This window comes from Epinephelus lanceolatus, chromosome 18 (assembly GCF_041903045.1).
Source record: "Epinephelus lanceolatus isolate andai-2023 chromosome 18, ASM4190304v1, whole genome shotgun sequence".
In the NCBI taxonomy this organism is placed as follows: Eukaryota; Metazoa; Chordata; class Actinopteri; order Perciformes; family Serranidae; genus Epinephelus; species Epinephelus lanceolatus.
Window position 1 is genome coordinate 40,451,928 of NC_135751.1, and position 288,358 is coordinate 40,740,285.

General features: G+C 41.8%; 3 protein-coding genes across 12 annotated transcripts; 2 read left to right on the plus strand and 1 right to left on the minus strand.

Moving 5' to 3' along the window:
• The first annotated feature begins 4,302 nt into the window (after window positions 1-4,302).
• caskin1 (CASK interacting protein 1) lies at window positions 4,303-161,628 on the plus strand. Of its 9 annotated transcripts, none has more exons than XM_033644418.2 (24): window positions 4,303-5,065; window positions 94,187-94,238; window positions 110,081-110,178; window positions 110,623-110,768; window positions 113,330-113,425; window positions 113,532-113,662; window positions 117,717-117,825; window positions 118,458-118,566; window positions 119,349-119,443; window positions 122,377-122,494; window positions 129,141-129,386; window positions 137,756-137,860; window positions 138,664-138,782; window positions 143,810-143,891; window positions 144,445-144,554; window positions 148,722-148,832; window positions 152,836-152,937; window positions 153,064-153,202; window positions 155,265-155,408; window positions 155,552-156,807; window positions 156,906-157,211; window positions 157,450-158,029; window positions 158,479-158,995; window positions 160,918-161,628. In XM_033644418.2, exons 1-24 carry the CDS (start codon window positions 4,972-4,974, stop codon window positions 161,012-161,014), a joined length of 4,962 nt encoding a protein of 1,653 aa, XP_033500309.1. In that variant the 5' UTR covers window positions 4,303-4,971; the 3' UTR covers window positions 161,015-161,628. The 9 variants fall into 9 exon arrangements, with proteins under 9 accessions (XP_033500309.1, XP_033500310.1, XP_033500312.1 ...); XM_033644419.2 differs by having other exon boundaries at window positions 157,474-158,029; XM_033644421.2 differs by lacking the exon at window positions 148,722-148,832.
• Window positions 161,629-181,343: 19,715 nt separating this feature from the next.
• On the minus strand, window positions 181,344-208,881 carry traf7 (TNF receptor-associated factor 7). 2 transcript variants are annotated; one of them, XM_033645262.2, is made up of 22 exons: window positions 208,810-208,881; window positions 202,583-202,713; window positions 202,374-202,431; window positions 202,143-202,234; window positions 201,500-201,616; window positions 201,068-201,160; window positions 200,795-200,828; window positions 200,029-200,263; window positions 199,796-199,930; window positions 199,517-199,612; window positions 198,794-198,915; window positions 197,707-197,780; window positions 197,504-197,552; window positions 197,015-197,142; window positions 194,789-194,871; window positions 194,640-194,679; window positions 194,397-194,513; window positions 192,786-192,908; window positions 187,072-187,191; window positions 186,016-186,147; window positions 184,660-184,779; window positions 181,344-184,344 (listed from the first exon to the last, which is right to left on the minus strand). In XM_033645262.2, the coding sequence occupies exons 3-22, from the start codon at window positions 202,423-202,425 to the stop codon at window positions 184,330-184,332; spliced, it is 1,977 nt and encodes a 658-aa protein (XP_033501153.1). In that variant the 5' UTR covers window positions 202,426-202,431; window positions 202,583-202,713; window positions 208,810-208,881; the 3' UTR covers window positions 181,344-184,329. The 2 variants fall into 2 exon arrangements, with proteins under 2 accessions (XP_033501153.1, XP_033501154.1); XM_033645263.2 differs by having other exon boundaries at window positions 202,374-202,434; window positions 208,810-208,875.
• A 29,214-nt stretch (window positions 208,882-238,095) lies between these two features.
• gng13b (guanine nucleotide binding protein (G protein), gamma 13b) lies at window positions 238,096-264,942 on the plus strand. Its single transcript, XM_033644090.2, has 3 exons — window positions 238,096-238,595; window positions 257,151-257,277; window positions 264,216-264,942. Exons 2-3 carry the CDS (start codon window positions 257,180-257,182, stop codon window positions 264,319-264,321), a joined length of 204 nt encoding a protein of 67 aa, XP_033499981.1. The 5' UTR covers window positions 238,096-238,595; window positions 257,151-257,179; the 3' UTR covers window positions 264,322-264,942.
• The last annotated feature ends 23,416 nt before the right edge of the window (window positions 264,943-288,358 follow it).

Below are 288,358 nucleotides of genomic sequence, written 5' to 3' on the forward strand. Positions count from 1 at the left end.
TTAAATGTGAAATTTACTAACTGAAAACGTATATCACTAACAACACATAGAACTTGTGTTGTTAGTGATATACGTTTGAAAGTGTTACTGAATGATGTATCAATGCATTTCCAGCAAATGTTGAAATAATAAAGAGTCTCAATGAAATATGTGCCATGTCACATGTTTAGCGTAAACTGTCACATGACCAGAACTGCTTACTTCCTGGTTCCACCATGAGACGAGGATGGCTGCATCAAAGCTCCCAAACATTTTATCTTTAAGGTGTCTAGTATTGATATGTGCATTTGCAATTACTCAACTTTGTTCAGTGTAGTCACAGAGTTAGTGAACATGTTGACAGCAACAACAGTGACCGGCGGGACAAAACAGTGCATCTAAATGTAGATGTACTCACACACATATATAGTTCTTGTTCTACCAAACCTTCTACTCTTTTTTTTAAGGTTCACTTTGAGTGAAGTTCTGGATATGTGGGATCTAGGGGACCGCCGAGACGATGCATACACCTTACAGGTGTCCCTCAAAATAAAAGAAAATGCTGTCTTGAGTGATTGTGATTGCGATGGGTCAGATATAGACCGTGAGGGTGAGACAGGCCATTTGATAGCCAGGCTATTGAATTCATATGCTGAACTTTCGCAAACTGATCATGACAGAAACAAATTTATCAGTGATTAAGACCTCCCCCTCCAGCCCATTCTCATCCCAAAGTCATGGAATACCGTCACTTTGTCAATGACTTTGGTGTAAGACACCTGACGCCAAAAGCCACCTATCGCAGCAGTATGATATGAAGCCAGGCGGCGTCGGTATGTAACATGGCCGGACATAACTTTTGCTGTTTTTATGGTTGCCAGGACGGCACCTATTGGGGCGGTATGAAACACTGCTGGACGGGCTCAGGTTGAAATGCTGCCGTATAGGGCCATGAGAGGGGAGGTAGATGGGTCCAACAAACCCACACTTGGACCCAGGTGTCCAGTGTTTTCTTCCTGAATGCCAAACCAAGATGTTTTTTCTAAACCTAACCAAGTGCTTTTGATGACGTTCCGGTGTTGGCAGCGTGTTCTGGAATGTCAACAGCAGACGCAGAGGTATACCCAGGCCACTGATAAAGTGGCGATATACACATGTATAAGGGTTTTTGATATGTTCTGACATATCTGATGAAGGTATGGACTAAAAGGAGTGATTGATTTCTTTTTTGTGGAGTACCATGTTTAAGTTTGTACTTGCATTCTACAAGGACCTTGTAGACATTCAACAACACCATCAGGTACAGGGACTTTTAAAAACAGGGTGATATAAAGGAAGTCTAAGATATCCGCGTCTCTGCTACATTAATATCACCACATAACCAAGCTAAGTCTTGTCATGGGAATGAAAGACAGATGGGAATGTCAGACTTTATTTTGGTCATAAACCAAAGAACTGGACACATCAACACGTTGACCTGATGATGGAGCGAAGGGATCGCCAAACACGCCAAACCAACTGTAAATAAACAGTGTAGGCTATGGCTAGGCTTCTCTCTAATCAGCAGGGTCAGACAGGGTTAATTGGATATTTACAGTGACCTGCTGACGTTATTGGCAATTTTAGCAGGTTTTTTTGCACCAATCTGTTGGCACTTCTGAAATTCTTTCAGACAAGTGTGGGACATCAGCTGAGAGAAATATATCTCCACCAATAACAGAGGAAGGCTAATGTGTTTTAGCGATGCTAGCTGAATAGATTTAAGGATGGTGATGCTAGTTACTCGGTCCAAATTTAAATATCTGACCATTTATTGGACGGATTGTGTAATTTATGGTTTCCAGGGGACGTATCAAAATGATTTTGGTGATCCTGACTTTTCATTCACTGTCACCATGAGGTTGACGTGGGGTTTTGAACAAAGACAAAGTTTTGAGTAAAACAAACATTGCCATGAAATTTGGTGGACACAATCACTTCAGAATTAACTGTAATAACTTAAAGAATCTCTTAGCTTTTCATCAAAGATCAAAATTTAAATTTATTCAACACTTCAGTTTGAAACCCTTTAAACTTAATGATTTATTTCATAGTTATATTTATTTATCTAGCCTATTTATTTTTGTAATATTGACTAAAATGCTTACACCCCTGCTCAAGTATGGAATGCCATTTAAATCAATACTAAATAAATGCATAAATATAATGAATAAATATATAAATATAATCAAAATATGATAAGACATAAATCCCGAAATAAATAAATGAGGCAATTAATTTAAAAATAAATGCGTATATAGATATATATGTCAGTATACTTAATATTGTAGATTTTTATTTTTAAAAGGACATATAATGTTAAGGCTTATACTTTGATTTATTTCAAGGGATTTTTATTATGTAATTCCAAATGAATTTGTTTCAGGAAGTATTTCATAGCCACATTTATTTTTTTTTTATCAGCATATTAATTTATTTATTTAATACTGACTTAAATGCCTACACCCCTGCTTAGGTATGGAATGCCATTTAAGTCAGTATTGAATAAAAACATAAATATGCCTTTGAAATAAATCCTGAAATAAATACATGAAGCAATTTATATAAAAATAAATGCATATATAAATGTGTCAGTGTAGGTTATTAGATAAATAGGCTAGGTTTTAATTTTAAAAAGGACGTTTTAGGTCTAGGCTTATATTTTATTTATTTCAGGGGACTTTTATTTCATAATTTCACATTTATTTGTTAGAGGATTTATTTTAGCCATTTAAGTCAATAATAAATAAATATATGTATAAATAAATATGCCTATGAAATCAATAAATATGTCTGTGAAAATAATAAACATGCTTATTAAATAAATCCTAAAAAATAAATAAATGAGGTAATAAATAAATAAAAAAAGTTTTTGATTTAATAAGGATGTACTTTAATAATACTTATTGTATTATATACTTATTTATTTAACTGGACTTTTATTTTATAATTCTACATTAATTCATATCAGGATTTATTTCATAGCAACATATATTTATTTCTTTGGCATATTCATTTAATTAGCACATTTATTTATTTAATAGTGACTCAAATGCCTAACGCCCTGCTCAGGTATGGAATGCCATTCAAGACAATATTAAATAAATGCAAAAATATGACTACGTCCATGAAATAAACCCTGAAATAAACAAATGGGGCAATTAATATATAAATAAGTGCAAATATAGGTATGTCAGTATAGTTCAATAAACATGATAGGTTTTTATTTTAAAAAGTTTTATTTGTATTTCATAATTCTACATTAATTTATTTCAGGATTTATTTCATAGCCATAATAATTAATTTATTTACACAAATTGTTATTATCTTTAGTATTATTATATAGAGGATTATTTCTGACATAGGCCTTCCATACCTAAGCAGGGGTGTAGCCATTTAAGTCAATGAAATAAATCTTGAAATAAATAAATGAGGCCATTTATATATCAATAAACTCAAATATAAAGGTCTCAGTATAGCTAAGTAAATAGGCAATAATTATTTAAATAAATATGTATGGTTAAATTAAAAAAAAAAGTTTTTGTTATAAAAGGATGTAATTAAAAAATATTTTTATTTATTTCAGTTGACTTCAGATAATTCCAAATCAATTTATTTAAGGATTTATTTCATAGCTATTTTTTTTATTTATTTTATATTTATTTATTTGATTTAAATGATTTTAAGTGATTATGAAATAAATGCATAAATATAATTTATATTATTTAATTCATAATTTATTTCAGGAGACTTTTATTACATGATTCCACCTTGTTTTTTCAGGACTTATTTCATAGCCATATTGATTAATTTGATATTGACATAAATGGTATTCCATACCCAGGAGCCCTTTACACAGAGGCAGGTGTCTTCATAACATGTGTGTATAAACCTGAAATCAGCTGCATGCGTGCATGCTGCAACTGTAATGGATTACATGTAACTCTGACATCACCTGGGGATAAAGGTGTGATTCAGGTGAGGCTGACACAACCTAATAAAACTATCAGTGATTAGAGGAGATCTGAGCACAGTGATGACAGTGATTGCGTGCAGCTGAATAAATCTGTGCAGCCTCAGTGTGCAGCTCCACAGTCAGGCCCACAGAAACATGAAGGAGGAGGCGGGAGAGCACCGCGCTCCTGGTCCGCCCCCAAGTTGCAGCACGAGCCATTTAGCAGTACGAGCTGGGCCAGCTGTAGAGCGCGCGGGCGCGTGTGCGTGCCCCCCTCACTACCCCTGCCCCCACGCGGACAAAACCATTACCAAATAGAGCCCGAGCGCACGCGGAGCGATGGCTGCAGCAGCGGCGGCAGCAGCAGACCTGGATTGTGTTTACGACGCAGCGCACGAGAGCGGCATAACCTCGGGAGAAACGGACACCGCGCGCACCCGATTTCTAAACGCACAATCATTTACGCGCAGTGTCTGCCAGTGAGCCCGCGAGGCTGCTTCATCAGCCCGTCTGACGTCTCCTTCCCTCGGCGAGGATCCGCGCGGTCTCCCCGCTCGGTTAACCGTTGTTGTGGAGCGCAGCTGCAAGCGACACCGATCAGCGTGATCACACATGAGGAGCGCGAGCGAACCGTGGAAACCATTCATCTCCACCGTCAAAATACCACGCACGCGACGCCAGCGCGCTGATACTGGAATCTAGAGCGGCCCCCCGGTGCCCCATCCATCCATCTATCCATCCATCCATCCATCCATCCAGCGGCGCTGCGCTAAGCGGGGGAACCCGAGAGCATCCCTCCATCCCACCCTGCCTGTCCTCCCCCTCCTCCTCATCATATGTCAGAGCTCCAGGGGGGTCTCATCTAAGTCAGGGACCAGGGGGGAGGAGGAGGGAGGCTGTTCGTGGCCGCGGTAGACGCACCCTCCGCGAGGTGAGGCTGGGCTGAAGCGCCGCTGTGTCGGAGGATGCTGCGGGAGTAGAGCGGCTCAGAGCGGAAGATGGGAAAGGACCAGGAACTGCTGCAGGCGGTGAAGACCGAGGACCTGCTCACCGTGCAGAAACTGCTGCAAAGGCCCCGGCCAGGGAAAGCAAGTAAGAGTCTCTATTCTATTCTATTCTATTCTATTCTATTCTATTCTATTCTATTCTGCTCTGGTGCAGGCGGTGCCTTGTAGATGATATAAGCTCTCTGATGGTTTTGTGAGCTCAATAGTTAGAGGGGTACTTCTCCCACACCATTGCTGGCTGCTTGCTACTATTAGGCCTAACTGATGATGATGATGTCTCTCTGTGTGTGTACATGTATGTGTGTGTGCCTGAGCTGGCAGAGCGGAAGAGTGTGAGAGGAGGGGTTGCATGCATCAGGGTGTATCAGAGAAGATTAGTGGTGTGATTGGAGACTGACAGCCCGTCTTGAGACCCCTGTCTGAGTGCACTGCAGCAGAGTGGAGGGAGGGTGGGAGAGACAGGGGGGGAGGGACAGAGGAGACCAAGAGAGAGTTGTGTTTTTGGATCCGTGTGACCCTGTCTCATGAGTGAGAGATGATGCCCGTGGCCTTGTGGTCGTTCAGCGTCACCTTCAGTGACAGACAGACAGGCAGGGATTGTGCATGTGAAGCGAGCTCTGTTCTGTCCCGCTCTCCTTCGTCTGCTGCTCTTCTAATTGTTTATTTTCTGCAGGCAATGCTCTACAACACCCAGCAATGTTTCGCTTCCACAGCCCACTCCTATGTGTGGGCAATACAGAGTGGAGCTGCAGATAGATCACTCTGTAGAGGCTGGGAGCTGCCTGACATACTGATACTTCCACTGAGAAATAACAGGGCTGATACAGTTATCAACACAGGGGCGGATGCTCCAGGGGCCCGACTGCATCGATTGCAGTTTCTGCAGATTTAAGCTCAGACACTGATGAATTCAGTTAAGAAACTGCATTAAAAGATCTCCACAGCTCCAGTCCTCATCATGTGACTGGCTCCTCTCTCTATCTAATGTCTTAAAGTGTTCCAGTCGGCAGGTTTGCAGCTCCTGACCTGCACTGGAGAGGCTCCACACAGCAGGTGGGCCTCATTTGAATAAACAGGAGCCGGTGCTGATGACAGATAATGGTCCAGGTCTGTGGCTTTCTTGCGCATGATGACTTTAAGACAAAAAATAATTGACACTGAAAAACATCAAGCGCTAAAAATTCTGCTCTCTGAGTCGCTCGTTTTCAGAACCCGGCACACACACACACACACACACACACACACAGGTTGTTTCAATTATTCTGGCTAATGCGACCTCTGCGACACCTGTGCAGGGACTTTTAATTGAATCTTTTATAGACTCATAAAAGATTCGATGCAGGTTCGGCGCTGGTTTTCTGGTCTAGCTGAAATGTTCAGTGCTATTCTGGAGAATTCAAATGACAGGATTAAAGCTGGAGTCGGGAGAAATCTGGAAAAAAAAATGGCAGGAGTTGGAAACGCACCCTCCTCCTGCAGCTCTCCCTTCTCTGTCTGAAGCCCCTCCCACCAGCCAAGTGCTTCATACAGTAACTCAGTGTTTCCTAAACATTGATTTATTTAATCTTATTTCATTGCAGAGCTGCACACTGTGCATTTACTCCGCCCCCTCCCTGCCCCTCTCTCTCTGTTTATTAGACCACAAATGAGACATAGATTAGCTGCTAGCCACCCCACTGTCCCACTATAGACTGCTTCCCCAGGAGGAGAGCAGGTAGCAGCCACAGGTTGGCAGCTGTAGCGACTGGAATTTTAGCCAGCACAAACCCCCAGCAGCGGGTGTCACAGGGGACTGGTGGACAGCAGTAGTGCTGGGTCTAACCTGTGTAACAGCAGCAACAGAAAGTTTGCTGATCCGGCGGGGAGTCGGGGATGCCTGGTCCCCTGGAACTGGGCTTTGTGCTTGCTGGACTCAGGTTGCTGCAGCTGCTGACTGGAGATCTGTCTCTGGAACTGCTTCCCGCTCTCCTCCAGGTGCAACACATTCTCACTACGACCTCGTCACATGTCCACGTTTGGTCATGGACTTTCCACGTCCACATATGACGTCCAAGGTACCCTGGGTGTGATGGTTGTTCACGTTTTGGCACACCATGTCAACTTCAGCCTGTTACATGCATTGTCTTCTTTTTAAATATACTTCTGTTTTCACAGGAAATATATAGTTTGCATACAGTCTCTTTCAAAATAAAGGGCCATCCTCCACCCTTTCTGCCCACCCCACTTGGACTTTCACCGCCGTAACTTTCGTTCTTGGTCGTGTTTCCCACTGATGCTGCTGGGTGCCATTAAACTATAACGTTTTCTTTTAACGTTGGAGTCTGATGCTGCAAGTCACTGCCCAAGTGCCAGATTTCGACGACTTCAGAGTGAGACCAGGTTGCCAGGTGAGGGGCTCTGTGGTGGCGGGGAGTGAGGCGGAGAAGACACTATGATTTGAGACTCTAGCTAATGTTAGCTACATAAATGTGAACTTGAAGCTGCAGCTGTGAGCCTTTAGCTCTGGTTAGCAGGAGGCTGAACTATTAGCAACATGTTCTCTCCATCTCTGAAACACTTCATCTATACTGACACGTGTTTTATTTATTGTCAGGATCTTTTCGATCAGTCCGACTTCCTTTTTTGGGTTGCTTTGCAGTGTAGGCACTTTCTCTGCAAGATTCTCTGCAATTGAATCAGGCTTTCACCATCAGAAGGAACGTGCATGCACATCTGCATTTGTAGAACAGCCAATAGGAACGCCCTCCCTCTGAAATGACCTGTGATTGGCCAAAGTCTCCCTCTGCAGCCTAGAAAACAGAGCCAAGAGGAGGTGCAGAAGTCTACTTTTCTCCATCCACTTAAATTACAATATGCTCAAAATTCATTATGGGATTTTGGCCCAATGACGCCAAAACAAAACTGCCTACCCCAGCTTTAAGGGCAGAAATATATCCAGGGAAACTGCAGAAGAAGAATGAATAAATCATTTCAGATCTGAAGGAGCAAACAGATTTTATGACTATTGATTTTGCTTGCCTTAACATATTTCTGGGTGAAACTGGTTATAGAATCTGACATCATACAGGACGGGAGAATATATTCAGGCGTATTAAAAAACATCACTTTGGATTTGGACTTGTTTTGTACTGAACTAACATGTACGCTGCCACGCCACAGATGGCAAAGCTCACTCTGCACGACGCCGTGAAGAACAGCACACACAGCCTCAAAACAGCGTGTAGAAAGCAGCAGGGTGTGCTGCATGCCGGCAGGCGTCGAACAGCGGAGCAGAGCACATACAGGAAACCCCTCGGATTGGAGACCGCAGACTATTTCGTGCAAAATACAGACATCCCCTGAGTGAAAAAAAGAGTTGGTAGGGTCCGGCATATTCAGGTGGCGCCCAAAATAGTGTGTGTTGAACTCAGTGAGTACATTATGTACAAGAGCACATCACAAAATAACCTTTAGGCTACAGTGAAGTGCACTTCAGCTGGGAGCCTCTCGCACACTCAGAGGACAGGTAAACCCTCTAACTACTTTTTCTAGGCAGCAGGCGGTGCACAGAATATGAGCCAACCCTCAGTGGATTGCAGTGCATGCACGTGGCAGCTACAGCAGTTTAAAGCAGATTCTGCAGGTGGTGGAGGAGGCGATAACCCGACAATACATGCTGCTCGTTAGCACGAAGATTTACCTTCTGTTATTTATAATCAAATATACATTGTAATGGTTGAATTTAGTTTAATACTCTTTGCTGCTGCATGAAATAATCCCTGAAGGACACATCACTAATTAGAAACAGTCTTGTCAAAACAAAAGCTCTGGGCTCTATTGAGGAGTTTCACACACACTGGAATGAAGTAGCAGAGACGCCTGACACACTGTGATGCATTACAGTTCATCCCCCTGCAGCAGAGTTACCTTGGTGAGAACTGCTGATTTAACGTGACGGCAGATTTGGAGAATTTATTGCTGTTCAGCCCAGTGGCCGGAGGAAAATGTTGCCATTGTTTCTGCAAACCGAGGATACTTTACATCTGTATGTTTCATATCAAAGTGACGTCGTATATGAGCTGACTTCGTCATCAGGAGGTGGAGGGGATGGTGGATGGTGTGACACCTGCCAAGCTGCAGACCACTCTTTGAGACCACACAAACATCAAAAGCGGTTGTTTTTTGACGAGTCATCGCTGTGTTTCTGCAGCTTTCTAGCCACCAAACGTTGGTGTCTATTAGCAACTCGTGGCTCTTTTTCCATCTACGGTTGGCTGCGGCTCAGAGGTAGAGCGGGTCGCCCACTAATTGGATGATCAGCAGCTCGATCTGGCTCCTCTGGTCTGCATGTCGACGTATCCTTGAGCAAGATACTGAACCCCAAATTGCTCCTGATGGCTGTTCCATCAGTGTGTGTGTTATAAAGCTGAGTAGCAGGTGGCACCTGGTGCGTTAGCCCCAGCCACCAGTGTTTAGTACAATTTTTGTATACTTTTACTTTTACTTTAAATATATTTAATATAATACTACAATACTTTAATATACTTTTACTTGACTTGAGTCAGGGGTGGTTTAGCAGACAATGGACTGCCGGACACAGATATGCAAAAGGCCCCCCCACCTCTCCTACTTTGGAGCAAGACGCACTTTTTTTTAGCTGTTTAGCCTCTTTTTGTGTCGTTGTTTTGAATCTCTTTGCAGTTGTAATAGATCGTCTTGCGGTTTTGTGTTTCCTTGTTGTCATTTTGCGTCTCTTTGTGGTTGTTCTGCCCCTTGTTGTAGTTATTTTGTGTCTCTTTGCCGTTCCTTCTCATCCTTTTACGGTCATTTTGAATCTGTACCTGAAGAGTGTGTGCTAATTTGAGTGATGTTTTGCAGGTAAGGCCCAGGGGCCCAAAGTGTAAGGGGGTCTGTGTCTGTAGGCATGTTCAGTAATCCTGTCATGACTTGCGTATTTACATTTTTCTATACTCTTTGATAATTTTCTTCTTCTAAAATACAACTAAAAAATACAATGTGAAATACACTGGTACATTAAAAATTAAACCAGTGGTTCCCAGTCTTCCTGTCTTCCCCAGTAATCAGCTCACAATGTCTCAGATTGTTCCTGTGAGTCGGCGTCTGCCGTGGCTGCTGCATATATATTGATGCATCAGTATTAATAATGTGATCAGTCACAGAGGCAGTTTTTTCTGCAGAATGAAAACTTCACTGTTGATACTTTATAGCTGATAAAATATTTTTGTTTAAGTGTGGTTTACTTGTTATGTACAACTTTGAAAAAATACCCAATTTCTGACACAGAAAAATTAATTATTAAAGGCCAACAAAATAAAACAAATGTAGCTTTAAAAAATTCTCCACCAGAATTTTATTCATGTTCAGAAATAAAACGACAAGTATTTATTTCACACATCCAGAATTTCAGAAATATATTCCATCTTTCCTGGCGGTATAATCTGGTATTAAGTAGCAGGAGAAGAGAGGCAGAGCTCCGAGACTGAGTTTGAGTGTGGTAGTTTTTATTCGCAGTATATCACCTCTTGAATATATATATTTATTCAACATACAATGCACATATTTCTCATGTTAACTCTTATTCTATTCTTGTTTTATTCTATGGATGTATATATTGTAGTTACAATTGTCACACTTACAGCCTCAGTGCAGTGACGATATATATATTTTTATTTTTAGTGCACATTTTCATTGTTTTATTTCATTTTATTTTGTATTATTTTTTTCCTTTTCTTAATTTTTTTAAAATTTGATTTAATTTAATTTAAGTTTATTTTATTGCTTTATACTTACATACTTTTATCTAATACTCTTATTCTTTCGTCTTATAATTCTCTATTCTTTACTTCAGAGTGTCTGTAACAAATCATAGTTTCTCCTCTGGGATCAATGAAGTGTTTATGATTTATTATTTCTAATAAAAAGTAGTATTAATCACATAGTAAATACATTCCATTGTCAGTGTTCCTGCTCTTTATATTTAATCGAGCAGCATGCAGGCGGACATGGTGGACAATCAATCCATCATCTTCCATCAGACGACACAGACCACCCCGTCACTCCTCAATAAACACTGAACCAGCCGTCATCGTCACATCGTTGGCTGTCTACAACATTTCATGGCTCCATCTTGAGGTCTGCCCTTCGATATATGTGTGGAGTGAAGTACCTTCTCACTGAAGGTGTTTAAACACAGGATCGAGGTCGCTCAAATCCTGTGCTGCACAGAGTGTTTAACGTGCTTTGTGAGATTTAATTTTTGGCTGTGAAAAGCTGAATAAACAAGAGTTTCTCTCAGTTCCTGAAAAGCTGGGTGTTTTGGGGGATGATGTCTGCAGGATGCTGATGTCCCATGAGGCAGACTGCGGGCCGGTCTGTCATTAAAAAACAGAAAAAAACAAAGAGGGCAGAAAGAAGCAGCGAGGCAGTAATGACAGAGAGGAGCAGAGAGTCCCAGACAAACAGCAGGGAAGTGTAACACCGGGCTGATGTTAACACAGACCTGTTTGTCATCCAGCATTAAACACAGAGCTCACAGGACAGCTGAGTGTGTGTGTGTGTGTGTGTGTGTGTGTGTGGTTTGTGGTGGTAATGGGTTGATGCGTGGTTGAACTGTGTGTACACAGAGGTGTGTATGTTCGTGACGGAGTAGGTAAGATTGGGTTTAGTGTGTGTGTGTGATGGGTCTGGCGAAGGCTCTGCCCTGCTGCAACTCATTTACTCCCACTCAGGCCAGACATCCCATCTACGCTGCACACACACTCACCTGCATCACAGACACACTCACACAGACACATCTGGCACCATCTGGAGAGGCATCATCAGTTTGCTGTCACTCAGCACCCCCTCTCTGCACATGGCACTAGACGAGGTCATGTGTGTGTGGGTGTGTGTGTGTGTGTGTGTGTGTGTGTGTGTGTACATGGAGCAGACCTTGAGTGTGACCTGAGATCTGTTGATGTTTGTTGAAGAGCTCTTTCAGTGTTTGCGTGTCAAACTGTGTGCTGTAATCTGTATTGATGTTTGTTTAGTGTGTGTCATTAAAGGCTACGTGTGTGTGTGTGTGTGTGTGTGTGTGTGTGTGTGTGTGTTAGGGCTGCACAAGTACAATATTAAGTTGAATATTAATATTAATCATGATCATAGGTTTGAGAGTTTTACCAGAGTTTGGCAGGATGTTCAGAATGACTGTGATAGTGACATATTAATTGGGATTTATACTTCTACATTGAGCCTACACTGTAGCCTGACATGCACCTCCCCAGAAATGTAACTAAGCATCGTGGCAACGCAGACCTCCTGTCTGTCTCTGTGAGCTGAAACCATTTCCCTCAGTGGAAACAAAGCTTTGATTTACTTTAATTTCACAGATAAGAAACAATAAATTGTGAAGACAATAAAGCCTCCACTAAAATAGCATTTTAAGTCTTGTGTGTGATTTATCCTGGCTTCATATGAGCAGAGGAAATCTCTGCTAGTCGCTAGGCTAATTTATACAATGTAAAATGCCATAGGCTTGTGCTAATAATGTTAGCATGTTGTATTTGTTTGGAAAACATGTTTAGTATAAGACAGTTGTTTTGTCAGTGAACCTTGTGAGCTGTAATGGAGCTGAATTTTGTAACATTACCTTTGTTAAATGTTGCTGTTGTCCCTGGCTTCATATGAGTAGAGGAAAAGTCTGCTAGCTGCTAGGCTAATTTATACAATGTAAAATGCCATAGGCTTGTGCTAATAATGTTAGCATGTTGTATTTGTGGGGTAAATGTGTCTAAATGTGTGCTTAATGTGTGTTTTGAATCAACTAAACTTAACAGCACTTCACAGAAACCCTGCCGCCCACTAGTGGTTTGGAGGTGTAACTGCAGAGTGACACAGACACACCACGCACAAGTATAAATGCTCATAATGGCGTAGGCTGTTATAGAGCTGACACACGAGTATAAATCCTGCTTTACACTTAACAAGCCAAGTTAGCCCCAAACATCAAAGAAAAGCACTAGACTATATCGTATTAAGAGTCTGTCAGCTCTAAATAGATAAATAAATGAATACAGCGGCAGATGCATATTCATAGAAGATGCACTGAATTCCAGTGAAGAAGAACCTTAATTTTTAGGGTGCCTTTGCTGCATGTCGTAGCAAAGGGCTATGGGTCGTTTGTTTTGTTTTGTTTTGTTGATTATCAAATATGATGTGTTGTTAAAGACGTGTCTAAGTTATGTTAAATTACTTAATTGTAATACTTTGCACTGTGCTATCTAAGTATCTGCCATTTCCTGTGAGGCTGTGACTTTATTTACATGAATTTGTCTATTAATACATGATGTTTTTATTTCTGTGTGTGTGTGTGTGTGTGTGTGTGTGTGTGGGCATCAGTGATTAGGATTCAACCTCGGGCACCATGTTTACTGCCATGAGAGACTGACACATGCTTCCATCGCTGCACAAACACTATCTGCCTCCTTCCCTTTTGTTTCTTTGAAGCCAGGAGAGAGATGTTAATGCCCACAGACCATTCTGGATACCAACCCCCCCCCCCCCCCCCCCCCCCCCCCCCCCGTCTACCCCCCACCTCCCCTCGCTCCTGCATCTTTCTGTGTTGATGTACAAGGCTGGCAGAGGAGTAGAGCAGATGATTGCATCCACACCACTGCACATTCACAAAGAGGCAGGCAGGCAGAGAGGACGCTTCACATACTGTCAGCCACAGTCTTCATATTGGTTAACTGTGCTCGGTCTGCAACTGTCTGTGAGACAAACACCGTGTGGAGACATTTGTCTTTGTGCAGAGTGAACTTATATAGTGCACACTAAAGGCTTATAGGCACCGTGTGCCCATGATGCTAAAGCTTTTTGTGCTGCGGCGCTGTCATGAATCGCTGCAATATAACAAAAAGTCACATAATATCACAGTGTTTCCCTCAGGCCTGAAATATAGTCACGGTGGGAGCCGGCGGAATGGGCAGGCATTACCTGCTGGCACTAAGATGGTCTACTACATGTGTTAAACAACAAATACATGTGACCTTTGACACTATATTTAGATCTTAATGTCATCTGCATCATTATGCTCTTTTTTAAAAACAAGTAGAGCACATCTTTATCCAGTTTTAACTCTCGCTCTTTGTGTAGACACAGCTGACAAACATTAAAGATATACTTTGCAGGGTTTTACTAAAAAACAATCGGTAACACTTTACTTGAAGGTATCGACATCAGGGTGACATGACACTGTCATAACTATGACATGACACTGTCATGAACTTGTCATAAACATTATGTACATGTCATAAACCTTTATGACTGCTGTCATTAAGTGTCATTCGTTTTTTGTAATGACAAGTTGACATTGTTTGGGTTGCCTTGATTATGACAACTTGACATTAATCAAAGTGACATTGCCAGAAGTTGTCTTTGTCATGACAAGTTGACATTAACAACAGATGCACCTCTTTTTGTGTTAATGACAAGTTGACATAATGACTATTATTGTTATGATAAAGACATCTTTTGGTAATGTCATCCTGGTTAATGTTAAGTTGTCATTAAAAGGGCATCCCAAACAAATTTAATGTTAACTTGTCATGACAAAGACAACTTCTGGTAATATCACAACCGAATGACATTTAATGACAGCAGTCATAAACTTTCATAACATGTACATAATGTTTATGACAAGTTCATGACAGTGTCATGTCATAGTTATGACAGTGTCATGTCACTTTTATGTAGATACCTTCAAGTAAAGTGTAACAAAAATCTATAGACTGATACAGAAGTGATCCCTCTGAGTCATCACATATGACCCACTCTCAGTGTGTGGTATTTTTCCGCCCTCTGCCTTGATTGTCTTATTTCCTTCTTGTTTTCTGTGTTCGGGACATTTGTGGGCGCGTACCTCCACAGCGCTAAGGTGAGATCGGGGCTTTATTAAAAGGTAGCAACCAGGGATCCAAGAGACATAGCACCCAAAAAACTGCAAATATAGTGAGGCAGCGTAGCCTCATAGAACGGTTCGTAACGATATCATACGGAAATACACACACAAGAGTTCGTATGATATGTACCAGTTTGGGTGCATAATTTTTCCTAGGAAAACGTGTGGACAGTTTGCCTGAGTGAGGCAAAATGCCAAACAAGAGTCAATCCAGTGTTGGCTTTTACTTTTGTTTTCCAGTGTGTTCAGAAAGAGCTACTGACAATCCTGCATAGTATACTCTTATTAATTATTGGCTTATTTGAGGACATTGGGACTTACTTGTCGTTGAAAGTGTTGAATTTTTGATTTACACTTATTATTATTATTTGGTCCAACTGATCCCAAATAGCCAGAACAAATTAAAAATGCACACCAAACAAACATTCAGGTCTCAAGAGGTTAATTGAGTCAGATGTAAATATATGCATGCGTTTTCCTCGCAGTCTCTCTGCTGTTGCTGGGCGGCTGTTTAGACTGTGACGTTATCCCCACCACCACTGGAGACTGACCTCTGGTGGCACATGCTGTGAACTACATACAATGACTTTAATAGAAAGAGGGCCGCCTGTAGTTTTGACGGTGCTGAAAATCAAACCGTCGGGAATATTTTTTAATTTTAAATACCCTAGAGCAGTGGTTCCCAACTGGTCCAGCCACTGGGTCCAGATTTGTGTAGTCACTGGTTAAAAGTCCTCCCAGTTCAATATATTCAGCATTGTACTTGCGTTTGGCCATGTCGTCAAGCTAGTTTACTGTTTCTGTCAAGTAGCTGTCTGTCATTCATTCACTCTATTGCAGGAAACAGCACTTCAGAATAAAAGCTCTATGCTGGACATTCACTGTACTTTGTTTTTAGTCACTTGCGGTCCATTCACAATGGACCTGCGACGCACCAGTTGGGAACCGCTGCCCTAGAATATCATATGGTGATACCACCCAAGCCTTATTAGGATTCAATTCCAATATAGCTCTGATGTGATGCAGTTATTATGGTGAAATCATTTTTTGTTTTACATTCATTTAGAGCTACCAGCACGGAGTTAAACTCGTCCTTCTTTGACAAACTTCTCATTAAATCCAGATTTCCTGCAGTGATTTTCCAGTGTGTGTGCTGTGATCTTGACACTACTCGCGGGTTCTTCAGATGAGATGAGGTGTAAATGACACCATGAATGTGTGTGTGTTGGGGGTGTAGCTCTCACATCATCTCCTGCAGATATGTAGAAGGTGGGGGTTTCTTTGTAAAGCATCATGAAAGCAGCACAGGTACCTGTCATCACAGAGACGCTGATTTATTCAAATATCTTGCATTTAAGATCTGTTTGTTTTACGTTAAAACTGATACAATGCTTCATTTATGAACATCTGTCTCAGGACGAGTCAGTGAAGTACACTTTACAGAGTGAAACAGAAAAGAGAAGCATGATGAAGCAAATGTGCAAAAAACAGTAATTCTGTGATTATTGAGTTTTATCTTGAAAACAGATTTAGAAATGATAATATTGAGAGAGTGGAGGATTGGCTGGCTGAGTTCCCCGCATTTTCCTCCAAAACATCATCACTCACCTCTCCACTGACTGCCTCCATGATTGAATTACAGAACAGATGGAGAGAGAAAGAGAAGGGGAGAGGTGGATGGATATTTTTTGCTTTGAGGACAAGGGAACGGCGAGCAGAGCTGCAGAAGAGAGAGGGCCGAAAAAGAACCGGGGAGAGATATGTTGTAGATGTGTTTTTGATGGGCGGGTGGGACAGATGGAGGAGGGGTGATGAAAGGCTGAAAATGATGAAAGAGAGAAGGAGGTGATGAAATGGAGGGAGAGCTGAATGGAGTCGTTTTCACCTCACTTTTATTCTGATTGCAGACTGCTACGCTAACATCAAGCCTCTCTGTCTCTCACACACTCATCTGCACAATGCACTGCACCAAAAATAACATCCACATAGTTTAATGGGTCAGTGGCAAGTTCAGGGAGAATCAGAGAGCGCAGGAGAGGTGAGGAGACGGGGGGTAGGGAGGGAGAAGAAATGAAATGATAATGACAGAGTAGTAAAATAAAGGAAGGGGAAGAATCAGAGCAAAGGACAGTACATGAAAGGAAAGGAAAGCAGTAAGAAGGAGAGGAGTGGTTAGCAAAAGAAAGGAAGGTCAGGCAAAGGAAATATAGCTGATAATAAGAGGAAAGGAGCAAAGGTGGGGTCATAGAATGTATAAAATAATGGACGTAGCGACTGTGATGTCACCTACTGGTTTTGAAGCCTCGAGTCTGGCATGTTGGACGTCGCCATCTTGGATTTTTGGAGCCAGAAGTGACCATAATAGGCTGAGAGGGTGGAGCTACCCTAATGCTAGCAGCTAGCTTGGTTAGCACAGTGAATTTAGAGCTATAGTTAACTGTGATAATGCTAATGCTAATTTTCGCTAGCAAAAAATCATAAATGTGAGCATTTATACTTGTGCAGTGGTGTGTCTGTGTTGATCTGCGATTCTCCCTATAAAACGCTAGTCAGCGGTGGGGCTATACTGTCACGTCCTGTTAAGTTTGATTGTTTCAAAACACACATTAAACACACATTAAACATGGCTTAATAGCAACAATATTAAACACAAGTACACAAACCGGCTTCATCATAACTTGCAGGATTCACATACAAAACATTTATTATTTTCTGGACACATTTTCCCCACAAATACAACATGCTAACGTTATTAGCACAAGCCTATGGCATTTTACATTGTATAAATTAGCCTAGCAGCTAGCAGACTTTTCCTCTCCTCATATGAAGCCAGGGACAACAGCAACATTCAACAAAGGTAACGTTACAATATTCAGCTCCATTACAACTCACAAGGTTCACTGACAAAACAACTGTCTTATACTAAACACGTTTTCCAAACAAATACAACATGCTAACATTATTAGCACAAGCCTATGGCATTTTACATTGTATAAATTAGCCTAGCAGCTAGCAGAGATTTCCTCTGCTCATATGAAGCTAGGATAAATCACACACAAGACTTAAGATGATTTTTTTGTGGAGGCTTTATTGTCTTCACAATTTATTGTTTCTTATCTGTGAAATTAAAGTAAATCAAAGCTTTGTTTCAAATATAAATAGGAGGTGCTACATGTAGTTAGATTTCTGGGGAGGTAAACATTAGGTTACAGCATACATACTTCTACACAGAGTCTATGCAGTAATCACATCATCGATTTGGCACAGAGGTATAAATCCCGCTTTAGAGGGTCTATTTTTTTCACTGAAGGAGACTTTCTGACGACCAAAACGTTCCAGTTAACTTTCATGAACTGAAAACACACTGAAATAGCAGCATCTACAGCTACGTCTTTACTCTGTAAGTCTGGGTTACACCGTGTTATCTAACCAACATTGTCGCTCAAAGCGGCCGCACCCTAAATTATGCGTAACTTTAAACAGGTGAATGAGGGAGAATTCGGTAACACTTTTTGGTATATTGGTTTACAAAGACTGTTAATTCACTCTAGTGATGTTTCTAAAAATCATTTTAGGCTTTTGAAAAACATTTTTGTGTTGGAATGAAATGGGAATACACCAACCGTGCCCACTCTGATGATGTCAGACCAGTTCAGTCCAGTGTTTAGTGGCGTGAAGTGTTTATTAAGGATTAAAAATCAGTGTTGGTGTTTGGTCGTTAATTTTGCAGGTATCAGGTCATTACAATACTGATTTGTCCTACTGAACCAGATGTCCCGCATCACCTGAACTCACCCTCTATAAAATTTCACCCCTGTACAGTTGTCGTTAATGGGATAGTTAGCTATACAGACCAAAACTGTTTTTTGTACCAGACTGTAATCATGTTTATTTCTGTTTTAACACTGTTTTGGAGCCAGCCTCAAGTGGCCATCAGAGGAACTGCGTTTTTTGGCACTTTACGTCATTTTTCAGTCCCTTACGTTGCTGCTCGGATGGGACAGAAATTTAAAAAGTGCCATGTGTTGTATTTTCTATTCTCTTCTATTCTCTTGTAGCTTCAGTGCAGATTAACAGGATGAGAGGAGAAGGGGAATAAGTGGTTTAGTCTGGATATAAAGACCACCCACAAAATGTGAGGGGCAGCAGTGGGACCTCCCGCACTCAATCAGCACAGATTATAGAGGTGGCATTAACCACCTACTGTACTGGCTTATGCACACACACTCACTTACACACATACACACACAAAAACACACACAGTCCTCCTCCCCTCCCGCCATCAGCCTGGCACAGAGAGGTACAGACTCTGTTGGAATTTACATTATCAGTGTGTGAGTTATGATTGTTAAGGTGGAAGTCAAGCATTGTAGGCAGGGGACAAAAGTCGTCACGCTCGCACACACACACACACGCACACACACTCACGCAGAACAATATGCGATCAAAATGTTCTGCAGACATGAGCGTTAAATCTCAAAGATATGAGAGAGGAGAGAAACAAGCTGAGCCGTGTCATCTGAGAATTTTTATGTAACTTAAACAGTAGCTGTATGCATGTGTAGGTGTGTTAGCTTGCAAAGGTGCACGTGTTTGTGTGTGTGTCCTCAACAGCTGCTGCAGAGTGCGACTGTGCTCCTACAGCCTTGCAGGATTTTTCCACTCACGCCCTGAATTCACAACACTGAGTGAGTTCTGCCTGCTTCAGATGGATGTTTGAGCAGCTAATAAAGGCAGGAAATTATGCATTTTTTCAAACTGGACTCTTAAACTTAAACCAACACGGCGTGGACAGGGTTTTACTGTACTCTACATGGGAAGCTTTTAGAAACGTTCCGCCCTGCACCCACAGTGAATACATTTAGCATCGCCTTGGGACTTTGTGAATGAATGCTGCTGCTCTTGCTTTGCAGCGGCCACTAAAAACAGGGCTGTGACACAGTTTGGGTTCTTGGGAAAATGTGTCGTGCACAGACACACCCTGAGGTCTTTGATATGTGTGAGAGTATACGGAGAGTTAAAACTGGTATGTGATATACTTTAGAGAGGGAGTTGTTTTCTGCTACAGTAAAGATAGGAGTCTAAACTGATCCCAGCAGTGGATGAACGAGGCCTTGTTCAGACGGAGTGCTTTGTAGCAGCCTGAGGAGGCTTTTTGTATTTGTTTGGGATGAGAGTGAGGCTGAGTGCCTTATGCTTAAAAAACAACACAGAGTGAAAAAGTGCCTGACATCATTTGCCTTTTCACTTCATTGTCCAGTTGTAGGCTTTAACGAAAAAGGCAGTGCAATATGCCTTGAGTTTTACAACCTGCAAAAATACATTCTTTCTGATCAGGGCCTAACTGACCATTCACTAAGCCCCGCCCCCCTTAGTTACTGTGGCTATGTCTGTCAAGCTTCCCTTTCTCGCACAGCGTATACGCAGTTCTAAGTGATAATACTGAGGGATTTAACATTTGAAATTCATAGTAATTTTAGAAATGGATTAGGGATGCACCAATGTGGATTTTTGCAACCGATACAGATACCGATAATTACCTGCTTCTTATGACCGATAACCGATAATTTCACTTTCCTTTTGCAGTATTATATGTGGCATTATGGCTCAGTTTTGGGGCCTCTCTGCCTTTCTTTGGGCCTGTGTGGAAAGCCTAAGACGGAGAGAGAGCAGCAGCAAAGACCCCTCAGGAGCAGAACAGAGCAGCATCAATGACAAACAGAAATGACATTGACAAGTCAGATACAGCATGAAGAGGACGAGCTGGGGTGGAGGCAGGTTGCAAAGCAGTTTGCAGAGGAAGCAGCAACAGTAGGCAGGCCAGAGCAGTTTAAATAGGGCGCCCTGAATGAGGTTCAATCTTATTTCGAAGCTGGGGTAGGCAGAACTCTGGAAAAGGCAAGGCAAACTAACAAAAAAACAGATTGTGAAAATACACCCCTGTTGACTGCACCCTGGGTGAGGAGAGCAGGCGGACGGACCCTCAGCTGGCTTGAATTTGCCAGCTCCAGTTGTCACAGCAGGCTGGTGGCTATTAGCAGCGCTGGATCTAAGCTGTGTAATGGCAGCAACAGAAAGTTTGCTGATCTGGCAGGGAAACTGGGGCTGTCCGGTCCCTTAGAGTTGGGGTTTGTGCTAGCTGGATTCAAGTTGCGGCAGCTGCTGTCTTGGGGTCCGTCTCCGGAGCTGATATGAGATATTAAAAACACATGAACTGATACAGTGTCCTGGCAGGTCAGCAACTGATGCAGGAGGATACCTAGCATGCTATACATAGATGTGAGAGTCTACTGACTAAGCAGCGATATTTGAGAATGGGGATGAGGTGGCTCTGGAGAAAAACTCTTCAGTTGATGGTAATAGTGGCTTGAATTCAGCCCAAGCAAACAACCCAGCGCCGGATGTCTCAACAGGCTGGTGGCCAGCAGCAGCACCAGGTCTAATTCATGTAAGAGCAGCAACAGAAAGTTTACTGATCCGGTGGGGAGTAGGGGCCATCCGGTCCGGAGCTGAGGTTTGTGCTGCCTTGATTCAGGTTGCTTTGGCTGCTGACTGGGGGTCTGTCTTTGGAGCTGCTGCCTGCTCTGCTCCTGATTAGCTGGTCTGTAGTGGCAGGGAGTGAGGCGGAGGACACTGTGATATGAGGCTCTAGCTAACATTAGCTACATAAGCATGAACTTGAAGCTGCAGCCGTGAGCCTTTAGCGCCGGTTAGCAGGAGGCTAAGCTATGAGCAGCATTTTCTCTCCATCTATGAAACACTTTGCTGATATTTGTCCTGAAACACGTCTTTAACATAACCAGAGAAAAGGCTTTCAGGATGAGAACTCACCAAAGTATTTGGCAAACATAGCTAACACTCTCTTGGGCAACATCTGTGTTGATAAAGTGTAAACTCATATCAGGAGCAGGCATACGACACAAACTGATATAGACAGTAAATGATGTGATTGCTTTGTAAGTATTGCTTCTCTTACTGCATGCTAATGTTTGTAGCTCTGAGCAGATAAACACACAGTTTAATCCATTCCTTAGACTCTTCTCTGGCTCCACCTCTATATAAAGGAAGCTGTCCATGAATGCTACTGTGTGCTGTAACATCACCATCTGGTGTAACAAAATATCTGCACAACTGCCTCTTTCATAAAGATGTATGTGTGTGCATCCTCACACAGGAGGCAGAGACCAGAAGGGACAGATGTTGAGTCTGGCCTAACGTGTGTGTGTGTGTGTGTGTGTGTGTGTGTGTGTGTCTTTGTATGTGTGTGTTCATACATAGCTATACATGTGTGATCCAGTGGTTGAACAGATGTTTGGATCTCTGCCTGCACTGCTGCAGATTTGAAAAGATTCCATATAATGTAGCTGACCTCTGATAGTATGCACTCACAGTGTGTGCTGTATAATTGTGTGTGTGTGTGTGTGTGTGTGCGTGTGTGTGTGTGTGTGCAGAGTCATCCAAATCCAGCTCTCACAATACTTACTAACTGAAGGCCATTAAACACTATTTTGACCCAGATCTGCTTCTTTTAGTCAGTGTTTTGTCATTTTCTGCAGCTCCCTGTCTCTGCGCCTGCTTTGGTTGGATGCTCTCCATCTCATAAAAGTCAGCACTGTGAAATCACTCTCTCCCATATTAACCTTCTTCAGTCTCTTTTAAAAAGAGGAAACTGAGCACAAGTGTCTTCACGCACTGCTAGTTATTGTAGAACTCCACCCTGTGTTAGCGCTGCAGGGTCTTACTATAGAAACATCTTTGGGGTGGAGTGTCGGTGCAGCAGTCAGCAGCAGGTGTGTTTATAGGAGCTACAGCTGCTGCTGATAGACTCTATACGGGGAACACATCCACTGAAAAACATGCAGGTTAATTCTCCACAGTTCAATGTTAAATTATCCAGAAAAAGGAATTGCTTTAAATTACATCTTCTCATGGCACCCTGATTATTCGTACATGTACACATTACAGTGGAATATGGTGAGGACTGAACTGTTGCAATGAGCAGCTCCACAGGGTAAAAAATATCTTCAGTAAAAATTCATTATTAGTGTGGAAAAAGGAACTGAGGAGTAAATTAAAAACGGTCATACATTTGGGACCTGATCTCAACGCTGTCAGCAGATCCTCTGATTACCCAAAATATTTGTAAGGTCTCTATGCAGGTTAATTATTCCCACTTGATATAGATTTTTGTAATATTCTTTTCATCTTTGCTAATTCAGATGACATTGCTGTCTTCAACAGGGGCTCGGGACACTTAGGGGTCCTCAGAGTCACTGCAGAGGGTCTGCAAAATTAATATTTGGTAATTTAAGTTTGATTTTTTCCAAAAATATGTCTGAAATACACATTAACATGAATTCAACATGTTATTAGTAAAGATAAATTGGCCTATTTGTTTAAACAACATCAACAAAAACACCATTTAATTTACAGTACACAAAATTGACCATAGTCTGTCACCCATGAATCCTTATGCTTCCATGTTAGATATTCATTCATTTTCAGTAACTGCTTATCCTGTTAGGGGTCACGGGTGCTGGAGCCTATCCCAGCTGACACTGGGTGAGAGGCAGGGTTCACCCTGGACAGGTCACCAGACTATCACAGGGCTGACACATAGAGACAGACAACCATTCACACTCACATTCACACCTATGGACAATTTAGAGTCACCAATTAACCTGCATGTCTTTGGACTGTGGGAGGAAGCTGGAGCACCTGGAGGAAACCCACGCTGACACAGGGAGAACATGCAAACTCTGCACAGAAGGGCTCCCACACCCTGGATTTGAACCAGGGACCCTCTTGCTGTGAGGCGACAGTGCTAACCACTGTGGCGTTATCGCTAAAACATTGTGTGGCACCTGTCCACACAGTGAGCCACCAGCTATTGGCTAATTAGCTGTATCATTATTCCAAGTGTACAGACGTTCTTGTGAACCACAATGTGTTGTTTTCTAATTTGTTGCGCGAGACACTGTAGCTCTTTTTAACCCAGAGATGGCGCTGTAAAGCCACTACGAAGTCCCTTCTTTATGCCTCCTTTGCATTTTTACACAGAGCCAAACAACGGCAGCATCGTTCTGCTCCAGTGTGTGATTTTAGGGGCCATGCACATGTTTTTTTGCGCCCTCTAATTCATTGTTTTCAGGCGTTTGAGCAGGCACACTCAAACAGATGCTCTATGTATAGTCACATTAATATTCACATTTAAGAAGCTGGAATCAGAGAATTTTGACTTTTTTCCTTCAAAAAAATATTCAAACTGATTGTTTAATTGGCGGTTAATGTAATAGTTGACAACTAATCAATGAATGCATCTGTTGGAAGTAATTCTAGTAGGGCTGGGTATTGATCCTCGCTACCTTTAAGGTATCGACTGAAATAACCCAGCACCAAGTATTGAAACTTCGTCAGTAGGGCTGCCCCGACTAAGAATTTTCCTAGTCGACCAGCAGTCCTCATCAGGGTCCATCAGTGGACTAGTCTCCTGCATGTTTCTGATATGAATGTAATGATTAAATGATATATTTTGGTGGTTTGAGTTGAAGGTGTGAGAAAGAATAGTATCAGTAACATTGTTAACAATGTGCTACATTACAGAGAAATACAAACCGTACTAATGAACCTTCATTAATATAGGCCTATATTTTATCTCCAAGTGCACGTCACACACTGAGCGAGCCGCCTGTTAATGACGCTGTGGGCTAATGGGCATGTAGCTACTTCCATGTTTCAGATGATACGTCATGTTTGTAGTCGACCAATGAAGATGAGTTTACATATCACCTTGGGTTCGTCCTTCACCTTCTCAAAATGATCCCACACTTTGGATTTCCTGCCCGACATGTTATTAACTAGCCTGTGGAATAACCGCAGGTACCAGCCCTGGAAATTAACCTGACGAGGACACTTCCTGTGTCTGTCCTTTCAAATTAAAGTCACACATGGTGCAGTCATATCGGTTTGGATTTATTTTGACAAGCCACAGCTCCTGATAGAGTTTCAGGTTGTTGTTTTTTTCTTTGTTTCTTTTTCTGTGACTAAGTGACCAATGAAATCTTGTCCACTATGACCTTCCTGGTTGACTAACATTTGATTGACTATTAGGGGGCATTGCTTAAAGCCAATCACCACAAACATTCCCCAGTTTAATGCGATGTATCATGAGTCTGTGATGTAGTGAAGTTGAACGTGTTGTATTTGTTGGAGTGGGCAGTTCAACATGCGGAGATGCCACCAGAACATTTAGAAGTGTGGCTTCACTACACACCTGTGGCGTCTGGTGGCAAAAAGATATCATGAAGGAGACTAGTACCACTTTAAGGGTACTAGTATTGTTTATAAATGATACTCAGCCCTAAGTGATGTTGAAAGAAGGATATGAAGCTGGCGATAAGGGCCTCCCCTTCACCTAACTCATAAATATTTCAGACGTTCCTTGTGTAGTCTGTTTGGCTGTGAGGAAGCCTCTCCTGCTGATGTGGAGGCAGATATCTGGGTCAGATTTATTTTCCAGGAAGCTTGAACTCCTCTGAAATATGTGTGGAGACTGATGGTTGGAGATGATCAGTGAACTTATGACTGGAGGACTTTCAGACCATCTGAACCCAATCCTCAGAGCAGCTGGGAAAACTTGAGCGTACCGAGTGAGTGTGAAAAAAAAAAAAAGGCAGACAGAGAGAAAGGGAAAGAAGGAACAAATCAAGCAGGAGTAAGATAAAAACAACAGAAGGAGAATGGAAAGTTGTGCTCAGTGATGTTTTTAGTGCGTCACACTTTTGTCTCTTTTAAACCGAAACATCCCTGTTTGTCTGCAGAGTCACCCCAGACCTCATGCTACGACATGTGACCTGCCTCACACTCACTCACACACACACACACACACACACACACACACACACACACACAGTGATTAATCACTCTGAACTTACTCCAGTCTCATCAAGTTGATTTCCTTCCACTGCATCCATTTAATTTTCCACAGCCCATTATCTCGCCAACAGTGCTCTGCTGTACTTTGTGTTTAGCACTAATTAGTTAGCATGCTAACAAGCTAAGACGATGACCCTGCAAACATCATTCCTGATAAACATCATCATGTCTGCATTGTCACTGTGAGCATGTTAGCATGCTGATGTTCAAAGTACCGCAGAGCCTGAACACACGCTTATAGAGCCCGTTCAGTGTGTTTCTATGCTAACGGTTGCTAATTAGCCCTAAACACAAACATCTGAGGCTGATAGGAAGGTCATTTGTTTGTCCAAAGTAGTTAATATCTGGCCTGCTGGTGACTCTAAATGGAAAGTTAAGGAATTCCCAAAGTTATTACAGGGGTCATGACTGGGAATACTGATTTTTTGTCGATATGCCGATATATAACAACTTATTTGGCCAATAACCGACACCAGTGTTGATATAGGCCTACGCCCTTTTGTCCCTACCTTATTTTAGCGATCATCAAGTCCCTTCTGTCTTTGAATTAACATCGTATCATACATGCATACTGTTATCAGGATGGCCCACCAGCAGATGGAGACATGAAATACTTTTTTAACGTATGTAATATTCATTCATTGTGCAAAATAAGAGAAGGCATCGTGGCCAATTCTGATGACATGCTGATATTATTTTGCATCCCCGGTCACTACTGTCCACAAGAATAACTTCCTTGCATTGTTTAAATCTGTTAAGTGTATGTGTGATCCAGCAGACTACCTCATTGCAGTCGTTTTGAACAGCTCTTGTTGGTTCTCGCCTTCAAAAGAAAAAACAATCAAAAAACAAAAAAGGACTACACTTTCACTGAGACCATTTTCAGGAAGTGACATAATTTTTTTGGAGGGAACTTTTCTCAACTTTCACTCATGTCTTTTTTCCCCCCATGTTTCATGATGTTAATGTTTTCGTCATGCTGTTAAAGTCCGGCCCTGTTTACAACAGAAATCTGAAGAAAGTTAGTCCATTAAAAAAACTTTAAAAATATAATTGATATAAAAGTTTATGCGTAAAACGTTAGCTAGCAAAATCTGGATCTAATTTATCACCAATCAGAAAAGTCATTTAAGTGCCTGTTTGCCTATTTTTTTCTGACAGATGAAAGTATCACTATTCTTAAATAATGCAAAAAACAGTTTCTTTCAAGTTATGAGGCTGAAATCAAAACAAATATATACAAAACTATATCAAAGAGTTTGAGTGGGAGAGATGCAGATATAATTTTCTTCCTCACGCTGAACTCTGATGGATCATTTTAGGCAGAAAAAAGACGACAGGTCAAAATGATAAATGCCTCTTGAAGAAGTCGCAGGTTGTCACATGTGTAGCAGGGACACACTGCAGTTGTTCGTGTGGTTGCACACATGATAAATCCCTGCAGGGTCTGTCATTTGCTGTGCCTACCTCCATCTTTTCTCTCTCTACATCTCTGTTTCTTTCTCCCTCCTGCCCCCCCCCCACCTCCTCCACCCCCTGTTTGTCTGTGCCCGCCCAATGAATCAGTCTGGCTGCTGTGTGTTGCTGTCAGGGAGCCGGTGAGGGTGATTAGTCATGTCGAACTGGGCCAGGATCTGGACGGCCCGAGCTGACAACAGAAAAGAAGAGATTCTGGAAGATTCCACCTAAGCAACAGCTGAACCCTTCTCTTTTTTTAACATTCTCCTTTTGCATTAAACGTTTACAGTGGAAAGACGTGAAAGGACACGTGCTTTAAAAGTCCCAGACCAGATTCTGACACAGTTCACCTTTTATCCAGATGAGACGCCACGATGGTCCAACATCTGTCCTTCCTTTCTGTTGTAGAGACGAGCATGTGATGTGGGTTATCAGCGTGTGTCGTTTCCTAAGCTACAAATATCTACAACTTCCTTTGATGTATGGACATCTACAGCATGTGTTTGTGTTTTTAGCCATGCTAGCAGCGTGGCTTTAGGCATAAAATAGTTAGTCTGTTTACCAATTTGGTCCAGACTGAAATATCTCATGAAGTATTGGATGGATTGCCACAAGATGATCTGCCACATACAGACATTCACTGTGCCCAAAGGATAAATCCTACTCACTTTGGCGATCCACTGATTTTTCCACTAGCACCACCATGAGTTTTAGATTTGTGGTTCCAACTGAAATATCTTGAGAACTTTTGAACGGACTGCTGCTAAATTTGCTACAGATATTTATGACCCACTGAGGTTCATTTTTAATAACTTTGACGATCCCCTGACCTTTATCTAGTGCAATCGTCAGGTCCAAATTTTCATCTGGCCAATAATTTGTTTCTTGAAGGAATACCTCAGCTGTACTTTGACTTTAGCACGTATTAGCACATGTCAGCATGCTAACATGCTAAAGCTAAAGTCTGATTTGAAGTTGTGCATATGTTCTATATACTTTATACGTGTGCGGTGCCATGTCTGTGTCGCTCTGCTATTACACCTCCAACACCCTAGGTGGCAGTAGGGTTTCTATGCCACTGTGTCGAGTTTCTGTGAAGTTCCGTAAAGTTTTACTGATTTATGTAACACACCTAAAACACACAAAAACATGGCTAAGGAGTGAAAATATCAAACAGAAGTATAAAATTCGGCTCCATTATAACAAATACAACATGCTAACATTATTAGCACAAGCCTATGGCATTTCCAATTATATAAATTAGCCAAGTGGCTAGCAGACTTTCCTTTTACTCATATGAAGCCAGAATAAATCACACACAGGACTCCAAATGCTATTTAGCGGAGGCTTTATTGTATTCACAATTCATTGTTTCTTATCTGTGAAATAATGGTTTTCAGTTTACAAAAATAAAGAGGAGTGTGCAGTGTGTAGCCTAGATAGGCTACATTTTCTGGGGAGGTGCACAGCATGCTATGGCATAGGATACACTTTTACATAGAGAATACGCTGCAGTTACGCAATGGGAGTATCATAAACTTTTGTTTGCCACAGAGCTTATTTTATGTCGAGGAAAGCAGGGCGATGCTAACTTCCATGTCGTCCTACAAAAAATAAACCTCATCCCTGCAGCACTCTGTCTGGATCAGAGCACTCACTTTGCCTTAGTAAAGCCTCACAGAGCTGCTAGCATGGCTGCAAACTCTTTGTGTTAGTGTAACGCCCGGGCCACACTACCTGCATGAGCAACACTGCTCAGGCCTTTTTATTTTTTGTTTCAGTAGAAATGGACAGTGAAAATGGCCTTTTGATAATTATATCAACGTTCTATCAACTTTCATTACAGTTTCAATGTCTTTATCTGTCACAGACATGAAAAACTCAACCTTAACTCAATCTTTCCCGTGTCTGTTTCAAAATGAAAGCCCACTGACAATGTTTCTGCAAACAGAATCCAATTATATGTCAAAACAAAGCTTTTTTATTATAAAATACTGTCATGACCATGTTATTTCCAGTGCAGTTGCTTGCACGGTTTCATAAATTAGTGGAGTACCAGCTTTTAATAATAGAAATACAGTAGTTGCAGCAGCAGGCGGCTCTGCAGCAGCAGCACCGTCTGTGTGAACGCTGCACGTGTGCGAGCCGCAGCAGTTCGACGAGGTCATGCGCTGCTCATGCAGGCAGAGTGGCCCAGGTGTGAGATCACAGTTGATGTCACCAGAGTCACGTCCAAAGAAATGAGGTCTGAGTTTTGCTATAAATCCCAGACCAGAGCAGTCGGGCTAAAGTCACAGCGCAGCCTGTAGACAGAGCATCACTTCTGAGTTTCAACGTGAGAAATTTGTTTGACAAATATAGAAGATTTAATATTAGAAACAATGAGACCGGAAACTTTATAATACTCAACATAAAGCATCAGCTCCAATAACACGAGCTCCTCTGTGCAGCATGTGTGTGTTTGTACAGCATCATACCGACATCCGCGTTCAGTTAACTCCCCTCCTTTGATCCCTCTGTGACAGTAGGTGTGTGTGACCTCGGGCCAATCAGACGGTTGTTTTGCAGAGCATCAGCCAATGGCGGAGCAGTAGTGGCGTCTCTGAGCCAATGAGCTCTGTTGTTTGTATGTTCTGGCTAATGGACCGCTTGTATGCAGCTGTTCAACACATGCAGAACATGTGGTTTGGCTCCAAAGGATTATGTGCGTGCTGAGTGTGTGTGGATGCATATATGTGTGTGTGTGTGTGTGTGTGTGTGTGTGTGTGTGTGTGTGGGTGTATGAGCGGTGCCAAGCCTCGCCGTGGCTCCGCCTGGTTCTGCTTTCCGTTTTCTTTCACTGTTTTTCCATCCCTCCCCCTCCTCCCTATCTTGTCTTTCCTCACTCACTCCTCTCGCTTTTTCTATCTTCCTCTTCCTGGAGCCATCGCCATGGCAACAAGCACACAGTGCCGGCCAGGAAATTTCTGGATCACGGACGGTTATTCCAATCCAGCACCGCGGGCTCCAGTCGGAAACACTTCAGCCCTGCGCTGTGTGAGTGTGTGTGTGTGTGTGTGTGTGTGTGTGTGTGTGTTATCATGAGATTACACTATAATCTGACAATACGGATTAGCACAGCAGACCTACTGGCCCACTGGCTATTATACATCTTCATCTTTTTTTCATTCTTTCTCTCCGATATCATCATCATCATCATCATCATCCCTCCATCTCTTTTATCTTTCCTCTCATCCTATTAATCATGTTCCACTGACCTCTCTCATCCCTCTTTTTGTCTCTCTCCATCCCCTCGTCCCGTCTCATCCCTTCTCATCTTCCCTCTCACCCCATTCTTTCATTCATACGTCCCTCTCTCCCTCGCGTCCATCCTTTTCATCTCTGCATCCATCATCCCTCCCTCTGTCCCCTCCTGATCTCTCTGTATGCCTGCCACATTCTGCCCTCCTTCCCTCCGCTCGCCTCATTTGCCTTCTCCAGTTTGACTCTCATCCTGTCTCCTTTCCTTCCCTCCTTCCTCCTCGCCTAACTCCGCTCCTCTCATCTCTCATTCATCCAAATCTCTATCTTAAACCTCCTGGGATTGGAGAGGAGAAATTCCCTTTCACACGCTTTTTCTTCCCCCCTAATTACTCTTGATCTCGAGACTTTTATCTTTGTCTGCATCATCTCTTTCTTCTCTCTCTCTCTCTCTGCACCCCCCTCCACAGTCACCCTAGCGGGGGAACCCTGGGCCCCCTCTGCATGCTGCTATGGTTGCAGGGCTGGGTGCCAACGTAGGGGGGAGGGAGAACGGTGCTGGGTGGGTAGTGACAGGGAAACTTGTTGGAGTTCAATTCAGTGCAGCTCTTTCTTTCTTTAGTTCAGTTTGCCTGCACAGAGGTGCAACATGGCAGGTCCATGGATCATTAAGATGTCGGGAGACAGACCTCAGCGTGCACTGAAAGGCTTCTGCACTGCAGGATCAGCAGGACAATCACAGCTGAAATTATTAGTCGATTAATTAAAGTCTGTACGCAAAATGATAATGGCAACTATATAGATAATTGATTAATTGACCTTTCGCTAAACCCCGCCCCTTTGTGATGGTCCGACAAGCTGTCACAGTAAACATGGAGCCCTCGCTGTAACTAACTGCACTTCCTGAAGAAATATGATCATATTTTTGGAGAAATGAAAGAGTGATTCCAGAGAGAAGCAGACAGAGGGGTCTACAGTCTGTGTTTGAAGGATATATCCAGGATGTCAAACTGACTCAGCAGCAACAACAGGTTAAAAAGACAAAGATAGTTAGAAGCTAAAGCCAAACTATAGGCTACAGATCACAGTGTAAAAGTGAACCACCACATCACTGCTGATCGCCACACAAGACAATGAATATAAAGGGAAACTTTGCTCATATTCAACCAGCTGTGTGGCATCACAGTGTGTGCAGATGAACCGTGTTTGGTGTCAGTCAAGCAACATTCATCTGCATACACTGCGATGACACACAGCTGGTTGACTATCAGCAACGTTTCCCTGCTTCCCTTCACTGGTTCCTGTACAGCAGGGTCAGTCTTTGTTTCACTGTTATAATCATTACAAAGCAAAAGCAGCATGTGTATACATTCAGTAGGCTATATCTTCAGTAGCTAGCTAGCTAACCCTACACTTTTCAGGGTCTGATTTTGGTTTTGGAACAGGGAAGATACGTATATCTAGTCTCTCCTGATATAAGATGTCTCTACTCTGAGCACTCCTGCCGTTCATAGTGAGGTACTTTAAGCACTCTAAACCTTTTTCTTCCTCTATTACTTTTTTTTTTTTTACAGAAACACTGCTTTAATGTAATTAGGGCTGCCATGATTAGTCGACTAATCGATGACTAATCGACTATTAAAATAATCGGTGACTATTTAAGTAGTCGACTAATCGGTTTGAGTCATTTTTCATATAAAAGTACTATAAAAGTACCCCAAAATACTCTTATTGCAGCTTCTTACGTTCAGATATTGGCAGCTCTACACACTCTCCCGTGACAGTGAATTAAAACCCTTTGGCGTGAGTATGAAACAAGACATTAGATGACGTAATTTTGGGGTTTGGGAGAGACAGGCCGACATTTTTCAACATTTTAACACATTTTTTGATGAAATGATTAGTCGACTAATTGAAGGAATAATCGACAGATTAGTCGACAATGAAAATAATCGTTAGTGGCAGCCCTAAATGTAATGCAGAAGTTTTGGACTTTAGTCTTGTTGGAGAGAATGTCTCCTCACAAATGTTAAAAAAGATCAGTGACACAGAGACGAAGAGGCTCAGAGCAGAGCTGCACCATCCTCACAGGACAGACAGAAGCTGCAGACACAGGTACAATAAGGCTATTGTTCTCCATGTAACTCGACCACATACACTCCGCTCCGGTCCTCACAGTCTCTCCCTCCATGTCTCAGTCTCACACACACACACACACACACACACACACATGCAGTTCAGTTAGTTTCTAAACTAGTAAAATCACATCTGAGCACTCACTGCAGAGAAATAAGCTGCCGACAGCTCGGTTATAACACACACACACACACACACACACACACACACACACACACTCAGTGAACGCGTCCAAAGCTTTCCATTGGTGTGTGAATCGTCGAGATACAAAGAGACATTTGATAGGTTGACAATTCAGAGAGAGGGAGAATGAAAGAGCGAGACAGCCCCTGGGTGCTGCGTTCAAAGAACTCAGTGTGCTCTTTAAACTCAGGATATATCAGTTTAAAAGCCGGCTTCTTTAACTTTCAGCGCTCTAAAATTCAAATGAGAAAGTCGCTCTCTCATCTTCGCATTCCACCAGGCTCTTTAAAAACTATCTCTGTTGGCGCTGAGGCCCGCAGAGGCCCATAAAGCCCTTCAGAATACACATCAAAACATAATGCAGAGTGTAAAAAATAATCCTAAAAGTGCGTTTAGGCATCAGAATGCTTTATAGTCATGATGATGTTTGTGGGTTTGCAGCGCCACACAGCTCCATGTTTACTCTGCAGCAGACTCTGTAAAGTCACACACTGGTGGAGTCACTTTAATGATTAAATGTCATTAAGGGTGAAGACAGGTGCAGGAGGAGAATGGCCTGTATTTATCACAGACTGATATTTACGGACGAAGGGAAAGATATCTGTCAGCTGTGATTGGTTGGTCCTGGTCAGATGATGTCATATGTTATATGTCACACCTCTTTTGATTCTGCAATGCCGGGACACTGTCTAAAATGACACACTGGAGTATAGTAGTAAGTTTCGAGGAGTGAGCTCATTGGAGGGGAACAGAAGTACCTGGAGTCCTTTAACAGTGTGAAGGAGAAACAGCACCTCCTCTGTGTTCCTACCCGTCTGACTCCACCTGTAACTCATCTATAGTCGTGTATCAGGAGCTGCTGCTGCTGCTGCTGACACTGCATGATATCACTTCATTACCTGCCCCACTGGACTCTACATACTGTATACTCTGGGCCTATCACCTCCCTCGCTCCTCCTCCTCCTGCAACTACTGCTCCTCCTCCCCGTCCTCCTCCTCCTCCTCCTCCTCCTGTAGTATACTCTCAGCCTATCACCTCCTCCTTCTCCTCTTCCTCCTCCTTTCATATACTTTGAGCCTATCACCACCTCCTCCTCCTGTCCTCGCCTCTCCTCTCCTCCTCCCCCTGTCTTCTCCTTTCCTTTCCTTTCCTTTCCTTTCCTTTCCCTTTTTCTTCTCCCATCTCCTCTCCTCTTCTCTCCTCTCCTCTTCTCTCCTCTCCTCTTCTCTGCTGTCCTTTCCTTTCCTTCCCTTTCCTTTCCTTTTTCTTTTCTTTTGTCTCCTATCTTCTCCTTTCCTTTTTTCTTCTCCCATCTCCTCTCCTCTTCTCTCCTCTCCTCTCCTCTTCTCTGCTGTCCTTTCCTTTCCTTTCCTTTTCTTTCCTTTCTTTTTCTTTTCTTTTGTCTCCTCTCTTCTCCTTTCCTTTCTTTTCCTTTCCTTTCCTTTCCTTTCCTTTCCTTTCCTTTCCTTTCCTTTTGTCTCCTCTCTTCTTCTTTCCTTTCCTTTCCTTTCCTTTTCCTTTCTTTTGTCTCCTTTCCTTTCCCTTTGTCTCCTTTCCTTTCCTTTCCTTTCCTATCCTATCCTATCCTATCCTAGCTTATTGTCCCTTTTCCTTTCCTTTCGTCTCCTCTCATCTGCTTTCCTTTCCTTTCCTTTCCTTTTGTCTCCTCTCATCTCCTTTCCTTTCCTTTCCTTTCCTTTCCTTTTGTCTCCTCTCATCTCCTTTCCTTTCCTTTCCTTTTCTTTTCTTTTGTCTCCTTCCCTTTCCTTTCTTTTCCTTTCCTTTCCTTTCCTTTCCTTCCCTTCCCTTTGTCTCCTTTCCTTTCCTTTCTTTTCCTTTCCTATCCTATCCTATCCTATCCTATCCTAGCTTATCGTCCCTTTTCCTTTCCTTTCCTTTCGTCTCCTCTCATCTCCCTGCCTTTCCTTTCCTTTCCTTTCCTTTCTTTTCCTTTCCTTTCCTATCCTATCCTATCCTATCCTATCCTATCCTATCCTATCCTAGCTTATCGTCCCATTTCCTTTCCTTTCCTTTCCTTTCCTCCCATTACAATACAAATTTAGATGATGAGGATGACGATGATGATGATGATGATAATGATGATTATTATTATTAGTGAGTTCAAATTAAAGTATCATGACATAACTGAGGGGCTCCAGGGCTTTTTTTTAATATTTTATTTACATGTATATCTCAGCTCAGACAAAAGAAACAAACAGCTGCACTGTGACTGTTTTCAGCTGAATCCTGCAGCAGGTCCAACACAGAGCCTCTCAAATAGTGTGAAGCCACATTCTTTCACTTGTTTCCTTCAAACAAGGCGACGAAGCCTTAAAGTCAGAGACATGAGACTGTGACCACACAGTTACTGCTGTGGTTAAAAATGATGTCAGAAAGTCGTGCGTCGACCGCTGAGCAGGACGTTTAAAGTACCTGTATGTGTGTGCTCAGCATGATGCACAGATATCCTGCAGCCTGTTTCTGCAGTAACGAGAGTGAAACAGATAATGGAGGCAGAGACACAGAGCTGTATTGTGTCGGCTTCTGTCTGTTGGATCAGGTTCAGACCAGGGAGGGTTGGTGGTTCTGTGTCTGTGGGATCGGCTTCCTGTGATTGTAAATCTATCCCCTCGCTCTGTAATGGATGTGTCTGACTGTGTGTGTGTGTGTGTGTGTGTGTGTGTGTGTGTGTGAGAGAGAGCAAAATCAGGGTGTGTCGTCAGAACCTCAGAGAGCAGATCAAACTCTTGACCTGTTTGTTGTCTCGTATCGGAGACAGACCGTCCCTCAGTATATTTATCAGGCTCTTTAAAGACGTCGTCCTGTTTTCTCATGTGCTTCCATTTTGATTTGTTGTTGCTGTTCTTGTGAACTCAACACTTCCTCTTTATAGATTCACTATAAAGTAAATTCCTCATCACTAAATTCCATCAGTGCAGCAACAACAGAGCCGTGTCCCTCTCACCATCCAGCTGCTCTGAGTTTATTTTCTTTAATAGAAATATTGTTTTCCCACACTAATTATTTCCTGTCACCTTTGTCGTTGGTTGATTGCTCAGATGTCAATAAAATGCAGCACTTCCTGTTTCCCATTTCACATTAAAAGGCTTATAGAGGGTTAGTTTCACTCTTTCTCTGTGGGCTTTTAGTGAGAAGTGTAAAGGGCCGTCCTCACTATGAACTAGCTAACTAACTATAACTATATCTATAAATTTGTTGTTTTAAAAATCATTATAATCAAGGGGATAGTGAAGCCCAAATCATGATTATAAGACAGAGACAGTGGTGAATGATGTCACTGGGATCAGAAGAAAGAATTTTTAAAAAATAGGAATAATAAATATGAAAGTAAAAAGTATGGAAAGATATAAAAATAAAATATGTGCATTACTCTACACTGTTTAACACTAGTATGTAAAATATTTAAAAATATAAAACATGTATAATATGCTGAATATATAAAGTATGAAGAAAGATAAAAATATGTGCCTTATGCTTCATTATAATGTATAAAACTAGTATGTAAAGTAGTAGAAATATAAAAATATGTGCATTATCCTGCAATATACAACACAATAGATGCATAAATAGAAATTAGAATAAGAATGTGTGCATCAAATATCAAATATACATGACTCCAAACCACAAAAATATAAGTAGTTTTATTCTGTTTTTATTGTTGTTGTTTATTTTTCACATCCAAACCTGACTTTATATATATATATATATATATATATGTATATATATATATAATTTTTTTTATTTTTTTATTATTATGATTATTTATTTTTTATTTATTTTATTTTATATATATATATATATATATATATATATATATACATATATATATATATATTTAATTTTACTTATTTTTTTATTATTTTATTTTAGTGGTTTATTCATATATATCTGTATATATATGCATATGTATAGGTATGTATGTGAATATATATTTTATGCTCTGTTTTTGTAACATCCACATGCCTATCTATATGTTTCTTTAAAATGAAATAAAAATCTCATCACAAAAAAAAAATGAAGTTAATCATGGTGTGGTTTGAGTCAGAGTGCAGGCATCAGTCTGTCCATCATTTCATGTCTATTGATGATATCGTCAACATGTTTCCTTTCCCGAACCTAACCTCAGTAACTTTGTGTTAAATGCATTTTTACAGTAAGGATGTAACCTGGAGTTAAGTATGTGATGTAATTCGTGGGGAACTAATTCGTGGGATATGAGGATACGTTAAGAGGGACAGGGTTTATGACCTATAGTGCAGCCAGCCTCCAGGGGGCGATCGTGATGTTTTGGCCATAGACATATATATACGCGGACACGAGTTGACTGTGTCAGCCCCTTGCAACGATACGACAGTGGCGACAGTAGTGATTATAGCCTAAATATCTGGATTATAATTAACTGAAATTATAAACTCTCTTTTCTACTACACATAGATCATAAACCCACATATATAAAAACAACTTATCGCAATCAGCTGAGAAATATAAACATTAGGGCTGCCCCCTAATAGTCGACCAAATGTTAGGTGACCCAAAAGTTCAAAGCTGCGCCTTGTCAAAATAAATCCAAACCTATATGACTGGACCATGTGGGACTTTAATTTGAAAGGACAGACACAGGAAGTGTCCATGCTCAGAAATCCAAAGTGTGGGATCATTTTGAGAAGGTGAAGGACGAACCCAAGGTGATATGTAAACTCATCTTCATTGGTCGACTACAAACATGACGTATCATCTGAAACATGGAAGTAGCTACATGCCCATTAGCCCACAGCGTCTATCTCTATGGTTTTTGCGTCACTGTTTGGGGAGCTGTCATGTTGTCCATCTTTATCTACAGTCTATGGTGTGAACATGTTAGCATGTTGATGTTAGCATTAAGCTAAGTACAGCCTCACAGAGCTGCTAGCATGGCTATAGACTCCTGAAAAATCACAGTATCTCCTCTTAAAGCCCGTCCAGCTTGTGTCTATGACTCTCCTGCTTTCTCCTCTGTGCATATCCCTCCTTAAATGTCTCCCTTCTAACCTCATTTTCACTCTGAGACTTCAGCCGAATTTGGGCTTTTTAGGGCTGCTCCTGATATTTTTAGGTTGAAGCATCACATCAGAGGGTCTCTGCCAGCCCTCTCAGTGTTAGTCACATCAATTCATAAATAAAAAACACTTGTGATGAATGACTTATTGATGTCTGAATGCAACACATAGCAGCTTCAATAAAGCGCCGATACTGAGCCCATCTATCAGCGAACGCTTTCATCTCCACTTCTCTTCTAATCTTCTGACTGTCCTCCTTTCATTCATCCGTGTCCTCCTCCATTCCTTCCCTCCTTCCCTCTCCCTCAATCTTCATCTATCCACTCGTGTCCTTGTTTCCCAGCAGTCAGACAGAAATAGCCCTGTGTGTACCAGTACTCTGCTGGACCAGATCCATACAGGACCTCACTGTATGTGTGTGTGTGTTACAGTACGACTCATCACACACACAAACATGGTTGGACTCTCTCCCTGGGCGTTCTCTGTGAGAGACCTGACATTTTCACTCTGAGGAGGATGCACCATCTTGCACATCAAAGCCTTCCTAAACTTGGCCTTTCTCTTACTCTCACATATTTCCTGTTAATTTTAACACCAGGCGTTTGCTATTTTCAGATGCACGTTTTTTTTTTTCTAACCTCGAAGGTTATTTTTGTTTTAAAATATTCAGGTCAGTTATTGTTCTTTGATGCTTTGGTTCGTCTGCACTCTCATGTTGCTGTTACGTAATCTTTCACCTCTCGTCTCTTTAAAAGCAGCTTTTGAGAAAATAAAACCTCAGGGGTCCCGTCGGTTTACAGGCTCACTGTGGAGCAATTATGTTGTAGAAATCTGGAGTAATTTGGTGGTTTGCTATAATTTGTTACCACTAAATGGTAATTTAGAATTTTCCTCTTACCTGTAGTGCTGCTTATAAGTCCAGATTGTTTTTTTGTCTGAGGTGCCTTCTCTCCAATATAATGGGACAACATGGTACTCGGATTGTGGTGCCCGAACGTCTTTTTCCAGAAATCATGACCCGGTTGCTCAAGATAATCCACACATCTTGTTGTGAGCAGTTTCATATATTTTCTTTCTACCAAACTACACCCACCAACTGTATCACTGCACAGAGGGAAGCATGCATCTACTGCTAGCTCACCTAGCTAGCTCATGTTACAGCTCAGATGAGAAGAACGGCATCAACGTTTACATCTTACGCTGTCACAAGCCTTCTCTAATGTCATGTAAATGTACTGAGTGATAGCGTTCGAATTTTGCATTGGAACCAGTGTTTGGTACAGTCAGTCAGACCCAAACTGGCCGAGGCGCTCTGAGCATGCTCCACAGTTTCCGCCCCGGGCTTTGACCCGGAAGTCCAGTAGCATTAAATGTGTAAGAGAAGAAGAAGAAGCCGGTAACAACATGGAGAAATCTACATCCAGAGCCGTGACTTTTTGGACGGACCAAATGTACAGAGCTGTAAAGTTGTCCACCATGGTAGCAGTTAGCTGCTAGCTAACCGTAGCTAACTTGTTTGTCCATTGTTTGGTCTGTGACGTAATAAGTCAACAGGAAAAAGGTCCAATACTAACAAGCTGAAAGGGGGCATATCTCCACCTATCGTAGAGGAGTCGCACATACTTGGCTCAATAAATGGATTCCCCTCCCGTGCTTGTATACTGGGACAAGGACAGTAGGCCAGTTTAAAGGCCTAGTCGAGCTATACCTGACTTTAACATACTGATGTCCTGATTTTATAGTTCCCTTGCTGTGTAATGATACAGTTGGCGGGTGTAGCTCAGTAGAAAGAAAAGAATGCGAGTGCCATGTAGTTTCATTATGTTGGAAAGAAGGTAGACATCTCTATAGCCGATATCTCCAACACTCTGCAACTCACAACACAACTATCTAGACTGAGGAAAAATATGTATTTTTGATTTGAGGGTGAACTGTCCCTTTAAGGCAGCCCTTGCACTATAATAAATAAAACAGAACATCCAGGGTTGGATTCCAGCACAGGAGCAAGTGTTGAGTTCTGTGCAAAATGTAATGAAGCTGCTGTGTGTGATCTGCTACGTGCTCTGTACATGATGGGCATTCAAACTCAACAGGACGCCCACACAGTTCACAGAGAGTGGGAGGAACAGGGGGGTCAATAGGCCCCCATGGCTGGTACATTTCAAGCAAAACCATTTTACTTTTAAAGGAGGAAATAACACATTATTCCTCTCACAAATAAAGAGCTGGATTCATCAGCAAAAGAAAAACAGCCTTTCTTAAATGAATGCACTCAGAGGGGGTTTTACTGCTACAGCATCACTTAGACTAATGTGACCTACAGCTAACGGAGGCTTCAAGTTAACTACCATTGGCAAACTTTAGATAAATATTGTTGTATAACCTCCATTATTAAGTCAGTGCTGGCTTTATTACTCATCTCTACTGGTGTTCTGTAATGCTATATTTTCACATTTATGATTCAGAAAAGGTGTATATTACCAAAAAGTTAATAAATCACATCACTACTTGATAAGATTCAGGAGGGGCAATGCAGATTCGGTTCTGGTTGTGGAACAGTTGGAGGTACTGTTGGAGTTTGCCCAACCAGTCTACATGTGTTTGATGGACTTGGAGAAGGCTTACGGCCGTGTCCCTCGGGGAGTCTTGTGGGGGCACTGCGGGATTACAGGGTACCGGGGTCACTGCTACCAGCCATCTGGTCCCTGTACGACCAAAGTGAGAGCTGCCTCTGTTCTGGTGGGTGTTTGCCTCCGCCAGGGTTGTCCCTTGTCACTGATCCTGTTTGTGATATTCATGGGCAGGATCTTGAGGTGCAGCCAGAGGGAAGAAGAGGTCCGGACCTCAGAATTGCGTCTCTGCTTTTTGCAGACGATGTGGTGCTGTTGGCTTTATCACACCGTGACCTCCAGCATGCACTGGGACAGTTTGCAGCCGAGTGTAAGGTGGTTGGGATGAGAGTCAGCACCTCCAAATCTGAGGCCATGGCTCTTTGCCGGAAACTGGTGGATTGCCCTCTCACTTCAAGTATCTCGGGGTCTTGTTCACGAGTGAGGGTAGAATTAAGTGGGAGATGGATCGGTGGTTTGGTGCGGCCTCTGCAGTTATATGGGCGCTGCGCCGGACCGTCGTGGTGAAGAGGGAGCTGAGCCAGAAGGCAAAGCTTTCGATTTACTGGTCCATCTACGTCCCAACCCTCACCTATGGTCATGAGCTCTGGGTAGTGACCGAAAGAATGAGATCATGGATACGAGTGGCCAAAATGAGTTTCCTCTGTAGGGTGTCTGGGCTCAGCCTTAGAGACAGGGGGAGGAGCTCGGACATCTGGAGGGAGCTCGGAGTAGAGCTGCTGCTCCTTTGCGTCAAAAGGGGTCGGTTGAGGTGGTTCCGGCATCTGATCAGGATCCTCCTGAGTGCCTCCTGTTAGAGGTGTTCTGGGCAGATCCCACTGGTAGGAGGCCCCGGGGCAGACCCAGAACACGCTGGAGGGATTACATATCTATTCGGGCCTGGGAACACCTTGGGGTCCTCCAGGAGGAACTGGAAAGCGTTGATAGGGAGAGGGACGTCTGGGGTGCTTTGCTTGGCCTGCTGCCCCTGACCTGGCCCAGGATAAGCAGATGGAAATGGATGGATGGACGAACTAGTTGATAAATTGATGATCAGAACAATTAAAGTGCAACAAACAAAAAGCAAAATGTTTCAGCCTCTCAAATGTGAAGATTGACTTTTCTTTTTTATCCTCGAGTAACATAAGACCTCTATTACCCAACTCAAAGAAAAAAACAAGTCAATTATTTTTACAAATTCCTTAAAGATTTCAAAATAAAGGTCATGTAAGGTAACGTTATATGAATTAGGTCCACACCCACATCAGAATTGATAGCTCACTTTGGAGAAAACATCCTAATTTTCCAGTCACACGCTGTTGACTTGATTAAAGTTTAACTACCTGCTCAACTACCAAGGTGTAATGATGAAATATTTGATTAATTTGATGCTCCGAGAATCAATATGTGAAGAAATACCCCTGCACACACACACAGACACACACACACGCATCTGCACACACCGGCTCGGCTGTCGTTTGTGTCTTTGATAATTATGTGAATATAGTGGCAGGGTAATTTACTGCTGGGTAATTGATCTGCACAATAATCAGAGATACACAGCGGCTAGACTCACACACACACACACACACACACACACACAGACTCAGTGATCCAGTGTTGAATCAGTGCAGCAGGCCTGGTTTATGAGCTATATTAGGAGTCAGGTTTGAGAGTCCCTCTCTGCTGAATTCGACGCTCTGATAGTTCAGGGACCGCTGATGTCAGTGTCACGTGTGAGTGAATGTGCCTCTGTGTGTGTGTGTGTGTGTGTTTTACGTGTGTGTGTGTGAGTAATTACATTTACCTAATTGACCGTTCGCTCACCCCTGCCCTGGACAGCGATTGCCCAATCATTGCTAAGCAACTGTCAAGGTTTCTCAACATGCCAAAACTGTGCTCACGGTGCTGTGATGAAAGAGATCAGTGGCATTCAGAGAATTTGGAGCGTGATGTCTCTTTTACAGCTTTTCCAAAACCAAAAACACAAGAGCAACACTGTGTTTAGCTGCTTAAACGTAAGGTACAATCGCTACCTACAGTAGTATCCATAGGACTACCATCATCCATCCATCCATTTTCATCTGATTATCCAGAGCTGGGTCTTTGTGGCAGCAGGCTGAGCAAGTTACCAGACGTCCCTCTGTGCAGCGACGCTTTCCAGCTCCTCCTGGAGCTGTTCCCAGGGCAGATGAGATATATATAATCCCTCCAGTGAGTTCTGGGCCTCCTACAAGTTGGAAGTGTCCGGGAGGCGCCCAGGAGGATCCTGATCAGATGCCCGAACCACCCCAACTGACCCCTTTCAACGTGAAAGAGAAACGGCTCTACTCCGAGCTCCCTCTGGATGTCTGAGCTCCTCACCATATCTCTAACGCTGGGCCCGGCCACCCTACGGAGGAAACTCCTTTCAGCCACTTGTATCCATGACCTCTCATTCTTTCGGTCACTACCCAGAGCTCATGACTGTGTTGTACATTTCTGGAAACCATGGATATGTTTGTTTACAACTCTGTGAACGTGCAGTCAGGTTTAAACACAACCAACCAACCAAAAACACAGATATTTGGTGGCACAAAAGTTGCTTGAAAAGCAAAAGGGGTTACCCAATTTGGTGACTCAACCGCCGCTAGGAAAAGCTACAAAGGGTCGGTGAAAACAACTCAGACCGGTGGCTCAAATGCCGCTGGGAAACTGAAATTAGCTGCAGGGAGTTTGTATTTTCATAGAACTTCGGAGCAAGGGACGTTTGTTATTGGGATAACGGACTGTCAGTCCAGTAGGGCGTTTTTCTGACTAACTGGGCTTTGGGATTTTAGGCTATCGTAACAGTGGAACGGCACCGTCTATAAGCAGATAATATATGTATCCATGAAGTGAATATTTTTCCGACCTCATCACATATTGACATTTTAGTCATGGGCTTTCCACGTCAAGATATGACTTTCTGGGACGCCGTGTCAACTTCAGCCTAGTTGCATACAGTCTCTTTAAAAATAAAAGCACTTCGTCGGTACAACACCGTGAATTGATGTCTTTTTTTTCTTTCAACAACAAACACATAGTTGGTTTTAGGAAAAAATCTTCGGGACGTGAACACTGGCCTCCTGGGTAAAGGTTTGTGGTTGTTGGACCCATCCACCACTCCACCACACCGGCCCTGCTCGGACTTGCGTTAACTTTTGTTGTTGTCCTGCCGCGTTGCCTCCTGACGCTGCCACTGTTAAACAATTATTACGTCCTGCCATGTATCGTGCCGACATGAAATGACGGCTTTTTTGTCTTGTGTCTGACGCTGGAAGCAACTGACCAAGAGCCAGATTTCGACGACTTTGGAGTGAGACTAGGTTGGAGGACACGCTTTAAACAAACTCATGGAGCTAACGTTAGCTTACATAGTTAGCTAGCTACAGCTGATGAAATTTGCTAGTGACAGATGTCATTTCAGACAAAGAAAATGACAGTTGTTAGCTAAAAATAAAGGACAATATGTGACACAGTGTTTCATTATTTTAAGTTTTGTATCTGCCACTGTGCTGCACGAGAACGTAAGGACTTTAGCAACACTACAGGGGCTGGGCTTTGCAGAGAGCTAATTGCACACGTGTATGCATTTCCCTGAACATGCAGCAGTGTTGGGTCATGTTTGCATTACTGGTTTATTGTGTCTGAATTGTAGTGTGCATGTATGTGTGTGTGTGTGTGTGTGTGTGTGTGTGTGTGTGCAGCGCTGGCTGTTTTCCAGAGCCAATTCTCAGCCTGAAAGTGGGAGATAACACAGCACTGCTCGGAAAGGGGAGTAAGAGGATGACAGAGGGGGGAGACGAAAAGCAACTGAGAGAGAAAAGGAAATGGGAGTTTATTGGCCAACCGGGATTGAATAAGAGGATGATGGAGAAGAAGAGTAAGAGGGAGGAAGAGGAGGAGAAGAGAAGGGAGTGCAGGAGGAGGAGAGAGATAGCACAGCAGGACAGGAAGAAAGGAGAGGATTAGAAAGAGGAGAAGAGAGCAGGAGAGAGCTGAATGGCGGATGAGTGGAGGACCCTTGGCAGAAGGAGGAGGAGGAGGAGGTGGAGAGGTGGTGATGGAGGGGGTGTTCATTGTGAGTCATGCCCAGGGAGGTTGCGTGCCACTGGGGAAACAGCTCACTGACAGTCCCAGGCATCAAAAGGCCTTCTGGAGCTTCACATAATGTGTGTGTGTTGTCATCAGGGAGACGAGGGACAGACAGACAGACGGACGGACGGATGGAGGTCAAAGTAAAACTGGGACACAACAGTCCTCTCCTCTCCTCTCCTCTCCTCTCCTCTCTTGTGTCCTATCCTGTCTTCTTTTTCCTTGTTTCCTCTCCTTTGTTCTTTTCTACCCTCTCCTATCTTGTTTCTTCTCCTTTACGCTCTTGCTTCCTCCTGTTTTGTCTCGTTTCCTCCTCTCCTATTATCTCCTCTCTTGTTTCCTCCTCTCCTCCCCTATCTTATGTCATCTTCTCTTGTTTCCTTTCCTCATGTGCTCTCTTCTTCTGGCCTTTTTCCTTATCTCTCCTAACTTGTTTCCTCTCATCCCCTCTCATGTTCCCAATCCTTTCCTGTTTCCTCCCCTCTTCTATCTGGTCTCCTCTCCTTTATTCTCTTGCTCCTCTCCTCTCTTATTTCATCTCCTCGTCTCATGTTTCATCCCTTACCTTATTTTCTCTCCTCTCCCATTTAGTGTCCTCCCCTCTCGTTTCCTCTCCTTTCCTCTTTCGTTCCGTCTTTTCTCCCGTTCCAGTCCCATGCTCTTTTGTCTTTCCTACTACCTCTTTTTATCTCCTCTCCTATCGTGTTTCACGTCCTCCCTTATTTCCCTTTTTCCTGTTTCATCTCCTATGTTCTTGTGACCTCACCTATGCTATTTTATTTCATCTCCTTTCCTCTCTTGCTTCCTCCTGTTTTGTCTCGTTTCCTCCTCTCCTATTATCTCGTCTCTCATTTCCTCTCCTATCGTATCCCCTTATTTATCCTCCCTTATTTCCTTTTTTCCTGTTTCATCTCCTGAGTTCTTTTCTCTCCTCTCCTCTCCTCTCGTTTCGTCTCCTGTCCTATTGTGTTTTGTCTCCTTTCCTCTCTTGCTTCCTCGTGTTTTGTCTCCTTTCCTCCTCTCCTATTATCTCCTCTTGTTTCCTTCTCTCCTCTCCTATCTTATTTCATCTCCTCATCTCTCATTTCCTCTCCTATCTTATTTTATGTCCTCACTTATTTCCTTTTTTCCTGTTTCATCTCCTAAGTTCTTTCCTCTTCTCTCCTACCTTGTTTCATCTCCTCGCCTCTGTTGTTTCCTCTTCTATCTTGTCATCTCTCCTTTCCTGTTTTGTTTCCTCGCCTCTCTTCTCTTGTTTCCTCTCTTCTTGTGACCTCACCTATCCTATCTTGTTTCCTCTCCTCGTCTCTGTTGTTTCCTCTCCTATTTTATTTCCTCTCCTTTCCTCTCTTGTTTGATCTCCTCTCTTGTTTCCTTTCCTCTCCTATCTTGTTTCCTCTTCTCTCTTCTCCCCTGTTGTTTCCTCTTCTCTCCTGTTTTCTCTCCTGTGTCCTTTCCTTTCCTCTATTACCTTGTTTCCTCTCCTCTCCTACCTTGTTTCCTTACCTCTCCTCTCTTGTTTCCTCTCCTCGTCTCTGTTGTTTCCTCTCCTATTTTATTTCCTCTCCTTTCCTCTCTTGTTTGATCTCCTCTCTTGTCCCCTGTTGTTTCCTCTCCTCTCCTGTTTTCTCTCCTATGTTCTTTCCTCTCCTCTCCTATCTTGCTTCCTCTCCTCTTCTCTGTCGTTTCCCTCCTATTTTATTTCCCTTCCTTTCCTCTCTTGCTTCCTCATGTTTTGTCTTGTTTCCTCCTCTCCTATTATCTCCTCTTGTTTCCTTCTCTCCTCTCCTATCTTATTTCATCTCCTCGTCTCTCATTTCCTCTCCTATCTTATTTTATGTCCTCCCTTATTTCCTTTTTTCCTGTTTCATCTCCTAAGTTCTTTCCTCTCCTCTCCTACCTTGTTTCATCTCCTCGCCTCTGTTGTTTCCTCTTCTATCTTGTCATCTCTCCTTTCCTGTTTTGTTTCCTCGCCTCTCTTCTCTTGTTTCCTCTCTTCTCGTGACCTCACCTATCCTATCTTGTTTCCTCTCCTCGTCTCTGTTGTTTCCTCTCCTATTTTTTTCCTCTCCTTTCCTCTCTTGTTTCCTCTTCTCTCTTCTCCCCTGTTGTTTCCTCTTCTCTCCTGTTTTATCTCCTGTGTCCTTTCCTCCATTACCTTGTTTCCTCTCCTCTCCTACCTTGTTTCCTTACCTCTCCTCTCTTGTTTCCTCTCCTTGTCTCTGTTGTTTCCTCTCCTATTTTATTTCCTCTCCTCTCCTATCTTGTTTCCTCTCCTCTCTTGTCCTCTGTTGTTTCCTTTTCTCTCATGTCCTTACCTACCCTATCTTGTTTCTCCTCCTCTCCTGTTTTCTCTCCTATGTTCTTTTCTCTCCTCTCTTGTTTCCTCTACTCTCCTGTTTTCTCTCCTATGTTCTTTCCTCTCCTATCTTGTTTCCTCTCCTGTCCTATAGTGTTTTGTCTCCTCTCCTATCTTGCTTCCTCTCCTCTTCTCTGTTGTTTCCCTCCTATTTTATTTCCTCTCCTTTTGTCTCGTCTCCTCACCTCTCCTCTCTTGTTTCCTCTCCTCACCTCCCAGTCCTTGCCCTTTTATTGTATGGGGGCAGATTTACTGCAGCATTGCAAGGCCAGACAATTCACTGCACACACACACACACACACACACACACACACACACACACCTTGTTCCGCTTTATTAACGCCTCAAGGTTAACTAGCTTTACGTGAAAGGTCGTACAAGTTGTTTTTTTTATCTGTGTCTCTCCATCCCTCTGTTTCTCTCTCCATCTCTCTTTATCTCCCTGTATCTCCCTGTATCTCTCTCCATCTCTCTTTATCTCCCTGTATCTCCCTGTATCTCTCTCCATCTCTCTTTATCTCCCTGTATCTCCCTGTATCTCTCTCCATCTCTCTGTTTCTCCTCCCCCTCTCCTCCTCTCACAGTCTAAATGTAGCCGGCAATCACAATATTCCATAATAGCACGAGCCCACGCTGCTGGGTTATAATAGAGGGACGAGGAGCAGAGGAGACAAAGAGGGAGGGAGAGTCAGATCGGAGAGATATTGATAGGTGATGAATAACAGGGCGGAGAGAAATGGAGAGTGTAAAGATGAGAGGGTGAGGGGGGGAGGAAAGGGGGGTGTAAACCAGCAGGGTGAGGTGGTTGTTTGTGTTTGTTGTGTTGCACCCAGCAGCTCTGTTTCCTGGTGTATTCCTGGCCATGATCACCGTCACACTGGTGATGAATTTGTCACCTCTGTCTCTTTTTCCTCTTCTCATGTTTGCTCCACTCGTCTCAGCCTGCAGCCAAGTTTTTCCATCGTCTCATCTACGTTTTTGGTCTCTGTCGTCTCCCACTTGCACCTTCAGTTTATCCAGTTCCTCTTCTCTTGAATGTCCTCACTGCAGTGATGATAGCAATGGTCGAATTTACCAGATAAGGACCTCTTGTGGCTGTGCGAATAATGACTGTTATCCATCAGAGGGAAAAAGTCTGGGGAGGGCTGTTGGCTTTGAGATAGGGATCTTAATTTCAAGCAGTTTTTAAAATTGATTATTGGACTTGTTAACCAGTGTGTCGGTCCATGTGTCCTAGAAGATGTCCTGGACGAACAGGGGAGTTCCTGTCAAATATTTTCTGTATTTATTGAGTATATATTGAATTTATTGATCCCAAAGGTGCTCTATTGGACTGAGATCCGGTGACTGTGGAGTACAATTCATTGTCATGTTCAAGAAACCAATTTGAGATGATCTGAGCTTTGTGACATGGTGCGTTATCCTGCTGGAAGTAGCCATCATGAGGTTGGCATCATCAAGCCCGGTCTCACTCCAGAGCTGTCGACATCTGGCACTTGGCAGTGACTTGTGGTGTCAGGAACCAATGAAAAAAGCAGTCAGTGCCCAGCAACTTCAGGGGGAAGCACGGTGGGACAAGGACAAAAGTTAAGGTGGCGAAAGTCCAAGTGCAACTACAACAAACACTGACTTTCACCCAAGAGAACAGTGTCCCCATCTTGTAAGATTATAAAGCCAAACCCTGTTCTTTTTTCCTAAACCCAACCATGTGTGTTTGTTGCTGAAGGAAAAAAAACAGTTGATTTCCGGTGTTGTACCGATGTAGAGTGTTTGTTTTGAAGGAGACTGCATGTAAATGTTAAACTGCTAAATTAGCCATCCTCAAACCCCAGCCCCTTGACTGTTGCTAAAGTTCTTTCGTTCTCGCGCAGCAGATTTCAGTGACAGGTGTACAATTTAAAATTTGTAGAAATAATGAAACAGTGTCCATTGTCACTGTTATTTTTAACTGTCACTGGCAAATTTTGCCGTAGCTAGCTAACTATGTAAGCTAACGTTTGCTCGATGAGTCAGTTTAAAACTTGTCCTCCAACTTAGTCTCACTCTGAAGTCATTGAAATCTGGCTCTTGGTTAGTTACTTCCAGCGTCAGACACCAACGAAAAAAACTATCCTTTCATGTCGCACTATAGTTTAACAGCTCCCAGCGGCGTCAAAAGGAAACACGGCGGGACAACGAAAGTTAAAGTGAAATTTCGGTTTATTTCAACCTGTCTCCTATCGTCCTAAATTTGTTTCAAGTGACTAGTGACATAAAAATAATAGTTAGCATGTTAGCCGTTAGCCTAGATACAGCCGGGGCGCATAGTAGCATCAGACCTGTTAAAACGTAAGTGAACGGGCAACCTTCAAGTGCAAAGTTAGTCCACTAAACAAGCTTTTTTTTCCACAAAGACCGCCTTATATCGTTAGGATAAATGTCAGAGAACATATAGAAAACGACATGTAAACGTGTTGTCTTACCTTACCGGTGTGCTGCCATGTTTGTTTACCATCTAGCTCTGCTTTCCAAAGCACGGCCAAAATATCTCCAGAACAAGCAGCGATCTCATAGCGTGCCTGAAATCTCGCGAGCTCTAGATAAAGCCCAGCTGGATACTACTCCAGGTGGAGGTGTCTCGTCCTCGGTCACATCCAGACCTTGAAAATAAGGCTGCAACCGGTCCCATTCCTTGCAACAGAGGCATTCCTCTTCTGTGGGCACTGGGGCACAGCATTCACAGGTACACCACCAATCTCCAGAGCTACGCAGCCTTGCAGCAGCCATTCCTCCTCTCTCGTCCTCTACCTGTTGTGCCTCTCTCTCTCTCTCCTCCTCCGTTCTTCAATTTCACGAAGCTCTTCGTCAGTGTATTCTGGCTCAAATAAATAAGGGCGGCCATCAAACTCTGCAAAATCAAATTCCTCCTCTTCCACAAAGTCGAAGTCTGGCAAAAAGTCAGCCATTATTCTATAAATCTTTCATAAAATAAATGAATGAACTTTTCAGGCTACTGTCCGGTTCTGCCTTCCAGCTGTTGCTGCTTGTTCTCATGAGATTTCAGGCACACTATGAGATCGCTGCTTGTTCTCGTAATATTTCAGCCACGCTTTGGAAAGCAGAGCTAAATGGTAAACAAACATGGCAGCACACCGGTAAGGTAAGACAACACGTTTACATGTCGTTTTCTATATGTTCTCTGACATTTATCCTAATGATATGAGGCGGTCTTTGTGGAAAAAAAGCTTGTTTAGTGGACTAACTTTGCACTTGAAGGTTGCCTGTTCACTTACGTTTGAACAGGTCTGACTCTACTATGCACCCCGGCTGTATCTAGGCTAACGGCTAACATGCTAACTGTTATTTTTATGTCAGTAGTCACTTGAAACAAATTTAGGACGATAGGAGACAGGTTGAAATAAACCGAAATTTCCCTTTAAGGCAGCGAAGTCTGAGTAGGGCAGACAGGGGTGGTGGTGGATGGGTCCAACAAACACTGACCTTCTCCCAAGAGAGTGGTGTCCACGTCCCGTAAGATTATAAAGCCAAACCCTGTTCTTTTTTCCTAAACCTAACCATGTGTGTTTGTTGTTGAAGGAAAAAAAAAAAAAGTCAATTTGTGGTGTTGTACCGACTTTTATTTTGAAAGAGACTGTTATATTTCTTGTGACAACGGAAGTGTCTCTTGAAAGAAGATTACTTGACACGGCGTCCCAGAACGTCAACAACCAACACACCCAGGGTACCCTGGACGTCGTATGTGCACGTAGAAAGTCCATGAGCAAACTGAGAGAGTGTGAGAGGGAGTGTGTCAGTGAAGGAGCTCAGACAGGTGGGGGGAGCCAGGTTGTGGAGGGCTTTATAGGTGATGAGGAGGAGTTTGAAGTGGATACACTTGAAGATGGAGGTAGAGGTTATGACGGGGGGGGTGATGTGTTCACAGGTGCGGGAGTGTGTGAGAGGATGACGAACCGTTGAGGAGACTGTTGCAGCCTGGAAGTGATGAATGCGTGAATGAGTCTCTGCTAATTTTATTTACATGATGTAATAAGGTCTTACATGATCGGTGCGAGCGGAGCGATTCAGTTGTTAATGCTGATTAGCCGACAGTTGATTAAACATCGTCGCTCCTCACTGGGAGACAGAAGTTTCTGTGACACTTTTTGAAGGCATGGACAAACAATGTTGTCTTCCTGGTCCCATCAGAAAAAGTTCACAGGGGCATTTTTGACAACCTAGTTTGTTTTCTTTCTCCTACCATCATCTTCCTCCTCCTCCAGTCTCTGCTTCACCACTGTGTTGATCATATCCTCCTCCCTGCCTTTCTGCTCAATGACAAACATGTGGCTGCTGTGATGGAGGAAGCCAAGAGGGGAACACATAATGATGTCCTGTGACTTAAATGTCCTCCAGGTGTTGACTGTGGAGCACTTCCATCCTGTCTGTGTGTGTGTGTGTAGTCGACTCTTTTGTTTGCATGTGTTTGTCAAAGGCACCGTATTACTAGGCAACCTGGTGTGTGCATGTGTGTGGGTGTTTGTGCGTGTCGGAGCGTGTGCTCAGCTCGTTCAGTGGGTGCGTGTCTGTGTGCAAATGACAGTTATTTGGTGGCTTTTGGGTTAACAGAGTGGAAACTGCAGTCTGATGGTGGGTTCGCCTCATTTCTGGACCCCGTGTGTGTGTGTGTGTGTGTGTGTGATGAGGTCACTGTCTGTTCAGTAGAGTCATCACAGTGCTGCCCTGAGGTCTGTACTCGAAGAGAGGCCACCGAGTCAATCGTCACACTCAACAAAACAAACACACTACACAGGCTGTAAAAAGACTGTGCTTTGTTAACACACACAATGTCGGTCACGAAATTATTCAATAAGATAAATTAAATTAAGCAGCATGGATACGGCCGTGTCTTTATGTGGTGTCTCGCTGTGTTTTGACATCAAACCCAGAAACATCTCATCTGTTAATCTCCATCCTCAGTAACTTCCTGTCTTGTTCCCTTTTCTTCTTCTGTGGCTCTGCCTCCAACAGTGGATGTTTCCAAGGGATTTGAGGGCTTTACTGTCGCTGTGTTCAGTCCTGACGGTGGCACGGTCTACGCTGCAGCAGAGCTGCTTAATCTGACAATAATGATACGTTTACATGCACACTGATTACACTGAGTTTGATGTAAACAGCATGTAAAACTGTTTGGATATTCTGAATTCCGATTGCAGCATTTTCCGATTGCATGTGCTGGTATTAGTTTTTGGAGCATTCTTGTGAGACATGTATTCAGTTCATTCAGGATCTGCGTCTCAGTGCAACACTGCAGTCTGTCGATCAGTCAAGAGACCACAGAAGCAGCCTGTGTGAAGAAAGTTTTACGTTTGATATTCCAGAATTCAGCGAGGTTCATCCTCAATAACTTTCCATCACTCTTGACCAGATTAGCAGTGTAACATAAAGCTTGATTTTGGTCTGACGGTAAAGGGATAGTGCACCCAAAAATTATCTACTCACCCATATGCCGAGGGAGGCTCAGGTGAAGTTTTAGAGTCCTCACATCACTTGCAGAGATCCAAGGGGAGAGGAGGTAGCAACACAACTCCACCTAATGGAGGCTGACGGCGCCCCAGATTCAAACGTCCAAAAACACATAATTGAAACCACAAAATATCTCCATACGCAAGCGCACACACGTGAGCGTGGTGCACAGAGAGGCAGTCAGAGCTACAGGCTACAATGAGGCTAAAAACAGAGTTCAAATGAGGTTTTTCCAAACAACTTTTTATGTCGGGGCTTCAGGACACTTGGATCACTACGGACGAGCAGTATGGAGATATTTTGTGGTTTCAATTATGTGTTTTTGGACGTTTGAATCTGGGGCGCCGTCAGCCTCCATTAGGTGGAGTTGTGTTGCTACCTCCTCTCCCCTTGGATCAATAAGAAAATGAATTAATTAATCTACAAATGTGTAAATATATAAATATATTTATAAATGAATCAATAATTAAATACACAAATAAATCCAAATGTATATATTTGAGGTCTTATTTAATTTGTGATTTATTAATTTATTTAAAGTGACAATTAAGAATTCAATTACATGATTATTTATTACTTACAAAAATACAGAAAAATATTATAGCTCCCCTCTTTACAGTCTGGCACCTTGAAGATTTGACAGTACACAGGAAGTGAAGAGTTGAAGTTAGGGACCGTCTCAAAAGTACATGTGAGCGGGTCAATGGAGATTTTCAGGCTTTTGTAAAAAGCTCTCCCAATTTTTTTTTTTCATCGCAATTTCAAACAAACTTTATTTTTAACTTGACTGTTTCCTTCTCTGTGCACAAAAAAGAAAAGGCCTAGTTAGCTTTGATGACCCATTTTAATTTCTTTTTCATTTTTAAAATCATAGACATTTCAGACTAGCTGTAAATCCATCTTAGCCTCCTCCCATTACACACAGCTTTAATATTAATATACATATTCATAGAGTAGTATATCTGGCACTAGAAAGCACCTGCAGTTCAGGTGAGTTCCAGCATCCTTGAGTCCACTTCCTGTACATACCACAACACTGATATATTAATATAAACACATACACATACAGTAGCTTTGTGTCACGCCCTTAATGTGTAAACATCTGAACACAAAATGATTTAGGTCAATAACACTTCACGCCCTGCTCACACGCGGCCTCACAGGTTAATAACTGCTGGGGTCTTGTGTGTGTGTGTTTGTCCGAGAATAGCTGCGAGTGTTTTGCACTCTGCTCTTACCATTTCGGGGAGAACCCAAAGGCAGCAGTTGACCCCTTGTTCATCTTTTAAGATCATGTCTGTGGCGGTATTACACTCGGGTGATGCTGAACAGCACAGACAGGAAAGAGAAAAGAGGGAATCACATGTTTCCTCCTGCAGCAATGTCCCACTTTACATTTACACAGCCAAGTTCATGAAACTCCAGCAGACAGAGGAAAGTACTGAGGAGAAGTTTACACCTGGTGATGGGGGGCAGATTAAAGTTAAAGGTCAGGTCAGCGGAATATTTTGGAATCCATCTTCCTCTTGAATATTACAACGTGTGTCTATGCTGTAGCCTACGTACGCGGTCCTATGCCGCTGTGAGCATTTATACTTGTGCGATGGTGTGTCTGTATCACTCTGCAGTTACACCTCCAAGACACTAGTCGGCGGCGGAGGTTTCTGTGAAGTGCTGTGAAGTTGAGTTGATTCAAAACACACATAAAGTACACAAATCGGCTTTATTAAAACTTCACAGACAAAACATTTGTCTTTTGCTTGACTCATTTTCCCCACAAATACAACATGCTAACGTTATTAGCACAAGCCTATGGCATTTTACATTGTATAGATTAGCCTAGCAGCTAGCAGACTTTTCCTCTACTCATATGAAGCCAGGGACGACAAAGGTAACATTACAAAATTCGTCTCCATTACAACTCACAAGTTTCACTGACAAAACAACTGTCTTATACTAAACATGTTTTCCAAACAAATACAACATGCTAACGTTATTAGCACAAGCCTATGGCATTTTACATTGTATAAATTAGCCTAGTGTCCCGCTAATGACTCTATGTAATTAACAGAAACTTACTGAAGGTAGGTTTAGGAAAAGAAACATGGTGACTACATACCTTAAAATGACTCAAAGTTCACGCGATTCCAAACTTGCTCCAAACACTCCAAACACTGCTTCTTAAGTCACGCCAGCTCATCGGTCACATGATCAAAGACTCACCAAATACATGAATGACTGGCTTATGATTGTGGGTTAATACAGATTTTGGTGCCTCACTTTTCATAGGAAGCGTACTAATAGTGCACGAGAACAGTCTAAATATTAACACCCGTGAATCTGGCAATCCAACTGTAGATGTAAGACATGCTGTTTTGTTATTTGACCCGTCACCAAACACTGTTTCTTACAGAGCTTACTGTGAGTTTCTCCTGCAGTGTTTAATTATTTATCATGCATAACAGAGCTAAATGACACTGAACTACTTCTCTACCAGACACTCAGTCCTTTTAAAAGCTGGACTAATATTCCTCCACTAAAACAACTGTTATGATGTCCTACAGACAGGGTCCAGAATTAGCACCAGCAGATGTCTTTTGATTTCTGCTTATAGTCCAAGTAGTGTTGACCAATCACGTTTGAATGGCAGGTTAACAGTCATGGGAAGGTTAGATGCACTGGCCGAAAAGCAGTTTCTACGACAGGCTGGCTTTATGTTAGCTTTTTATCAGATGTATCTGGATTTATATGCAGACATGTGTTTATAGACATCAGTCAAAATGACCAGCGTGCGAAAGAGGAAGTTGTGGCTCGGAGCCTTTTGTTTTCCAAGGGTGTTTTACTTTGTGGTGGATTAAGAAATTTCTAAACACTTGTTTCTAAAGCCCTGGTTTCAACAAACTTTCAACACACTTCATTCCTCATTTTCTATGTTTCTGGAGTGCCTGGATTGCCTTACTATGTGTCCTGTCGTATTCTGTTTTCTATGAGCGCCTGACACAAGGTTTTGATCTACGTTTGATCATAAAGAGCAACCAATAGTCTCTCTCCTTTGCTAAAAAAAATATGTATATATATATATATATATATATATATACAGTACAGGCCAAAAGTTTGGACACACCTTCTCATTCAATGCGTTTTCTTTATTTTCATGACTATTTACATTGTAGATTCTCACTGAAGGCATCAAAACTATGAATGAACACATGTGGAGTTATGTACTTTACAAAAAAAGGTGAAATAACTGAAAACATGTTTTATATTCTAGTTTCTTCAAAATAGCCACCCTTTGCTCTGATTACTGCTTTGCACACTCTTGGCATTCTCTCCATGAGCTTCAAGAGGTAGTCACCTGAAATGGTTTCCACTTCACAGGTGTGCCTTATCAGGGTTAATTAGTGGAATTTCTTGCTTTATCAATGGGGTTGGGACCATCAGTTGTGTTGTGCAGAAGTCAGGTTAATACACAGCCGACAGCCCTATTGGACAACTGTTAAAATTCATATTATGGCAAGAACCAATCAGCTAACTAAAGAAAAACGAGTGGCCATCATTACTTTAAGAAATGAAGGTCAGTCAGTCCGGAAAATTGCAAAAACTTTAAATGTGTCCCCAAGTGGAGTCGCAAAAACCATCAAGCGCTACAACCAAACTGGCACACATGAGGACCGACCCAGGAAAGGAAGACCAAGAGTCACCTCTGCTTCTGAGGATAAGTTCATCCGAGTCACCAGCCTCAGAAATCGCAAGTTAACAGCAGCTCAGATCAGAGACCAGATGAATGCCACACAGAGTTCTAGCAGCAGACCCATCTCTAGAACAACTGTTAAGAGGAGACTGCGCCAATCAGGCCTTCATGGTCAAATAGCTGCTAGGAAACCACTGCTAAGGAGAGGCAACAAGCAGAAGAGATTTGTTTGGGCCAAGAAACACAAGGAATGGACATTAGACCAGTGGAAATCTGTGCTTTGGTCTGATGAGTCCAAATTTGAGATCTTTGGTTCCAACCGCCGTGTCTTTGTGAGACGCAGAAAAGGTGAACGGATGGATTCCACATGCCTGGTTCCCACTGTGAAGCATGGAGGAGGAGGTGTGATGGTGTGGGGGTGTTTTGCTGGTGACACTGTTGGGGATTTATTCAAAATTGAAGGCACACTGAACCAGCATGGCTACCACAGCATCCTGCAGCGACATGCCATCCCATCCGGTTTGCGTTTAGTTGGACGATCATTTATTTCTCAACAGGACAATGACCCCAAACACACCTCCAGGCTGTGTAAGGGCTATTTGACCAAGAAGGAGAGTGATGGAGTGCTGCGGCAGATGACCTGGCCTCCACAGTCACCGGACTTGAACCCAATCGAGATGGTTTGGGGTGAGCTGGACCGCAGAGTGAAGGCAAAGGGGCCAACAAGTGCTAAACACCTCTGGGAACTCCTTCAAGACTGTTGGAAAACCATTTCAGGTGACTACCTCTTGAAGCTCATGGAGAGAATGCCAAGAGTGTGCAAAGCAGTAATCAGAGCAAAGGGTGGCTATTTTGAAGAAACTAGAATATAAAACATGTTTTCAGTTATTTCACCTTTTTTTGTTCAGTACATAACTCCACATGTGTTCATTCATAGTTTTGATGCCTTCAGTGAGAATCTACAATGTAAATAGTCATGAAAATAAAGAAAACGCATTGAATGAGAAGGTGTGTCCAAACTTTTGGCCTGTACTGTATATATATATATATATATATATATATATATATATATTGGTTCGTCATATTGGCAGATATTAGCATGTTGGCCGGTTCTGATCATTCAAGCCAATATTGGTTAATACAGATGGCGTGTTGATGTTATCGTGCATCCCTGCTCCATGCACATCGCTGGAATAGATCGACCAAAAAGGAAAAATAAAACGCACAGTGGAAGTACGGCTAAAAAAATGTACTGAGAAGTGATGCTTCGTAAATCTGGAGGTGAGGAGAGACTGACTTTTTATAACAGTAATCCCAATACAATGATGGTTTGCTGCAGGTATTCAACACTGTGCTCGTTTGTTTTTATTTCATGCAGTTTTATAACTGGTTTTGGCCGGTAAATATTTTCCGATGACGAGTCACTGGCAGACCAAAAAGTTAATTTTGGACCATGCTCACAGCCTGATGGTATGGAGAGTTATTTCCTCTCACACAGGTGCAGAACATACGTGCTGGAATCAGCCAACATGCTTTTTCTTAATAACCACAATAAACAAATATTACAGACACTGAAGAGTATTTCATGTCTCCATCTGCTGCTGCGTTCATAATATGATATTAATTCCACGACAGAAGAGACTTGATGATGACTAAAATTAGTTTGGAAACGTGGATATTTGGATATCAGTATGTCGGATATTGGCAAAGAATCCAGTATCGTGTGTCCCTACTTTGAGGTGTGTTCAGGTGCAACGTTTTGGCTGAGACACAGGCGACTTGAGGCGACACAACAGCTAGTTCTTTTATGTGTGTTTGCTGTGTCTCAGCCTCGAGGCCTGAATGTCCTTAAATCCTCAAAACGCCCCTGGGTACACCTGACCTGTGCAGAGCCGCTGCGACTGGCCCCCGGCCCCCGGCCCCCTGTCATTTTGAAAAAGTGGCCCCCAGGCAAAGCAGGTTGAGTATCATTGCTGTGGACTCTTAGCCTTGTTTAATCCCGTTTTCACAGTGACACTAATGGTTAAATACAATATAAAGACTATTTGCCAACAAGACCTGCCAGCAGTATTTTCTGTTCGCCTCCTATTTACTGATACTCAGCCCCTGAAAGTGTTTCTGTTTTCAGTTACCTCCAAATGCCTCTCATGGATTTTGCCTGTGATGGCTTTTACCCAAGAAGCAGGTTTAGTCTTGCTATAGGTCAGACATTAAACTCCATTATCTCAATGCTATTGATGACAATAACTGTGTTGCACAGCTGTCTCAGAGACGTCCGCCCACCACATGCACATTTTTCTGTACACAAGCTGCAACAAACGCTGCAAAATGCAACGTCCCTCCTCTGCTGTGAAATGGAGATCAAGAAACCCTTCACCTAATCTGAGCCCAGGACCCAGATGAGATATTGGACAGTAAGATATAGACCACCAGTGTCCATAATATATCAGGCGTCTGAGAACAGGAGTGCTGCCGTAGCAGAAAGTCTTCCTTTCTCACCCGTGTGAATGAATTACTGAGTAATGCAGGATCAGCAATCCTATTCTGGGTGGTTTAGCACATACTGGCCCAGATTTACTGTCAATTATTCGACTATCTCACACAAAGTTAGGATTTTGGGTTAGAGACACCGTGCCTCATTACCGCAGCTAATCTGCAATCCTGAAAATTTGGGAGCTGGCATAAATTTGGTTCTCATTTCAAGTCCAACACAGTGTATTTTTTTTTTTATCTTATTTTCTGAGATAAATGGGGCCTGTTGAGCTGAGGTTAATGGTAGACCACATACACGACTGTGAAGTGGGCTGTTTTATGTTTTATTAGATTTGAAGATTTGTGCAGGGTCACATCGGGAGGCAGAAGAGCGGCCGCGGATGATTAAAATAAATTTAAGATCAGACAAAAACAGGTCGGAAGAGAGAGGAAGCAAAATCATTCACAGGGAGTTGGCGAGAAGAAAGGAGAGTCAAGAGGAGCCACTCGAGAGGAAAACATAAATTGTGTCGGAATGATAACGAGACAGAATAATAAACAAAATGAGAGAATGATGGAGGGTCGCGGAAGAGAAGCAGAGTACGGGAAGCAGACGGAGGGACAGGCAGCGAGGGATCTTTATACAGCAGACACATGGTCTCCATTGATCACTGAGCCATGTGACGGTCCCCAGGGTGTCTTATGGTCCTCTGTAAGTCTCTCTTTGCCCGGAGCGTGCTCGCCTGTCTGTGTGGGTGTCATCATGCCGTCTGCGTGTCTCAGCGTGTTAAGTGTACAGGGGATTAGAAGTGGCGTGCGTGTCTGAACTCAGACTTCATTGTGTTCAGCATTTCTCCAGGCAAACGAGCTCAGATGTAAAATGACAATCGGACTGAAACGTGGGTAGAAAATCCAGCAGCAGGAAGTCGTGTGTGTCTCAGTTTGGGTCCCAGATTCAAAGTGTGAACACCTCTTGATTATAGATATGATTAATTAAACTTACCATGATGCTAGTACCCTACAGGCATGCAATAGACTGGCATGTTTTGGTGAATTCCATCCATATTTTGAGACAGTACAGCAGCACTGACATTACTGAACGGCATTAGCTTATGTTTTTTGACAATGTGCTATAATGTCATCATGCAGGGATTTGCAAGATTACAGTGGCTAAATGATCCAATACTGTTTGGATGAAACTTCAGATCAGGGAGCATCATGTGGCGAGTGGTTATTAATAACTTTAACAACAGAGTCGCGCTCTTTAAAAGCTTGGTGTTGGATGTTAGCTGCTGCTAATTAGCTCATGCTATCACTCTGGAGACGGTCCTTCAGCGCTGTGTCTTACATGTTTAACAGCTGCAGGAAGTTTGTCGATCTTGTGTGGTGTCGTGCGGTCGGAAATCAGACCCTCGGCGCAATCTTGTTGTCTTCCTCTGGAACTGTGAAAGACGTTTACACCACGACATGTTTTGCCCTCTGGACAGCGTGCTGCAGTTGTTGTTGTTCTTCTTTTCTGTGTTTTTGTCGGCTCGCAAACCAAATTCAAAGGTACATGTACCACCACCCACTGTGTCGGATGTGTAGATGCTGCCCTTGTTAAGTCAATGAAAGCAGTCTTGCTTTGTGTGTGTTGTTTTCTTCGTTTCAAACATTAATGTTTTTCAAAATATTATCCATAATTTCTCCGTCCTCCATGTAAACAAATCGACTGACATTTCTCAAAATGGAGGCGAGCTCCTGACCTTTTCATTGACACCTCACTTGAGCCAATGCTGTTGCTATGGCTTCGATAGCCAATGAATGTGTGTTGAAGAAACACACGTCACTCAAATTTCTGGGAATCTAGCCAATCAAAGAGCCAGTGATTGCCCCAATGGCTTATGGGTCTTGTATTCAATGACACTCTGGAGGTCCACAGGAGGTTTAAACTCCTTACAGGCCCCAAAGACTGTTGTAAATGTACAGAAATGATAAGCAAATGGCTCCTATGTTGTCTTAAGGGGGAAAAACTGTAGGTTTAAGTGTATTTATGTACACTAAGCTCCTAAATAGACATTTCTGTCTGTGTCCATTAGTTTTTCTGTCATAATCACACATTCAGTAAATTGTTTTACCCTCTTTTTTTTTTTTTTTAAAGCACTTGAACAAAAGCTTAGAAAAACATATGGGAAGTGTTCATTTTCTGTCATATTGTTATCTACTTTGTGTTTCCAGCCAGTGACTCCCAGTTCTCGTCATCTGCAGCATCTTTTTTCAAGAAAATATTTAGGTGTTGAAACTTATATAACTCAATTACAGAAGCACTAACAGTGATTCTGACTGGGTTTGGGTTACCTTTCAAATGTGACAATGCATGTGCATGCACCAAAGATGGTTTACTCTGCTGTGAATTTAGGTGAATTTCCCAGGATGCTAACTAACCCAAAACAAACCTGAAATTGCTTAATTTGCCAAACACATCAGACTCCATTTAAATAAATAGTGATTTTAGTGTGTTTACAGCGCCAACATATTTTCACTTCTAACTGGGTGAATTAAGGGTTAATTTCAACAAAATCAGAATTTGTGAATTTTATAACAGCGGAAACACAAACCAAGACTGATTCTGTGAGCTTGTTTTGTTTCTGTCGACTTTGAATGAAGTGTGTTTTATGATGGTAAAATTTGTATTTTTTTAAATGGAGTCTGGTGGGTTTGACGATTGACATTTTAGGGCTGTTTCTGGTTAAAGAAAATGGTCCCTCTCTGTATGGATCCTCTCAACAATCGTGTCAGACACTTAGAATAACAATCTGAGCCCGTCAGTGACAAAAACACTTTTTATGGGTGTAAATGGACGGAGCAAATATGCCCTGAGTGCTTACATTGCAGCGTGTTTTAACACTGCTCTCGCTCAATACTAAACCAGCTTCAAAAGAATATGTTCCCATCAGTCACTTAGACCCAAAAACATGAGAAAATAAGATCCATGTCATAAAAATACCCTTTGACTCTGGATTTTTAAGTTCATTTGACGTGCAGGAAGCCACACAGCAACTCTTCAGCATCGCAGCAAACGTTTTGTTTCCCCTCTCGGTGTAAAATGATGTGACGTTACCGCCTGTATCTATGGAGAAGCCCTGAATGTTGCTCCAGAGCAGACGAGCCGTCTCACGTCATCGTCAGGAAAAACATCAGACAAAGCAGTGACGGCAACACATGTAGGGAAATAAATAAATAACACCAACAAGAAGCAGAGCAGAACAGATGTTTGTTTTCAGGAATGTGTGCGGCAATCAAACACACGTCTCTCTGTGTGTGTGTGTGTGTGTGTGTGTGTGTGTGTGTTAGCCGCCAGGGAGATAACCTTGATAGTGGGTGAGGAAGCTGTTGCTAGGTAACAATAGAGTGCCAGTGTACCTCTGACTGTGGCAGTTGCAACGCTTCCAGTCCAAGGTCTTGCAAATAATCAATACATAAAACACATATTTCTTCTTTTATTGAATTTAGTTTGGGTAGCAGCTGTGTCTAAAGACACTGTCGGTCCTCCTGTTGCTGTGACAAAACTACACTTTAACCTGTTCTGCTGATAGGAATGTGGTTTGGATATAAGTGGTCGGAGGAGAAATGATGAGGAAGTACCATTCAGAGACAGATGGAGCTCAGGTCTACTGATAGAAGTCATGATTAAAGAAACATGGCTCTCATCTGTGTGAAGCTTCTGTTCTGCTGTCGCTGACACAGAGACCTCACACTGATTATTCCTGTAACAGTGAGGCTAACACAGTTGTTACATCACTACTGTAAGTGGCAGAGGGATTTCTTATTCTCATTATCCAGTTTAAAAGGGACAATTTTTAGGAGTTTTGTTAACGTGGTTGGTTCTTATTAATCACGTATGGATGTATGTTACTAGACACATGGATAGGGCAACCAGGTCTCACTTGGAAGTTGTCACAATCCAGCACTTGGTCAGTGATTTCTGTTGTCAGACACCAATGAAATAAGCCGCCTTTTCACGTTGGCTTGATACGCAGCCGGTTGCTGTTATTGTTTAAGGGCGCATGGCAGCGTCAGAGGGAAACGCAGCGGGACAACTATGAAAGTTAAGGTGGCAGAAGTCTAAGTAGGGGGGCAGGAGGGATGGTGGATTTGGCTGGTGTTCACTTCTGTAAGATTGTAAAGCCAAACCCTGTTCTTTTTTCTAAACCCAACCACTAGCATAGAATAGGAAGCTTTATTGTCATTATATATTAAATATAATGAGGTTGTGTGCCACTAAAACAGATAAAACAAGACAACCAGTTAAACATGACATATACATGGCTATATAACAGCTATAACAGGAAGTGATAGAATAAATAAAAACAAAAGACTGGTTAAAAATTTTGCACGATTACTGTTTGTTTAGTGTTCTTACAGCTCAGGGAAAGAAACTGTTTGCTAGTCTGGAGGTGCGGGCCTTTAATATTAGCAGCACCTGCCTGAGGCCATCAGCTCAAACAGATGATGTGCTGGGTGGGAGGAGTCACTGAGGATAGATCCGGACCTTCGGAGGCAGCCAGTGATTCTTATGGGCTGTGTTTATGACCCTTTGTAGAGCCTTCTTGTCTGCAGCCGAGCTCCCATTGTACCACGCCGTGATGCGGTATGTGGGCACGCTCTTGATCGTGGAGTGATAAAAAGTCACCAGCAGCTTCAGATCTGGTTTATTTTTTCTGAGAATTCTCAGAAAATGCTGTCGCTACTTGGCCTTCTTCGTCACTACCCTGGTGTTCATGGACCAGGAGAGCTCCTCTGAGATGTGGACTTTGATTACCATGTGGTTTTGTTGCCTAAATCAAGTCATGTGTGTTTGCAAAACGTAACCACATATGTTTGTCGTTACAGGGAAAAAAAAGCCAATTCGTGGTGTGGTACCGACATAGTGCTTTTATTTTGAAAGAGACTGTATGCAAACTTGACACAGCGTCCCAGAATGTCATCCAACACACCCAGGGTACCTTACACGCCGTATGTGGACGTGGAAAGTCCATGACCAAACATCTATATGTGACAAGATCGGAGTGAGAATGTGTTGGATGGAGGTTGTGAGATTTTAGGCCAGTACTGATACAGATTTTTTATATGCCTCTGTGCAGGCGATGGCAGGGGCCTTAAGGGAATTTCTTAAAATTTGGCACAAACCTCCACTTGGACTCAACAATGAAGTGATTATATTTTGGTGGTCACTGGTCAGAGGTCAAGTCTGTGTGACCTCATCTGTCTCTGCTAACTTAAATGAGGATAAAATTATTTAATCTTGTGGCTCTGCTAGAATTTCAAATGTTGTCAGACTAAATGGTTTCAATCTTGATAGAAGAACAAGTCTTTTTGCAGGGTTGTGGCGCACAAAAAAATGTATCCACTGATTTACAGATGTATCTTTCCCAGTGTAAGTCAATGGGAACACATCTTCATCTTTTTGGGCCCAATGGCATCAGGTGATGGACCCTGAAAGTTGCAGTACCACTGTTTGGCCACTACAAAAATTGGTCTTTAAGCCTGGTGCACTTCCTGGGGGCCCGGTGAGAATGGAAAGCTGAACAGGCGCAGCAACATGCAAACACTCAGTTGTATTTTGGCCTCACTTGTAACCTTTTCAATTACGTGTTAATGCAGTTTTTTAAAGATCATATTTTGGCTTTAGCCTTTATTTGACAGGACAGTTTACATGCAGCAAAGGGCCACAGGCTGGAATCAAACCCATGGCCGCTGCAACAATGACGTCACCATTTGTACATGGCATCTGCTGATTGCAATTTTTTGTCTATTATTTTAGACCTTTGTTTTTATTTCCTGTTTTTCAGCACTATGTAAAGTTACAGGAGGAGCTGTGGAGGAGCAGGTGGTAGTAGTAGTAGTAGTAGTAGTAGTAGTGGTGGTGTGTAGTGCACTGTGCTGTAACACTGTGGGCTTTTACCAGGACGATGGGTTTGTTTCCATTATAACCTGCTATTTATACACACAGTGAAACTCTAACCCGAGCTCCGACCACACATTCACACACACTCAGCTCACCACGGGAGGCTGTCTCCATGGATACCTCTGCGCTCCTTGATTGAACTCCCCCCTGAAACAACTCTTATTATCTAACCGACACTGTTTTCCAAACACGCCGGCCCCAGTGAAACTTGACCACCTGCAGTCAGAGCGGGGAACGCCTCGGGTCTGTATCTCTGAGACGCAGGGTGAAGCAGTGTGACGGAGATAAGCAGAGCTGAACACACAGCGCGGAGCTCAGAGGTCAAACATGGCATCTTGTTGACCTCCATGTGTGAGGGTTAACCTTCATGTGAGCAGCTCGGGGGAGGGACGAGGGAGCAAGGGGGGTATAGAGTTTCCCCCTCTGACGTCCTCAGGATAGAATTAACAGAAGAAGAAACTCATAAAGACAGAAAGCAGAGGTAAAAGAGCATGCCACAAACTGGCTCAGAGTATGTGACAGGAAGGGAGTCCACACAAAAGATTTACTTAAAACAAGCCGAATTTATTAAACTAAACTTAACTTAATAATCAATGGAGTGTGTAGATCAGCAAAGTCAGTCATGAAAGCCATGCGTGGGTGAGTGTCAGGTGTTCTGTGGAGGTGTTGAAGGTGCAAACCAAAACCAAAGCTGCTCAGTGGATGTCAGCTGAAAGGAAGGGAGAGACCAAGTGAACAGATTAGGCAGCTTTTATAGCTTGGAAGCCCAGGTGAGCCCAATCATGGTAACGACCCTCCCATGTCAGCCAGCTGCCTGATGAGACTGGCTGAAACATTCTCAAAGACATTGGGAGGGGCGTCACACCCCCCCTCTTAAGACCAAGGTTCCACCTTGACATCTGGAACACAAAACATACAAAACTTGAAACAATGAGAAACAACATTTCCACTTTTGACTTGTATTTTACCAAGTGTCCCTTTACACTGGACTAGCCATCACAAACTTACTTCTATATTAACAGTGACCTAAATCTCCATCCACCACCAGCTATCTTACCAGATCAAATCCCTCACCCAGCAACCTCAGATCCAGGGGAGCAATTTAAGAATGAGAAATCTACTGGTATCAGAAGCTATTGCATGGGAAAAGGGTCACAACAGAACCAATGGCTAGTTACAAAGACTTATAGAAAACTTGTAGGACTCGATTTGGAACAATACCCACCTCAGAATGCAGATTTGTAGCTTGCAGGAATTCAGTAACGTGGGTACAAAGCAGTGAGGTAGAGTCAGCAGGAGATGGCTAAACCCCCAACCCCAAGTACACATCAAAATGTTGCTCTCAGAATGAGCACCAAAGTTCATCACATTCTTACAAGGTGGCCTGCAATTAGACAAAGCACAGGTCAGGATGCTCTGCCTATTCAGAATTACAGCTTCTCAAAGCACACTGAACTGGTATTACATAAGTGCTTAACCAAAGTAGCATACCCAAAGGTTCCTCTAAACAAAAGGCTCACTAGCCAACCAAGTCGTCCCAAGACGCACACAAAGAGAACCAAGCTACAACAAAGCTCACATGCAAAACCAAACAAAGCATGAGCTGTAGCACTTATCACCAAAATTAGCAGGCCAAGCTACCAACTTGCAGATATGAACAACAAATTTAATCAACCATTTACTCACTGCCACTGTTTACCAACCAAATCAAATTCTACCACATGCCTAGCCATCTTGCAGCATGCCAGGCTCAAACAATTGATAGTGCAACTTACCATCAAGACCAAACAGAGGACATTTATTCAGCAAAACTGGCCACAATTTAAGATTACAAACCCACAAAAACAAGTGTGTACAGGAACATGTGCAATGGTGAAATCAAATAATCACCACAGAGCTCAGGCTCCCCAGCTCTATCTAACTGGTCACACTTACTAGCTAATTAATCTCAAACCTAGTCTTCGGACAGATGCTGGTGGTGGGTACTTATGCACTAGTTCCACTGGAACCCAAAAGGCAACCAGAAACTGGCGACCCTCAGGAAACCAGGGAAATGCTCCCAAGACAATGTCTTCAACCACATTCTCCACCACACTAAGTGAAAACAACAAACTGGTTGATCTCCTGTTGAGATCAACCACTTCAGCCTACAGAGGGGATGCATGGCTCTTCAAACTAATGTGGCTGTATTCACCAGTTACATGCACCAGTACTTTTGTTTTTCAATTTTCGAAATACATGGTTTTGCAATCAAAGAAAGGTCCCCCCTGCTCCCTTCCAACATCCACAAAAATGAACCACACAAAGAACTAAAACAAAAATCCTTGTGTGATACTCCCAAAAGTCTCACTCACAATGCTAATACCAAAACACTTTAAACTGTACTACTCAAAGTGCTTATACTCAATTTAGCATTCACAAACAAGTCACAAACCAGATTGATCATATATAACAAATCAAGCCTAATGTGTAACACTAAGGCAAGATTTAGCCTTACCAAATGGATCGGACGAGCCCCCATTTGTCACAAACTGGCTCAGAGTATGTGACAGGAAGGGAGTCCACACAAAAGATTTACTTAAAACAAGCCAAATTTATTAAACTAAACTTAACTTAATAATCAATGGAGTGTGTAGATCAGCAAAGTCAGTCATGAAAGCCATGCGTGGGTGAGTGTCAGGTGTTCTGTGGAGGTGTTGAAGGTGCAAACCAAAACCAAAGCTGCTCAGTGGATGTCAGCTGAAAGGAAGGGAGAGACCAAGTGAACAGATTAGGCAGCTTTTATAGCTTGGAAGCCCAGGTGAGCCTAATCATGGTAACGACCCTCCCATGTCAGCCAGCTGCCTGATGAGACTGGCTGAAACATTCTCAAAGACATTGGAAGGGGCGTCACAGAGCATCATTAATTATCTTTAAAACAGATGTGTCATATTCAGTATGTAGGGATACACCAATTTATCAACCAAACATTAGTACTGGACGATATTCTCCTTGTTGGCCGCCATTCACCGATGGCAGTAGCTGATCTTCTATTATGTCACATCAGTTTTGCGCAGGGCTTAAGACTAACTGTCGTCCCAGGACAGTAGAAAATGTGTTTGGGATCAAGAGAGATCTTCCTGTTATTGAGATATTGCATTCATGAAAATAAGATGGATGCAAGGTCACGGTGACCTTGACCTGTGATCCTTGACACCAAAGCCTAATCACTTCATCCCCGAGTCAACATTTGTGCCCAATTTGAAGAAAATCCCTCAAGGCGTTCTTGAGATATTGCATTCACAAGAATGAGACAGATGAGGTCACAGTGACTTTGACCTTTGACCACCAAAATCTAATCAGTTCATCACAGAGTCCAAGTGGACATTTGTGCCACATTTGAAGAAATCCCTTGAGGTATTCTTGAGATATGGCCATGGGAGTTACTGGTCCATTGTGCATGACATGATTTTGCAAAGTAGGACATGCTCCTGGATCAGCACCCCACATAGATGACTTCAATGCAACATCACTCACTGCCGTAACAACAGCCACGCCCCCTTTTGGGTGAAAGTTTTGAACTTGAGCTGGGAGAGATGCTAGTCGTGGCTAGGAGTTCATAATCCCGAAAAGTTGCTGCGTTGCTCACTGCACAGCAAACAATTAAAAAAAAAAAAAAACAGAATTGCGATTTTCATTGCTCCCGGAGAGAGTGAAGAATGAGGAAAGAAGAAACCTGTGGCTCACAGCCATCAAACGGCAGGGTAAAGACGGAAAGCTGTGGATCCAGCCAGTCACTATACCTAACGTTACATCTGTGGCAGGCACTTCATCACTGGTTAGTTGGCTAACGTTAGCTAGCGAGCTAAAGTCAGTTGATCTAAACAATAACATGAGATGTTCAAAGCCAAGAAGTTCATTCTAATGAATGTTAAGTAATGAATCGACAGTACATGAACTGAATGAATAAATTGACAGGGTCATTCGTCCACACAGAGGCTGGCAGCTGTTGGGCACACACCTCCTGTCATTTTCACTTTCCCGTCGTACTGAAGGCGATCAGCACCTCTTAAACTCTCTCCGTAGCATGTAGCCTGACTGGCCATTTCATCCGAAGGGGAAAGACTCAACTGATTTGTTTTTATTTACACTTTATGTGTGTGAAGAGCTCTGCCACCAGTCAAAATCCCATGTTTCTATCACCTATGACGTCACCGGCGCGCGACCCTTTGTAGTTCGCTGTAGTCCTGTTGAAGTCATGTATTGTGTTTCTGGACCAACACTGCAATCAACCAATCACAGCCCTCTGACATCATCAATGTGCTGCTCCTGTTCTTTCAAAATTCCTTTGTGCTTCTTCAAAGCTAAGCTAGTTCAACTCAACAAAATCCTCAGTAACACCAAACAAAAACCTTGTAAGCTACTGCAGGGTTAGCGAGCTAGCTTGCTAACTACGTTGGCTATGCTAACGAATAAGCTTGCCAATAGACTAGAATGTGGCTAATATGATTTTACAGTTTCAAATACCTGTGATTAACATTTCCCTCCTTTGGATTGCAGTGCTTGTGTTGATCCAGACCCTATCCAGCGTCAACATGGCAGTGATGGTCCTGGATCGAACAAATTACACAGGATAAAGATAATGATGATGATGATGATGATGATGATGATGACGTAGTCCTGGATCAACACAAGCACTGCAATCTTGCATGAAAATAGTTTTGACTTGGCTATTAGAAAGGAGGGAAAATGTGTCCATTGCAGGTCTTTGCAACTGCAAAATGAAATCATCCCTACTCTTTATGTTAGTGAACAATATTTTAGCTTACTGGCAAGCCTACTTGTTAGCATAGCCAACCCACTTAGTAAGCTAATTCGCTAGCCTTGCAGTAGCTAAGAGTTTTTTTTTTCAATGTTGTTCAATGTTGCCAAGGATTTTGTGCATTCTACTAACTGCATTCCACAGATGCTAGGACTGCACCTAACGATTATTTTCATTGTCGACTAATCTGTCGATTATTTCTTCGATTAGTCCACTAATCATTTTATCGAACAATGTGTTGAAAAATGTCGGTCTGGGTTTGGGAGAGACAAAGGGTTTTAGTTCACCGTCATGGGAGAGTGTGTAAAGCTGCCAATATTTGAATGTAAGAAGCTGCAATAAGAGTATTCTGGGTACTTTTATAGTACTTTTCTATGAAAAATGACTCAAATCGATTAGTCGACTACTAAAATAGTCACCGATTATTTTAATAGTCGATTAGTCATCGATTAGTCGACTAATCGTTGCAGCCCTGACGCAGAGCAATTTTTAAAGACGTCCAGGAGCAGCACATTGATGATGTCAGATGGCTGTGAATGGTTGATTGCAATGTTGGTCCAGGAACGTGATGTGGGACGTTGATTCCGGAACATGTCCTACTTTGCAACCTCACGTTGTGCGGTTCGCTGCTGCCTCAATCGCTTAGTTTGTTTTTGTCATTGTGCGACTTCTGGATCTGATCTAATGTGACGTTTACAGCAGTAACGTGTAGTACTTTTGTGCAGGTCATTGGTGTTGAGAATTATTGCTAATTTGGGAGATTGATAACCTGCAGTTCTCATAGAAGACTTGACTCAGTCACGAACGGCACGTTAGGTAGAGTGAGGTTTATTAGCAGATAGCATGTTGCTAAAAGGTGTAGAAAGAGATTCCTGAACGTGCACTGATGACTGACACAAACACTAATGAATACTGATGAAACCTTCCAAGCTGTCAGCGTGCATCAGCCACATGCTGGTGCCAGTTTTATTATACTGTTAAACACAGGAGGATTAATGCAGCGCTGTTACAGTCTGCCTGTATCGATCAGTTTGTGTCATTAATCACTTCCTGTGTCAGTGCTTCCTGTCCCGCCTCCTGCCTCTGCTTTCCCTCTTGATCCATCTCTGTCCTCGTCTCTCAGATGTATCCGCTTGGAAAGGTCTCTCTAATTCAATCACCCCACTTCCTGTTTACCTGGCAGTGTGTGTGTGTGTGTGTGTGTGTGCAGCTGAGCAAATATGGAGCTAATCACCACCATCATCCTGTCCTGAGCACTTTGCCAACTGTTGTGCTCACAAACAACTGTTGTGCTCACTCGTGCACAGAAATGTCTCATTTATCCTGAACCTGCTGTTGCACCGGCTCCGTGTTTAAACCTCGCTCAGCCAGGAGTCCTTCTGTAACTCAAGTTTATTCCCAGTGTTAAGATGTAACTTCAGATTCATACATAACCTGAATATGTGCAAGTCATTCCTTACTAACTGTTGTCATGGTGGAAAGCCAGAGGAACATTTTTTCTTTGGTATCTACACTGGTTTACACTTGTAACTGTAACTAATTGTTTAGATGGGAGTTTTTCAGAGACATTTGTTGATGTTTCTATCATTTATGATGCGCGATGCAGTCATCCTCACCTGAGTGAAACAAAGCTAAGAGTCCACAGTTGTGTTATCGGCTGTGTGAGGCTGTATGTAAGCACAGGGGTGCTTTAAAGGTTCAGTGTGTGAGATTTAGGGGGATTTAGTGGCGTATAAAGGTGAGGACTGCAGATCGCAACCTGCTGAAACTTCATGGTTTGAATTCTGTCAGCGTTCAGGAGGTTTTTACCCAGAGCTGAATTACCCTCAGAGGTCTTTTCCTCTCCAAAACAAACGGACCAGGTGAATAAAGAAGTTTCATTTTACAAATTGTTGTGTTTTCAGTGCTGGTTGATGCAGGTGGGTTTCTAACTACAGTGGTCAACGCAAAAAAACGCGAACACAAATAGCCCGATCTAGAGCTAGTGTTTGGTTTGTCCGTTCTTGGCTACTGTAGAAACATGGCGATGTCTGTAGACAAGGACCCGCTCCCTATGAAGATATTAACAGCTGATTCTAAGGTAACAAAAACACGTTCAGGTGATTATACACTGAAGAAAACATACTTATTATTTTACCATAAAATTTCAATTAGTAGCCCGGGCTATTGCTTGCTTAAATCACTGAACTCAATGGGCCTTTAATTCCTTTTACACAAAATTGTTGCTCAGCAAAGATGAGAAATACAAATTGTTTATCTGAATCAGTATGAATATTACTACATCAATTATGTGTTATGTTGTGACGCTTGTTTCACAGCACTCAGGGATAATGGCACCCAGCATACTGACACATAACAGCACCACTTTATCCTGATAAAACAATATTTATAACTTTGATTAATTTTTATGAAAAACACTTTTGATCAGTGGACCCTTATGGACTAAAGGAATATGAGTAACTTACTGGATAATGGAGGAATGGACACATATTCTGACAATGTTCTTTTGTCATACCGGTAAATCTAAATGATTTACAGTCTTCTATGGTGCTCATGGTTTCAGTAAAATAAAATTAACTGCGCTAACGATGTGTAGCATCGCCATATTGAGAAAAGGTAAAACATTTGTATTTATATGTGCAATCTAGAAAGCCGTCGACCAAAGTCGGGCCATCAGTGAGCGTCTGTCGCCCTAGTTTTTGCAGTGTGTCCCGCACTGTCGGCCCTTCGGTGTTGGCGGCTTTTCGGCCGATTGAGCATGTTGAATCGCTGGCGGAGCTTGTCGGTGAGAGAGATCACTCTGATTGGCTGTTCAGGTTTTATTTCCTCGCCCCTGTAGCGAGTGAATCTGCCTGTAGTGAAACCGGGGCTAACCGGTGCTTCCTCCTCAGGCTCCACTTCACTCAGCTGCCCCACAGACCCGCTGCTTCTTCACACTTTAACCTGAATAACAAACCGGAGCTAGCTGGGAGCGGCTAGCGGAGCGTTAGCCGCAGCATGACCGGAGGGAAGCACAGCCAGTTAGCCTCCGCTAGTCTCTGAGCTAGCCCCGGCTCTCCGTTTGGATCCAACCGGAGCACCGAGCCCTGGTTTGTTATTCAGGTTAAAGTGGGAAGAAGCAGCGGGTTTATCGGGCAGCTGAGTGAAGTGGAGCCTGAGGAGGAAACACCGGGACCGTCTGGATGTAATAGTCCGTGGAGGTGCTGCGGTGCTCGGCTGCACAGATAGGAAACCCCTCGGCTGACAGGATGTACCACTCTGTCACTCCGCTCTCTCTCACGCAGGCGCAGAACGTACGTGCTACTTGGCCGTCGGATGTAGTCCGTGTAGTGTGTTCAAATGCAACTGACACAGGGCGACGTGAGGCGACGTAGACGACACAACAGTTGGCTTTCGTCGCTGCTAGATCTTTGATGTCGGTTTGGTGTGTCCGCACCTTAAATCCTGCACACTGGACCTTTAAGATAAACACTAATGTCAACATGCTATATTGCTCACAATGGCAATGATACAGTTGAAGTTTTTGGGAATGCACAAAATGTTCAAACCCTCCGACAGTTGTTGAGATATTTCTGGACCAAAGTGGTGGACCGCCTGCGTGCCGACCCACATTAGCGTCTCTGGAGCTCTGCCGCTCGGGAGGTTAAAAAAAGCCATCAAAGTACAACAGAAGCGATCGATAAATTATTGCTGAATTATTAATGACGGAACGGACAAAGATGTGTTGTATCATGTACACAGTGACACATGTGATACATTACTCTCTCCGTCTTTTTATAAAACAGTCCTACAGGATGCTGGGCTGTTGGATGTTTGTTGTATATGTTTTTTTCTTGTGTAATTCCATGAAATGATTTTATTGCATTTTTCCCGTGCTGGTGTGTGATGCACGCAGAGGTCAGGGGGCAGGATTTATCTGCATACTGTCACTACATACACCCACCACCTGTTTGTATAGGGAAACATGGGGAAGAAGGAAAAGAGATGAAGAGTAGAGAAAACGCCACTAACACAATATGGACAAAAGTATGTGGACGAACATTACATCTGTATATGGCAGTTGAAACTTCAGTGCTTTTGTCTGTATCGGTGAGAGATGCGAAGGAACAGAGAAGTGTTTTTATGACTCAGACGAGCAGAGATGGAGGGGAGGAAGGTGAGGAGGGGGGAGCGGTTGTGGGGGAGGATGTAAAAAGAGAGGGGAGGAAGAGGAGGGAAATCAGAGAGAGAAGAACATATGGAGGAGAGGAAACAGGGGTAATTGATCAGGTAACAGAAGAAAGAGGGTTGGTGTGTTGGCTTCATGTAGGGGTCCGTTTATTACACACACACACACACACACACACACACACACACACACACACGTCCATCTTCCTCCATCCTGTGTTTTTATGCTTCCACATCAACGACAGCTGTGGCCAGAGGCATTATTTTTTCGGGTTGTCCGGCTGTCTCATTTTTGTGAGCGCGATATTAGGCATGGGACGATGCCCTGTGTCCTTGGACCCTCACAGCGTATCAGGAAACACCCCCCATTAAAAAATGTATGGGAAACAAATGGTAGAAACCTCAGGAGGAGCACGTGAGAAAGATTTCCCTCTCCCTGGACGGAGAGACGTGTAAGAGATGTCGTGTTTACAGACCAGCATCATGACATTACAGTACCAACACTCTTCGCTGCCTCCTGAAGAGTTTCAGCACTTGTTTCAGCGACACACCGGTGAAACAATATGAAAAATTCATATCGTACAGAAAATTAAAACCAGCACCGCTCCTCCTCTCCGAGGCTGCAGAAACAGAAGCGTCAGGATCACACGTGTGTGCGGAGGAGCGCACAGAGGAGCTGGTTTGTGTGTGAGCGAGGATGTGACGTGTGTATTTATAGTAAATGAATTCAGCTGGCTGCACCTCTGACTTCCTCTGGCACACTCTGAACAATGCCCATCTGTGTGTATGTGTGTGTGTGTGTGTGTGTGTGTGTCAGTGCATGTTGTGTGTGTTCTGGCTGCGTGCACTCTTTCTCTTTGCCTGTACATGTGTTTGTGATGTCGTCTTATTTACACGTTCAACACTGCACGCACGTGTGGTTCCGTTTCTGTGTTTATGTGTTGCCACGCATCCATCATGTGACGTCGCCCGGTCTGACAGCGTGTAATTATTGGCTGTTGTTTTCCCATAACGCAGCTGTCAATCAATGAAATTGCCCATGGCGGCACTCAGAGTGACGGGGATGCTCGAGGGTCAATTATTTAGCGAGAAAGAGAGAGAGATGGTTAAGAGCGGTCATCGACTGTAATCTGTGTTAATCTAATCTGGTTCTAATCTCTAGTTTATTTATTCTTTAAAAAATGTCTTCAATTAAGGTCATTTTTTGATGTCTTTGAAACATAAAAGTTTTTTAATTTATTAATAGTCTTATTTACGGAAGCGTATTGCATTCACTTGACAAAAGAAAAAAATCTGTTTTTCGTTGTATTTTTTTGTTTTTCAGGGTATTTTTTTGTTTTGTGGGGTAATTTTTTTCTGTTTTTCATGGGTTGTTTTTTTTTTTTTGGTTTTCGGGGTAATTTTTTCTGGTTTTAGTGGTAATTTTTTTTTTGGTTTTCGGGGTAATTTTTTTCTGTTTTTCGTGGTATTTTTTTTGTTTTCAGGGTAATTTTTTTCTGTTTTTCGTGGGGTTTTTTTGTTTTCAGGGTAATTTTTTTCTGTTTTTCGTGGGGTTTTTTTATGGTTTTTGGGGTAATTTTTTCTGTTTTTCGTGGTAATTTTTTTTTTTGGTTTTTGGGGTAGTTTTTTCTGTTTTTCGTGGTATTTTTTTGGTTTTTGGGGTAATTTTTTCTGTTTTTCATGGTAATTTTTTTTTGTTTTTCAGGGTCATTTTTTCTGTTTTTCGTGGGGTTTTTTTTTTTGGTTTTCGGGGTAATTTTTTCTGTTTTTTGTGGTATTTTTTTTGGTTTTCGGGGTAATTTTTTCTGTTTTTCGTGGTAATTTTTTTTTTGGTTTTTGGGGTAATTTTTTCTGTTTTTCGTGGTATTTTTTTTTTGTTTTTTGGGGTAATTTTTTTCTGTTTTTCGTGGTAATTTTTTTTTGGTTTTCGGGGTAATTTTTTCTCTTTTTCGTGGTAATTTTTTTTTGGGTTTCGGTGTAATTTTTTCTCTTTTTCGTGGTATTTTTTTTGGGTTTCGGGGTAATTTTTTCTGTTGTTCGTGTGGTTTTTTTTTGTGGTTTTTGGGGTAATTTTTTCTGTTTTTCAGGGTATTTTTTTCTGAGTTAAGAGAGCAATAGAACAACAGACGCTTTCATTCCTTTCTTGAGAGCTGGATATAATAGAAGCAAACATGACCCGCTTGTTTAGTTTAATCCAGTTTTACTTTGTTTTGGGTTTGAGACACTGGGATAAGGTGCCTGCGTAAAGTCGACAAACTAATGATAACACCATCTGTATGACTTAAAGACAAGAGTATCTCCCAGTGTCTCAAACCCAAAACTAAGTAAAACTGGATTAAACTAAACAAGCTTCCATTATATCGAGCTCTCAAGAAAGGAATGAACACATCTGTTGTTCTATTGCTCCCTTAACTAAAAAAAACAAAAAAGAAATACCACGAAAAACAGAAAAAATTCAAACTCAATAAAACAGATTTTTTTTTTTTATTTGTCAAGTGAATGCAATACGCTTCTGTACTTATTAAACTTAGATTTTTGTTATTTCTTTTCCTACATTAGTTGATAGCAAAACAAAAATTAGATAAAAATGTAGAAATAAAATGTGTAATCTTTTCCTAAATCTGACTGATTGAACCAAATTGTAACCAAAAAATCAAGATATCAAGATCAAGCTGTTAACCACATCTTACCTTCGATGTCTCCTCGATCTACTGTAGCTTGGATTGTACGTCGCTTTGGACAAAAGTTTTTGCCAAATGAGTGAATTCGAATTTAAATGTCACTGTCTGTATTAGTAGATGGGGTTAAAGAAGACTCCAGTAAAAGATCAGTAAGTGAATCTTGAGTGAAGATTTGTTTTGTGAGATGACAAAGTTTGAAGTTCACAATTGAACTTCAAGGCTCAAAATAATTTTTGGTCATTTTCAAAGGTCAGTTGGGCGACATGTTTTATATTTTAATGATATACTTAAAAAAATCTTAACAAAAAGGAAAAAAGTAAATGTCGCCATTGTACGTTTCTGCAAACCCTGCATACATTACATTTTTATGTTAATATGAAGCGGATACACTGAAGCTTTATGCTTCTTTAGGTTTCAACAGCGCTGTGATTAACATGTGGTTATGTTTAGGCATAAAAACAACTTGATTATAGTTATGAAAAGGGGCTTAAAATACACATTTTTGGGGGCACAGTTCTATCAGAAAAGGCGACAATGTCTCGATATAAACTACTGCTTTTTTTGTGATACTATCCTGTCAGGAAATACAGCAATATCTTTGTAAAAAAAAAAGCAACCACTTTTTGTGGAACTATCCCCACGACGAAGTGTTGGTATAAAAAATGCTCTCCTGGGCACCACCCTGGCTGAAAACACAACATAGTGTTTGTGAAAAACAGCCACTTTTCACGGCACTATCCCATCAAGAAACGCAGCAATATGTCGGTAAAAAGCAATCAATCTTTGCAGCACTTTCCCTGCTGGAAACACAGGGATGTGTTCGTAAAAAACAACCACTCTCCTTAGCTCAATCTCGGCTGGGATCACAGCATACTCTGCAAATAACAGCCACTTTCATGCCACTATCTCGGCAAGAAATGCAGTAATGTCTTGGTAAAAAGCAACTCCTTCTTGCAGCACTATCCCTGCTGGAAATGCAGCAATGTGTTGGTAAAAAGCAATCACTCTCCTTGGCACAATCCCGGCTGGAAACACAGCATAGTCTCTGTAAAAAATAACCAATTTCCATGCTTCTCTCCCAGCAGGAAAAGCTGCAATATCTTGGTAAAAAGCAACCACTTTTTGCGACAATATGACTGCTGTAAACACAGCAACGGCCGCTCTCCTTGGCACTATCCCGTCAGGGAACTCAGCAATGTTTATGTCAAAAACAGACAAAACTTTTTATGCCACTATTATAGCAGGAAATGAAGCAACCACATCTTGTAGTACTATCCCTGCTGGAAACACAGCGTAGTCTCTGTAAAAATCAGCTGCTTTTCATGCCAATATTCAGGCAGGAAACACAGTGATCTGGTGCTAAAACACAACCACTTTTAGTGGCACAATCTAGGCAGGAAACACAGCGATGTCTCTGTGAAATAAAATGCTATTTGTGGCTCTGTCCGCAGTACAAACACAGCGATGGCTCATTAAAAAGAACCCACATTTCGTTGCTAAAAAGCTGCTGGAAATGCAGCAATGACCCACTAAAAACAACCAGTTTTGTTTGCTGGTCTTGACCATGGTCTGCACCTGAGCAGGTGTTTCACCATAGTGTCACACAATCCACTGAGAAAGTCAGCTCAAATACTACGTCATCTCAGACACACATGCATGAAATGTACAAATGTATTTGTGGTTTGCAGAAACGTACAGTGGCAACATTTTCCTCTGGTGACTGGGCTGAAAAGAGACAACATAATTGCGTGACATACACGTGTGTCATGTCATATATCAGCCCTCTCCGTCTGTATCCCAGACATTTTTAATTTATGATGCATATTACTTTGCAAATACTGTCTGAGCCAGTTTGTCACTGCTGTTTGATGAATGAGATCCAAGCAGCTGTGCACTGTACTGTATTATACATCATCTAATTACTCTGCAGGAGGGCCAAGTTTTCGACACTCTACAAATCAATGCACAATTATGACAAGTTTTTTTCCGTCAGCAGCATTCAAGTAAAATAATCCACAACAACAACAAAAAAAACCAAATTAGAATCACTCATTTGTAACATGAATGCTGCTGTTTCTCCCCGGTGCCTCGCTACGATAATGTGTTTGTGTTTTGTTTCCCCGGCTCTGATTAAAGCTGCGCTGCCTTCTGCTTTAATGGCTTAGTGCTCCCTTTTGCTTTGCTTTGATTTACACAATTAGTGCGTTTACTGCCCGCATCCCGTACGGGTCGGCGGTGAGGAGAGGCAGTCTATACTTACAGTAATTAATGAGTTAACTGTGGTAATGAACTGGAGCTGTTTGACTGCATGGAGCTCGGCTGATCTGGGGACGGGCGTCAGCTGAACGTCTGAGCACAGGAGTCTCCATGAAGTCACATTTGTTCACTCGGAGTCTCTCTGGAGGAGGCAGATGCTGCTTCACAGTCTGGAAATGAGGATGTCACACTCTCACACCGCTCTCATTACGCCACTGTCTTTCTATGTGTGTGTGTGTGTGTGTGTGTGTGTGTGATTCTGGATCCCCGTGCTTTAGGTGTATCTACAGCACACTTCTCCATGTATAGGGAGAGCTAGAGGATGCTTGTTGCCTAGCAACCGCCTCTATGCAACCCAGTGTTCCCTGGTTGTGTGTGTGTGTGTGTGTGTGTGTGTGTGTGTGTGTGTGTAGGCAGGGAAACAGAGAGTTGGGCTGCAGGCTGAGGTGTTGCAGCAACATCATGAAATCAGTATTTTCACAGAGTTCTGCTGCAGCAGGCAACAAAAGAGTGAAGTAATTCAGTTTGTGTGTTTGTGCTGTGTGTGGTTTTGTGTGCGCATGTGCAAGTGTGTGAGTGTGTTCACAGCAGGTGCAGCACATATTCTACGACCAGCGGGGTTTGGTGGAGGGTTTAGTTGCTCTAAAATTGGTATGTTATAGTGGCTGTGTTGCCTCTACACGACCATAATGAATCCGCACAGGTGTTTTCACATATGTGACTGGATAAGATCTGTGTGTGCAAACTGGGCTGGATCGGCATTTTCTTCACTCACCACTTAGTTTTGTTGTTCCTGTCAGGGTGGAATAAACTGGTATTGTTCTTATTAGTCTGTAGAGGAGGCGTAATCCACTACATTAGTCCTAGGGAAAAATTTCTGAGCAGATACTGTTTCTGCTAGTTTAATAGTTTAATAATATGATAAAATTATTTTCATAATAGAAAAAGATAAAAACTAATTAAAATAATTATTCAATAATGTCATAAAACTATCTTCATGATAGAAATAAAAAATAAAATAATAATTGAATTGTTTAATTATATAATAAAATAATTTTCAGAATAAAAAAATAGAAATAAAATAAGAATAACTGACAGAATTGTTTATAAATATAATAATATAATAAAGTTAAAATAAATAATAGATACAATAAAATAAAAATGATTGAAATAATTGTTTAATAATATTTCAGAATTAAAAAATAAAATAAAAATAATTTAAATATTGTTTGATAATATTATAAAATTATTTTCTGAATTGAAAAATTAATGAATAAATAAAATGAAATAATTTTTATTGATTGATTGATTTTTTAAATTATATAATAAAATTATTTTCTGAATAAAGAAAATAAAAATAAAATAAGAATAAATGAAAGAATTGTTTAATAAATAAATAAAGTTAAAAAGATTAAAATAATTGTTTAATAATATAATAAAATTATTTTTAGAATAAAAATAAGGTAATATAAAAAAAATTGAAATAATTGTTTAATGATATAAAATTATTTTCAGAATAAAAGACATAGTCGATTAAACAAAATATTAGAAGTCCAGTCTGTAAGATTTAGAGGGATTTAGTGGCATCTGGCAGTGAGGCTGAATCATCTGCAGAGTTTCTCTCCAAAACAAATGAAGCCAGTGATTTAAAGCGGGATAAACACAAACACTGAATGAAGCAGTTTCACGATAAAGAAATCAGTGTTTTTCTGATGCTGCTTGTCGTAGATGGGCTTCTTACAGCAGTGGCTGACACAAAAACATGAAAATGTAAAAGTCCTTCTCTTGAACCAGTGTTTGATTTTTAGTGTTCTGGGCTACTGTAGAAACACGGCGATCTCTGTAGACGACGACCCGCTCTCTCTAACGACTCATTCTGAGGGAACAATAACATGACTAAAGAAAACATACTGATTATTTTTATATTTACTTACTTATTATGTTCCTAACTAGAGTAGCAATATGTGCATTAAATGAAAGCTTGTCATCTGTCCATATACCCAGGTGCTTGTATGAGGTCACTCTTTTAATGGAGTTACTGTCAGACGTGTGTGAGTGAGCTTTTGAGAAGACCATGAACTTTGTTTTCTGAACATTTAAAATCAATTAAATGCTCAGAAAACAAAGTGTATGGTGAACATCTGCACAAAATGTTCAGTCTCTCCAACAGTTGTTGAGATATTTCTGGACCAAAGTGGTGGACCGACTGCGTGTCGACCCACATTAGCGTCTCTGGAGCTCTGCCGCTTGGGAGGTTAAAAAAAGCCATCAAAGTACAACAGAAGCGATCGATATATTATTGTCTACATCTCTGTAGACGAGGACCTGCTCCTTATGTAGATGTAAACGTCTCATTCTAAGGTAACAAAGACACAGTCATTCTTATTATCAGGTGATTAAAGGGATAGTGCACCCAAAAACAAAAAGTCAGCCATCTATCTACTCTAAATATCTCCATACGCAAGTGCACACACGTGAGCGCGGTGCCCAGAGAGGCAGTCAGAGCTACAGGCTACAATGAGGCTAAAAACAGAGTTCAAATGACGTTTTTCCAAACAACTTTTTATGTCGGGGCTTCAGGACACTTGGATCACTACGGACGAGCAGTACGGAGATATTTTGTGGTTTCAATTATGTGTTTTTGGACGTTTGAATCTGGGGCGCCGTCAGCCTCCATTAGGTGGAGTTGTGTTGCTACCTCCTCTCCCCTTGGATCTCTGCAAGTGATGTGAGGACTCTAAAACTTCACCTGAGCCTCCCTCGGCATATGGGTGAGGAGATAATGGCTGAATTTTCATTTTTGGGTGCACTATCCCTTTAAGCACGAAAGAAAACATACTTATTATATTATATTCCATTTCTGACGATATTTATCCCCCTAAATCTGACACACATCACAAATCACATTATAGTGTCCAGTCCAGTATTAAAATACATCATGGTTTAAGTTCTGTGTTAATTCCCAGGGCTTTGTGCTGAGCAGTCTGACCTGTTTCCATCCGAGCGTTAGTTACTTGGATGGAAACAGCAACAGATGTGGAACTAACACCGAAATTACCCCCAAATTCCCGCCGACGCTACGCCATTCCTGGCTGGACTCACTGTTTGGCGGCACATTTAGTTCCAGTATCAACCCAATTTTTGCATGTTTTATGATCACTGGCTCGCATCTGTTACCGAGAGCACAGAGGAGCGTTTGAAGGGGTTTAACACGTCGTAAAGCGACACGTTTCCTCATCGGTTGGCCTCATTTATCCAGTCGTGCAAATGAATCATGAAAGAAAAGGAGAGGGTGTGGACATGTTAACATCGTGGCATGTGTGTGCACGGTGATATGTGTGAGTTATTGTGTGTATAGCTCTAATTGTGTTGTGTGCGTCAGTGTGTGTGTGTGAACTGTGAGCAGATGGCGTGTGTGTGCTACCTGCTCAGGAAATTCAGTCCTGGAAGCGTTGATGAGGAGGGAGGAAGCAGAGAGGGTCAAAGAGGATCAAACAGCTCCTGCAGTTACCATGCTGACACACACACACACACACACACACACAGAGTTCATCTGTCCGATAGTATTTATATGCAGATGAATTATTAATGCTAATTATTTTTACTGAGACATCAGAGTTTTGCACTTGTTCACAAATCACTGTGTGTGTGTCTGTGTGTGTGTGTGTGTGTGTGTGTGTGTGTATGTGTACATTCATGATGCAGCACTTTGCGTTAATGTGTGTGTAGGCAGATTTACTGTGTGTGTGTGTGTGTACGTGTACATCTGGCAGTCAGAGGATGAGGTTGGCAGAGCTCCCACTCGTACCCACTCTGTCCTTATATGATGTCTCTCACAGAGCTTCTGTCCTTATTTGATGACACGGGGGCGGCCCCGTCCTGTTATGATGTCACAAAATGAAGAGGGAGGTCATGAGTGCGTCGAATCCAAAATTAGCGTTCAGCCCACACACACACACACACACACAGGAGCACACAGACATGATGGAGAGAGGCGGCTTTCTGTATCTTAACTGGATCTAAATCAGCTGATTGTGTTGTGTGTCTGTGTGTTTTACACATGTGTTTATGACGTTGTGAAGTGGGAGGAGTTATTGTCACCTCTCCATGTAACTGGTTGAAAAGCTTATCTGTCAAAACAAACATTTACACACACTCACGCCAAGGACATGCTTGGATTGGTACATTTAAACAAGCAACAAGGCAGCTGACCTTCTAAAGTGCTGTTCCTTATTTTCTGTCATTTATATAATGTCACATTGTCAACTGTTCACATTAAACGTGGCCAAAGTTTCAAATAACAAGGTAAAGATATGTAAAAGTGTTTCCTCCCTCTGAGCAAAAACCTTCGACTTCAAGCTGACGTCAGCGTGTGATGGTTTTCTTTATATGGTCATCTGTTCCAGGCACACTGCTGCAAGTGCTTACATTACATACACTGCTACATGTAGCTACATGCTAATGTCAGTGAAACCTGTAATCTTGGTTGCAGATTTCAGATTCCCACTAGAACAGTTTTTGGTTTAGAAGTTTTCATTGGTGATTTTTCATGTTAGAAAGTGCCGCTATTCTCCATCTCAGTCATTACCCGGCTACATGCCACATGCTAACGTCAGGGAAACGTAAATGTAATCGAGGTTGCTAACGTCTTAGGGCTGCCCTTTCAAATGTAGAGATTGAAATTGTCAGTTGGAGACCCCTCAGTCGACTTTGATTGCTTCAAGTTGAGAGTTTTTCTTTCTGCTAGTCAGTGTGCTGTGCAGTGTACTTCCGGGGAGGTTTTGGTCCCAGATTTTGCTGCAGAGTGAACGCACTTGACTTTCACGCTACTATTTGGTACAGACCACTACTGACATGATGCAGTGGCACAGAAGATGGAGAAACTCTCAATCGTAAGGTTCCGAGATAACATTATCTTCTCTCTTCTGCGTGAAAGTGGTGAATTGACAGCTAGCACATACTCAGTATAGCCCCTTTTACACTGCCAGATTTTCGACGAATGTTGAGCCGTTTTGCCGGCAAGCTGCGAGCGTTTAGACACACAGAGCCGGATTGGCGAGTTGATCCGAGGTGCGCAGTTTTCCGCCTCGTAGGGTAGACATATTGGAGGAACCCTTTTAGTTTAAATGGACAGAGGCGGCCTTCCGCAACGGGAGGGGCTGTTGATGACTTGTGGGAGGAGCTGTTGATGACGCTGCACGTGCGAGCCACTGGCGGTGGATAAACAGGAAACAGCTGATAGCAGGAATTAGCGAGCAGCTAGTAGCAAGAGGGAAACACAAACCTGACAGACACTGTAAAGATGAGCAACTGGGGAGACAAGGAATTGCGCGCCCTCCTTGCCCTCGCAAACGAAGCGGCCATTAACCGTCAGATGACGGGGACGGTGAAGAACGGGCCGACTTATGAGAGAATCACTGAAGGACTGACCAGCCGCGGCTTCCCTCCCACGTCACTGTTTACGTCACACGCTGAGCTACACGTTTTGTTACTTGCTCACGCCCCCCATTGCCCCGAAAAAGGCACATTCTGTATAAACAAAAGTAGGTAGGCGGCATTTTGCTGCACTCCCCGATTTTGTTTTTATACTGCCAATGCTGAAAAAACACTGATTGGGCTTTCCTGCAGATTTGCACAACTCCTTTTCCTACCATATGATACATTGTGTCTTTTGTTTGATAGCTAGTGTCGGCAAAAAAATGTTGTTGCACATTTGCAATCCGTCCTTAGCACTATTAGTTTGTTTATTATATGATATGAATGTTCTGCTGAGCCCGTTCAACCTTCAAATCTTTATATGACAACAACAAAAAAAAAAAACAGGACTTGTCAAATATTCATATTAAATGGCCGAATCTAATTCAGTTGACATAACTCTGAGTCAGGTACAGCCCTACAATGTTTCTCCATGATTTCATGTTCCTTTTGGACCATGTCTGGTTGTGAAGATTTTGGTTTAGAAGTTTTAATGCCTCTATGATGGTGAAAGCAGTGGCTGGAGTCAATATGTTTTCGGGTTGTCCATTCATCACTCTGGAAGGATCCTTGTTACCCATACATGTTAAATACGATATCTCAAGAACGCCTCAAGGGAATTTCTTCAAATTTGGCACAAATATTCACGTGAACTGAAGAATGAGCTCATTAGAAATTTTTGTCAAAGCTCGAGGTCAGTGTGACCTCACAGAATATGTTTTTGGCCATAACTCGAGAATTCTTTTGCTTTTCCAAAGGCTCTGTTTGAAAGATGGAGAGTCATTCATGGGGCAACATTTCATCCACAACATATCCAACCAGGAGCTTCATTACTTCTTTGTAGCTGCAGCTGTTCACGAATAAAATCCGGTTTTGGTTGTTTAGGCAGTGTACAGCTGCAGCCAACCTCCACGGCCAAAGAGGGCTCATTGTTGGTACGGTGTATTTCCTGGATTGTTTGAGGTTTGAGGATGTGTCCGTGCAGTGCGACGATTACGAAAATGAGTTTGCTGATGTGATTGTTGTAATTTAAGTGAACAGTGATGTGATAACAAACGTAATATTGTAACGAGTTGTTTGGTTTTGGGATAGCTGTAATATTATTATTATTATTGAAATTTTATTAGTAATGAGCCACACTACTCTTTACTGGAAAAAATATTATTACTGTAACAAGTAGTCGCTTTGACAATGTGTCTATTTCGTTACCTTCTTCATTGTCCTCTCCTCACTATACGATACCTCGGTGGGTGCTCTCAATCGCCCAAGTTTGCCTAAGCACAAAATAAGAAGAGGATTACTAAGGTTAAAAGACAAAAGAAAAAAAAAACAAAGTTCAGTTAAGGATCATTTTGTTGAAGAGTTTAAACTTCTGAACCGACATGAGAGTGCAGTTCTGCAGCATTCCTGATTTAATTCTGCTGGGTAACGTTCAAGACTAAAGGCTCTACCTTCATAATGCAGAATAAATGCATGAAGACAGGCCCGGCTTCAGTGCCTGCCAATGTAATTTAAATGCTACGACGGAAGAACAGAGAGGAAAACGATTGCATGAGAGAGAAGAAGTGCTATCACCTTTCTCATCTGTGGACCCGGAGGGAAGGATGGCACAAGAAGAGAGGAATAAACGAAGAGAGAGGGTTTGGGAGATGAAGGAAATAGTCAGAGGAGGGGAAACTGGGACAGATCGATCAGGGCCAAGACAACAGGTCTACATTCAGAGAACACTCCAGAGTCCAGTGCACGATTTTCCATCCTCACTGCCAGGGAGGGAGGAAGGGAAAAGAGATTGAGAGCTAAGGCTATAAGCTAACGGGGCCGAGCAATGTTCTTTTCCTTTCATTTCCCCTCCTTAAATGTATTTCATGTGGTAGAACAAAACAAACTCCCTTGTTTTAGAGTCGTCTGTAACACAGAGTCAGTCTTCCCCAGGACAGATATTATATAACAGCGCAGCATATTAAGAAAAGCAGTGACACTGTTCTCTTTCCTCTCCCATGAGGATAAAATCAGCCCATTTTTGCCAGGGGTAAGAAAACAGAGAATCAGCAGACTGCAAATAATCCCCCAGTAAAAACCACGTAGTCTCTTCTACCTCCACTGCCTCTATCTCATGTTTGGGATATCTAACCTTTTCTAACATTCACAGACACGACAATTAACAACATGCCCTTCGGCTCTTCCTGACCTTTGACCTTTACTGGGACACTTTAACGGGGAGCGATCAATACCCCATCAGGACGCAGGGTGGTGTTGAAATGTCACTTATCTAAAGAGCCTAAGAGAAGTGTTCCGAGAGTAAGACAACCTCATTTAAAATCACACAGATGTTGTAATAATGCAAATGACTAAACATCCAGCCAGGAACAGAACATTACTCAACAGTATGTCATGATGTTTGTTTAATTTGTCTCGACAAGGAGGGCAATTTTTAGCCTCGCTAGCAGCATGGTTTCATGTACAGCAGTGAAGGTGTTGGTTTGTTGGTCTGTTGGTCTTTCAGGTTGTTGATTTGTTGGGTTGTTGGTTTGCTGTTTTTTTGGGGTTGTTGGTTTGTTAGTCTGTTGGTTTGTTGGGCCGTTGGTTTGTTGGTTTGTTTGGTTGTTGGTTTGATGGGTCATTGGGTTGTTAGTTTATTGGTTTGTTGGGTTGTTGGTTTGTTGGTCTGTTGGTTTGTTGGTTAGTTGGGTTGTTGGTCTGTTGGTTTGTTGGCTAGTTGGGTTGTTAGTTTATTGGTTTGTTGGTCTGTTGGTTTGTTGGTTAGTTGGGTTGTTGGTCTGTTGGTTTGTTGGCTAGTTGGGTTGTTAGTTTATTGGGTTGTTGGTCTGTTGGTTTGTTGGTTAGTTGGTCTGTTGGTTTGTTGGGTTGTTGGTTTGTTGGTACATCAGTTTGTTGGTCTGTTGGTTAGTTGGTTAGTTGGGTTGTTGGTCTGTTGGTTTGTTGGCTAGTTGGGTTGTTAGTTTATTGGTTTGTTGGTTTGTTGGGTTGTTGGTTTGTTGGTCTGTCAGTTTGTTGGTCTGTTGGTTTGTTGGTTAGTTGGGTTGTTGGTCTGTTGGTTTGTTGGGTTGTTGGTTTGTTGGTACGTCAGTTTGTTGGTCTGTTGGTTAGTTGGGTTGTTGGTCCATTGGTTTGTTGGCTAGTTGGTCTGTTGGTTTGTTGGTTAGTTGGGTTGTTGGTTTGTTGGTTAGTTGGGTTGTTGGTTTGTTGATCCGTCAGTTTGTTGGTCCATTGGTTTGGTTAGTTGGGTTGTTGGCTAGTTGGTCTGTTGGTTTGTTGGTTAGTTGGTTTGTTGGGTTGTTGGTTCATTGGTCTGTTGGTTAGTTGGTTAGTTGGGTTGTTGGCTAGTTGGTCTGTTGGTTTGTTGGTTAGTTGGGTTGTTGGTTAGTTGGGTTGTTAGCTAGTTGGTCTGTTGGTTTGTTGGTCTGTCAGTTTGGTTTGTTGGTTAGTTGGGTTGTTGGTCTGTTGATCTGTTGGTATGTTGGCTTGTTTGACGTTGGTTTGTTGGTTTATTGATCTGTTTGTTCAGTGATCTCTTGGCTAACTAGCACAAAACAGTCTCCCGGTTTCCCTTTTTGGATGACAGTTACAGACGGCCACCATCTGTTCTCTGACGTTGAAGTTTGGTGTGTCTGGGCTTTAACATACAGGCTACATGCAAGAGAGAGAAGGGGGAGGGGTGCCCTATATTCAGGTTCGAGCATCAGCCCCTTAAAATGTCTGTGCACGTCTCTGACTCCTGCTCAGTCTTAACCCACTTGTTTATATTTCATTTTTCAGTTTGTATTCTAATTTTTTTTGCTTTATCTTGTTACCGAAGGCAGTACACCAACATCCTGACTCACACACACTGAGAACAAACCCTGAGAACCCCCAGAGGTTCAGCAATTTTAATTGACTTTATAATACCAGATTTTTATTTCTCAGTTTTTTAAAGATTACTTGCCTCCAGCTCTTTTCAGAGAAGCCTCTCTGCCTCTGTGGGAAACTTTATTTTCACATTTCCGCTGTTCCACTGTTAAAAGCCAAACTGACTGTTGAATGTGTGGTTGTCAGCCGGTGATGGTTGTTGTGTTGTTCTGTTTTCAGTTCAGTTTGACTTCACGCTGCAGCAGATACTGTCCTCGCTGCAGGCAGGTCTGGGCTGCTAGAAGACTGGGAATACATATGGCTGCTGTCAGACGCTTTGACAGTGACTCCAATAGACCTGCAGTCAGTGCAGTGTTCAACGTCACAGCAGCTGTGTGTGAAGCAGAGAGGGATAGACAGATGGTTTTAAAGTGTGTGTGTGTAATTTTTATCTGTGCATTAAAGTGTGCATGGCATTTTCTGGTTTGACATGAACGTATTTATGATTCTCAAAATGCGTGTGTGTGTGTGTCCATCCAATGTGGCTGCAGATATGTGGGTGTGGAGTGTTAAAGTGTGTGTTATTTAGCTGGCCGGCTTCATCATAACCATGGTTTCACTGTTTGTTATGACAGTCTACGACTGTGTCCAGCATCTCCGAGCAACGCACACGTACACAGAAGTGTAGACGATCTGATGCAATAGCAAAACCTTTGAAGGGAGGTATTTATCACCCAGTTTGCCTTTTACACCAGGTGTGTGTGTGTGTGTGTATGTGTGTGTGTTCAGCCTGATTAGTTTGCTGAGAACAGAGCTGCAATGATTAAGAAGTTTGAGTAATTTTTTGAGGAAAAACAAGTTACAATTCTTTGATATTTGCTCCTTAAATGTGAATATAATCTGGTTTCTTTCCTCGTCTGTGACAGTAAACTGAATATTTTGGGTTGTGGACAAAACAAGGCATTTGAGAACGTCCTCTTTGGCTTTGGGGAACACCAATCTTAAAGAGGCAACAGATAGGATTTGTTTTTTTTTTTTTAGCTTGGCGCCACCTAGCGTCAGTGGTGTTGCGTTGCAGTGTCACAACGACCAAATTGAGCGTGGGGATCAGAGATAATGAATAAAATGTAGGCTGTAAAGCCACCAGTATACCTCTATGTATATGTAGAATGAGAAGGTGTGTGGACACTCTACTAAATAAATGAGTAAAGAGACCGAGCAACAATTATCAGATTTATCTGAAGAAAAAACAAATAGTAATGCAAATAATTATAGCAGAATGCACAGTACCAGTACAAACAGCTCACAGTAAATGATACCAATATGTACAGTATCAGTACAAACAACAGTAGACACAGTGGAATTATACCAATATGCACATGTAAACAGTCCCCATTCTAGAATAAACGCTACCGTATGGAAACCATGCGGCCGGTTGGAGCTCAAATTGAATGGGAAACAAAGTCCAGTGTTCACTTAGCTGGGCGTAACTTAGCTGGGCGATGTCCGTGGATAGCTGCCTCCGTGAGAAGAGAACAGAAGGAAGGGAGGGGGGTATCACTGTCCAAGGGCTGCCGTAGAATGGCAACCAGGATGTCAGCCGACCAACAATCGCTACCCGCTCCCTGGTTGCGGCGATTTGCGATGCTGGCCAGCTAGGAATGAACTAGCAGCCAGTACAGTACAGTCCTCTCTGGTCTAGCTAACATTTAGCCGTGTTACTTACTGATCCATTAGAAAGAAAGCTAGCTGGACATGGGTTTTGAAGCCTCTTTGGTCACGGAGCTCCCTCCATCTCTTGAACGCCTGACTGAGGTTTACTCTTGTTTTTCCTCTTCTTTTATCACTCTCCTTTTTGCTCTTCTTTGCCTCCTCACACAGAGGAGCTCCTTTTCTTTTGCTAGGCCGTTTTTCACTTGTCTCCAAACTTTGTCCGTCTGTTATTGTGCTCGTGACTCAACTATCTCATGCCCAACTCCTCATAAGGACCAGCTCCAGTCCCTGATTGGCTGACTGACCAGTTTCACAATACGTGACGCATTTCCTGCTGTAAAGCAGATTGTTTCCGCAAAATTTCAGCACCGGTGGCAGAAGCTTATTGCACAGCCACTAAGTAACCTATGTAAACGCTGATAGTCTCATTTTACTGTGGCCACTGCCCTGTGCAACCCACATTATTTTCATAATGATATATTTAGGAAAAGATGCTATCTATTGCCTCTTTAATTTTTTTTGTACCATTTTCTGGCACTTTATAGACAAACAACTTATTGATTAATCAAGAAAGTAACTGAGAGATCAGTCAGCAATGAAAATAATCATTAGTTGAAGCCCTCCCTGAGAACAGTGAAGGTATTGACTCTCCCCTGCACACACACACACTGCACACAGGACTGTTTGAAGCTTATTATTATGCTGGTTTGAACAAATGGACTCTGCTCCTCCAGTTGTAATATTGCATGTTGCAGCAGATAAATATAAGTGCCACTGCTGGTTGTCCTACTTATGCAGTCGCTGTCTGAAAGAAACATCATTAATAATTAATGAGCCATCATGTGTTAGTTATTACTGTGAGTTTAGACTCCATTTATTTCCATGTCGTCCACATAGATCATTAAATGATGAGGACCTTTTGCCTGCGACCTGCAGCTGTAGCCTCAGTCTGTTAGCACTGTATCACGTACGTAACCATCATGTGCATTCGATGATATGTTGCTGCAGCAGTAATCCTGTCAGGATTACTATTGCAACTGCTCCTCGTAGCTAAGCAACCAGTCCAACACATTCAGGCACATTTTCTTGTTGTTAAAAAGGCATTTTGGGAAATGTAGGAATGATACAGATGAGGCAGCGTGAGTCAAAGTGCACCCACCGAAATAACTAAAGAGAAAATGAATCCAAGAATCACTCAGAGTGAAGTTTTTTCTCACAGAGGTCAAAGACACCATCAGAATAAACGAGGGGATTTTCATCCTCTTCAGTGGGTGTGTCTATTTTCCTGTCACATAACAGGGCAACATATGACCAGGGGTCACGTCTGACGGTCTCATGACATTATGGAGTGAAAAGGTCATGGTTAACGGCTGCTGGACACATGTGGAGCTCTGCGAACAAAGACTAGTGTGTGTGCACGTGTTATTTGGGAAGAAGCCAGTCATTGTATGGAGCTTATCGACGCTGCCGAAGATCTTTAAAGCTTCTGTTTGTTCCCTCCTTGTCTCTCTTCTCTCTTCGAACATTTCTCTGACCTCTGAACTTTACTTCCTGTTGACACAAAACTTCACCACACCTTCGTATTAATGCATGTTAGTGGATGCATATCAGGTTCCAGTGTGTTCCACCCTCTCACAGCAAGAAGCACACAGACAGAGGATGTAGATAGTGGCTTTGAAAGCTCTCGATCTGTGTGTGTGTGTGTGTGTGTGTGTGTGTGTGTGTGTGAGTGAATCCCTGCATTTAGCGGCCAGAAATAGCCTGTTAGGAAATCAATGTTCCTCTGCCAGTGGCGCTGGGAGCTGTCTCCTCTACAATAGAGGGACTGTCCTGTTTCCTGCACCCTGGAGGGACTGTGTGTGTGTGTGTGTGTGTAGAAACAGAAAGCACAGACTCATCTTGGCTGTGCCTCGGTTCTGCATCATCAGCTGACATTAGACATAAAAACAAAGGGTAGAAAATAGAAGTAGATGAAGGCTGTGTTCTGACTTCCTCTACCTGTAAATAAGGCCTCGTTCAGACTGCCAGCCTGAATTCATTTTTTTTTTTTTTTGGCACATTCTGATTTTACCCAGATGGATTTTAAAAAGTCTGGACAGCAAAAAAAAATGGCAAAAAATTGAATTCCTCTTCAACTGAGATCCAAACCACATGTGGAGGTGGTTTAAAATGAACGATTCCGATTGGATTTCTACAGTCGCGTCTGCTGACACTTTGCAGACACCTCTGAACACTCGTACGTGACAGTGCGATTGTTTGGAGGGGAAATGTTGGACCTTAGTTCCTCTAGAAGCTGTAGAGACACTGAGGCTTCGTTCAGACTGAAGACAAATCACATTTATATCTCCAGTCAGATCTTTGAGACAAACTGTCTGCACTGTTCTTTGCATGTGATCGGATCAGATTTGTGTGTCCAGACATGGCGTTGGGTGACGTGCAAAAAATTCATATCTTGGTATTTACAGGCTGACTGGCAATACACGATATATGTCTCGGTATTTTCTATGAAATGTGCTGCATGTTTTCAGCTGCAAGTCAAAGCAAACCGTACTAATGAACCTTCATTAATATAGGCCTGTATTTTATCTCCAAGTGCACGTCACACACTGAGCGAGCCGCCTGTTAATGACGCTGTGGGCTAATGGGCATGTAGCTACTTCTATGTTTCAGATGATAGGACCAATGAAATCTTGCCGACTATTAGAGGGCAGCCGTACTTGAAAATATATTAATATTTCATACTTAAACAATTAAGGATAGACCGATAGATCGGCCAGCCAATATATCGGGCCGATATTTGAGTTTTTTACTTGTATCGGCATCGGCCGATACGCGTGTGGGTTCGCGGATTTATTTTTCCCTGGCACTTTTTTTCATTTGAAAGTATGTGGTTAAGTTGAACAAAGCTGTTGAATCCTACTGTGTACAGTAGTTGTTGTTTTATTTATGCTTCAGCTTAAATATTTGTTTATTTTATAAAGACATTACTGGAAGATTTAAGAGCACTGAACTCTTTTTTTATTTGAATGTATAATAATAATAATAATAATAATATTCTACCTGTTCTACCTCATCTTTCCATCTTGTTTTAGTATTTTTTGCTGTTCAATAAATGTTTCTTATTTTAAACTTGAGACCTGTAATATTTGTTATCATTGTGTCATTTTTTTGATGTAAATTGAGGGAGCAAAAGCAGTATCGGCCCCAAATATCGGCTCAAGAAAATCGGCAGTCCATAATCGGTCATCGGCTAAGGGTGATGGAAAAAAATCAGTATCGGCATCGGCCCTAAAAAATCCATATCGGTCTATCTCTATAAACAATATCACACTCGAGCTTGTGATGTTATACTCGTATATCGTCACGGCTGTGATTCGGTCAAAGACAATCACAGCCATGACGATATACGAGTACAACATCACGAGCTCGAGTGTGATATTGCTTTTATACAACAGTTCAACAGTTAAATAAGCATGGCTGATTAAGAAATGTTGAAAAATGAGGACAAAATAGATAATTTAAGCATTTTATTTGTCTTCCGCCAACAAAAATAGTTCCCTCAGGACTCCGCTGTCACCGTTGCTATGTAACGCAGACATGGTGCGCCAGGCACTTACTCTTTATACACATTTATCTGCATATTTCCATTAATTGTGCAGCCGGTGAAATAAGTCTCTGGTGACTGCATGGTGGACTGTTGCTTCACAGGCACAGCCGACTCTGCCTTCTGATCTGACAGTATGTTGCTCCGTCGTTTCCTGCTCTCCATGGATGGCTTCCAGTAGCTTTTTAACAAGCTCTCAGACCGGCAAGACAAAAGGTATATTTAGGACCCGACTCTGACAGTGGCAGTCGCCCTGAGGCTGTGATTGGTGTAGATAGCTGTTGTCCCCGCCTCTTTACACATCTTCGGCAGCATCTGTGCAAGTGAGTTTATTCCCAGCGGAGCTTTAGTGTACCAGATATTGTCTGTATGAGCTGCTGTCATCCTGGGCTTCAGGTAAAAGGCATTTGCATCTGGTGGAAGTTTGTTTAAATACTTTTCCAGGGATGCAGCGCTGATTGATTGTTGATTGCAATCAGCTGTGAGGCGGAGTGATACATACACAGTGAAATAACCGTGATGTTGTACTCCAATATCATCACAGTTTTACTGTCTCTCGACCAATCAGATTGCAGGGCCGGAACTAACTGTTGTATAAATAGTCATTAAATCACCCAGTCCCAATATTTACAGTATAAGCTAGGTGAACAGTTCGTATGGTTTTATTGAATTTTCTGTGGCTTGGTTTTGATTGTGAATTCTGCACAGTAGTGAGCATGCTCTGAGTGATGTGGTCTCTCACACTGAGAGACAGATATGATCTCCATGAGGGCCTGAACTCAAGGAAATATGACGCAACATGACTCATAATAATGAGTCTTCTATTCTGGGCAAATGAGGAACAAATGCGTGAAAATTATTATTATTTTTGCTTGAAGATAAAAGAAATACCCCTCCAATAGAATAGAATGATGCTGTCAACATTAGATAAAACACCTGTATTGCTGTGTTACATACAAAAACATCAACTATCACTTACATGCTGCAAAATCTTAACGTTCCACTTTCTTTGTGTTTCAGAGCTCCTCGGTTCTGCAAAGAAAGTGAATGTCAACTTCCAGGATACAGACGGGTGAGTGACTCTCCCTTACTCCTTCCCTTCTGTCCTCATCTTCTCCTCTTCATCCACCCTCTCCTCCACTCCTCTCCTGGTCCCATTCATATAAAAGCTGTGTTATCATGATAGTATTAAAAGCAGAGGGATTAGCCCAGATAACACTCAGCTAAAGTTCAGCATGGTGTGTTTTAGAGTATTAATGTTATTAAAAGCCTTGCATGTGTGCAGTATGTGTCTACGTGACTGTGAGCAGCACTTGTTCGTGACGTACTGCTTCAAACAAACAAACAAACATGAAATGGAGAACTGCGGCCACGTCCTCACAGTCTGGTGTTGCTGTGTGACTGAAGGTTTAAAGGCCCTGCAGGCAAACTGGAGAACAGGTTCACAATGTAAAATCAGATAATGTCCTTTAGGATGAAGTTTACTGCTGATGAGAAACAAATAGGTGACAAATACAGAATGAATGAGTGAGTGTGGCATTTTATGTTTCTGCAAACCACAGATATGTTACATTTTTACATTTCATACATATCAAATCAAAGTTTCTGACAGTGTGGTCAGAAACATGCACACCAGTAGCCTGCTGGAGGTCATTGTGTAGGGCTCTGGCAGTGCTCCTCCTGTTCCTCCTCACACAAAGGAGCAGATAGCGGTCCTGCTGCTGGGTTGATGCCCTTCTACGGCCCTGTCCAGCTCTCCTGGTGTAACGGCCGGTCTCCTGGTATCCTGGAGGAGCTGAACTACCTGATTGGGCTGCAGGTACGGCCTCATGCTACCAATAGTGACAAGGACACTAGCAGAAGACCAAACAAGAGAAGAATCGGTCAGGAGGATAAGGAGAGGAGAGAGAGGAGGCTTTTACCTGACTGCTGATAAATTCTCAAGAAATTTTGGCACGTTTTGTACGTTATTATGCAGAGGATATGTTAAAACATTATGTTTCCTTATGGTCAGACAACATTATGGCCAACATGTTGTTATGTTTAGGCACAAAAACAGGAAGGTAAGGATTGTGATTTGGCCTAAAATAGCCGGTATTGATGGTAAAATCCTGGCTAGAAATGCAGCAATGACTCACTAAAAAAACACCAGTTTTGTTGGTCTCAAGCTGTGGTCTGCAGCGCGGCAGGTGTCTCGCCAAGGTGACACAAATTGTCTGATCACACTGTGATTTTACTGACTCACTCTTTCCCTCAGACACACAAGTCTCATAGACTCACTTGCCGATTGGAAATTGAATAGCAAACATCAAGGTGCACTTCCTGATTGGGCTGTGCTCGCAGTTAACCACTAAACTTTAATCAATTAACTGTTGAGAATATTTCTGACCAGTTACACACGTCCACATCTCACTATATAATGATGAAAACTCTGTGTGTGTGTGTGTTCCACGTTTTTCTCCTCACTGACTTGGTCAATCCATGTGAAATTTGGCACAGTGGTAGAGGGTCATGGGAGGATGCCAATGAAGCAATATTACATCAATTGGCCAAAGGGGGGCGCTATAGCAACCCATTGAAATGTCAAACTTTGAATGGGCATATCTCATGCCCCGTATGTCGTAGAGACATGAAACTTTGCACAGAGATGCCTCTCCTCATGAGGAACACATTTGCCTCAAGAACCCATAACTTCCGCTTATATAGATTTTCCGCCATTTTGAATTTTTTGAAAAACACTTCAAATGGATCTCTTCCTAGGAAGTTTGAGCGATCTGCATGAAACTGGGTGAACATAATCTAGGGACCAATATCTAAAGTTCCCTCTTGGCAAAAGTTGGAAAACTTACTAAAACTGAGCTTCTATAAGGCAATGAATATTGCGGAGGGCGTGGCTCATCACATAAAGGTGTATAACATCTCAAGGGTTTCACCCATCACCACGCAACTTTGTAGGCATATAACCACACATAATCTGAGGGGACCCCTCCATTATTGACCCCATCAAACAAAATGGGGGCGCTAGAGAGCTGATTTCTTATCTAGGCCTAACCGCCATATGGATTTTTACTAAACTTGGTAGATATGTAGAACAGGACGCCTCAAGGTGACTGGAGAAATTTAACTCTAATTGGCAATTGGGTGGCGCTATAACAACAGAAAAATGCTTCAAAATGGCTAAAATGCGACCGATCGCTGTGGCTCCCCCTGTGGACCAATGTTGTTGGTTTTTTTTTTCTAATTTTTGGTATGACTAAGTCATGTTATGGTATGCTGTTCCAATGGGTATGGACTAGTATAGGTTAATTTTACCACTCCTCAGTTTAAGGATAAGGAGAGAGCAACTGTCTGTGGACACCACATGTAAAACCATTCCCTTTGTGGCGGTTGTCTTGCTTTTGCCTCTCCATTGCACCTGTTGTCACTTTGATTTGCACCAAAGCAGCTGAAACTGATTCACAATCACTTGTGCTTCCTAAATGGACACATTGATATCCCTGAAGTTTCACTGACTTCCTGTTAGACTGTGACCATTGCATTTTTTTAACAGTGTAGCAGAGAGAGAGACTTCCTGATTGAGCTCACGCTGAGCTTCATGCGTGGAATATCTTTTGTGAATGGGATTTTGAGACGGTGGAAATAACAGTTGGAAGTTCATGTTGCTCTTTGTGAGTCTGCCTGAAAGTGTATCCCAAATTAAACGTGTCATTAAATGCTTCTGGAGCACTGACGCTGTTCCAGCTGCTGGTGTCAGCCCTCACTTTCTCCATTCATTTGCAGTATGTGTTCATCCATGATACATGACGGTGCATCAGGAAGCAACACAAGGTAGAAATGCAAATTCCTGCAGCCATGAGTCACGACAGCTCCAGCCCTTGTGAGTAATTTTAGCGGAGCTGAAAGACTGCAAACTGTGCTGAATAAAGTGGTTTCTGTGAGGATAAAGATCAAAAGTAATCCTCTCAGCGCCACTCTGTGTGAAACTGAACAGTGTAATCTAATTAGTGTGTTTACTGTTATTGCCTCTTCGGCCTTTAATTCTTCCCACAGTATTAAGTGCTCCGTATTGGCCGATGCTCACACGACTGTGTATGAATAAGTCATAAATAAAGTGTATGATAGAAATGCACAGAGCAAGTTCGGTTTTGTTTCATAATGAGCACACATGGCTAATGAGTCTGCACAAGCGTATTCATTTTAGATTCATTTACTCTTCTTGGCAGTCGCTCGGAGATTCGTAATGAACTCACTATGAAAAAGAAAAAACTCTTAATTTGGATCTTTCACCACAGACTTTCCTGGTCTGCTGTGTGTGTGTGTGCAGAAAACATCATTTCCTAAGTGGTGTCAATCAGCTGGAGTTAGCACGTCGTTAAAAACAGCAGGAATCCAACAAACTGTGGTCAGCGTTTTTATGTTATTAAGATAATTAGAGAGCAGCAGCAGAGCGGAGACGGTGAAATGTAGGAGAGAAATGAACAGAAATAGAGAGCTCGTCACATATAGGCTACATGTTTGGACGTACAGAAGTGTGTGTCACACGAGAGACTGAAGATGTGACAACAACAAAGCACTTAGAGTGTGCCGAGGATAAAGATCCCTCTTTATAAACCCTGACAGGGAGATCCCCACTGAGACCTTAGAGTACATTACAAGAGAGCTCCACTGCAATTATATATGCACTGTGTGTGAGTGTGTTTGTGCAGGCGGAGAGGTTTATAAGACAGAGAGAGCCGGGAAATGTGCAAGATGAGGAAAAAAAGAATAAGGAGAATGCTTCATACCAGCACAGCAGGGATAAACAGCATATACAGTATATGGTACAGTAAGGAAGCAGTGCAAATTTAGGATTCACATGCACCTAAAAATTTGGGGTGGATCTCACTGAAAGCCAAACACAGGGGCAATACAATGCAGCCACAAAGAAGAACACACGGCACTCAATTTCTGAATAACAAATGTTACATGGACTCCGTAAGGTCACATTGTCTGTCACCTTAAGGAAACCTTGACAAATAATAATAATAATGATAATAAAAAAACACATCTGCAAATTTTCTTCTCCAATAACCACCACATCGGTCACCTACACCTTCATGTCCCATAACTCAGTTCCTCATGGCATTTGATAATTATCGACATTACGGACACCAACATCAGACCCGACTGTAACTTCAAACAGAGGTCATTTTTATTTAATATGATCAGCGATTTCCGAAGATACTAATTTTTGCTCCTTGCACTGCTGGCACGGCTTCAACCACGACCAGACTTTCCTGCAGATTTTCAAATGACTTTTACCTGACTGTCGATCAGTTTTCAAATTGACCATCCAACCTAACTGTAAAAAAAAAAAAGAATGGTATTGTACATTCATGCAAACGTTTGTGCATTATTATATATTATGTTCAAACAACATTGTGGTTAATGTGTTGTTTTAGCTTGAAATACCTGATTTTGATGGTAAAATCTGGAAATGCAGCAATGACTCACTGAAAAACCACCAGTTTTGTTTTTGCTGTCTTAAGCTGTGGTCTGAAGCTACGCTGTAGCCTACACCATTGTGAGCATTAAACACACATTAAACACACATTAAACATGGCTTAATAGAGACAGTTTCAAACACAAGTACACAAATCAGCTTCACTATAACTCACAGCATTCACAGACAAACACTTGTCTTTATCTGGACACATTTTCCCCACAAATACAACATGCTAACATTATTAGCACAAGCCTATGGCATTTTACATTGTATATATTAGCCTAGCAGCTAGCAGAGATTTCCTCTGCTCATATGAAGCCAGGGACAACAGCAACATTTAACAAAGGTAACGGCACATAATTTGGCTCCATTACAACTCACAAGGTTCACTGACAAAACAACTGTCCTATACTAAACACATTTTCCAAACAAATACAAAATGCTAACGTTATTAGCACAAGCCTATGGCATTTTACATTGTATGAATTAGCCTAGCAGCTAGCAGAGATTTCCTCTGCTCATATGAAGCCAGGATAAATCACACACAAGACTTAAAATGCTATTTTTGTGGAGGCTTTATTGTCTTCACAATTTATTGTTTCTTATCTGTGAAATTAAAGTAAATCAAAGCTTTGTTTCCACTGAGGGAAATGGTTCTGGCGAGGTGCACGTCATGGCTCTGTGTGGATGCAGAACCTATGCTGTATTTACAGCATCGATTCAACGCAGAAGTATGAATACCACATAAGGTGTGATTAGCTTTAAATTTGTTGAAAAATCCTGATTGGGCTGTACTAGCAGGGTCAACAGTTAGCCACTAACCGTTGCCACTGCTAATGGCATCCTGACCCACTGTGGTGGGGCAACGTTACTGTGGAAACATGATGGCCACCCTCCAGTCCTGCCTGAGGTGGCCCTGGTGAATAAAAGGCTTCATGAGCTGCAAAACCTTTGTCTGTTATATAAGCACCACTAGTTGTGCTGACACTGCTAATGGTGCTAACAGAGCTAACAGTCTTACCAGAGTTAAAAATGCTAAATGGGTTTTGCAATTCAAAATAAGCTGTTTGCCTTTCACCTGCAGAGGGTGCCCATCAACTCCCACCAGACCCGGGTGGTGCAGAAAACTCAGGGACAAAATGAACCTGTAGACTGACATGCACAACCGGTCAAATATATTCTTGGTGGTTAACCAGTTAACTATTTGCATCCCTACTACAGAATAATCAGGATTCTTCTTGGTCCTCCCAATCTAACACACCACGGTTTCCTTCAAAATGCACTAAACGCATAGTAGGAACAGCAGAGTGTCATCAGCATTGTATAATTAAAGTTGTTGGTTGGTTCCTGCGCTCAGTGACTCTTTGCCTTTAGGAGCTAAACAGGAAATTATGAGACATGAAAACACGGAAGCATTCTTGAATAAAAGACACTTCTGTGCTCAGTGATTTCTGCCTTGAAGGTAATCATGTTTATGAGATGCCTTTTAACAGCTGAGTCATCTTCACACTTACAAAATAGTTTCCTGGCGGTGTGGCCATGAGGTCTGAGACGTGAAAGATGCCTTTATTAAAATAGATTGTCACCTTGTTAGACGAAGGCTGAATGAACACTTGACGGCATTAACACACCTGCGGGGCATCTCTGCGCTGATGTCATGTTTGAGAGGGAACAGCCGAGATGACGTCTCCGAACACAAAGAAAAAACTCTTTCTTAGATGATGTGGAATCTGTGGAATTATCGTGTGTGTGTTTCATGGCCAAATAAAACCTGCACACGCACATGCAGAGTGACAGACGCTGATTAGCAAAGAACAGAGACACAACATGAGATATGAGCCAGGAGGATGAGGACACGTACTGTAAGCGCACAGGTGCAGATGGGAGAGAAGACTAATGGATGTTGTCTTCTTTCCTTCCTGCCCAGTGTGTGATTGTCGGAGCGGGGTGTTTGGGGGAAGCATAGGAGGAATAAAAATCCCTCATTACTGAAAATGGGTCAAACTGTGTGTGTAAGGGCGTATATATATATGTGTGTGTGTGTGTGTGTGTGTGTGTGTGACAGGTGAAGAGGACCCGTGTAGAGCTTGGTAAAGGGTGATCGTGCAGCAACAGAACAGCATGAAACAATTGTGTGTCGGTGCTAAAAATGGATCAAGCCAGGCGGAGGTACAGTATATACTTTGAGAGGAGCAGAGGACTTTGAGAGGATGGTGATAGAGAGATGGGAGATAAATAAACAGAGGCAGCTGGTGAGAGGAATTGGAAAAGCGAGATATGAAACAGAGTTTTTGGTTTCTGAAATGATGATACAGACGATGTGGGCTGAGAGGCAGTGGAGCAGTGATGTTGTGGTTAGTGGGGTTTACAGTGGCTTACACTGACCTCAAAACTCCACAGCAATGCTCCTTCCTTTATGGTGCTTTCACGCCTAACCCGTTTGGTTTGGTTCACTCGAACTCAGGTTGGTTCCCCCCTCAGTGAGGTTCGTTTGGGCAGGTGTGAACACAGCAGTCACACTCAGGTGTGCACCAAAACAACCAGACCCAGACCTTCTTGAAGAGGTGGTCTCAGTCCGGTTCCAAAGGAACTCTGGTGCGGTTGGTTTGTGGTGAGAAGGTGTTCCGACCTGGATGTGAAGCAACTGCACTCACATGACACATTGTTTTCTAGTTGGAGCCGCGCCTCGTTTTCAAACTGTATGGTTTGACTAAAATGAACAATGACAGCAATATAGTCCACGATGAGCAGCGCTAAAATCAACCTGCGTAGTTGTCCCTCCATTGTGACATTAGAAAGTGTCACATTTATCTTGCAAGTGTACTCTTCTTCAACGTTTGCTTTACTTCCTGGATTTTTCCCACATGGAAATTCTGACCAATCAAGAGCAGCTTTCTCACACAAGGCATTTGATCTGGTCCTCTTGTAAATGCTGCCGTGAGAACACCAACCAACTCTAGGCAATTATACAACTTATCAATATCTCCTCCACAGTCGCCATGTTTGTTTTTGAGTTTGTTGTTGTCATACACTTTTGACGCTGGGCTGCCCCCTGGTGGATATATTGGTTAACATCCATGCCAACGTAAAGGGTGCATGGAAGTATGTGGGCAGTGACGGTAACATCGTTTGAAACAGACGTATACATTTTCGTACGTAAAGGGAGCATAAATGAGCCTTTAGTCTCTTACACAGACACCGATGACATCAGCACGCTGGCTGACTCTGTCGTCTGTGGACATTCCCATAGGTAAGTTGAAATAGAACTAGCGCTGGCTCCCAGCGGCAGTGATGTGATTGGATCCAAATCCGTGTACTTCCGTGCTTCCTCGACCAACGGCTGATTAGCTTTGCCTTACACCTGCCTACACCGGAAGTTCCCCAGATTGTTGTCCATAGTACAACAGAAAAGGAAGTGTTCAGTGCATCGCAAGAAGAGATTAGAATGGCTATGATTTCATTTGATTCAGCTATTGCAGAGCTGCAACGTCCACAAGATTGGAGAAATTAAGGATTTACAGAGACTCTGTCTAAAATTCCTTGCGCAGGTCTGGATATCCTGGCCCATTTCTATTACAAAAGGAAAGACGAATGTCCCCAGACTCCCATTCTGAAGTAAGGGAGGCTGGTCACACGAGACTACCTTAGCTTGTGATTGCTTTGCATCATGCTTACAGTTGGATAGACACACAGCTAGTATCTTGTCTTTTAGGGTGCTTTCACACCTAACCAATTCAGGTCGGTTTGAGCAGTTGGTACGGTTCATCTGGGCTGGTGTGAAAGCTGTCAATCGAACCTCTGTGTGGACCAAACAACCAGAGACACCTCGAAAAGGTGGGTCTCGGTCCACTTCCAAACAGACTCCGGTGCAGTTTGTTTGTGGTGTGAAAGAAAACAAACCAACCACAGGATTTTATGAGATCAGAAAAAATGCAAATGCAAAAAACCACCAGCTTTTGGTGGCAATGAAGCCGCTGGAAACGCAGCAACAGGTCTAGAACATTGATCTCCAGCTTGGGGGCCGTCTCACCTAAGTGCCTGTCTAGCTGCTTCCCCATTGTCAGTCTTTATGCTATGCCAAACTAGCCAGCTGCTGCGGTAGCATCATATTTAGCATGCAGATATGATAGTGGAATTAACTCTGCTAGAAAACAAAAATGTTGAACAGCTAGAGATGTAAGGTTCTGAATGCTCTGCAGAATACCACACGGCATTTGTTGAGTTCTGCAACAACAAATATTTTGTCAAAACCTCATCTGTCCTCACTCTTTTGTTATTAGCAAAGAACAATGGAAAACATTGTATTGGAATTAGGCTTCTCAGTTTTAGCTGACTCTCACCACAGTGACAGACATCAGCTCCGACAGATTAGATCAGCTGCAGCTAATTAATGCTAAGGTTACATGATCAGACATCTTTGAGGTGGAGTTATTTTAGCCTTCAGTTACTTAGAGTTAGGAATTAGAAAATGTTTTTGTGAATGCTACAACCTTCTCACAAATTATCATCATGCATTTGTAATCTTGTTTTGAGCATCACAGACCACACATCAGCTGTCTCTGGTGTTGAGACTGATTTCTTTCCATAACCTTAAGAACCAAGAAACCAAAGATGGCATGATGGATTGTGACATGATTTACTGCACTGCAAAGTCGTTTTCTCACATGATCTCGATCTGGACAATCAGCTCTAATGTCTGGAGATTTTTGTTCACACATCAGGAGATTGTCTGACTGAAAAATCGAAGTGTTTTGTTTATGAAGCTGATCGTAATTTAGTCATGAACTTTGGTTGTGGTTCCTTGAATTTGTCTGACTTTTTTGGCACCAACAGAAGTTCCCAAAACTCATCATCTCTTCTCTTAGAAATTAGTAGGCGTCTTTGCGTAAATGACCCTTTTTCTTCACCCTCTGATGTTTGTATACTTCCAGTTTCTCTCCAGTGCCATGAGAGACACATCATCAACACGTCCACCTGCTTGCTGTGAATTCTCCGGACAATCCATTCACACATGGGCTCAATCGGACATTACACAGACTCTGCACTGGGGAGCTGGCAGGATAAAATCTGTTTAAAGTCCGGTCCAACTGATTTGGTTATTTGCATTCTCACATACAGCTCCTCCAGGTAATGATGGGTTCTGGGTTGAGGTGCATGTGTAAAAGGGGCTCAAGATGAACCCCCCCCCCCCGCCAAGAAATGTGTATTTGGGGTAAACCTTCATACATGAACATACATACATGAGAGGGAAACTCAGGAGAGAAGAGGGTGAAGATGAAGGTTGGGATTAGTCTCAGGTACTGGAAGCAGCAGAGTGAAGGATGTAGAGTAAACAGGAGGAGAGGAGATGGGAGGAGGCATAATGGAAGAGACTGGAGAGGAAGTACAGGAGGATTAAAAGGGGATGAAGCTGTGGAGGGAAGCATTTGAAGGCTGACGAGGGAGGAGAAGAGAGAGATCTGTGGGACGACGGACAGAGAGAGGGAGAGGAGGCGGATGTAGGAGAGGAGAAGAGGAGGGGTATAAATATTGCATAGCAGGTTTTACTACTTGGCAAAAGCGAGGGCTTCCCTCCCCCTCCCCCTCCCCCATACATGCACCCCGCTGACACACTCTGAAGGCCTGCACACACACACACACACACACACACACTCAGCTCAGTGCTGCATTGTGTAATGCTATCCCTGTTTAACCCTGGAGGGGAAGGCGAGGGGAAGAAGACGCCTTCATCGCTGAGATGCAGAAGTGGGTGATGACACATGCGCAGTCGTCTGTGTGTTCAGTGTTTGTTATGATCAGATGGTTCAAAGTGCTGCAGTCAGATTTAGGGCTGCTGAAGATGCAGACATCTTTACTTTATGTTTTATTTTAAGCTTTGATCACAATCCAGACACTTTTGTTTTTTATGCCTCCTTGCTGTGGCATTATGTTTTCGGGTTGTCTGTCCGCCCCATCCTTGTGAACTCAATATCTCAAGAACCCCTCAAAGCTCAGACCTAGTTAAAGCTTAATATGAACGTGATATAATATTCTCTAAGAAAGCAGAGGACTCTCTTTTTAGGCCTAAACAAAAATGGTATGAATTGGGAGAAAAGGCCGGGAAACTCTTGGCTTGTCAGTTAAAGGCCCGAGAAGCTTCTCATCATTTGCAGGAGTTAAAGATAAAACAGGCAAACTCGCCACCACCCACGAGGAGGTTAATCTAACCCTCTAAAGAATACTATGAAGAACTACACCCTGCAGATGGTCAGCCAGACAATAATAAAACCAAAGCTTTTCTTTTGAGCACCTGAATTTGTTAAAACTATCTAATGAAGTCATGCAATGGCTGGACCGGCCGATAACAGCTGAGGAATTGCTGCACATGATCAAGTCATTATCTGGCCGCAAAGCTCCTAATGTAGACAGAATACTATGTCAGCTTTATAAAACGTGTGCTGAGCAACTCTCCCCTGAACTGCTTAAAACTTTTGACTCAGACATTAAGGAAGACGATTGCACTAATTCTAAAAGAAAAAAGGAAAAGACCCACAATAATATGGGAGTTATCGCCCTATCTCTGTGTGCTGTGATGGCAAATTGCTCACAAAACTTTGACAACCTCATAAAAACAATGACCCACCCAGACCAAGTGGGGTTTACCAGAGGTTGTAAGTTGTCGCCCCAACGATCAGAATAGTTTTACCTCAACAGGTGGTGAGATGGAAAGACTTCTCTTGTAGGTTAACATCAGTGTTAGTATTACCTTTCCACTAGACTTGCACCGATTACAATTTTTTGGGCCGATACTGATTTCCGATTTGCAGAGTGTTTGGACAGCCGATTCCGATTTCATTTTTTTCAAATCACCACAGCGCACAAGATATTGCAATATTTTCTATCAGAACATTTTAACCAAGATACAGCCAGCTTTTCAATAATCATCTAAAACAAACAAACAAACAGTGACACAGGTTAAGAAATATTTTCCTTTTTGCTCAAATATAACTTCAGGTACAGTATTAAAATAAATAAGTAAAAAAGGCATACATAAATAAAAACATAGATAAATAAAATAATAATTTGTGGTGTATAGCGTTTGTGGGTAATTTCTTGAATAGACAAAAAGGTAAAAATATCTCCTGTGGAAAATTCACACAGGTCTTCAGGACCTTCAGGACATGCGCATCTTCGGCACGTGGACACGCCCCTCGTCAGTTTCAAGCGGCACAGTGCAGCAGTGAGAGCTCTGCAGTTCAGTTTAACACGGACAGTTAACCGCCCATGTTTCACTTCCTCACATTGCCCAAGCCATGAGTTGCACATGTGCACGGAAGGCAGTTAAAATGTTCTAATAAAGCAAAGATAGAAAATATTGCAATATCTTGTGCGCTGTGGTGGTTTGAAAAAAATGCAGGAAGTCATTCTTACCTGTGGCCATTAAACTGTACAACTCCTCCCTCTGATGATCAGACTCATCTGGCTATTTATAAAACAAAACAAACAATATAACTACTCATTCTCATTTCATTTATAACGCTACAACCATTTCATTGTATATATTTCAGATTGTCTACTTTACTATTTTATTATTTATTTTTATTTTATTGTCTACTTTAATATTTTATTGTATTTTTTTAATTTAATGTCTACTTTAATATGTTATTTTATTTATTTCATTGTCTATTTTAGTATTTTATTTATATCTTCATCTTTATCTCTTGTTTCCATTCATGCTGTATTTCTATTTCTACTTTGCACGGAGCATTGGAACAAAAACAATTTCCCCCCGGGGATTAATAAAGTATTCTGAATCTGAATGTGTGTGCTGTTGATGTTACACCATGTCAATCATGTGGCACGCCGGGAATTTGACCAGCGTTTTAAATCGGCATATTTTAGACTGACCGGCCGGTCGCAGGTCATGGCCGATCATGTGAAAACCGGCCCGATTCTGAGCACTGCTGATTAATTTGTGCAAGTCTACTTTCCACCCTTGTGGCTCTAAACTGGGAGACCTCTGGTCGACCTCTTGAAGGTAATTCAGTTAGCTTTAGCCTGGCTCATCGCAGGTAACTCGATTTTACAGTCTGGCAAATCTGAGGCAAAGAATGGTCGCTAAACATCTTGAAAATGTTGCATCAAACAGATGCTCAATTTCTTCTGTGCAGTAAACATAAAACATAGCCCTCTGTACATTGTGTAAACTGGAACCTGAGCTTATCGACACACTTTTTTGCCGACTGCTGTGACTACCTAAGAGTCTGCATTTCACTGCCCGGCTACGATACTTGTGTACAAAAAACAAACGTCAATAGACTACATCACGTACACATGTGACCTGTCTTAAAGGGGAAGGCTTTGCTGGTACCATTAGTCATTGAAAATGAGAACCGGGTGAGTTTTCCGTTTGTATCAAGCACCAAAAAAAGTTGTGGCATTATGTGTTTGAGTTCACTTGCCTTACTGAGATGAGACTGTTGCGCATGCGCACATTGCAGTAATGATTCTGAAGCAAGAGAAGACAAGGGGAACAGAAGACGAAGTGCAAGCAGAGAGCAGGAGGAGAGGAGGGAAGGAGCGATGGATGGTCTGTAGTGAATAAAGTAGAGCAGGTCACTGTGGGAGTGCAGCGCTCTTCAGTATGCTGCTCCACACTCACAGACACACTCAGAGCCAGTGAGACTCCTATATTCAGAATTGTCCTCCAGTAGCCAGAGCTTGCTCGCAAAATAATTCACACTCAGAGACTCAGTCGCTCACAAGCTGACACTCACACACACCACTTGCCAGTGGCAAAGCTGGCACCGTCTCCATGGTTACAGAAAACTTAGGGGCAAATTCACAAAATGTTTGGCAGCCGCTGTTAGCACCATGAAGTGCGCATGACTTGCATCAATCCTCCGTGCATCTGGCTGGCTCGCCACTGCTTTCTGCTCCTGCATCTCTCTTTAGGACGTCCACACATGTTGACGTGGGATGTCCTTGTGAACAATGTCAATGTTTTGGGTCCACACAACACCAACTGGGAGCTTCCAGTGTCTGTGGCAGTGAGCGGCCAGTCTCAGTCTCCTTGATGCTGTTTTCCTGCTCACCCCAGGCTGCTCTCCATAGAACTTCTTGATGGTGATGTGTTCGCCCTGGTTAGTGTTCAGCACTGCATGCAGCATTCTGGTGTAGCAACCATCCAGGGACTTCTGCAGGGTGGGCTTCAGGGTCCAGCATTCACATCCGAATAGGAGAATTGTCTCTGTAGTTGCGGAGAAGTAGTGAAAGATGTTGTGCTGATGATATTGTAGTGCAAACACGGCCATATTTTTTTTACAGCTGAGCGTCAGATTCAGCTGTTCGTATGGCAAAGTATACAGTGGGATGCAAAAGTTTGGGCACACCTGGTCACAACTCATTTTACTGTGAATAGTTAAGTGAGTAGAAGACAAACTGATCTGCAAAAGGCATCAAGTTAAAGATTAAACATTTCAACATTTTAAGCAAGATTACTGTAATTTTTTTGTTTTGTACAAGTTTAGAGTGATAAAAATTAAAGCAGCACTGTGCAAAAGTTTGGGCACCCCAAGACATCTGAGCTCTCAGACAACTTTTCCCAGGGTCTCAGACCTTAATGAGCTTGTTCGCAGTCATCGTTAGGAAAGGACAGGTGATGGTGATGAAGACTATAAGAAGATAGCAAAGTTTGTCATGTCAGTAAGAAATGGCAGTTAACAGGAACTGTGGAGGTCAAGATTAAAGCTTTCAGAGAGAGCTGCTCGTAGGATTGTTAGAAAGGCAAATCAAAACCGCTGTTTGACTGCAAAAGACCTGCAGGAAGATTTATCCGACTCTGAAGTGGTGGTGCACTGTTCTACTGTGCAGACACACCTGGACAAATATGACCTTCATGGAGGAGTCATCAGAAGAAAACATTTCCTGTGTCCTCACCACAAAATTCAGCGTCACAAGTTTGCACAAGTTTATTTCATCACCTCCTTATAAAACTGTCTGCGACTGCGTTTGACAGCAAATATCCAGAGAGAAGAAGAGGAGTTGTAGCGAGGAGGAAGGAGACACATGTCAATGTTGATGTGAGTCAGATAGAAGGTGTGTGTGAGGACACAGAGCGGATTTAATGTGTGTGTTTCCATGTCTGTGTCCTCAGGTTATGGGATGCTTTCACCTCCTTTTACCCTTTCACGTGTTTATCCATCAAGGCTGACATGTCAGTCCCATCGACTCAGCATACACCCTGTGGACACACACACACACACACACACACACACACAGTATCCTTTACATAATATTAAACCTCTGCATATATATTAATCTCCCCCTGAGGTCCTAATCCTCTGCTATTAAAGCTATTTGTCATGCTAAGCTTTGCCATTATCACTGACCTGTGTGTGTGTGTGTGTGTGTGTGTGTGTGTGTGTGGTCCAAACACTGTCAGAACAGCAAATCTGGAGGGTGTCTGTCATTCAGAAAACTTTAAAATAAAGGATGATGTAATGAGCCAGAACACAAATGTAGAGTCAGCTCGTTCTCACTCCCAACTCGTCAAATACCGACACTTGGTTCATGACCCTTGACGTCAGATACTCACACGCAGTATCTGAGCAACTGCTGAGCAAGAGCAAGAAAGTCTGCATAGGATGGGTGGGAGGTGAGGTGGGTGGGTCAAACACAGTCCAGACTTTCACCTGGGAGCAAACCAAAAGTGAACTGACCCTTCACTAAGTCCCGCCCCTCAAACGCAGACTGGCCATTTAGGGCCATCAGTGGACTAGTCTCCTGCATGTTTCTGATATGAATGTAATGATTAAATGATATATTTTGGTGGTTTGAGTTGAAGGTGTGAGAAAGAATAGTATCAGTAACATTGTTAACACTGTGCTACATTACAGAGAAATACAAACCGTACTAATGAACCTTCATTAATATAGGCCTATATTTTATCTCCAAGTGCACGTCACACACTGAGCGAGCCGCCTGTTAATGACGCTGTGGGCTAATGGGCATGTAGCTACTTCCATGTTTCACATGATACGTCATGTTTGTAGTCGACCAATGAAGATGAGTTTATATATCACCTTGGGTTCGTCCTTCACCTTCTCAAAATGATCCCACACTTTGGATTTCCTGCCCGACATGTTATTAACTAGCCTGTGGAATAACCGCAGGTACCAGCCCTGGAAATTAACCTGACGAGGACACTTCCTGTGTCTGTCCTTTCAAATTAAATTCACACATGGTCCAGTCATGTAGGTTTGGATTTATTTTGACAAGACGCAGCTCCGTTTAGAGTTTAGCATTTTTTTTTGTTTGTTTTGTTTTTCCTGCGATTAAGCGACAGATGAAGTCTGGCCGACTAACATTTGGTCGACTATCAGGGGGCAGCCCTACCTGCGTAAGTGTAATCCACAAATGTAACCATAATCTGTGTGTGTGTGTTGTAGGTTTTCTCCGCTGCATCATGCGGCGCTCAACGGGAACCTGGAGCTCATCACTCTGCTGCTGGAGTCACAGGCTGCTGTCGACATCAGAGACCACAAAGGTGAAGGGAACATATATATCTATGTCTATCTTTATGTGTGTTAATATATTTTATAGGCTTTTTGTTTAAAAACTGCAAGAGTTTTAAAATACCATCATGACTACAATGATGTTAAATTGACCACATAATAAATGGTGACACTCTCATACCTGTGACATGGTCATGTAAAACATTATAATATTCACAGTACAGTCATTTTACACTCTGTGCACCTGTAGGTTCCCTAATTAAAGGTAATTTATGGTGTGTTAATGTGCATAATTATCGGGTGTGCACACACACACCTGCACACAAATATAGAAAACATGTGTATGACACATCAGAGGGAAGAGTGAGGTTTTGGTACAGATAAAGCTGGGATCAATAACAACACTTGTCTCACTTTGTGACAGATATATGGCCTGTGTGTTCACACTGTGTGTGTGTTCTTGTGTGTGTGTGCAGGTATGCGGCCTCTGCACTACGCAGCCTGGCAAGGGAAGGCGGAGCCCATGAAGATGCTGCTGAAATCTGGTTCGTCTGTCAACGGCCAGTCAGATGAAGGACAGATTCCTCTCCACCTGGCGGCGCAGCACGGCCACTACGACGTGGTGAGTGACATCACTTCTACCGGTCACGGAGCTCGCAGCGGAGGCTCGCGGCAGGAAACATGAGGCTGTCTGTGCCACGGATCAGCTGATCGTCAACTGATTTCCTTGTGTACTAATTTGACGTGATTCAGATGATGAAGTCATCTATCATGATTCATAATTTAATTCAGTGTCCCTTATTTCTGAAATAACAGAATCAGCTGCTGCAGAGGCTGAAATCATTTATTGTTATCACTGATTGTTGGAGCCTTTAAAGCTGCTTTAATCAAATTCATTACAATAACAATGAATAAAATCACTGTATGACTCTATGACGTAGAGTTATCACCAACTCTGCCAGTCCTCACAGTTTGTAGAACTCCTTGAGCCTCTTTCAGATCATCGTTTTTGTTTTCTGGCCCCCAACTTTACGGTTTTGGTTTCCGGCTGTAGCTCAGGAGGCAGAGCGGTCATCTACTGATCGGAAAGTTAGTGCTTTGATACCTGGCCCTTGTCAAGTTACTAAACATGCTGAATTGGGCACTTTTCGTCCTCCATACCTGCCATCTCCTCAGCCCATTCGGTAATTTTCCATCCACCCTGCCTTGTCACCACACCTACCTGCCAGCCTATCTCCTGTCCACTCGTTTTCCAATCCTGCCGGTCCATCACGCCCACCTCATCAGGCAAACGCCGCTCACCCGTCACTATAAAGACACACGCTTCACACACACTCCTCGCCCGATTGTTCTTTGCCTCATGTTAGACGTTCCAGTGTTTGTTTCCGGACTATTTCCTTGGTATCGACCCTTCTCATCTCTGACTCACCTGCTTCGTCTGCTCCCTGGTAATCCACTCTGCCCTCCGTCTTCAATCACGAGTTTTTCCAATCTTCTATTGTCCAGTTTTGGTGAGAAAACCCGTGTGAATTGTAGCCTCAGTTTCCTGTTGTTAGCTGACAGGAGTGGCACCTGGTGTGGTCTTCTGCTGCTGTAGCCCATCTGCTTCAAGGTTGGACAAGGTGTTGTTGCTTCAGAGATGCTCTTCTGCACACCTTGGTTGGAACCAGTGCTTATTTGACTTCCTGTTGCCTTTCTATCATCTTGAACCAGTCTGGCCATTCTCCTCTGACCTCTGGCATCAACAAGGCATTTTGGCTCACTGGATATTTTTTGGGACCATCCTGTGTAAACCCTAGAGATGGCTGTGCTGAAAATCCCAGTAAACACTCAGACCAGCCCGTCTGGCACCAACAACCATGCCACGTTCAAAGTCACTTCAATCACTTTTCTTCATCATTCTGATGCTCAGTTTGAACTTCAGCAGCTCGTCTTCACCATGTCTACTTGACTAAATGTGTTGCTGCCACATGATTGGCTGATTAGCTATTTGAACAATTGAACAAGTGTACCTAATAAAGTAGCCAGTGAGTGTATATTGCAAAGAGCTGAGTGTTTGTCCGTAGCTGAGTTAAAGAGAATCCCTCCCTGTACAAGAGGAGCACTGTGACATCGAGTGAAAGGAAAAGCTTGGTTAAAGTGGTAAAGGACTTAGAGGGATAAATTCCCAGCAGAGGAATTAGTTCATTGTGCTTTCTAATGCACCTTAAAAATGGAACAAATTAGAAGAACACGCTAAATTAGATTCCCTCGTCTCTGATAAAAACACCGTCTCGCCGTACTTGTTGTTACAGCAAGTGTCTCTCAAGTCCCGTGTGCGCCTCGCTGGATGTTAAATGATTCATTTTTTAATCTGTGGACTGTTTCAGTCTTTCTAATTTTTTATTTATTTGGCTGTGCACACTGGGAGCAGCTGTGGATTAGAGCTTCAGCCCCAGGATGGTAGCCTGTATAAATCATGGTTATTTAATCAAATAGAAGCAGTTGGTCTTCAGTGTTGGAGCCTGTGAATGCCGAGCGTCGCTCTCCTCCAGGGTATGTTAGCTGCTGTGGTGAGTCTGCTATATTTCATTGTTGATGCTTTGGCGAGCCTGCAGCAGCACTGCAGTGTTTCATCCCAGACTGGAAAAACCTCTGAGATGGAATTTTCTGTTACGTTTTCTTTCTTAACCGGTTTTTCTTAAAGCCTTTGAAAAAATGGGCACTATGCAGATCTACTGAATGTAACAGTCACCATACTGCACTCAGTGGAAGAGAAGAAATTGTTTAAGTAAAACATTTTACACAATTGCGGTCGTAACAGTTTGCTATCCCTCTCTTAATCATTACTATACTGTGATTCTGTTCAGCAAACACACAGTTAGCTAAGGTGCCTGTCTCAAACGTGCCAAACACTGATTTATGACATGAAGCTGCTTTATTGTTTTTATTAGTGGTTTTAATCACCTGGTCCGATTGTGTGGAAGAGGAAGAAACCTCTGTGGATAATTCAGCTCCCAGTAAAAATCTCCTGAACAATTAACACTAAAGGAATTCTAACCGGGAGAAGTTTTAGCTGGTTGCAATCTGCAGTCCTCACCACTAGATGTCACTAAATCCCCTTAAATGTTACACACAGAACCTTTAAAGGGTTAATATCCATCCTTCTTTTCTCATGTGTCGTTGTGTGTTTACTGTCTCCAGTCGGAGATGCTGCTGCAGCACCAGTCCAACCCGTGTATCGTGGATAACGCAGGGAAAACACCTCTGGACCTGGCCTGTGAGTTCGGCAGAGTCGGGGTAAGAAGCTGATTTTAGTCGCAATTCAAAAACATCAGCACCTGAAGACGATTTACAGAAATGATCGAGTGTGTGTGTGTGTGTGTGTGTGTGTGTGTGTGTGTAGGTGGTCCAGTTGTTGCTGTCCAGTAACATGTGTGCTGCTTTGCTGGAGCCCAAAAAAGGAGACACCACCGACCCCAACGGGACGTCTCCTCTCCACCTGGCCGCCAAGAATGGACACATAGACATCATCAGGTACACTATCCTTCTATCCTTGTCAGGACCCTGACTGACGTAATGCATCCCCTAGCCCCTTACTCTAAGGGACTGCTCAATATTTATGGGGGGTGGGGGTTTTTATTTTGGCTTAGGGGAGCAGCATACAAATATAAATGGCTGTATTACGATTTTTGTTACCACTGATTTTTTAAAGAAAAGATGCCTTTCAAATTTTGGTGATTTTCCAAATTATGTGATAATTTTTGGAGATAAATTTTGTTAAAGAAAACATGTCAAATTTGGGTGATTTTTCAAATTTTGGCGATGTTATTTTGAGGTAAATTTCAGTGACTTTTAAAGAAAACATGCCTTCCAAACCCATGCATTTTTTTCTGTAAAAATTTTAATACAATTTTTTAAGGCTTCTGTCAGAAAAAAAACCCCAAACCAAATCTGATCTTAAATTAATGATATTTTATAAAAATCACTTTATTCCTTGTCTCCTTTAAAATTTTGGACAAAAAAGACCCTCAACCAGCATGAACAACAAGAGCAAAAATCTGAGGCTTTTTGTCAACCGCAAAATTCGTTTTCAGCTTCTAACTTTCAAATATCAGAGGGTAAAGTTTATAAATCTAATAACTCATTTATGGCAGAGGGAGGGTTATTTTTCCCCCAGTCACCCAGGGAGTCGCAAGGAAAAATATTTGTAGCTTCAGGAAGGGTCACACCCCAGCCGCCCCCCTCCTCTGATAAGTAAAGAACAGTCCCTAACCCTAACCCATCACAACTAAATGCCTAACCCCAACCCTTACCCTAACCTACACCTAACTGTAACCTGAACCCTGAAACCAAGTCTGAACCCTCAAACAAGCCTATCAAGAAGTGAGAACCAGCCAAAATGTCCTCACTTTTCAACCATGTCCTCACTCTGTTGTTAAATTGTTTGGTCCTCACTATGTATCATGTACAAGTACACACACAAACACACATCCATCCTAGAGGTTCGTCTCACACACACCACCTCTAATGAATCACAGAGTTTAAATGTCCTCCTGAGCTCTCTGAGAAAACAGATAAATAACACAACAGGGGAACAACCTGATCCGATTAAGTGAAGGAATAATGGAAGAAGTGTGTTGCCGTAGAGAGACGGAGATGATTCATCAGTCAGATTCTCCTAAATAGGTTTTCAGACACACAGACAATCACAGATCTGCGTGGCACTCAGTCTTGCTAAATGTCAAGTGGTTATAATCTCATCTCGACGGGGACGCACGTCTAATTTTTGTTTATATTTTCACAAAAGAGCATCATGGCAGAGTGACTTTTGTTGCCGTGGTGATGTCAGCGTTCAGCTCGAAGCTCTGAGATGAGAGATCCCTGCAGAACTGCGGCGACGGCAAATAAACACACGCCACAAAGTCTATTTTTCCTCCCATCGCTCTCAAGCACTTTTAAGTAACTCTGGACTGTATATACCTGTGTGTGTGTGTGTGTGTGTGCAGCGGTTTGCAGACACAGACGGAGAGGACAGGGGAAGGAGAGAGACAGTGAGAGATGAGAGAAGGCTGCAGTTGAGGGAAGATAAGAGAAAGAGAGGAGAATAAAGCCTGTCATAGCTGATAGAGCAGAGCGCCTCTCTACAAGTGACACCGATAAATGACGGTCATCATTAGGCATGGCCAGCAGTCTGTGGAAGACACACACTCACATAAACACACACAAACACAAACACTAAGTCAGGAGAAGTTAGAGGGAAATATAATGTGTGTTTGGCAGCTTTTCTCCAGTTTATCTTTCAACCCTGTGTCCTTTCCTGTGACCCTGTCCTTTAAAGCTGGGACTCCTCAGGGACCCCTCCAGTAAACTGACTGAGTGACATATTTTATGCATATTTCGGATTATATTCAATAACCAAGTAGTGAACTGCAGAAAGTTTTTGTAAAACGAGAGATTAGGATGAATTTGGGCAGGTTGTTTCCTGTGAATACTGCATCTAATTTTAGGAACTTCTTATATCAATCAATCAAACCATTGTTTATTCAGAGAAACCTGACTGAGCATTAAGCTCTTTACAGCAATTCCCTGAGTTCACATTCAATGGGCAAGACAGATACAAATAAATGACAAAAATCACAATTAAGTAATGAAAAAAGTCCATAAAAACAAATAAGTCACAGCAATGTCTATCAAGAATTATGAACAGCAATAAAACAATAATAATAGTCTGACTGATTGTTGACTGTTTCTGGGATGGTTCCTATTTTTGGCAGTTTGTAAAGCTCTGTTTAACTGGCCAGTGCAACACGTCCTCATGAACAGAATAGATCGTTTGCAAATGACTGCCAATGACCATAGGAGAGTACAAGTGACAGGCACATGTGCTCATAGAACTGGAGTCACATCCAGTAACTACTATTTAACATTATAATGACTTTAGTGTTCTTTAATCTCAGACATGTTAGGATGTTACATACCGTGACAAACTTCCGCCTTCCTCAGAAGTGTCACTTGGTGGTGGTTGTGATGCGTCTTTATCAGCCGATCTGTCAATCAGCCGATATTAGGGAGGCGTCACGCCACCTGCTATCCGTCCGCCGCCTCTCCAAGATGCTGCTCCAGGTGTGGGAGAGTAATTGTCCTCCGACAACAAATACCGGCGCTGGATCAGGGAGCAGGGCCCAGGGACAATGAACAGGGACGAGGGGGCGTACATGCTCTCCCACACCTGGAGCAGAATCCTGGAGAGGCGTCATGCCCTGCAGATTACCAAGAAACTGCTGCTGCAGTGGAGAGGGCAATGATACTGATCTGCAAATTACAGATAAACAGAGTCTAAACAGAATATAAAATGTTGTCAAGGACTTGATCGCTCCCTATAACCTGTTAAGAATGCAGAGGTGTTTGCACAAATATTCCAGCCCAACATTTGGATGAGGACTTGGAGTGAGGATTATATGTAGGCCCACAGCCAAGGCCTGTTTCAGGCTTGGTCTCATTCAAGGTCTCGGTGTAGGTGCTGACATGCATCATGGATTTCATGGACAAACACATTTGTTTGTGCTAAATATGCTTTTTAACCTATTTTCACGGACTATGTTTGGATTCAAAAAAGGTCATTTTGGGGGTATGGGTACCCACTAATTGCACATAGACATTCAGAACAGGTCATATCTGATGGTTATATGAGAAAGAACATCCTAGAAAACTGATGTTTTGACATAAATTATATGAAAATATCATGTTCAGAAGCAGATATGCACTTCTTTGTGTGATGCTGTGACAAATTGGCCCCAGATTTTGAGCCATGAATTTACCTTAATCCACTATTTTATATGCAGTAAAAGTATACTTTTATTTTATTTGGATGTCCCTAGAGATAACAAAAAACCTTGAATGATAAATTGAAATTTCCCCTGGGTCAAACCACAGACTAGATGGACTATTACACAGCTGTTTTTAGGGGACAACTGTCTGGGTCATTGGGTTCTTGGTCCCCACCCTGATTGATGCCCCATTTGCCTTTTTCATTGAGTGTGGCTAGACGGCACACTTAACGCTTGACTTGTAGTTGTAGCCTTCATCGCTCAGTTACACTATAACTATGGAGTCTGTGCACGTAGCTGCCAAAGCTGTGTTTTTGGCTACAGCTGACCTGCACCTTCTCAAAAATGTAACGCATGCAGGGACTATGACGACTACAAGAAGTGGATTAGCTGCTTGTGTTTTCTCCCACAAGTTTGTGATGGTGGTGGAGATTATTGATTGTGAAAATAACATGAAGGAAGTAAAAATAAAGCTCAGTCTTCAGTGAAACACCTGTAGCAAAGAAATCTCTGTAGCAGTTCACTTTCCTATGAATGTATATAAATGCTTTTATTCACTGGTAATTGACTTTTAATTGATTTTTATTGGTCCATCTTTTGTTTCCGCCTCTCTCCTTCCTCTCACCTCTTCATACTCTCTCCTCCTTCACTCTTACTTTCCTCTGAGTCACTCCGTCCTTGCTCCGTCATCTCTCACTGTATTTCCAACTTCCTCTCCTGAATCACTTTCCCTTTCTTCTGCCCTCTGCTGCCGCTGTCAGACTGTTGATCCAGGCAGGTATCGACATCAACAGACAGACCAAAGCAGGCACGGCCCTGCATGAAGCTGCCCTGTGTGGGAAGACCGAGGCAGTGAGACTCCTGCTGGAGGTTAGTGGAACTTCACTGAGAACAGACTCGATCCTTCAGTAGTGATCTGATAGAGGGAGGAAATGAAGGAGAAGCTGATTCTGCAGTCAGCTGTGTTTTAGTTTTTGTCATTTTTATTTCTTATTTCATTTGATGAAATTATTCTCTCAGGGCTAGTTTTAGTCTTAGTTCTCGTTAACTATAAAACCTTGGGTGATAAAATTGAGGCTCAGTTATGAAAATTTGGTGCCTATCAGCAGTGTGAGAAAGAGAAGATACAGATGATCCATTTGTGCTGCTGACATGAAAATGTCTCAGCGGTTCATGAACTCAACAGAGGCAATATGTGTTAATGACGTTCCAGCATGATGTAACTATGGTTACGTCTTTGAACTGTGGTCACAATGAAGCATGGGTTATATTCCGCCGACGTCATGGTGGGAAAATATGACAATACAGGGAGAAACACACTCATGAGTGTTGAGTAACTGGATATGTGTTTTGATTTTTCTTGTATAACCAGGTACGTAATAAAGAAAGTTTGTTTTGTTACAAACTTCAGTTTAAAGTTGGCAATAATGAATGAACCATCTGGGCTGTTTTTGTGATTAAAGACTCAGCACAGTGTCTCCATCTTCTTCTCTCTGCTGCAGAGTGGGATCAACGCCACAGTGAGGAACACCTACAGCCAGACGGCTCTGGACATCGTCTACCAGTTCACTGCAACACAGGCCAGCCGAGAGATCAAACAGCTGCTGAGGGGTAGGAAGGAAGGAAGGAAGGAAGGAGGATGGATGGATGGATGGATGGATGGATCAATTTTTGGATGTATCTGTGTCTAGATGGATGATGAATGGATGGATCTGTGGATGGATGGATAGATGGATGGATATTGAATGGATGGATGGATCTATGGATGGATGGATAGATGCCTCTATGGATGACTGATGGATTGATGAGTGGATGCATGTGTTGATGGATGATAGATGGATAGACGATGAACGGATCTATGAATGGATGGATGGATAGAAAGGTGGATTAATGGATCAGTGGATAGATGAATGATGGAAGGATGGATGAATGGATGGATCCATGGATGGGTGGGATGGATCTATGGGCAAATGGATGAATCAATGGGTTAATGGATCAACGGATGGATAAATGGTGGAAGGATGGATGTATGGATGGATATATAAATGGATGGATGTATGGATGGATATATAAATGGATGGATGTATGGATGTATGGATGGATGAATGGATCTATCGGTGGTTACATAGTATACCTTTAACGTTTTATTATGCAGGAATGATTAGTTCCTGTTGTAAACACAACGTACACTGTTTGTACGCACACTGCAAGCTACTGTCCTGTTGTAGGAACGTTACATTTGTTGTGATGGAAAACTTTAGCAAGCTAACGAAGGTAACCTCCGGCAACAGGAACTATTTTAATGCACGTGGTGTCGACATGATAAATTATATAATAATATAAACTCACTGTAATGTACAGTATGACTTCCTGTCCCTCTGTCTGTCTCTCAGATGCTTCAGCGGCCCTTCAGGTTCGGGCTCTGAAGGATTACTGCAACAACTACGACCTGACCAGCCTCAACATTAAAGCAGGGGACGTCATTACGGTAACACACACACACACACACACACACACACACACACATGCAATAATAAAAATAAAAAAATAAAAGGGAGAGATAGTAATAGTGTTTTAATAGTAGTGGGGTTTTTTGCTGAAAGTGCAAAAAATAACATGGAAGTTACTCATTTTCTTGCACTTTGAGCAGCATTTTTGTGTTTAATAATTTCACTCTTTTGCACTGATCTCAGCCTGTGGACCTTTTTGTGGCTTTCTAGCCCACTAACATTGATGTGCAGGTCCTTTCTTGTTTGTCTGTTGCACTAACGCACCCAAGACAAACCTTTTTTGTTGCCCCAAGTAGGTGTAAATTCACAGCAGCCCTGAGACTTTGATTGATCATGAAAAATTCAAATGACTGCGTATTTGTTTAAGTCATTTTTTATGCAAAATCTATTATTGGTTCGAGCTTAATAAATGTGAGTGTTTGCTGTGTTGTTGTCGTCCTTTTTGATAGCAGATTGAACATGTTTGGGTTCTTGACTGCAGGTCCAAAACCCAAATATGTGTGATGGACATTCTATATTTTTTTCTGGCATTTTATAGGTCAAATCTACGGAAGCGTATTGCATTCACTTGACAAATAAAAATGATCTGTTTTATTGAGTAATTTTTTCTGTTTTTCAGAGTATTTTTATTTTTTTTCTATTTTTTGGTATAATTTTGTTTCTGTTTTTTGTGGTATTTTTTTGTTTTGTTTTCGGGGTAATTTACAATTTACGAGTATTTTCTTCCGAGTTAAAAGCAATAGAACAACAGACGCTTTCATTCCTTTCTTCCAGTTTCCAATCCAGTTTTACTTAGTTTTGGGTTTGAGACACTGGGAGATACTCTTGTCTTTAAGTCATATAGATGCTGTTATCATTAGCTTGTCAACTTTACGCAGGCACCTTACGTGAGTCACCACGTAGCCAGCCTGAATGCATTTCAGATGCATCATCTTGTATCCATGGAGCTTGCCACCGGAGTTTTGCACAGCAGCGACGGATCTTTGCTCTCAAACCACAAAAAAATGTGATGGCACAACAGTCTCCTTCAGTACATTATTCTATGCTTTCTTTTGATTTTCACATTGGCTAGTCATCCTGTTTAATTTGTCTTCTGATTAAATCAGAACCATTGAAACAAGTTGTAGGAAGCCTCTGCAAGTGATTGGTTGCTGGCAGACACTCTGTGCTGCAATAAAATGGTTAATCAGCAGTGCCGTGCACTGTAGAGCCGATGCGCTGCTGGTTCTGCCGGACTGAATAGAATATAATGTCTATAGCCTTACTGTTGTGTACAGCCTTATAGACTGAGCTGAGTAGTGATGTGCGGGTCAACCCGTAACCCGCGGGACCTGCAAATGGACCTGCGGGTAGGGCAGCAGTGATCGTCTGTTAAATCGGTCTGTAAATGATATTTTGACATTATTGGCTATTACTGTCATGGCATCCGAAGGTACTGATGCGTTGAGCAGGTGACAGTCCGCGGTCGTTTTCAAAACACACTTGTGTCCCGCACTCCAAAAGAAACTTGTTGAAACTTTAAACAATAATTTATTGTACAAAACGGGGGAAACAAACATTGACAAAAATGGTTCCATAATTCATATTAAATTCAAAAGATAACGAAAAAACAGCTTCAATTTAGAGGGAATAGTGATAAAGTGGTAAAACGTGGCATTGATCCACAGCCTCAGACGGATGCGCTCAAGCGTGCCGTACGCACAAGCTCAGTTGGTAGGCGATACTATATTTTCACATTTTTAACAATGCAATTTAAAAGTTTTGATTTTTATTGATAACCTACATTTACCAACAACAAAAAGACTACATTTAGCACCCGAAAAATATGTAAAAAAAATAAATATTGAATACCAAATTTTCAGAACGAATACCTACCCATAGAAATGAATATTCGAATATCCGAATATTTGGGTACAGCCCTAGATAACACCATCTATATGACTTAAAGACAAGAGTGTCTCCCAGTGTCTCAAACCCAAAACAAAGTAAAACTGGATTAAACTAAACAAGCGGGTCATGTTTGCTTCCATTATATCCAGCTCTCAAGAAAGGAATGAAAGCGTCTGTTGTTCTATTGCTCTCTTAACTCGGAAAAAAATACTCAGAAAAACAGAAAAAATTACCCCGAAAAAAAAGAAAGAAATACCACGAAAAACAGAAAAAAAAATTACTCAATAAAACAGATTTTTTTTTATTTGTCAAGTGAATGCAATATGCTTCCGTACAAATCATTACACAGATAACTGAGAAAATAATCTGCTCACTAATTGATATTGAAAGTATAAAGCACAGCTCCTTTCCTTAAATATTCTCAGTCTCTGGGGGGAGCTAAGTACAGAAGTGTTTTCAGTATCTGTACCTGATCATCACATGATAATCCAGGTGGCTGCAGTCTCAAAGTGTTTGGATAAATTAATCACATAAAAGCTGGTTGGTTTCCTTAATGTCGCCATGACAACCATCCTGTTTGGGTGTTGTGTTATTAGCGAGTATTTTGGTGAGATTACTGATGAATATGTAAAATGAGCAGTTTCAGGTTCCCTCATTTACTACGAATATGTTTTACAGAAAAATGTATTCATTTGCTGCATCACCATCCGCCCACCACTCATGAATATTTATGAGCATGTTCGCAGCCTGTGGGTTCTTATTACTGTAATAAGGAAGCGGAGCAGAGCCTACTGTATGCCTCCTCCCTCAGGGCATGAATGAACAGTTTGGCTCCTCTGCCGTCTGACATGGAGAGTTGAAGACGGCTCTGAATGCAGTTTTGTATTTTTGTTCTTTGATGGTTTCTCTTGAGGTTTTTCAGTAACTTTTCTAAAAACAGATTTAAATAATGTTATTAAAGCCAGTTTGAGATGTAAAATAAAAACTTAATGTTGTCGTCGTTAACATGCCCACCTGACAGGTTCTGGAGCAGCACCCAGATGGACGCTGGAAAGGCTGTATCCATGACAACCGGACAGGAAACGACCGAGTCGGCTACTTCCCTTCCACCATGGTGGAGGTCATCAGCAAGCGCACAGGTGTGTGTGTTTGCCCTCCTTTGTGTGTGCATGTGAGTGTGTTTGACCGAGCTGACTGTCGGGGAATATTTTACACATAATTGGATTAAACACAGAAGAAGAAGACAAAGATAGACAGAGAAGAAGAAGCTAAGTGAATGAATGATGTTCTAGCCTTTCCCATAAACCCTGGAGGAAGGCACTTAACCTTACATCCCATTGGTTAACTTTTCCCAAGTCAGAGTATGAATCATATCAGAGAGTGTCATCTCTTTCATCTCACACACTGGGAGAGTTTGTGAGTCGGCCAGCAGCACAGTCCCTGCTGTCGTCCCTGCATTGCTGAAGATGTAATCCGAGATTTATGCTTTACTTCTATCAGAATTTTTAACGACATGAATGAAAACACAAAGTCTTTAGGAGTTCAGCCTGATGATCAAAGTACCCGTTAAGTGATGAGAATACAGACACCAAAACCATCCGTACGTCTGTCCTTGCTGACACTTACCATCACCTGCTGAATGAGAGTAGTCCCACATTTTGGGTTATTTGTTTTGTTCATGATGAGAAGATTGACACCACTCTCATGTCTGCACAGTAAATGTGGCGCTACACTGCCAGCAGCCAGGAGCCTGTTCTCATTCCAGGTTGTCAAATACCGATGCTTTGTCTCGTCCCTCGGCATGTGATACTGACGCTGAAGGCACCCTAATCCAGTGGTTCCCATCTGGTCTGGCCTCAGTGTCCAAATTTCTCCTTAGGCCTCATTTACACCGCAAGCAATGCGTTCGCGTAGCGCTCGCGAACGGTCGCTGTTTACTTGCGTTTTCATTTAGGCGAGCATGTTAACAGGGTAGAGCATTCACACCACATCCGTTCTATGGGCTGCTCGAGTCGCGCTGCTTTCGCGGGCAAGCTTGAAAATAGAAGAGATTTTTTGCGTGATTCACGAGCAAGTGGTCGCGGTATTCAACAAAAAATGAGAGTTTGCATGTGTTGTGACCTCTCTTGGCCACCGTAGACATCTCCCCCTTGACCAAGCGAGACCTGACAGGCACGTGTTTCATGTACTTACCCATTTGTAGTGCTAAATATTAAATCACCAAGCGTTGGAATAATCACTGGCGTGCGAACCTGTCCACCCTGGGCTTTGGGTCACAACTCGCTTCTTATTTGGGATTTATTGAAGCTTTGCAAACACGGTGCACTATCGCCACCAACTGTTCGGGTGTGGTTTGTGTTTTGACGGGACAGCAGCGGCTGCTGCGCGACTTATTGGTTCAGTTTTGGTGTGAATACACGTGTGCTGCCGCTACGCTTGTGGACTGCTTTGCGAGCGCTACGTGAACGCATCACTTGCGGTGTAAATTTCTCCTTAGTCATCAGTTCAAGGTCCACACAGTTTAAGACATTTGGCGTCATACTTGCGTTTGGCCATGTTGTCAAGCTTGTTTGTTGTCTCTGTTAAGTAGCTGTCACTCACTCTACAGCAGGAAACAGCACTTCAAAATAAAAGCTCTGTGCCAAAAATTCACTGTGATTCAAAATAAAGTGTGTGTTTGTTTTTTTTTACAAATTTTTGGACCGCGATCCACCAGTTGGGAACCAGTGCCCCAATGTAAACCCATCCGTGGCGATATTTGACACTCAGACCGTGTTGTAGCAAAAAAAAAGTGAGATAGTCGCTGTAGGGCGGGAGAGAGGAGAGGAGACCATTGCTTTGTCCCGTGTCTTATCTAACTTACGAACATCTTGTCCCATACTTACATCACACATTTAACATATTATGTATTTACTTTAACCCAATACAATGGGGGTTTTTTTTGAGTCTAACCGAGTAGTTTTGTTGGCTTTTCTTTACATTTGAAGCTCCTACTGAATGTACCTCGAATGTAGCTTTAGGTCATTTTGAAAAAAACATAATATTTATTATTTTCCAGCAAGCTATTTCCACCTGTTTCTAGTGTTTGTGCTAAGCTAAGCTACAGGCCTTTGCACACTGAGTAACTTTATGTGTTTTTTTAATCCGAAACCTGACACTCTGATTCCAGTGCGTTTTTTTTTTTTTTTTTGCTCTATTCATTTCGAAAATTTGCAACACGTGACAAACTGAAAAGACACATTTCCTCCTTTGCCTCTCTCCACTGGAGTTACATATCTGACCGTCACGAATCCCTCACTGTCTTTCGTTTGGCACCGCAGCTGCATGAAGGGGCGGAGCTGTTCTGCATATTCTTTGTGCGGTCCACATCCTCCTCCTCTTCATCATCATCATCAGCAGGTCAAATATTACAGTTTGACCTGCTGAAAGTAGTTGTCTGAGTTATGAAATGATTCTGTGTTACCTCTCTCAGTGACAGCTTACTGGCTCTGAACCATAGTTGGGAACACACTGGCTTATTAATGTTAATTTTAACTTAGCTCGTTATTGGCTGGTAACTAGCTCCTAGCGGTCTGGAGGGATGGCGAGGCGTTCCGGTGCCGTTCACTCACAATGGCTTTATTGCCGTCTTCACCACAAAACAACAAACATGGCCGTCTCATGAGGTTGAACAGTAATAACCCTGAGCTCATCTAGACACGTAATTCTGCTGACTATCATCACTTCTTGCCACTTGGCGTCTTCACCATGAGAGAGCTGTTTCCCTCCGTACACAATGAAGTACACGTCACATCCTCGCGGGTTACCCACAAGGCCATCGCACTTAAAGAGGAAAAAGGGTGAGCTGTGTCGCACCGCCACATTTTCTATACAGATTCAGTAAAACTGAAGTCTCTACAGGCTTCTGACGGATGCAAAAAATGCAGAAAATCAAACCTGTTCCAAAAACTCTAATGACGGATGAAAGTTTCAAACACAGCGTGCAACGTGAGGTCATATTTATTTTTAGACGTACGACAATTTTGGACTAAAAAACAGACTCTTTGTGTAAAGGCCTTGACTCTTGCTAGACTAACCTTTACTGTACAGATCCATCAGAGTGGTGTCAAGCTTCATGAAGCAAGATAAGTTAAATAAGTATAACTGATAATGTTGAACTACATGGTCGCAGGTTGGAATCAAATCCCCTCTCTCTCCCCCTTTCATGCTTAAGAATCTGTCTCTTTAAATAAAGACAAAGCCAAAAAAAAAGTCAAACTATTCCTCACATTGCTCATCATGTAAACTTACAATGAGGTCAAAGGTCTTCCAGGTTTACTCTTGGTGCCATCTCAGTGTTTTCATCACTTAACAGGTGAGCTGAACAGCTGTGTGTCAATCTCCCAAAAATTAACTTCCTTTCTGTATTTAATTTCACCACAATGAGCTTTTAACGTCTCTGCTGAGATCCACAGAGCACACTCACATCCATCCCTTCATCCCAGAGTATCACTGCACACTCACAAAGAGGCTCAGATGTTTTTAACTGTGTATATGTGTCTGTCTGTAGGTCTCTGGTCGTCCATCCGTCTGTCTCTCTGTAGTATTATGTCTTACTCGTCTCAGTCTGTGAGCCCGTCTCTCTGTTACCGTCAGCTTCATCCCCTGTGATCATGAAACTCATCTCTTTCATATTATCTCTCCTCTCTCATGTAGTCCACTCTTCTGCTCATCATTCTGTCATTACTTGTATGTACTGTATTGTTCATTTATCGCTATGGAAACTATTCCAAGTCGGGGGAAATGCTACTGTGGCTGCTTCTGACCTCACGTACACACACCGCATTACAGCAGCTGTGGATGCAGTAAAAACAGCTGGAGAACTCCCACTCAGCCTGCACAGCCATACTGACGAATCAGTGCCAGGGCGCGCACACACACACACACACACACACACACACACACACACACACACACACTTGGGGCTACAGCAGCTGTTTTAGCAGGATTCATTTACTCAACTGTTTTTCATCAATTTTTAATTGCTCTTTTTTTTCCACCAAGTCTCCTCAGTCAGTCTCTCCATCATTCTGCACCTCTCTCTTCTTTTTCCTCCAATAGGGACGTTACATTAGACTGTTTTTCAACACATACAATGGCACATAAATTAGGTGAAGAAATATGATCATGTTTTTGTAAAAATGAAATAGTGATTCCAGAAAGAAGCAGACAGAGGGGTGTAAAAGTGAACCACCACATCACTGCTGATCGCCACACAAGACAATGAATATAAAGGGAAACTTTGCTGATATTGAACCAGCTGTGTGGCATCGCAGTGTGTGCAGAGGCACAGTGTTTGGCTTCACTCCTGTGCTACTGCCAGCAGCTGGACCTCCCCAGCCAGACATGCAGGGATCTCTGGGGGAAGACAAGCAACATTCATCTGCACACACTGCGATGACACACAGCTGGTTGAATCTGAGCAAAGTCTCCCTGCTTCCCTTCACTGGTTCCTGTACAGCAGGGTCGCTCTTTGTTTCACTGTTAAAATCATTAAAAAGCAAAAGCAGCATGTGTATACATTCAGTAGGTTATATCTTCAGTAGCTAGCTAGCTAACCCTACACTTTTCAGAGTTTGATCTTGGTTTTGGAACAGGGAAGAAACGTATATCTTTTTCCAACCTCTCCAGGTAACGAGTATCATTAATACACGATGTGCCCCAGACACAACATTTAGCTCCACATCCACAACACCAGCCTGAAAATGAAGGAAATCTGACACAATGGAGCACAGCTGTGTTGTTGCTACATTGCTACAATGCTACGTTATGATTAGCCAGCCTGTGTCCGGGGGCGGGACTTATTGAACGGTCAGTTGGTGAGACTCTACCAGCTAACTTTACTAATATAGTGCTCACACTACAAATGATGCAGAAACAGGCTACAAGGCATTGTCTTTATTAGAGTATACTAACTGATGCCTGACACTTGTTGCCAAGGGACGGCATGGCACGCTACAGAGTTAAGCAGGCTTGAACTTCTTCAGCGCTCCATTGGTGCATTGAAGCACACGTCACACACGAGTGAGATTAACGCTGGCAAACATTTGCATCCTGTTTACTTCCATTCACTTTGAGCAGAGAGGCGAATAAAATATTTGCTTTCGGTAGTAAAGCAAATTTGCATCTTTGCGTTGCCTGGAGTTCATCTTTGGGGAACTTTCAAAGTTGAAGCCTCAACCAATAGTAAAGAAATATATACGGAGGAGACTGATTGTTGTCGTAGCTAATGATATTGTGTAATATTGGCCATGAAAACTTCAAACTTCCCCACCGGAGAAATGCCGCCTGCCTGGCAGTGAGTCAGGAGACAGGCAAGGAACGTAAGAAAATTGAAATATGTACCAATAACCACGCAGAAGTTAGCATATTTTCTGCAGATTTTAGGAATATAGTGATAATAATCGTAATGAGCTTAATAAGCTTTATTAATAATAATCTTTTCTAAGTGTGTTACTACTTCTTTTTATCACTGATGTAATACTTATATTACTGATATACGAGTTAAAAAGTTAACAGTGATAAAAAAATGTGTAATCTGTCTCATTAAGGCAGATGAGCGGAGCGTTAGCTGGTAAACATCATGTTTATTTACTTTACAAGGAGCTAAAATTAATATGGAATTATGTATTTGCCTCTTGTGTAACTATCTCTCGGTAAGTCGTCAGAAATCATGAATCATCTTTTAGGAGAAGGTGTTTAATGTAAGCTAGCTTGGGCTCTGTTAAACTTAACAATATGCTAACGGAGCGGGGCAAGCTAATCGCTAGCATGCTTCGTTTAAAAGGAAAACAACAAATGCCTTGAGATGGATGTCAGAGATGATGGAGGTATGATCATGTTAGGTCTAACAGGTGGTGTGTTCCATGTGAGGATTAGCATACTGTTGACATACCGCTCTGTACAATAGGAAAACGCCGGTTCTGGTTCAGCGCTGGAAGCTAGCACCTACTATTCACGCAAGGTACCACAGGGGCTAGGAATAAGGTGGATACAAAGCTCAGTTCTCCTGAGTAATACAAGATAAGATTTTATTAAATTCATACCACATGAAAACACACAGGCTGTGGTACGTTACAGCCACAGTAGCTTAAAAAGCTTCCAGAGGACTCACCAGGAGTTCATGACAGACTTTAACCAAAAAGTACCCACAAACAGGAACCCACATTGGTCAACGCAGTGGCTACGTCAAAAAGGGGTGGGTATGTTTTCGCCAACCAATGGCATGGAAGCTTTTATGGTCTGAACGTTTTAGGTCTGTCGTCTTAACGTATATTTGACATGATAAGACGTTATATTTTTACCTGTTAAGACGAACTAATTTGACTTATTAATACGGACATTAAAATAGCCGTATAGTGCCATATGGCTTTAGATACATTTCTCGTGTCACAAAGTAAAACTGAAAGATTCAAACACACATAAAGAGTAAAACTCAACAGTCCCTGGGACCATCTCTTCTTCATCAATCATCATCCTCCACCTCTTTCACCTCTCCGTACATTTCACTCCAACACAGCCCACGTTTGTTTGTTTGTGTCTTTCTCTTCGTCCTCAGCCGTCTTCTTCACCACCTTTGTTTTCTTTGTTTAATTTTATAACCTCAGCCTTTGTTTTTAATTTTTCTTTCCCCCTTCTTTCTTACGTGTAATTCTCTGGTTTTGTCGTTTGTTTGTTACGTGGCGGTGATTCACTGTTGGCTGGTTGTGTGTGTGTCGGTGTGTCGTCACGGTGGGTGTTATCTAGGTTTGGCCAGCACAGTCATTTGCACTCAACAGTTTCAAAAGATACCGCTGGTTCCTCCGGCGACGGTTGCCCCTGCCAACGCGGTAGTCAACGGCAACGACACCACGTTCCATCAGATCCATATCCTGCCTCCACCGCCTCCTCCTCCACCACATTCCCATCAGCCACTGCTTCCACTTTTCACTTCCTTTGGCTATAACAAGTCGCCCGTGACAACCCCACAGGGAGACACACCCACTGCCCCAGGTACACGGCCCCTTTTTCATTATTTGTATTATTATTATTATTATTATTATTATAATTATTCTTATTATTATGATTATTAAAGCTTCAAGGGATGCTTTCCTCTGCCTGTGTTTAAACTCTATCTCTGATTGGTCATGTAAAATTCTAATTGGTGTTTTAAACATTGATCTTAGAAGGCATCCATTGAAGTTTTCTGTTATGGATCATTATTTATGTAAATTTATGTGTTGCTCATAACTTATAACTTTTCTTTTTCTGTTGTTGCTGTTGTCATCTCCATTACTGAGAGCCAGAGTCAGCCTCTGTAGACAGGAATCTAACATCTTTAAGCTGCTCGCTGTTGTATCATTATTGTAGAAATGAGAGCGCATTCAGAAGATGAACAAAGAAATATGTCGATGTTATTGCACTTAGAATAAGAAAAACACAGCATAGGACCAAAAGACATATCCCGCTAAAGTTTGCTTTACTAAACACAGCTATCAGCTCAGCCCAAGACTCATTAAGTGTAAATGGTAGAACTGTTTTAGAACATTGCAGAGAAAAGTTACAGCGGCTGATGCTGAAGCTGTAATTACCTCTTTATATAATAGTCATCTTTTTTAGTGGTAGAGTCATTCCTATGCTGGATTTAAACACAAGGGATTCACAGGAAGCAATACATGCATGTAATACAACAACATGATTTGTAGTTTAAATGTCCAGTGTGCAAGATTTAGGGGGATCTAGCGGTGATGATTGCAGATTGCAACCAGCTGAAACTTCTCCTGGTTAGGGGACGTACACATGCTGCATCTGTAACCACCTGGAAAACACAAGGTCGGGTGCTGAGTGGTGCTCATGTGCCTACTCTGTGCCATCTTTCAGGAGCATGGTGGCAGGTTGCATCTACGGTTGCTAAGCAGTTTAACAAGCATTGTATCATTACCTGAAATCCTGAGTGCAGAGCTGATCTTCTTCCAGGAGCTGTTTATAAGTGTGTAGGCCTATATATAGTGACAGGATTAAGGTGATTATACACTGAAGAAAACATACTTACTATATTATATTCCATTCCTACCAATATATCTCCCTAAATCCTACACACTGGACCTTTAATACAGAACTATAACTTTGGCCTTTTTGAAAAGTGGCTGACAAGTGCTATGATGGCGCAAAAAATGTTAATAGGAGAAACGCACCGCAGCTTCAGAAGTGATGCAAATTTAAGAACACGTAGAAACTAATGCAACAACAGAAACGTGCTGCGGAAAACCCAAACAAACACATTAACAGCAAACATGCTGCAAATACAGAAACAATGCAAAGTCAAAAACACAAAAACAAATGCAACAGAAAAACACTGCATGTCGAGTCAACACGACAAAAGTCTTCCAGGCCTCTAGGGGGAGCTATGTTACAATATTGTAATAGACCAAAGCCCAATTTTAAAAAGGAATACACGCCTGCTAATGTAACATTAAGCTCCACTTTTCTTCAAAAACAAACACACTTTCGTCTGCGTTCTCTGGTCAAAAATCAAGCTGTTTCCCCTGCAGCTCCCCCTAGAGCCCTGGAGAACTTTTGTTGTGTTGATTGGGTATGCAGTGTTAACTCTAACACATTTTTTTTTCATTCATTTGTGCATTTTTGACTTTGCATTGGATTTGCAGCATGTTTTGTTTTGGCTTTACATCTTTTAAATTTGCAGCACGTGTTCATTGTTGTATCTGTTTTGGATTTGTATCTTTAAATCGGGCATTGTCTCTAAAGCTGCAGCTCCTAATGGAAATGTTTTGAGCGTGTTTGCACTCAGAGGCCTCTGTATTTTTGACCCTTAAACATCTTGTCAGTTACCTCATTACAAAGCTAGTAAATTAACGTTACTGTCAGTCAAAACACCCAAAGCACTTAAGTTGTAATAAGACATGTCAACCTGGTCTCACTCTGAAGTCGTTGAAATCTGGCACTTGGGCAGTGACTTTCAGCGTCAAACACTAATGAAGAAAGACGTCCTTTCACATCAACATCATACGCAGCCGATTGCAGTTATAGTTTGACGGCGCTCAGCGGCGCCAGGGGGAAACGTGGTGGGACAAGAATGAAATTTAAGGCAGCGAAAGTCCGAGTAGGGAGGGAGAGAGGTGTGGTGGATGGATCCAACAAATACCGACTTTCACTTTTGAGAGTGGTGTTGCCGTCCTGTAAGATTATAAAGCCAAACCCTGTTCTTTTTTCCCAAACCCAACCACGTACCAACTGAAGTTGACACGGTGTCCCAAACCATCAACAACCAACACACCCAGGGTACCTTGGACGTCATATCTCGACACAGAAAGACCATGACCAAACGTTGATTTGTGACGTGGTCAGAGTGAGAATGTGTTGGACATGTCTGTAAATTACATATCTATATGTAAATAACGCAGAGTGAAAATAATTTTTAGGAGATCGTAACATTGTTGACGTTTGGGCCCCATGGAAGAATCCTTAGTGAATTTCTTTGCCAGTGAGGAAGAGTAGACGTTAGGTGGGAGGAGAGCTCACCATGTCACCACAGACCTCTGTTCTCCTGAGTTGGATTGTGCCTCAGTTAAATGTCTTGCCTTGTTTCTTTGCACTTCTTTATTTCCTTCCTTTTGTTCTTTCCTCTATCCCCAAACATCACCCCGTCCCCGCCACTAAGACAACCCTGCTAGTTTCTTTAAACACACACCAATCATACACGACCCTCTCCTGACCAGACTGTGTGTACACGTGTTTTTTTGTTCTGTCCTGCCTGTTGTGCGTGTTGTTGTCACACCTGATCATTTTAACACCACTTTTACCACCTTGCACTTAAACCCTAAATGTGTGTGTGAGAGTGTGTGTGGTGGTGGTGAAGGGTGGGAGTATTTAAGTTAAATAGAGCATCTGTACCAGGCTTTGGACGATGAATAAATCTAGATCTGCTCTGAATGTGCTGAAACACAGTTTGAGTTGTTGCTTTAATGACAGTGAAGTTTGTCAGAGGGTTAGTTGGGGATGTTTTCTGACATTAATGGGTGATATTTTCTTTCCTGTACGTTCTTGTACATTTTTAGATTCTTAAACACAAGATATTAAAAAGACATCCTGAAATTATGTGTCACATGCAAAGTTTTGCAAGTTATGAAATGTAAAATGTCAAGTGTTGCGTAAGAGACCCAAATACATAGTTAGAAAATGTCACCCAGGATGTTGTGCAGGTAAGGAACTCACTGACTTTAAACTGTCGACTCTGTGAATGGGAGCCTTCACTGGACACCATTTTGTTTCCTCCAGGAGAATACATTTCCTGTTGCACAGGAAGTCCAAAAATGGGAATTGTGATGAAGCCTATTTCTGCCAATGTGATGGGGAAGTTTCTCCGAATAATGACTATCTTAAAATAATTACTTAATATCTCAAAATAATCAGAAACTTTCCTAAAATAATCAATAAGTATCTCAAAATAATAAAAAAACTTTCTTGAAATAATGACTTAATATGAAAAGAAATCTTAAAACAATGACTCTAATATCTCAAAATAATAAAAAAAAATCTTAAAATAAACCTAATATCTCAAAACTATAAAAATCTTCTTAAAACTAGTCCATACCCGGGGATGTGTTATGTATAGAGGAATAAGAAATCAAAAACACTATATTAGAGGAGATGCAAAATCAGAGCACTGTAAATGCACTGTGTAATAAATATTAATGTAAGACAAACAATGCACACTGTATTTAGGAACATGCTTTATGGCAAAATACGTGGAGCATAGTTTTGGCTGACGGCACGGAGGCACACGTGTGCACACAGGTACACACATACACACGCAACATGGAGAAAGAATGAAAGAAACAGTGTAAAGTGCACAGCGCAGTGTTTAGTTTGTAATGTTTGTAGGCTAATGTCAGTAAAGTGCGTAAATACGTAATGGCGGGCTCGCGCACACAGACACAGACGCGTGTTCGTTCAGTAAAATAATTACCTTAGTCTTCAGCAAGTGTTGGTGCTTGCAATTGCATGTCCCAGCCATAAACTGTGGTCCGAGCGCAGGTGTTCTCCGCACATGCGCTGCTCGCGCTGCTAATGATGCTCACAGTATGAATGGGTAGTGGAAAAAAACGTGAATATAAACAGTAGAAATGTGGGAAAAATGCAAAAACGGCATCGTGGCTGTCTTCACATGACCAAGATAAAAGCCTACGTGCAAGCTCAGAGAAATAGGTCAAAGCAGTGAGGAGGAAAACGGATGATGACAGACGGAGGGAGGGAGGGACAGAGGTTTTTCCATTTAATAGTAGGATATTGACTTGATATCTCAAAAAAATAAAACTTTTTTTAAAGAAAAAAAAAGAATGACTTAATATGAAAATAATTCTTAAATTAATTACGTAATATCTCAAAATAATGAACACTTTCTTAAAATAAGGACTTAATACCTCAAAACAATAAAAAAGTTTCAAAGTTAAATTAGTACCTCAAAATAATAATCAATCAATCAATCAATCAATAAAAAACCTTCTTAAAATAATGACTTAATTTCTCAAAATAATTTTAAAAAACCTTAAAATAATGACTCAATATTGCAAAAATAATAACATTTTATTAAAATAAACTTAATATCTCAAAAAACAAAACAAGTCTTAAAATAATGACTTAATTTCTCAAATAAAAAAATCCTTTTAAAATAGTGATTCAATATCTCAAAATAATAAGATTATTAAAATAAACTTAATATCTCATAATATCAACTTTTAAAAAAAATGATGACATGATATGACAAAAAATCTTAAAAATAATTACTAGATACCTCAAAATGAAGTAAGACAATATTATCATTTTCAGCAAGTTTTCATCATTTGGAGATATGTGTAATTATTTTGGGATACCAAGTCATAATTTTGACAGACTATTTTTCTATGATATTATATTATAGATAATATATATTATAGATATTATGTCATTATTACCAGATATTGAGTCTTTATTTTTATAAAGCTACTTACAGAATATTTTTTCCATCACATTGGCAGAAAGTCTCCCATACACCTAAATAAAGACAAACAAAATGCCTTTACTTATAACTACATCTGGTCAGTAATTTTTTTCCTAAACCATGAAAACAGCAAAAGTATTTAAGTGCTTCAAGTCAAATCACAGGCTGTTCAGAGTCTTTGAAATCAGACTCTTCTCTGTTGGAGGTCACTTGGAGGGATGCAAAATGGCCACAAGAAGGAGCTGCAACATTGTGTAAAAGCAAATGGAACTTCTTACTGTGTGTGTTTCTCTGGAGCACTGTTGATCACACATATAAACCATTTATAAACCCTTATTAAGATGGTTATAATGGTTTATGACACTCTCCAAATGCACTACAGCAGCCCCATTCTGACAAGGCTTACATATATAATCACACACGTATGGATGCATTATATATGTATGTGTATGTACATTATGGCATATATGTGTATATACACAGATATTCATGTTATGGATTGATTTATGTACTATGGGTATATACATGTTTCATATATCTATATATATATATGCTGTATTTATTTCTGTGTATGTTTGTGTGTGAGCATGTATGTGATGATGAAGGTGTGGTGTGTACGTGTGAAACTTATTATCTTTTTTAGAAAAACCTCCCTTATCCAACTTTTCCCATCCCCCTGCTCTCCCACTGGCCCCTCTGTAACTTTTGTCTTTCTCGCGGATAAGTTTGGAGTTTTTTTAATTAACCCCACTTTACCCATCTTTGTCTAAAAATATCAATTCAACAGCTTTAATCTGCAAAAAATAATCTGTGGTGTCAGTCAGTAATGAAGTGAGGTAGCTTGGTGTGTTTAACGATGTGCTCACACCGAACATGAAGGGTATTTTCACCTGGCATCCCAGTGATAGTGTCGGCAGCCAGAATCAGGCCTGATTCTTGGTAGTCATTCATCCCGAGTCTCAGCCGAGTTGGGCAACTGGACACTGCCGAGTCATTTCCTCCGACGTGTCGAGTTTGGGCCGATGTCAGGCCAGGTCACTTTTGATATCAACCCAGTGATGGAAATTGGTCCAGTTTATTTGGCCTGATTCTGGGGAGTCATTTATCCCAATGTCAGCCAAGTCAGAAAACCGGATGCGGCCTAACTAATTTTTTCCGCCATGCCAAGTTTGAGCTGATGCTGGGCCTGGTCATTTTTGATAAGAGGCCAATGATGGAAGTGTTAGCAGCCAGAACTGGGCCAGTTTATTTGGTCCAATTCTGGGGCGTTATTCATCCCAATCCCAACCAGTTCATACAACTGGACGCAGCCCGATTAATTTCTTTCGGAATGCCAAGTTTTAGCCGATGCTGGGCCTGGTCATTTTTGGTAAAGGCCCACTGATGGCAGTGTCGGCGGCTGGAATCGGGCCAGTTTATTTGGCCTGCTTCTTGGGTGTCATTTTTCCAGAGTCTCAGCCAAGTCGTGCAACTGTATGTGGCCTGACTTATTTCTTCCAGCGTGTCAAGTTTGGGTTGATGCAGTTTATTTTGCCTGACTCTGGGGCGTCATTCATGGTAGTCTCAGCCGAGTCGGACAACCGCACCCGGCCTGGCTAATGTCTGGCATGCTGAGTTTATGCTGATACTGGTCAAGGTCCTTTTTGATAACACGCCACAGATGGCAGTGTCGGCAGCTGGAAATGGTCCAGTTTATTTGGACCAAATCTGGGGCGTCACTTATCCCAAGTCTGAGCTGAGTTGAGCAACTGGACACAGCCAACTTATTTCTTCCTGCATGCCAAGTTTGGGCCAGTCCTGGGCATGGTCATTTGTGATAACGGCCAGTGATGACAGTATGCTACCAAAATTGGGCCTGTTTATTTGTCCCGATTCTGGGTTGTCATTCATCCCAATCCCAGCAGAGTTTGACAACTGGACACTGCCCGAGTCATTTCATCTAGCATGTCGAGTTTAAGCCAAGGCCAGGTCGTTTTAACCGTCCATTGATCGCAGTGTTAGCAGCCAGAATTGGTCCAATTTATTTGGCCCAATTCTGGGGCATCATTCATGCCAATCTCAGCCAAATTGGGCAATCTGAAACTTCCTGACTTATTCCTTCCAACGTGTCGAGTTTGGGCCGATGTTTGGCCAGGTCATGTTTGATAATGGCCCAGTGATGGCAGTGCTAGTAGCCACGATCGATAGAGTTTATTTGACCTGATTCTGAGTCGTCATTCATCCCGAGTCCCAGGTGAGTTGGGATGAGACATTGGCCAGCCTATATTTGATTCTCAGTAATGTCAGGAGAATCTCAATGCTGATGGACTTTTGCCTCACAGCATCACGTATATTGCTCACCCCAAGTTGAACATTTTTACGGATAGTGAGAACTTGCGTCATTGCCTGGCACAAATGCACGTCTGTTCACGTTTTTGCATTGACTTTGTATGTAATAGCGCTGCACGTCGCGTTTGGTGTGAACACATCAAGGACAAATCCTGTATAGCGCTGACAGTTGCAATAAGAGAGTCCAGAGAATTTTAGCTCCAGACGAGGATAAAAACTCAAACCTCATTTTACCTGTACTAATCTAATATCAGGTTACCATGATGTGATAAAAACTATAGAATTAAGTTAATTATAAATACTATAAATGTTCTGGAAATAAAGCCCAATAGCACAAATCAAAATTTGCCTCAGAGGGCTTTACGGCATTCGACGTCCCTCTGTTCTTCGACCAGATAAGGAAGAACTCCCCCAAAAAAAACTTTAACGGGAAAAAAACATGGTAGAAACTAACTGCTAATTTTCTTAACATCAGTGTCTCGTTATAGTATCATATTCAAGTTCAGGAATACATAAACGCTAGTTTTGAGCCTGATATTTAGCTGCACTAATCAATATTATTTTATAGATAAATCAAATGACTACGTCGGAGGGGTCACCAAACCAAAGGGAATTATCAATAGGTTTTGCTATTCCCTTGAACTCTACCAAGCTAATTTAAGCTAACTGTTTTGGTTTTACGACCCACAACTGTACTTAGCAAACTTAGCAGCTAGCTAAGCTAGCAGTCAGCAGCTAAAGAGTTAAATATTTTTGTCATGACCATAACCGAGCTAAAAGGAAAGAGGATATTGAACTTACATTCACCAGATGGGCAGAAACACAACTTTTAATTAATGCTAATGTCGCCAAATTCTGAATAGCCTAGCTAACGTGTTAGCCCTATCAACTAATAACTTACCAGTGTTTTATGTTCAGGTTTTTCCGCTCCCCAAAGTTGCCAAAAACATCAGTTGTTGCTTCTTTAAATGCAAATATTTTACAACAAGAGGACAGCAATGCTTCCAAGGCCAGTTTAGGGTCGGTTAGCGGCTAACAGTGGTGTTCTGTGTTAAAGGTTGCCGCGGCTCAGAGGCAAGTCCTCACAGCTCTCCCACCACATCCAGCGGGCCCCATGGAGGCTCCAACGAAGAGATCTGGGTACTGCGCAAGCCCGTGGCAGGTAACTAAGCCGCGCTGCGCTGAGCCCTCAACCCCTGACTCCTTAAACTCTGACCGGGGGTCAAACAGTATCTGACGTCTGTTCAAAAACGGCTTTTCTGCCAAACGTCCTCGAGAGCAGAACCGACCATCCATCCATCCATTTCTTTCAGCTGAAAACATGACGCTGTTTGAAGGCTTTCAGATACTCTTTGACCCGCTCCTGACAGTCCCCCATGTCCTGCTTATCCCTCCATCTGAAGCTTAGCTGAACTCAGCAGCCTGATGTGTAGGACTGCCGCCATCTGCATCGGTCTACAGTCTGTGTGTCTTTCCAGCTGGATGTGTGGAGACGGTTTCGTGTGAGAGAGAAGAAAAATAGTTTAGTAACGAGAGAGAGGAGGAGTGAGAGAAAAGGTGTGTGTGTGTGTGTGAGAGAAAGTGAAAGGTGTGTCTTGTTTACTCCACTTCTGTGTTTGTCACTCAGCCGTCCGTCACCCTGTCCGTCTGTCTGTCCGTCCCGTCCATTCGACCACATGCTGCCCAGTGCATTTCAAAGGAGAGTCACACATGTTACCACAATGCTTTGGATATCAGCTAAACCACTCAATGTGTGTGTGTGTGTGTGTGTGTGTGCGCGTGTGTGTGTGTGCGTGTGTGTGACTGTATGCATCCATCTGTTTGTTGAATGTGTGCATCTGTACGCACAAAATCGATACATATCTTTTGCATGCGTGTGTGAACGCATTTGTGCGTCTTTGTGTGTATGTCTGTACGCGTGTGTGCATATGTATGTGTGTGTGTGGATGTGTGTGTGTGTTGCAGGTGGAGACCGCAGCAGCATGGGTAGTTCTGGCAGTGTGACCAGTGTGAGGTCGTCGGGCAGCGGTCAGAGCGCTGGCAGTGCTGCACACATCCTCCACGCACAGGCTGAAGGGGTAAAGGTACGACACACACACACACACACACACACACAGCGAGAAACATCCCACTGTTTTATCTCCAAGTGCACGTCACACACTGAGCGAGCCGCCTGTTAATGACGCTGTGGGCTAATGGGCATGTAGCTACTTCCATGTTTCAGATGATACGTCATGTTTGTAGTCGACCAATGAAGATGAGTTTACATATCACCTTGGGTTCGTCCTTCACCTTCTCAAAATGATCCCACACTTTGGATTTCCTGCCCGACATGTTATTAACTAGCCTGTGGAATAACCGCAGGTACCAGCCCTGGAAATTAACCTGACAAGGACACTTCCTGTGTCTGTCCTTTCAAAATAAAGTCACACATGGTCCAGTCATATAGGTTTGGATTTATTTTGCAGCTCTTAATAGAGTTTCACGTTTGTTTGAATCTTGCTGACTAATGACCTCTCTGGTCGACTATTGATTGGTAAACTATCAGGAAGCAGCCCTAGTGCTTATTACTTAAACAGGATTTTTTATTGCTTGGACTCCTTCTTAAAGCTCCTGACAACTTTTAAAATCTTAAGTATTTCTCTGCAACATTAACTATAAATGACTAAACAACCAATAATTTAAGATAAGTTTTTTTATTAATTCATTTATTCATGGAAATTTTAACACTCTAAACTCAGTTAATCTGCTCCGTCAGGACTGTGTGAGTGAGTTTGGATCAGATCTGATTGACAGTGGCCTGAAAACAGCAGCAAACTACCAACAGCTGTCATCACACTTTCTTTTATATGTTGCTAAATCCTGATTGGTGCACAGAAGTACGTCACGTCGAGTCCCGCCCACTTCAGACTCAACAGAAGAGCACGGACAAAACTTTAAACAGAAATCCCTCATATAAAATGATCCAAACCTTTCTAACTTTGGCAGAAAGTTTTGTGTTCATGTAGAAACTCTGACGCTCCTAATAAGAGACTGAACGAGAGCATTTAAAGTAACGCACACTTCATCCACTCCTGTTGAATAATGAATTAATATGTAGTTGGATTTTAATGGAGCACTTCTTTGAAGGAAATTCATATTTCTGCTATAATTACAAAATTAAGTACAAAATTATATATTTCTTTCTTCCCTGGAAAGTTAATAGGAAAAATTATTTCCCCAGAGCTTCACTGGAAAGAACACTGTGATGAACAGAAAATGATCAACCTAATAAATAAAGCATTACTGATGTAAACAGAGTCAATAAACCACAAAGAGAAATGAGTGTTTGTGTCAAACAGCACAAACATACAGATCAGTACGGAAGCCCTGAGAGGCAAGTAGGACAAAAAACATTGTGGTGATCCGTTTTCTAAGTTTGATCTAAATTGTTTTCTGTCCTGTGTTTGTGGGTTGTGAAAAAAGGTTTTGCCAGAATGATCTTTCTAAGTTTCTAAATTTTTCTTAATTACTGTTTTTTCATCTGTGAATCTGGTTAGAAAAGAAAAAAAAAAACAAGGTTTTGTTGTTTGTTTTTGTCAAGACAATTTGTTTGTTTGTTTGTTTGTTTGTTTTTGTCAGGATAATTTTTGTTTTTGTTCTTTTCTTTTTCTGACAATTTAGGTATAGTGAAGATACTTGTTGTCATTGTTGTAATTGTATTTGCCATTAGTATTGTATTATTGTTAATTTATTTATTCATTTTTGTTTGTTAGTTTGTTTTTCGTTGGTTTTTTGTTTATTTGTTTGCTTGTTATTTGATTATGTTTTTGTGGTTTTCCTGTGTTCTTGTCAATTGTTCCTTTTTGATTATACATCTGTTTTACATTAGAGTGTAATGTTTGCTAATGGGGATCCAAATAAATAAATAAATAAATAGATAAATATAAGCCAGCTATGATACCGGTCAAATGGTGTGCAGATGGTGTTACAACAACAAACACTTAGAAAAATTATCCTAACTAAAAAAAAAACCCAAACCAAAACAAACTAAAAAAAAAATAAAATAAAATAAAATAAAATAATCGGTTAAAAAAACAAATGCGGGTAGGGTTTTTTTTTTTTTTGTTTTTTTACCCTTTTTCACAGATTAAAAAAAAAAACATTTTTGAAAATTTACAGAATGAAGATTGTAGTGCAGATTCATGTAGAAATATTTTTTTTCTTAAGATTCTTTCTTGAAATTTTTTATATTATTATTTTATTAAGTTATTGTGTTATTTTTTCCTTTTGTGTATTTTCAAATTTGATTTTATTAATACTCGGTGACACTGTTTACGATAGGGGGAATAAAAGAAAAAAAAGTTTATAAAATATTAATGTTAAAAAAAAAGGAAATTTAGAAAATAAATCACCAGATTATATTTTCTCTGACTTGCGTCTTGGGGGCTTCCGTAGACTTGAGACAAACTACAGGACAAATAAATGCAGACGCTTTCACACAGAGCCTGATGACTCACTGGATGATGAACTGACTGTGAAAACATTGTGTATTAAATGCTACAGCCTCACAGTCACCGTATCTCATAGTGCAGACTTGGAGAATCTAAACCCTATGCTTTATCACACTCTTAGATACACATGTACGTATATACGTCCACAGAGACATTGTGCTGTATGAGTTCTTAATCTCAGGCTGAATCTCCCAAGGTGGTTTTTTACTCATAAAAACAGCCAGCTGCGCCCGTCATACATTTCCAGCGAGCATTCGGTTAAGAAACTGCAAGTCAGGTATTTTTCAAACCTCCTGAAACATCAATGCAGCAAAATGAGACTCATATGCAGCCAGACTGACTGGTAGCATCTGTCTGCTCTGCGTCTTACTCCGTTCACTCTTAATCAGCACAAGTCAGATTTTTATTGCAGTGCTCGAAGGCTTCAGAGCCGAGTTTTAAATGTGATGAATGTAGTAATAGTCACTGTACACACAGATCTCTGTTTAAAGACAGACGACCCTGCAGGGATCAATCTTATCTGACATGATGAGCTTTTAGAATTTTTTTTTCTTAACGAGAGGGAAAAAACAACCAATTTTCTTACATTCTCGTGTAAAGGTATCGCCATAACTCATCTGGAATATATGACCAGGATATAAAGTTTGCAAGTCACGCTTTTGGAATATATATCATGTTCTATCATGATTTACAGTAGAATGAACTGTTTTAATAATTCAACAGTGTGTTTGTGCTATGTTGAGAGACTGTTTAACTTTTTAAAGATGAAATAATGAAATCTTTCTCTAACAAATGAAAAGTTGAGCTCATTAGTGATAAAACACAGCTTTGCTCAGATCAATACACTCCGTAGTTGTGCAGCCACAGCCTCACTGGGTCCAGTATGACCAGGAGCTTCTGGTGGCTAATGGAACCTAAAACAAGACAGGTAGATATCAGTGTGTAACTCACATTACTGAGTCATGCAGACATGAATGCATTGGGACGCATCAAGACGCATTGGCCGCCATGATGTGTGCTTGCGTCTCAAAATGTGTTGTCCATTTTTTTGATACACTAGGCAGCGACGCGTGTAATACCATGCGTTGCCAGCAGGGGTGATAATGCAACCGATGTACTTGAAATTAACCACTTTTTGTTTCACAGAAGAAGCAGGTATGAAATATGGCGGGCAAGGAGGAAACACACCCCCATTTATATGAGAGTTCTAGCGCCCTGCACTCTAATAAAATAAGCAGTACTAGCTAGCTACAGCAGTACTAGCTAGCTACAGCAGTACTAGCTAGCTGGAATGTACCGGTAACTCTGCTACCCCCTATTGCTTGAGTGATGTATTGCATTTCAAGTGTCGACAGCGTCACTTGCGTTCAATGTGTTGACTATGAAAGGAAGTGCGTTGCTAGCGTCGCTTGCTCACGTTGTGTGTGCCGACTATGAAACGGCCCTAACAGTTCAATGGATTTATCACCAAAGTAAAACAAGAAGTACACGTACGTTTTCCTGCTGCTGGTTCCATCTTGGGTGTAATCACAGTATACTTGAGGTAAAAGTCATAGTATGTAATATAGTAGGAAAAAAATATTCAAAAGTCATAACATAGTATCTGAAAAAAAAAAAAAATCCTAGTATAGTATGTCCAAATAATAGTAATAATAATAACAATAAGTCATAGTATAGCATGTAAAAAAATCATTTAAAGGTCATTGAATAATATCATAAAATTTAATAAAAAGGTCATAGTATAGTATGTCAAAAACAATTTTAAAAAAAAAGTCTCAGTACAGTATGTAAAAAATTTGTTTAAAAAAGTCATAGTCTGTGGGGGGAAAAAAATCACAAAAAGTTGTGGTATAGTATTTAATCAAAAACGTCATAAAAAAAGTGTTAGTATAGTATGTGAAAAAAAAAATTGTAAAAAAAACCTCACTGTATAGTTTTTCAAAAAAAATGATTAAGAAAGTCATAATATAGTATGTGAAAACAAATTATGAAAAAATAGTATAGTATGTCATAGAAATATTCATAGACAAAAATTCATAATATATGGAATTTTAAAAATCATTTCAAAATCATAGTATATCATGAAAAATGTCATAGTCCAGTTTGCTAAAAATAAAATTAAAATAAATTAAAATAAAAGGTCAAAAATCGTCAGGTGACTTTCAATACAAATGGCTCAAGAAAACTTGAAGGGAACTTTCCCATTATCTTGTAACTGTCACTTGTGACCACAGAGGCCACTGTTGAGCCAAAGATACATTAACTTGTTCACCAAAATATCTGAATAAAAGACGATCATTAAAGCCAGACTGTGTGTAATGTGAAAGTGACAGACTTACGGAGAGTTATCACCCATCTCTGCAGCTCCTCTCATCTTTGTGGAGCTTTTAGCTTATTGTTTTGGTTTTTACAACCTAAAACTCTCATTGCTTCCATCAACCGTGTGATAAACCTCTGCCCAGCACCAAAAACCAGAAAAGTCACTGACTACTAGCTGGTGAACTTAGTGAAACACTGAAAGTTCTGTGCATGTTTGTCAAAAGATTTCTGCTTTGATTGCAACAAACTTGAACGACGTGCCTGTTGATGTGGATGCTTTTGTGTTTGTGCACCTGCAGCTTCTTGCCACAGTGTTGTCCCAGTCTGCCAAAGCCAAGGAGCACCTACTGGAGCAGTCCAAGTCTGTGGACCAGCCTCCAGGTAGGACAGGGTGACCCTCCTGCAGCCCAGTCACTGTTTCACTGTGTTGAGGATTTCAGCTCATGAATCATAGAAACAAAACCTGCAGAGTTTATTAAACTGCAGAGAGCGAGGGGGCGTGGGAGGAGGAGGTAGGGAGGGTGTTTGAAGTAGAGGTATAAAGATTAAACCCAGGGAAGAAGAGAGTCGTGTTTGAAAAATGAGAGTCATAAACCACTGGTCCTTTGATAAATGTCATTATATCACTTCTACACACACACACACACACACACACACAGATCTTGGCTGGTTGAACAGACAGATGGCCAAGGCAGGGGATGTAGGAGGAAGTGTAGCAGGGTGCGATTGGTTAAGATGGTTTGTTTTATGTTGGAAAGCACAGATCTGATTGGTTCCTTATCACAGCAGTAAAGAAAACTGACAGAAGGAGTGAGTTGGCGGAGGAGGGTAGAGGTCAGGTTGGAAGACACGTCCACTCATCTGTTGATCCATCCAAAGTTTACCCGTGATAGGGCTACAGCTTGACACCGGCCAATGGTGTTTCTCCTGGCAGGCTCCGCAGGCTCCTCTCGGACATCGAGCCAATCGGGTTGTCCACTCCACGAAGCGCCGCCTTACGACGCCACGGCAACCAGGAAGGGGGAGGGGCAAGGCGAGGGGAAGGTAGGACAGTCCCAAAGTCCCACAGATTCAGTCCTCCCTCCCTCTCTGATACAAACATGAGTCACACACAGACAAATCAACATCTAACGGCAGCATGATGTAGCTCAGTCACCTCAAACACAACCCTCACACTCTTCTACACACACAGACTATATATTCATACACACACACACGAGTCACACACACACATCAAGATGTCCCAGCGGTTTCTCTCGCAGCTGGCCTCGTCCGTGCTGCGAGTGTTTGGATGCAGCCACGACACGGTGAGTGTGTGAATGGAAGATCTCCGGCTTGATCTTGTAGGAATCTGTGAACAAGAAATCTTGTGTGTGAGAGTGTGTGTGTGTGTGTGTGTGTGTGTGAGAGAGATCCTGTCCTTCTCTTGTTTATCTGCTACCTGCTGTCCATCGTTATTCACTCCTTTTAGTTGCAGCTCCTCTTCCTCCTTCTTCCATTGCAGTATTTTTCTTCTGTTGCAGAGATAGATGTCTCTCAATTGATGGTTGGTACTGTAGGTGCGCCTGAGGCAAGCAGAACTCTCGATATATCAGTGTGTGTGTGTGTGTGTGTGCTGGCAGGTGCCCAGCAGTGTGCATGTCGTGGGTGGACCAGCTCGGCACAAGAAGTGTGAAATCTGAGCTCTCACCATGTACAGTAAGCTGTTATTTACTGTAGAGTGAGCGTGTATGTGTGCGGTCCCACGTTTAAGTTCATGTCTCATGGTATAATGATTTCAAGCTTGATGAACCGATGAACATATTTAAATAGCAGGTGGTCGTGGTGGTTGTGTGTGCATCAATGCCTACAGTATGTGTGTGTGTCGGTGTGTGTGTGTGTGTGTGTGTGCTGTCATGTAAGCTATGTTCTCACGGCCATCTGTTGTTAGCTTGAGTCCTGATTCCTTAGCCCCCGCCGTACTCGTGTTTCCCTCGGTAGGGTAAAGAGGAAGAAAGATGGGAGGGAAAACCAATCAGCTGTGAGGGACAGTGATGAGGAGGAGGGTTGTGGGGAAAGACTAAGAGGAGAAGAAGATGAAGAGACAGGCAGAGTGGAGAAGGACAGAAGGGATGTTGGACTTTAAAGAGAAGCAGAGTGCGTGGGAAGAAGTCATGCAGTGGTTTTACAGTTACACTGAGTCCTGCAGCTCCGTCCCTGCTGTCACCCATCAGCATGTGGAGCAGGACATTAGAGCCGGCTCCTGGAACCATTTCCAGGTGTCCTCATCCTGTTAGCATCACTGTAGACAACAGCCAGTCTTTGGAAATACAGCAGCTGCATATGGAAGGTTGTAAAAAGTAGTGATGGGCAGACTGATTCTTTTGACTCCTTTGAGCTGGTGCATGTAAATGTTTCAAATATTTAGAGTTTTCATACTTTTTTCAAAATATGCTGTCAGTTTCTCCAAAACACACGACATGCTATGCTACGACTTTTTTTGATGATTTTAGAGGACATGCTATACTATGACTTTTTTTGATGATTTTAGAGGACATGCTGTACTATGACTTTTTTTGATGATTTTAGAGGACATACTATACTATGACATTTTTTCATCATTTTAGACGACATACTATACTATGACTTTTTTTGATGATTTTAGACGACATACTATACTATGACATTTTTTCATCATTTTAGACGACATACTATACTATGACTTTTTTTGATGATTTTAGACGACATACTATACTATGACATTTTTTCATCATTTTAGACGACATACTATACTATGACTTTTTTTCATTATTTTAGACAACATACTATACTATGACTTTTTTTCATTATTTTAGACGACATACTATACTATGACTTTTTTTGATGATTTTAGACGACATGCTATACTATGACTTTTTTTCATTATTTTAGACAACATACTATACTATGACTTTTTTTCATTATTTTAGAGGACATGCTATACTATGACTTTTTTTGATGATTTTAGACGACATGCTATACTATGACTTTTTTTCATTATTTTAGACAACATACTATACTATGACTTTTTTTCATTATTTTAGACGACATACTATACTATGACTTTTTTTGATGATTTTAGACGACATGCTATACTATGACTTTTTTTCATTATTTTAGACAACATGCTATACTATGACTTTTTTTGATGATTTTAGACGACATGCTATACTATGACTTTTTTTGATGATTTTAGACGACATACTATACTATGACTTTTTTTGATGATTTTAGACGACATACTATACTATGACTTTTTTTCATTATTTTAGACAACATGCTATACTATGACTTTTTTTGATGATTTTAGACGACATACTATACTATGACTTTTTTTCATTATTTTAGACAACATGCTATACTATGACTTTTTTTGATGATTTTAGACGACATGCTACACTATGACTTTTTTTCATTATTTTAGACAACATGCTATACTATGACTTTTTTTGATGATTTTAGACGACATACTATACTATGACTTTTTTTGATGATTTTAGACGACATACTATACTATGACTTTTTTTCATTATTTTAGACAACATGCTATACTATGACTTTTTTTGATGATTTTAGACGACATGCTATACTATGACTTTTTTTCATTATTTTAGACAACATACTATACTATGACTTTTTTTCATTATTTTAGACGACATACTATACTATGACTTTTTTTGATGATTTTAGACGACATACTATACTATGACTTTTTTTGATGATTTTAGACGACATACTATACTATGACTTTTTTTCATTATTTTAGACAACATACTATACTATGACTTTTTTTCATTATTTTAGAGGACATGCTATACTATGACTTTTTTTGATGATTTTAGACGACATGCTATACTATGACTTTTTTTCATTATTTTAGACAACATACTATACTATGACTTTTTTTCATTATTTTAGACGACATACTATACTATGACTTTTTTTGATGATTTTAGACGACATGCTATACTATGACTTTTTTTCATTATTTTAGACAACATGCTATACTATGACTTTTTTTGATGATTTTAGACGACATGCTATACTATGACTTTTTTTGATGATTTTAGACGACATACTATACTATGACTTTTTTTGATGATTTTAGACGACATACTATACTATGACTTTTTTTCATTATTTTAGACAACATGCTATACTATGACTTTTTTTGATGATTTTAGACGACATGCTATACTATGACTTTTTTTGATGATTTTAGACGACATGCTATACTATGACTTTTTTTCATTATTTTAGACAACATACTATACTATGACTTTTTTTGATGATTTTAGAGGACATACTATACTATGACTTTTTTTGATGATTTTAGACGACATACTATACTATGACATTTTTTGATGATTTTAGACGACATACTATACTATGACTTTTTTTGATGATTTTAGAGGACATACTATACTATGACATTTTTTAAGATTTTCGACGACATACTATACGATGACATTTTTTCATTATTTTAGACGACATACTATACTATGACTTTTTTTCATTATTTTAGACGACATACTATACGATGACATTTTTTCATTATTTTAGACGACATACTATACTATGACTTTTTTTCATTATTTTAGACGACATACTATACTATGACATTTTTTCATCATTTTAGACGACATACTATACTATGACATTTTTTAATGTTTTGTGGCTGCATACTGCACTATGACGTTTTTTTCTGTAATTATTGACAACGTACTATACTATGACATTTTAATCTCTGACATGCTACTGTAAGAATTTCAAGCCAGTTCATCTGCTGTTCCTAATCTGTGGCTCTTGCTGTAGCAATTTGAGAAACTGTGACAGCGCCTTTCAACATCCTACCTTTAGCCTGGTTTTCACTTAAGGGCCAAGCAGGGCTAATTATTCAACTTCATCAGCATCGTATAATGATCCATAAATGTGTAAGAATTTTTCTCTGTGACATTAGTGACTAATTTCTTTTATTGATGCAGCATGGGTGAATAACCCAGGACAAATTTCCCACTAAATTAAAGTTAATCTTGATATTTATAAACTGACAGACATGATGAACATTTCTTTGCTGTAGCATCTTAATTGTGGCCCCTGTTTGGCCCTACTTGGCCCTGATGAGAAAAAGTGGCTGTTGAAGAAGCAGAGATGGAGCCAGTGACAGCATGCCCCCTGTCTTCTCTCCCGTAGAGCTCAGAGGCCGTTGTCCAATGGCTGAGCGACTTTCAGCTGCAGGTCTACGCTCCAAACTTCCTGGGCGCTGGGTATGACTTGCCCACCATTAGCCGAATGACCCCGGAGGTAAGGCAACTGATCCCTGATCCCTGAACCCCAGAGAGGTCGCAGGCACCTCCAAGGACCACAATGGAAACAAGTCTGCACGACTTTGATTTGTGCTGTCCTTGATGTGTTCAAGATGCATGTACACCATTTCCTTTAAACTCTCAAATGAGCACAATTAAACCACTGAACTGATGTCAGCTACCCCTCCCACCTCCTGCCAAACCTTCCACCTCTTCCCTGTCACCTGCGTCTCCCTCTGACCCCTGTTAAAATATTCCTGGTCTTAAAACTGCACATTACCATTTACAGAAAAATATTATCATGCCTCTGAGTATTTTCAACATGTGAGTAAAGTAGATTGAAAATATTCAGAAGACTGAACAGATTAGAAATGCAAATTAAACACGTTTTTCCACTGTCTTTCTGGGATAATTGTGGCTTAAAGTGTCTCATTTTACTGCAGCTTTTCCTAGACTTTTTTTTTTTTTTGCATTGGAATTGCCAAAATAGTTGCTTTTTTGGATAATCAATAAAAAAAACTTAAAGCAAGTTGTTCCAGTGAGAAAAAGATGGCAAGTGACCCTAACCAGAAAGGCTCACACCATGTTTAAACACATCAGGGAATCACCTTGCAAGGTCTTAAGCAGTAATTTTTGTTGTTAAATATGAGACGTTTGTGTCAAACACGTCTGAAACTTCACAACCAGAAACAAGAAAGTGAATTTGGTTACTCGCTGAGTTGGTCAGATTTGTGGAAAAGTTGCACATAATTTACAGGAACTGGTTGAATTTGCATTAATTGTTGCGATCGCTGTTAGTTACGGCCACCGGCTGCTAACAAATAACATTTATTAGCTCTCCTCCTGCCATCAACAACATGAACTTGTTGTTCACATTGTTGCATTACCAGGAAAAAAAGGATGTATTCCCTGATGCGTTATCTTATTTGCAGATAGGCCCATAGCAGTCAATAAGGCAAACGTCGGCCGATACCCACAACACAGAGGCTCTGTAGTCTGAACCAAAACCGTAAACTTTATTACTCCTTTCATCCTTGAAAAAGGCAACACATATTGTTGTGGAATAAAGAGACTCGAAACACAAAGGGGTTGGACATTTGAGGGTTTACTCACAAGAAAGCCAAAGAATTGGTGCATCATGATAGTGACAAACAACAGTATCAGCTGACACACCCACAAGCTTTCTAATACACATTAAAAGGTGCTTCCTGTCACTTAAGCTGCTGTTTCTGTTATTCTGATAACCAGTTCTGAGAACTATTGCCTCTCTTCACCTATCCAGATTTGGTCAGTCATGTCACGTCATCTACACTATAAGAGTTTGTCAGGTTATCTACATACCATCTATATATTAGATCCATTCTTCCTGTTCTTACCCTTCATAATAAAAGCTCTAGACAAACACTAAGTGACTGTTTACTAGAGGGAACTTGCATTCAGAGCATTTTGCTACAAGGAAACTCAATAAAATAGCGTACAGTAGGTCTGGATGTACAACAACTTACCTCAGACTGTAGTTCCCACAAAGTTGCATCACTGCTGGTAGGAACAGTTTTGATTCAAACACTTGGCAGGCGAGTATTTCACTTTTTTGTGTCATTCATTCGTCACGCCCCTGGTGTGTTAAGGTCTTAAGCAAGCGATGAACTTGGAGTGTCAAGTTTTAAAGACTTGGACCTTAAGCAGGCAGCAAGGGTCCAATGAAAAATGTGCTAAATTTGCATTATGGGCAACGTAGGATCTATTGTTCTTATCTGTCTCTTATGAGCCCCATAACTTATGGCCGGTATACACTGTGCGATTTTGGGCTGTCCCAGACGAAAGATGACCATCGTGGGAGAAACGTGGCGATATCTTTGGTCGTGGCTCTAAAACAGTGGTCTTACGTCACAGTGTGAGACAGGTTCAAGGCCGGCCGTTGTCAACGTCTTGCGACCAAAGATAACCTGAGATAAAATTCTGACGGTGTCGGAAATTTAGGATGACTATCTCACAGTGTGACAGCTGCTACGACCTACGTCTACTAATCAACCAATAGAAATGCAGCACGAAATGACACAATGGTCACCGCGACACCGGCGCTAAACCCAAACAAATGATCGCTTGCCATGGAGGTAAAACGAACAAAAAGAAGTCTGTGGAACTCCCAGAAAGAGGGAAGTTTGGTGGAGCTGTGGCAGCAGAAGCCTTGGTGATTTGATGTTTCCTCCAGCTGCTATCATGACCGCCAGAAAAAAGACGCTGCATGGAAGGAAATTGCGGAGGAACTGCAACTTGGTGGCGCAGATGGATTACATACGCTGATGCGGTGCATATTGACGTACGCCATAACCTGCGATTCAGTAGTAAACGACCATCGTACAATCTGCACACATCAAACTTGACGTCGTACCAAAGTTTATTAGATCCACGTCTCACAGTGTGTCATGCAATGATTGCACAGAGTATAGAGGGCATTAGGCTGCTGTCAGACCTAGAGTGGTCTCCTTTGGTCTGAATCAGGGACTCATGTTGTCACAAAGTTGTATAATTGCCTAGAGTTGGTTGGTGTTCTCACGGCAGCATTTACAAGAGGACCAGATCAAATGCCTTGTGTGAGAAAGCTGCTCTTGATTGGTCAGAATTTCCATGTGGGAAAAATCCAGGAAGTAAAGCAAACGTTGAAGAAGAGTACACTTGCAAGATAAATGTGACACTTTCTAATGTCACAATGGAGGGACAACTACGCAGGTTGATTTTAGCGCTGCTCATCGTGGACTATATTGCTGTCATTGTTCATTTTAGTCAAACCATACAGTTTGAAAACGAGGCGCGGCTCCAACTAGAAAACAATGTTTTGATGCATTGGATGTGCTGAATGTGCATATTAAGGCAGTACAGGAGGAGGTGCACATTAATAATCCTCCAGGACTGTAACATGCTCATGTTTAACCCAAGTGTGATTGCTGTGTTCACACCTGCCCAAACCAACCGCACTGAGGGGGAACTTGAGTTTGATTAAACCAAACCAAACAGGGCAGGTGTGAAAGCACCTTAAGTGAAAGTGAAGTGCTAAAACGTCTGAGTACCCCTCAATGCTAAATATTTAGATGAGTAAATACATGTTCAAATAGCACCAGGCAAGTTCTTAAAACACACACTGTAGTCAGGGTTCAGTCTGAAGTACAAACTAAAAAGAGAAAATTAAATAAAGGAATGAATAATTAGAAACAGCCTCCTGACCCTCCCATCACCTTCAACACTGCTGCTGCCTGTTCAGAGGAACCAGACCGACGCTCTGCCACGCTCACCTACATACAAATAATTTATAGCAGACATGAATTATTTGTATCTATACGTACATGTGCATGCTGAATGGTTTGGAGCTGAGCTGACTTTAAAAGGGTTTTACTATCAGAGATATGTCGTAGTACTCTGGCCTCATGGAGTGTGTTTGAGTCGCAGCTGCATATAGTTTATGAGTTATGTAACCGTGTGTGTGTGAGTGGGGTGAGTGTGATTGTTCATGTATGTTTGTAAAAGTGTGTTCTTGTGTGTCCGTTACTGAAATACACAGAAACATGAGTAAACAGGCAACGACAGTATGATGTACCGTATTTGTTTGGTAATTACAGCTCAAAATAAATCTGCACACATTTCAATACACTGTATGAGTACGAGCTTGTTTCCTCATCACGCAGAAAGAGATGGAGCTGAATTTAAAGGTTCGATTCTAGAGGCTTCTTTTTCACTGCAGACATTTGCTTTTGCTTTCCTTGCTTCTCTTATGATTTGGAGACATTCACATTTCTGCTCTGTTCCCAACTGGCAGAGGCTTTCATCAGATATCACGCTGTCACTCGTTTCTTTGTGCTGCAAGTTTTCCTCTGTGTGTGTGTGTGTGTGTGTGTGTGTGTGTATGTGTTTGAAAGACTGCTGGAGTCGTGGGGAGATTTTACTTCACTTTGTGAACACGCCACCGCTGTATCTGACTCGTCTGTGTTGTGTGTTTGTGCGTGTAGGATCTGACAGCTATCGGAATAACTAAACCAGGTCACAGAAAGAAGATGACATCAGAGATCAACAAGCTGAGTGTCAGTGAGTGGCTGCCTGAGCACAAACCTGTGAGTACGATTCAACACACACACAACACAATAGTGACCAGTTAGATGCTCCGCCTGTTTAACAGCTGCCTACAGCGGAGGTTTGGGTGAGCCTGGTGAGCAGTCTTGTTTCTGGTGTTCCTATAGGCCAATCTAGGAGAGTGGCTGTCTGCTATTGGTCTGAGCCAGTACCACCAGGTGTTGGTGCAGAACGGTTACGAGAACATTGAGTTCATCACTGACATCACCTGGGAGGACCTGCAGGAAATAGGCATCATTAAACTTGGTGAGATATTCAATACATGTTTCTTACAGTGGAACACGTGACCACCATGATGGTAACAGCGTCCCCTTTGCATGTGTCAGCGTCTGCCAACAAGACTCAGCAGCACTATGGACAGCAGTTTATTCCAGGACTCTGCCAGCTTAGAGGCCAGGGTCAGATCTGTCGTAAACATTAATGTGTCCAAAAAATTTTTTTTCCACATACTGTATTATGACTTCTTTATGAAAGTCTTTTATGCCACACTGTTCTTTTAAATTATTTTTATGACATAATATACTCTTCCATTTTTTTTAAATTTTTTTTGGACCAACTTTTTTATGACATTTTTAAGAAATTTATTTAATGCTATTTATTTTTAAAATATATACTATACCATGTCATATTTGTGATTTTTTATGACATACTACACACTGACATTTTTATGTTGTTTTTTTATAAACTATGACATTTTTATTTACATTTCTATGATTTTTTTTTACATGGTATACTAAGGCATTTTTATGAAATTATTTATAAAATACTATACTTGGACATGTTTATGATTTTTTTTGACATACTATACTATGACATTTTTATTAATTTCTTTTATTATAAAATACTATACTTGGACATGTTTATGATTTTTTTTTTGACATACTATACTATGACATTTTAAGATTTTTTTTGTAGATACAATGCTATGACATTTTTATGATTTGTTTTACATGATATACTATGAAATTTTTATGAAATACTCTACTTGGACATTTTTATGAAATTTCTATGACATACTACACTATGACATTTGTATGATTTTTTTTTTATAAAATACTATGCCATGACATTTTTATGATTTTTTGACATAATATGACATTTTTATGATTTGTTTTACATGATAAACTATGACAGTTTAAGATTTTTTTTTTTAGATAATATACAATTACATTTTTATGATTTTTTTATAAATACTATACTTGGACATTTTTATGAAATTTCTATGACATACTATACTATGACATTTTTATTAATTTTTTACACAATATGACATTTTTATGATTTGTGTTACATGATATACTATGATTTTTTTATGAAATACTATACTATGATATTTTTATGATTTTTTTTATATGATAAACTATGACAGTTTAAGATTTTTTTTAGATAATATACAATTACATTTTTATGATTTTTTTATAAATACTATACTATGACATTTTTATGAAATACTATATTTGGACATTTTATAAAATTCTTAAGACATACTACACTATGACATTTTTATGATTTTTTTTTTTTTTATAAAATACTATGCCATGACATTTTTATGATTTTTTGACATAATATGACATTTTTATGATTTGTTTTACATGATAAACTATGACAGTTTAAGATTTTTTTTTTAGATAATATACAATTACATTTTTATGATTTTTTTTATAAATGCTATACTTGGACATTTTTATGAAATTTCTATGACATACTATACTATGACATTTTCATTAATTGTTTACATAATATGACATTTTTAGGATTTTTTTAGATATAATGCTATGACATTTTTAGGATTAGTTTTACATGATATACTATGATTTTTTTTATGAAATACTATACTATGACATTTTTATGATTTTTTTTTACATGACATACTATGACATTTGTTTGAATGTTTTGACATTTTTTTGACATTTTTATGAATCTTTTATAATATACTATATTTGGATATTTTATGAAATTCTCATGACATACTATATTATGACATCTTTATGATTTTTTGACTGTTTATTAAAATCAATGAATATTTCAATGACATTTTTAGGATTTTTTATGACATATGACATTTATTGAAAGTTAATACTTTGCTATAAGTTTTATGATGACATTTTTATTATTTTATTAATTCTTTTTTAGATTACATACTGTCACTTTTTTTAATGTTTTTAAAACACTTTATATTCATGATGATGTAATAGACATAATACTAGAAAATATATTTTCTTGAGGTAAAAACAAATATTTAAAGTGATCCAAGACAAGGTTTTCTTAGTTAAACAAGAACTGTAATTCCAATCTGTCAATACTTCAGGCCACCAGAAGAAGCTGATGCTGGCGGTGAAGCGACTGGCTGAAATGCAGCGCAGTTCAGATGGGCGGGGCTCCCTCAGAAAGAAACCCCCGCCAATCACACAGCAGCAGGACGTCATGTCAATGGAGAGCCCGCCTCCAGACGGTGAGCAAACACATGATAGTTTTCAGTGGTCAAAACGTTAATTATCTCTGTCGCAACACAGTCAGGACCTCCTCTCCTGTTCAGATTAATATTCATATTGATCTGATTGACTTATTGTGCTGCTTCCTGTCTCTTTGTTTCAGAAATCATGTCTCCAAAGATGAGCACTTTCCAGGACAGCGAGTTGAGCACCGAGCTACAGAGTGCCATGACCCAGCCAGGTCAGGAGGTCAAAGCTCAGCGAACACGCAGCAAAGACCACGATGAGGTGATGACAGGTGGAGGAGGAGGAGGAGGAGGTGCTGGGCCACCTAAGAAGGAGGCACGGACTATGAGGCAGCAGAGCAGCCAGGGAAGCACCTCCTCTCACAGAGGCAGCGTCTCCTCTCAAGGCAAACACCGTCACTCCCACTCCCATTCGCAGCCTGCGCCTCCCTACACGCCGCCTCACACCCCCACCAAGACCAGGACCTCCTCTTCCTCGTCCACCTCCTCCGTCCAGAGCACAGCTTCCCCGCAGGCCAAACACAAGCCGTCCCCTCAGTTCATCCAGGGGGAGAGACCTCAGTCGCCGCGCTCCCACCCTCCTCAGTCTCCAACCCAACGCGGACCACCATGTAACCAGCTTCCGCCTCAGCAACAACAGCAGCCTCAAGTCCAGCCGCAGCACCAGGCGCACCCTCAGCACCACCCACAGACACAGGTGATGGAGGTCAGGGAGAACCAACAACAACAACAGCAACAACAACAACAGCAACAGCAACAACAACAACAACAACAACAACAACAACAGGTCCCGGTCCTCTGCCTCCCACCAGAGGCGGAGCTGGCTGAGGGAGAAGAAGAGCCTTCAGCGCTCCAGAAGAAACGCGCCCACAGCCTCAACCGATACGCTGTCTCAGACGGTGAGTGTGACGAGAGGGCAGGTGGAGGCGGAGGACGAGAGGGAGATGCAGAGGTGGTGGGAGGTCAGGGCTCTGCCGTCGTCAGAGCAGACGGAGTTAAGTACGCCACGGTGACCCACCGCGTCAGTCGCAGCCACTCCGTCCGCAACCAGGACAAGACCGTCGGCCGGAATCAGACGCAGTCGTTTGCTCTGCGTCAGAAGAAAAAAGGCCCGCCCCCACCGCCGCCCAAACGCTCTAGCTCTGCGATCTCCACCTCCAACTCCAACCTGACAGAAGCGAACGCGCAGCCGCAGATGGTCACCACCACGGGGGGGATGCTGGACGTGCCTTACCACCAACAGCGACGGGCCAGCGACCTGGGAGTGTCTGTGGAGGCCGCTAATGTGGAGACGAGCAGCGTGGGTAGTGTGAGGAGCATCGCCGCCATGTTGGAGATGTCTTCCATAGGGGGTGGAGCCAAAGGCATGGCGCTGCAGAAAAACTTCCTGCAGGTGAAAAAAAAATTGTGTTTCTCTAAAAATGAAAAATATACAAATATAATTAATGATCAAAGCATAATTAACCACTTGTATGTTTGTTTGTTTACCAGGTGGGAAAAACACGTGACGCCATTGGTCTGGATGGCGAAGTGGTGAACAGACGGCGGACCATTAGTGGCCCAGTAACGGAGCTAGTGGCGGCTGCCAGGCGTGACCAACCAGCTCCCTCTGCTTTCCCCGCTCCCTCCGTCCAGCCTGAAACCTCCCCTCCCCCTGTAAACTCCTCCTCCCCCAACCCTCCGTCTTCCCCCCACCCGAGCTCGGGAGGCAGCGGCAGCTCATCGGAGAACCTGCCATTTGCAGACGAGGGAAATCTGACCATCCGCCGCCAGGGTCGAGGAGAAGGAGAAGGACAGGTAGCTATCTATATACATGTTTGTCCGTCTATTGATCTATATATATGTAAATATTATATCGACATCATGTTTCTATGTAACGTTACGTGCTAAAATTAAATGTGCTTAAACGTTTTACGAGTCCATATCGGAGCTTCTGTGTTCTGTAAGCTTTATTCGTGCTATCCATTGATCTTTGTCGATGCTTTGACTGTTTGTGCAATGACCTCTTGTCACGAATGTATGAATTTTCCGTTAGTGTGTATTTTGTGTCTGTCTGCAGGGCGACGGCGAGGCTCCCCAGGGAGACGGAGGCTACGCGCAGGAGGACATCTCCAGGGTCGAGGGCACAGGGACCTTGAAGCGACGGCCCCGCAGCAGCTCCAAGCCCCACCCCAATGGCTCCGACTTCACCCTCCAGGAGTCGTCCACCGTCAAGCGACGGCCCAAGAGCCGCGACAAGGAGCCAGAGGGCTACACAGACATGGCCGCCAACGGAGAGCCTGTGGCGACTGGGCAGCCGAACACCACGCAGCCAGTGCCGTACCAGAACGGCACAGCCACAGTGAAACGCCGCCCGGTGTCTGATACTGGAGTGACGGAGCAGCCGCAACCTCAGCCTCAACCGCAACAAGTAACGGCTGCTCCTCGCCGGGACTCTGTGGACCAATCAGCTCCAGTGGCCAATGAAGGAGGTCCAATGAGAAAACCAAAGCCTCCGGTTTCCCCGAAGCCTGTTGTGGCTCAGATTAAGAGACAGGGAGGTCCACCAACGCCCCCGCAGCCTGTCTCCAACAAGAGAGTCCCCCTGCCGGGCCCGGGGACGCCTGGAAGCCCAGGTACTTACAGGGTGATGTGTGTTTGTGTCAGGTGGGGGCGAGGACGAAGTTATCATTTTAAATTTGCTGGTGCTCTGTAGTAAAATTAATATCTTGGCGTTTATGGCTGCTGCAAATGACCGCAGTGAAAGACTGGGTCTGCCGTCATAAAAAGCGCCGAGACACAGTCAGCAGTACAAACTGTTGGTAAATGCACCTTGCTAATCAAGCTAACAGTTAGTGGTTGGGTTAGCTGCACCCTCTTGTCCAAATATGGTCACTTCTGCTTCCAAAAATCCAAGATGGCGACAGCCAAAATGCCAAACTTGGGGAGTCCACAAGAACTATGATTGTTCCACATTCTTGCGGATTATGAAAATGTTCCTTCATTCTGAGGCTGCGTCATATGTCAGGATGTAGACGCACTCAGTGATCCGACACTTCTCTTTTTCCTCTCTTTATTTCTGTAGTGGAAGGAAAGAAGATCCCTCCTCCTGTCTCGCCTAAACCGACGCCTCCGCCCACGGCACCCAAACCGGCTAAGCTCATCCACTCGATGACCAGCCCCCCCTCTCCGACCCCGGCCCCGAATCCGGCGAACGCTCCAGTGAAGCAGCACCCTGCGATGGCCCGACAGACCAGCTCACCCCCCTGCTTCCCCCCTTCCAACATCCCCAGCCCGCCAAACACCAAGCCACTGAGCCCATCTCCCCAGAGCCCCCACACCCCGCAGACCCCGCCCACACCACAGACGCCCCAGACCCCTGCCACTCCCAGCCCGACCCCACCACCTGTCAAGCCCCCTCGCTCCTCCATTGGGGGTGTGTCTGTGGATAGCGGGATGTCAGGAGGCGGGGTGACGGCGCCGGTCGCGACAACGCCGGACTTCAGTGTGGATTCTTTGGTGCATCAGAAACTGGAGGAGACGAGTGCGTCACTGGCAGCGGCTCTGCAGGCTGTGGAGGATAAGATACTGCGGCAGGATGAGTAAGGACCACACACACACACACACACTTATACTCACACAAACAAATTTCACAGATACAAACTTCATTATCAGGTGCCTGTGGAGTGGCAGACCGGGGTGGTGGTTCCCATTTTCACAAAAGGGGACAGGAGGGTGTGCTCCAACTATCAGGGTATCACACTGCTCAGCCTCCCAGAAAAACTTTATTCCAGGGTGCTGGAAAGGAGGGTCTGAACCTCAGATTCAGGAGGAGCTGTGGAGCAGTGGACCAGCTCTATCCCCTTGCGAGGCTGCTGGAGGGGTCTTGGGAGTTTGCCCATCCAGTCTACATGTGCTTTGTGGACTTATAGAAGGCTTACTACCGCGTCCCTCTGAGAGTCTTGTGGGGGGGTACTGCTACGAGCCATTTGGTCCCTGTATGACCAAAGTTAGAGCTGTGTTTGCATACTCGACACAAACTCAAACATGTTCTTGGTCTCCACCAGGGTAGTCCCTTGTCACCAATCCTGTTTGTGATATTCATGGACAGGATCTCCAGGCACAGTCGAGGGGAGGAAGGGGTCCGGTTTGGGGACCTCAGAATTGTGTCTCTGCTTTTTGCAGATGATGTGGTTCTGTTAGCGTCTCACAGTGTGACCTCCAGCATGCACTGGGGCAGTTTGAAGTGTGAAGCGGATGGGATGAAAGTCAGGACCTCCAAATCTGAGGTCATGGTCCTCTGCCAGAAAACAGTGGATTGCCCTCTCCAAGATGGGAGAGAGTTGCTCCCTCAAGCGAGGGACTTAGAGTATCTTGGGGTCTTGTTCACAAGTGAGGGTAGAATGGAGCGTGAGATAGATCAGTGGTTTTGTGCGGCCTCTGCAGTGACATGGACACTGTGCTAGATCATTGTGGTGAAGAGGGAGCTGAACCGGAAGGCAAAGCTTACGATTTACTGGTCCATCTACGTCCCAAACCTCACCTATGGTCATGAGCTCTGGGTAGTGACTGAAAGAATGAGATCACAGATACAAGCGGCTAAAATGAGTTTCCTCTGTAGGGTGTCTGGGCTCAGCCTTAGAGATAGGGGGAGGAGCTCGGACATCTGGAGGGAGCTCAGCTGCTCCTTCACGTCGAAAGGGGTCAGTTGAGGTGGTTCAACATCTGATCAGGATCCTCCTGGACACCTCCTGTTAGAGGTGTTCTGGGCACGTCCCACTGGTAGGAGGCCCCGGGGCAGACCCAGAATACGCTGCAGGGATTATATATCTCATCTGGCCTGGGAACGCCTCGGGGTCCTCCAGGGGGAGCTGGAAAGCGTCGCTGAGGAGAGGGACGTTTGGGGTGCTTTGCTTGGCCTGCTGCCCCTGCGACCCAACTCCGGAAAAGCGGATGAAAATGGATGGATGGACTTGGTTTATGACCAAATACCTTTCCTTAGCATACTTATGATATTAGGACTCGCTCTACACTGCAATACAAGATCAGTGCTCCCGATCACAGACCAATGCGGAGGGTATTGAAACTTAAGTTAAGTCGTGAGATAATTTAGAACAGTTAAATTACTAATGCACTGGCCACATGTTTTAAATAACTATGAAACTGACCTTTTGCTAAGCCCCGCCCCTTTGTGATGGTCCGACAAGCTGTTGCAGTCAGCACGGAGCCCACACTGTAACTAAAAATGACTGAAAATGAAGGAAACCTGAAGCGACTTAGAGTCAATGGAGCACAGCTGTGTTGTTGTCGGACCCTGGTCTGAGCTGGCCTGCCGCTACGTTATCATTGGCCAGTCTGCGTCCGGGGGCGGGACTTAGCAAAGGGTCAGTTGAATCCTCGTCAATTATTGTTATCATTGAAATATTGAAATACATAAACTGAGTGTCCCAGTCCTGAATTGTTCCCCTTCGCTGTTATGAAGTTGTGCTTCTGTGTGTGTGTGTGTGTGTGTGTGTGTGTTTAGCTCTGTGGCCGAGCAGAAGACCACGGTCAGCATCCTCGACGACATCGGCAGCATGTTCGACGACCTGGCCGACCAGCTGGACGCCATGTTGGAGTAACCACAGAAACCAGTCAGCGTGTCTCCACGGCAACGTTGCATCAGGAGTGACTCAGACGGCACAATGGGCAACAACATGCCTCTCTATTCCTCTCTCTTTCTCTCTTCATCCTCCTTTCTCTGTCGTGCTCATCCCCCTCTCACTCCTCCTGCTGTCCGTCCGTCCATCCGTCCGTCTATCGCTGCTGCTCTGGAACACCTCCTCTCTCCTCCTCTTCCTCTCATCTCCTGTCGCTGACGATGAAAATGACGGAGCAGCGCCACAAGCCTGGACAGACGTGTGGCAGAGAGAATGAAGAGAGAGACGCTGACAAAGAGAGAGGCTTTAATGAAACAAAAAAAAAGGACTGATGTGGAGAGGAAAAAAAAAATCACAAGACAGAGAGACGAAGAAGAAATGCAACAAGATGGAGGAGACTGCAATCAAAACGTGGGTCTTTTCAGAATTCCACACGGACTCTTGAAGCTCCGACGGCGAACAAATAAACTAAACTAATACTGATTGAAAAACCAACTGTGTATGAATCATAGTCTGGTATGTGTACATTCTAAGCATGGAGAGTTTATATCTACTGAAAAAGTCCTGCATTAGCACAGTAATATATATAATATACCGATAAATATGAATCTCTAGCTCTTTGGTTTGATGTCTTGGTTCTGTGTGGAATGGTGACCTCTGGTGTTGTGACGATGTAAATGACTTGGTGGAAAGATTTTTATCTGTGACCAAAACGAGACTATTCAGCTCCTGAGGTGTGTGTGTGTGTGTGTGTGTGTGTGTGTGAGAGAGAGAGTGTGTGAGTGTGTGAGATAGGGACAGTGTGACAGATGTGTGCGTGAGAGCATGTTGGAATTTCAGGATCAGATTCAGTCCTGGCTGCGTTCAAAACACTCTGCTGCATCCTCATCATCACCCCCAACACACACACACACACACACACACACACACACACACACACAGGAGAAGCACAATGACCCATGCAGCCAGCTTGCACACACACACACACACGGGGAGTCTGCACAATATGAACCCAGTGAGAGGAAAGGAAGCTGCAGGAAGGCGACAGCAGGTTGTCTGAATGAAGGATTTCAGGATGTTGTTAAAGGGGAGCAAGGTTTTAGCAAAGTGGAGGTGGTGAAGATTTTAGGAGGAAGGGTCAAAGGTCAGATTGGACTCAGCTGCACCACAAGCAGCAGGGTCAGACACATGTGGCTACAGGGAGATGGGAACTCAGTTTGACCCAACGGTTTCAAATCATTCCTGATACCTGCTGTTATCTCTGAAGAAAACAAGGATCCAGCAACACGCACAGAAAACTGAAAACCTTTTGACTATTTTCAAACACTTTTAAGTAGGGATGGATTGATGCAACTTTTCCTCTTCCAGTACCTTGAAGGGAAATTTTTCAACCTGGACTTTATTTTTCCTGTTTTGTGTCTAATGGGAACAATAGTTTTTAAATTGTTCCCGTATTGAGAGCGTTGCAGCCAGCGAGGGGCGAAACCACCTGCAATGTAACCACTCGGTGTGAGCGCAGCGCTAACGTACGTCTCATTTACGCACGGTGTCAGTTCAGTCAGACATCTCACATTTAAATGTTTATTTCAACAGCAGAACATAGTCAGAGTTTGGCGACCTCATCGCTCCTTGCAGATGTGTTTACATGAGATATGGGGGAGTGATGATTAGATTAATTGGTGGATGCTGGGGTGGAGGTAGGGCTGAAAGAGCAAGCAGGGCAGCAACAGCACTGACAGAGCAAAGGGAGAACTCGGGAGATTTTGCAGCTTAAATAAACCGCCAAATTGGGAGGGTGTGTTTTGTAGATGGCATGTGGGGAGTGACGTATGACGTGTGTTTATGAATCAGTGCACTCGGAGACAGACTGTCCAAACGCTGTGTTGATTTCCTCTGTATGTGTGCACGCTTTCTAAAAGCTTACGGAAGAAACTGAGCAGAGATCGTGGTCGTTAACGTAGTTCAAGCGAGATACGAGTGTAGAAGACAACATTTAAAAAATGGAACAAACCAGAAATATATCGGTGGCGATTCTCAGTCATCCAGGTCATGGTAACCATTAGTGCTGTATCGTAGGCACCTGGACTCACTTGAGTTTCTTGAAGACGTTTAACCTCTCATCCAAGAAGCTTCTTCAGTTCTAACGGACCGGTGCAGAGTCTCTGAGTCGTTGACCCACCTGGCCATCGTGTGTGTCGTTAGGGTCGGATGGGTCCAGGTGTGAATGGGTGTCAAGTCGTCTGGGGAGGGATCTCAAGGCCGCATTGTAGGTGGGTGAAGTGCTGGTTGGTTCGGATCCAGGTCGGAACACCTTCTCACCACAAACCAACCGCACCAGAGTTCCTTTGGAACCGGACTGAGATCACCTCTTCAAGAAGGTCTCAGTCCGGTTGTTTTGGTGCACACCTGAGTGTGACTGCTGTGTTCACAGCTGCCCAAACCAACCGCACTGAGGGGGCAAATCAGAGTTTGATTGAACCGAACCAAACAGGGCAGGTGTGAAATCACACTAAGAATAACAAGTGACAAAAACAAACACTTTTAGTGGACGTTCATTGACGAGTCGCTAATTGCCCTGAAGGATTACATTGGATTACAGGCTGCAGCGCTATTTCAAAAACTGTTAATCGCACTTTGAAGGAAAAGAAAGAAAGAAAACGGGGAAATTAGGGTCCAGGTTGAAAAATACCAAAGTTACCCTTTAATTTAAATTATCAGATGATGCAGATTAACGATCCAGTATTTGTGCTCCCTTTGTCCCAGAATTTAAAAGTCCTACTCAGACATATTAATCATTCTCATTTCAACAGTGATTTGTTTCTAAAAAATAATTTACCATGTTAAAAAATCAGAACTACAAGTGTTGCTTCTCCTTCATTGAGAAATCCTGAATCTATGAGCAGGCTTTTATTTTTATAGGTGTGTTAAAACCTGTCGGTCAGCAGCCTGCCTCTGGTGAGTGAATGTAAGTGATAGAGGAAACATTTAATTTTATAACACTATTTAACATGGATCTGACTGAATCTGGATCTGAGGTCAGATACTGGTGCATCCCTACTTTAAGGCCCCGTATTCACTCGTATATTCAGATCCAAAACTTTCCAGAATCCCTGAAATCTTCTCAGCAGGAAATAAAACGTAGATCACATCACGTCCTCCCTGACACCTCGATGGACGACCGTCCTCTTTCCATCTCCACCTCTCTCTCGTCCCACACGCTCCTAACCACCCACCCCGTGTTGCCATGACAATCTACATTATCACCCTCACCATCCTCATCAGCATCACCATGGTTACGACAGTGTGTTGCCATGACATGGGATAAAAATAAAAAAAAGTGCGAGCGGCAGCAGAGATCTGTGAAGCTGGATGGTTTCATGTTTAAAGGGGCACCCCAGTGATTCAGCATCACACCTCCATAAAGAGTCTGGATACTACACTACCCATGATGCAACTCATGTCTTTCACAGGGCTGTACCAAGTGGTTCAAATCTTCATTTATGACACTGACAAAATTCCAAATCAATATTTAAATGCTTGTTTTGCATGTTTGTTCAGTCAGTTTAAACCCTGTATTTCTGCACAGGTGCAGATATAGATCAGACCAGAGGTTCCCAACTGGTGGGTCGTGGCCCAAAAGTGGGTCCACTCTTAATAAACCGCAAATGACACGACAAACATGACAAGTCGGGCACATAGCTTTTACTCCGAAGTGCCGATTCCTGCTGTAGAGTGAATGACTAACAGACAGATACTTAACAAAGACAGCAAACTAGCTTGAACGCAAGTATGACACTGAATATGTTAAACTGTGTGGACCTTTAACTTAGAGAAGAAGAAGAAGAAATCTGAACCCTGTGGCCGAATTAGTTGAGAACCACTGAATTAGACTACACTAACTGTATTAGTATTATACTATTTGCTGAATTGGATTCCAGTGGTGGCTGCAAACTCGTGTGATTCAAAAATTTATAATAACTCCAGGGTGTTTTTAAGTCCATAATTCTGAGTTTTATTGGGGGAAAAAAGATGTAATCATTTTCAAAATTCACAACGTTTATATGTAATGAAATATTCTGCTTTAATTAGGGATGTCATTGGTTAACAGCCTTGAATATTTTTGGCTGGTTATGCATGTCAGTCTACAAGTTAATTATGTTAACAATATGCCCACTTTCCAGTCTTCCTCTGAGGTCTTCCACTGAGTAAGCAGCTTAATTTTGCCCCCTTTAGCATTGTTAACGATGTTAGCACTGTTAGCACAATTAGCATCGCTAGTGGTGCTAACAAAGTTAACAATGCCAAAGGGGGTTTGTGGTAAAAAAAAAAAAAAAAAAAAAAAAAGGAAGCTGCTTTCTCACCAGAGAGATATGTGGGGGAGATCGAAGGGTGGCCACCATGTTGCCACAGCCCAATGAGTGGCACCACTCCAGGTGGTACCAAGCCCCCAGTAAGAGCGCCGGGCTTTGAAGCCAATTCAACATCGTGTTCAAAGTGGAACTACACAGTTATGTGATGTCATAGGGCCAAAAGGACTTTTTTTCCAAAGACATACATTGTGGAGGAGACGTCTGTGGATCAGCGGATACATTTTGTTAAACGTTACATCCCCGCTAATGACTTGTTTCACTATGGGGATTGGACCCATTCGATCTAATAACATTTTAAAAGTCTAGAAGAGCCACACAATTAAATTGTTTTATCCCCAGTTAAGTTAGCGGAGCACTAAACCGCAAGTTAGCTGTTCAGCTAGTGGACGTCGCTAGTAGGCCTACACCTGCTCTATTGGCACCATAATTCCTAAGATCAGGAAGATAGAGCTTTTTTGGCTTCATGCGCCACTGAGCAGCTTTTACAGGAATGAACAGGGGCCCGCCTCTAACGGTGGTACGTACTGTAGAGCAGCCAAGGCTAACACTGGCCAACCAGGAGAGACCAGAGGGGGGGCAGAGGACACTATGTTCCCGCATGTTAACGGCTAGCCGTTAGCAAAGTCAACAAAGCCAACAAAAAATGTAATAAAAGGCAAGACATTACTTACATGCTCTGCGATTAATTAATCTAAATTAATTGCATACATACATTTTTGCTGTGAAAGTATTTTAAAATCAGTTCAAAGGAAATTTTGTCCCATGTGTTGTCGTAAAGCTGCTGGATTTTGGACACAGTCGTCCCCCTGTCTTCTACCTTTTGGAAAGTTTTAAGGGTGATGATGTCTCAGTGTAAGATGACTGACATTTGGTACAGCCCTCGTGTTTCATTAGACCCTCTCTACCTGGTAAAAAGCTGCACTAACTAACCAGGACTAGAACGCCCATATTCATGTGTAAAACTGGTGGAGTGCCCCTTTAAGTTCCTCACACAGGTGCAATACTCTGATATTCCATTTGCACCTCAGCTTATTAATAAAATCCAGGTTTCACAGTGCGACAGCAGCCGACCACACTCCTCATATAAACGAGTAAGACTTCAGAGAATAGTTGTGGTATTTAAATTATGATCACATAGAGATTATATATATGGATATTTGCAAAAAAAAAAAATAAGAAGTGTATTTATGATGTGTGTGTCATCCTGAAGACTATTTTTCAAAGTAAACAGATCTAATCTGAGTGTTGAGTCAGTTTGCTTCTCCATGCTTAAAGTGGTCCAAGCCGATCAACCATTGTAGGATACCATGTTGGGATATAACCAGGAAGCGTTTGTTTTTTATTTTCCTCTGCCTACATGTGTCCAGGTGTGGCGATGTGTATAATACAAGCAATTCTTGTTGTTACGTTTTATTATTTTTCTATCATTTTAAATGCAATGTTTGTTTCTTTTTCTTTGAAACATGTGCCTTGCTTTGTGATTTTGGTCTGACTACAATACAGTAGATGGGTATGTACAATATCTGAGGATCTCTCTCGTGTTCTGGTTTGATTTGTTAGTCGATATCACAGGAAATTACGCAGCCGCCCCCAAACGCCACTGATGAGATATGATATTTGAAACATAAAATCATCAGACGAAACCCAGAAAACTTATTTTAATACGACAGCTACATTTTGGCCTCTTCACACGATGCGTTCACGTGCTCGCAGGAACATTTAACATCTAGGTGTCCCAGGTAAGACGCTGTATTCAGGTGAGAACATTAAAGGTAGTGACAGTGCGACATTTTGGAAAATGCACTTATCTGAAGTAGCTTCAAAAAACAAGATTAGTACGAATCATCTGATCCAACTCTCAGCAAGAAAGTTAATAAGAATATTTCGACTCGCAACTATTTTAATGACTATTTTTAGAGACTTCTTTCAAATAACTGTAGAAAACAAGCGTCACACACTCTGGCTCCATATCTTCCTGAGACCTGAACTTTTGTTTGATTTGATTTATTAATTTGACCATTAAAAAAGACGCTGAAAAGGCAACACATCCTCACTCCGACCTCGTCACACATCGACGTTTGGTCATGGGCTTTCCACGTCCACATATGACGTGCAAGGTACCCTGGGTGTGTTGGTTGTTGACGTTCTGGGACGCCGTGTCAAGTTTTCTTTCTCTTTAAAGATACACTTCTGTTTTCGAAGGAAATTTAAAGTTTACATATAGTCTCTTTAAAAATAAACACACTACGTCGGTACAACACCACAAATATCTTTGTCCCAGGATGTGCCCAAAGGAAATGGCGGCACGTCAGAAACTACAAGGAGCAGAATCGAGTGCTTGGTATATCTGAACTCCAAAAAGTCGAAGATCAACAATATGCACACAAAATATTTTGTAAAACACGTTAAAGTTTTTCCTCGTTTTTTTAAAAATCCTGACGATTTATAAACGTGTGATTTTTCATTCCCGGCTGGCGTTTTATTTGTCTCGTGTCTGCTGAATCAACGTCACTATCGACTTGTTTTGATTTTGAGAGCTGAATCAACATTGATTTCGCAGTTGTTTCATAAACTTTAAATGTTGTTTCAAAATTGTTTTGACATTGAAACAGATCTTTTTGAAATTTCAATGTTGATTTGTGAGAATTTTGTTCACCTTCTTACAACCATCAGAATTAAATGTTGTTTCAGTGTTCGTTATATGTTAAAATAACAACAACTGAGATCATTTCAACCACATAACGACGCTGAAGCTTTGTCGTGTGCCAGCTGGGGATCTAAAAATTTTAAAAATGTAGTGTTAGATATTTGCCCAAAATATGTCCGTACCAGATTTAAAGACTTTCAATCAATCAGAACAAATGTTGCCCTATTTTTCCGAATACTAAATCTAGTTTTGGGGCACAAATGAGCTAATCAGTAAACTGTCCGTTATAATGTTTGGTCCAGCTGTAACCACGTGTAATAAATGTAGGTGTATATTTAAATCTTTCGACCTGATGTTTATGTGAAATTTCCCGGCAGAAAGTATGTTTATCTATTTCGGTGCATGTGAATCGACCACAACTTCCCCTGTCAGAGGCTGCACAGAGGTCAAAGGTCAACTCTCTTTCGTACTCCCACCATACAGACATGCCCTCGTCTCCTCCCCGCACTGCTGCAGATTTATAAACTGTCACTATTTGCCTTTCTCCTCGGGTCTCATTTTGGTCATCTCTCATGTTGGAGGCGTGTGGGGATCAGGGTCAGGCCACAGTGGTGAAAATAACAAACACAGATGGTCAGATATGTTGTGGAGCAAAAGTACTGTTCATTTTCTTTCTTCAAAGAAAAGGCCGAGCTGTTTTTATTTGGTTTTCCGCCTGTGCTTCTCTGAACAGACGCCGACCGGTGTCTCCTCTGCTCTGCAGTGACTGTATGTGGATGCTTGAGAGAGGCTGTGTGAGTGTGTGTGAGAGTGTGTTATGTGTTGCTCTCTGCTGTTGACTGTATGAAACCTGTGTGTGTGTGTGAGTGTGTGTGTGTGTTGTAGTGACTGGACAGTGGTGTGTGCTTGCAGTGACTGCATCTTATGGCCATCTGCTCTGAATAAATAAATGTTCTATACAAACTGCACCGTCAGTCTCGCCTCTGTGATGTCATGTGAACTCTGTGTTTCGAGGTCGTCCTCCAGGGGGCAGCACATACCTGCAATTCAACACTCAGATGTCAGAGCATTTTTAATGAGGCCTTTTAAAGCCCTGTTACTGTCACACAGGTGTGTCTACTTTGTTTGATTGCCTAAAGTGTAGGACATGTACAGAATGTGCTCGCTTAAAGAAGGAGTAGGCGGTTTAATGTCCGCGTCACTGGGCAAAAATCCCATAATGTAGGTCAAGAGTACTGAGAGAAAACTGGACTTCTGCACCTTCTCTTTGCTTCGATTTCAGACTTTTAAAAATCTCGCCATGATGGGAGACTTTGGCCAGTCAGATCACTTACAAACGCACGTCCCTTAAGATGGTGAAAGCCTGATTCAATGGCGAAGAGTCCTGCAGGGAAAGTTGCTACTCCAACAACAACAACTGCCTACACTGCAGAGCAACCCAAAAAAGGAAGACGGACTTTTCAAAAACAGTCTGACAGTAAATAAAACAAGTCAATATCAGCCAAGTGTTTCAGAGATGGAGAGAAAATGTTGCCAATAGTTTAGCCTGCTGCTAACTGGAGCTGGTTCATATTTATGCAGATAACATTAGTCACAGTGTGTCATGTCAGAGGAAACCAGAACTTTCTCTAACTGCAGCAGGATCACAATCACGATTGGGATGATCGAAATGAATGACTAGCTCTCATGCAGGTTTCTGTATGAATAAGGGACACATTGATTTATCGACCACATATCGGTATCAGAAGATAATTTGCGTTGTTGACTGTCGGCTGCTTGCTGATGTTTGTCTTTTGTGTCACAGGGCTACAGACACACAGCGTCCCCTCGAAGCCAAAATTACAGATGACAGCGCATTCACGTAACTGATGAGCAGTCAAACAGTGATAATAGGAATATTGATTGAGAGAACAAAATAATCATAAATATTACAAAAAACAAAAGGACATAAGTATAAAAATACTAATGACAGATAACTGCAGAAATGTAGAATTTACAATCTGTGCAGTTCTAACTTTACATTTAAGCGACACACATTGCAAAGCAACAACAGCAGAGCTCTCTGGGTTGATCTGCGTCTCTGTGGCGTTTGTTTTATCTCCAAGGTAATGGATATAAAAGCAAGAGGGTCAAAGTTCAGAGCGTGATGTTATGAGACAGTAGTGTGTCACAGTTGTGTGGAAACTGTGTGCAACAGTACGTACTTTTTAAGAGCATCATTCACTAGCTGAATCCGTTTCCATTGTACTTTGTCACATTTACCTTTTATGCATAAACCAAATATTCCCCCTCCTCAAAGCAAAAAACCTTTTTTTTTTTTCAAATATTTTGGCATTTCCACTCTGGGTTTTTCAATGTGCAGATTTAAAATGGATGGAAACACATTTAATGTTTAATGTAGGTCTTTTTTCATTACGTGTGATTATGAAGGTCATTAGAAGCAGTTAAAGCAACTCTTACCTTTCTTGCAAGTCCCACTCCACCTCCCTCCAAAGGCCTACTCCCCCCTCCTCCATTACGTCCTCATGACGTCTATGATAGATGTAGGCATTGGCAAGGTAATGTTAGATACACAGAAGAATACAATGATTGTCGGAGTTTTCTTAGAACCATGTGAGAATGGTATAATTATGAGTTTTTATTTCTGTTGGAATTCATTTACCTTTTAGTGTGCCATCAGCTTATTAATAGCATTTTAACCTAAACAAAGAAAAGTGTAAAATTTCCAGAAAGGTAAATGTCGCTTTAAATGTCTCGGAAAAGCCAGAGGGTCGACCTTGAGGTTTTTCTTCCTTGTATCAAACAACTAACTCCAAGGAATAAAAACAAACAAACTAGAATTACACCCTGTAGTTGTACGCCTCTGCGCAGTTTCTCTGACAGTCTCTGTCCATGTCTGTAAAAACATGGTTTCAAAACTAGAGTCGCCAATTCAGTATCTGACCAATCTGGAAATCCATCATCAATCAATCTGGAAAAAACATAATCTTCTTCTGGGCATAATTCAAAATTTGTTTCATGAGAGGGAGGGTAATAAAAAGTATCATCTAAGAGGAAAACTCAAATTACAACAACAAAGTGTCAGAACCACTCTAAAAGTATGTGTATTTCTGTTTGCGGGGTAATTCTATGGAATGGTTTAGATGAAGAGGTTAAACTCAGTAAAAATGTTCATCAGTTCAAAAGGAAGTTTAGAAAAGGAGTGTTTGAAATGTACAGCAGGGAGGAGGAGGAGGAGGAGGAGGAGGAGGAGGAAAATGACATAAACTGATGAGATGATTGTGGGGAAGAGGGGATTCAGAGAGTGACTAAGTGTGTTTTCGTTGTATTGACTCTATTTGTGCTGTCTGGGGGTTGGGCTAGATAAGCTTTGCTTCTTCCTGTGTTGTTGTTGTTTGTTTGTGGTTGTTACATTGTTTGTTATCAGTGGTGTCCTGTGGATTTGTTGTGTTGTATGTGTTGTATTATTTTGTTTGGTTTGAAATGAATGAATAAACTAAACTAAGCTTTAGCACAAGCCTATGGCATTTTACATTGTATGAATTAGCCTAGCAGCTAGCAGAGATTTCCTCTGCTCATATGAAGCCAGGATAAATCACACACAAGACTTAAAATGCTATTTTAGTGGAGGCTTTATTGTCTTCACAATTTATTGTTTCTTATCTGTGAAATTAAAGTAAATCAAAGCTTTGTTTCCACTGAGGGAAATGGTTTCAGCTCACAGAGACAGACAGGTCTGCCTGTAGTATAGTATAAACACTCACAATAGCGTAGTCTATGTGCGCAGTCTGCAGCATGGAGCTGACACACAAGTATAAATCTTGCTTAAGCCTGTGGGCTGTCTGCTCCCAGATCACAAACTAAATCAACATTGTGGCTCGTTTGGAAACTTTTTTTCATATTACAAACACAGTTCACTGAAATATGTTTCTGAAAACATTTTGATGTTAAAAATAAGCTGTGAATCTAAGAATCTAATGCAGATGCCTCGTCTCTCAAAACGCAACACTGCGCTACAAGAACAGGAGTGATGGTTAAAAACTGAAACAGTATGCGTTTCCTGAAGGAGAACCACACTGAGCATGTGCTGAACCTTTAATGGTGCGTATGTACCGACAGGTGTAATCAAACTCTGTTGATATACTGTTTGTGTGTGACTCAGCAAATTTGTCAAGTTGAACTTTAACTGGTAATAAACCAGTTCAATAAACACAGAGCCCACTGGGTTGTGAAATACCTGCTGCTTATCTAGATTGTACAGGTGTGTGTCCTTTGTCAAAGTCTGAATAAATCACATTTCACCTATAAAAGTTTGATTTTGACCATAAATTACAGATTTAAAGATCTATGTAGCATCAAAAGTAGGTTTTACAGACTAGTCAAAGTGTTTCTGCCTGAGTCATCGTCTTGTTTTCCTCACGGGAAAAAGGTCATTGACTTTTTTTGGCCTTGATACGGTGCTTGTTGAGGTTGCTTAGCAACCACAGACGCAACCTGCCACCGCGTCATTGAAAGCTGGCACAGAAAAGGAACAAGAGTAGCGCCCCGCGCCCAACCTTGTGTTTTCCAGGTGATTAAAGACGCGGCATGTGTACGGCCCCTTATAGTTAGATAAAGGTCCGTTTTTAAAGTCATCATTTTTCTTATAAATATAGTAATAATAAAGTCTATTGATACTGATATTATAAATACAGTAATAATAAAGTCTATTGATACTGATATTATAAATATAGTAATAATAAAGTCTATTGATACTGATATTATAAATACAGTAATAATAATAATACTAAACTATTGATATTGATATTATAAATATAGTAATAATAAACTCTATTGATTTTGCACCTTTCCAAACACAGTCACAAAGTGCTGCACAATAAAACACAAGGGGAATGAAACATTCTTTGAAACACTGATCAGTTTCATTGATCAGTTTCATTGATCAGTTTCAGAAGTGTTTAAACCATAACTTCAACAGATACCAGTTCTTACACTTTTTACCTTCCATAATGTCATAACATTGTATTTTTGCAGTTTGTTTTCATTCAAAGACACAGAAACATTGAACTCCAATTTGATGTCATTTTATTAGGACTAATGATGGTATAGTCTAATATGATTGACATTGGCGGGAAAACCTGAGTACCAGGAGAAAACCCATGAGTAGATAATAATAATCTACAGAAGATGTCAGTGCTATATCGTAGGCAAATGGATTTGCCTGTGTCCCTTTGCCTACGATATAGCACTTATGAGTACCATTACCTGGAGGACACAGACATCTCTGGGAGGCAATTGTTGCCCAGCTCAGGCTGAGCTGGGCAACAATTGCCTCCTCCTCTACCCCTTCTTGTCTGCTCTAGTTTGTTCTTCTTTCTAGAGCATTTTTTTTCCAATGTGATTGACATTGGCGGGAAAAACCTGAGTACCAGGAGAAAAACCCGAGGAGATGTAATCATCTCTGTCAGTGCTATATCGTAGGCAAATGGATTTGTCTGTGTCCCTTTGCCTACGATATAGCACTTATGAGTACCATTACCTTGATGACTGGGACACAGACATCTCTGGGAGGCAATTGTTGCCCAGCTCAGGCTGAGCTGGGCAACAATTGCCTCCTTCTCTACCCCCTTCTTCTCGTCTGCTCTTTCTAGAGCATTTTTTTTGAATGTGATTAACACTTACGGGCGAACCTGAGCACCAGGAGAAAACCCCACATAAAAGGAAGAAGCTATGGGAGCTACTGATGCCCAGCCTGAGCTGAACAATCAGCAGCCTCCATTTCTTCTTCCATCTTCTCAGCTCCTCTTGCTTTTGCTGCCTTCTGCTGCATTTTGTTCTTCATCTTCTGCAGCTGGGTCTCTCTGTCGTCTGAAGACCTCCTTGGAAACAGCAAGAAGCGTTTCCTCTGCTTATTGACATACAAGCAGAGGTCCTCCAGTTCCACCTTCTCACCCATCAGCTGTTTCACTTCTGCCTGATGTTTCTCAGCAAGCTCCTCTGTAATGTTGGTTTCCAGAGTGTTGCACTTGTCCTCCCAGACTCTCTGGCTCTGGAGGAGTTCATCATCCTTACGGGAGAGCTCTTCTGTTTTCTCCGAGAGCTTTTTGAGGAGACCGTTGTTGTCCTTGGTGAGACGCAGGATCTCAGCGTCTCTCTGTTGGATCTCTGCCTCGACCTTGACTCTAATTTGAGTCTGCTGTGACTCCCAGCTCTGTTGACGTTCTTCAGCCTCTTTGTAGAGGCTGTCCTTGACAGTCTGGAGTTTCTCCTCCCAGGCTCTCTGGCTCTGGAGGAGTTCATCAGCTCTGGAGGTCAGCTCTTGTGCTGTCTCTGTAAGTTTGTTAGCGAGACAGTTGTTGTCCTCGGTGAGACGCAGGATCTCAAGGTCTCTCTGATGGATTTGCTCTTCCATCAGAGAGGCCTTGATGGTGAATTCATTCACCTGCGTCTCACATTTCTTGGTGTTTTCTTCCATTTTCTCAGTCAGAGCATCATATTTAGCCTGCCAGGCTTCCTCGCTCTGCTGGAGAGCAGCATCTTTGGTGGTCATCGCTGTGTGCGCGTCTGACATCGTCAGAAGGAGACTCTGTTGCTCCTCGCGGATTTTCTGGAGTTCAGCACCCATCTGATGGATCTGTTTTTTCAGCTGGGCTTCCTTCTGCTGGTACTCCCGCCGTACCTGGCTCTCGACCTCCTGCCTCAAAACCTGCTTGATATGGTTTGATGCAGTTTGTTTTTCGGCCTCATACTTAGCGACCATCTCCTCAAACTGCTGCTTGCTGTTCTTCTCTTGGTGCTGGAGAGACAATGTGAGGTCGTAGTTCTGTGTTTCCAGCTCACAGACTCTCTCAGCGCTTTTTTTGAACTCAGAGCTGAACCCGCTGTCTCTGGCCTCGAGCAGCTCCTCCAGACGCTTGATCTGGTCCTTCTTCTTCTTGATGATGTGGCATAACTTCTGGTTTTCCTCATCAACAAGGTCTCCCCAAGAGGCATTGTTGGGCTGATGGTGGTGATGTTGTGGAGGTCTACGACGGCCCGCAGCATCACCAGCTGGTCTCTGTCTGTTGTTTGTTCTTTTGTCCATCGTTATGTGTATAGATGGCCAACAGACTGCTTGACTCAGAAATACTCACTGTGTGTGTGTAAGATCGTCTGTATAATAGACTAAGTACGCGACACTAGTGTGTGACTGAAATTATGTGATATCCTGGGGCTACTTACCAATTTCAATTCCTTTGATCTTTCGATGTGTTCCGTGCGCCGAAGTGTCACAAAGGAGTTGGAACACTGATGGCTCCGCCCCCCCCCCCCCCCCCCCCCCATTCACTCCACATAGAATTTAAAAGTGGGCGGGGCTATTCCAGAGAGGGCCACGCCCCCCCATAGAATTTAAAAGTGGGCGGGGCTATTCCAGAGAGGGTTCCCACAGGTCCTGACAGTTCTTTCAAGTTTTTTAATTTGAGTGGACAGAAATTAAGGTCTTGAAAGGTTTATAAAAATAAACACAAACAGACATTTGGTTACTGAAAGTGCTTGAATTCATATATTTGTGCAACAATACAAACTGTAGTTGTTTTAATATTGTCAGCCATCACTGTGACACACTGATAATCGTTGTCTGTGAGCTCCTGTAAAGCTGCTAGTCCTCATTATAAAAGTTCCCAGATGTTGTTTTTGAGGCTAAACGCCAACAAAATGGAGTGAAGCTGAATATTTTGTTCAATAAAAGCATTACATCCATCTTGTTTTAATAACTTTTGAATTCTGGACTTAACAGTAATTTGGAGTTAAATGTTTTTGGAAACAATCCTACACAGCCTCGACTGGAATCCAATTCCAGTGTATTAAAACCCTGACTCCAAAAAAATAAAAAACAAAAACAAATAAATAAAAACAAAATGCAATAATTCCACAAACGTCCTTGACCAAGGTTCAGTTAAATATGGTAAAATGAAATATATTTAATGTTTAAATTTCGACTCTGATGTGTTGAATGCTCATTTACTCCATTATATGTCGAAAAGGATTTGCAAATCATTTAGTTATGTTTTTGTGCTTGTTTTAAACAGCGTCACGACTTCTTTGGAATCAGGATTGTACTGATAATATTAGTGTGGCGTGATCTTGAACTGCAACTGTGCAGAAATACTGGGTTGAAACAGCATGAATAGGTTTGAAAAAAATACAAAAAAGCTGTGCAGGATCTGAATGCTGATTCAGAATTCAAATGTCAACGGTATAAATGAAGCTTTGAAGCTTCAGTCCATGTCTGACCTGTACAAATCAGCTTCACTATAACTCGCAGCATTCACAGACAAACACTTGTCTTTATCTGGACACATTTTCCCCACAAATACAACATGCTAACGTTATTAGCACAAGCCTATGGCATTTTACATTGTATAAATTAGCCAAGCAGCTATTAATCTTTCCTCTACTCATATGGAGCCAGGGACAACAGCAACATGTAACAAAGGTAACGTTACAAAATTCAGCTCCATTACAGCTCACAAGGTTCACTGACAAAACAACTGTCTTATACTAAACAGCTCTGCTCATATGAAGCCAGGATAAATCACACACAAGACTTAAAATGCTATTTTAGTGGAGGCTTTATTGTCTTCACAATTTATTGTTTCTTGTCTGTGAAATTGAGGGAAATGGTTTCAGCTTATAGAGACAGACAGGAGGTCTGCGTCACTGTGACGTGTAGTTACATGTCAGGGGTGTAGTGTACATCCTCTACATCATTTATGCTCCAAGGTTTACAACAGGAGCATAACTACAACCTCCTCCATCGTTGTCTTTGTTTGTTGTTGTCAGGAAGTTTTGAATCCTCACTCTAGTGCCATCTAATGTAGTGGGCAGTGATGGAGACACTGTTTGAAATGAACATGTTTGTTTTTGTTGGTGAAGGGAGCAGAAATGAGCCTTTAAAATGCTGCATTTTTAAGGTCAGGGATCTCGCCGCTTCCCAGCATTGGAGGCTTGATGGGCGTGCCACTAATGCAGGATTTATACTTCTGCGTCGACGAACAGCCTACACTGTACCCTATACCCTAGCCTGACGTGCACCTCCCCAGAAATGTAACTCCACGTCACAGTGACGCAGACCTCCTGCCTGTCTCTGTGAGCTGAAACCATTTCCCTCAGTGGAAACAAAGCTTTCATTTACTTTAATTTCACAGATAAGAAACAATAAATTGTGAAGACAATAAAGCCTCCACAAAAATAGCATTTTAAGTCTGGGTAAGCATGGGTAGACAGGTAGAGACAGACAAGAGCCTCTTTTTGAACAGAAGAAACTGGCAAATGCAAATTTTAAATACGCTCTTAGATTTATTAAAAGGAATGAGAATTCTATGAGATCTGAGTCATTGGCTAAAAAGTTGCAAAATAATAGTTATACTGATTTCTGGAAAGAGATTAGAGCAATGAACAACTGCAAAATGTCCTTGCCAGCAAATATTGATGGAGCCAGTGGTTCAGATAAAATTTCCCAGATGTGGCAGAAACATTATTGTGAACTGTTTAACTGTGTTGGGAGGAATACTTTTATCGAATATGATGAAGATGTTGTTTTTAATAAAGAGGTTCATTGTGTGGTCTTGGCTTTAGATGACAATAAATCATGTGGAGCTGATATGATAACTGCTGAGCATCTTAAATATGCCAGCAAAAAACTTTGCCCCCTGCTTACTATCTGTCTGACTGGCTTTTTAGTTCATGGGATTTTGCCTGACTCCATCCTATCTGTTTTATTAGTGCCTGTAATTAAGGACAAAGCTGGCAAAATAAGGGTCTGTCCCAAGACTCACACTTCCCCTAAAAATTAGCCCTAGGCCTTGTTTTTGAAGTTCCCGTGAAGGGCTAGGGCAGGCCTGGAATTTCGTCATTTTAGGGGCAAGGGCACTTGGCCTTTTGTGTTGTCAATTTTTTGAGGGCACAAAGGCCAAATGCCAGGACAGCAAGGCCATAAAATAAAACAATGATTTTAATTCCACGTCCATAATGAATTTAATTTAAGGACTAAACTTTATTGTTGTTATTGTGATGTACTGTATTGTTTTTATGTATTATTCATTCTGTGTTGTTTTAAATGGTCTGTCCTGACTACAAGAAAAGTTTCCCTTTTGGGACAATAAAGTTACCTAACCTATCCTAAGGATGTATAACTATCTGTGAAATGAATAAATAAAACAAGCTCAAGTAATAATAATGAGTATAATAAGTAATAATATGATTTATTTATTTAATAGCACTAAACCCAATGTGTTTTAAATATAGAACAACCAGGTTCATGTATTTATAAGCAAACAATCTTAAATATTAGGCCTAAATATTTTTTGAGTGTACATGATAAACGGATTCACTGAACAAGACTGGCTTACAATTATTTTTGATGTGTTGTTAGATAGCTAACAAACAAACAAAGTACAGCAGGGCTGTTCAATTACTATTTCAACTGGGCTGCATTTCAAAACCAGATCATGTCGACAGGCCACATTTTTGGCAGCGAGCAACAGATCCACTTTTTTTTTGCATACATAGCCTATATATATTTACACAGGCATGGCCCTCCTCAACATGATGTAGAAACAGAGTAAAAGAGAGCTATCAATGCACAGAAGCATAATAAGTGACATTAACAGCATCTCCCTCTCTCCTCTCCTCCACACACACACACACACACACACACACCTCACCTCCTGATGCTTTCCTTACAGGTCAGTTACACAGGATATAGTTTTATACAGTCCATGGCAGCAACAGTCATGTTTACAACAACAAAGTCACCATTTAAAACCCAGTAATATCTCACTGGAATATAAAAATTCCTCCTGACATCACAACACTGAGTGAAGAAAGTCACGTTATCTCAGCATGAAGACAAACATCAGTATCAGTCATTCATCCTGCTCTCTGTCCCTCCTCTACTGAGGACACTCACTGGCTGCAGGTCGCTGCCTCAGGTACATGTTCAGATAAAGTGTTAGCCTACACACACACAGCTTTCATTTTAGTTTAAGTCTGTAACACTTTGCTGTTAACACCGCGATTGTAAATGATAATAGCAGTGAATGAGACTGCAGACAGAGCGGATTGAATTGTATTGATAAAGTATTGGCTTGGCCGGCAGAGGTTTTATCGCACTTACTTACAGAGACATGCAGGGATGTCCCGGCCGCCGATATTAGCAAAAAACGTGCATCGGCATCGGATCGGACTGCATGGAAAAATGCCAATCCAAGAACTCCAATCCAGTTTTTCATAGAGTCCGATCCAGGTTTTCCAGCCAGCCCAGTGCTCCGCGATTCAAGCAGTCCATTCCAGTGATCCGCTCAAGCACTTAGTATCAATCCAGCAGCAGCAGGCTGGCACTGACACTACAAAAATAACTGAAAAGGAAAGGCTGCATTGTTTGTTAAATGTCAACAATGTTTTGTGGTGTTAATCTATTTTTTATTTATTAGGGGGCCAAAGCACAAGTGTGTGTTAGACATTTTAAAGATTTCTTGTGTTGATTTATTTTCTATTTATTAAGGGGCCAAAGCAGCCAAAGCAAACCAGCTATATGTTTTATTTAATGTTAATGTTCAAGTTTAAAGTTTGTTTGTTTAACCCTGTTAACAATAAACAGGTCAGTTTCTCATATCAACTGTTGTGGATCATTCTAACTAACCTGATTAAGTAGTTCTTGTTAGAGTAATATCGCTTGATCAAACTTTTTCTAACATGACTGACAACAAAACAAGTGAATATGTGTAATACGTGCTTGGATCAGATCAGTATCGGTATCGGCCAAAACTCAAGGCTGTAATATCGGATCGGAAGTTAAAAAGCTGGATCGGGACATCCCTAGCAACAAGCATTTGTCGTCAACTAGAGTCATCTTGAAGTTATATTCCCTTCTTCTGCACTGTGTCCCCACCGCTGCACAATGATGATACATGAAAACGAAACTTTAAAAAGTAACGCCGATAGTGGTGGAGCTTACTGTTATTACAGTGTTGATTAAATTTACCTCGGGTTGTTTAATACCGGGTCTCAGTACCGATCCCTGCCCGGGCGTTTGATGAGGTCTCCTGGTTGGCCGGTGATAGACTGGTGTCAAACTGTCGTTGCAGCCTGTCCGAGCACTTCATGCTAGGCTCGAATTAAACCCACCACTGGTGATGTACGCATCGTCTCATTTGATGTTGCTCAATAAGACTCCAGAATGTCATCTCATTTTTTTCTCAATAGACGCAGGTGTCAAAGCCGTGTTGACAGGAAAGAGGCGGAGGAGAAAACCGCAAAATCACCTTGGGCAGTGTGGGCGGGGCATCAAGGCCACTGTGGCCTACAATGTAAATTGCAGAATCTGTCTTGAGAGATTAGCATCTGACCAAATGTCTCCCCTTCTGTTCCTGAGATATGACACTGTGTCGTGGCCAAAAAGTGTTTTTATGCACATTATGATGTCACAGTGAAGTTGACCTTTGACATTTTGGATATAAAATGTCATCACTTCATTATTTGAACTCACTGCACATTTGTGTGAAATTTTGCCATAATTAGTGTATGATTTCTTGAGTTTTGGCCAAAAACATGTTTTGACCTTTGATGAATTCTTGTCAGAGTATTCTTCAGTCAATGTGGACGTTTGTGTCAAATTTAAAGAAATTCCCTCGAGGCGTTTGTCAGGTATTGTGTTCACGAGAATGAGACAGATGCAAGGTCACACTGTCTTTGACCTGTGGCCACCAAAATTTAATCAATTCATTGTCGAGTCCGAGTGGATGTTTGTGCCAAACTTGAAGAAATTCCTTCAAGGTATTCTTGTGATATCACGTTCACAAGAATGACACAGACAACATCACAGTGAAACTGACCTTTGTGCACAAAATTCTAATCAGCGTGTTCTTCCGTCCAAGTGGACTTTCGTGCCAAATTTAAAGAAATTCCTTCAAGGCATTCTTGAGATATTGCGTTCACGACTACCAGAAAACAGTATGCCTCTAGCTATGGCTATGGCCTACGCAGAGGCACAAAAACATGTTTTATGAGGTCACAGTAATCCTGACATCTGAATCTAATCACTTAATCATTTGTGCCAAAAATGACAAAATTCCCTAAAGGTGTTCTTGACATGTCATGTTCAGGAGAATGGGATGGACAGCCTGAAAACATGTCTCTAGTTATGGCTATGGTCGGCACAGAGGCGTTCTTGAGATATTGTGTTCATAACAATTTGAAAGATAGATGGAAAACCCAAAACACTGTTGAAATAAATAAATGAGACCAAAAGCTGTCAAAGTGTACAACAGTTTTATTGATCAATGATCAATTCAGGCTTACATGAATACAAGTATACAAGGAATCACTGAAACTGTGACCAGTGAAGACACTTCCTCTCTTCCTCACCACCTTCCTCACCGAGGCTTCAGTGAGCAGCGGACAGATCTGCTCTGAGTGAAGGCAACATAACTCTCAACATCTGTAAAAACCTAACTCAGCCCACGTGTTTGAATTTGGCGTGGATGTGAATGATCTCATGAACTTAAAAACCACCCTCCCAGGCAGATCGAGTCAGTTTTTATATTGCCAACCCAATATGGGTCCTGAAATATAATTTCGGAGAGCAGGGCTTCACTTCAGCTCAATGGCACTTTGCTTCTGGGAGTTTGAAGGTTCATTACACACAATCACCTGCTGGCCTTCACCGTCAGTCCATCGAGGGTTAACAATCAGATTAATCTGTGGTTATGTTCATTCTAACCGGCTGAAGTTAGAGACCAGAGAGCGGGGAGGGGTCAGTCTTTCCTTTCCTTCCACACATATGGCACTCATTGAAACGCACACACACACACATATACACAACAACTGACACACACATGCACACAGACTGTCCTCCTCTCTCCGTCCCTCTCTGTTAATGTAGGCCAGTGTGAGTCATTCTGTCCAGGCTCGGCACTGTCTTATCTTACACCATGTACAACCGTTAATGGCTCTGAATACAGCTCTATCATGGCACTAATATAAAACTCAGTAAATCTATAGATCTGTCATTCTCTTTAAAGTCTTCACTTATTAAAAGGTGACTTATAAAGGCTGGTTTCACAAAGGTCTGAGTGACAACCACGATGACTGAAGGGGAAGGAAATGTATCCTGAAATGAGCCAATTGTCATCCTCTGAACATCGTCGGCTGAGAGGCGGAAGTGTAGATATTATTATCACACGAGCTGCTCTGAATCTTCAGTTTTATCCAGGCCAGATACTGACTGACATATGAGGGTGTCCTTGCTTTGATCGTATGTGTTTTCTTTCTTAAGTGGGATTTATACTTCTGCGTCGAACTGATGCCGTACAATACACCACAGCCTGACGTGCACCTCCCCAGAGATGTAACTACACGTCACAGTGACGCAGACCTCCTGTCTGTCTCTGTAAGCTGAAACCATTTCCCTCAGTGGAAACAAAGCTTTATTTAATTTAATTTCACAGATAAGAAACAATAAATTGTGAAGACAATAAAGCCTCCACTAAAATAGCATTTTAAGTCTTGTGTGTGATTTATCCTGGCTTCATATGAGCAGAGGAAATCTCTGCTAGCTGCTAGGCTAATTTATACAATGTAAAATGCCATAGGCTTGTGCTAATAACGTTAGCATGTTGTATTTGTTTGGAAAACGTGTTTAGTATAAGACAGTTGTTTTGTCAGTGAACCTTGTGAGTTGTAATGGAGCTGAATTTTGTAACGTTACCTTTGTTAAATGTTGCTGTTGTCCCTGGCTTCATATGAGCAGAGGAAACGTTCACTAGCTGCTAGGCTAATTTATACAATGTAAAATGCCATAGGCTTGTGCTAAAAACATTAGCATGTTGTATTTGTGGGGAAAATGTGTACAAAAAGTACACAAATCAGCTGTGAGTTATAGTGAAGCTGATCTGTGTACTTGTGTTTGACACTGTTTCTATTAAAACATGTTTAATGTGTGTTTAATGTGTGTTTTGAATCAACTACACTTTACAGCACTTCACAGAAACCTCCACCACTAACTAGTGTTTTGGAGGTGTAACTGCAGAGTGACAGACACACAACAGCATAGGCTCTTCATCAAGCTGACACACAATTATGAATCCCACTTTATTTGTGCCAGCTGGTGGAAAATTCACCAACATGCAGATCTTTGCTGTTGATCAATCCGACTGTCGGGTACAATCCTGGCCTGTGGATACTTTTCTCATCCCAAAGGAAAAAACATAGATTGCTGGTTGTTATTTAATCCTGGTCCAATTCACATTGGCTTTTAATAAACAAACCAAGAGAAGTGAAGTCAAACAAGCTGACGAAACTCGGGGTGCTTTCACTGCAGTGTTAATTTCGTTGATGAAAACTATGATGAAAGTTTTTCCTCAATGACTTTTTTTCCCACTGACGAAAGCGGTACAATTACGAGCTAAAAATAAGTCTTGATAATAAAAACTAAGACTTGTAATTATCTTCAAATCCTGCACGAGTGACAGGATGGTAAACAGTCGGTGCCAGGGAGTGAGCAGCCCCCAGATGTGTGTTACTGTTTGAATGTCAAGGTAATCGCCGGTAAGTGTAGCTAAGGCTAGATAGCCTGCGAATTTTCTTTTTTTCTTCAGTTTCCTCCTCTTGGTTGTAAAAAGTCAGTGTGCCATTCATCTGGATAAAATAACCATGTCCCCATTTCAATTTCTTGTCATTGTTCTGGTGCATTCTGAGAAACACAACACATATATATGTGAAATGAGTGTGGTGTCACTCCGTGTTTGTGAAACCAGCCCTTAGACTTATTTGAACAGTATGCATCAGGCATCATCAGTACAGTTCTTAAACGGCAGGTGCAGGAAGCAGGTAAGAGTCTGAAACCTCTCTGCTTCCTGTTCTGATTACAGGGCTGCAGCGTCCAGTCTGTCTTGGTTTTGGCGCAGTGCGGTGCAACTGTAAGGCAGCTCGTCTCATTTTGCGCCGTAATGCACTGGTGATGAGGTCACTAAGGAGCGTGACCTCGGAGTGACCCTCGACCGTGACCATCGGGTCGAGCCGTCAGAGGGTTTGTTTGAAGTTTGGAAAGCAACACTTAGTAAAATGGTTCCGATGCAGCTGGATTGTGAAGCGGTGGTTATTATCGAACTGTTAAATCACAATCAAAGAAGAAACGGATGTGGAGGAGGAAATCACGTGGAAAGGTTACCGTTCATACCGTTCGTCTGACACAACAAAGACATGTGATGTTGAATGGACTCCTGCGCAGCAAACTTTGTTTAGCACGTCCACACCTGAGGGAGACACACAGAGAGAAATCACTTTAGACGATCCAACAAAGTTACAACACATCATAAAATGAAGTCATAAAATAAAAGCACAGTGTGATTATGTTAACATCACTCAGACCGGGATGGGAAGGAAAGATCAAGAAGGATACACTGTGAGATTCAGTCAGAAAAGCTACAAAAATATATGAACTTATTTCAGAGTGCTTTGGGTGTTCGTGCGAACTACAGTGAACCTGCAGCTGGCCAGACTGAGCACCAGAGCAGAGGCACAAACAGATACAGATGTTCAGCAGCGGATGAAGAAGTGGCGTTTGGTACCTTGACGGTGCTGTCGACGGCTCCAGAGAAGAGGCGCCCTCTGGAGACGGCTAGAGCTGTTACACTGCCCTGGTGTCTCAGCAGTGTCTGGGTACAGATCATGTTGTCCATGCTCCACACCTAGGAAACACACACACAACATTTCAACCATGTTTCATTATAAGACAGAAGTGTGTCAGTGCCTTTCCTCTCAGTTCACTGCTCTGGAGCGGTATGCTAATTGCTAACCAATCACAATATTACTGTCAATTAACTAACACACATGAAACATGACACAACAAGAACATGTTATATCTTTATTAAAAGTTCAGTGTGTAATAGCGACAAATAGCGACACATTGGGTGCTTCGATTGTCAGTATCCAACGGCCAAGAAATGAGACTCAATGATCGACTATGTTTCTCCAGAATTATATACTAAACTTTTTTGATTGTTGGGGCTTTTTGCCTTTAATTGACAGGACAGTGTGAAACAAGGAGGGAGGGAGGGAGGGAGGGAGAGGGAGAGAGAGAGAGAGAGAGAGAGAGAGAGACAGAGAGCGGGATGACATGCAGCAAAGGGTCGCAAGCCGGAGTCGAACCCGCCTCTGTACATGGGGCGCAGGCACTATCCACTACGCTACCGATGCCCCAATTATACACTAAACTTTCAACTTTTTCACCCGACCTTATCAATATCATTCTTGTAGAGTCAGGAGGAGTATTTCCTGCCTGACAGCGAGGATGGATCAGAGCCTGTCTTTCTGTTTCTGTCAGGAGGTGCAGCTGTATCAGCAGGAGAGCTGCTGGTGCTCTGACCAGGACGAACTGCTAGCCAGACTCAGGTTGGGAGGTGCGCAGGGTCCAAAATTAACACCCGCCAAGCTCGCTGTTTAGCTAGTAAATCTCAGAAGAGTATCCGCCAAATGGTAAACGGTAAATGTTTGCATCAAAACAGTGTTTCTGTGTTGTCTACAGTCGCGATACTTCTGTGCTCTGTGTCAGAGACGAGTTTCACCCTCACACAGTAACAGGGACTTCATGGTGCATTCAGGTGCTCCTTGTAAACTCTGAAATCTATATTGCTTTGCATGGCAAAGGCAAAGCCCTACTTGGACAGATAAACTGATTACACCTCATGGGCGTACGTCACTGTCATGGTTGGTTACGAGTGACAGATTTCCCTGTGCAGTTACAGGGGAAACACTTTATTTTAAACACTTACTTAACTTGTCCGTTGTCCTCTTATTAATACAAACCATCTCCATGATAGTAGTACCTTTAAGTACACACGCATCATCATAATGAAGTGTCTTCCATCTTTCCACACCCACACAAGACACACACACAGAGAAAGGAACATGCGTTCCGTCCTCACCCTGAGCGAGCGGTCGTAGGAGGCGCTGAACACTTTGGTCTGGTCAGGGGTGGAGATGACGGCAAGAGCATACACTGTTCCCACGTGACCTGTCAGAGTCCTCACCTGCTCTTTAGACTCAATGTCCCACACCTGGAGAGAAGACACAAGCTCCTTCATCATCATCATCATCATCATCGTTAACTCTTTGAACTCTGCAGCGGAAATGGTCCACCCTAAAATCTGTACAACCTGAGCTAAAAGGTTACGTAAGTCAATAAACCATAATAACTTATTAAAGTATTGAAAATGTGTCAAACAAAAAAATCTGACATGTTTTTTCATCAGATTTTGCAAAATAAAAACACAAAACATTTTAATCCAAAAGATTTTTAAATGTAGAAACATGAACAAAATATTTCTTAACACTCCCTACATTACTTGAACTATAGACATGATTCAGTTTTTGAGATATGCTTGTTTCTATGAGCACAGTGCAGAGGCAATGTGACAGATTCATCTTTCATCCCTCTGGCGCCATTGCACATTTTCGCACCACATGTTAAGTAGCGCAGTGACGCCATTACAAGCGTACATGTACATGACATGGAAGACAGAATTCTGTCTTCCATGTCATGTACAGCTGTTATGTTTTTAATTTTAGATTGAGATATACAGGATTATGCAAACAATGATCTCTCTGTTTGCGGGATGTTCATTTTAAAAGGTTAAAAGACGGGCATCACAGCAGTCTGCCAGTGTCCGAGAGAGCAGGTTTGAGCTGTGCGATAGCTGAAGCGAGCGGCTGCTTAACTTTGGTCTGGTGCACATTCTGGTCATCCTCACGTCTAAGTGTTAATATAAGCCCTATGTGGACATATCTGTGCACTCAGAGGTAAAAAAAAAAAAAAAAAAAGAGAAAAGCTGAGCAGAGCTGGAGCCAGAAACGACCTCATGCCTTCGAGAGAGGGCGAGACACTTGGACACAAATTAAAACAGAAAAAACAAAAACAAAACCTGTCCTGTTTGTGTGTGTGTGTACAGAAGTGTGTGTGTGTGTGTGTGTGTCCCTCTTACATGAATGAGGTTTTCATAGGTGCCACACACAATGTGGTGATTGGTGACGGCGATGGAGTAGACGCTGCCGCCGCTGGTCTGCAGGACGTGGACACACTCCAGAGAACGGATATCCCAGATCTGACAGACGGGGGAGAGAAGGAGAGAAGGAGTCAGAGAGGAGGGGAGGATGAAAAAGAGACAGAAGAGGACACACTCACACATGATATCAGCAGTGGAAAAAGTGAGTTCTTCAACAGCTGCAAGTTGTCAATTTTTATCTCCATGGCAACACAGAGTGGAGTGATCGCTAGTTTAATCGGCCGGTCTGGCTGACCAATCACAACACAGCACGGAAAACACACCACAGGATGCAGCAGAGAGACAGAGATGACAATGAAGATAATACTCTTTCATATATCGTCTGTCTCTGCCTCACACACACACACAAAAGGCCAAGCGTCACATGTATGACGAGGCAGAGCTCATGTTCCTGTCACTGATCATCAGTGGCTGCAGCTATCACTGGATGAATCATTGTTATTAAAAGCTGACAGACACTAAAACACTTCGTATAGCTGAGGGGAACTACAAAGTTATAATCTGAAGGTGACTTCCACATTACACACAGTCGTCTGATTCATTGTTAATAACACTAGAAATACTGCTTCATGGTTGTATGACTCCGCCCACCAGTCCATGTCAGTGAAAACATGGATGCTTCACACACAGAAGATCTATACAATCAGCACAGGTTCAAGATTAGAGTCACCAATTCAGTATCTGACCAAATGTCTCCCCTTCTGTTCCTGAGATATGACGTTAAAACATGATGATGTCACAGTCAAGCTGACCTTTGACCTTTTGACCTTCATTATTTCATCCTGTTAGACATGTGTGTCAAGTTTTGTCACAATTAGTGTATGAATTATTTCAAGTTTTTGCCAAAAACATGTTTTGTGAGGTCACAATGACCTTTGACCTTCGTCCACCAAATTCTTTTCAGTTTATTCTTCAGCCAATTGGGCATTCGTTTAAAATTTGATTAAAGTCCCGTAAGGTGTTCTGGAGATGTTGCATTCACTCGAATGAAAAGACGCAAGGTCACAGTGACCTTTGAAGTGGATATTTTTGCCAAATTTGGGGAAAGTCCCTCAAGGTGTTGGTGAGATATTGCGTTCATGAGAATGAGACAGATGCAAGGTCACACTGACCTTGATCTTTGACCACCAAAATCTAATCAATTCATTGTTGAGTCCAAGTAAATGTTGGTGCCAGAAATGATAAAAATCCCTCAAGGTAATTTTGAGATATCACATTCACAAGAATGACACAGACAAGGTCACAGTGACATTGACCTGCGAGCACCAAAATGGAATAAGTTCGTTATGGGGTCCAAATTAAAGAAATTCCCTTAAGGGGTTCAGGAGATACACTATTCACGAGAATGAGACAGATGCAAGGTCACAGTGACCTTGACCCATGCAGCGGATATTTCTGCCAAATTTAAAGAATTCCCTCAAGGTGTTTTGGAGATATCGCATTTACGTGAATGAGATGGATGCAAGGTCACACTAACCTAGACTTTTGACCACCAAAATCAATTCAATGTTGAATTCAAGGGGACATTTTTGCCAAAAATCAAGGTATTCTTGGGATATTTACCTTGACTGTATATATTCTGTGTATTATCTATTTAGGTTACTATATATATTGTGTAAATAATCTTCTATCTTGTTTAGGTTACAATATATATATATATACATATATATATATATATATATATATATATATATATATATATATATATAGTTTTTTTTTTTGGTTAATAATCCTGTTTATTTGAACTATATATTTGTAAATAATCTTGTTAGATTTCTTATATTTTCACTTATCTTTCCACTCTTGCAAGGAGCACCTGTAGCGCAAATAATTTCCCCTTGGGGATCAATGACGTATTTCTGATTATGATTATCTTCACAAGAATGACACAGACATGGTCATAGTGACCTTGACCTTTGACCAACAAAATGGTCGTCATAGAAACTTATCTTCAAAGTCCAAGTGTACGTTTGTTTCAAATTTGAAGACATTCCCTCAAGGCGTTCTTGAGATATTGCGTTCATGAGAAAGGGATGGACAACCTGAAAACATATTGCCTCTGACTGTGGCCGGCGCAGAAGCATAAAACCATGTTTTATGAGGTCACATTCATCTTAACTCCTGATCTTTGACCTCCAAAATCTCACCGCCAAGTCCAAGTGGGCGTTTGTGCCAGATTTGAAGACTTTCCCTCAAGGTGTTCTTGAGATTATTTCAGTTATGTTTCGTCTCGACAGTGAGACCTCACCGGTCTCATTAAAGTGAATGACTCAAGTGCATTTTTGTCGCAGTACTATTGTTGGTCTGAACATGACGTAAATGACATATCAAACGTTAAAATCTATCCTGTGAGCTTTGCCAAAAAGCATCTTCCTTTCTCTGCTCCAACCTTCCTGTCTTCTGTTTCTGTATCCAGTAAAGACTAAAATACCAACAGAGAATCCTCGGCAGTCTGATTAATTACAGGGGAAACTTTTAAATCATGCCAACTGCCAACTATTTCTGAGACACAGTACACTGGCAGCCACTGTGTATAAACTGCTAATGAGTCCAACTTTAAAAATACAAACTAGGAGACATCAATTTCTTGCATTTTTAAAAAGAAGTCGGTGGTGTCAAAGTTATTTAATTGCTAAAATGTTCAAAGGGATATTTTTCACTGGATACTGGCAACATTTGTCGCAGCAATTTCTGCAGCAAAACATTTTCTAAACGGCGTCTCTGGGTAAGTAATGGCTGGAGATTAACTGCTCGGCTTATAAGCTTCATGAAAAGGAGCTCAGTTTACTTTATCTGTCCTTTCATCTCTCCTTCCTCCTCCTTCATTCTTCCACAGACATCCCTCATTCCCAAAACCAGGCTCCTCTCTGTGCTTTCTGTTCTGTCCTACTCTTCATCTCTCCATGACGTCCCTGAGGTATTCATTAGTGACCGACTCCGGCAAAACAGCAGGACACAAACACACACACACAGAGTTGTACACACACACACACAGACACACACAAAGTGCTTTCAACAAAGGCAGTGAATGAAGATGGCACAAAGTCCTTCTTTATATAGCGAGGATAGAACCCCAATTACTGACGACAACATATCTGAACAGCTTTCACTGCACACACACACACACCTAATTTCACAGTTACAGTAACAAGTGGGGTTGAGACAATTCCTTGAGAAACTCACTGATGCAAATTATTTACAGCGAAACTTCTTTAAAACCATATATCTACATACAACGCGCTGTGTTTTGCATGGATGATCATTCCTGTGGCACAACACACTGACACTGTGGACAGGTGAGTTAGGGGCGTGCCATGTCATCTCGTTCACAATATACCGGTATGATTTTTAATATGATATGAAAAAGGTATATTGTGATACTCGCGATATCTTGACAAGTTGACATATTGACGTCATACTGTTACCCACGGCAACAACAAGCATGGCTGAGAGCAAAATTATGACCGACTCCTTGGTGGTTCCAAAAAGAGGAGCAGCTTCAGTAGTGTGGAATAAACTGTGGCGTAAAACTACTGTGTAAAAACTAGATCACTTATTCTGCTGCAATTCTGTTTTCTTCAATTGAAAAAAAAAAAAAAAAAAAAAATCACTAATTTATCACATCATCAAGAATATCGTTATCGCAAAAATACCCTGTAACACTGTGATGTTATTTTTGGGCCATATCGTCCACCCCTAGGTGATTTACAGCAAAATTGCAAAACTGTGCAAGAGAGAGAAAATCGTGAGCAAAGACAAGAGACGGGTCAGAGAAAATGACAAAGTGTCCAAAGTTTAGGATCATTTCAAGCTGAAACAAAACAAAAACTCTGTATAGTTTGTCTATTGTGAAACTAAACTAGCTTACAACAATAACACAACGTCAGTGTTTCAGCATCTCAGCAGAAAGAATCCAGTCTACAGACCCGACACAAGGTAACGTTAACGTGCTATTTTGTCTTTTGTATATTTATTATTCCTCTTTAAGAAAGCAAAATTGTTTCCTATTCAATGATTTGATTTATCAGTGGGTTAATTGGTAGAATACTCAAATACTAAGATAGTCAATAGCCCACACACATTGATGCATGATGTATTTAAACGTATGTATCAACCAACAGGACGGGTCACAGTGTTCTGTGCTGATCGCTCCCTTAAACTAATAAACTGCAGAACCTTATTTCTAGGTGACTCTACATAACAATGAGGCCACTCTTTCTACCTTCCTCCAGCTTTTCATTTGTCTTTGCTCTGACTCCAAAATTAACACCAGCCATCTTCCAAATCCCACTCAAATCTGTCACTGGCAGATAAATCTGTGGCACCACCTGCCAAACACAGCACTTCCAAATCTTCATTCTGCTGCACCTCGAGACAAAACTAAAACTTCATCAGGAGAAATATTCAGATAACAATATCGATGGCTATGCTGCCTAGTAAAATAGTTACCATATCAATAATTACATATCCAGTTTCCCATTGGAGCACAACACATACAGTTCACAGTGACAGCGGTGACAAATTAAACACATTTAAAACCTACTACTGTAAATAAGAAGGTAGATAGTCGGACATGCCAACGTTTGATACTTAATTTAAAGCAAATAAACACACTTTAATCCATTTCTTACACTTTTGCTCTTGTTAAATAACACTTAATATTATCCTTTTTATTTTTGTTTATTTTTTAACGTGAACTGTATTATTATTTTTTATTAATCTACTTTTAATTAATTTTAACTTAATTTTTTTATCACTATCACCATGTCTCCATTTTATTGCATTTTTATCTTTATTTTTATTTTGTATCTATTTGCAATATTAAATATTGTTTAATGTATATTTAATATTTTATTTATTTATTTTTGCTTGTTTTAACTTTATTTTTATTGTTATTTATATTTTGTATTTATTTCTCATTATTTAACATAATTATGTAATAATTAATATTAATCTGTAATATTTTTATTTATCTTAATTTAAGTCTTTATTTCACTTAATTTTTCTGTTTTAATTTTCTTTTACTTTATTTATTTATATGATCTTTTTTGTTTATTTCTTTATGTGAATTGTATTGCATTGTACTTTTTACTTATTTACTTTTTATTAATTTTTACTTGGATTTTTTTTATTACTATCACCATATCTCTATTTTACTGCATTTTTATCTTTTTTTTTTTTTATCTATATATTGTATTTATTTTCAATATTAAATATTATTTCAATAATAATATTTTATTCATTTATTTTGTTTGTTGTTAAGTTTTATTACTATTTATATTTTGTATATATTTCTTATTACATAAATTATTTATTAATTTACATTTCTTTTTATTACTATTTTTTATTTATTTTAATTAAGTCTTTATTTTATTTACTTTTTTAAATTAATTCATTCATTTTTGTCATATCATATTATCTTCTTTATAAGTGAGCCTTTTTTGCTTTTTTTTTATTATCACGATTACTATCTCTCTTTTCCTCCGTGTATACAGATATTTGCATGTCTTTTTAAAAATGAAGAAATCCAAAACTTGACAGGCCTGCTGTGTCTGGTTACGGATGCTAAGCTTTGATGTAATGATCAGAGTATGAATAAACGTGTGTGTGTGTGTGTCCACCCCTCCACCTACCTTGATGGTCTGATAGGAGCCGCTGTACAGGTGGTTCTGGGAGGCCACCAGTGCTCTGACCCAGTGATTCAGACCTGTCAGCTCCTTCTTCAGCTTCAGCTCTGTACCCACGATGTCCCACACCTACACACACACACATATGGGTGAACATACACAGAAAGGCCTCACTCATTTTCACAAAAAGACATTTAACAATGGATAAATGAAAATAGATCAAATATTTGTAGTAATGACGCCCTCACAAATTTAAGACTATCTAATGACTTTTAAGGTCTTATTGTTGTAACATTGGATTTGGCACGTGACTTTCTTGCATTTTATTTTGTTACTATTTCATATCTCATGTACTTTGTCTTTTTAAAAGAAAATAGCTTGATCTGTTTCTCTGAGTAGCTCTAAGTGACCAAAGTAGATTCCTCCAGAGTGTAGCTCTGCTGTAGTTTAACTTTTTTCCAGTATGACGTAACTGGTGGCTTTCAAAGCTATGACTCCAATGTAGCTTCCCCAACACTATTAAATACTTTACACACACACACACACACACACACACACACACACTCAGAGAACACTGAGCCAAGCTGTGGTGAATAAGTTATAAAGTGAAGTGCCTGATGTCACTGAGCTGAAATAGAGAGAAGCTGGATGACGGGAGGAGGAGGAAGAGGAGGAGGAGTGGAGTTGGGTAAGAAAGGAAAGTCCCTGTGTAAAAGGACTGACATCACACACACAAACACACACACACACTTACAGAGCACCACAATCATCCCATTCCCTTTTCTCCCTCGCTTGTAACCATGGTAACAAAGACAAGGCTACAGCCGTTGCTCCTGACTGTCTGCCTCTCCTCGCTGAGCAACATTTAGACACTCATCTTCTGAGTCAAAACCTAAATGGTAACTTTTTCAACCTGGACTCTATTTTCTCGTGTTTTTGTTTCTAAGACGACTCAGAGACTCATGGGAACAATTATTTTTGAAACTGGTCCAGCATTGAGTAGAGCGCTGCAGCCGGCAGCGGCAACACAAGCTGCAAACACTCGAGGAATTTGTGCACCGTCAATTGTGTGTTTGTTTTTGTCACTGACAGGGTCAGATTGTTCTTCTTTGTGTCTGACAACATTATGGAAATGATCCCTACAGAGACAGACCTGTTTGTTAAAGAGTAAGATCCTTTTTGTTCAACCAGAAACAGCCATGAAATCAAACCCACCAGACTCCATTTAAATAAACTGTAATTTCATCACTGTGAAACACGCTTTATTTAAAGCCGACAAAAACAAAATAAAAATTAGAAAAGCTGCCTTGGTTCATCTTCTCACTGTTCCAACAATCTCCAACTGTGGTTTGGTTAAAATAAACCCTTAATTCACCCAGGTAGATGTGAGACTGTGCTGAATCTATACACGCTAAAATGACCATTTATTTAGATGGAGTCTGGTGGGTTTGGAAACAGTGATTTTGGGGCTGTTTCTGGTTAAACAAAGAAGACCTAAAAGGTCTATCTCTGTAGGGATCCTTTCCATAATGTCGCCAGATACTTTGTGATTAAAAAAATAATGATAATGATGAAACAAAAAATGCACTGTCTGATACATGATGAACATAGCTGTACCTTAATGGCCTTGAGGGAGCCGCTGAACAACATGTTGTGGGAGGAGACCAGCGTACAAACAGGGTTGTCATGAGCACGGATAGTATTGACTTTCTGCAGGGTCTGGATGTCCCACACCTACACAAGATGCACAGCAGCAAGGCACAAAACAGGAAATCAAAAACACAACTAGCATGTGAAAAGTATTCACACTGCATGAGTTTGCCAGTAAAAAGAGGAAGCAGGGAGGTGAGTGTCACTTACGATGATGGTGCAGTCTGCAGAGCCGCTGTACAGCCGGTTTCTACAGAGACAACAAATACCAACGAGTCATGCTTTGGGGGAAAGCCTAGTCATTCCCAGCTGATGTGTATCTAATGATCACAGCGTGTTGTTACAGTGCATTTTATTACCCTTGGATACACAGTGCCAGGACGATGCCGTCATGACCCTCGAGGGTTTTCTGACACTTGTAGGTGGTGCAGGTGTCCCAAACCTGAGGGAAGACAGGACACAGATTAAAAAGAGTTAACTGTTGTGTTGGTTTACATCTTAAGGTCTTTTTTTAGTTCACATCCACTAAAGGTGTCTTCTCATTAGAGATGTCACAAGAAGCGATCAGTACAAAGCTGATGCCAAAATTATAAAACATGACGTACTCGTTTTCTTTGGTACCAAAGGGCCAGTACCTGATATGTCGACAGGGCAGCATATACGCCTAGAAGTGTGCTAGTTTGCTGTTAACTGCAAAAAAAGAACAAGAAGGAGAACGCCGACCAGCTTGGAAGAAAAACAGCAACATATGGAAGAGAAGCAGCGACAGGTCCACCTCGACTCCATAAAAAGAAAAGTGTTTTTTTCCTGAGGTCAGCATCTTTTGTAAATTCTTTGCGATGGGAGCGCAGCGTATTTACACTCTGCTACAAACATCATCAGCGTAACGAGGCGCTGAGTAGCTATTCTGCACTGACCGCTGCACATTTGGAGCTTTTTTTCTGGCCACTGAGAGCTGAATGATGTTCAATTCTGGGGAAAACACTGCGCTCGTCACGGCTTCGCATACCACAGAGACCATCTGTGACATCTTATATGTACAAGAGCTGAACAACAACGATGGAGGAGAAATATCTTAATATACTTTGCACTATATATCAATACGTTTCCTTTAGGGCCCGACCGACAGGGATTTTTTGGGGCCGATGCCAATTCCAGTATTATGGAATAAAAAAATCCGATAACCGATATATTGGTCGATTAAATTTTTACGTTTTTCAATTTAAAAAGCCCCGAAATACCTGCTTTTGATGGCTTAAATATAGTTCAAACACTCGTTACAAAGATAGAAACTGAAGGAAGAACATTTTACTATTTTCAGATACTTTTATTATCAGAAATTGTGTGGAACAAGCAGCATATGAACAATTTGAACACAAATAAATCAAAAATATGATGTGCAAAAAGGCAGTAACCCTCTGGGGAATAAAATAATCATGCAAAGTCTACATGAATTAAGACATTCACATGTATGTTCACAGCACCAGAGTTCTTATTATTATTATTGCCAATTTAACAGAGGTAGGTTATAGTGCAAAAAGTAACACAAGGACATCATTTCTAAGTAAAACACCATATTCCCTGCATTTTATTAGTGATGAAAATATAAGTGTTAACATCGGCGTCAATCGGCCAACTTTTGGCTGATTGCCGATTATTCTCTAATGGCTATAATCAGCCAATAAATCGGCCGGCCGATAAATCAGTCGGGCCCTAGTTTCCTTGCCTAGAAAATCTCATGAACACACACAGACTATTACTCAACATTTGAGGCTGATCATGTGGGATCAAAAATAAAAATTTAAATCTTTTTTTTTAAATATTTTTTTGGGATTCTTTTTGCCTTAAATGGGTGTGTAGATGACACACAGCAAAGGGCTGCATACTGGAAATGAACATGCTGCTGCGAGGCAAGGACAATGCAGTCATATATGGGATGCCCACTCTACCCACCCAGCCACCAGGCACCCCAAAATTTGAATTAAGTTGAATCTAAATAAAGTTTAGTTTTTATTTTTGAGGGGCTATTGCCTTTATTAGATAGGACAGTCTAAGTATGAAAAGGTGAGACAGAGAGCCTTTGAATATGGAACACATGCTCTACCTACTAAGCCACTGGCTAGATAAAGTTTTTAATAAAAGGAGTTTATGTTCAAGTATATGAGATTTATTGTTGTTGTTTTTTTTTTGTTTTTTTTTGTTGGACTGCGGTATTGTCTTGAGTATCTAGAATGGTGAAATTGAATCAACCACTAAATTCTGTATTGTGACATGACTACTTGTAACTTTGTGTATCAGCATTAAAACAAATCTATAATTCCAGATTTCCAACACAAAACAGAGTTGTGGGTGGACGTTAGCAGAATCTATACGGAGGTGGGTGAAGGCCGTGCTGAGGCCAAAAATAGCTCTGCTATGCGGTTGCTCTGGTGTAGGTGTGTTGCTACGGGCTCACAGGAGAACTTTGAGTAATACATCATGAGTTTGAAGGCCCTGTGTAACTTCAACAACCAGCAACAAGACAATGAAAATGGGACGATGGATCTAAATGTCAGTCTTTCATTTCTTCTGTGTGTTTATGTTACCTTGATGGTCTTATCTGAGGATCCAGAGAAGAGGAGGTCTCCGGTGGAGTAGACACACAGACACCAAACTGGACCCTGGTGGCCGACAAATGTCCCCTTGCACTTGAAGATCTGCTGAGGGTCGTACGCTACACACAGGAGGCACAGACACGGGTAAGACTGGATATGCATTTCTCACTGGAAGCTAAACAACAGAGGAGAATAACTGGAGCTGAAACAGGAGGATTATAAAGGTACAGAGAGGTAGATGAGGAAAGGAGGAAGGAAGAGACAGACAGCGAAGGTGAAGGAAGGTGAGGGAGAGGAGGAAGGAACGACCAGAGAAGAAAGTCAGAGCTAGATTTCAAGTCCACAAAGCTTTAAAGATGAAGTCATTCAAAACTTGTTCCAGCTCTCAATGAGTGTTTATCAAACGTCTTCCTCCACTGAGAGAGATTAGGAATAATAAAGAGAAGACAGGTTTTAAAAGAAGGACAGACAGATACTTACAGCCCAGGATTCCCATGTTGAGCCTGGCATTGATGTGAGACAACTCATCCTGCAGAGAGACAGACAACAGATCAGGGGATTTGTTCTACAGCTTCTCTAACACACCGACTCAAATTCTTTTATTCTGCCTACCTGACTCAAACTTCACTCACACACTCTTCACTCTTTCTCTCTGTAAGATACACACACACACACACACTTACATTAAGCATGGACGCATCTCTACGAAATTCCATCAGGTCCTCGCTCAGTTTACTCTGGTTCTCATCCAACACATCTGAAACACACACAGGGGCGATAACATTGAGTAAAAACACAGTGAGGACGCTGTGCTCGAGCAGGGTGGTCCATTAGGGTCATAAAACTTTCTGCAGTCAATATTTCCTGTCAATATTTATCCTTCAGCAGCTGGAAGGTCTGAAATCATGTTGTAAGTGTGGTGCAGTGCAGGAATGATGTGATGGAAACAGACAGTGAAATCCAGCTTTCTCTTCCCTGATAAAGATCCTCAAACTCTGTGATCAGGTGGTTGAGTTGGTGGCTAGCAGCTAACAGTGCTAAAAATGTGAACAGCGCTGTTAGAGCCATTTCTAGCAAGTCCTAGTTTCCTATTATTTTTGAGTCACTTTAATGCACCACCTGACCTGGCATCTCAGGAACCTTTAATTAAAGGTAGGTGTGCTGAAGTGAGTGGAGACTAATAAACTCTCACAACGGCAGAAGTGCTGACAGAAGAGCAGAACCTCCTGCATTTTGTTGTCAGCACCCGTGTTAACGGGTTGCAGCAGCCACACTGCCGGGGTGAGCAGCGCTGCTCAGGTGCAGCACAGCTGCTGCTAAGCTATGGAACAACTAGAGAATAGGAAGCTCACCCTTTTCCCCCTCATACCACACGTGGGTTCAACAAAAACAGACAGTGAAATATGATTTGGGTGAGTATTGACTTTAAATTGCGGAAACACAGTGCTCATAGCAGCAGGCGGCAGCAGCAACACTGTCTGTATGAACACCAAATTGTGTTTGGTTGGAAAAAACTAAATGTAATACATCTTTGGTTGCTTTAGCTAACCACTAAAGTCACTGTCAACACCTGTGGTTTCACAGTAAAGCCCTGCCACTGCCTTCACACTGTAAAACACATGCAGAAGTGTCAAAGTGTCAGCAGTGACTTTATGGGTGTTAGTTCACCTGCAAATACCTTAAAATGTCCGTGATCATATTCTTAGCCCTGCCTTGTTTGGGTGAATAAGCAGGTAAAACCAAAGAACTTCTTTCTTTACTGTATCTCACCGAATTTGAGCTCCAGGTTCTTCTCTAGCTGATCTAATTTCTCAGACAGTTTGCCCAACATGGAGCGCAGGAAAGCGATGTCTTGGTCCTTCTGGGCCAGAGTCAGCTGCATCTCATGGAACCTGCACAGGGTCAAAGGTCAGAGATTTCAAACAGAGACAGTGCTGACTTCATTATATTTAAGGAGTTTTATTTTGTTTAAAAAATAATTTAAATTGTCAAAAGTATGCTGAACACTTGGTAAACAGACAGAAACACAAAAGCCTGATTACTGTAGGGCACTCAACACATCCTTTTCAATTCATGCTTCAGTGAAAGCGTTTAAGTCGTCTTCATGGTTACTGGATCTTTTATGGTTTGAGTCTGTTTTTGTTGCACTGAGTGAAGCGTAATCTGCACGGTTAGTTCTTAAAAATCACACAAATATCCCGCTGTATATGAGTGTTGTAACTCATTACCACATATTTATTGATTGACGTGCAGGTTTTGATGGTTGCAACACATCAACATTCTCCAGATGCGCAAGATGAAAGGAAAGCATCATGCAACACTTTTATCTTCTGAAAACACGTCATTACTGTTGAGCAACACTTGTGAAAAGTGTCGAGCGCCCGACCATAAATCAGGCTTTGGCTCCTCAGACAAGGTTTTATCAAGTACTGAGTGTCTGTTACAGTCAGCAGCTCTACTTGTGAGTAATACAGTATGAATACGTTGGCTCACCTGTCATCAGTCTGCTGCAGAAACTCCTTCAGACCCTCAAACTTACACACCTCCAGGTGTGTTTCATACGTGTCCTGGTTACCAATGAACGTACAGCTGTCAGAGAGAAGAGCAGGGGAGTGTGAAAGTTCTTCATTAACAGATGAAACAAAACATGAACCAAATATAAAGAGTGATTGAAATTGAGCGAGAGATGGAGCACAGAGGACTCTTTTTATATCTTGTGTACTGGATAAGAAATGGAGATGTATTACAATAAGTGTGATTTTTAGGACTCACCCATATTTGGAGTGTGGACACTTGATGTGCTCACATTCTTTGAGGTGAGCCTCCAGGTTCATGGTGAGCAGCGGGGGGCAGGAGGGGTTGTTGGGGCAGCGGACAGGCCTGTAGTCACAGCTGGCCTCATGTTCTCTGCAGAGACGAGAAACAGAGTCTGTCAGTGTGACGAATCATTCACAGGGAAGCAGTGGAAATAAAACACCGTCTCCGTCCCATTCTGTGCTCCTTACTTGCGTGTGGACAGTTTGATGGTGAACGGGCAGCCCAGTGGGTCGACCTCGTACGCTCCAGGTTTCCCGGCCACTGTGGCGGTGGGGGCCGCAGCCCCGCCTGTAGCTCCGCCTGCAGCGCTGGCTGTGGCCCTGCAGCCGTATTTACAGTGAATGAAGAGCTCTCCAATCTGCTCCGCCACCGCAATGTTGTTCACCACGACCGTTAGCTTAGCCGCATCCACTGGGCACTTGTCTGTGAGGAGAACAAACATCAATGTGAGGTTATAATTAACTCTCTAATTAACTAACGTTTAACCTCTTCAGCTCCACCCCTTCCTACCATAACACAATTTTTGTCTTTTTTAAGCAGAGCAGGGGATCTTTAGGGGGAGGTAACAGGTCAACAGTACATGCCACATAGAAGTGGTTTACATCATCTGAAAGCTGGAATCCTGAGGATTAATTTGATGCAGTTCAGCACCATGCATCAGTTTTTTGGTCATAAATCTGTAATAAACATGTTTTGGTTCAGTGCCTATTCAAACTTTAAAAGTTTAGAGTGTAAAGGGGCGTAGAACATTATGATGTAAGTATATGATATGGTGGGTCGATACCATTTGTTTCACAGATTTGGTGCTAAATTTAAGCCTTTTTTTTGTCGAGTTTCAGATGGTATCTTCACTAGCTTTAAAACTCAGTACATAACAGCCTCTGAAAAACAGTAATGGCTGCAGGCGTCCCAGCAGAGTGGAAGAGGTTTAAAGGAACACATTATGAGTCTCACCTGAAGTCAAGGCACATCGTCTGCAGAAGGTGTGCTGAGGAAGGAGACAAAACAGGCACGGTAAAATGTTTATTCTTCTTCTTCAACGATTTAACACAATTGACCATTCATTAAGCCCCACCACCCCTGGTTGATTTTTTATTTAAAAACTTTTTAAAAGATTATTTACAGGAAGAATGAGCAGAGTTTACAAAAAAAATCAGATGGCAGGCAAAGAGAAAGAGGAAGAGGGGCAGATGGAGGAAAGGCTGGAGAGGAGAGAAGTAAACTCACCCCACACGTGGTGATGACGGGGTCCTTGAAGACGTTACAACACAGCTGGCAGCACAGTTTTACAGACGGCTGTTCAGCAAACACCTGGGGCTCCTGCACACACCGTTTGTGGTTTCAGTTTCAAAATTATCCATATTTTTACATGTTTAAAAGGAACAGTGTGTAAGGTTTAGGGAGTCTAGCAGTGAGGACTGCAGATAGTAACCAGCAGAAACATCTCATGGTTATGTAGATATAAACGTCTCATTCTAAGGTAAACAAAACAAAACGATTCTTATTTCCAGGTTAGTACACACTAAAGAAAACATACTTATTATATTCGACTCCATTTCTGCCAATATTTTCCCTTAAATCTTACACACTGGACCTTTAAGTGTTTGTGAGCGTATGTTAGTTTGCTGATGTGGTGTGTGTTGGTGCTGGGTGTCGTACCGTGTCCTCCTCTTCTTCATGCAGAGAGAACGTGGAGCGCAGAGACATGTTGGACTCGGAATGGAGAGATCGGACTGAGATGGCTGAATCTGACCTCCGAGGAGTCCCAATAGGAGGCTGGGGAAAGAAGAGGTCAGAGACTATAAGACATAGAGACATAAGTGATTAAATGAAATGTAGGGCTGCCCCTGACAAAGAGTTTTCCTAGTGGACCAACAGTCCTCATCAGGGTCCATCAGTGGACTAGTCTCCTGCATGTTTCTGATATGAATGTAATGATTAAATGATATATTTGCCCATCCCTAGCGTGGACACTTCCTGTGTCTGTCCTTTCAAATTAAAGTCACACATGGTCCAATCTTAAAGGTTTGGATTTATTTTGACAAGGCACAAGCTTTGTTTGTTCTTTTTGTGACTAAGCGACCAATGAAATCTTGCTGACTAATGACCTTTCCAGTCGACTAAAGTTTGGCCGATTATCAGGAAGCAGCACTAATGAAATTATTCTGCACTTTTAACCTGCTGATTTTAAAAACAATCAACTTCAAGAAGCTTTTTTCTAAATGTTGATGGCTTTGAGCCTTTGAACCTATCAGTCAGGGTGAACACAAACATAAAATGTAATGTGTGTGTGACAGAGTACCATTCCATCGTCATCATCCCGGGGAGAGTAGGTCAGAGTGCTGGAGGAGGAGGGAGTTCTCCTGTGCTGCTTGTAGGTGCTGGATCCTTCTGCTGAAAACATGAAGGCAAAATTCTCTCAACACAAGGCCAGAGTCTTGAAATACTTCAGTGACTTATCAAGCAAAGACAGAAGCAGTAATGCTGATAAAGAAGAGAGCATTTATAGAAGGTAATATTTCTTGTGTATCACCTTTAGCTCCAGCAGCTACAGTGGAGAAGGTCGGGCCAAATGAAGCCTCCATCCTGCTCTGCTGTGAAGAGACAAGGGTTGGACGGAGAGATAAATTAACAAAGAGACTTATTTAAAACGAAAAGAGTGATTACAGCAGAAATACATTACATGAGTATAATCTGGGAATTTAATTAAATCTCTTTTCATGTCACACTTTTGTCTCTCACCCTGTTGCTGGAGTCTGCTGAAGGGCTGTGGCTGCTGCTCCGGAGTATCGGTTATAGTGATGCGTCTCACCACTGCTCATAACCAAGAGTACACTCTAATGCACAATTAGCAGTTAACTGGACTGCTAGGCCTGGAGAGAGGACAGAGGACAAGGAGGGGTGCAGAGAGGTGAAGAGAAACAGGGGACATCAGTGAGGAGGAGTGTGGTATGTTGTGATACCCGATACCCAATAATACTAAGCCTGATGATGTCTGAGCAGCAGGAGCCTGGCTGGAGGCAGGAGATACATAATGCTCGCCATAAGTTGGCTTTATGTTTTAAAAGAGACGGAGGAAAAACACACACCCACACTTGGCCTGAGAAATGTTGGTGACTGCCAGTGGCTCCAGCGAAGCTTAAACAAGGTTCCTACAGCTTAAGGCGCGTTGGATTTAAGACTTTAAGACACTAAATGGAACTCAACATTATGAACCGACATTGGTTACTCAGAGTTAAAGACCGTTTTGCCCAATTGAACAGAAGTGGGAAATACCTGCTGTTTGTTGGCAAGTTTTTTTGGGCACTTTTGTATTTCTCACTCCGCACATTTGATTCCATTGCCTTAATCATGCTGAGTTTGAAAAACTTTTTGAATGAAACACAACCAGCCTCATGTGCACTGCCCTGTAGCAGTTTCAGCAAAACTCTTGGTGAAATAGTCCTTTTAATTTGAATCTGCACTCCCATGTCGTCTAGTGTCGTGAATCCCAACCTTTTTAATAATTGACATTAGGTCATGGACCCCGTTTGATCCCTTCAGGGACCTCCAAGTGAAAAGGGTTTGGTTATAAGATATGCTTGAGACATTAATTCTACAGTTGTCAACTACAGATGACGAGATAGATAACTATGGAGAAAGTAGGACTGTCCTGATGACCAGTTTAGGACATCGAAGCTACAGTGAGAAATATCTGCGATTAACTACGGCTGAATCCAAATGTTTGGACTTCTTCGCCCCTGCAGACTCACAGACTTTGCAGGCGCATTCCTAGGAAGTCTGGGAGTGCTGAAGACTGTCCAAATCCACAATTCATCCAGTCCACAAGGGACCTGAAGTGGACTTTCTGCAGACTTCCAGAGAATCCAAGTGGGGTGCAGACTTCAGCAGAATACACTGATTAATAACCTGATGTAGTGGTTTTTTCAATTGTTGAAAAAAACCCAATGAATGTGTAAAATAGTTATTGACCAGAAATAGTTTTCAACCACATCTTCACAACTGAAGTCTGCGAGGGCTCAGTCTGCAGGTCCAGAGGGTGGACATTTGGATTCAGCCTCAAGCTTCACAAGTAGGGTGGGGCTAATGAGAGACAAGAGGATATTTTTTGGAAACAGCAATTTTCAGTCAATGCACTAAAACAAATATGACAACAGGGCTCCAGACTGCGCCTAACTGGTCGCATTTTGCGACCTTTTTTGGACGCCGTGCAACATAGTTTTTTAACTAGGAGCACCAGCGCGACTTACAAATCCACCCCCTCCCCCTTTTTCTTTCTTTTTTTTTATAATTGCATTTCATGGAGAAGCGGAAGCAAATGTGTGTGTGTGTGTGTGTGTGTGTGTCGAGTAGAAAGTGCTGTGTCATTTGACCATAAAGTGACGCTATGAAACGAGCTATAGATTCGTTTTTCACAAGCAAAAATAATCCAGAAACTCCTGTCGGTCCTGTGCCAGTTTCCCAAACTTCCGACGACGATAGTTCAGAGGACGAGTCAGCAGGTGATGTCGCAGCACCGAAAAAGCCAAAGCCCTATCATTTCCGACAAGAATGGCTCACTGAATTTACGTGGTTGAGATACTGCAAAGAAAAGAAAGTGATGTCCTGCATGTACTGCTCTCAGTGAGGTCCGAAATGTGCGGGGAAAACTAAATTCGCCGACTCCACCACACAAACATGAAACGCTGGTTAAGCACAACAGCATCAGGCATAAATTATGCAGGGACAGATGCAATGATGGAGCAAAAGTGCCGCTGCACACATCATTTAAGAGGCAGACAAGTAAAAATAGGTCTGCAGAAGAGGCTGAAATGACAATGAAATTCATTCAATTCAAATGAAATATTTGTTTACTTGTTTTGTTGTGGTCGTGCTATATTGACAGTAAGTTACAAGTTACTGACCACATACTTTATGTTTACATTTGTTAATTTATTATTTGGTGCCTCTGTTGAAGGAAGCCCTTTAATTTACCGTAATGGTGTTTTCTTAAGCACTAGCCTACTGCACTTTATTACTGTTTCATTTGAAATAAAGCAGTACATTGCTATTACTGTAAATTGTCTGTGTTTATTGCTAAATTATCAGTAATGCAGTTAATATAGACAAAATTATGAATATGTTTTGTCGATATAGATAATGCTCCTAAATTTTGTGCTGGTGCTCCTAAAATTTTTCAGTAAGGAGCGCTGGTGTTCCTAGTGGAAAAAGTTAGTCTGGAGCCCTGGACAATAAGCCAGTTTGTTAGCATGCAGGTCGCAGTAACATTAGCCATAATAGCTAGAAAAAGAATAATTTGCAGGATGGCTGAGCTGTTACTTACAATTTACAGGTGGTCTGTCAACCTGGTTGTAAATTTGCGAGATGCAAGTTTTCACACTCGGCTTTTTGGGCGTCATCTTTATAAATTTTAAAAACTATTTTAGACTCTTGACTTTTTCGACATCTTGCTAGTGAATCTGTAATATGTGGTCAAACTGTCATAATCACGTCACTAGGCCTATCACTAAGTTTAACTGCCCTTGTCTGAGAATATTTAGTAATTAATGTTGACACATAATTATTACTAATTCTTCATTTGTGGACTATTTGTGATTTCTGGGGTAATGGTATAGAAAAACAAAACACCTGGAGGTCCCCAGACCTGTGGATGAGAACCACTAGTACAGGCTACAGTGACAGGTAGCTTGCAAACAGTGAATCTTCTGCTCTGAGCAGCCCGGCAGGAAACAAAATATGTTTTGCTGGTGTGTTGCTGGTTCCGCTCTACTGATCTGGTGACATTCATGTGAGAGGCATTCGTCGAATTATACAAGAAAATGAATGTTACAAGTTAAGGCCTTATTTTTAGATTAGTTAATTCAATGTATTTTAAGGGGTTTTAAGGATCTGCAGGAACCCTGTTAAAGCCACTGAAGATGAGGGGCAGTGCAGTTAGATATAAGTGCATCATGGAACTTGTACAGTGGAGTTACTGTTGTTGAATCAATGTTTGACCTATTTTACTGCCTCAAGCACAACAACACAAACACAATAAATTCACTTCAGTCTGCAAACAACAACAGACTGTTTTTTGACAAAGACTGTTCAACTGGATTGTTTCATAGACCGTAAAATGAGACTCAAAGCACGTATTTAATCTGCAGTGGCCGAATACAGGAAGTTCAAAATTCCGTCAGTTATTAATTTATCAGGCAGAAACTAATATGTTTATTAGAACTGGGCAATATATCCATCAAATACTGATGCTGTGATAAGAGTAACTTCTGTCTGTTCCAGATATTTCACAAGTATTTTGTCAATGGATATTTTCATGTTGATATCATATCTGTGTTCTGAGGTAGGTTTGTTCAACTTGACAGTTTCCTACAGTTATTAAAGATGAAACAGAAATGCACGTGACATATTTACATATTTATTAATACAAGCAGAACTCAATACACAAATTCAGCAGAAAAAAAATCAAAAGAGGAAGTTCAACTCTGCAGACGTGACTGGGTTTCTACCTTCATAATAATTTCAGTACTTTCCCAGGTTTTTCAGGTTTTTTTGTCCAAGTGACTAAAAGGAAGAACAGTTTTTGAAGTTGATCCAGTATTGAGCGAAATCGTAGCAGCCAGCAGCGGCAAAACAGGCTGCGATATGGCATTAATGGTAAACTGCACACCGTGAATTTACATTCAGTGAAAGTGTATTTGTTTTTGCAGATATGCCGATATATAACAACTAATTTGGCAGATAACCGATATCAATATATCCACTTTAGTCTCCCAGAGATCATTAAGTCTCTGCTGTAGTGGAATTAACATCATATTATGCATGCATACTCTTATCATGACGGCCCACCAGCAGATGGAGACTTTTCTCGGTATGTAATATTTATTCATTAGGCAAATTAAGAAAAAACATGTTGGTAGATTTCAAAAGTTCATTTCAAAGCCAATATCGGTCGCAACTGATGACGTGCAGATATTATCGTACATCCCTACCACTGATAGCTCATTTTTCACCAACATGGAACTGGTTTCGCACCTAATTTTGAACCATTCAGAGCATTTCAACCCAAAAATAAAGTGGAACCCAAAAAGTTGGTTGTCAACTGGAACCAACAAATGGCAGGTTGTACTTGACCTGATGTGCAAACTGTGATGACATCAGTGGGTGTGTCATATTCTACAGGTTGGAAAGAAAGGATGGAGAAGGTGTGAGAAATCATCAGAGAAAAAGGAGCATCATGGTCTGAGAGGCTACAGTTGACATTTAGGCTAAAAACACGGTGTAAATGGCGTCTTTTTGGGTCAAATTTGAATGTCACAGCTTACATACACTTGGATTACACCACTTGAGCAGTATGGAGACATTTTGTGTTTCTTTTTTCACATTTTAAAACTGGTCACTGTTCACTTCAATTGTACTGGATTTGGCTGCATCGCTGTTTTCCACTGAAACACCTGGAGTGTTTGTGAACTGGAGATCCCCACATCAGCACAGGGGTGAGTGGATGCTGAGTGAGTTGTCATTTTTGGGTGAACTATCACTTTACGTATTGTTCATCCTGGACCCTATTTTCCAATGCTTCTGTATTTGTGACTAACTGAGACAGTCATTTTTGAAACTGGTCATGTATTGAGGAGAGTGCTGCAGCTGTCAGCGGCGTAATAGGCTGTACTGTAACCACTGGGGACATGTTCGTCCACTAGAAGTGTTTGTTTTTGCCACTGACAGGCTCAGATTGTTATTCTGAATGTGTCTGGCAACATTATGGAAAGCATCTCTGCAGAGATGGACTTTTTTTTTAAAGATTAAGATCCTTTTTCGTGAATATGAACATCAGATAAGATATAATTTATTGATCCCCCACAGGGGAAATTCAAAATGGCTGCAGTGTGAGAGGCAACAGTTGACATTTAGGCTAAAAACATAGTGTAAAAGACATCTTTTTGGGTCAAATTTAAATGTCACAGTTCATGGACAACTGGATTACACCATCGTTCATGGTGGTCATTGTTCACTACAACTGTACAGGATTTGGCTGCAACGCTGTTTTCCACTGAAACACCTGGATTGTTTTGTGAACAGGAGATCTTCACCCATCCTCACATCAGCACAGGGGTGAGTAGATATTGAGTGAACTGTCATTTGTGGGTGAACTATCTCTTTAAGTTACCCTTTAAATCCTAAGTTTGTACAGATGCATGTATGCACTGATGATTTTTGTCCCTGAGGCAGCAGAGAAAACACATAACAGCTGTGTGCCTGAAGGCAGCACTGACCCCGAGTCTTATCAACAACTTAATGAGGGAGAACTGTAGAAAGTGACCAGCATCTGCAACCCGTCAGACACACACAGGGGAAGGCTGAGAGGCAGAGAGGGAGGGAGCAACATGGAGACAAAGGGAAGAGGGAGAAGTGACAGCCAAAAAGCAGTGACCCGGACAACTAGATCCTGATGTGAACAGAAAGGTATGCGGACTGTCAGCTCATATGCTAATAGCTTACAGAAATCTGCCAGTGAGCCCATCCAGGACCTCTAATCCGCTCCAACCAGCGTCACTGTCTCTTTTCAGCAGCCAGCAGCTTCCCGTAAACAGCAGCCTCGACACGGAGCAGGGGGGCGGAACACAGACGCACCAAAAGTTCAACACTGGCAGCTAACTAGCTAAATGCTAAAACACCGAATACACGAGAGTAACAGTTAAACGCGAGGCAGCCTCTGTAAACGACAGTCCACGGAGCACTTAATCATCACCCGTCATCTTTTCACCAACCGTTTAAAACTGCGATAATTAGCTAGCTAAAGTGGCTCCTCTGCTAGCTTAACTTAGCTAATGTTACATTTTCTGTTAGCAATCACTGCCGCTAACCGCTTCCGACAAACTCTGCTAACCGGAAGCGGGAAATCTGCGTCATTTTTTAGCGAGAACGCGAATTATTTAACAACATATTTTGGTTTTAGTTTGTGGACTCACCATTTTTCTGTAACGCAGCTCCAAGTCTGCAGACGAATTCCTAAATCTTCCTCTCTCTCTCTCTCTTTCTCTGCCTTGCATACACACAGCTCCAATGCCGCGGTGTGTTCTGGGAAACGTAGTAGAGAGCGTACAACCGCCCCTGTGATGACTACCCTGTATTCGCTGCTATATGACTACGCCTCCCACAATGCACTGCGCGGACGTGCCATTGGACTCGGTGCTGTCAGTAAATTCCGCAAACCAACTGCAAAGCGCGCTATTCCCAAATTCATCCACACTGGCTCCGGTTCTGCGCCGTTATTGGTTCCCGCAGACACCGAGCCATCATGCGACAGCCACCATCACGTTTTCTGGTGGATGCACGTGCACGGTGGTGTGATGTGGAGAGCAGCATCACAGAGAGGCTGCAGAACACTGAGCCGTGCATGGTGCAAAGACAGCATTAAAATACAGTGAGGGACATGATGAAGATGCTGTGACACGATGAACACGTTGTGACTCACTACAGGAAGGTGATTAACACATGTATTGATAATTCTCTTAGTTATTAACCCACATATACAGTTATATTTAAAACACCTTTGAATCTGATGCACACATTTCTTCTTCTCTCTCTCTATAGACATTGTGTTATATATTCCGGCAAAAATTATTTATTTTTTATTTCTTATTCATCATTCTGTTTGCTTTTATATATAAGAGCAACGGTAACACATCCCAATCCCCCCTGGGAGCAACAACATATTTCTGATTTTGATTCTGATATATAAACACATAAGATGTAATAATAACAACAATAATCATAATAATGTATCTCATTTATATTCTAACAATTTTGTTGTCTGTGTTGCCACCTTTTCAGGATATGCATTCTTTATTTCACTTTTTTTTTATTTTATTTTGGTTTGTTTTACTTTATTTTTTTTGTGCATACAATAAAATAACAGGCAAGAAGCAAACCCCAGAGGTTTGTATAAAAGGACCTCATCATGGCTCATTGATAATATGTTGGCTTTGCACCTAAGACCGAGGCTGTTCTTTTTGGCTCCAAACACAGGTTGAGTAAGTCCTCGGATCTCAAGGTCACACTAAATGGTGAGACGATATCTGCTACCTCATCTGTCAAGCACCTCGGCTGTATTCTTGAAAGCAGTTTGGATGGTAACATTATGGCTTCCAAAGTTCTTGGCAAGGTCTCTGGCCTCACTAAACTTTTAGCAAGAACCTCCAGATTGTTCGACAGGGAGTCAATGTTAGTTTTAGCTCACTCTTTAATTTTAAGTCATTTTGATTTCGCCAGTACCTCTTGGTTTGAGAGTTTAACTAAACTTATCAAAGGCAAGCTTCTGGCTGCCCAAAACAGGCTTATGAGGGTGATTTTAGGTCTGGGCCCCCGGTCACACATAGGTAGGAGCCATTTTAAAGAACTCAACTGGCTTCCAGTTGAAGCAAGAGTCACTTTATCTAGGCTGTGTATGGTACATAAGATCATTTATGGTGCTGTCCCTGCTTTTTAGGGTCCGGGCAGCTAAGCTGCCAGGACACTATTGTAATCCTAGGTCGTCTTCTTCTTCTTCTTCTTCTTCTTCTTCTTCTTCTTCTTCTTCTTCTTCTTCTTCTTCTTCTTCTTCTTCTTCTTCGGAAATCATACTTCCCATGGGTGAAAACTCACCAAACTTTGCACAAAGGTCCAGTCTCATGCCAGATATCCTCAGCTGTAAACTCAAGCCAATAGTCCTGATGGTGGCGCTACAGCAAGCGTCTAAAGTTCAAAACTTTGAAAATCCATAACAAATCAACCATACGTGCTACAACTTCACAACTTTCATCAAACTGTAGCCCCAATACTGAAGAAACTTTTGTACATTTAAACCTATTAAAAATTATGAAGTTCATCACTCTGTTTTTTCAAAAACTGTAAAAATTCTTAAACCTATCTCCTCCCACAGTTTTTGCGCAGTTGACACCAAACTTGCTACAGAGCATCTTCAGACTGTCCTACAAAAACTACGTTTCTCAGATTTTACTGATACAATACTGTAAACATATACATGCAAATTCTTGCTAAAAAAAAACTTCAGTGTTCATTTCATTTCTAGAGTCATGGTAGATGATGTGTGGCAAATTTCAGAATTTTATCTCAAAAACTGAATTTTTGACAGCATTTTGAATTTTGCTCTAATGTGAACAATTGGAGTCAATGTAAAAATGACAATTTTAAACATCAGTTTTTCACTTATGGAGCAAATCAATCATTGTTACAAACAAATTACCAACATCTCCATGCTGTCTAGATGCAATATGTGTATTTTCAGATTTTTGTCTTAATAACTGAATTTTTTACAGTGGTTTCAAATCTGCCTTTCCATGCACGGATGGCTGCTTTCCTACACAACAGTGAATGGTTTACTCAGTTTGTGAAGCCACTGTTGAGTTGCTACTTGCCAATTAGCTCAGAGCGGCAGATGACCGTCTTAGGTTCCAGAGGTTGCGGAATTGAGCCTCAACTGGTGCAGAATCCACATTGTAATGTAAACATCTTCTTGTGCTCCAGCTTATTGCTTAAAATTGCCTGAGCGTGACTGATCACTGTGCAGCATCTTCAAGTCTTTTTTCTGTAAGAAAATCTGCCTTCTCATGCTTGAAAATAAACCAAACTTTGCACAAAGATCCAGTGTCAATACTTCAGTGTGAAACCATCTGAGGCTTCTCACTTTGCACATAGCTTGACGAGTTAAACATCAGTTTTACACTTATGAAGCAAATCAATCATTGTTAAAATAAATTACCAACATCTCCATGCTGTCTAGATGCAATATGTGTATTTTCAGATTTTTGTCTTAATAACTGAATTTTTTACAGTGGTTTCAAATCTGCTTTTCCATGCATGGACGGCTGCTAAACCTGCACGTCTGGCTTAGTCAGTTTGTGAAGCTACACATGAATTGTCACTGACTAATTAGCTCAGTGAGATAGAAATTGATTCTTAGTCTCAGAGGTTGTGAGTTCAAGCCTCAGCTAATGCAAAAGACAGATTATGTTGCTAAATGTCTTCCAATTCTTCTGCTTGTTGCTCAGAATTGCCTAAAAATGCCCGGACCTGACCCATCACTGCGCAGCAGCTATAATTTAATAAATTATTTTCAACATGTTTCAACAGTATCTCTACAAGAGCCAGTGTTGCTGATGTGCGCTTGTATAAGTTTAACTCTCTTATCGGTAAGGGATCCTTTTCTTACACTGGGGCTTTTCAATGGAACGGCTTGGATTTGGTTATTAAATTAGCTTCCAATTTAAGACGGTTCAAATTTCTTTTAAAAGCCTGGCTTTTGGGAAAGGTTCCTATGTGAAAATTGCCTCAGCTCTTGAAGACGTATCTGGCTCAAATATGATTGTTCCCTTCTTTTTTTTATTGTGACCATAGTTGTGTATGTTTTTGAATGGTTTTATTGATGGAGCTTTAAGCGCCGCACATGTGGGTTGCCACCTTGTATGTATGAGGACCACAATGGAAATAAGTCCTGGACTTTATTGTGTTTTTATCCTCGATTGTGTCAGCCAACGTGCATGTGTAATATGTACTCTTGTGTTTTATGCAATCAAATAAAACTAAACTAAATCTAACACTGAAATTAAAGTCAGCTGTATGTGCTCATCACTGATTTGCAAACAGACAAATATCTTAAAAACATCTAAAGAAACAGGACAAATTCCAAAACAAGTAATGCTAAAATTTAAAAAAAAAACATCAATGGAGAAAAAAAGAGAAAAAACTATCTATCTATCTATCCATCCATCCATCCATCCATCTATCTATCAATCGATTGCCATTTCTTACTGACATGACAAACTGAGGAAACAGCTACCAGAAAACACTTTGCTATCTTCTTATAGTCTTCATCAGTAGGCAGCTGTTTAGAGGAGCCCTTGGCTGCTGATTGTTGGGACAAGGTTTCAGGAGTCAGCTGAAATTTGCTTTACCTGTCCTTTCCTAACGACGACTGTGAACAAGCTCATTAAAGTCTGAGACCCTGGGAAAGTTGTCAAAACACTGTACAAAACAAAACTAAATACACTGTCCTTGTTGTAAGTGTTGAAAAGCATGTTTCATCTTTAACTTCAAGTCTTCTGGAGGTCACTTCATCTTCTACTCACTTAACTATTCACAGTAAAATAAATTTTGACCAGGGGTGCCTAAACTTTTGCATGCCACTGTCTATGCAGTGGAAAAAAATGAAATACTCTTTTTTGTAGTCTTGTCTATTTGGTAATTGATGTATCTGTCTGTGTTACATCCTGTGAGTATAACAACACTGAACTTTAAGTAACTGAACTTTACAACTTTAGAAAGGTCCACTATAACAGTAATGCCAAACTCAAAAAGTAAAATGATGTGATCATATGTAATAACTATGATATTTTTGATGTAAAGTCATTATAGGAACCACTTACAGGTCATATATAGAAATATATTCAATAGATTTAAGGATATTAAGATGTTCAAATTGTGTGGACATATTTCACTTTGAGATCTGCATCTTTTTCTCCTTTGTGCAGTGGTCATAGCAACCATAATGTGTCTAAACATACACCAGTTTAAAAAGAGCTATGAAGACATGATGTTTAGGAGGTGCAGGGGTGAAGAAGGGGTTTGATTTTATTTTTCTGTTATTAGCAATGTATTAATATGTAAATAAGTGGATAATCATTTACGGGTATGTGGCGTACACATATGTATATATTGAAATAATTACATATAGTCATATTTTATATATTCGTGATTAAAATATAAAAAGATAGGACAAGTCAATGAAGACGTGTAGCCTAATATTTACATTTATTTTTTGTTAGGCAAATTGGTAACATATATATATATATATATATATATATATATACAGTACAGGCCAAAAGTTTGGACACACCTTCTCATTCAATGCGTTTTCTTTATTTTCATGACTATTTACATTGTAGATTCTCACTGAAGGCATCAAAACTATGAATGAACACATGTGGAGTTATGTACTTAACAAAAAAAGGTGAAATAACTGAAAACATGTTTTATATTCTAGTTTCTTCAAAATAGCCACCCTTTGCTCTGATTACTGCTTTGCACACTCTTGGCATTCTCTCCATGAGCTTCAAGAGGTAGTCACCTGAAATGGTTTCCACTTCACAGGTGTGCCTTATCAGGGTTAATTAGTGGAATTTCTTGCTTTATCAATGGGGTTGGGACCATCAGTTGTGTTGTGCAGAAGTCAGGTTAATACACAGCCGACAGCCCTATTGGACAACTGTTAAAATTCATATTATGGCAAGAACCAATCAGCTAACTAAAGAAAAACGAGTGGCCATCATTACTTTAAGAAATGAAGGTCAGTCAGTCCGGAAAATTGCAAAAACTTTAAATGTGTCCCCAAGTGGAGTCGCAAAAACCATCAAGCGCTACAACGAAACTGGCACACATGAGGACCGACCCAGGAAAGGAAGACCAAGAGTCACCTCTGCTTCTGAGGATAAGTTCATCCGAGTCACCAGCCTCAGAAATGGCAAGTTAACAGCAGCTCAGATCAGAGACCAGATGAATGCCACACAGAGTTCTAGCAGCAGACCCATCTCTAGAACAACTGTTAAGAGGAGACTGCGCCAATCAGGCCTTCATGGTCAAATAGCTGCTAGGAAACCACTGCTAAGGAGAGGCAACAAGCAGAAGAGATTTGTTTGGGCCAAGAAACACAAGGAATGGACATTAGACCAGTGGAAATCTGTGCTTTGGTCTGATGAGTCCAAATTTGAGATCTTTGGTTCCAACCGCCGTGTCTTTGTGAGACGCAGAAAAGGTGAACGGATGGATTCCACATGCCTGGTTCCCACTGTGAAGCATGGAGGAGGAGGTGTGATGGTGTGGGGGTGTTTTGCTGGTGACACTGTTGGGGATTTATTCAAAATTGAAGGCACACTGAACCAGCATGGCTACCACAGCATCCTGCAGCGACATGCCATCCCATCCGGTTTGCGTTTAGTTGGACGATCATTTATTTTTCAACAGGACAATGACCCCAAACACACCTCCAGGCTGTGTAAGGGCTATCTGACCAAGAAGGAGAGTGATGGAGTGCTGCGGCAGATGACCTGGCCTCCACAGTCACCGGACCTGAACCCAATCGAGATGGTTTGGGGTGAGCTGGACCGCAGAGTGAAGGCAAAGGGGCCAACAAGTGCTAAACACCTCTGGGAACTCCTTCAAGACTGTTGGAAAACCATTTCAGGTGACTACCTCTTGAAGCTCATGGAGAGAATGCCAAGAGTGTGCAAAGCAGTAATCAGAGCAAAGGGTGGCTATTTTGAAGAAACTAGAATATAAAACATGTTTTCAGTTATTTCACCTTTTTTTGTTAAGTACATAACTCCACATGTGTTCATTCATAGTTTTGATGCCTTCAGTGAGAATCTACAATGTAAATAGTCATGAAAATAAAGAAAACGCATTGAATGAGAAGGTGTGTCCAAACTTTTGGCCTGTACTGTATATATTAAGATTTATAAAAAAAACTCACATTAATCAACATTTCTGTGAATGTGCCAGTGTTAGCAAGCCGGCTAATTTTCAACTGCAGTCCTTTGGAAAGAAGTTTTAAAACCAATTAAAGCTGCAAGCAGCGATGAACAGGCCCTCGCACCTTCACGCAACTCGGGGGGGCTGGCAGGACGACTTCTGACGCGTCAGTTCGTTTCTGTCAAAGTTAGACATCGCATGCAGGAGTGACTTGGCCTATCCTTGTTACAGTGCTGGAATGACATATTTCACATTTTGTATCACTTCCTCTTTTCACTAGAGGGAGTTGGAGTGTGCACTAATTGTACATCATGTTTTTATACATCTACAATATACACCACAGCATGTAACTTTCAGGTAATTCAAAACGTAAGTGTTTGATGAGACCTATTTCCTGTTACCACTAGATGGCACTATGAGTATCAGGAAATATGGTTATGTTAATGTGCTGAGGGCGGGACTAATATGAATCATGTCAAGTTTGGTGTAGATTGGACCATTTATACCAAAGCTACAGCAATTTCGTTTTTCATGGCGAGACCTCAAGATTCAACGCTCGGCAGCAGGCGCACCATTCAACATTGGGCAAATCCTGTGATAACTTTTGGTCACAACATAGTCTCGCTCACATACACCAAGTTTGGAGCCAATCTGATTAAATCTGTAGGACTAGTTCGTTAATTTACAAGCCCTGGAAATGGGCAAAAATGCACAAAAGTGGCACAAGTAAATTCAAAATAGCGGACTTCCTGTTGGGTTTGGAGCATGGCTCCAAGAGGCTTTTTCGTACGTGATAGAGTGTTACAGGTGCCTACCAAGTTTCATACATGCAGGTCAAACCAGCTTTGGGGGCAGCTTAATTGAAATATTCTAGGGGGCGCTGTTGAGCCATCTTGATGCATCAAAGCACAAAAATCACATCAGACAACAGGACTTGCGACCTGTGATGTGTATGCCACGTTTGGTGAGTTTTCAAGCATCCCTTGTCCCTTCAAAACAACATCATGTTTGATGGTGAACAAGGCGGCGCCACAGTGACAGTGTTTGATGAAAACTCAAAAGCTTCATTTTTAAGTATCATCAAGGTCTAAGGACTTAGACCAGCAAGTTTGAGGTGGGTCTGATTAACCTGCTAGAAGAGGGACATCAAAGAATGTATAAAGTAGCTTTCTGTAGCCAGTAGGTGGCGTTATGGCGGTGATTCAAAATTCCTCTGTAGATGTGTTCAGGGCTGGACTGTCATCATATGTGTGAAGTTTTGGCAAGATATTCCCACGTGGAGTCAAGTTACAGCAACGTTTATCATCACGGCGAAACATTAAAGTTCGCCGCCAGGCCGTGGCCACGCCCTTCGATGAAAATTCAGTTTCCACAACAAAGCGTCATCAACGCCTTATGACTTTTTTGACCAAGTTTGAGATGGATCTGGTCAATTCTGTAGGAGATGTACATTAAAGTCTAAAACATGACATTTGCTGTTGCCAGTAGGGGGCGCTATGTTTATCTCTAATTATTGACATGTAGATGTGTTCAGGGCGGGACTGTCATCAATCCTGTGAAGTTTGGGCAAGATTGGACCATGTATGCTGGAGTTATAAACTACTTCCTGTTTAGTGGCAAGACCCCTAACTTTGACACCATCCCACGGTCACACTCATTGACGAAAACTCAAGCTTTTGATAACTTTTCATCTTCAAGGTCTTGGGATGGGACAGACCAAGGTTTGAAGTCGATCGGATGAAATCTCTAGGACTAGTTCGTTCATTTATGACCCCTGGAAATGGCCAAAAATGCACCAAAATTGCACAGTAAATTCAAAATGGCCGACTTCCTGTTGGGTTTAAAGCATGCCTCCAAGAGGCTTTTTTGTACGTCTCTGAGCGTTACATAAGCCTGCCAAGTTTCATACATGTAGGTTAAACTAACTTCAGGGGCTGTTTCCTCAAACTTTTGTAGGGGGCGCTACTGAGCCATTTTTGGAACCCGCACACGAGACCCTTAAAATATCAAATTTTTCACCAGTCCTGATATATCTGCAAAGCTTCATGAGTTTTCAGGTATGTTAAGCCTCCCAAAAAGGCAATTCATTTGGAGGAAGAAGAAGAAGAAGAAGAAGAAGAAATCCTTGCATTTCAAAAGGGTCCTCGCACCACTAGGTGCTCGGGCCCTAATGAAAGGATTTTTTTTTTAAATAAAAAAAAAATCACTGGACAATTCCCCGGACAAAGACAGCATGAAGACAGAAATTGTCAAGATAGAACAGAAACCATGCAACGCAACAAGCAACAGCAGAGCATCAGTGCAACACAACAACAAACATCACGTTAACACAAACAGACGTGCAAGCAGCATGAAGCACCGACACACAGATTAGCGTTGCTAATTGCAGCATGCACTGACACACAAGCCATGTGACAAAAAGTTGGATAACATAATGTAATTTATATAATATACCAAGACAGATTTATATTTTGTAAGATAGATATTTGTTATTTTTGTGTGCCAAAGTTAAATGGTAATAAAAATGGTCTATTTAGAAAAGTCTTATGGAAAAGATGTGGGATTTAATAAGTTTATACTTCCTCCTGCTCCTTTTCAGATGTGTAAATCAGAGTAACTATACACTGACAATTTGCTTTTAATTAATCGTAAACATTTCTGTCTGTCTGCTGGTTTGTATGTTCATGTCTTTTTTTTTTTACATGTTCAGCATAAACATCAAATATCAATATCATTTAGCAGAATATTGTATTCTGTTATTATTTGTCAGCATTTCTAAACAAACACCATCTAGATGAATTCATGCACATACTGCACTCAGCAAATGAAGTCATTCAGTTTTGGGCTCTAATTTATTTCCCACACTGACGTGGCAGTGAGTCCAGTTGAGACACATTTATTTCTGAAGTGCTTTTAACAAACAGCTCCGACACAAAGAATAAATACAACAACATATCCACACATCAGCACATGACGAAAAAAGTGTGTGAGTGTGTGTCTGTGTGAGAACAGAGGAGCTGGTGTGAGGAGGCCTGATGTGTGTGTGTGTGTGTGTGTGTGTGTGTGTCAGGTTTCAAATCACCTCCACAGATGTTGGGTCACACGGCTCAGAGGGTTCAGTGGAGGGTGGAGGAATAATTTTATTCTTTTATCCGTCAGATTTCTCATTCAGCAGTTCTTCACTTGAGCCAGATATGTGGCGAAAGTGTTTACACTCTACTAATTATAGTGTTTTTACATCATTTTATGCTGCCTCACTTTTACCACAAGAGGGCGCTGTGTATCTACATGTACCCAGAGCTTTGACCCAAACCCCCTCTTTACAGGGACTCTTCATTAAAACTGGCTGAGAGATGAGACGATGTGAGAGTGACACAAACTAAACAGTTTCATCCACACTGGCTGAAAAACACACTGACTGTTACCACAGTAAATAGCTGATGTACCAGGAGCACATTTCAAAATGTCACAGAAGGAAAAGCACAGGTGTAATTAATAAAAATAATGATGGCTGAATTCCATTTAGCTGCCTCAGTTTCTGGGTCACTGTCACACTGTTGTGGCTCAAGCCTTACTGGGACAAAAAGAACAGAGTCTTTGTGAGTGTTATTAGAAATACCTGTACTTTTATAACAAGTCAAAAGACTGTCAGTTGTATGCAGAGCCTACACATGTGGCCTTAACTGTTGTGAGCATTTATTCTTACGGTGGTGTGTCCGTGTCACTCTGCAGTTACACCTCCAAAACACTAGTTGGCAGTGGGGTTTCTGTGAAGTGCTGTAAAGTTTGGTTGATTCAAAACACACATTAAACACACATTAAACATGGCTTAATAGAGGCAGTTTCAAACACAAATCAGCTTCACTATAACTCGCAGCATTCACAAACAAACACTTGTTTTTACAAGTGTCATTACACATTTTCCCCACAAATACAACATGCTAACGTTATTAGCACAAGCCTATGGCATTTTACATTGTATAAATTAGCCTAGCGGCTAGCAGACTTTTCCTCTACTCATATAAAACCAGGGACAACAGCAACATTTAACAAAGGTAACGTTACAAAATTCAGCTCCATTACAACTCACAAGGTTCACTGACAAAACAACTGTCTTATACTTAACACGTTTTCCAAACAAATACAACATGCTAACGTTATTAGCACAAGCCTATGGCATTTTACATCATATAAATTAGCCTAGCGGCTAGCAGAGATTTCCTCTGCTCATATGAAGCCAGGATAAATCACACACAAGACTTAAAATGCTATTTTAGTGGAGGCTTTATTGTCTTCACAATTTATTGTTTCTTATCTGTGAAATTAAAGTAAATCAAAGCTTTGTTTCCACTGAGGGAAATGGTTTCAGCTTACAGAGACAGACAGGAGGTCTGCGTCACTGCATTCTCGGAACCCACCGGCTGTATTCGGCGTCTGACTTCCGGCAGACGGCGATACAGCCTCTGGGAGCAGACCCCCGATTTTTTGGCATTCCGGTTTGATTTGAGCGGAGGAGGCGAATTTCCGTTTCCGACTTCCGTTTATATATAAGAAAATATGATGAACCACTGCGATGGATTCAGAGTTTGCAGTGACGCCAATTATGTTCCACCTCGTTCACTGCACAGACCGTTTAACCTGGCAACAATTGCAGCCGGCTCAAACGTGATTGGTCAATGTCACGTGGACTACAAACAGCCTACAACTGGAAACCAGAGCTCTTCCGCTCTTCTTCCGGAGGCAAGATCTCCAGGGTTTGCCTACAGACTCTACATTCACTGAATGTAGAGTCTGTATATAGAGACTAGTGTCGCTGTGACGTGTAGTTACTTGTCTGCAGGGTTCCCACACAAGTATGGAAAGTATGGAAATAAATTTGATCAATTTCCAGGTATTAAAAAGTATGGAAAATGAAAAATAAAGTATGGAAAAATATTTATGTTTGCAGACTATTACCACTGTTCTAAAATACTGTTTTCTAAAATAGAAAATTAGGTATTTCCAAAAATAATTGAATCAATCCGTATCGTGTTTTATGCCGGGCCAGGCACAGTTTGTGTGCGAGCAAACGTCTCAGAAAACATACCGCCCCTTTTACCTGATTGACAAGTGGTATGTCCAGTCCGCTGCCCCATGACCCTCCTCCAGCCCCCCAGGTATCAAGTTTCACTCCAACACTGCACCTTCAACAAGAAGACGAGTTTCACATTTTTGGATGGCTTGACAATACCGTATATAAATACTGGTTGGCCAAGGATTCCCAATTCACACACAGAGCTAGATGCAAGCTTTGTGTGAAATCATTTGACGTCGCCAACATGGGGGAGAAGGCGATTCTGAGCCACATGAAAGGAAAAAACACAGACGTCTCGTTACTGCATTGCTTGCACCCAGAGTCCCAACCTTTTTGCCTCAGCCCAGACATTGAACTTACCTGAGTTTTTATTTGCATGCCATTATGGTACTTGGCAACAATCACCTATTAAGAATAATTCAATATTATGTGAAATATGATACACTGATATATTTATTCAGATGTCGCATATTCTCTGGAAAAAACCCCCAAAACAAAACGCAGAGAAGTCTGGAAATTAGGGTATGGAAAAGTATGGAATTTTGAAATTCCAAATGTGTCTGGGGAGGTGCACGTCAGGCTGTGGCATCGATTTGATGCAGAGGTATACTTTTTGTTTTTTTTATTAGGATAATCTTTTAGGCATTTATTGCTGTAGTAATCATTTCAGCCACAAGAGGCTGAAGTGTGCCACTATCCCACATTCTAAATAGGACTAAAAAACATTCATTGATTTTGGCCAGACGACAAATGTCCTCTTTAGGCCCCGATCATACAGAAAGCGTTTTGCAGGTTGCAATGCAAAAAACTGAATGCCACGAGTGAAAAAAAAATGCTTGCTGCGTCTTTTTATTGTTGCCAGGCAACCATGGGCTCACCTCCTTATTCCAACCTTCCCGTGTGATCAAGCTACCATTTATTTAATCATTTGACAGTAATCAGTGTGTCAGGAGTGTTGTCAGCAGATAAACAGAGATCTGTGTGGGTACATGAGACCCTAAAAAAGAGGCTGGATCATGGGGAGTACCACCAGTTGGTCCAGGAGCTTCTCCTCCATCATGGACGTTTCCAGTACTGCACTTATCTGCTTCCACGCCTGCTGTTTTCTATTCAGATGGTGCTAACTGCGGTTTATAAAGCTGTATAGCTCTGGGTATCCAGCAACCACTACCACCAGTTTCTCCTCCATTGTTCACCAACTGTAAACTTGTGGTCGTGACCACCACAGAAGCCCCGCCTCTCAGATCATCCCATTGACCAATGGGGAAAAAGCAGAGATGATGTGGGGCGCTTTTCTGCTCTGAGTCGAGGAGTTCAGAGCACTCTGGCTTAAAATGCCAGGCGCCTAGAGCGCAGAAACATGAGGCGCATCACATCGCAAAAAACAGCAAGCAAAAAGCTTCATTCTCACTAAAGAATATTACAAAAAGCCGCCTCCAGCTGCTGAAATGCTTTCTGTGTGATCAGGGCCTCAGACCTTTCCTACAATAACTAGGTAACACCTATTGTAAGATGTCAGTAATCACCATGTAAAGCAGCTTTGCACCTTTATTAATATTTATACTGCATGTTTATTGTATGTGTTTTTATGCAGTGCACTGTTTGTTCACTTAACGCTCAAGGAAAGTAAAGGTAGGTGTTGTACGAGACGTTCGATGACCTTGGCCTGTCGGACAACATTATATATTTATACGAAAAAATCCCTGTGCATATACAGAAAAATCAACCTGTGTTCACTTCCACTGCAGCGTGGTATGATGTGATGTATGTGGGATGAGGTGCAGGGAAGACAGAAATGCTGTTGGACGCTGAAGAATCACCACACACGGAGCCTAACGGCGCAGCGCTGCAGCCTGGAAACAGTAGGTGCATGTGAATAGATGCCCACATGTACAGGCAGAGAGGAGCTGTAAATAGAAAGAGGGAGAAAGACCAGGTCTGAATGCCGTAATGCAGCTATGAATAAGAGATGTTTTGAATGCAGCTTTGTTGATGCACGCACGCACACACACACACACACACACACACACACACACACACACACACAGCTCAGCGTTCCATTAGAGGAAACCCAGGCCATTAGTAGTTTTATCTTCTTTGTGTGGGACATCACTGACAAGACTCCCCTCTTCATCCCCCCCAGCACACACTCACATTCACACACTCACATTCACACACTCACATTCACACACACACATTCACACTAACACACATTCACACTAACACACACACACACACACACAGACACACACACACACAAGCGGCCCCCGCTGCCTCTCTGATGCAGATGTTTCTGATGGGTTCCTACACTGAGTTTTAATGGTGGTCATAACAGCGGCGCAGGCTCTTCTTCACAGAGAGTGATTCAGCGTCTTTTTCAAAAGGCTGTCTCTCCTTTCATGCTGATAGGACGCCTCAAACAGCTGACAGTGTGTACAGAAAATCTCGGCCAGTCCCTCTGAATGTGCAATTACAAAACGTCTCATTGTGTCACGTCGCTTCGGTCTTCATTCACAAAACACTTGTCTCCTTCTGTGCAGATAACCATGCCTGGAACAGCTGACGGCGTGCGCTGCACAAAGCGCCGTCTTCCCCACTCGCACACATGAAACACGACATTAAAATGTAACTGGGTGCAAAGAACTGTCCGCTTTTATACTGCTGAGAAACAGCTGACGGCACACAGTCTGCCCCTCACACACATGAACAAGTGAACCGGTGTGTGAATGTAAAATGTCCGAATGTATCCTCAGATGTAAATGTTGGCCACAACCTTTCTTGTGCAGTTGGAGGAGAAAACTGCACTTTGCCACAACGTGATTTTGCCAAGTAGGACATGCTCCTGGACCAACCAATCACAGCCCTCTGACATCATCAGTGTGCTGCTCCTGCACTTCTTTCAAAATTCCTTTGTGTTACTTCAGAGCTAAGCTAGTTTTCCAAATTGAAGTTAGTACATTTGAACAAGCTACTTACAAGCTACCGCAGGGTTAGCGAGCTAGCTTGCTAACTAGGCTGGCAATGCTAACAAGTAAGCTTTCCAATAGACTAGAATGTTATTCACTACTTCACACTTTTTACCTTCCATAATGTCATAACATTGTATTTATGCAATTTGTTTTCAACCTTCATCCTGACCGTCCTGCATTAGGACATCCTGCATCAAAGCTTATTACTTCCTGATTGAGTTTCTGACTTGATGTGTTATTCTCATGCATCTTCCCTCACAGAGAGTCACATTTTTATCACTTTGTCTTCTCTTTTAACCTCACAAAGCACTTCAACCGCATTTCTACTACATGGTGCAGCACGGTTGGACTTGACTCGCTTGTAACTGCTCTGTTTTGGTTTTCGATCAGCAATATCTTTCCACATGTACATGACCAGCAAGTGTAAACGCGAACAGAAAATACATATGATCACAAAGCCGCCCGCCCAGCAAACAAACACACGGTTATATGTGCTCACTTGCCCTTGACACCTATTGGACACATTGCCATGAAATGGGGCAAAGACATTTGTGCATGGACATGTAGATCTAGACGTTACAATGACGGTGTTCGTCGCAACGATACGTTGGTGGCGCCGTAGTGTTGGAGAGGGCAAGATTTGCCGTACCCCACGCCCTGGCCTGACATGCACCTCCCCAGAAATGTAACCACACGTTGCAGCGGCCCAGACTTCCTGTCTGTCTCTGTGAGCTGAAACCATTTCCCTCAGTGGAAACAAAGCTTTGATTTACTTTAATTTCACAGATAAGAAACAATAAATTGTGAAGACAATAAAGCCTCCACTAAAATAGCATTTTAAGTCTTGTGTGTGATTTATCCTGGCTTCATATGAGCAGAGGAAATCTCTGCTAGCTGCTAGGCTAGTTTATACAATGTAATGTGATAAAGACAAGTGTTTGTCTGTGAATGCTGCGAGTTATAGTGAAGCTGATTTGTGTTTGAAACTGTCTCTATTAAGCCATGTTTAATGTGTGTTTAATGTGTGTTTTGAATCAACCAAACTTTACAGCACTTCACAGAAACCCCACCGCCAACTAGTGTTTTGGAGGTGTAACTGCAGAGTGACAGACACACCACTGCACAAGTATAAATGCTCACATAGGCGTAGCCTCTGCATAGAGCTGACATACAGTACAGGCCAAAAGTTTGGACACACCTTCTCATTCAATGCGTTTTCTTTATTTTCATGACTATTTATATTGTAGATTCTCACTGAAGGCATCAAAACTATGAATGAACACATGTGGAGTTATGTACTTAACAAAAAAAGGTGAAATAACTGAAAACATGTTTTATATTCTAGTTTCTTCAAAATAGCCACCCTTTGCTCTGATTACTGCTTTGCACACTCTTGGCATTCTCTCCATGAGCTTCAAGAGGTAGTCACCTGAAATGGTTTTCCAACAGTCTTGAAGGAGTTCCCAGAGGTGTTTAGCACTTGTTGGCCCCTTTGCCTTCACTCTGCGGTCCAGCTCACCCCAAACCATCTCGATTGGGTTCAGGTCCGGTGACTGTGGAGGCCAGGTCATCTGCCGCAGCACTCCATCACTCTCCTTCTTGGTCAAATAGCCCTTACACAGCCTGGAGGTGTGTTTGGGGTCATTGTCCTGTTGAGAAATAAATGATCGTCCAACTAAACGCAAACCGGATGGGATGGCATGTCGCTGCAGGATGCTGTGGTAGCCATGCTGGTTCAGTGTGCCTTCAATTTTGAATAAATCCCCAACAGTGTCACCAGCAAAACACCCCCACACCATCACACCTCCTCCTCCATGCTTCACAGTGGGAACCAGGCATGTGGAATCCATCCGTTCACCTTTTCTGCGTCTCACAAAGACACGGCGGTTGGAACCAAAGATCTCAAATTTGGACTCATCAGACCAAAGCACAGATTTCCACTGGTCTAATGTCCATTCCTTGTGTTTCTTGGCCCAAACAAATCTCTTCTGCTTGTTGCCTCTCCTTAGCAGTGGTTTCCTAGCAGCTATTTGACCATGAAGGCCTGATTGGCGCAGTCTCCTCTTAACAGTTGTTCTAGAGATGGGTCTGCTGCTAGAACTCTGTGTGGCATTCATCTGGTCTCTGATCTGAGCTGCTGTTAACTTGCGATTTCTGAGGCTGGTGACTCGGATGAACTTATCCTCAGAAGCAGAGGTGACTCTTGGTCTTCCTTTCCTGGGTCGGTCCTCATGTGTGCCAGTTTCATTGTAGCGCTTGATGGTTTTTGCGACTCCACTTGGGGACACATTTAAAGTTTTTGCAATTTTCCGGACTGACTGACGTTCATTTCTTAAAGTAATGATGGCCACTCGTTTTTCTTTAGTTAGCTGATTGGTTCTTGCCATAATATGAATTTTAACAGTTGTCCAATAGGGCTGTCGGCTGTGTATTAACCTGACTTCTGCACAACACAACTGATGGTCCCAACCCCATTGATAAAGCAAGAAATTCCACTAATTAACCCTGATAAGGCACACCTGTGAAGTGGAAACCATTTCAGGTGACTACCTCTTGAAGCTCATGGAGAGAATGCCAAGAGTGTGCAAAGCAGTAATCAGAGCAAAGGGTGGCTATTTTGAAGAAACTAGAATATAAAACATGTTTTCAGTTATTTCACCTTTTTTTGTTAAGTACATAACTCCACATGTGTTCATTCATAGTTTTGATGCCTTCAGTGAGAATCTACAATGTAAATAGTCATGAAAATAAAGAAAACGCATTGAATGAAAAGGTGTGTCCAAACTTTTGGCCTGTACTGTATACATCCACCTTAAGATGGCCAATACGGCAAAAATTGTTAACACTGTCATTATGAGCCCGCTGATGTCAGCACTGATCTCAAAGCACATCTGTGCTTCTGTTCGAGCTCTGAGCATGGCTGCAGACTGTTGTTGTGTCTGTCTGGTTTCCCTTTGAAAATGGAGAGCAAGGAACCGGGTCAAACACACTGCACACGCACACACACACTCAAAATGTTTGATGATACAGACTTTTAACCAAACACACACATCCATTGTTGCACTGCATACAGGTGTCGCTCAGTGTTTTTTATGAGGATACATAAGAGTAAAAATAAAAAGCGAAATGCACTTAAAAATAAGTAGAAAGTAAATGTGAATCTATCGTGACAGAGCACAAACGCACGATTCAAGAAAAACAAAGTTAACTGAGCCAGAGTTTAAATTAAATCCAGCTAATATTAGTTGCACCCTTACATGGATATCCTTCAACACATGCGTGACTCTGCCAGCAAGCCCACACGCAAACAAAGAATACACACGATCCACACGGCCGCCCGCCCACCAAACAAATACATGCTTACATGCGCACACTTGACCTTGATACAGACAACAGGGTGGCAATTCTCCCCATTGACTGGGTCCATTAGGGGCCAAAGTGCAGCTGAGCCACATGCTGTACTGCCACAAAGAGACACACTGGATTACAGAGAGACAGCCAGGCACACAATAGAGGAGGGGTGGTGGTGGGGGGGTCGGATGAGAGGAGGGGGATGATGGCAGCAGCAGGATGGAGAGAGGGATGAGGATGGAGGGGAGAGAGAGTAGGGTTTCATCTTATTCCAACATTTTGTGAACATATAAACAGCTGGCTGTGAAACTTAATCATCATTTGCGTATCAGCCACTCACCACGTGTTACGTGTAATGTGTGCAGAGAACTGTTTTTCTCACAGGCCTCAAAGGTGAACGAAGAATCCAAAAACAGCTAACATTAGGGATGAATTGGAGTAAAGCTTTCTATTTACTGGTTCATCTACGTCCCAACCCTCACCTATGGTCATGAGCTCTGGGTAGTGACTGAGAATGAGATTGCGGATACAAGCAGTGGAAATGAGTGTCTTTTAGCGACCCCTGGCTGTTTTCCCAGCAGCTTTTTAGTCCTAAAACACGGGTGTTTTTTAGTGATCTGTGGTTCTTTATTAAGCAAGGATAATGCCATGAAAAGTGGTTATATTCTTATTGAGACATCACTGCATTTCCACCAGGGACTGTGCCCCTGAAGCTGCAAATCTTTTCCTAACCATAACCATGTGGTTTTTGTGCCTGAACATAACCACACATTGCAAAAGCACTGTTGAAATGTAAAGTTTGATTTTAGGAAACACCATCTGCATAGATTGGCAGCTTGGACACATCCTCAGTGAAGAACCCAGGGTCCTCAGGTGTTTCAGGTTGTGTCCAAGCAGCATGCTACACCAAGGGTCCCCCCTTTTGAGCCACAGCCACCTGGAAGTGCGCTTTGCAACTTCACTGTTGACTGATGTTCTTAGTGGCTTTCCTTTCCTGCAACCCTCTGATGCCAAGGAGCCTGAGTGCACGATGCAGAGACTGCCCTGGGAATCCCCTGCAGCCCACCTCAATGGGTTCACAGCGGGCCCTCCACCCATTCCCTCTGCAGACCTCCACAAGCTCCTGGTATTTTGCCTTCTTAAGGTGCGGACACACAAAACCGACATCAAAGAACTAGCGGTGACGAAAGCCAACTGTTGTGTTGTCTACGTCGCCTCACGTCGCCCTGTGTCAGTTGCATTTGAACACACTTCACGGACTACATCCGACGGCCAAGTAGCACGTACGTTCTGCGCCTGCGTGAGAGAGAGCGGAGTGAGAGAGTGGTACATCCTGTCAGCCGAGGGGTTTCCTATCTGTGCAGCCGAGCACCACAGCACCTCCACAGACTATTACATCCAGACGGTCCCGTCCCATAGTCCGTTTGGATTCAAACAGAGAGCCGGGGCGAGCTGGGAGGCTGGCGGAGGCTAACTGGCTGTGCTTCCCTCCGGTCATGCTGCGGCTAACGCTCCGCTAGCCGCTCCCAGCTAGCTCCGGTTTGTTATTCAGGTTAAAGTGTGAAGAAGCAGCGGGTCTGTTGGGCAGCTGAGTGAAGTGGAGCCTGAGGAGGAAGCACCGGTTAGCCCCGGTTTCACTACAGGCAGATTCACTCGCTACAGGGGCGAGGAAATAAAACCTGAACAGCCAATCAGAGTGATCTCTCTCACCGACAAGCTCCGCTGCCGATTCAACATGCTCAATCGGCCAAAAAGCCACCGACGCCGAAGTGCCGATGGTGCGGGACACACCGCAAAAACTAGGGCGACAGACGCTCACCGACGGCCCGACTTTGGTCGACGGCCGACAGTCAGCTTGGTGTGTCAGGGCCTTTACGCTCATGGGCCTCCTCAATTCGGTCTTCCAGGGGACTGTGAGTTCCAGAAGCACTTCTTGCTTGGATGAGTCAGACGATAAAACCAAGTCCGGCCTGAGTGTTGTTGTGGCAATGTGCTCTGGAAATTTCAGCTGTCTTCCCAGATCCACCTGCAGCTGCCATTCACGAGCCGAGACTAGTAAGCCTGTTGCGGTCTTCAGCTGGTCTGGAGGCCGCTCTCCTGCCCGGACAAAGGCAATGCTGCAGCCTTGCTGGAAGCTGGTGTTTGGCCTGCTGGATCCCTGTGCAGATGGCATCAGCTACTGCCTTCAAGACCTGGTTGTGGCGCCATGTATACCTCAACATATCCGCTGCATAATAATGTACATACAAATGTAACGTACCCATGGTTTGCAGAAATGTTCAATGCCAACATTTTTCTGGCGACTGGGTTGCATCAAGAATTTTATCAGTTTTTGGATTCTTTGTTCACCAATTCTTCCTGAGCTCAACATAACACGAGGTGAGTAAGTATTCCTTTGAGGCAGTTGATTGTTCACTCTGGATCTATTCATAGTGTTTTGACAAAGAAACTAACTGTGACTTCTTTATGTGTTTGTTGAGATGAAAACATTTGTGTTTTTGCAGACGTGAGGTTAGAGGAGTTCAAAGTGTGAGAGGGAAAAAGAAGCTGGAACGGAATATTCCCTTTACAGGACATGATGTGGAAGAGTGGATGTTTTTAGAAACAGAAGAAACACGCACGCATTCCTCTTTTAGTCATCCTCTGATCCAAATGAACCCCCCTCTCTCCTCTCCTCTCCTCCCCACCCTGCTCCCATCCGTCTCTCCACGTCTATCTATCCATCTATGTAATTCATGTTCAGCTTGACATTTTTTTTCTCAGTAATGTAAGACTGAGGTTTCTGATCTGAGGTTCCATCTGAGATGTGCGTCATGAATTAATGATCAGTGCTGAGTAAGGCCCTGTCTCTAAGTGCTACCGGTGCTCACATCACCACTGCTGCCCCATCTGTGTTAAATATGCTCCATCTCTCTGCATGCGACCTGAGGCTGTTAACCCTTCACGCACAGATACTGGCAGTGAAGTCTTGCAGTCATGTCAGCGACAGAGAAAGTGGAACAATGACGCTCGACAGAGAAAAGTGTTTTTCTGTGAATGAATCCTGATGATTAAATGTTTAATGTGTAATATATGACCACATGATCCCTGGAAACAGGGGGCAGCATTTCAACCAGTCTGCTGCTGGGACCATACAACCTCTGCTCCACAGTTTCCGCCCCGGGCTTTGACCCAGGAGTTGAAAGCATTAAATGGGTAACAGCAGAAGAAGCCTGTAACAACATGGAGAAATCTACATCCAGAGCCGTGACTTTTTGGACAGACGAGGAGACACAGTTCATGCTGTGTCAGCTGGAAGACTTAAATATTTTAAATACAGGGATTGGAGGAAAACACGGATTGTTTGGTCTGTGACGTAATAGGTCAACTAAAAAAAAAGGTCCAATTCTAACAAGCTGAAAGGGGGCATATCTCCACCTGTCGTAGAGGAGTCGCACATGCTTCAGTCAATAAATCTATTGTCTATTAAATGTCCTAGTCAAGCCGTAGCTCAACTTAAGCAGAATTTATACTCGTATGGCAGACCCTACGCTATAGCCTATGCCTTTGTGAGCATTTATATCTGTGTGGTGGTGTGTCTGTGTCACTCTGCAGTTACACCTCCAAAACACTAGTCGGCGGTGGCGTTTCTGTGAAGTGCTGTAAAGTAGCTATAGTTGATTCGGAAAAAAAACCGACACACATTAAACACATATTAAACACACATTAAACACACACTAAACATGGCTTAATAGAGACAGTCTCAAACACAAGTACACAAATCAGCTTCACTATAACTCGCAGCATTCACAGACAAACACTTGTCTTTATCTGGACACATTTTCCCCACAAATACAACATGCTAACGTTATTAGCACAAGCCTATGGCATTTTACATTGTATAAATTAGCCTAGCAGCTAGCAGAGATTTCCTCTGCTCATATGAAGCCAGGATAAATCACACACAAGACTTAAAATGCTATTTTAGTGGAGGCTTTATTGTCTTCACAATTTATTGTTTCTTATCTGTGAAATTAAAGCAAATCAAAGCTTTGTTTCCACTGAGGGAAATGGTTTCAGCTTACAGAAACAGACAGGAGGTCTGCGTCACTGTGACGTGGAGTTACATTTCTGGGGAGGTGCACGTCAGGCTACATGTCGTTGCAGAGCTGTAGCTACGGTGTCGATTCAGTGCAGAAATATAAATTCCGCCTTAACTGTGCATGTAAACGTAGTGTGTGTGTCTCGGTGGTGCAAAATCCCTCACACTAGTCTGTTCGATGAACTGGTTTTACAGAGTTTCTCTAATGGAGCATCAGTAATCTGCTGAAGGACATCTAATCCCACCACACACACACACACACACACACACACACACACACACACGGACATGGTATGCAATCTCACAGCTGTGTGCACATTAACACAAAGAGCTGTGATCTAATCTAATCCCGACCCTCTTTACTGAGCGTTCATTAAATATGTCACACCAGATATGACATCAGATTAAAGGAACGCTTGAAAGCGTGGACGCCTCCTGGATTAGAAACAGCTCGTCTAAAGCCAGCAGGTGTTTCCTGAGTCTTTTACTATTTTAGTGTGTTTTCAGTTTATGAAAATCAATTATAAAGTTTTGGTCACCTAAAAACATTTTGTTCATTCTGCTGACTTGACATAAATGTAGCAGGAGTCCATCTGAAGCAGAGCAGCACAGCTCTCACACTGACCTTCTGCCTCTCTGCTCCTGGGAATCAATACAGTGTCAAGTAAAAAAAAAAAAAACTCCTCCAGATTTTTCTAGGACAGTCAGACACCTAATTTCCTGGTGATTTCACACCTTCTGTGTAAGTGTTTGACCGCCTCTGCCCCCGCTGTGCACTCTGGCACCAGCACAGCGACAGCAGGTACAAGAAGTCATCTGGAATGGAAATGGATTTTGTTTTTCCAGGGGGACTTTAATAAGTGGCGGACCAGGACCCTCAGAGGTGAAGGGGACTAATTTCATCCAGCCAGCGTCCTGGTATCTCTCCTCTCTGAGATGGTCACAGCTCTTAATGGAGCCTGTGAAGTGTCATATCTCTTACTGTGGCGTCAGAGGAGCGGGGAGTGTCTCCTCTCTTCATCTCTAGTTCTGTTGTTACAGCTTCCAGCCAGGATTCACTCTCCTCAGTGTACATTGCATAGTAGTTGCATGATAACTTAATTATTTTCTTTTTCTTTATTCTTCATTTTTACTTTACAATTCATTATGCTCAGAAAACAAATTAAATAAAAGTGTGTGTTCTGCTTTAAGATGATTTTAATCTGTGTAATCTGCAACCAGCAAGCAAACTGAAAACACGGAAGTACCGAAAACTGCAGTTTCTCTAATGTCCACTTGAGGCTGGCTCCAAGAGTGAGTCAATCTCCATAGACCTCCATGTTAAAACTTTACAGCAGAAACTAGAAAAGCACTCAGAGAGTGCAGACCTCCGCCAAGTAGGTGATACCCCCTCCCCCTCTGCATCAGATTTTGCAGCCTGCATCACAATTAGGTTATTTGCATCACTATCATTATTAGGTTATATATGCCTTCACCATGGAGACACTGTGGTGTATTTATTTAGTTTTTATTTTGTACCAACACAGAATATAATATGTTTTTTCGTAGTTTTCACTTTCTTTTTTTCCAACACAGAACGTTAATTTCAACTTTAGAATTACAACAATATTTAGCAAGTAGAACAAGATGTGCTTTCCGGCCACCAGATGGCGCTATTTTCACCGTCTCATCAGAAATTGGAATTGCTGGGGAGGCTGTCAGACGATTGATTAATTTATTATTTTATCCACTTTGCTTCAACTGATCACCACCAAAATTTTATCATCTGTTCCTTGTCCCATTATCCACCTTTCCTGAAAATTTCATCAAAATCCGTTCAGAACTTTTTGATTATTTTGCAGACAAACAAACAAACAAACAAACAAACAGACAAACAGACCAACACTGGCGAAAACATAACCTCCTTGGCGGAAGTAATAAACATGTTTACAGCCTGGTACACAAAACTGTTTTGGTCTCTGTAGCTAATTTCAACGTTCATGACAATTGTACAGAGGCTGAATTTTATATAACTCACCTGTTTAAATGTTATTACAGCTTAAAGGGATAGTGCTTTCAATGTCCGATAGTCCACCACTAACATTTTTATCATGATCAAGATCTATTTTTAGTTCGTCATTGTCTCGTTTTCATCATGGAAAAAAGTCGCTGATGAAAATTAACACTGTCACCGATTAAAAGAACGTGTGCAAAAAATATGGACTTTTATCCCATAGCTGTAAATGCATTGTGCTATCCAGGCTAGCAACTAGTGTTTGGGTCAGCTCCACCCTCTCGTCCAAATATGGTCACACTTGGCTCCAAAAATCCAAGAGGGCGATGGCTGAAATGCTAAACTCAAGGCTTCAAAATGGGAGTCCACAAACCAATGGGTGACGTCACGGTGGCTACATCCATTATTTTCTACAGACTATGGGTGCTGAACACTATGGTGACAGTGAACAATGTGTCACAGTGACCGTAGACCGTACTGCTAGGTTGGCAATGAGCAAATAAAACTCAGCTCAGATTTGTTTTTCTACAAACAGGAAGTGGCACATTTAATCTTTTCAGCTCCTCTGTATGAAGATTTTTTCATATAACATTCATAAATGAATACGCATTTTCTTAGCTTTACGGAGAGGGACGGAAAAGATTAAACATGCAACTTTCTCGGTTGGCAACTTGCTCATTGCCAGCACAGATACAAAAGACGAGTATCCATGAGGTGTACAGAACAGACTCAAAAAACCAAGAACATAATACAGAGCCTTTAGCCAAAGCCTGATCTCCAAAGACACATGCTGCATAACAGCTGCATATCAACCGTACAGACATGAGAGTGGTATCAATGTTCTTATATAACAAGAAAGTGAAAACTGATCACCTTTCAAACATCATGTAAATCGTATACAGTTGTTCCAGTGAATGTAAAGTCATTTATATTTAAGGACTTTAGTCCAGCGTCCCGTTTCATATTACAGGAAGTCTCCTGACAGATGGTGCCAATTTACCTAAATCTGCTGATTGAGCACAGAGCAGATTTTTGAGATGGCCAGTTTGGGCCCGACACGGGGCTGAAAGTCATTTAGTGTGATGTTATCACAGCAGGAATGAAGCGCCGCTCAGGAGAGCTGTCTGCTCCGCTCTGAATGCAAAGTCTGACGACACTGAAGTCTCACTTGTTTTCACTATTAGAACATTAAATCTGACTAAAGGACTAATTCATCAGATTCTTTATGGGTCAAATGGTGGCACCTCTCATACCTGAACGACAGATCTAAATCCAGGCCAGTCGCCAGAGGAAAATGTTGTTATAGAACATTTCTGCAAACAACAGATACGTTACATTTGTACATTTCATATGTATAATATCAACCTGTCTGAAGTGACATAATACATGAGCTGACTTTTGCCCCTTTTACACTGCCAGATTTTCTGCGAATGTATGGCCATTTTGCCGGCAAGCTGCGAGCGTTTAGACACACAGAGCCGGATTGGCGAGTTGATCCGAGGTGCCCAGTTTTCCGCCTCGTAGGGTAGACATATTGGTGGAACCCTTTTAGTTTAAATAGACCGAGGCGGCCTTCTGCAACAGGAGGGGCTGTTGATGACTTGTGGGAGGAGCTGTTGATGACGCCGCACGTGCGAGCCACATGCCAGGAAACAGCTGACAGCAGGAATTAGCGAGCAGCTAGTAGCAAACACAAACCTGACAGACACTGTAAAGATGAGCAACTGGGGAGACAAGGAATTGTGAAGTATCCAATGATACCCTGACCCCAGAGCTCAGGAGGTAGAGTGGGTTGTTCCCTAACTGTGGGATTTGCAGTTCAGTCCCTGACTCCTCCTGTTCACAAATCGAAGCATCCTCGGGCAAAATACTGAACCCTGAATTTCTCCTGATGGACAAGGGTTCTGTACGAGTCCATTCACCTTTTACATGACAACGTACCAATCTAACATATCTGTGTTTGGCAGAAAAATACAAAGCCAACATTTATTCTGGTGATTGTGAATCCAACAAACTACGTCTCTCGTCCATTCTTCAGTGTTGTTGTTGTTGTTGAATGAAGCAGTTTCTCTTTTCAATACGACACCTGAACAGATGACGTGAATGAGCTGTGTGCTGCAGGACTGATGAACTGTGCACGTGTTCTCATTGTTGAAAAAGTAAGTCATTATGCACCATGCAGACTGGGAGAGTAAAACATGTGACTTATTGTTACAGTACTCTGGTCCAGTTTACAGTAAAAGTACACAATCAACAATCTGCATAGATTGTTCTGGGTCTCTCATCTCATGTGTCTGTGATTTTTTGTTTAACAAGTTTTTTTTTTTTTTTTCACCTGCCATGTCATTACCTGGGTCATGTGATGACCTCCTATAGTTCCTTCTATTGCAGAGGTGGACCCATACCTTTGTTATATGTTTTTAAAGTCCTGTCGAAGTATTTGAAAAACGTTGGCTCCTTTAATGATTCAGCCACTACCGTAAAGGTTTCTTAATACTTCCTTCCTTGTTTACTATATTCCTGTGTATCCTGTTGTTTCCCGTTCTCCACGAGCACCTGACACAAGGCATTGATCTACTTTCAAATAGGAATTAAATAAACTAAAAATTAATGTTCAGATGAAAAGAATAAGTCAGAGAGGCGTGCAGTGCAACCTTTGCAGATAACGAAGTATTTTCCACTCGCGTCAGTCGGCACAGACTTTGGGGAACAGTTACTCAGCCCCTTGTGATCAGAGTGACTCTGTATCGTCCTCGATTTACCTCATAATAATGTGATTTTATGGAGGAAATCTAAAAATATTAGAAAAATGTCACTAATACACGAATTTCATGCGATAACATTTGTTTTAGAAAACTTTGCACATCATGGCAGTATTCGTTTTGGTAAAAGCAGAAATTCTTACTGCGCATTCACACCAAAAACGTCATGAGCGTCATAAGCGGCCGGCAGCCATTCATTTTCAGTGTACGCTTGCTACGAAGGGCGTCTGGAGCGTCGGCAGCAGCGAGCAGCGCGATGCCAGCGACCAGAGCATCACTGTGAAGTTGAGAGAAGCTCAACTTTATGCAAATGAGCAGCGCCGCCGCCGAAGCAGTAGCGAGCAGCAGCCAATTGCAAACCGTGAATATTCTCAAGGCGGGACAGTGAAAGAAAGAAAGAGATCTTCTGCAGCGCAGCTTGAAAGCCCCGCCCCTTGGCATCCTTCTGCAAGCCCTGCCAGAGCTGCCAGGCAGCGTGATGCCAGTGACCTGAGAGGCCGCTTGCGCTCATTAAGCTTTTGGTGTGAATGCACAGTTATACCACCTTTACTATGAATGAACATCGTTTGGCGTTTCGGTGGATATTACGAGATTTTCACGCTACGATAACCGTCTCAGAAAATATCCCGATATTACATTATTTTTATTATTATCAGTCAGAATGAGCCTTACAGGAATGAAAACAGAAGGGTTATTTTTGGTTGAACAAACATTTTATTACTATATTTGAAACTGGAAACAACATCATCCTCACTGTGACCTCGTCACATGTCCACATTTGCTCATGGACTTTCCACGTCCACATACGCTGTGCAAGGTACCCTGGGTGTGTTGGTTGTTGACGTTCTGGGACGCCGTGTCCACTTCAGCCTGTTACATGCATTGTCTGTTTTCAAAATACACTTCTGTTTTCACAGGAAATGTACAGTTTGATACAGTCTCTTTCAAAATAAAAGCACTACGTCAGTACAACACCGCAAATTGATGTTTTTTTCTTTCGACAACACACACATTGTTGGGTTTGGGAAAAAAGAACAGCTTTATAATCTTACAGGAAGTGAACACCGCTCCTGGATGAAAGTCAGTGTTTGTTGGACCCATCCACCACAGCTCCTGCCTACCTCACCGGACTTTCACCACCTTAACTTTCCTTCTTGTCCCGCCGTGTTTCCCCTTAACACTGCCAGCCGCCATTAAACTATTGTGACATCGGCTGCGTATCATGCCATCACGTTAAAGGATGGCTTTTTGCGTCAATGTCTGACGCTGTATGTCTCTGCCCAAGTCATCGAAATTTCGACGACCTCGGAGTGAGACCAGGTTGTCTCCCCATGTGCGTCAGTATCTGATGCTGACATCCCCATCAAAGCGGCAATATTTGATGAGCTGGGTTGTTGCATGCTGCCCCTAAAACTGATTTGCCTGGTGTGTATCATACTGCTGCAAACGTTGCCTCTGTGCGTCAGTGTTTGACGCTGACATCACAGACAAAGTGATGTTATTTGACGAGTTGGGCTGTTGCCTGTTTCCTCTTAAACTGACGCACCTGGTGCGGATCATACCACCACGAAGGGTGCCTCTGTGCATTGGTGTCCGACGCCGACATCACCGACAAAGCAGCAATATTTGACGAGTTGGATGGGTGGCCGCTGCCTCTAAAATTGATACGACTGGTGCATATCATATCACCATGAAAGGTGCATCTGTGTTTCGGTGTCAGATGCCAACATCACCGGCACCGCAGTATTTGACGAGTTGGAAGTGAGAACGGGCTGTAGAGAGGGCTACACACACACACAGCTGACCAAACGCATGATCCTCCCTCAGGCTCATCCTTTACAAAGATACTTTGAAATAAAACATCCACCATAAAAAGACCTCATGCCAGGAGAGATTTTTCTCCTGCAAACTTTTTGGAAGGAAGCCACCTGAAAAGCTCTTATTCTAAAAACTGCAGTGCACCCTGGGTATTTATCTGCGCCTAAAATACTCCAACTGAGTGCTGAAGACAACTGGTCTCCTCACAAGATATCACAACTCAAACTGCGCTCTAACAAGACAACTGTAAACGGCTTAAAGGTTACACAGACAGACGACGGTCCAATCACTGAGTCAGCGATGTAACTGTAGACACAACGTGTACAGTCGAGCTCTTCTTCTTCTTCTTCTGTGGTCTCAAATGCAGCAGTTCTCATTATGTGAATAATAAACCCAACTATGTTCCTCTTCCTCTGCAGTGAGAACCTACATCTGCCTTTTTGCAGATGGAGCTATAAGTGGCCATATTAGGGCAGAAATCCAGAGTCTGGCAGAGGGGGCAAGAAGGGCGCACACACACACACACACACACACACACACACACACACACACACACAGTGAGGAGAGTGAAGACAGTTTGAAACCCTTCCTTCCTTCACTGTGGTACCTGCCTTAACACACTCCTCCTCCTCCTCCTCCTCCTCCCTCCGCCTCGCCTGGTCAACTCTGTAAACGCATCCTCGGGGAACACACACACACACACTCTCTCTCTCTCTTTCTCTGTGTCACGCGCACACGCACGGGCTCATATAGGAGGAGGCTCCCAGCAGAGCAGCAGGCAGTGAACGGCGGAGCGCGCACCGGACCAGCTCGTTAACTTGTCCCTTCCTTCCTCATTCTCGGGCATCTGCAGCCACAAACCGGACTACCGGGCAGACTACCGGCCACAGAGAGCCTCCACCGGCACAGCAGACAGCCTCAGACCGCTCGTCATCGTCTGTTTGACTCCGGAGACTGCGGATTTTATCCTTCATCTCTTCCCGTGGATACCGAGAGTGCGCACCGCCTCCCCGACACACGCAAAGTGTCCAGACATTAAGTCTGCTCATATTTATTTTACAGCTGGGAAATAAAAGCCTGTGTCCGTGTGTCGGTTCCGCTGTCTTCTCTACACCCCCCTCCGGTTTAACTGCACCGGTCAGACTTGGAAAGAGCAACAGCCTCCACCGGCGCATCAGTGAGGTAAGAGATGCGACTGTGTCTTTGAGCCACATTATACAATTACAGTCATTCACACGGTGCCGACACACTGCAATGTTGTGTGTGCAGGCCTGTCAGTCTGCAGCAGTAATCACACAGCAATAAACACACCAGGCTGGCGCCAAATGAATTTCAGATAATATGCATGAATAATAATTTAGACTGTACTCGCGTTTATGACATCAGCTGATTATTGTAAATGTACTTTCCAAAGTGCAACAATCTGCACGGACAGTTTGACACTCTGCAGTCCGCCTCCAGCCTCCCAACGCGCACACACACACACACACACACACACCTCATACTGGGCCATATGGATCCCACGATTATTACATAAAACTTCATATTTCTCCTCTGCGCTTCCTCCTCCTCTGCCTCTCTGTTCCTCCTGCATCAGCTGACCCTGTTTTAAAGACTGAAGATGCTCGGTGTTATACTTGTGTCTCTGAGCAGGGGCGGCTGTAGAAACTTCTGAATCTGGGGGCCAAACTGTTTTAAAGAAGGGGGAACATTTGTGAAATTAAAATGTGTTTAGACTCTGGTCATTTAGTGTGATACATAAATGCCAAAGAAACAATGTGAGATATTCAAACATGAAATGATATCGTTAAATAGGTGATATTTGTAGCTCCAAAGAGCGTCAACAGATTATGAGGCGACAACAACAGCCCTGTCTTTATAGGAGCAGGACACACACACTGACAGAGATGAAAAACACAAAATGGTTGTGTTGTTCTTTTAGTTGTTTGTGTCTCCTTGTGGTTGTTTGCCATCTCTTTGCAGCAGTTTTGCGTCTCTTTGTGGTCGTTTTGCATCTCTCTGTCGTTGCTTTCCGTGTCTTTGTAGTCATTTTCTGTGTCTTTGTAGCTGTTCTCCATCTCTTTGTAAACGTTTTACATCTTTTTGTGTGTCTCTCTGCTGTCGCTTTCCTTCTCTTTGTGGTCATTTTGCATCTCCTTGTCTTTGTTTTCTGTCTCTTTAGTCATTTTACATCAATTTGTCATCATTTTCTGTGTCTTTGTAGTAGTTGTCTGTCTCTGTATCATGGTTCAGTGTGTACTTGTGGTCATTTTCCATCACTTGGTAGCTGTATTGCGTCTCTTTGTGGTTGTTTTGCAGTGTTGTTTGGTCATTTCTTTTTGTGGTCGCTTTGCGTCTTTGTGACCATTTTACTTATTTTTGAAGTTGTTTTGTGTCTCACTGTTGTTGCTTTCTGCCTCTTTGTAGTCACTTCGCATCTCTTTGAGGTCGCTTCCTGTGTCTTTGTAGTCATTGGGTGTCCTTGTGGCTGTGTTCCATCTCTTTGTAACCGTTTTACATCTTTTTGTGTCTCTCTGTCGTCGCTTTCCGTCTCTTTGTAGTCATTTTGCATTTCTTCGTGGTCATTTTCTGTCTCTATGTAGTCCTGTAGCATGTACTTGTGGTCATTTTGCATCTGCTTGTGGTTGTTTCCCATCTCTTTGTAGCAGTTTTGCGTCTCTTTGTGGCAGTTTATTTTTGTGGTCGTTTTTGGTCTTTGTGACCATTTTATATCTTTTTGTTTGCATCTCTGTTGTTGCTTTGTGTCTCTTTGTAGTCACTTTGCATCCCTTGTGCTCATTTTCTGTCTCTTTGTAGTCGTCGTCTGTCTCTGTATCGTGGTTCAGCGTGTACTTGTGGTCATTTTCCATCGCTTGGTAGCTGTATTGCATCTCTTTGTGGTTGCTTTGCAGTGTTGTTTTGGTCATTTCTTTTAGTGGTCGCTTTGCATCTTTGTGACCATTTTACTTATTTTTGAAGTTGTTTTGTGTCTCACTGTTGTTGCTTTCCGTCTCTTTGTAGTCACTTTGCATCTCTTTGTGGTCACTTTTTGTGTCTTTGTAGTCATTTTGCATCTCTTTGTGGTCTATTTCTGTCTCTATGTAGTCCTGTAGCATGTACTTGTGGTCATTTTCCATCGCTTGGTAGTTGTACTGCATCTCTTTGTGGTCATTTTGCATCTCCTTGTGTTTTTTTTCCATCTCTTTGTAGCAGTTTTGCGTCTCTTTGTGGCAGTTTATTTTTGTGGTCGTTTTGGGTCTTTGTGACCATTTCGCATTTTTTTGTAGTCATTTTGCATCTCTGTTGTTGCTTTGTGTCTCTTTATAGTCATTTTACATCTCTCTCTTTTTGTAGTCGTCTGTCTCTGTATCGTGGTTCAGCGTGTACTTGTGGTCATTTTCCATCGCTTGGTAGCCATATTGGGTCTCTTTGTGGTTGTTTTGCATCTCTTTGTGGTTGTTTTGCAGTGTTTTTTTGGTCATTTCTTTTAGTGGTCGTTTTGCATCTTTGTGACCATTTTACTTATTTTTGAAGTTGTTTTGTGTCTCACTGTTGTTGCTTTCTGCCTCTTTGTAGTCATTTTGCATTTCTCTACGTGCAGCGTGTACTTGTGGTCATTTTCCATTACTTTGTAGTCGTACTGCATCTCTTTGTGGTTATTTTCTGTCTCTTTGTAGCAGTTTTGTGTCTCTTCATGGTTATTTCTTTTTGTGGTCATTTTCTGTCTCTTAGTAGTCACTTTGCATCTTTGTGCTCATTTTCAGTGTCTTTGGAGTCGTTTTCTGTCTCTGTGGTCTTTTAGTGTGTACTTGTGGTCATTTTCAATCACTCAGTAGCTATACTGCATCTCTTTGTGGTCGTTTTGCATCTTTGTACTCATTTTGCATCTCTTTGTAGTTTTTTTGTGTGTCTCTTTGGTCGCACTCTGTCTTTTTGTCGTGGTTTTCTCTCTCTTAATGGTCATGTTGCATCCCTTTGTAATAAAGCTGCATCTCCTTTTGGTTGTTTTCTGTCTCTGTAGCTGTTTTGCGTCTCTTTGTGGTCGTTATTTGTGTCTTTGTAGTCTCTTTTGTTTAGCGTGTACATGTGGTCATTTTCTGTTCCTCTGTTGTCATATTGCTACTCTTCGTGGTGCATCTATTTTTAGTCATTTTGGGGTTGTATTGTGTCTCTTTGTTGTTTTTCTCTTTGTAGCATTTTTGCATCTCTTTGTAGTTGTTTTGTGTCTCTTTGTAGTCATTTGATGGAGTTTCCAGTATGAAATAATCAGTCAAAGTCACATTCACTTCATACAGAGGTTCAGTAATCCATCCATGATACCAGTTAGCTGCCAGCTACCTACCAATCACCCTCTGGCTCTTGTAGAGTAGGCACCAGTAATAGCCAATCACATTCCAGGGGCGGCCCATGCCACCGCTCTGGCCCCGCCCCCTGGCTCTGAGTCTCTGGGGGCCAAACACACCCAGATTAGAGAGTGTGTGAACAGTGGGACAGAAACAAACCAGCTAAACCTGACACGCACTAAATCATTCCATCCAGTTCAGGCCTGTATTGATCAGATCTGATCGACTGGACGTTTCCCCGTGTCGGCAGAGCTGAGCTGGTGTGATATCAGCTGGACTGGTCCCAGTCACCACACAGCTCATTGAAGTGCCGAACAGATCGTCTGGTTGTAAAAGCTCAAACATCGTCTGTCAGCGTCTGGCATTTATTATCCTCGGCAGTATCTCCTCGTCAGTTTAACAGCAAGGAGCCTCTTCCTTCTTTCTTAGTCTCCACTCTCAGCTGGTCAGAGGAGCTCTGCCTGTTCCTTTCTATTTTTAGTCTCTATTTACAATGCAGCAGCTATAGAGGCACTCTCACTCAGTTTCCCTTCATCTGTCTCTTCGCCTCGCGTCTCTCCTTCTCTGCCATTCTTCACTTCCTTCCCTCGCTCACTTTTTTGTGTAATGTCCCTTTCACCTTTGGTTTCTCCTTCAAGCTGCTATCGCTGCCATCATCGTAGATCACGGAGCCCGACAGAGCGATTCAACACATTAAGCTTTGGTAGCAGCTCACCTCAAAGTGCCACCTGCTCCACTGACACACACATGCAGGATATTAGTGCATGAAGAGACGAGGGGGGTTAGAGGTTAATCTCTGGATGCTTTTGACCCAAATCACCACGCAACCTACATACCCCCACCCTAAAACAACCACCCCACTGTCCCCACCACACCCCCACCCAAACATGTCATTAAAAATCAGCACACACACACACACACAACAGACTGAACAACACATTTCGAGGCCCGGTGAGTTATTTAAGAAGTGTTTTACTGCTGGCAGATGGTCGCTTCATAAAACGGGGCTGTCTGTGCAGAAGAAAGATGCAAGTACTTTTTAAACTGGTGCTACGTGACCAAACAGAGAAAAGGAACTGTGGCATCGCTTTAGCTCAAGAAGTAGAAAACCTACAAATACCAGAATGCATTCTGGTATTTGTAGGTGCACCACCTCGCACCAATAAAAGCTCCTGCTGGTGGGTGATGTGATGCGAGCTTGGCTGTTTTTCCCCAGGAAACAATATCAGCTGGCAACTACCAGTTTCGAACAACAGTAAAACAGTTAAAGTTAAAATATGTTTCTGAAAACTTCTGAGGTGAGAAACAGGCAACGCAGTAACAGAATCTTGGTTTATATTTGATCAGCACTGCTCAGTTTTATTGTTTGATGTGGATACAGCGTAAGGAGACCCCTGTTTATTAGTGTGGATGCTTGTGCATTTAACCACCGCACATACTTTCAGCTACAGGAACCATTCAAACGTCAAAATGTTCAGCTCTTTAAGGACATTTATGTCCCTATTCAATTTTTTTCTACTTTTAATGGTTGTAAAAAATAAGGATTACAACTACAACTACTATTCTAACACAACTTCTGCCACTACTTGTGCCACGACTAATTCTTCTACTATGACTACTTAGCCTGAGTGTCAGACTGAAGCTCCCAGAACCTTCAGTCTGACATCGCCTCCATTGAAGGCGATTTACAAGGGGGAGGGAATTTGATTTTTCCCTAACCAATCAGTAGAGATCAACGACTCACCCAGAATCTGACGTCATTAGTATCCATGCCTCGGGGGTGCCGAAAACAAGCGAGCATTGCCCGTTTAAAGTCTCCGTCATCGTGCATCGCCGTTAAATCCAGGTTAGCAGCTTTCTTAATTTGGTCCTCCATTAACACGAGTAGTGGCGAAATACCTCGATAGCATCGTTAATGTGGTCTGTAGGATCTGTAGCGGTCGCCATTAGCGTGGCGCTGATTAGCTAATCGCTAGACCCGCCCCCACCCCAGGCGTTCATTGGTCCTTCCATTGTTTTGACGAGATAAATCGCAAATTCATTGCAGTATGCCAGACCAGAGATGCAAGCCTGCTCAGTTGAGTGGGTGGGGTCTATGGTCTGGAACCAGGCTAACGACTACTAAGGACTACAACTAATAATATTACCAGAACTACATCTACTATTACTACCATTTCTGCATTTTTGGCCATGGTTTTGAATTCATTTCAGCATTCAGCATCCACACGCATTTTCCACAGGAAATGCATTTTCAAATTCCTATGAAAGTTGCTCAGTGGCGCATGAAGCTTAGAAAGCTCTATTTCCGAGTTAAGAAATTGCCTGGATCTCCTGCAGTATGAGGCCCACAGAGTGAGCACACTGGAGACTTGTAGCTGCATGCTGTAGCAAGACAGCTCAAATTACTGAAATTACAAAAGATTTCTACCGATGTGGACAATCCACCGTCTGAAGTTTGGTGGAAATGTTATCGCAGGCCACCAACATCATCTTCAGCTTGTCTTTTTTCTGTTGCCACGATGCTCGATAGCCTGATGAGACTATCCTGATGACGTAATCTCAACTTTCTGTTTTGATCTCTGTATCAGTCTGGACTCAGTGCCGTCCTAAACACTTTCAGTGAGTTCAGTGAAGTATCCGCCTTGACAGACAAACTCCTTCAGCCAATCGGCATAACAAAACACCAGGGAAATCTTTATCATCAATGGAGCCAATTGATAAATAAAGCTTTTGCCAAATCCAGTTGGAAGAACGGTGAAAAGGTCTTTTCCTCCAAGAAACTGCGAGTGCATACATGTTCTTCTTCTTCTCTATTTCTGCAAGAACTTCACTTATTGCAGTGTTTACTGATGTCAGCGTTAATGCTTGTTGCTTCGGGAGCTGCCAGTACTGTTCTGCAAACCTGCATTTTACACCATCAACTGCAACCCAGTCCCTGACTGGCCACGACTGGATTTTAATTCTGGAAAGTGTTCGTGGCAGCACTGAGAGACAGCGAAACAGAATATCAAGCTCACGTCAGGGTGGTCTTAGCAGGCTACATGCTTGCTATCTGGTCGGGTAAAGACAAATGGCAACCGCCAGAGATTGCACGTTAACCTGTGTGGCAACTTGGGCTGCCCCCCTCAATAAGAATTTTCCTAGTGGACCAGCAGTCCTCATCAGGGTCCATCAGTGGACTAGTCTCCTGCATGTTTCTGATATGAATGTAATGATTAAATGATATATTTTGGTGGTTTGAGTTGAAGGTGTGAGAAAGAATAGTATCAGTAACATTGTTAACACTGTGCTACATTACAGAGAAATACAAACCGTACTAATGAACCTTCATTAATATAGGCCTATATTTTATCTCCAAGTGCACGTCACACACTGAGCGAGCCGCCTGTTAATGACGCTGTGGGCTAATGGGCATGTAGCTACTTCCATGTTTCAGATGATACGTCATGTTTGTAGTCGACCAATGAAGATGAGTTTACATATCACCTTGGGTTCGTCCTTCACCTTCTCAAAATGATCCCACACTTTGGATTTCCTGCCCGACATGTTATTAACTAGCCTGTGGAATAACCGCAGGTACCAGCCCTGGAGATTAACCTGACGAGGACACTTCCTGTGTCTGTCCTTTCAAATTAAAGTCACACATGGTCCAGTCATATAGGTTTGGATTTATTTTGACAAGGTGCAGCTCCTAATAGAGTTTCACTTTTTTTATTTATTTATTTTTTGTTGTTGTGACTAAGCAGCCAATGAAATCTTGCCAACTAATTTCTGGTCGACTAACGTTTGGTTGACTATAAAGGGGCAGCCCTGGTGGCAACAGCTTGATACGCCCACCACTGTGTTCGTAACCACTTCCCCTCTGCAGCCTTCCCTTCACTAAAATAACTGGAGATAGCGAGTTACCACGTGGCGGTGTGAAAGCCTCGTAAAATGGAGGGAAGTTTAACACAGTTCATTTACACATACTGCCCACACTGTTGTGATACAAAGCTGGTTGAAAAACATTAAAGTATCTTTTTAATTACCTTCGACAAAACACACTGGAGGAACTGGATTTGGCCCAGATTGCTTTTTCAAACAGAGAAGAAGAAAAAGTTTGATTATAAGATCTCAAAGAATAGTTTTTAATAAAGCAAAAGTAATTAACTTGTTCTTCATCTTCCATAATGGCGGAGTATAATCGTAAGGAAAACCTGACCTCCCTTCATGGCAAAGTGTCCCAGTTTAGACTTACATCTGCTGCAGTAACCACTGCACACACACCCACACACACACACACTGATACTGAAAGTTAGAGACATCAGTTACCTTTGACTTCTAATGGAGCAAATTTACATCAATTAATTATTGTCATATTAATTATAAAGACTGTAAAAATGAGACCATTGCCATGAAGACTGTTTAATAACTGTATGCAAACCACAGGGTGATGTTGTTCCAGTGTGAACGCCTGCTTCAGACAGATTATGTGTAAACTGATTACAGGTTTATTTCTACAGTGATTCAGCAGCTCTGTTGAGGAAAATATATCACACAGAACACTCTGATCCAGGGCAGCAGATGAAGAACATTCAATCTCTTTTTGCCGTACTAGCAGCGTGACTCCAGGGATGGAAATGTCGACAGTCGCTTTGTCATTTAGACAGTCCACCACCTCGGTCCAGACTGAAATATCTCAACAACGACTGGATGGATCATCATGAACCTCTGCACAGACATTCATGCCCACTGAAACAACATATTTTTACACCCAACTTGTCAAATACCAAATGAAATATTAACTTACAGACTGCTGGGGTAACCCAGTTCATGATGAGCTCAAAAGTTTGGCATAGAAAAGCTAATGCTAACTGTTTCATGTAAGTGAATGGAAGATGCTAAAACTATTAGCGGCCTATTCTGGGAGATAAAAACACAGATGTGGGTGTAACCAGCAGGATCCATTTGATAAATTTGGTAGTTTACTCAGTGGCAGCAAAGCATGGTAAAGGGGAACTAATGTTTTTTCAACCTGGGCCCTATTTTCTGATCTACTTTTGTCTAAATGAGTGACAGGATGTTCAATATGTGACATGTCTCCAGTATGAAGCTAGGGCTGACCTGCCTGCAGCCCGTGAGCGCCCGCTATATTAAATAATAGGGCACTCAGACAGCGTCAAACAACGTCAAAATACGTCCACTAAAAGTGCATTTTTTTCACACAGATAGGCTCGGATTGTTAGTATAATTATCTGACAACATAACGGAAAGGAGAAATGAACGTCTGTGTTTACCTTTAGCTGGAGGTAAAATGGTAAAATTATACCTGCTACACATCAGCATGCTAACATTGTCATTGTGAGCATATTAGCATGCTGATGTTAGCATGAAGTTCAAAGTACCGCGCTGTGACGTACAGCCTCACAGGGCTGCTAGCCAGGCTGTAGTCCTGCGTTCAGTGTCCATTATTATTAAGACCTCTCACAGTATATTTCCACTGTGTATGTCTATAAAGTCTACACGTGTCCAGAGAACGCATCAACATGGAAGTCCAAAGCCGGTACACATCCTGTGTGAACAAGAAGCTTTTAGAGTTTCTCCCGATGGCAGACGGTGGAAAAACCAGTTTGTCATGTTTATCCTCTTCAGTACTGTAAGAGAACCTTTGAGGAAGCCGATGTCGTCCGTGTGACAGTGAGCAGACGAGGGTTTATTAGATCGGTGTACAGTTGTTTTATCAAAGGATCACAGTAAATCTGTCAGCGATATAAATCTGTGTTTTAATAAACGACATGAGTGCCTTTAAATGTGACTGCTGGTTGAGGAGGAAAGTGTTATTTCTGAGGGTTTTCATCAGTGACAACATGAACTCCTGGCTGGGAAACAAAGAGAGACTGATAATGTGCCGAGCCGTGGATTAACTGTTTGTGAAAATGGACAGGCAGCACTTAGTGAGGAGGCATCTGTGGAAGACAGCAGGAGACAGATGGAAAACAGATATCAGGGAGCAATGACAGGAAGACAGTGAGAAGCAGGGGAAACCTGTCATGACTAATATTTTTGATATAACCCTCACAGAGACAGACAGCAGTGAGCCACACGGTGATACTCCTATGATTTAGATTTTTATTAGTTAAATGGTTACACTGCATGGTGTCTGAGGCTTGAAGTTTGCTCAGGTGTTAATGAGCTGGTAGCTGAGATGCAGAAGATAAACAGACTTATGTACATGAGTTTGTATGGGGTATATGAGGCAGAGTAATTTGAGAAGCAGAGAGAGACAGGACAATGGTAAAGGTAAATGATGGAGAGAATGGGGAGAATATAATGGAAACAGGCAGGCAGATGAGTGAGAGGACAAAGAGGACGACCAACCCAACTGCCAGAGCAAATGTTGATATTGTATGTTTCTGCAAATCATGGAAATGTAACAATTGTAAGTTTCGTATGTTAAATTTTTTTGTTTCTTTTGTAGCAGATACACTCCAACTTTAATTTCAATTTCAATTTTATGTTGTGGCAATGCTGTGGTTGATGTGTGGTTAGCTTGAAGCACAAAACCAACTTGGTTTGGGTTAGGAAAACATCATGTATGTGCTTTAAAATATTGGGTTTTGACACAACAAACACAGCTGGAAATGTCTGGATCTCTTGTTAAAAAATACCCTGTTTTGTTGCAACAATAACAGCTGGAAGTGTCCCAATCTCTTGTTAAAAAATCAGTAAAAAAATATCCCAAGGTGTCGGTACAATATACCCGGTTTTGTTGAAACAAACATGGGCGTAATGGTCCAGACGTGTTGTTAAAAAATACCCCATTTTGTCACAACAAACACGGCTGGAAATGTCACGATACGGCATTCAAATATATCCAGGTTTGTCGCAGCAAACATGGGTAGATTGCTCTCGACGTGTTGTTAAAAACTACCTGGTTTTGTCACAACAAACACGGCTGGCAATGTCCCAATGTAATGGTAAAAAATACTCTGTGTTGTCCCAACACACACGGCGTTAAATGTTGCGATGTATTGTTAAAAAATATCCTGTTTTGTCACAGCAAACATGGCTGGACATGTCCTGGCGTATTGTTAAAAATACCCAGTTTTATGGCAACAAACACAGGTGGAATGGTCCTGATGTTTTGATAAAAAAAATACCTGGCTTTGTCGCAACATGCACGACTGGTGATGTCTCTATGTGACATTAAAAAACCTGTCATTCTGGCAAAGACGACAGCTGGAAATGGTTTGACATGTTGTTAAATATATACGGTTTTGTCCAAGAAACACGGCTGGAAATTATTCAATGTGACGTTAAAAATTCCTGATTCGTTGAACTCCATGAATTGTTAAAAATACCTTCTTTTTTTGTTTGTGGTCTGCTGCTATCTTCCTTTTGGCAGCCATCTTGTCTGGGTGTCACATGCCCTCCTGTCTGGGGAGTTTTTAGATCGCAGCGATGACAGCTAGAAAGTGAAAAATGACTTTAGATAAGTCGGCCTACATGCACTTCCAGGCTGATTGTTCCATGTTTGCAAAGTAAATATAAAATCATGAAGCTTTCAGTTTCTATTAACGGATTTGTCTGAAAAAATGGAAAGTAAACCTCAGGAACATGAATCAGAAGCTAAATGACAGATTGCACTGAGTTACAGAAGCTAATGGAACAGAGGCTAACCCGGGCGTGATGTCATGACTTTGGCCCTATAAACAACAAGGGTGGCAGATTTACCCTTCAAAATTCGTAGTAAATTTTGAAACATTAGGTTCCTGATTTCAGTCAGAGGTAAAGGAGGCTTGTCACTTCAGGCTGGTGACCCTAAATTTTGGCAGCTGAAATGACAACTGCTGTTGCCAGAGTGTATCAGTTATAGCTAGCTAATTAAGCTAACGTTAGCTTCAGGTGTGGGTTGAAAACACTGCGTCCAGGTGACTTTTTGATGTTTGAAGTCGACATATTTTAAAACGAGAACCCTTTAAAGAGGTCTCAAAGTGGAAACAAAACTTTTCAACATTCCCCTAACCAGCATTTCCAAGTGGTATTATTGTTGGCGCTGTTGTCCCAAAGACAACCGGATCACTTTCAGTTTCCTTTAGAGTAAACAGTATGGAAACAGTAACTGCAAAGGACTTACACTGATACTCTTTGGTAACTGGGTATAGCTACAGATAGCTAACAGGGAAAACACAAGTGCTACATCTTCCTGTTTTAGATGCACAATGGTCGACGCACTTCCTTTGCACCTAAAATCCAGCGTTCATTTTCTCAGGAGATTGTACCCAGTGAAAGTGAGGCTTATAGGGAACCAATAAACGCCAATGATGTCATTATTCTATGGCCACAGAGTGGGTGCAGGAATGAGTGCTAAAATGTGGAGATAGCATTTTTGCACCTCCAGCTCCCTCGTCTTGAAGTCAGTGAGTTTTTGGAATGGGCTTTTGATTAAATGCCTCAGTAAGGTCTTTTAACGTTTCGCTCTTCGACATAAAATACATCAGTAAAGACCCCACTCGTGAATTTTGAAGCTTTTATGTGTATTTAAAAAAGCGATTGCTAACAAGCAGCTAAATGACGACAGATCGTCATCACACCAAACACGACACAGCCTTGTTGTTAAGTCATGTAACCGTGGTGTAGTTTGTTTATAGCATGACGTTAGCTTTTTATTTTTGGTGATTGCATTGACAGCATTTGTGTAAATTGTCTTGTAAACCTTTTTTAACTTCTGGGTTGGTCCCCGGTGCCGAAAAAGTCCTCCCTGCAGCACTATTAACTGTGCAATCAACATTTACGTCATGATTACAAGTTAAAGTAAAAACTATTTCCTTTTTAAGTGTGCACTTGGTGGCTGCGAACACGTATGTGCTAAAAGACTGAGGCTAAAGTTGCAGTTACGTAATTTTAAATTCATATCCAGACAGTTTTTGAAGCCTTTCCTGTCATTATGCAGTGATTTTTAGCTGCACACAGTGTACCATCACACACCACCTTTCCCTCATCAGGCCCGTCCACCCTGAAGCCTGGCACATCCCTCTTTCAGACAGATAGCGACGCAGACTGAGGCAGTGAAAGAGTGGAGGAAAAAAGAGGGCGAGAATGAGATGAATTAGCGAAAGAAAAAAATGAAAGAGACAAACAGAGACACTGGCTGAGAAGAAGCGAGAAAATGAGACAGGAAAGGAGGTGGATGCTGGGAAACAGATGGAGGGAGCAGACAAATAGAAGAAGAGGGGGAAACAGGGATGAAGGAGATGGTGAGTGATAGAGTTAGAAAGAGGAAAAGCATTCAATCTTCCTGTCGTCTCTGGAGGATGCTGCTGAAACCTGATCTCAGCCAGGAACCATCGCTCTGCCTCTCTCTGTCTGTCTAATATTGGTAAGACACACACACTTTGTCATGTAATATTGCACCTGGTGTTTTCCTCAAACAAAAGGACTCACAGATACACACAAACCTAGCTCCAACCTTTATTTGTCGCTCCCTTTGAATCACTTTTATGACGTAATAATTATTGTCATGTGGGACCAAGAAGTTCTAATAATAAGCTATGCAGTTTAAATCAATATTTTGGTAGAAACCTCCTGAACATTTGGATCTTACATTATTAGAGAAAAAATCTGGGCAAACATTAGCAGGTGCTGGACAAGCCTCCCATTTTCGACATGCCAAACAGCATCAGAAACTGCTTAATTCAGTGTTTTTACCGCTTTAAATCACCTGGTCTGTTTGTTTTGGAGAGGAAGAGACCTCTGTGGATAATTCGGCTCGTGGTAGAAACGTCCTGAACAATGATCACTAAAGGAATCCTGATCCTACAAGCTGTTTTTCTTTAAAGGGACACTTTGCCAAATTTCAACCAGCTCTGTATCAAAGCATTGTGGGTAGTTTGTGTAAATGAACTGTGGTAAACTGCCCTCCATCTAACCAGTGCCTATAGATATCCCTCCTCACCTCATCTGGTGAGGTTTCGCTGGCTCTCCTGGACTCTAAAGGTCCTGACACACCAAGCCGATGGTCGGCCGTCGACCAAAGTCGGGCCGTTGGTGAGCGTCTGTCGCCCTAGTTTTTGCGGTGTGTCCCGCACCGTTGACACTTTGGCGTCGGCGGCTTTTCGGCCGATTGAGCATGTTGAATCGGCGGCGGAGCTTGTCGGTGAGAGAGATCACTCTGATTGGCTGTTCAGGTTTTATTTCCTTGCCCCTGTAGTGAGTGAATCTGCCTGTAGTGAAACCGGGGCTAACCGGTGCTTCCTCCTCAGGCTCCACTTCACTCAGCTGCCCCACAGACCCGCTGCTTCTTCACACTTTAACCTGAATAACAAACCGGAGCTAGCTGGGAGCGGCTAGCGGAGCGTTAGCCGCAGCATGTCCGGAGGGAAGCACAGCCAGTTAGCCTCCGCTAGTCTCTGATCTAGCCCCGGCTCTCCGTTTGGATCCAACCGGAGCACCGAGCCCTGGTTTGTTATTCAGGTTAAAGTGGGAAGAAGCAGTGGGTTTATCGGGCAGCTGAGTGAAGTGGAGCCTGAGGAGGAAACACCGGGACCGTCTGGATGTAATAGTCCGTGGAGGTGCTGCAGTGCTCGGCTGCACAGATAGGAAACCCCTCGGCTGACAGGATGTACCACTCTGTCACTCCGCTCTCTCTCATGCAGGCGCAGAACGTACGTGCTACTTGGCCGTCGGATGTAGTCCGTGAAGTGTGTTCAAATGCAACTGACACAGGGCGACGTGAGGCGACATAGACGACGCAACAGTTGGCTTTCGTCGCTGCTAGTTCTTTGATGTCGGTTTGGTGTGTCTACACCTTTACTCAAACTACAGGCTGTGCTAATGCATTTTCATTTTGCCCACCAGCTGTGCCGCCACCACAGACACAAAGAGTACAGAGGTAAATCAAGAGACAGACCCGCCCACCCCTCTCTCTCTCTCTCTGTCTCTCTCTCTCTCTCTCTCAAACTCCAACCATAATCTGATGAAACGGCAAAGTTAAGCAGTGCTGATCGAAAATAATTCAAGATTCTGTTTCTGTGTTGCAGATTTCTCACCTAAAATGTTTTCAGAGACATACTTCAGCCTTCAGTTTAACTGTAAGACAAAATTGTTACCAGCCGTCCATTTTCTGTCATCATGTTGCACCAGTTTCAAAAGTATCTGAGTCTCTCTGCTGCAGAGACAGACCAGGTTTATGAAAAGATGATCTTTCCAGCAGTCTTTAAATATCCATTTTGAATCATATGGAACATTTTACTGTTTAATTTCCCAACCACTGCTGCACCTACACTCCATTTGGGTTGAAGCAGGAGTTGAGAGTATCAGAGCTGTTTCAATAAAACTACCACAAATGCCTTTTGTATTATTATGGTTCATGGAGTTCATTAGCATCCCGACCATGTGGTGAAGTAGGTGTTATTAGCTGCTATTTCCTGCCCTGCCTCACTCACTAAACTGTCATAAAGGACAATTGCATAATATCAAGTATTATTTAATGCCCTCTAAAAATACCACTGTTGTTTCAGCGCTGAAGCACCTCAGTGAGATCGATCCTGAGTGCAGACCAGACAAGCGCTCGGCTCACCCAAATCCTCAAGTGACTCACACGGGCGCGCACACACTCGAGGGTACACAGACACGAGTGCGCACACAAGAGGGGAAGAGTATTGTGGAGAGAGTGTAGTGGACACAGAGCGTGGGAGGGCAGTGAGAGCGAGTGAGGGAGGGAGGAAGAGACAAAGAGAAAGATGCAGCAGAAGAGATTGAAGACAGTGTTGCTGTAGGGAGTTGACCACTGGTATGTTTGGCTTTCTTTCCTGGAGCAAGTTACACATTTCAGTTAATCATATATAAATATATATTAAATCTGATCCTGAGAGAGACACAAACTGAACCAAGATACATTTTACAAAAGCTTCTCCATCACTTTAACCCTTCACAACCAGCTATGTGTCTCTGTAGGTTATGCAAAGTCCTAAGTCCTGCAGTTCGCTGTAGCTGACGGTGACTTTGACCTGGTTACATGTGTCTTTCTCTCTCTGGTGACTACATTTACATGACATCAGAGAAAATGGATTTGCTCTGTCAGTCCGACTAAAACCGGAATTTTAAAACCCCTGTAAACATGTCAGTGTGAGTGAAATGGTCCTGCAGTGAATGTGTCACAGTGGGACTAACACACCCAGATCATGTATCCTGCATGTATACAGTCAATCAGACCCAAACTGGCCGAGGCGCTCTGAGCATGCTCCACAGTTTCCGCCCCAGGCTTTGACCCGGAAGTCCAATAGCATTAAATGTGTAAGAGAAGAAGAAGCCGGTAACAACATGGAGAAATCTACATCCAGAACCGTGACTTTTTGGACGGACCAAATGTACAGAGCTGTAAAGTTGTCCACCATGGTAGCAGTTAGCTGCTAGCTAACCGTAGCTAACTTGTTTGTCCATTGTTTGGTCTGTGATGTAATAGGTCAACAGGAAAAAGGTCCAATACTAACAAGCTGAAAGGGGGCATATCTCCACCTATCGTAGAGGAGTCGTACCCTGGAAATCCAGAGTTCTCGCGAGAGCACAATTTGAATTTGCTCAGCGAGTCACTCTGGCAATCAGTAATGATGCTCATTACCCATGCCATTGGAGCCGAGCTGCACCAATCACATCGGTGTATCTGATATAGGCGGGCCAGAGGCGAGCTAAACAGATAACGACAGCGCTGTGACGACAAAGTTCGGAATCAGTCAGTAAACATTGCAAGATGGCTACGGATGAACACGAGTTGTTTGAAACGGCTTTGGCCGCTACAATGAACGAGTTGGCTTTTTCTCTAAAAGAGGAACAGAAGACGGCGCTCGAATCTTTCCTTTGCAAGAAGGATGTTTTTGCTGTTTTGCCGACTGGATACGGCAAGAGTCTAATCTTTTGCATGCAGTGATATTTTCAAATGCATGCTCGGTGCCGCCCCTCGAGTTGGGCAATTTGCATTACTCATAGCCAGACCCTAAATCTTTCTAGATTTGGGTCTGGATTTCCAGGCTAGAGGAGTCGCACATACTTGGCTCAATAAATGGATTCCCCTCCCGTGCTTGTATACTGGGACAAGGACAGTAGTCTTATCGAGCTATATTTATTCTGTAATCAGCACACTGACAAACATCCTACACACTCTTTAACTTCAGTTACAGCTGATACACTATGATGTGATAAAACACACGACAGTATGTCTCCACTGGATGGATCCTGTCTTTGGCTAATCGCTTTTCCTCTCACTGACACACAGTGCAGGTGAAATGGATATGACCTGTTAAAGTGCATATTACTGATGCATCACTCAGTACAGGTTGTGTAGAAGGAGTCCTGATCTGATTATGCAGCATCAGATATTTCATATACAGTTAGTTTTAAGAGCTTAGCACAAGATTTTAGTGGAAAATTTAATCTTTAAAAGATCCAAGAAGTGGTGTTGTCATATACATACATTTATTTATTCATTCATTTTCCATAACCGCTTATCCTGTTGGGGGTCTTGGAGGGGCTGGAGCCTATCAGAGGATGTATCGTGACTCAGGTGTCGTGATAATATCGCATTGTGGGGCCTGTGGTGATTCCCACCCCTGGGTACATGTACCCCTGGTTAGGAGTCACTGTAATGGAGGATGACATCCAGCTTTAAGTTGCATTACAGTCTCCCACTGTTCCGTCTGTTGGCCTCAGATAGCCCTTGTTGTAGTGGGGGGTGGGGGGGGGGGAAAGCACTCATCCCACTGAGTGAAGTTTTGTGTTGGGACACCACTACATTTTAGAGGCTCATGCAACACAACGGGGGAGGATTTGAGGGCAAATTGGAAGAAATGGGACGCAGCACAAGTACAGGCTGTCCTGTCTCTTCTTTCTGAGCCAAATAGAAAAGCTTTTTTCTTTTCCCTCCCTTCAGGTACTGAGCTCTACTTTAACCTGCAGTCAATGCAAATGGAAACAGAAGATGAGAACCTAACTTTGCGTAGAATTCATGAGCTGTTGAACTGCGGTCATGTTGGCTGCAAACATAATTAAAGTTTCCATTAAATTCCATCAAATTTGATTTTCAAGTTTTTTATCACATATCAATTGGTTTCCTGTTTTGAAGCCTTGAGTTTGGCATTTTGGTCACGGCGCATCTTGGACTTTTGGAGCCAGATGTGACCATATTACAGCAAGAGAGTGGAGCTAAGCCAAATGTTGTGTTCACACCAAATGCGATGCAGATTTTCACGTCACGTTACTCGCGCAAGTTTGGACACGAGAATATTTTGTGTTGACTCGCATCATACACATGAAATTGCTGAATTAATGGATAAAATTGGCCAGTACGTCCTCTATCTTATATTTCAATGCTGATTTACGATCGTGGCATGAAGTGGTTGCTGAAGTTTAGATTTTTCAACTCTCGCGAATAAGGGTATGACACAAATTTGTGCTACTTGCGTCATTCACGTCACTTAATTCGCATATTTTGCATGATTAGCATTGCATCCCTCAGCAGGAATTTGCATCTAATCTTGGCCTTACATTGACTTTACATGTAATTCACTTGCACAAATTGATTTATTCTCCCCCCTTTTGTCATAATATGGTCACGTTTGGTTGCCATCAAGTCACTACCACTGCGACAATAATGTATCCATGGTGTAACCCCAGATTAACAGTACAGACGTAGCCGTAGCTGTTGCTATTTCAGTGTGTCTTTAGATCTGGAAAGCTAATTGAAATGTTTTAGTCAGCTAAAAAATCTTTGTTAAGTGGCAGTTGTCTTTAAAGACCCTTGAGGAGCTGGATGTTTGTTTTTGAAAGCAAAAATTAGCATTAGCATTGTCACAGTTAACAAAGCTCGAAATTATATGTGCTAACCAAGCTAGCAGCTAGTGTTAGGGTTAGCTCCACCCTCTCGTTCAAAAATGGTCACTTCTGGCTCCAAAAATCCAAGATGGTGCCAGCAAAAATGCCAGACGTAAGGTGCCAAAACAGGAGTCCACAAACCAATAGGTGGTGTCACGGTGGCTACGTCCATTATTTTATACAGTCCATTGGAAGCACTCACCTGGCACACTGCTTGCTGTTTTAAGGGACTTTTATTCATTAAAGCTGATGAACTTTTCCTAAAGTGGGAACATGCAGCCCCAAGGACACGAAACAAGCCAGCTGAATATATCCTGTGGTGCTGAGTGAGTCTACCGGGTTTGGCAGCACTTGTTTGTACCCTAACATTTAATGGCCTCTGTTCTCCCCTCCTGCAGGTGGAATCGTTAAGCAGTGGTTATAAATCAGATGTACTTCGTTTGTGTTCTTGCTGCAGGGCACGGTTGTATGGAGTGTGTCTGACTGCTATTTAACAGTATAATGTACTGTATAAATTAACTCTGGCCTCCCTCTCCCCCGCTGTGCACAGGTAGAAAAGCCCTACATCAAGCTGCAGCCATGGATGAGATGGACCTGCCCCAGATGAAGAAGGAGGTGGAGAGCCTCAAGTACCAGCTGGCCTTCAAACGAGAGAAGTCCTCCAAAACAGTGACTGAGTGAGTACAAGCACCTGCACTGAGTTCACCTCCCAAAAACCAACTGTGATGAGTAGCTCTGAAATAAAATAGCTTTGGTTTTACTAAATACGCCGAGTACATAAAATCTGTGATAGTTCACAGTTTCAAAGTGTGCAGAAATTTAGATATTACTCATCATATCACAGAGTCTGTAGCTGAATATCAGAAGTACAGGACAGGATTTTTCTGCAAAGCTTTTTGCCCAGAAGTAGCTGAGAAGGTGAAAACCACTCTCATGTCTGTACATTAAATATGAAGCCACAGCCGGCGGCAGTTTGCATAGCTTAGCACAAAGACTGGATACAGTTAGCCTGGCTCGGTCCAGAAGGAACAGAGAAACAAGATATCTGTTGTTAAGTTTCCGTCCTTCAAAATTTCAATGTTCCCGATAAACGATCCGTGTTTGTTGAATAGACTTGTGTATAGTATTGTAAAAATAAATATTACTGAAGACCCTTTCATCTTATTACCTGGAGGTGCAGCTGCCTCTCCCCCACAGGGCTGTAGGCTCCATAGGAGTGTTAAAATGTGTTTGTCTTGTTGTGTTATTGGGAGCCAGAATAGAAGGAGTCATGGCTCAAAACCAGCAAACAAAAACAAAGACAACTATGGTTAAATGTGATAAGACCAAAGGACTGGACGGAGGCCATCATCAAAAATGCTCACATGTGCAGCGCACACTTCATATCAGGTTAGGGAAAAAGTATTTCCTGTTGTAGGGATGAATAAGGTTATGTGTATTAAGGGTTATCATGTCCACCTCATCAGAAACTGGGGAGGGATTAAGAGGAATATTGGATTTCTCTGCAACGCTAACTTTTTAGCACATTAGCTAACGTTAGCTTCCATAGCAAAACAAAGTGTGGTCCTCCTTTGTAAGATTGGCTTCCTGTGACATCATCCATCCACTGGGTGAGAGCATACGGGTCGGCCAGTCTGGTCCCGTTGGTCAGTGTTTACTTATTCAAGTAACACTGGCGGTCCCGGAGAGTGAGTGACCTGACATGGTGCGTTGGTAAATTCAGTCTGACGCTCTACACTAAAATGAGAGCCCTGTTGGTGGAAGAAACGCAGCGTTATATTTCTACATGAATGAACCAACGGTTGAGTTAATCACACATTCACTCCGCTCGGCGCTCTGCTGCTCCGTCTCCACAGACAGTGTCCAGAGTGCGCTCTGCCACTCTTACTGTGCGTTCACACCAAATGCGATGGACGCGATGTCATCGCCCGTAACGCGAGTATAGCGTCGCTTGATCACAAATGTCACCTTTTTGATCATCGCTTCAATCGCGATGACGCAAACCTCCTCCCGCAATTTTCTTTACCTCCCGCTATTTTCTCGTCAACCATGGCTGAGTTAACTACCGTAGCTGCTCTGTTGTGGACATCTGATTTGGATCAGAGACCCAAACACCGTCGTGTCTGGGTTCACAATATCCTCCAGAAACGCACACAGCTGGGTGAATATCATCACCTCCTGCAAGAGCTGCGTCTGGATGACGGTCGTTTCCAGCCGTACTTCAGGCTGATGCTGGCCCAGTTTGAGGACCTGTTGGCCCGCTGATTGGATGTCGCGGCACAGCGTCACGCGATGTCACTTGAAAAGTTCAAATTTTTCAACTTCAAGCGACACACGCGACGAGGCGATGAACGCGTCATCGCTTCATCGCGTCGCTCTCATTGCCTGAAACGCGTCGCCCGAAGCGACATCGCGTGTCATCGCGTCATTTACATTGATTTTGAATGGAAACTTGTGGCATTCATCGTGTCCATCGCGTTTGGTGTGAACGCACAGTGAGAGTGCGCTGCTCTGGATAACCCAACGCTACATTCAGACAGCGCTTGAATTTACGAACGAATGAAAGAAGAAGCCGGTAACAACATGGAGAAATCTACATCCAGAGCCGTGACTTTTTGGACGGACCAAATGTACAGAGCTGTAAAGTTGTCCACCATGGTAGCAGTTAGCTGCTGTTATTATTTACAAAACGTGCACACATAAATAGTAATGTTTGTTCAATCATTGTGTTTATAGACTTTATAAACATCAGATTAGTCTAAACGGTGATATAGTGACGTGAAGAATGTGAGATATTCATATATATACAGTACAGGCCAAAAGTTTGGACACACCTTCTCATTCAATGCGTTTTCTTTATTTTCATGACTATTTACATTGTAGATTCTCACTGAAGGCATCAAAACTATGAATGAACACATGTGGAGTTATGTACTTAACAAAAAAAGGTGAAATAACTGAAAACATGTTTTATATTCTAGTTTCTTCAAAATAGCCACCCTTTGCTCTGATTACTGCTTTGCACACTCTTGGCATTCTCTCCATGAGCTTCAAGAGGTAGTCACCTGAAATGGTTTCCACTTCACAGGTGTGCCTTATCAGGGTTAATTAGTGGAATTTCTTGCTTTATCAATGGGGTTGGGACCATCAGTTGTGTTGTGCAGAAGTCAGGTTAATACACAGCCGACAGCCTTATTGGACAACTGTTAAAATTCATATTATGGCAAGAACCAATCAGCTAACTAAAGAAAAACGAGTGGCCATCATTACTTTAAGAAATGAAGGTCAGTCAGTCCGGAAAATTGCAAAAACTTTAAATGTGTCCCCAAGTGGAGTCGCAAAAACCATCAAGCGCTACAACGAAACTGGCACACATGAGGACCGACCCAGGAAAGGAAGACCAAGAGTCACCTCTGCTTCTGAGGATAAGTTCATCCGAGTCACCAGCCTCAGAAATGGCAAGTTAACAGCAGCTCAGATCAGAGACCAGATGAATGCCACACAGAGTTCTAGCAGCAGACCCATCTCTAGAACAACTGTTAAGAGGAGACTGCGCCAATCAGGCCTTCATGGTCAAATAGCTGCTAGGAAACCACTGCTAAGGAGAGGCAACAAGCAGAAGAGATTTGTTTGGGCCAAGAAACACAAGGAATGGACATTAGACCAGTGGAAATCTGTGCTTTGGTCTGATGAGTCCAAATTTGAGATCTTTGGTTCCAACCGCCGTGTCTTTGTGAGACGCAGAAAAGGTGAACGGATGGATTCCACATGCCTGGTTCCCACTGTGAAGCATGGAGGAGGAGGTGTGATGGTGTGGGGGTGTTTTGCTGGTGACACTGTTGGGGATTTATTCAAAATTGAAGGCACACTGAACCAGCATGGCTACCACAGCATCCTGCAGCAACATGCCATCCCATCCGGTTTGCGTTTAGTTGGACGATCATTTATTTTTCAACAGGACAATGACCCCAAACACACCTCCAGGCTGTGTAAGGGCTATTTGACCAAGAAGGAGAGTGATGGAGTGCTGCGGCAGATGACCTGGCCTCCACAGTCACCGGACCTGAACCCAATCGAGATGGTTTGGGGTGAGCTGGGGGCCAACAAGTGCTAAACACCTCTGGGAACTCCTTCAAGACTGTTGGAAAACCATTTCAGGTGACTACCTCTTGAAGCTCATGGAGAGAATGCCAAGAGTGTGCAAAGCAGTAATCAGAGCAAAGGGTGGCTATTTTGAAGAAACTAGAATATAAAACATGTTTTCAGTTATTTCACCTTTTTTTGTTAAGTACATAACTCCACACGTGTTCATTCATAGTTTTGATGCCTTCAGTGAGAATCTACAATGTAAATAGTCATGAAAATAAAGAAAACGCATTGAATGAGAAGGTGTGTCCAAACTTTTGGCCTGTACTGTATGTAGCTAAACTCTGCTGGTTTTCTACTTGGAAGTATTTGTAAACAACAAGGCGATTCCCTCCGAAGGGACACTAACAACTCAAAGTACACGTGAAATAAAATTTCTCCAAACATGTTTCTTGTTATTTTAGGTAGTTATTATCACGCTAATGTATGTTCAAGTGTCCATTTCCCCCGATAAGTTGGTTTTAATTCCTTATTTGATTCTATAAACACAGTCTGACCATCTCGAGCTTTTATTTTGGTACTTCTGGTGACCGGCAGTGTGAATTTGCATATTAGCTAAATATTTAGTTTCACCCAGAACATTTAGATTTAGATTTAGCATTTAGATTTAACATTAAGATTTAGATTTAGATTTAACATTTAACATTTAACATTTAGATTTAGATTTAATATTTAGATTTAAAATTTAACATTTAACATTAAGATTTAGATTTAACATTTAACATTTAGATTTAGATTTAACATTAAGATTTAGATTTAGATTTAATATTTAGATTTAGATTTAATATTTAGATTTAACATTTAACATTTAGGTGCCGCATTTAATATTTAGATTTAACTATTTATTATATTTCACACTTTTTTATACATTGTTTGAAGCTAAATGTGGCAAAATGTTAATGTTATTTTCAGCATGAGCCACTTTACAAACGGCACCCGAAATGTATCGTATCCATGGTTTGCAGAAACCTAAAATATGAACATGGATTCAGGTGATTGGGTCAGCATCACATTTAGCAACTTAAATCACAGTTCAATGACCACTGATCCGACTCTATCCGCCAAAAATAGGCTGTGTGATCTGCTTGAAAGCTCCTGAATAAGTAAGTGGACATTGAGTTGAGGATGTTTAACCCACTGCTGTTTCCAAGGTAACTCAGAGGGTTATTCAGTTAAACACCAGTATAATAAACGCTGCTCGCAGAAGGCCGCAGACTCTGCTGTTGTTCATTGTAATAAGTCCGATGATTGAATAAACACAAAGACTTTGGATGTGACGGCATTAGTCACTCCACCACAACAATAAAACAGTGATGTGACTTCATTAACTAATGCTGCCTTGAAGGCTATTGTCACAGCCGCGGTGCACATCGAATCATTAAGCAAAGCCGCAGCCATCATTAAGTCCTGTTCAGCAGTCTCTTTATGTGTCTCGTGCGCTCACTGCAGCGCCAGTCGATTAAGGGCCAATCAGAAGAAACACTTCATCTGAGGCTTCATCAGCACCGCCAGACGGGACTGTCTGCTTTTAACGTAGAGTACAGAAGTGTTCGGGGTCAGTGCTGTGAAACCCTGCATGAAAATACTGTGACTATAACGACGATGCAGTGACGGAGGGAGGGCTTTGTTTTCCTCCAGTAAAGCTCAGTTACAGATAATTAACTGGATTTAAAGTGAGACTGTGTAACCTCTGAGGAATAAACAACATATTCTTCCTTTTACAACTGAGAAGTTAAAGTCCTGAAACAATAAAACAAACCTTTACTAATATGAGCTCCAGCCTTACGTGGTCTGGTATGACAGGTAGCTAATGTTAGCAAACATGAGACAAATACTGCTGAAATGACTGAGTCATAATCTCCGTACTTGGGCTGCTGCCACATAATGTTGTATCTTCACAGACCTACATCCTAATGGTTTAATGACAGGAGTAAAAAAGGAGGTAAACACATGATGTTAATTGAAATGTTTATCTGTGACACACCAAAATAGTGTAACAGTAAACTAAGATGGTGAAAATTACAAAGCAGCATCTGTCTAAAGCCCAGTTCAGACCAAAGATTCACGGCGACACAAAACTGTTTTAGAGAAACGTAGCAGCGGTCTGAGCTCGACCCAAACCGGCTGATGGCGTCCCTGTCGAACCCTCTGTTTCCATCCTCAATTAACTGCTTGGCAACCAGACCAGGCCTCTAATTGAGACGGGTCTTTATTAGTACGGTTCAGCTCAGTCTGATTGGTCAGTAGAGGACGGTCACTCTGCTCAGGGCTGAGTTGTGTCTGGTTTTGAGGCTCATGTAACCACTGTTCATACTGTGGAGAGTTTTATTAGTAAACTGTGACTATAAAATGAAAGGATGTTTTGCTGCCTCTCACAGCAGCTGGAGTCTGAGAAAAAATAACTTCATTCACTGGGCCGACTGCCGGCAACTTTTAAGGTGGAACGTTAACTTGTAATGTTGCTCAATGCATGAGTTGATGACGTGAATCCATCAGCACACCTTAAATTTCACTGTGACAACTTTGACCATCACTTTAGTTTTTATATGACACACACTTTTAGTAATGACTTTAAAAATATAGATTAATTTGGAGCGGATTATGTGAAGGTCATATATTCTAATCCTCACTTCCTGTGGGCTACAGCAACACTAAACCCCTGAGCTTGCCTGAGAAGGACTAAAAGCACAAAGCTGCTATTTTTAAATATCCCATGGAGAGAGACTCTCACTGCAGCCTGTTCTATTTTGTTCTGAAAATGTGGGCGTGCAGCCTCGTTCTGTGGACGATAAACCAGGTGCAGACTGATAAAGGAGGAAATACAGTGAGTGCTGGACGGAGCAGTGAGTGACAACAACCCCGCCCACATTTAAGAGGACTGTCTGTGGTGGAAACACTGTCTGAAGAGTTTCTGTTGGTCCCAAAGGTGCTGTACTGAAAGTGTTTGTTGGAAACTGGGCTTAATTACCATGCACAAAACCCAAAGTGTAAATACAACATGTTGTAGTTCTACGTGGGGTTTTATTTTGGACTACAGGTTACTGCACCTAGTCGAGCTAAGCTAGCTATCTGTGTGGTAGCTTCGTATGTGTCGTACAAACATAAGAGTGGTTTTGATCTTCTCGTCCAAAGTGAATCAGTGAACCTCACAAAATACTGAACAATCCTTCAGTGGAAAAAGAAAGTCATATAACTCATGTCTTTGTCACTGATGTACAGTGTGTTGGGAATGGCTCATATGATTTCAGCTGCTTTAAAGTTCAGTGAAATAAAAGGACTTAAGTAAATGAAAACTTCCTCCAACAGTACACAGAGAGCTTCAGCTGCAGGAGTAAATGTAATTAGTTACTCCTGGTTGCTGAGCTTCTCCCTGTATTTCTTGCCTTGTATGGACAAAGAGGGACGGAGGATTGATTGTGGTAATAAACTTCCTCTGGAATCTGAAAAATGTCTCTGTCTCCCCACAAAGTTTGGTAAAGTGGATAGAGGACGGCGTCCCAGAGGACCCCTTCCTGAACCCGGAGCTGATGAAGAACAACCCGTGGGTGGAGAAAGGGAAGTGCATCCTTCTCTAGAAGAAAACCCATCATCCTGCCACGACCTTCAACTCCAACCACGCTGACCCACACACACACCTACAGATGACCCCTGAAGGACAGCACCTCCTAACCTCTCACCGTGAATGTACAACCGCTGATGTCCCCGAAACACACACTCCAACAAGGGCATAGAAACACACACTGACAGAGACACACACTCCAAACTTTGGGTTTGTCCCTGACTGCCACACGTTCACTGCAAGTTTTATTCCTGCCACGGCATTGTTACTATGATATATGAGGATGATGATGATCAGTACTGCTATTACATGTCTCTGTATGATATATGATGACTTATTTATGCAGCTGCCAGCCACACGCTTTCTACTCTTCTTCTTCTTCCATTTCTGATGAGTTGTAATAAACTGTCGTCACGTTCTCACTGCCAGACTGACTCCAGATCTGCTGGAGGAATTCTGTTCAACACTGAGATTAGGGTTGCGGCGATATATCGGTTTCAAGGTATATCATAATATAAAAGTTGACGGTTATCATACCGTGTACTGTATCTAGGATACTGGAAAACAAAGAATCTTAACTTTATTTTAGTTATTTTTTGACTTCTTAAACAAACTTACGATAACAAAGTGGTTCCAAGTTTTAATTAAAGTAATAAAACGTTTGTTCAACCAAAAATAATCCTTACATTTTCATTATTTAAATGGTCATTCTGACTGTTAATAATATAAATTCTGTGATACCGCGATATTTTCTGAGACGGTTGTCGTACCGTGAAAATCTCATACCGCTGCAACCCTAATGGAGCAACCACTTTCCCTTACAAAACAAAAACAACGATAAAAGATTTCGTACTTTTTGACTGAATGTTAGTAGCGCAGGTCTGTGGTCGACAAATAACTTCATTAACACCTTGTTAAAACTAAACAGTCCCTAAGACTCTACAATTATTTATAATTAAATGAAGATCATTGATTTAGTTTTACAGGCCCCAAATTTAGAAATCTAGAAAGTTATAAATCTAAAAAGTTAGTAATGCACCTAACAAATACATCAGCCCGATATGTAATGGACATTAAAGGGATCGTTCAGATGTTTTGAAGTGTACAAGGTATTTATTCACAGTCAGTGTAATATCTACAGCAGATGGCAATTGGCACGCCCCCAGTGTGGAGTACTGACACAGACGCTAAGCAACGTACTGCTGTGCACGACGGCAGCAGCAAAATATGTTTAGCTACCTAAAAAATCAGTTTAAGCGTACGCTATATTGAGAATATTTTAGACAGCACTTGCCAACAGGGGAACTAAAACCTTTACATCACCAGACTCCATTGACAAAAACAGTAATTTGCCTCACAGAACACGGGAGTTGCTGATCTACCGCTGCCTCGATTGGTTAGGTCGTGTTATAATCCTTTATATTATCTTTATTTATAAAACAGAGTTACAAAGTGCTTTACATGTCAGTGATTGAAACAGACGAGACATGAAAACAACAACTGATAAAAACACTGTGGTATGTTAAAACTGAGGGAATAAAAGACAGTTTAAATGAACGTGAAACTTGAGTCGAATCAGAAAAGGCTCACCGATAAAAGTTTGATTTAAGAACGGACCTAAAAGAGATCACTGACTCGGCCAGACCTGATTCCCTAGAGCAGATTGTTCCGGAGCCTCGGGGCCCTGACAGCAAACACTCTGTCCCCTTTAGTTTTCAGCCTCTGGAACAGACAAAGACCTCAAAATACGTCCTGGCGTGTACGGCACTAACGCCGGAATTCCACTGGATGCGTGTCCGCTGCGGAACGACTGCGCTGGTTATCCACTGCGTGCTCCGCCGTCTGTCAACACCCACTGGCTGAGTTTGCTGTGCGGAGTCACGAGGACCCACGAGATATTGCGAATTCATGCGTAATCGTGCGATATAACAAGATGTAGTTTGTATAAACAGAACTACAAAACCAGAGGAGTAGTAGGAAGACATCTGGGTGCACCTCCATGATTAACATCTCCTCATCCATGGTGTCAACGGGGTGAAATGACGTCTGAAAACCTCTGACCTGTTGACTTCAGGCCTGCCTCCGCCCATTATGACGTTTTCAAGGTGTAGTGCAGGGAAATATGATCCGCCGTGGACACTGTGTATTTTATTTTGAAAATTAACCGGATGTTTTATTTTGTTTCTGTGCACGACTTCCTGCCCCGCACGATCTGCTCTGTGCTGAAGTGCTGCGTTGAGACGCAACCAACACGCATCTGGTGGAATTTGGGGGTGACGTTAGAGATAAAGCTGGGAGAGAGACCAGCTATATCTCAGAGCTGCAACTAATGATTATTTCATTATCGATGAATCTGATGATAATTTTCACAGTTAATCGATTAAACGTTTGGGTTATAAAATGGCAAAAGAATTATGAAAACAACACTCATCACAGTCTCCCAGAGACCAAAGTGACGTCTTTAATTTGCTTCTTTTGTCTGACCAACAGTCCAGAACTTAAAGAGTCTTCATGTATCATCATACATGACAAAGAGAAGCAACAAAAACTCACATTTATGGAGCTGAAACCAACAAATATTTAAAAGTCTTGCTTGAAAAATGACTGAAACGAGAAATAGATTAGCAGATTAGTTTTCTTTTGATCGACTAATCATTACAGCTCTACGATTAATGTGTCACTTTGGTGTTCTGAAGGGCTAGTTTGTATTCACCAAAGCACTCACTGACAGAGGCAGCTGTAGACCAGCAGCTCCTGTGTTGTGCAACGTAAAATTGCAGATTTTGTCAAAGGAGTCTGGTGGCTTATAAGACAGCAAAAATAACGGCTTCAGTTCTGCTTTAGAAAAGGCTGTCGGACGGCAAATTAAAGTGGTAGAAATATTCCAAATATAGCATACACTTAAACTGATAAAGATTTTTTAGGTGGCGAAAATATGTTTTGTTGCTGCCTCTGTCCACAGCAGTAGATTATTTAGCTTCTGTGTCCTGTCTGCTTCTCCAAACTGGAGGCGTGCTGACTGAAATCTACTCTACTTAATACACTTTAACTTTAATGATGTTAACCACACACTTAGTCAACAAATTATGCCACTGTTACAGATTTTTGAAGATCACAAAGATGAGCAGCTTTCTCACACAAGGCATTTGATCTGGTCCTCTTGTAAATGCTGCAGTGAGAACACAAACCAACTCTAGGCAATTATACAACTCTGGAACAACATGAGTCCCTGATTCAGACCAAACGAGACCACTCTCGGGCTGACAGCAGCCTGAGACACACAAACGGGAAAATATGGTCCAGGTTTAAAAAATACTGAAGTTTAGAAACGTCACCACAACGGCAAAGTTGTGTTTTTTTAGCTTTCATTTGTATCTTCCCAGTGTGACTCCTGCAGTTTTCATATATGGTAGCATGGTTATATCGCATTCTGCACATCTGCAGCCAGTGTTGTTTTTGCTTCGGTGTCATTAGGTCAGAAAGTTTCATAGCAGCTCTGTTTGTGTTGTCAGAGCAGAATGAAGCTGTGGGTCTCTGGGGATGGCTTCAGTTTACTGCTCCTCCATAGCTACAGCCCCTTAGGACAACACACACACACTCCTAACATCAAACAAACCATGCACACACACACACACACACACACACACACACACCATCTCTCTCCACACATGTACAGACGGACCCCTTTAACTTATTAACTTATTGGTCGATACTTGGGTTATTTATTTATTTATTTATTGATTGATGACTCTCACCTTAGTTTTGTGTCTTATGTCTGCACCCTCATCCCCCAACTCGTAAGAAAAAAAAAGACCAAAAAAAAAAAAAGACTACACCTTGCCAGATCACCATCTACTACTGCCTTGTACACAGTTTCCTTAAAACGAGAATGTAAATATGTGGCATGATAACCACTGACCTCAGAACAGGCCTGTGTGTGCGTGCACGTGACTCTAATTGTGTGCTTATGTGTATTTATTTTTAAAGTGCATAAATTCGACTCCCTTCTGGATTGCGACATACTGTACATGCACACACATGCAGTTGGTAACACACACACACACACACACACACACACACACACACACACACACACACAGAGGCAGGCCTGAGGCTGAGCAGACACACACACACACACACTGCTTATTGAGAATGTGTATGAGCGGAGGAGTGGCAAGGATGTGGGATTCTCTAAATGACTTGGGACAGGGGAGCCTCACATCGTCTCAGTACTGTAATGAGTCTCATTATAAACATTTTCTTCAAGATGACCCGGCTCCCTGAAGGCTGCTCAGTGCTCCGATGACTCTGGTCCTATAATGTGTAACTGCTATTTAATTTTCCTCTTTTTTTAAACTCAACAATTATATCCATGACGTGCTAATAAATTGTTTATGTTTTTATCAAACATGCTTGCATCTATCTTAACCTGCACCTCTTCCTTTCTGTAAAACATGTACGACAAGATTTCATCCACTCCAACCTGCTCTCGTTCCCACGGCGTCAAATACGGCAGCCTGGTCAGTGCCTCTCGGCTTCTGTTAGCAATGTACAAAACACCCTCACAGTGTCTGTTTACGATGCCACGGGCTTTCAGCTAACTCCGATGTAACCCTGTCTGTGGCAATAACGTAGAAGTAAGGGGATGATCACACAGAAATGAGACGCTAGAGACGCGGACGCTTTAAAGACGCTTGAAACGCTTATTCAATGCGCGCTAGCTACTGGTGTCTGACGCTCAAAAAAGTTGAAAATATTTTAACTTTTCAGCGTCTACGCACGTCTAAAAAGATGCCAGAAAAACGCCTGTCTAAAAAGACGCTTGAACGCCGGTCAGACGCGCCGTATCATAGGAAAACAATGGTTTTACTGGCGTCACGTTTCTAGCGTTTCATCTCGGTGTGATCGCTCCCTAAGTGCGAGAAAGTCTGAGTACGCAGGCAGGGAGGGGTGGTGGATGGTTCAAACACACACCAGACTTCACCCAGAGATTGGTATTAGTGTCTCATGTAAAACCAAAAGTTTGGTTTTATAAACCAAACTGCGTAGTTTTGTTACTTAACATTAAGTAGTTTTGATGGAGAAACCAAAAGACACTGTCGCATGTAACGAACGAAAACTGACACTAGCGCATCAAGGTTTGAAGCATATGCCCACTGACCGAGTGCTGGTATCTGACAGGTTGGGAGTGAGAGCGTGTTGTCCAAACTTAGTAACATGTTTCAGATTTATTCAGATACTTTTTTGGGGGAACAAAATAAAAACTAATGTAAAATTGTAGCTGAAGTGAAAGCCAGTGAATTTAGGATGTCCAGTACAACAATAAGCCGACCTGGTTGCCAGTATAAATGCTGTCATTGTATGTTACTGCAAACCAGGGATAACTTATATCTGTGTGTTATTATGTAGTGGATGTGTTAAAACATTTTGTTTCAAAAACACATTGGTAAAAACAATCGTTTCTGTGGCACCACTCTCGCTAGAAATGCATCTATGTCTCTGTTAAAAGAAAAAGCTGTTTGTGGCACGATACCTGCTGGAAATGCGACGATATCTGTGTACAAAAGAACCTGTTTCCTGGCACTATCTCCACTAGAAATACAGTGATATCTCTGCAAAACAACTGTTTTTCATGGCACTGTGCACACTGGAAATGCAGTGATGTCTTGGTAAATAAGAAATACTTTTTGTGGCACTATCTCTGCTGAAAATGCAGCTATGTCTGGATGAAAACAACCGCTTTCCGGGCACTGTTCCCACTGGAAATGCAGCCATGTCTTGGTAAAAACAAAATGCTTTTCATGGCACCACTCTCGCTAGAAATGCAGCTATGTCTCTGTTAAAAGAAAAAGCTGTTTGTGGCACTATACCTGCTGGAAATGTGACGATATCTGTGTACAAGAGAACCTGTTTCCTGGCACTATCTTCTCTAGAAATACAGTGATATCTCTGCAAAAACAACTGTTTTTCATGGCACTGTGCACACTGGAAATGCAGTGGTGTCTTGGTAAATAAGAAATACTTTTTGTGGCACTATCTCTGCTGAAAATGCTGCAATCTCGATAAAAAAGAAGAGCTTTTTGTAGCACTATCCTTGCTGGAAATGCAGCTATGTCTGGATGAAAACAACCGCTTTTTGGGCACTGGCCATGTCTTGGTAAAAACAAAATGCTTTTCGTGGCACCACCTGCGCTAGAAATGCAGTTATGTCTCTGTGAAAAAAAAAAGCTGTTTGTGGCACGATGCCTGCTGGAAATGCAGCAATTTTGAAAAAAGAAGAAAAGCTTTCTGTGGCACTATCAACACTGGATATGCAGCAGTGTCTCTGTAAAATCAACTGCTGGAAATGCAATGATTTCTTAGTAAAATAAGAACAGCTTTTCATGGCACTGTCCCCATTGCTGGAAACACAGCCATGTTTCATTAAAAAAGAACTTTTTGTGGCACTATCTCCGCTGGAAAGCCAGCAACGAGTCACTAAAAACACCCACATTTTGGAGCGATTAAACCGCTGGAAAAACAGCCACAGGTTGCTAATAAACAACCATGTTTGGGTGCTGAAAAGCCGCTGGAATCACAGCAATGACTCACTAAAAGCAGGTAGTTTTTGCAGTTGCCTCCAGCTTGGCAGGCGTCTCGCCTAGCTGTCACGCCGTCCATCATCTCCTCCACCTCCAGGTGACAAAGTCAGCTCATATATTATGCCACTTTTAAAAAGATATGATGCATATGAAACATGCAATATAACATGTTCATGGTTTGCAGAAACGTACAATGCCAACATTTTCCTCTGGCGACTGGGCTGCGATGCATATATGCAACATGATGACTCCACGTGGAGTCAGTTCAGAAGCTCCACAGTTCACTGGCATGTACAGTATGCACCTCCCTTGTTATGTTTTATTTCATTTGATTTGATTTTAATAGTTTAGGTGTTGGAAAGTACAATGTGTGTTAACTAGTTGACAGAATGATACTAAAGCTTTGCGTTAAACTATAGCCTTGTTACTTCATGATAAATGCATGTAGGGGGACTTCTGAAACGGTTTCCACGGTACGAAGAACTGAAGTCTTGAGCTGCATGTTTGTAGCTTTTCCAGTGTTGGGCTCGAGTTTGTTCCCTTTTCCAACATGATTTTACAACTCAAAGGTTTAACACTTGTTTTTGCTCTTACAACACCACTGGAAAAGCAACAAACGCTGTCGGCTACAGTCTTACAGCAGCTCCAGAAGTACATGAGAGGATTCCTGAGTCAGCCTGTCCCTTGTCTGTTTTTCTGTTCAGCAACTGTAACTTTATTTGTTTGGTTTGTTTTTATATAATCTGAACGTGCGTACGTATGTATGTTATTACTATTATAATGACAGCATAAAACCTTGTCTAAATATCTAGCAACATATTCCTTGTGAGAGTGCTTTGGAAAAAAAAATATGCATCAGATCAAGTCCTAGTGTAAAGATGACAATGAGCAATAAATTAAAGATCATTTTTTATTGAATGTTTTACAAAAACATTTATCTTATTGAATAAAGTAGAAAATTTTTAGACAACCTGGTTGGTTTTATGTGTTTTGTTTGAACATGTGTGAGTCTACAAGTTTATTTTCAACTCATCATCTACAACAATAAGAGCCACCTGGTTCCAGACCTTTGGATTACTGCTTATATCTTGGATTTTGTTGGTGATTTGAATTTCTTTCATTGTGAAAAACCAACAAATGCAGCTTCTGCGTTGACTGTTAAATGACGACAGCAGGACAGATGCACCATAAACTAAGAAATTAACCCCAACTGAAGTGAAACAAGATGGCAGTTCAAAGACAAAGGAAGAACAAGGGAAGGCCACATACGGCAGCTGGAGATGTAGTATCAAAGCCAGTGGGTGGGTAAAAGCAGAGGCCGTTGATAAACTACAACGGCCCACTTTAGATTCATTTCCTGTAACTGTGTCACGTGGCTTTCGCCCCAACCCCGCCCCTTTAGGAGACTAGCAGCAGCCCTGAGTCCAAAAGTGAACGTGAGTACAGATTACGATGTTTCCTTTGCACCGAAGTCACTGAAATAAATACTGGACCCTTTTTTCTCAAAATTACATGATCTTACACTCGGAGGATATCAGGCGTTAAGCTAGCAGATAAAAAGGAGCATGAAAATTAAAAACAAACATCAGTTTGTATTGTTTATAGCGTTGTTTTGAATCTGATTTCATGCATCAGGTTGTGGGGTAGAGACGATCATGCTCACTTAGGATATCTGAAGTGTCCACCATTTTGAACCATTGGTGCAGCTTGTAATGCGGTATCTTTTGTTATAGAGTATCTTTGGTAAAGTTTAAATCCACTCAAAAATTAGGGTCATTTATCTTAGATATTGAGAACAAAGTCATAAATCTACGAGAATAAAGTTGTAAATCTAAGAGAATAAAGATGCAAATCTACGAGAATAAAGTTGCACATCTAAAAGAATAAAGCTGCAAATCTACGAGAATAAAGTTGTAAATCTACAAGAATAAAGTTGTAAATCTAAAAGAATAAAGACTCAAATCTACGAGAATAACGTTGCACATCTACGAGAATAACGTTGCACATCTAAGAGAATAAAGTTGTAAATCTACAAGAATAAAGTTGTAAATCGGCGAGAATAAAGACTCAAATCTACGAGAATAACGTTGCACATCTACGAGAATAACGTTGTAAATCTACAAGAATAAAGTTGTAAATCTAAGAGAATAAAGACTCAAATCTACGAGAATAACATTGCACATCTAAGAGAATAAAGTTGTAAATCTACGAGAATAAAGTTGCAAATCTACGAGAATAAAGACGCAAATCTATAAGAATAAAGTTGCAAATCTACGAGAACAAAGTTGTAAATCGCGAGAATAAAGTTGTAAATCTACATGAATAAAGTTGTAAATCGGCAAGAATGAAGCTGTAAATCTATGAGAATAAAGTTGCAAATCTACGAGAATAAAGTTGTAAATCTACATGAATAAAGTTGTAAATCGGCAAGAATGAAGCTGTAAATCTACGAGAATAAAGTTGCAAATCTACGAGAATAAAGACGCAAATCTATGAGAATAAAGTTGCAGATCTATGAGAATAAAGACGCAAATCTATGAGAATAAAGTTGCAAATCTACGAGAATAAAGACGCAAATCTATAAGAATAAAGTTGCAAATCTACATGAATAAAGTTGTAAATCGGCAAGAATGAAGCTGTAAATCTACGAGAATAAAGTTGCAAATCTACGAGAACAAAGTTGTAAATCGGCGAGAATAAAGTTGTAAATCTACATGAATAAAGTTGTAAATCGGCAAGAATGAAGCTGTAAATCTACGAGAATAAAGTTGCAAATCTACGAGAATAAAGACGCAAATCTATGAGAATAAAGTTGCAGATCTATGAGAATAAAGACAAATCTATGAGAATAAAGTTGCAGATCTACAAGAATAAAGTTGTAAATCTAGGAGAATAAAGTTGCAAATCTATGAGAATAAAGTTGCAAATCTGTGAGAATAAAGTTGTAAATCTAAGAGAATAAAGTTGTAAATCTACGAGAATAAAGTTGCAAATCTACATCAATAAAGTTGCAAATCTACGAGAATAAAGTTGTAAATCGGCAAGAATAAAGTTGTAAATCGGCGAGAATAAAGTTGCAAATCTACGAGAATAAAGTTGTAAATCGGCGAGAATAAAGTTGTAAATCTACGAGAATAAAGTTGTAAATCGGCAAGAATAAAGTTGTAAATCTGTGAGAATAAAGTTGTAAATCTACGAGAATAAAGTTGCAAATCTACATCAATAAAGTTGCAAATCTACGAGAATAAAGACGCAAATCTATAAGAATAAAGTTGCAAATCTACGAGAACAAAGTTGTAAATCGGCGAGAATAAAGTTGTAAATCTACATGAATAAAGTTGTAAATCGGCAAGAATGAAGCTGTAAATCTATGAGAATAAAGTTGCAAATCTACGAGAATAAAGACGCAAATCTATGAGAATAAAGTTGCAGATCTATGAGAATAAAGACACAAATCTATGAGAATAAAGTTGCAGATCTACAAGAATAAAGTTGTAAATCTAGGAGAATAAAGTTGCAAATCTATGAGAATAAAGTTGCAGATCTATGAGAATAAAGACGCAAATCTATGAGAATAAAGTTGCAGATCTACGAGAATAAAGTTGTAAATCGGCGAGAATAAAGTTGTAAATCGGCAAGAATAAAGTTGTAAATCTGTGAGAATAAAGTTGTAAATCTAAGAGAATAAAGTTGTAAATCTACGAGAATAAAGTTGCAAATCTACATCAATAAAGTTGCAAATCTACGAGAATAAAGTTGTAAATCGGCAAGAATAAAGTTGTAAATCGGCGAGAATAAAGTTGCAAATCTACGAGAATAAAGTTGTAAATCGGCAAGAATAAAATTGTAAATCTGTGAGAATAAAGTTATAAATCTAGGAGAATAAAGTTGTAAATCTACGAGAATAAAGTTGCAAATCTACATCAATAAAGTTGCAAATCTACAAGAATAAAGTTGTAAATCGGCAAGAATAAAGTTGTAAATCGGCGAGAATAAAGTTGCAAATCTACGAGAATAAAGTTGTAAATCGGCGAGAATAAAGTTGCAAATCTAAGAGAATAAAGTTGCAAATCTACGAGAATAAAGTTGTAAATCGGCGAGAATAACGTTGCAAATCTACGAGAATAAAGTTGTAAATCGGCAAGAATAAAGTTGTAAATCTACGAGAATAAAGTTGCAAATCTACATCAATAAAGTTGCAAATCTACGAGAATAAAGACGCAAATCTATAAGAATAAAGTTGCAAATCTACGAGAACAAAGTTGTAAATCGGCGAGAATAAAGTTGTAAATCTACATGAATAAAGTTGTAAATCGGCAAGAATGAAGCTGTAAATCTACGAGAATAAAGTTGCAAATCTACGAGAATAAAGACGCAAATCTATGAGAATAAAGTTGCAGATCTATGAGAATAAAGACACAAATCTATGAGAATAAAGTTGCAGATCTACAAGAATAAAGTTGTAAGTCTAGGAGAATAAAGTTGCAAATCTATGAGAATAAAGTTGCAAATCTATGAGAATAAAGATGCAAATCTATGAGAATAAAGTTGCAGATCTATGAGAATAAAGACGCAAATCTATGAGAATAAAGTTGCAGATCTACGAGAATAAAGTTGTAAATCGGCGAGAATAAAGTTGTAAACCGGCAAGAATAAAGTTGTAAATCTGTGAGAATAAAGTTGTAAATCTATGAGAATAAAGACGCAAATCTATGAGAATAAAGTTGCAGATCTACGAGAATAAAGTTGTAAATCGGCGAGAATAAAGTTGTAAACCGGCAAGAATAAAGTTGTAAATCTGTGAGAATAAAGTTGTAAATCTAAGAGAATAAAGTTGTAAATCTACATCAATAAAGTTGCAAATCTACGAGAATAAAGTTGTAAATCGGCAAGAATAAAGTTGTAAATCGGCGAGAATAAAGTTGCAAATCTACGAGAATAAAGTTGTAAATCGGCAAGAATAAAATTGTAAATCTGTGAGAATAAAGTTATAAATCTAGGAGAATAAAGTTGTAAATCTATGAGAATAAAGTTGCAAATCTACATCAATAAAGTTGCAAATCTACGAGAATAAAGTTGTAAATCGGCAAGAATAAAGTTGTAAATCGGCGAGAATAAAGTTGCAAATCTACGAGAATAAAGTTGCAAATCTAAGAGAATAAAGTTGTAAATCGGCGAGAATAAAGTTGCACATCTATGAGAATAAAGTTGTAAATCTACATGAATAAAGTTGTAAATCTGTGAGAATAAAGTCATAATGCGTTACCAACTCGTCCCAGTGATCGACACATCTGGGTGATGCCATCATATATGTTTCAATATATTTGATGTGTTTCCCGTCACATCCTCTACAACTGCAGAGCAACACTGGCACGTCTCTCTCTTATGAATACAGTAACTCTCTGCAGTGTTGCTGCAGCTGACCTGCACACCTGTAACTGGCAGGTAGGTCCTCCAGCTCCGGTGTATTAATATGTGCTCGTCACTCTGCTTGAAGTTCTCCGATGGTACGAAAATTCCTTCCTGCAGAAACTGCAGAGAACGGTGCTATCAACAGTTCCATCTCTTTTAAATGTAGACGTTCCATTGACGGGGCCGAGCAGCGCCGTCTCGTCTGCTTCCATCACGTGACAAAGACACTGTGGCCTTCAATGACGCACCGGGTCAAAGGGCACCACGGAATGGGCTCAATCAGCGTTTATTATTTTAACGTGCTATTTTTTCTGACAATAATTAATCGTAATTAACGCATTATTTTGACAGGTGTTAATGATATTTATGAGTGCGTAAGTATTCAAAGTCGTGCTGTTGCAGTTGGCTTTCCAGCTGACCACAAAGATAGAGGTAGTGGATGGCAGCCTTCAGCTTCTTAACATTCCTTCCTGCCTCTCACCTTTTCCCTGTGCCTCAGAGTGATGTTATCCAGAGAAACTGCAGCTCTTTCACTCTGACCGTTGGTTTTTTATTTCATCACTCTCTCAGCCTCCTGTAGCAGCTGTGGCTCTGGGACATGTATGCAAAACTCTAAAGTTGAAATCTGCAGCAGAAGACAAAGTTATAGACCGAGAGACCTGGAGGGGAAATAAAAGAGACTGAGAGATAGGAGTGGTCCTATAGAGGACTCCAGTGCACTCAAGGGAAAGATGGAGGGCTACAGTCTCCTCTCCTCCTTCCCCTCCACTGCTTCTTGTAAGTCATGAATAATAGAAAACAGGAGGCTCTCACTTTCTTCACCCTGTCTGTGTCTCACCTCCTCTTTCCCTCTTTGTCCATCCCTCACTACCTTTATCTCCATCTCACTTCTCCTCAGAAATTCATCCACAGTGTGCGGCGAGGAAAATCTAAACTAGTGTCTACAATCAAAAATACACACACACACCGGCCACTTTATTAGGTACAGCTTGCTGGTACCGGGTTGGACTCAGAGATGTTGGTCCATATTGACATGATGACATCACACAGTTGCTGCAGATTTGTCGGCTGCACATCCATGATGAGAATCTCCTGTTCCAGCACATCCCAAAGGTGCTCTACTGGACTGAGATCTGGTGGCTGAGAGTCGTCTCAGCTGTCATTTATTCCACACGTCCGACACTGGTGTGTTCATTCAGCGACAGATTGTGTGTCAGATATGTTTTGAATGAAAGGAAGAGGAGACGGAGGCACAGCTGACTCTTACTCAGGGTGTGTCCGTCTGCTTTTTATGGGTCAGCTCCCCTCAATCCCTCCGACACACACTGACACACACATGCACTCACTAATGCACTCAATCCCCCCTCACCCTCGCTGCTAAATCCTCACCCCCATTGTCCCTTTCCCCCTGAAATCCTCAAACCATCAGCTCTCCTACACACACACATACACACACACACACACACACACACACACACACACACACACACACACACACACACACTCCTCCAGTCTGCAGTCAGGACTAATACACTGGTTAATGGCCCTCTAACCCCCCATTCACTCTCAGATTACACTCTCGTACACACACACACACACACACACAGTGCATACCAGTGCATCTCCACGTGCACGTGCACATACATGCACAGACTTAAACACACACTGGCAGACGTGGACATGTGTTCATATACCCACACACACACATATAAAACAGGAACTAATGGCCTGTTGGTCCTCAGCATGTACACTCACTCACGAGTGGATTAGGATTAACAATCCACCCGCAACACCACTACACACACACACACACACACACTCAGTGTATACAAAGAGAAACAGAACCAATCTCTAATGCACATTCTGCTGCTGGTGATAATCTCTCCGTCTCTCCGTCACACTCAGCGACTGCTCTCTGTGCTGCTGAGGTCACCACAGGTCGTCTAATCTCAGAGCTCTAATCCACGCTTTCGGGGACCTTCTCTCTCCACCCCCACCCCCACTCTCTCATGAATGCACTGCTCTGTTTAAACGAGCAGACGCTGCCTATCACAGATTGTTCTGGTCTCATGTGTTCACACCAAACGCGATGCGAATTTTCGCGTTGCGTCACTTGCGTTAGTTTGAATGCTAGAATATTTTGTGTTGACTCGCTTCATACACACAAATAACTTGCGTCATAGCTCCATGAAATCGGGTGCCCAAAAGATGTGACAAGGCATCACACTTCAAATGTCCCTAAAGAATCTCAGAGCTGGCTATCCCGGCTGGCTATCCCGGCATGAATCAGTCGCTGAAGTTCAGATTTTTCAACTCTTGCGAATAAACGTATGATGTGAAATCACGCTACTCGTGTCATTTACGCTGCTTAATTTGCAGGACTCGCATCACATACATCACGTCCATCATGCCAAGTTTGAACACTAGAATATTTTGTGTTGACTAGCGTCATACACACGTGAAATTGCGTGTACGCAAGTGCCCAAAAGATGTGAAAAGGCGTCATATGTTCTCAGAGGATCTCGATGCTAACTGGCTGAATCAGTTTCTGTACTTCAGATGTTTCAACTCTTACAAATAAGCAATGATGTGAAATCGCCTCACTCATGTCATTCGCACCGTTAAAGTTGCGTCATTTGCGTTAAGTACGTCCCATTTATCATATCCATCGTGCTGCCTGGAGGTAATTCACGTCTATTGAACTTTACATTGACTTTACACGTCATTCACTTTGGCAAATTGGTTTATTTTCGCCCGGTGTGAACACAACATGTAAAACTGCCCTTACGTTGTCTTCACACCAAACGCGATGCAAATTTGAATCGAGTTTGAGGCTGGAATATTTTGTGTTGACTCGCTTCATATGTGCAAATAACTCACGTGATATTCTAAATGCTAACTGGCTATCGAATCAATCGCTGAAGTTCAGATTTTTCAGCTTTTGTGAATAAGCGTATGATGCAAAATCACATTACTAATCACATTATTACATCATTTGCGCCTCTTAATTTGCATCCATCACGCTGCCTGGCGGGAATTTGCGTCTAATGACTCACTGCTGCTAAACCCAAACAAAAAGATGGACAGCAGCTCGCCATGGAGGCAAAACTAAAGAGCTAAAAGAAATGTGAGGAAAACCTTGTGAAGCCTTGCCTGTATGACGTGTCCTGATCCTGATATGGGCCGATTGGGTCCATTTAGGCTAGACCTGCCACTGTCCTCCAGCTCTGACCATGATCGCGTAAAGAAGGACGAAGCATGATTCCACTTCACATCAGCACGTCATCAAAGTCTGTCTTTTGCCATTGTTTAAATGAGAGACGCCCAGCAGCAAAACTTACAAACTTTAACACGCTGACAATATCATTTAAAGTTCAGTTAATTTGCCTGCACAAATAATTCATTCTGTTAGGACGTGTCAGTGTGTTGTTCCTGCTAAATAAATCAACACACACACACTACAGCACTCACACAGACACATGTTCAAACACACATCATCACATACATGCATGATTATCTTTTTACACAGTTCTCTGTCGCTCTCACACGTCTTGTTCCTCTCAGGTGTTTCAGTGATAGAAAATAAAAACACATAAATTACATCATGTTGTTATCTAAAAAGCTAATGAAACGTTTAGCATTTAGCATTCCTTATTTTAATTTTTCTTCACACACAGGCAGCTCTGAAGAGCCCTCGTGTGTCGCTGCTGAACAACAGTAACTCAGAGATGTGTTTGTTTTCCTCTCACATGCACAGTCTGTCCCTCCTTCGCTCTGACTCTTTACTGTCTCTTTCTTTGTGTGTCTCTATGTATCTGCCCGGTCCTGCAGATTGCAGTTGATCCTCTGATCACAGCGTGGACTCCTTCGCCTTTAGGTTACCATCAACACTCATTATCGCAGCAAGGGTTAATCCACCGGAGCTGCGGCTCAGACACTCACACAACACTCTGCAGTATCCAGATGGAGCTGTCAAGAAACTCAAATGTTTTTACAAGTCAGTGCCAGCTCCGGGCTGATTTTAGTGGCACACGTCACATGCAGCAGTGAGTTACTGTTTAACGTTTGTTCAGACTCTGAGAAGGATTTGAGTTTTTCTGACAGCCGTCACAAGGTGGGAAAAACGTCTGTGTTACAAGAGGTGATTTTAGAGATCTAAAGTAGTTACATGACTTCTAAACATGATGTGAAACAGATTGCTTGTAAAGATGACCTGACACTGCAGATACAAGGAACTCAAAATCTGAAATAAACAGTAGTTTGATGTCCTAGTAAACAAAAACCAAAGCAACCCGGTCGCCAGAAAAATGTTGGCATTCTGCAAACCACAGATACGTTACATTTGCATGTCGTTATGTAGCGGATACGTTAACACTTTATGTTTCAACAACGCTTTGGAAACATGTGGTTTAATTTCAACACAAAAACACTTGGTTATCAATCGGAAAAGATTGTGTACTCGGTTTTTGTCGCACTATCCTGACAGGAAGTGCAACGATATCTTCGTAAATAATCATCTGCTTCTCGTTAGGGGTCGGGGGAAAATTCAATACAGCGTAGTATCGGATATCTTTGTGTGGCTATATCACATCGTCACACAGCGCCAAGAATCAATTTTTTAGTTTATAAATTATCAAAATGACAAATACAAGTTACTTTGCTTTACTTATAACTTTAGGATAGCCCACGAGGATAATATAATCAAATGCTTTTCAATTCCGCTACATACACTTTGCTGCTGCTGCAAAATGGTTTCAGTGATGAGAACAGACTGAAAACTGATATATCAGATGTTGACAAAGTTCTCCTTCCTTTACAGTTGAATAAGGGAATGAATCGCAGTGTATTTTATTGTAATACTCAGCATATCGCTACATATTTAAAATCGAAATAATACAGTTTCTTGATTTCAGTTTTGTGATAATATCGTATCGTGGATCCTCTGGTGATTCCCTACTTGTTGTGTCACCATCCCAGCAGGAAATGAATCAATGTCTCGTTAAAAAACGTCGGCTTTTTGTGTCATTGTGCCAACAGGAAACACAGCGATGTCCAGTAAAAAGTGTCTGCTATTCATGGCACTATCCGCACAAGAAATGCATCGATGACTGGTAAAAAAACAATGGATTTTCGTGGTGCTAATCTGGCAGGAAATGCGTCAATGTCTCGTTAAAAAACGACTTTTAGTGGCACTATCCCAGCAGGATATGCAAGAATGTCTTGGTTAAAAAACAGTGACTTTTTCGTGTGTTTGAGAGAAAATATGAAAAAACAATTTAAAAAATATAAGAAATATGTACAAATATGAGCTTCAAACTATAATATCTAACCATGTTGTAATTTAAAATGTAGATAAATGAGATCAGTGAGAGTGTCACATGTACAGTACATACAAAAAAATATAAATAGTCAATCATAATGCATAAATGCAGTATTAATGTATCACACAGCTGGATTATTGCACAGATTACTGCACAGCTGAAAGTATAAAATAAATGATGGTGTTACAGCTGCGTAAAAATCATGAGAGAAAATATCTGACTGTTCAGATAATCACATCTTTACACAGAGTGAAACTCCAACAGCCTCTTAGTGAGATGTTTAAAGCTCCATATGTGGAGAAGAGTAAAATTAAATATCTCCATCGGCACCACAGCCATTAACCGAGCAGTAATCCAAGCTCAGCACTCAAAGATCAATAATAACCCAACAAACAACTCGTTCACTCAATTCACATCAGATCAGATCCTGTATGAGGTCGGGTCGCTGTGGGGGGGGGGGGGGGAGCTAACACATGAGGGGTTATTGAAGTTTCCACAGACCAAGTATTATGGACATGTTTGATGATGTCATTGTAATGGATTGTTAATACTTTATTATTAATGTGTTTCCTCCATCATAAACTGCTGGGCGGTCAGATTCACCCTGGGTGAAAACCAGGAAACACATGAAAAAATAATTGTCTTTCATGTCTCATGGTGATATCTATTAGTTAAGATTTTTACCCTGTTTTCACCTGCAGTGTTTTATTTTTGGTCTAAAATGTATTAATTTTTAAAATGAATATCTTTAAGGGGCATTTTTCTAATCTTTTTTTTTTCTTCTACTCTGACTCACAAATTTCCACTTCAGTAACACTTACATGCAACAAAAAATCTGTAAAATAACAGTTGTTTTTCTGCTAAACTTTTAGCACCATCGCTTAATTGAATTGTGTGTATGTTCATAATAATTTAATCATATCAAATCAAACTTTATTTATATAGCACCTCTTATATCATGCAGCCCAAAGTGCTTCACAAGACAGGAGTAAAACAGCAAAGAAAAAAGCAACAAGTGAACGACTGGACTGGACTAAATATTTGAAATAAATATAATTTAAAATAACAAATAAATACAAACAAAACTAGAAATGCCAAAGACGAGACTTGAAACAGACACAAAGAATGATGAGGCTCCATTAAGGAAAAGCCCAGCTAAAAAAAAATGTCTTAATGTTTCTTTTAAAAATGTCCACTGAGGTGGAGCTCCTCAGATGCTCAGGTAGACTAGGAATTTTAATTTCAATTTCCATTTCAATTCTTATTCTAATTTTAACTTTAATTCTAATTTTATTTTTTATATTTAGTGAAGGAAAAAACTGTCTGTAAAACCTTTAATGAAAACGTGTGTAAATTGTTTTTCACATTGTTTTTAATTTACTTTAATTTTACAGCTTTTGTTTGGTTTGGTTTTTTTTTTACAGTGTAAAAATTACTATTTACCTGTGGTGTCTCATTTTAGTCTATAAAGCAAATAAAGCTGTCAGATAGATGCAGTGTAGTAAAAATATATTTGAGTGTTTGTATAAAAATACACAAAGCGGAGATTCTCCACTAAAATATAACGACCACCCAAAAAACTGTACCTGAGTGAAATACTCAGGTAAAAGTACTGCACTGACCACCACTGTCCTACACACAGTATGGTAGGGGAGACGAACTGATGGACTTAACAGGTGTAACAGGGTTCAAATCTGTGACCTTTGACCTGAAGGATCCTCAGGTTAAACACAAAGCCTCAGACGTCATCAAAACATTTACAAAGTCTGACACCAACAAATCTGCAGTCGACTGAACAAGATCATTCCTTCCTGAAACTGATGATGAGTTGATGTTATATTTAAAATCTAAATGAGGAACAGAAGGGAGAGTCCAGAGGAGTCACTGCATCTTGTGTAACAATACGGAGTGTGTAGTTATACAATACTGTGTGGTCGTGATAAAACTAGGCTGCACCAGATGGCTCCATGGCATTTAGACAGGCATTTCTCAGGCTCGCTTTTACCCAGGAAAAAAAAATACCAGGTCAGCTCAGGCTTTTCTCCTCGACTGTTGTCTTCAGTGCTGAGCCTCGTTTGCTCTGCCGTGACATGTTTCCACTCCAGGTGTCAAATCAGACGACCTGCTCACACGCTGAGGAGCTGATGTCGTTAGTCTGTGAGGGTTTAACAGCAGCTGCTCTCTGTGTTTTCCCTTTTTAACGGGTGTGGAGAAGGAGGACAAACTGGTGGAGTCGTGGAGTGAACAAGAGGCTGTGCTGAGGTTGTTTGTTGCCTCTGAGCTGAGGCAACAAAATTCAAAATGTAAAGTATGTACGCAAGTATAGTTTCTCTTTATGGATTATATTGATGCCAAATTGACAAGAATACAGTCGACATGTGACACCTTTTATCTCGTGTTTCTAGAGTTACATGTTTCTGTGGACATGTAAGGAATTGTTAAAATGTCGTATTTCTTAAAGAGAGTTTGGTGTGATTTTCCACCACGAGCAGAACAGGAAATAATCTCAAATGGATTCTAGTTGTAGTCTGAAAATATTGACCTTGCAGGATCCCCTGTCTTTGTAAAATCTTACATCGTTAGACATTAAAACAAGTGCTCCACAGAAGCTTAGGGTGCTTTCACACCTGCTCTGTTTGGTTCAGTTCAATCAAACTCAGGTTGGTTTGCCCCCTCAGTGCGGTTCATTTGGGCAGGTGTGAACACAGCAAAACGACCGGACCGAGACCTTCTTGAAGAGGTGGTCATCAAAACATTGTTTTCTAGTTGGAGCCGCGCCTCGTTTTCAAACTGTATGGTTTGACTAAAATGAACAATGACAGCAATATAGTCCACGATGAGCAGCGCTAAAATCAACCTGCGTAGTTGTCCCTCCATTGTGACATTAGAAAGTGTCACATTTATCTTGCAAGTGTACTCTTCTTCAACGTTTGCTTTACTTCCTGGATTTTTCCCACATGGAAATTCTGACCAATCAAGAGCAGCTTTCTCACACAAGGCATTTGATCTGGTCCTCTTGTAAATGCTGCCGTGAGAACACCAACCAACTCTAGGCAATTATACAACTTTGGAACAACATGAGTCCCTGATTCAGACCAAAGGAGACCACTCTAGGGCTGACAGCAGTCTAAACTACCTTTTTAATGTTTTATCGCAAAGGATATTTGACCCAGTAGATTCACGCCAACTATGTTACTCATGAGCCACCTAGCAAACCAGCTGAAGAGTAGATTAACATCACATCATCATCACACATCATGTTGAAAAAAAGGTAAATATCCTGACAAATACTCCTCCTAACGGCCCATTCCTCTGCTCAGCATATTTGAATTAAAATCATAAAAGAAACATAAACCACAACAATAAACCTGACATAGGTGACAGTCAGTCAGTACACTCCTTGGCAAAGTGTTGTTACAGATCAAGTATTTCATAACATGAGAGGACACTCACCAGAATGTTTTCAAAATGGCTGCCACTGAGAGAAATGTGCTGGTCACATGGTTTTGGGAAAATCTCTTTCTGAATGGCCGCAAGTGACTTGTGAACGTGTCAGGTATAAAAAAAAATAATCTTTAAGTACAGTGAATTTCCGGCACAGAGCTTTTATTTTGGAGTGCTGTTTCCTGCTGTAGAGTGAGTGACTAAAGTGGGATTTATACTTCTGTGTTGAATCGATGCTGTACCCTACACCATGGCCTGACGTGCACCTCCCCAGAAATGTAACTACACATCACAGTGACACAGACCTCCTGTCTGTCTCTGTGAGCTGAAACCATTTCCCTCAGTGGAAACAAAGCTTTGATTTACTTTAATTTCACAGATAACAAACAATAAATTGTGAAGACAATAAAGCCTCCACTAAAATAGCATTTTAAGTCTTGTGTGTGATTTATCCTGGCTTCATATGAGCAGAGGAAATCTCTGCTAGCTGCTAGGCTAATTTATACAATGTAAAATGCCATAGGCTTGTGCTAATAACGTTAGCATGTTGTATTTGTGGGGAAAATGTGTCCAGATAAAGACAAGTGTTTGTCTGTGAATGCTGCGAGTGTGAAGTTATAGTGAAGCTGATTTGTGTACTTGTGTTTGAAATGGTCTCTATTAAGACATGTTTAATGTGTGTTTTAACTTAACTTTACAGCACTTCACAGAAACCCTGCCACGGACTAGTGTTTTGGAGGCACACCATGCACCATGTGTAGGCCAGAAAATCCACTTTAATGGACAGCTACTTGACAGAGTCGGCAAACTAGCTTCATAACACGGCCAAACACAAGTATGACACTGACTGTATTAAAGTGTGTGGACCTTGAACTAATGACTGAGGAGGAATTTGGACCCCGTGTCTTTATGGTTTTATGACGGTGTTGGTCAGTCTGTCTGAAATGACATTGTGGGTCCTCTGGTGATTCCCACTCCCACTAAATCCTACACACTGTGTCTTTAAATGATTAATCCCAGTGTTCCTCTTTCACCTCCATTAGTGGTTTCCATCTTTCTATGAAAAAATCTCTGTAATCTGAACATATGTCATTTTTTCCACTGTCTAAATACACGTTTGAATTATTAACCACTCAGTATAGCTGGGGGGATCATTAATGTGTCTTTGGTCAGCAGTGGAGGTCTCTGTCAGATGTAATAATACAGGACAGGATTTATAATGTGGCTGCTGCAGCACCACAGCGCAGTCAGGGAGACTATGCTGTATTATGTCCATGTCTGTATATGGAGAGAGGATGGAGATGTGGTTCATTGGGACGTATTCACTGAGCCGTGCACCATCTGACTTTAGAGCGCTGAATTTGGCCTTACAAGGAAAAGTCCAACTCTGACCGGTACAGTTTAGTCATCACTCATCTCTTTGCTCGTCCTGTCCGTCCACATGTCTCCGTCTCCCTCTGTTACCTCGCTCTGATGCAATCCCCCATCCTGCTCTGCCCGTTTGAAGTCTCCCATATATGAATTAAAAGATACAGCTCTTTAATGTCTCTGCCTCGCGCTCTGTGTGTCGGGAGATGTGGGTCACGCAGGGGGCAAACTTCATTTCCGTAAATGAGGACAGAAAAAGAAATCCTGACACACTAGTTAGTTAACTGCCCCCCTCTCACCCCGACACACACACACACACAAGTTGAGACCTGTTTGTAGAGCTAATTAGCATTGACTCTCTCTGAGTATGTGTCCATGTGAGCCAGTGTACGTGTGTGTGTGTGTGTGTGTGTGTGTGTGTGTGTGTAGCTGGGATAGGGTTGTGCTCTGTGGCCCAGTTTTGGCTGAATAAGGGAGAATACTGTGGGCCTGATGAGGAGACAGGGGTTAGAGAGGACAGATATAGATAGAAGTGAGAAGAGGAGCGGGGAGGGAGAGATGCTGCTGGAGTTGTTAACAACTGCAGCACCACAGTCCCTGCTGAGTTTCCTCTGTGGGATCCTTCATACATGTGTGTGAGTGTGTGTTTGTGCCCCGCTCTGTTTTTTCCTCTGTGGTGTCATTACCGGTTGTCCCGCTCTCGGGGGAGTCCATGTTTACCCAGCGTGGATTCTGAGCCGTCACTGCAGGAGTCATGCATCTGTCATCGCCGCGGCAACCGGCAGACGCAGCGACGCGGCCCGCCTGTCACCTTCAGACGGAGCCTGTTCAGCATGTTAGACATTAGTCAGCTGACAGCCGAGTGGAAACTGAGCTGAAACACTGGAAACTGAGTCAAGCTGGATTATTTTATCAGAGTGAAACAGATTCAAAGAGTTCAGACAGGAAACACTGATGTTTATGTTGGTAAAGTTTTCAGAGAAAATGCTGCAGAACAAAAGATTTAAAACAGATTGTTAATGCTGCAGTGTTCAGGATTACTTTCACTTCTTAAAGGTTTTCAATAAAAAAAAGTCTTTCTATATACTGGCAATGAAGAGCTCGATTAGAAACTTGAAACTCACAAAAAAATAAGAATCATAAATCGAAAATTGAACAGGTTGCACATACAGATCAATTCTTTTGAAGAAATTATCTGTAGCCTACGTAAACCAACTGCCATGTGTAAATATTGTGTAGTTAATATCTGAAGCCTGAATGCAATTGCCAGAACTAAAAAGCTAACGATAAGCGAAAAACGATCTACACCACGACCACATGACCTAACATCCCTCCTATAATGAGGCTCTGGAGTCGTGTTCGGCCTGATGACATTTTGTAGTCCAGTTTAGCCACTTGTTAGCAACTGCCTTTTTAAAGACACATAAAAGCTTCAAAATTAACGAGCAGGGTATTTACTGACATATTTTAAGTTGTAGAACAAAGCTTGAAAGTTCAGCTTGTTTTAACCACATTTTTTATTTCTGTGGGACCTGGAGTGCTAAATTTCTATCTCATTCCCAGGTTTTAGGACTGATTCCTGCAGCTCTCCGTATATGACCTGCTTAGAACTTTAGATATTGGTCCCTAGATTATGTTCACCCAGTTTCATGCAGATCGCTCAAACTTCCTAGGAAGAGATCCATTTGAAGTGTTTTTCAAAAAATTCAAAATGGTGGAAAATCTATATAAGCGGAAGTTATGGGTTCTTGAGGCAAATGTGTTCCTCATGAGGAGGGGCATCTCTGTGCAAAGTTTCATGTCTCTACCACATACGGGGCATGAGATATGCCCATTCAAAGTTTGACATTTCAGTCGGTTGCTAATTCAGCAATTTGAGTCGGCGACAGTTGAGCCCGTCAATGAATGAAGTCCCTCTGATTGGCAG

Coding starts and splice junctions, on each gene's coding strand:
- caskin1 (XM_033644418.2), top strand. CDS start 4,972: ATGGGAAAGGACCAGGAACTGCTGCAGGCGGTGAAGACCGAGGACCTG. Junction 129,387..137,755: donor AGACACACCCACTGCCCCAG/GTACACGGCCCC, acceptor TCTGTGTTAAAG/GTTGCCGCGGCTCAGAGGCA. Junction 144,555..148,721: donor AGGGGCAAGGCGAGGGGAAG/GTAGGACAGTCC, acceptor TCTCTCCCGTAG/AGCTCAGAGGCCGTTGTCCA.
- traf7 (XM_033645262.2), bottom strand. CDS start 202,425: ATGGAGGCTTCATTTGGCCCGACCTTCTCCACTGTAGCTGCTGGAGCT. Junction 199,931..200,028: donor ATCAAACTGTCCACACGCAA/GTAAGGAGCACA, acceptor TCGTCTCTGCAG/AGAACATGAGGCCAGCTGTG. Junction 197,553..197,706: donor GAGATGCGTCCATGCTTAAT/GTAAGTGTGTGT, acceptor GTCTCTCTGCAG/GATGAGTTGTCTCACATCAA.
- gng13b (XM_033644090.2), top strand. CDS start 257,180: ATGGATGAGATGGACCTGCCCCAGATGAAGAAGGAGGTGGAGAGCCTC. Junction 257,278..264,215: donor TCCTCCAAAACAGTGACTGA/GTGAGTACAAGC, acceptor CTCCCCACAAAG/TTTGGTAAAGTGGATAGAGG.